This window comes from Netta rufina (genome assembly GCF_964035555.1).
Source record: "Netta rufina genome assembly, chromosome: 34".
NCBI classification, from domain to species: Eukaryota; Metazoa; Chordata; class Aves; order Anseriformes; family Anatidae; genus Netta; species Netta rufina.
Window position 1 is genome coordinate 606691 of NC_140158.1, and position 284249 is coordinate 890939.

At 45.4% G+C, this 284249-nt stretch overlaps 14 protein-coding genes across 14 annotated transcripts; all 14 read right to left on the reverse strand.

Annotated features, from left to right (window-relative positions):
* Nucleotides 1-14405: 14405 nt before the first annotated feature.
* On the reverse strand, nucleotides 14406-28780 carry LOC311220556 (zinc finger CCCH domain-containing protein 11A-like; the record flags this gene model as incomplete). The annotated part of the gene is given in 24 exon segments (XM_084304118.1): nucleotides 14406-14453; nucleotides 15046-15162; nucleotides 16770-16814; nucleotides 17342-17404; nucleotides 17934-18263; nucleotides 18511-18593; nucleotides 19466-19728; nucleotides 20273-20334; nucleotides 20749-20918; nucleotides 21559-21751; nucleotides 22326-22331; nucleotides 22439-22515; nucleotides 22739-23230; nucleotides 23750-23815; nucleotides 24019-24120; nucleotides 24387-24449; nucleotides 25183-25293; nucleotides 25588-25668; nucleotides 26174-26293; nucleotides 26871-26960; nucleotides 26963-27073; nucleotides 27504-27627; nucleotides 28405-28524; nucleotides 28727-28780. Coding segments are annotated over 24 exon segments (2991 nt in total).
* Nucleotides 28781-38083: 9303 nt separating this feature from the next.
* LOC311220557 (zinc finger CCCH domain-containing protein 11A-like) lies at nucleotides 38084-47376 on the reverse strand (the record flags this gene model as incomplete). The annotated part of the gene is given in 18 exon segments (XM_084304119.1): nucleotides 38084-38351; nucleotides 38896-38957; nucleotides 39372-39541; nucleotides 40182-40374; nucleotides 40951-40956; nucleotides 41064-41140; nucleotides 41364-41855; nucleotides 42375-42440; nucleotides 42644-42745; nucleotides 43012-43074; nucleotides 43809-43919; nucleotides 44214-44294; nucleotides 44800-44919; nucleotides 45467-45556; nucleotides 45559-45669; nucleotides 46100-46223; nucleotides 47001-47120; nucleotides 47323-47376. Coding segments are annotated over 18 exon segments (2310 nt in total).
* Nucleotides 47377-51535: 4159 nt separating this feature from the next.
* LOC311220558 (zinc finger CCCH domain-containing protein 11A-like) lies at nucleotides 51536-65913 on the reverse strand (the record flags this gene model as incomplete). Its single annotated transcript, XM_084304120.1, is given in 25 exon segments — nucleotides 51536-51583; nucleotides 52176-52292; nucleotides 52628-52715; nucleotides 53946-53968; nucleotides 54506-54568; nucleotides 55098-55427; nucleotides 55675-55757; nucleotides 56630-56892; nucleotides 57437-57498; nucleotides 57913-58082; nucleotides 58723-58915; nucleotides 59490-59495; nucleotides 59603-59679; nucleotides 59903-60394; nucleotides 60914-60979; nucleotides 61183-61284; nucleotides 61551-61613; nucleotides 62346-62456; nucleotides 62751-62831; nucleotides 63337-63456; nucleotides 64004-64093; nucleotides 64096-64206; nucleotides 64637-64760; nucleotides 65538-65657; nucleotides 65860-65913. Coding segments are annotated over 25 exon segments (3057 nt in total).
* A 4150-nt stretch (nucleotides 65914-70063) lies between these two features.
* Nucleotides 70064-84596, reverse strand: LOC311220560 (zinc finger CCCH domain-containing protein 11A-like; the record flags this gene model as incomplete). The annotated part of the gene is given in 25 exon segments (XM_084304122.1): nucleotides 70064-70111; nucleotides 70704-70820; nucleotides 71156-71243; nucleotides 72472-72494; nucleotides 73020-73082; nucleotides 73704-74033; nucleotides 74279-74361; nucleotides 75219-75481; nucleotides 76026-76087; nucleotides 76502-76671; nucleotides 77312-77504; nucleotides 78081-78086; nucleotides 78194-78270; nucleotides 78494-78985; nucleotides 79505-79570; nucleotides 79774-79875; nucleotides 80142-80204; nucleotides 80938-81048; nucleotides 81344-81424; nucleotides 81930-82049; nucleotides 82687-82776; nucleotides 82779-82889; nucleotides 83320-83443; nucleotides 84221-84340; nucleotides 84543-84596. Coding segments are annotated over 25 exon segments (3057 nt in total).
* A 4142-nt stretch (nucleotides 84597-88738) lies between these two features.
* LOC311220561 (zinc finger CCCH domain-containing protein 11A-like) lies at nucleotides 88739-103184 on the reverse strand (the record flags this gene model as incomplete). The annotated part of the gene is given in 25 exon segments (XM_084304123.1): nucleotides 88739-88786; nucleotides 89379-89495; nucleotides 89831-89918; nucleotides 91149-91171; nucleotides 91697-91759; nucleotides 92381-92710; nucleotides 92958-93040; nucleotides 93898-94160; nucleotides 94705-94766; nucleotides 95181-95350; nucleotides 95991-96183; nucleotides 96759-96764; nucleotides 96872-96948; nucleotides 97172-97663; nucleotides 98183-98248; nucleotides 98452-98553; nucleotides 98820-98882; nucleotides 99617-99727; nucleotides 100022-100102; nucleotides 100608-100727; nucleotides 101275-101364; nucleotides 101367-101477; nucleotides 101908-102031; nucleotides 102809-102928; nucleotides 103131-103184. Coding segments are annotated over 25 exon segments (3057 nt in total).
* A 4141-nt stretch (nucleotides 103185-107325) lies between these two features.
* LOC311220562 (zinc finger CCCH domain-containing protein 11A-like) lies at nucleotides 107326-121769 on the reverse strand (the record flags this gene model as incomplete). Its single annotated transcript, XM_084304124.1, is given in 25 exon segments — nucleotides 107326-107373; nucleotides 107966-108082; nucleotides 108418-108505; nucleotides 109735-109757; nucleotides 110283-110345; nucleotides 110967-111296; nucleotides 111542-111624; nucleotides 112483-112745; nucleotides 113290-113351; nucleotides 113766-113935; nucleotides 114576-114768; nucleotides 115344-115349; nucleotides 115457-115533; nucleotides 115757-116248; nucleotides 116768-116833; nucleotides 117037-117138; nucleotides 117405-117467; nucleotides 118202-118312; nucleotides 118607-118687; nucleotides 119193-119312; nucleotides 119860-119949; nucleotides 119952-120062; nucleotides 120493-120616; nucleotides 121394-121513; nucleotides 121716-121769. Coding segments are annotated over 25 exon segments (3057 nt in total).
* A 4145-nt stretch (nucleotides 121770-125914) lies between these two features.
* Nucleotides 125915-140358, reverse strand: LOC311220563 (zinc finger CCCH domain-containing protein 11A-like; the record flags this gene model as incomplete). Its single annotated transcript, XM_084304125.1, is given in 25 exon segments — nucleotides 125915-125962; nucleotides 126555-126671; nucleotides 127007-127094; nucleotides 128324-128346; nucleotides 128872-128934; nucleotides 129556-129885; nucleotides 130131-130213; nucleotides 131072-131334; nucleotides 131879-131940; nucleotides 132355-132524; nucleotides 133165-133357; nucleotides 133933-133938; nucleotides 134046-134122; nucleotides 134346-134837; nucleotides 135357-135422; nucleotides 135626-135727; nucleotides 135994-136056; nucleotides 136791-136901; nucleotides 137196-137276; nucleotides 137782-137901; nucleotides 138449-138538; nucleotides 138541-138651; nucleotides 139082-139205; nucleotides 139983-140102; nucleotides 140305-140358. Coding segments are annotated over 25 exon segments (3057 nt in total).
* A 3609-nt stretch (nucleotides 140359-143967) lies between these two features.
* On the reverse strand, nucleotides 143968-158955 carry LOC311220564 (zinc finger CCCH domain-containing protein 11A-like; the record flags this gene model as incomplete). The annotated part of the gene is given in 25 exon segments (XM_084304126.1): nucleotides 143968-144109; nucleotides 145168-145268; nucleotides 145604-145691; nucleotides 146921-146943; nucleotides 147469-147531; nucleotides 148153-148482; nucleotides 148728-148810; nucleotides 149669-149931; nucleotides 150476-150537; nucleotides 150952-151121; nucleotides 151762-151954; nucleotides 152530-152535; nucleotides 152643-152719; nucleotides 152943-153434; nucleotides 153954-154019; nucleotides 154223-154324; nucleotides 154591-154653; nucleotides 155388-155498; nucleotides 155793-155873; nucleotides 156379-156498; nucleotides 157046-157135; nucleotides 157138-157248; nucleotides 157679-157802; nucleotides 158580-158699; nucleotides 158902-158955. Coding segments are annotated over 25 exon segments (3135 nt in total).
* Nucleotides 158956-163098: 4143 nt separating this feature from the next.
* LOC311220565 (zinc finger CCCH domain-containing protein 11A-like) lies at nucleotides 163099-177644 on the reverse strand (the record flags this gene model as incomplete). The annotated part of the gene is given in 25 exon segments (XM_084304127.1): nucleotides 163099-163146; nucleotides 163739-163855; nucleotides 164193-164280; nucleotides 165514-165536; nucleotides 166064-166126; nucleotides 166656-166985; nucleotides 167233-167315; nucleotides 168186-168448; nucleotides 168993-169054; nucleotides 169469-169638; nucleotides 170279-170471; nucleotides 171048-171053; nucleotides 171161-171237; nucleotides 171461-171952; nucleotides 172472-172537; nucleotides 172741-172842; nucleotides 173109-173171; nucleotides 173985-174095; nucleotides 174390-174470; nucleotides 174976-175095; nucleotides 175734-175823; nucleotides 175826-175936; nucleotides 176367-176490; nucleotides 177268-177387; nucleotides 177591-177644. Coding segments are annotated over 25 exon segments (3057 nt in total).
* Nucleotides 177645-181787: 4143 nt separating this feature from the next.
* LOC311220566 (zinc finger CCCH domain-containing protein 11A-like) lies at nucleotides 181788-196280 on the reverse strand (the record flags this gene model as incomplete). The annotated part of the gene is given in 25 exon segments (XM_084304128.1): nucleotides 181788-181835; nucleotides 182428-182544; nucleotides 182880-182967; nucleotides 184187-184209; nucleotides 184736-184798; nucleotides 185420-185749; nucleotides 186005-186087; nucleotides 186946-187208; nucleotides 187753-187814; nucleotides 188229-188398; nucleotides 189039-189231; nucleotides 189809-189814; nucleotides 189922-189998; nucleotides 190222-190713; nucleotides 191233-191298; nucleotides 191502-191603; nucleotides 191870-191932; nucleotides 192668-192778; nucleotides 193073-193153; nucleotides 193659-193778; nucleotides 194371-194460; nucleotides 194463-194573; nucleotides 195004-195127; nucleotides 195905-196024; nucleotides 196227-196280. Coding segments are annotated over 25 exon segments (3057 nt in total).
* A 4138-nt stretch (nucleotides 196281-200418) lies between these two features.
* On the reverse strand, nucleotides 200419-214939 carry LOC311220567 (zinc finger CCCH domain-containing protein 11A-like; the record flags this gene model as incomplete). Its single annotated transcript, XM_084304129.1, is given in 25 exon segments — nucleotides 200419-200466; nucleotides 201059-201175; nucleotides 201511-201598; nucleotides 202837-202859; nucleotides 203385-203447; nucleotides 204069-204398; nucleotides 204644-204726; nucleotides 205585-205847; nucleotides 206392-206453; nucleotides 206868-207037; nucleotides 207678-207870; nucleotides 208448-208453; nucleotides 208561-208637; nucleotides 208861-209352; nucleotides 209872-209937; nucleotides 210141-210242; nucleotides 210509-210571; nucleotides 211308-211418; nucleotides 211713-211793; nucleotides 212314-212433; nucleotides 213032-213121; nucleotides 213124-213234; nucleotides 213665-213788; nucleotides 214563-214682; nucleotides 214886-214939. Coding segments are annotated over 25 exon segments (3057 nt in total).
* A 7832-nt stretch (nucleotides 214940-222771) lies between these two features.
* LOC311220568 (zinc finger CCCH domain-containing protein 11A-like) lies at nucleotides 222772-233559 on the reverse strand (the record flags this gene model as incomplete). Its single annotated transcript, XM_084304130.1, is given in 20 exon segments — nucleotides 222772-223047; nucleotides 223299-223381; nucleotides 224250-224512; nucleotides 225057-225118; nucleotides 225533-225702; nucleotides 226343-226535; nucleotides 227125-227130; nucleotides 227238-227314; nucleotides 227538-228029; nucleotides 228549-228614; nucleotides 228818-228919; nucleotides 229191-229253; nucleotides 229989-230099; nucleotides 230397-230474; nucleotides 230979-231098; nucleotides 231652-231741; nucleotides 231744-231854; nucleotides 232285-232408; nucleotides 233183-233302; nucleotides 233506-233559. Coding segments are annotated over 20 exon segments (2661 nt in total).
* A 10258-nt stretch (nucleotides 233560-243817) lies between these two features.
* Nucleotides 243818-253190, reverse strand: LOC311220569 (zinc finger CCCH domain-containing protein 11A-like; the record flags this gene model as incomplete). The annotated part of the gene is given in 16 exon segments (XM_084304131.1): nucleotides 243818-244085; nucleotides 244630-244691; nucleotides 245106-245275; nucleotides 246702-246707; nucleotides 247115-247606; nucleotides 248126-248191; nucleotides 248395-248496; nucleotides 248770-248832; nucleotides 249566-249676; nucleotides 249974-250051; nucleotides 250556-250675; nucleotides 251280-251369; nucleotides 251372-251482; nucleotides 251913-252036; nucleotides 252814-252933; nucleotides 253137-253190. Coding segments are annotated over 16 exon segments (2037 nt in total).
* A 9319-nt stretch (nucleotides 253191-262509) lies between these two features.
* On the reverse strand, nucleotides 262510-271846 carry LOC311220571 (zinc finger CCCH domain-containing protein 11A-like; the record flags this gene model as incomplete). The annotated part of the gene is given in 18 exon segments (XM_084304136.1): nucleotides 262510-262777; nucleotides 263322-263383; nucleotides 263798-263967; nucleotides 264608-264800; nucleotides 265375-265380; nucleotides 265488-265564; nucleotides 265789-266280; nucleotides 266800-266865; nucleotides 267069-267170; nucleotides 267437-267499; nucleotides 268231-268341; nucleotides 268639-268716; nucleotides 269222-269341; nucleotides 269936-270025; nucleotides 270028-270138; nucleotides 270569-270692; nucleotides 271470-271589; nucleotides 271793-271846. Coding segments are annotated over 18 exon segments (2307 nt in total).
* Nucleotides 271847-284249: the final 12403 nt, after the last annotated feature.

The window sequence follows — 284249 nt, forward strand, 5'->3', positions numbered from 1 at the left end:
AGGTTTAGGGTGGTTTTGGGGTGGATCTATGATTTTTGGGGATTTTCTTCCATTTTTGGGGGTGATCCCATTCTTGTTTGGGGTGTTTTTGACGGTTTTTCGGTCTCTGTTGTGTTTCGTTCATTTTCCGTGGTCATTATGGTGGAAAAGGTTAAATTGTGGGTTTTGGAGAAGATCAGGTAGGTTTAGGGGGACTTTTGGTGTGGATCAATGGCTTTTGGGGTTTTCTTTCGGTTTTGGGGGTGATCCCGTTCTTTTTCTTTTTTTTTTTTTTTTTTTTGACGTTTTTTTTTGGGTCTCAGTTGGGATTCGTTGGGTTTTCTATTGTCATCATGGTGGGAAAAGGGTAAATTGTGGGTTTTGGAGAACATTAGGTAGGTTTAGGGTGGTTTGGGGATTGGATCCGTGCTTTTGGGGGATTTTCTTCCAGTTTTGGGGGTGATCCCATTCTTTTTTGGGGTGTTTTTGACGGGTTTTGGGTCTCCGTTGGGTTTCGTTGGGTTTCCCGTGGTCATCATGGTGGAAAAGTGTAAATTGTGGGTTTTGGAGAACTTCAGGTAGGTTTAGGGTGGTTTTGGGGTGGATCTATGGTTTTCAGTGTTTTCTTTCGTTTTTGGGAATGATCCCGTTCTTTTTTGGGGTGTTTATGACGTGTTTTGGGGTCTCCGTTGGGTTTTGTTGGGTTCTCATTGGTCATGATGGTGGAAAAGTGTAAATTGTGGGTTTTGGAGAACATCAGGTGAGTTTAAAGATTTTTTGGTCGTGAATCTATGGTCTTGGGGGAATTCTTCTGTGTTTTTTTTAGCATTTTCTTCTTTTGTTGGGGTGGTCCCATTCTTTTTTGGGGTGTTTTTGACGTTTTATGGGGTCTCCGTTTGGTTTTGTTGGGTTCTTGTTGGTCGTCATGGTGACAAAGTGTAAATTGTGGGTTTTGGAGAAGATCAGGTAGGTTTAGGGGGACTTTTGGGTTGGATCAATGGCTTTTGGGGTTTTCTTTCGGTTTTGGGGGTGATCCTGTTCTTTTTTTGGGGTGTTTTTGAGGTGTTTTGGGGTCTCCGTTTGGTTTCATTGGGTTCTCCGTGGTCATCATGTTGGAAAAGGGTAAATTGTGGGTTTTGGAGAAGATCAGGTAGGTTTAGGGAGATTTTTGGTGTGGATCTATGGCTTTGGGGGTTTTCTTTCGTTTTTGGGGTTGAACCAGTTCTTTTTTTGGTGTGTTTTTGACGTGTTTTGGGGTCTCCGTTGGGTTTCGTTGCGTTCTTGTTGGCCGTTAAGGTAAATGGGAGTGGATTGTGGGTTTTGGAGAAGATCAGGTGAGTTCAGGCTGGTTTTGGGGGGAAATTCATAGTTTTTGTTTTTGTTTTTTTTTCTTCTGATCCAATTTTTTTGGGGTGTTTTTGACGTGTTTTGGGGTCTCCGTTAGGTTTCTTTGGGTTTTCCGTGGTCATCATGTTGGAAAAGGGTAAATTGTGGGTTTTGGAGAAGATCAGGTAGGTTTAGGGTGGTTTTGGGGTGGATCTATGATTTTTGGGGATTTTCTTCCATTTTTGGGGGTGATCCCATTCTTGTTTGGGGTGTTTTTGACGGTTTTTCGGTCTCTGTTGTGTTTCGTTCATTTTCCGTGGTCATTATGGTGGAAAAGGTTAAATTGTGGGTTTTGGAGAAGATCAGGTAGGTTTAGGGGGACTTTTGGTGTGGATCAATGGCTTTTGGGGTTTTCTTTCGGTTTTGGGGGTGATCCCGTTCTTTTTTTTTTTTTTTTTTTTTTTTTTGACGTTTTTTTTGCGTCTCAGTTGGGATTCGTTGTGTTTCCCGTGGTCATCATGGTGGAAAAGGGTAAATTGTGGGTTTTGGAGAACATTAGGTAGGTTTAGGGTGGTTTTGGGATTGGATCCGTGCTTTTGGGGGATTTTCTTCCAGTTTTGGGGGTGATCCCCTTCTTTTTTGGGGTGTTTTTGACGGGTTTTGGGGTCTCCGTTGGGTTTCGTTGGGTTTCCCGCGGTCATCATGGTGGAAAAGTGTAAATTGTGGGTTTTGGAGAACTTCAGGTAGGTTTAGGGTGGTTTTGGGGTGGATCTATGGTGTTCAGTGTTTTCTTTCGTTTTTGGGAATGATCCCGTTCTTTTTTGGGGTGTTTATGACGTGTTTTGGGGTCTCCGTTGGGTTTTGTTGGGTTCTCATTGGTCATCATGGTGGAAAAGTGTAAATTGTGGGTTTTGGAGAACATCAGGTGAGTTTAAAGATTTTTTGGTCGTGAATCTATGGTCTTGGGGGAATTCTTCTGTGTTTTTTTTAGCATTTTCTTCTTTTGTTGGGGTGGTCCCATTCTTTTTTGGGGTGTTTTTGACGTTTTATGCGGTCTCCGTTTGGTTTTGTTGGGTTCTTGTTGGTCGTCATGGTGACAAAGTGTAAATTGTGGGTTTTGGAGAAGATCAGGTAGGTTTAGGGGGACTTTTGGGTTGGATCAATGGCTTTTGGGGTTTTCTTTCGGTTTTGGGGGCGATCCTGTTCTTTTTTTGGGGTGTTTTTGAGGTGTTTTGGGGTCTCCGTTTGGTTTCATTGGGTTCTCCGTGGTCATCATGTTGGAAAAGGGTAAATTGTGGGTTTTGGAGAAGATCAGGTAGGTTTAGGGAGATTTTTGGTGTGGATCTATGGCTTTGGGGGTTTTCTTTCGTTTTTGGGGTTGAACCAGTTCTTTTTTGGTGTGTTTTTGACGTGTTTTGGGGTCTCCATTGGGTTTCGTTGCGTTCTCGTTGGCCGTTAAGGTAAATGGGAGTGGATTGTGGGTTTTGGAGAAGATCAGGTGAGTTTAGGCTGGTTTGGGGGGGAAATTCATAATTTTTGTTTTTGTTTTTTTTTCTTCTGATCCAATTTTTTTGGGGTGTTTTTGACGTGTTTTGGGGTCTCCGTTAGGTTTCTTTGGGTTTTCCGTGGTCATCATGTTGGAAAAGGGTAAATTGTGGGTTTTGGAGAAGATCAGGTAGGTTTAGGGTGGTTTTGGGGTGGATCTATGATTTTTGGGGATTTTCTTCCATTTTTGGGGGTGATCCCATTCTTGTTTGGGGTGTTTTTGACGGTTTTTCGGTCTCTGTTGTGTTTCGTTCATTTTCCGTGGTCATTATGGTGGAAAAGGTTAAATTGTGGGTTTTGGAGAAGATCAGGTAGGTTTAGGGGGACTTTTGGTGTGGATCAATGGCTTTTGGGGTTTTCTTTCGGTTTTGGGGGTGATCCCGTTCTTTTTTTTTTTTTTTTTTTTTTTTTTTTGACGTTTTTTTTGGGTCTCAGTTGGGATTCGTTGGGTTTCCCGTGGTCATCATGGTGGAAAAGGGTAAATTGTGGGTTTTGGAGAACATTAGGTAGGTTTAGGGTGGTTTTGGGATTGGATCCGTGCTTTTGGGGGATTTTCTTCCAATTTTGGGGGTGATCCCATTCTTTTTTGGGGTGTTTTTGACGGGTTTTGGGGTCTCCGTTGGGTTTCGTTGGGTTTCCCACGGTCATCCTTGTGGAAAAGTGTAAATTGTGGGTTTTGGAGAACTTCAGGTAGGTTTAGGGTGGTTTTGGGGTGGATCTATGGTTTTCAGTGTTTTCTTTCGTTTTTGGGAATGATCCCGTTCTTTTTTGGGGTGTTTATGACGTGTTTTGGGGTCTCCGTTGGGTTTTGTTGGGTTCTCATTGGTCATGATGGTGGAAAAGTGTAAATTGTGGGTTTTGGAGAACATCAGGTGAGTTTAAAGATTTTTTGGTCGTGAATCTATGGTCTTGGGGGAATTCTTCTGTGTTTTTTTTAGCATTTTCTTCTTTTGTTGGGGTGGTCCCATTCTTTTTTGGGGTGTTTTTGACGTTTTATGGGGTCTCCGTTTGGTTTTGTTGGGTTCTTGTTGGTCGTCATGGTGACAAAGTGTAAATTGTGGGTTTTGGAGAAGATCAGGTAGGTTTAGGGGGACTTTTGGGTTGGATCAATGGCTTTTGGGGTTTTCTTTCGGTTTTGGGGGTGATCCTGTTCTTTTTTTGGGGTGTTTTTGAGGTGTTTTGGGGTCTCCGTTGGGTTTCGTTGCGTTTTCCGTGGTCATAGTTGTCGAAAAGTGTAAATTGTAGCTTTTGGAGAACATCAGGTAGGTTTAGTGTGTTTTTGGGGTGGATCTATGGTATTTGGGTTTCTCTTCCGTTTTTGGGGGTGATTCTGTTCTTTTTATTTGGGGCGTTTTTGACGTGTTTTGGGGTCTCGGTTGGGTTTTGTTGTGTTCTCGATGGTCTTTAATTTAAATGGGAGTGGATTATGGGTTTTGGAGAAGATAACGTGAGTTTAGAGTGGTTTGGGGATTGGATCCGTGCTTTTGGGGGATTTTCTTCTGTTTTTGTGGTGGTCCCGTTCTTGTTTGGTGTGTTTTTGACGGGTTTTGGGGTCTCCGTTTGGTTTCGTTGGGTTTTCCGTGGTCATCATGGTGGAAAAATCTAAATTGTGTGTTTTGGAGAACATCAGGTAGGTTTAGGGTGGTTTTTGAGTGGATCTATGGTATTTGTGGATTTCTTCTGTTTTTGGGGGTCATCCTGTTCTTCTTTGTGGTGTTTTTGACGTGTTTTGGGGTCTCCGTTGGGTTTCGTAGTGTTTTCCGTGGTCATAGTTGTGGAAAAGTTTAAATTGTGGGTTTTGGAGAACATCATGTAGGTTTAGCGTGTTTTTTGGGTGGATCTATGGTATTTGTGGATTTCTTCTGTTTTTGGGGGTGATCCCGTTCTTGTTTGCGGTGTTTTTGATGGGTTTTTGCGTCTCCGTTTCGTTTCGTCGGGTTTTCCATTTCCATCGTGGTGGAAAAGTTTAAATTGTGGGTTTTGGTGAACATCAGGTAGGTTTAGGGTTGTTTTGGGTTGGATCTATGGTTTTGGGGGATTTTCTTCCTGTTTTGGGTGTGATCCCGTTCTTGTTTGGGGTGATTTTGACGTGTTTTGTGGTCTCCGTTGCGTTTCGTTGGGTTTTTCGTGGTCATCATGGTGGAAAAGAGTAAATTGTGTGTTTTGGAGAACATCAGGTAGGTTTAGGGTTGTTTTCGGGTGGATGTATGGTATTTTTGGATTTCTTTTTTTTGGGGGGGTGATCCACTACTTTTTGGGGATGTTTTTTATGTGTTTTGTGGTCTCCGTTGGGTTTTGTTGTGTTTTCCGTGGTCATCATGGTGGAAAAATCTAAATTGTGGGTTTTGGATAACATCATGTAGTTTTAGCGTGTTTTTTGGGTGGATCTATGGTATTTTTGGATTTCTTCTGTTTTTTGGGGGTCATCCTGTTCTTGTTTGGGTTGTTTTTGACATTTTTTGGAGTCTCCGTTGGGTTTTGTTGTGTTTTCCGTGGTCATAGTTGTGGAAAAGTGTAAATTGTGGGTTTTGGAGAAGATCAGGTGAGTTTAGGGCAGTTTTAGGATTGGATCCGTTCTTTTTGTTTTTTTTTTCCAGTTTTGGGGGTGATCCCGTTCGTGTTTGGGGTGTTTTTGACGGGTTTTGGGGTCTCCGATTGGTTTAGTTGGTTTTTCCGTGGTCATCGTGGTGTAAAAGATTAAATTGTGGGTTTTGGAGAAGATCAGGTAAGTTTAGGGTGGTTTGGGGGTGGATTTATGGTTTTGGGGGATTTTCTTCCCGTTTTGGGGGTGATCCCGTTGTTTTTTGTGGTGTTTTTGTCGTGTTTTGGGGTCTCCGTTGGGTTTCGTTGGGTTTTCCGTGGTCATAGTTGTGGAAAAGTGTAAATTGTGGCTTTTGGAGAACATCAGTTAGGTTTAGGGTTGTTTTGGGGTGGATCTATGGTTTTGGGGGATTTTCTTCCAGTTTTGGGGGTGATCCCGTTCTTGTTTGGGGTGTCTTTGACGTATTTTGGGATCTCCGTTGGGTTTCGTAGTGTTTTCCGTGGTCATAAGGATAAATGAGAGTGGATTGTGGGTTTTGGAGAAGATCAGGTGAGTTTAGGGCAGTTTTAGGATTGGATCAGTTCTTTTTGTTTTTTTTTTCCAGTTTTGGGGGTGATCCGTTTCATGTTTGGGGTGTTTTTGACGGGTTTTGGGGTCTCCGTTGGGTTTCGTTGGTTTTTCCGTGGTCATCGTGGTGGAAAAGATTAAATTGTGGGTTTTGGAGAAGATCAGGTAGGTTTAGTGTGGTTTTGGGGTGGATCTATGGTTTTGGGGGATTTTCTTCCAGTTTTGGGGGTGATCCCGTTCTTCTTTGGGGTGTTTTTGTCGTGTTTTGGGGTCTCCGTTGGGTTTCGTTGGGTTCTCGTTGGTCGTTAAGGTAAATGGGAGTGGATTGTGGGTTTTGGAGAAGATCAGGTGAGTTCAGGCTGGTTTTGGGGGGAAATTCATAGTTTTTGTTTTTGTTTTTTTTTCTTCTGATCCAATTTTTTTGGGGTGTTTTTGACGTGTTTTGGGGTCTCCGTTAGGTTTCTTTGGGTTTTCCGTGGTCATCATGTTGGAAAAGGGTAAATTGTGGGTTTTGGAGAAGATCAGGTAGGTTTAGGGTGGTTTTGGGGTGGATCTATGATTTTTGGGGATTTTCTTCCATTTTTGGGGGTGATCCCATTCTTGTTTGGGGTGTTTTTGACGGTTTTTCGGTCTCTGTTGTGTTTCGTTCATTTTCCGTGGTCATTATGGTGGAAAAGGTTAAATTGTGGGTTTTGGAGAAGATCAGGTAGGTTTAGGGGGACTTTTGGTGTGGATCAATGGCTTTTGGGGTTTTCTTTCGGTTTTGGGGGTGATCCCGTTCTTTTTTTTTTTTTTTTTTTTTTTTTTGACGTTTTTTTTGCGTCTCAGTTGGGATTCGTTGTGTTTCCCGTGGTCATCATGGTGGAAAAGGGTAAATTGTGGGTTTTGGAGAACATTAGGTAGGTTTAGGGTGGTTTTGGGATTGGATCCGTGCTTTTGGGGGATTTTCTTCCAGTTTTGGGGGTGATCCCCTTCTTTTTTGGGGTGTTTTTGACGGGTTTTGGGGTCTCCGTTGGGTTTCGTTGGGTTTCCCGCGGTCATCATGGTGGAAAAGTGTAAATTGTGGGTTTTGGAGAACTTCAGGTAGGTTTAGGGTGGTTTTGGGGTGGATCTATGGTGTTCAGTGTTTTCTTTCGTTTTTGGGAATGATCCCGTTCTTTTTTGGGGTGTTTATGACGTGTTTTGGGGTCTCCGTTGGGTTTTGTTGGGTTCTCATTGGTCATCATGGTGGAAAAGTGTAAATTGTGGGTTTTGGAGAACATCAGGTGAGTTTAAAGATTTTTTGGTCGTGAATCTATGGTCTTGGGGGAATTCTTCTGTGTTTTTTTTAGCATTTTCTTCTTTTGTTGGGGTGGTCCCATTCTTTTTTGGGGTGTTTTTGACGTTTTATGCGGTCTCCGTTTGGTTTTGTTGGGTTCTTGTTGGTCGTCATGGTGACAAAGTGTAAATTGTGGGTTTTGGAGAAGATCAGGTAGGTTTAGGGGGACTTTTGGGTTGGATCAATGGCTTTTGGGGTTTTCTTTCGGTTTTGGGGGCGATCCTGTTCTTTTTTTGGGGTGTTTTTGAGGTGTTTTGGGGTCTCCGTTTGGTTTCATTGGGTTCTCCGTGGTCATCATGTTGGAAAAGGGTAAATTGTGGGTTTTGGAGAAGATCAGGTAGGTTTAGGGAGATTTTTGGTGTGGATCTATGGCTTTGGGGGTTTTCTTTCGTTTTTGGGGTTGAACCAGTTCTTTTTTGGTGTGTTTTTGACGTGTTTTGGGGTCTCCATTGGGTTTCGTTGCGTTCTCGTTGGCCGTTAAGGTAAATGGGAGTGGATTGTGGGTTTTGGAGAAGATCAGGTGAGTTTAGGCTGGTTTGGGGGGGAAATTCATAATTTTTGTTTTTGTTTTTTTTTCTTCTGATCCAATTTTTTTGGGGTGTTTTTGACGTGTTTTGGGGTCTCCGTTAGGTTTCTTTGGGTTTTCCGTGGTCATCATGTTGGAAAAGGGTAAATTGTGGGTTTTGGAGAAGATCAGGTAGGTTTAGGGTGGTTTTGGGGTGGATCTATGATTTTTGGGGATTTTCTTCCATTTTTGGGGGTGATCCCATTCTTGTTTGGGGTGTTTTTGACGGTTTTTCGGTCTCTGTTGTGTTTCGTTCATTTTCCGTGGTCATTATGGTGGAAAAGGTTAAATTGTGGGTTTTGGAGAAGATCAGGTAGGTTTAGGGGGACTTTTGGTGTGGATCAATGGCTTTTGGGGTTTTCTTTCGGTTTTGGGGGTGATCCCGTTCTTTTTTTTTTTTTTTTTTTTTTTTTTTGACGTTTTTTTTGGGTCTCAGTTGGGATTCGTTGGGTTTCCCGTGGTCATCATGGTGGAAAAGGGTAAATTGTGGGTTTTGGAGAACATTAGGTAGGTTTAGGGTGGTTTTGGGATTGGATCCGTGCTTTTGGGGGATTTTCTTCCAATTTTGGGGGTGATCCCATTCTTTTTTGGGGTGTTTTTGACGGGTTTTGGGGTCTCCGTTGGGTTTCGTTGGGTTTCCCACGGTCATCCTTGTGGAAAAGTGTAAATTGTGGGTTTTGGAGAACTTCAGGTAGGTTTAGGGTGGTTTTGGGGTGGATCTATGGTTTTCAGTGTTTTCTTTCGTTTTTGGGAATGATCCCGTTCTTTTTTGGGGTGTTTATGACGTGTTTTGGGGTCTCCGTTGGGTTTTGTTGGGTTCTCATTGGTCATGATGGTGGAAAAGTGTAAATTGTGGGTTTTGGAGAACATCAGGTGAGTTTAAAGATTTTTTGGTCGTGAATCTATGGTCTTGGGGGAATTCTTCTGTGTTTTTTTTAGCATTTTCTTCTTTTGTTGGGGTGGTCCCATTCTTTTTTGGGGTGTTTTTGACGTTTTATGGGGTCTCCGTTTGGTTTTGTTGGGTTCTTGTTGGTCGTCATGGTGACAAAGTGTAAATTGTGGGTTTTGGAGAAGATCAGGTAGGTTTAGGGGGACTTTTGGGTTGGATCAATGGCTTTTGGGGTTTTCTTTCGGTTTTGGGGGTGATCCTGTTCTTTTTTTGGGGTGTTTTTGAGGTGTTTTGGGGTCTCCGTTGGGTTTCGTTGCGTTTTCCGTGGTCATAGTTGTCGAAAAGTGTAAATTGTAGCTTTTGGAGAACATCAGGTAGGTTTAGTGTGTTTTTGGGGTGGATCTATGGTATTTGGGTTTCTCTTCCGTTTTTGGGGGTGATTCTGTTCTTTTTATTTGGGGCGTTTTTGACGTGTTTTGGGGTCTCGGTTGGGTTTTGTTGTGTTCTCGATGGTCTTTAATTTAAATGGGAGTGGATTATGGGTTTTGGAGAAGATAACGTGAGTTTAGAGTGGTTTGGGGATTGGATCCGTGCTTTTGGGGGATTTTCTTCTGTTTTTGTGGTGGTCCCGTTCTTGTTTGGTGTGTTTTTGACGGGTTTTGGGGTCTCCGTTTGGTTTCGTTGGGTTTTCCGTGGTCATCATGGTGGAAAAATCTAAATTGTGTGTTTTGGAGAACATCAGGTAGGTTTAGGGTGGTTTTTGAGTGGATCTATGGTATTTGTGGATTTCTTCTGTTTTTGGGGGTCATCCTGTTCTTCTTTGTGGTGTTTTTGACGTGTTTTGGGGTCTCCGTTGGGTTTCGTAGTGTTTTCCGTGGTCATAGTTGTGGAAAAGTTTAAATTGTGGGTTTTGGAGAACATCATGTAGGTTTAGCGTGTTTTTTGGGTGGATCTATGGTATTTGTGGATTTCTTCTGTTTTTGGGGGTGATCCCGTTCTTGTTTGCGGTGTTTTTGATGGGTTTTTGCGTCTCCGTTTCGTTTCGTCGGGTTTTCCATTTCCATCGTGGTGGAAAAGTTTAAATTGTGGGTTTTGGTGAACATCAGGTAGGTTTAGGGTTGTTTTGGGTTGGATCTATGGTTTTGGGGGATTTTCTTCCTGTTTTGGGTGTGATCCCGTTCTTGTTTGGGGTGATTTTGACGTGTTTTGTGGTCTCCGTTGCGTTTCGTTGGGTTTTTCGTGGTCATCATGGTGGAAAAGAGTAAATTGTGTGTTTTGGAGAACATCAGGTAGGTTTAGGGTTGTTTTCGGGTGGATGTATGGTATTTTTGGATTTCTTTTTTTTGGGGGGGTGATCCACTACTTTTTGGGGATGTTTTTTATGTGTTTTGTGGTCTCCGTTGGGTTTTGTTGTGTTTTCCGTGGTCATCATGGTGGAAAAATCTAAATTGTGGGTTTTGGATAACATCATGTAGTTTTAGCGTGTTTTTTGGGTGGATCTATGGTATTTTTGGATTTCTTCTGTTTTTTGGGGGTCATCCTGTTCTTGTTTGGGTTGTTTTTGACATTTTTTGGAGTCTCCGTTGGGTTTTGTTGTGTTTTCCGTGGTCATAGTTGTGGAAAAGTGTAAATTGTGGGTTTTGGAGAAGATCAGGTGAGTTTAGGGCAGTTTTAGGATTGGATCCGTTCTTTTTGTTTTTTTTTTCCAGTTTTGGGGGTGATCCCGTTCGTGTTTGGGGTGTTTTTGACGGGTTTTGGGGTCTCCGATTGGTTTAGTTGGTTTTTCCGTGGTCATCGTGGTGTAAAAGATTAAATTGTGGGTTTTGGAGAAGATCAGGTAAGTTTAGGGTGGTTTGGGGGTGGATTTATGGTTTTGGGGGATTTTCTTCCCGTTTTGGGGGTGATCCCGTTGTTTTTTGTGGTGTTTTTGTCGTGTTTTGGGGTCTCCGTTGGGTTTCGTTGGGTTTTCCGTGGTCATAGTTGTGGAAAAGTGTAAATTGTGGCTTTTGGAGAACATCAGTTAGGTTTAGGGTTGTTTTGGGGTGGATCTATGGTTTTGGGGGATTTTCTTCCAGTTTTGGGGGTGATCCCGTTCTTGTTTGGGGTGTCTTTGACGTATTTTGGGATCTCCGTTGGGTTTCGTAGTGTTTTCCGTGGTCATAAGGATAAATGAGAGTGGATTGTGGGTTTTGGAGAAGATCAGGTGAGTTTAGGGCAGTTTTAGGATTGGATCAGTTCTTTTTGTTTTTTTTTTCCAGTTTTGGGGGTGATCCGTTTCATGTTTGGGGTGTTTTTGACGGGTTTTGGGGTCTCCGTTGGGTTTCGTTGGTTTTTCCGTGGTCATCGTGGTGGAAAAGATTAAATTGTGGGTTTTGGAGAAGATCAGGTAGGTTTAGTGTGGTTTTGGGGTGGATCTATGGTTTTGGGGGATTTTCTTCCAGTTTTGGGGGTGATCCCGTTCTTCTTTGGGGTGTTTTTGTCGTGTTTTGGGGTCTCCGTTGGGTTTCGTTGGGTTCTCGTTGGTCGTTAAGGTAAATGGGAGTGGATTGTGGGTTTTGGAGAAAATCAGGTGAGTTCAGGGTGGTTTTGGTGTTGGATCCGTTACTTTTGGAGATTTTCTTCCAGTTTTGGGGGTGATCCCGTTCTTGTTTGGGGTGTTTTTGACGTGTTTTGGGGTCTCCGTTTGGTTTTGTTGTGTTTTCCATGGTCATAGTTTTGGAAAAGTGTAAATTGTGGGTTTTTGAGAAGATCAGGTAGGTTTAGGGTGGTTTGGGGGTGGATCTATGGTTTTGGGGGATATTCTTCCAGTTTTGAGGATGATCCCGTTCTTGTTTGGGGTGTTTTTAACGTGTTTTGGGGTCTCCGTTGGGTTTCGTTGCGTTTTCCGTGGTCATAGTTGTGGAAAAGTGTAAATTGTTTGTTTTGGAGTACATCATGTAGGTTTAGCGTGTTTTTTTGGGTGGATCTATGATATTTGTGGATTTCTTCTGTTTTTGGGGGTCATCCTGTTCTTGTTTGGAGTGTTTTTGACGTGTTTTGTGGTCCCCGTTGGGTTTCGTTGCGTTTTCCGTGGTCATAGTTGTGGAAAAGTGTAAATTGTGTGTTTTGGAGAACATCAGGTAGGTTTAGGGTTGTTTTGGGTTGGATCTATGTTTTTGGGGGATTTTCTTCCAGTTTTGGTGGTGATCCCGTTCTTGATTGGGGTGTTTTTGACGTGTTTTTTTGTTTCTTTCGGGTTCTGTTGATTTTTCCGTGGTCATCGTTGCGGAAAAGTTTGAATTGTGTGTTTTGGAGAACATCACGTAGATTTAGGGTGGTTTGGGGGTGGATCTATGGTTTTGGGGGATTTTCTTCCAGTTTTGGGGATGATCCCGTTCTTGTTTGGGGTGTTTTTGACGTGTTTTGGGGTCTCTGTTGGGTTTCGTTGAGTTCTCGTTGGTCATCATTGTGGAAAAATGTAAACTGTGGGTTTTGGAGAACATCATGTAGGTATAGTTTGATTTTTGAGTGGATCTATGGTATTTGTGGATTTCTTCTCTTTTTGGTGGTTATCCCATTCTTGTTTGGGTTGTTTTTGACGTGTTTTGTGGTCTCCGTTGGGTTTCGTTGTGGTTTCCGTGGTCATAGTTGTGGAAAAGTGTAAATTGTGGGTTTTGGAGAACATCAGGTAGGTTTAGGGTCGTTTTTGGTTGGATCTATGTTATTTGGGGTTTTCTTCGGTTTTTGGGGGTGATCCCGTTCTTGTTTGGGGTGTTTTTGACGTGTTTTGGGGTCTCCGTTGGGTTTCGTTATGTTTTCTATGATCATCATGGTGGAAAAGGGTAAATTGTGGATTTTGGAGAACATCAGGTACGTTTAGGGCTGTTTTGGGATTGATCTATGTTTTTTATTTTATTTATTTATTTATTTATTTATTTTTCTCCCAAGAACCATATAAATTACATGCAAATCATTTTATATACGGATTTATATCAAAATGCAATACACATCACGTGCACTTTAAGCTGGACTCTAGTATATGGCAAACACACCAGGGTACATATTGCTTTGAAACCACCATTTTTTTTTAATGTCATGCATACCACATAATATTCAGTCTTTTGTTTTGTGTTTCTCTGATTTTATACAAAAATACCAGTGCTTATTATACTACTTACTGGAAAAGAAAAAATAATCAGATCTGTATGCCCTCTTCAAATCAAAATTTTGTTGTGAGAGCACTGGATAAATATATATACACACACCAACAAGTGTCATAAGCTTTCCCTTTGCTGACGGAAGATGAATAGTACAAAGAAAATCTGTCTAGTTTGTTTTACAAGCTTGTCTTTCTCAGTACGGAACAAACTGACCTCCCTGGTCTAACTTTGCAGTTGCCTATTCTGCCTTTGTCCTGCAGAGAAGAGCAAGAAAGGAACAAATCTATTTTTGCACCCCAGAAACGCATTAGAGGAGGATTATCACACCCACCTAAGGGTACTGCCTTGTTTGTTTACAAAGCACAAAGCATTTCTCTTGGACAGTCTCTGTTGCTGGCCTGTTTTGTGCCTTCCATTTATAATAAAGATATTAAGATGCTTACCCCTTGTTTTTTTTTTTTTGCTGTTTGTTTGTTTTTTTTTCTGTTTTTTTTTTTTTAAAGAACAGTGGAAGTGGAGAGTCGGATGACAAGCAAGAACAAACACTAGAAACTCCTTGTTCCGCCCCTGTTTTTTAATCACCCAGCATCACCCCGGCTGCAAAGCAGCCTCTGCTGATTTACCTGCTTGTTAAAGCACCCCACAGGCTGCAAGTGCGGTGTGCTAGGTGTCAAGTTATATTTAACGGTGCACACGTAACCATTCATCTTCCCACAGTCAAAGCACAGAACAGCCTCTTGCTAACAGAACTCATCCCTGCTGCTGCAAGAAACCTCATGGCCTGCAGGAAAACCTCAAGCTAAGAGTTCCAAAGCAAAAGCAGAAAACGCATCATTTGTACTCTTTCTATTTGAGGGAATTCTAGCTGCTAAACGCTGCCTACATCTGAGGGCACGTTCTGAGCCTGGGGGGACGGACACTCAACACCCACTGACAGCAGGAGTGCAAAGATGCCAGCCAAGAAGGCAAAGGTTAGAGCTGAACGCTGCCTCAGCTTCCTCCAGCAGCCAGCTGGGGGTCACCTTTCACCATGCTCTCTGAGACTCTGAGCCCCGAGTTACCGCAGCCGCCACGTACAGCTGCTCCTTGCTGGCCCAAACTATTTGAAGAGTCTTCAAACTTCAGGGACCTGTTTTATGACAGCCTCAAGATCAAATTCATCTGTTCCTGAAGGCGCTGATCGTCCTGCTGTTTCTGTAGCTGTCAAAGAACAATCCTGAACTGAGGCACTCGTCTGATCAGACAGTGCTTCGGCACAGATTTGTCTTTAGCTTGACACATCAAGGTGAAGAGGAATCGATTCTTGCAAGCAACCTCTCAAGCAGGGATCTAATAAGGTGACCAGACGACAGATCTGTTGTGCAGATCTGAGCACGTCACTCTGCAGGGAATCACTTTCAAGCCTAAGATGTTTCACCCATCTCCCTGCCCCAGAGCGACACAAGGAAAGCTCTTAAGCAATTGCTAGCCTCTTCTCAGTGCTCACGAGTCCCAAATCACTGATTTTACAATATATAAACCATGGCAGCTGGCACCTAGTTGGCACACGGTGACACTGCACACGTTGGCAGTGTCGTCAGGAGCTGGAAAGTCAGGGGTGAGGGGGTTAAGGGAAAACCACACATCAGTTTAGCAATTTGGCTCCCGTAGGATACTTCCTACGGCAGGAGTTTTAGCAAAGTCCCTCCCTCAGAGGGACCTGCTGGCTAATTAAAACGGGACTTCTGCTGGAGCAGTCAGAAGGCAGCAGGGTATCAGGAGATATCCAGTGGGCATCACTGTCAGTCTGTGGCAGTTTGGGGTCCAGGTATCAGTGGTTATGTGTGGTTTTCTCTGCTTCACTTTCTCCAAAGCTGTGAAAAAATATTTCTTTTACAGCACTGTACAGTCACACTTTACGGATGGAACCAGCTGCATCAACTTCCAGTACGACGGTGTTGGAAAAAGGTGCCTTTGGTGGTCAGGAGCACAACAGCTCTGGTGAGGTGTTATTTAAGTGTGTTCTTACATCTGAGTTTCCTCATAGCAGTATGTAGCTGAGGGGGTCCAGGTTTCTCAGGTAAGATTTATGTTTTTTCTCCTACCAAGCACCAGCTCAGTATACAAAGCTCTGTTAATAACACCCAAGCATGTAGACGTTAAACTGAAACTGCTTTTAAACCTATTTGTTGTTACGAAAATAGCTTCATACACCAGCTTCACAGGGTAAAAATTCACATGGAAGGACAGAAAAACCCAGAAGCGCTTCCTAAGCTTCAGTTTACCAACAGCACCATCGGATTTAGATCCTGGCTGCCAGGCCAGGATGCAGGGTCTGTAAGCATTGCTGCGATGTGCAAGTGCCAAGGCAGGTTTCTGGCCTGCCCTGACTAATACACCTTTTTTTTTTTTTTTTTTAATACAAACAGCGTGCCAGGTACACTGTAATGCCAATGTGCCAGGTCAATAGAGGATGTCAAACAACAGAGGCGTTTATCCTAATTTCTGGCATGAAAACACTTTTAACAGCATTCTTTTCACGAAGAAACCCCTCTCTATCTTCTCCAATGCTCCAGGATCTGCTGCTGCTGCAGCAGCCGCGCTGGTACAACCCACATCTTTGCCAAATCTTTTCAATAACTGTGCTTTACCTTGGCAATGTTGAAGTCACTCCTCTTCCTCCTCCAGCTGAGGAAGCAGCTCGCTGGCTCTGCCACACCACAGGTGCGTTAGTGAAAGCTGGGAACACAGGAGTCAAACTCTCAGTGCTCACGAAGCCACCAGGGCAGAGGGCTGACCCAGAGGAACCCCGGATCTGCTCTCCCTCCCCGCTGTGAGGCTCGCAGCAGCCCCAACCCGAAGCGCATATAATGCCTTGCATGGTGATGTCACCACTGATTCTGAGTCCCCAGGTGAGGATCTGCCTCACCACTCTCAACGTTGGTGTTGGTTTTTTTTTTTTTTTTTCTTTTAAACATTCACAGCTTATGGGAAACCATCAGGTAAACCACAGATCGCTAGGGAAGAAGTCCCACACGAGGGAAGTCCGTGCTTTTCTTCCAGGCAGTGGCACGTGCTTTAACACGCCGCATTCGACAAAGCAGCTCTCCCCGTTTTGCTCAGTGGCAACAGGCACGACTGCAACGCACACAGCTGTAGGCAGCACCTGCAGGTCCCAAACCCTTAACCCGTTTTTAGAGAGCACCAATTTTTTAAGTAGTGCTTTTCCCTTAATCCATGACCCCTTCTTTCCTTTATTTCTATCGGGTGGCTCTCCTCCATTTTCCTCCTCAGTGTCTGAGCAGACACTGGGAATCATTTCCGGAGGAAGGGCACTGCTGAAGCTCCTCCATCTACTCTCTGAGTAAAGAGAGTATGTTAAAGAATACATCTTTCCTTTCTTTTCCCTTTTTTAAATACAATTTCTGAAATCAACGCTGCGGCCTGGCAGCAAATACCTACAGGACTAAAGATGATTCCTTATCCTCACTGTAACATTGTAGTTAACCTCCAAACGAACCCACCTCCCCAGGAAGCGGCCATTTGAGATGGGAAGGGGCAGAGCAAGAGGAAGCTCTCCTTAGCCTAGCTCTTCCCCCAACACCACCCCGCCACCCAGCACCAAATTCAATTCACCTGCTCCGCCCGATCACTCGAACGGGCGTCCGACGCTGGCACACGCCACAGCGGTGGTTCTGACGTGCCTTAAATCACCTCTCCGCAGAATATCTCGGGTCTGTATGCTCAAATAACGCAGTATTTGAGAAATAACACCCAGAGCTCACACTCTGAGTGCAGCCCAACAGCACCGAAGCACTGGTAGGCTAAACATTCCGAACCTGGCAACAAGGCTGACCCAAGCAACAGCACGGAACCCTTCTGCACCTTCAGCGTGGACATCAGCGTAAGGAAACACAGACCTCCTCGATCCAAATTTTTCGATCAACCGGCTTGTTTTCAGCAAGCTAAAGGAGAAATAAAGGTGACAACCGGGTGCATCCAGAGTTAGTCAGATCCTGAAGGCAGTTCCTTGGGGGAACGGAGGAGCAACGTGCCAGATGAGGGCTGCCTTACAGCGCACCCCTTAGAGGCACTGCTACGGAAGGAAGGCAGAAGGTTGGAACTCGAAATAACTCGCAAGGCGCCTGTTAAGGGGGAAATCTTTCAGTTTTTTCTCAGCAGAACCTCCCCTCTTCCCCCCCCCCCCCCCAAGAAGGCAGCCCGGGGACTCTTTCCTTCCTTAGGGAGAGGGCAGGGACGGGGCAGGGTGGTGGGACAGATGGCCAGAGGGTCGGATGGACGGACAGACAGCCGGACAGAGGGCCCAGCAAGGCCTGACGAAGGGCTCAGGAGCGGGAGGGAAGGGCAGGGCGAGGGGAAGGGCAGAGAAGTACAAATCGTTTTTTCCTTGTGATAACTTTTCTTGACCAAAAAACACGATTGTGAATGAGGCAAAATGAAAGATGAAACATGGGGACGTGCGGATACTCACGATGATGCAGCCATCTATCCGCATGTTCACCTGCTCATAGAGCCACACCTGGATCCTCGACCTCTGCAGAACGAAGGAGGAGAGTAAGTCGGGCCACAAACACTGAGCACTTTTGTTCTCTCATGTGTTCAGAAATACCATCAGGTGAATACTACACATTCGGTGAAGAACACGTTTCCAGTCACAAGGGAAAACCCCTGCACGCCCGGCTACACGAGGGGGAAACGCTGGGCTCCTTGTGCCCACCAGCACGCTGCACAGCTCTCCATCCCCCACAAACTCGTCCCGGGACACGGCCAGGAGCCAAAAACTCACCGAGGGGAATCCCCAGATGCTCCCCACTCCCCCCACACCTCCCTAATCCCCATCCCCGCCGCCTCCCCGCAGTACTCACGTTCTGCACGTAGCAGAAGATGAGGTTCTGGGGCGCTGTGTTAAGGGCTCAGCACGGGGACAACAGTTTCGGGCTCGGGGCAAGGCCCCAAACCCCACAACGAGGCCTCAGGGCCCCGCGACAAGGCCTCAAGGCCCGGGCCGAGCCCCCAGGGCCCCAGATCCGAGACCCCTGAGGTCCGAGCCGCCCCCCACCCACCTCCCTGGCACCCCCCAGCCGCAGGAAGGATACGATGGGCTGCACAATCACCTTCTGCACCTTCTGGTCCTGCTCGCGGTACGCCATGGCTGCCGCCGCCTCGCCGCTCCCGCTGCCAGCACCGCAGGCAGAAGAGGCGAAGGCTGATGGCAGAACAGGGCTTGGGGTGAAGGGAAAGCGAGGGCAGGTGGGCGCAGTCTCTGAGCTCTCCTCCTCCTGATTTTGCTTTTTCTCCCCGATTACTGAGCCGGCAGAAGTCCCCGTGAAGTCCTTTGGCACGATGAAGGCCTGCGTGAGCTCCAGCAGCAGTTTCGTCGGCGGAGGTTTTCCCTGGTGGGGCCGGGGCGTCACAGCACACACACACACACACACACACAGAGACGCGTGGTTTTGTCCAAACATTAAGTATTTACAACAAATTCGACAAGCGCTTTTCCTCTGCCAGCAGCAAATGCCTGAGGGCCCCCACAGCTTCACAAATCATAGCGGGAAGAGCCTACCGTGCCGCGAAAAGTTCGGAAAATAATTCAAAATTGATCTGCTAGGGGAAAAAAAACGATGGCTGGTGGCAGGGTACACAATACACCCGAATCTCAGCTTTGTCCTCCGCAGAGTCAGTGCCCACGCCCAAGCGCGATGCTGATGGCACCCGAACATTTGCTGTAGCAGGCAGCAGAGCCAGCAGCTCAGGGGAGCAAGTTTTAAAACCAAGAGGCACTTAAACAACCCTTCATCGACCCCGTAACTGCGGCAGAGTCCCGACTGCTCGCCCCGGAGTCCTCACACCAGCAAAAAGCACCAACCAAAGCCTGGGGGAACTTTGGTACAGCACAAGAGAAGGGAGTGGGGGTAGCGGAGCCGCATGGCAGAGCTGCTGCTTTTCACCATTTGATCCTCCCTGATAATTGAAAGGAAGGCTGGGTGGGCTGACCCCCACCCCCACTCCTGGCAGCAAGTTTGGTCCACAACACACTGGAATAACGATTCTGCTCCCTCCCACCACTACAGCTTCATCATCTGACACGGGTACAGTCAAAACAATGGCATACACGAGTAAAAGTCAAGAGTTGACATAGTAACTCCAGGATTTGGCTGTCAACTGTCCGAGAAATCAGAACACCGAAGCTTCACAATGTGCCCAACATCGAGTTGTGCCAAGGGCGGAGGAAGGAAGAAGCTTTACGTTTAAGCCTTCAGAGCATCGCTCCATCAGAAGATCGATTTGCAGCCACCATGGCGTGCCAATGGAGATCTTTCTGTGCCAAAAGAAGTGCTTTGTCCTCTCGATATCGAAGGCAACCACCTATAGTTACAGAACGGATGCACAAGACCTTACCTCTGACCAGCAGGGAAATTTAGGACAACTGAGTGCAGATCCTGCCAATTTCTACCACTTCGGACTGTGCTTTAAGTCTCATTGCAAAGCCTCAGTTAGAAAAAGGATCACCTCGGGGTATCCAACAAGAAGAACAGTTTCAATTTTTTTTTTTTTTTTTTTTTTTTAATTCTACCATAGGACTACGCAGTTCAACTGTCAATCATCTCGGAGAGTTCAAGGAGGAGGTCATCCTCGTCCTTCCCTGGGTCTAAGTCGATTTCGGCTTCCAGTCTGCCTCCTGAGATTTCCCAAAGTAGCTTCTCAAAATCTTCATCCGCAGATAAGGGCGCGTTCCCTGTGGAACTCAGCCGGCGTGTCCGTGCCTCTTCTAGCTGGGAAGAAGCTGAGGTCGAGGTCTCGAGATCCATCTCCATCTGCTCCTCAAATCTTTCCGGGCTTCCAAGACGCACTTCAGGTCTTGGGAGAGCAAGAAAGAACAATCAGGATATGCCATTTCTTAACGGGAAATCCCTTTCCTGCAAACCGGCTCTTAAAACTGTAGGCAAGCCCTCCTACGCTTCAATCTTACACAGGGATTGTTATCAATCAACCCAGGGCTACATTTAGAACCCGATGCGTTACCAGGTACATTTTTCAGTCTGGGGGTTTATCTGTGAAGCCAGGGCACCTGGAGTTGAGGTGGCATTCTTGAGGACCAAAAGGCAGAGGACACTACTCATCATCTATCACCTCACGAGGAAGTAGAACTTCACCTCATCCTCGTTCAGGTATTCAGACAACCCAAGAAGTCACCGGAAAGCTGTGCTGACTTGCAGCATTTCAAGAAAGCCTAATTAAGCAATCCTGCTAGCTGCTAGAAAGTGGTTTCAGGTGACTTATTCCTTTGATGGATTTGGGCTTTAATTATCTCAGAACCCTCATTTTTTCCCACATGTGACAGAACTTATGTTTCCCTGGGGATATACACTGATTAAGAAAAAGAGCAAGTTGGGGTTGTCACCTGTTTGGGGGATTTTCTTCAAGTCTGATGGCTGGGACGTGCTCCGGCACGTCTGAAACACCCTAGAAAGCAGCAAAACAGTATTTATGACACATGGGTAAAAGATTCCTTAATAGCTTTTTCCTCCACACTGCTTCTCCTCTGGCATTGCGGAGCCGTGGCCAAAATACAAAAGCAAGGTGCTCCTGAAGAAAGTTCACATTCACCTGGAGGTTACTCATGATCTTGTGTCTTTTAAGAACGTGGCATTAATGGACAAAATCCCCCACACCAGAGAAATCACAGCATCAGAGTACCGGTTAAAGAGTGCCATTCATCTCATAAATACAGAAGGGTTCTACAAGCATCCTGGAGACAGCTACTGGATTTCAAAGGAAACAGAAGGCCTGCAGAACGTTTGAGTTTTCCACCTTTTCTCCTAGAGGAGGGTAGAAATTTAACAAGGGATCCATCTCTGCATTAGCCCCTGGCCTTACCATGGCTGCTTTTCTGGCTGGAGGTCCCATCATGTCAGCATCAAAGGCAGTCTGTAGTTCCACAGCTGCTATGGCAGAGGGATAACTCCCAGGTGCCTTACGTTTCAGTGCCTTCTTCTTGGGGAAAGTGACTTTCCCACGCGAAGGCTTCGCAGGTGTCATAAAGTTGGCTAGAGTAAAAGGAAGAGAGAACTGATACAGTCTTGCTCTGCCTCAGGAAAAATCCAGGTTCTCTTAATCATTTCCACAGTCCTTCTACACAGTTAAATGCATTTGGCCAGCACAATTACACCGCCATTGCCTGGATTCTCAGGAATCTTTTCCACATAGTAAACTCTGTCTACCAACAAGCCATACAAAGGAACAAAGAAACCGAAGAGCTACAGTAAATAATAATCCAGGACAAGGGACACCTCCGACACATAGCAATCCTAAGTGCAAGCTAGGTTCACAAATATAGACGGCTTTTATATTTAAAGTCCTGCTCCCGCTAGGAAAGGAAAAAGCAGCAGTTATAGTAGGACAAGAGTGTATGCAACTGTTGTACCAGCTTCCTCTCCCTTGCAGTGATGTCCCACAGTTAAGCTGTTCTACAAAGTCCACACTTGTAGTGTCATTTTCTAGTCTCCCGTTCCTTACCTAACATCTGGCTGGCAGGAAAAGAAACAAACTAAGAAAAAGAAAGTACACCCTTTGCTTCGTAGCATTGCGTGGCAAAACTCACCCTGCCAGAGTTACAGCATGAGAATTGTCATCTTCTGTCTGTATTTCAGAAGACAACCTAAGTAACTCTTAACCTTCAACACTTACTTTTAGCTTCCTGGCCCTGAAATTGAGCTGCCACTTTCCCTGCTGGTTCAGTATTAAAGAAGCCAGCAGTAGATTTGACAGCAGCTTCCTCCTTCCGAAGCTTCTCTTGTTGTTCTCTCTGTTGCCACTTCTCCCACCGTCTCTCTTCAAAGCTCTTCTCTGGACATTTACGAGTTCCGCTCTGCTGAGTGGGCTAGAAGGAAAGAAAAGGAGTGCATGAATAGGACAAAAAAAAAAAAAAAATCCGTGGAGATTTCGTTAAGAAAATCTGATCAGCAATCCCTCCAAAATGGTCTTGATGTGGAACAGCATATTAATCTCGTTCAGGTTACTGTTGTGTTTTTTTTTCTCCATAAAATTCTGCCTGTAGCAAGAGCCATGCTTTACTATGGACACAGTCTCACATATCTGCAATATCCACTATGGCAAGCTTCTTTAAACAGATAGGATGTTCTGCTGTACATCTATTTATCACATTCTTTTTAAGCAGCAGAAAGTCATACAAGTTCCCCTATACAGTATCCACTGACAGATTGATTTCCTTGAACACAGAACTCTGGCCTTCTGTATTAAATCCTTCATGTCTGACAGATCAAGTCAGTAAGAACAAAAAGAATTCCCTCCACGTTAACTGTGTAGATTTCAGCTGGTGCTAACAGGGTTTCTTTGTTGCTGTGGTATAAACAGACTGATTCCAAGTTTGAGGATTACAGAGCTGTCTGGAAATGCTGCTGGCGATAGGATTTAGACTGCACTGCAGCTCCTACCAGGTGCTGAAGGGTAAGAACACACTCAAGAGGGTGGCACACGGTGAGTAACAAAACTTGTCAGAATTATCAGAAATTGTACGAATGTATGTGTGTCTTCACAGAGGACTCACCTGTACATCAGGTCCAGAGGAAAGTTTAGGAAAAGGCCGGTTCAATTCCACTGTCTTCTTTTCTTCTTTTTCAGGTGCTTTAAAAAAAGACAAAAAAAAGTTTTGTCAACGGCAGAAATAAAGAAAGCTGGGTACTTGTTTCCTTTGTGCATTTATTTCCTTGTGTCCCATGAGAGAGAGAGAGAAAGGCTACAATGTGCAAGCCATTCAGCATTTATCCATGAAGCAGATCCTGAGCAAACTGAACTTGCTCAATATGGGAAGCACCTCACTGGGGCAGGCATTAAAGCATCTTATTACCTGTTAGTTTTGTGCTCCATAAAGATTTCTGCTCTGCTGGGGCAGGTCCGGGTAGTGCTGAGGGAGCTGGCACATCTCCTTCACTCTGCTGCATCCGCAGAGCTTTCTCACGCTTTATTTCTTCCAAGGTTTTAACACGTACTTCTCCTTCTGGCTTGACTTTTCCTGCCGGCTCCTTCGCCTGCCCTTTGCTGGGCCCGGACAGAGCGAGCTGCTTCTTGGACTCACCCTGAATTTTGCTCTTGCTATGGCATTCTCCTGCTTTTTTCTTCTCTTCTACCAAGCGATTATTCTTTTTTTCAGACAAGGCTTCAGAGAAAGTTTGGATGCGACCTGCACGAGCAGCTCTTGCCCCTGCGCTGGAATCTTCACTTTTACCATGCCCTTCAGCCTCGGCTTTGGCTTGAGTTTCGCGTCTCTGAAGAGCTTTCTCACGACGGATTTCCTCCAGTGTTTTCACATGGATCTCTCCCATCGGCTTAGCAGCCTTCCCTGTCATCATCAAGAAATGAGGAGAAGCACCAACATTTAAAGAGAGTCCAGCAATATTTTAAGTCTCCAAAATTTGTCAGAGCACTAAGGAAAACTCATCTTGACTGTTCCCAATAATGCATCTTAGAACAATATCCTTAGAACAACATTCTCCTCTTCCTCTGAGCCACTTGTATTTTGAAGACCAGCCCTATCCAGAGAGAACTGCTACACAGAAATGCTGCTTTACTTTATTACTTTTTTAGTCTGCATTTCAAATTCCTGCTCCTGGCAGTGGTTCTATTCTAATTGTACGTAACGCTTCACAGAAGCAGCTAAAAACCTTGACAAGGCACAAGTAGAAAATAAACACACACCTAGAGCCAGAGTTCTGATAGTGGCTGTCAGAAGAGCTTCAGCACTCAAGCAAGAGGCGTCAGTTCTTTGTTTTCGTTTAAATTAGTTTTTAGGGATGTATGAAAGCACTCCAAGTTCATGGAAAGGAAGGAGGAGAAAGCACATTTAATATCTAGCTGTTACCTCTCTCAGTACTGGTCTGTTTAGGAGGTAATCCCAGCCTGTCCTTCAGAGACTTGGGAACTCGAACTGCAAAACAGAAAAAGAACGAATTAGGGAGGCTGCATAATGTCAACTTCAGGTTCACATTTCAAAACAAGACAGGAAAGGTGACTTTGAATCCCAGTGATTACGACCTCAGCCAACATGCAAAAAGAAACATCACTGGAAAAGGACAAACAGAAAGACTAAATACAAAACCCAGGAATCCAATCCAGATGCCCGTTTAGTACCTGTCTCTCTCTTGGGTGCTTTGTCAGCATTTCCCGGAGCCTCTACCTTCTTCCCCAGCCTTTCAGCAAGGCTGCGCTTCACTGGAAGGCTGCTTACATCATCTTCAGAGAAAACAAGGAATATTGTAAGAACTTTTCTTTGCAGGAAGGTTTGAGAACAGTCAACAATAAGCTTCTCTTTTTCAAGCATATTTTCATAGAATTGCCTTTCAGCTGCTAAATGATTTATTTATTTATTTATTTGCCATTTCTGCCGTCAACACAGATCTCCACTGCAATGTATTTTCCTTTCATACATCACAAATACTCTTTAATGCAGTCATATATAGAAGGCAGCACCTACGTAACAGCTCGTAAAAAGTTCTTACCTGCAGAGGCTTTCCGTTTTCCTTGTCTATCAGCAAGATCTACTCGAACCACAGGTTCCTCCCCTAAAACAAAAGGGAATTTTTTTTTCTATTTCACAGAAACCAGTAGCCAACAGAAATGGTATCCTGTTAGCCCATGTCCAAAAAACCCCAGTCAGACACTCTTTTGACAGCTAAACCACATAAACTCATATTTTAACTATAATTAACATAGGAAAAAAATATTAATAGTCTCAGTGCTTGCTTCAAATTCCAGCTGAGATAGTAGAGAGTGAATCTGAGCCTGCTTGACACCTATACTTTGTGCAGAACAAAGCTGCATAAGCAAGCAGAATATTCTTAGGTACAAATGCTGAGAAATATTCCTTTCTAAGGTGAATGTCTACGAGTAAAAGTACTTCCACACTTTTTTCCTTTTAAAAGGCATTTGCACAGCTCTAAACAATTTATATACAAACTCCTGTCATACTGTGTCCACACCTGCCACTGTCAGCCTCTTTAATGCTTCAGAAATTGCTTCTTGTATAGCACTGGCTTCTACAGCTCGCTCTTCTCGTTACTCTTCTGTTTTTCAGTTACCCCCCTATTTGCATACTGACACTTTTTTTTTTTTTCTCCTGCCGCTGCACTTAACCTGAGCACCAAATCTTTCCAGTACAACCAGGGACTTTAAGCATAAAAGCACATTTTGAACAGAAGGCAGCACCAGAAGGCTAACATGGGTGAATTGTTTTAAGTATTGCTTAACCCTCCAGTTTAGGAGTAAGGAAATCAAAACAAAAGCATTCATTATTACCTTTCTTGGAAGACAGTGTCACAGTTCTCACCACTGTCCGGACATTTTCCTTTTCTGGAGCAGGAAAAATCATAGAATCAACGGGACGAAGAGAAGATCTTGAAGAACCTTCTGTTCAGAGCAACCAAAACATAAGGAAGTTTACCCAACATAAAAAACTATCACAAAGAACAAAAAACTTTAAATGATTTGTTACTGTCAAAAATACAGCAAGCAGAGCATGTAAAGAAGAGAGGTGACTAATTTGCCTCTGGTTGCCCTTTGAACTCCCATTTAGAATACCAGCTGGCTGAGAATCAGGTTGCTTTATGCCCCCAGCTAAAAATGGAAGTCTGTCCCTCAAGCAGCTCCCAGTCACCATCACCTGCCGTGAACAGGATAAGAAAGTAGGGAATATTAACTCACCACCGTGTCTCTTATTTTTTTCCTTCATCTTCTGCCATTTGATTTCCTCAAGTGTTTTTATTCCAAAATTCAGATTGCCCTCTGAAAACAGGAAACAGTTCATGAGACAGGCTTAGAGGCACTCACTGAGGACCACAGGTCCTCAGGCTTCTTAGCGCTCAGGAACTTTCTGAAGTATTTAGAATAAAGCCTGTCAACACTCCTCACAAGTGAAAGAGCCATAGAACCAATGGCATTTTGCCCCTCCTTTCATCCTTCAGGGTTCAAAATGTAGTTTTAATTTTAATCCATTTACACGATATTAGATCCCTCTATTGTTAGATATGGCTTATCAACAGTGGTTGCAAGGCTGCACGTGCAGCCATTTAAACTCCATGCTGTGGCCCTGTTTTGTTCTCCAAAAGTAAAGAAAAGGAGTTCACCTTTCTGACCCAATGGGCACATGATGGTATTAATGGCAGAAATGAAATCATGGAAATAACCGACTCCATTCAGCACCCCTACATTTTGTTGTGTTTTTACACCACACTGCTTTTGAGTTAACTGTCAAGTTCTTCTGATTTATCCTACTAAGGTGCTGGCATACCTTGTTTAGTAGTAATAGAACTGCCTTTCCGAGTGGAAATCACCCGTAATCCATTTTTGCCTTCCGCAGCTGGATGCTGGATGGGAGTTTTAGTTTCTTCTCCTTCCTCAGAAAGTTGGTCTGAAGGGGAAAAATCGATTCAGTTATGCATAGACCAGATTGGTCATGATTACGTAGCTCATGCAGTGACACTTCAGCCCATGGTTCATATAAAAAACTTTGTTGCTGTTTTGTGTTTTTTTGTTTTGTTTGTTTTTAAACAGCTACACTGACCTGATGAACTCCTAAGTAGAATACACTAGGACAAAACATCTAGGACTCTAGATTCTCTCTGCAGCTTTAACTACTACACAACACATTGCTCTTCAGACAGAAAAAAGAAATTTCCTTCCTAGTTTCATATAGAACTTTACACAACAGACCAGCTAAAGCCAGGAGTGGTTCCAAGCTTTCCTCCAACGTTTCAGGTTCTGTCCACCGACTGCCAGACAAAGCCACCAGTGACCTGGCCAGACTGCCTGCCCTATTGCTAGTCAGACCTCAGGTCATCTGTGATTTATACATTCATTTACAGCACAGATTCCTTCAAGAACCAAAGATTTAACACATTCATTTACAGCACAGATTCCTTCAAGAACCAAAGATTTACACAATCATTTACAGCACAAATTCGTTCCAAGATCCAAAACATGCTCACCATCATCACCTTCATCATCATCTGCAGCATTGATTACAACTGGAGGGTGTGTAGGGCTTGGGACATTTTCAGAGTTTTCCACTTTTGTCACCCCCTTAGCTGTGGAGAGGGATTTGACTGGACAGAAAGTTTGTTTTGCTGCAGTGACATCTGAGCCACTTTCAAATCATCGTCCGCGGACTCAGGCGGACTTGGCAGTGTAGCTAGAGGAAGAGGAGGATCATCGGTAATATGGCAGTTTAAAACTTTGACCACAATGCAAAGAGATGGTAGCAAAGGCAGATAACCCGCACAGACAACGAGTTCAGCATCTCCTTTTGCCCATCCCATCACTGCTTACGCCGTGAACAATGACTTCCCTTCGAACAACAACACATCTCCCTACCACCCAGCAAAAGAGGAAACAACAGGAAGCAAACTGCAAGGCAAACATCACACTAAGCAAAGAGAAGCTGAGCACGAAAGCAGAAAACAAACACCAGCAGTACACTCGGTGCAGTACACCTATGACTGCAGACCTTTTCCTGCACTCACAAATGAACAGTTACCTGATGCCCCCTACAGGATTGGCACCTACTAAGTACTACTCAAAATTAATTCTTCAGCGCTTAAAGAAAAAGGACCTAAACTCACTCTTGCTTGGTGGTAAGAACTGTCCATCGATGTAACGTCCCTTTGCATGATGAAAAGCACAGTTGGCTTTCTGACAGCCTCCCGGCTGGTTCTCCCAGTAGCAAGGAATCTCACTGCGCTTTTTCTGAAGACAGAAAGAAAGAAAAGCTTGTGATAACATGCACCTGAGGCTTGCAAAGAGATGCACAGCTCCAGATCGTGACAGCTGTCACAACACAGTGCTGAAACATCATTCCAAAGGTCAGTTTCTCAGTTAAGTGTAGTATTTCTGGGCATATTCACAAAGTTTGCATAAGCTGTAACCACTATGCACATTTAGATTGGTCATCATTCAGTTTGAGAAGACAGGCACTCTCAGACATCCGTTGAGGGTGGGTTAAACTAATACACCTAGGATTATACTAGGATTATTCAGAGGGAAAAAGAACATCTGAAATTGCCTAGGCTAACCCTGTCTAGAACTACTTCTTGGACACTTAGTTCTGCTGCACCTTTAACTTTCCCCACTTCCTACCCCAGGCAGCTACAACAGCGTTATCTGAAGGACTGTGGGTCAGAAGAGACCTGATAGTTCATTATCAAGCCTGCTCCCATGAGGATAGAACAGCCTGTTTATTACCCCCCTGCTCCAGCAGGTTTTAGCAGTCTATTTAACAGCTATTCTGCATCTCTTGAGAAAACTGTCAGCATCTAATAAAAAAAAATAAAAATATCTTGCTAAGACATACCTAAGGCATTGATTTTATTTCCCTCTGCTTCCTCCCACCCCCCCTCTTGGTAACAGAAACCAGTATGATTTTGAAGCAAACGAATCTATCCTGCAAAAGCACAATCAGTACACCTACGGCACTGAAAAATGCTTTTGTTGATTTATTTTGAGAACACATCGTTAGGCACTCACGTCAATTTCCATGTGTCTGAATCGGCAGACATTCCTGAAACAACGACCCTCCTGCCACAGCTTGCAGACCGTCTCATTGCCCAGAGCAGCTTCGCAGTGGCGGTAGGCACATTTGTCTCCCTGGAACCAAAAGGAAACCAACAAGGAAAATAGAGTACAGCCTCAAAAATGGCCATGCTGCTGCCTCATGTTGCTACAACTGAATTCAGAATCTATCTGGTTCTCAAGTTAACCAAAGACCAGTGTGCTTCCTCCTCCTAATCTACTCCTTCCCGAAAAAAAAAGGGGAAAAAAAAGCAAGGCAAAGGAAAACCAGCCATACCTTGGTACAGGTAGAATAGAAATAGAAGTAGCAGTCGTCTCCTTGTTTAGACATGCCGACGAGTTCTGCTAACAAGCTTGGGTTCTCTCCACTGGGACTTCCTCTGCTCTTGGAGAGAGCTGTCTTCACCCTTGCTTGGGCTGAAAGTCTTCTACTGGCTTGTGATCGGTGAAATCTTCTTTTTAAAAGTAACCCGAAAGAAAGTAACAAGTGAAGAATAATGAGGAACGAACATTTTTCCAGCTTTCTTCAGTTAATCAAATCAAGTTATCAGTCTCTCGAAGAGAGCAAAGCCTTGAAATCAGCTGTTACATGAACTAACTAAATATTAAAGTTCTGTAAAGCTGCCAGGAGCTTTGTCAGCAAGCGTTCTCTTCCACATCCTCAATAATATGACTTGGAGCACATCTGGAAGCCTGAAAACGGAGTCACTCCTTAAGAAACCACCTGATGATACATGCAAGTCAATAATCAACTATGGCTACAAATAACTTCTCTAGAACACAGTTAGGACACATTAAACAGCACGTTCCAGCCACTGTGGGTCTTTGATTTCACCTACCTGGACAACCTCAGCAAAGTTATCGATCTTCAAAGGCTTCCAGTTAACTGCTCCTGTAGGCCCAACCAAGACTGAATCCGTGAATTAATAATAAAGGGGTAGGAAGAATTTTCCTCCTCACTTTGCCAAGGGAACCTCTCATCCACAATTCAAACATAGGATGCGCTTTTAAACAGCTTATAACTAATAGAGGAAGCAAGTCCATTTGAATGCTCTCTCAGACTGGACGCAGCCAGGGTTAGTTAGCTCTTCAAAAAAATAAAAACCAAAAAGCAAAACAAAACAAAAACAAAAAAAAAACAGCGCATTTAGAGATGAACGCGTGATTCAAAGTGGCTGCAAAAATGAGGCTCCATCTTCCACAGCCGGACAATTTAACTTTTTTTTTTTTTTTTTTTTTTTTTAATTTAAAATTCAGCATATTCCAATCTCTGGTCTTCAAGATTTCTTCACCTATTAAGAAAACACAAAAACCTTCCCCTGTCTTTATTACCTGTACAGCAAAAAACATACCAGTGCATCTAAAGCCACAGATGTGCATACGCATACACACATCTGTGTTTATGCACACACGAGGAGGGAGTGAGAGAAAGTTAGCGAGAGCGACAGTGAAAATCAGAATTTTTGCCTTTTCGACACAGAGAGCGCGTAAAAATTCTCTCATTTTGAGGGAACTAGAAAAAAATGGAGGCTCTACAAAAGATTTTGATGAGTATGCCTTTGAGGCCGATGCTTTGTAACATGAGGGATCTGGGGGCCAGCACACAAATATGCATACGTATGTACATGCATACAGGATAAACATATCTATACACACAAGCGTGCACAGTATATGTTGTATGATCTCCATATCGAGAACAACTCGTAGCCCTGATCAGACACGTAGAGTTGCAATCAATTAACAGCAGCAAGACAGCAGATCACGGGTACAGCAAGCTTTGAGAGGCAGGGGAATGCTCACTTTGCCAGTGGCATGGCTTCATGATACCAAGGATTTTGAATTAGTTTGATTTTTTGGAAGCAATTTGGTTTTTCTTTCTGCGCTGTAGCAAATACCACAGGTTTGCCATCACGTGCTGTTCCCTAATCCATATATCCATCATCATCCATTGCTGCAGGATCATGAAAGGTTAGAGAAGACGACTTAGGTCCAATTTAACAGCCAATGATTTTTCGATGAGCAGAGCTGCAACAGATTTTATTTAGCCACAAGCAGTTTTTTTTTCTTTTTTTCTGATATGAAGCTAGAAATTTTGATTTTTTTTTTTTTAAAGACACTAAATGTCACAAAACCTGCAACCAGACCAGATAAAGTTCAAATTAGAGTGATTCTGAATCCTTTCATTAAAACGCTGCACATTTCTGTGCAAATTATTTCTGACTCTTCTGGACAAAAGTGGATGAAATAGTTCTTACAAATTCATAATAAAAGGTTGGAAGCTTTTACTCACACAAACACTAGTGAATTTTCCAGGAAATATTGTTTTGGCAGGGAATTTTCCCAAATCTAAAATAAAGAGAGGAAAAGTTGGGTTCTCATATTAGTTACTGCTTTTGACTGCTGGACAAAGGGAATCAAAACAGTAGTTAAGTGCAAGGTTTCCTTCTCTTCTTTAGTATGGATAGGAATCGTCACTTCGGACCTTTAGCACCTTCAGAAACACACCCAGTGCCATGCAGGTTCCTCTGCAGCTACTTCTAACAATTACTGGTGCTCCTTAGCATGGAAGTTTGACTCAAAACTCTCTCCAGATTTAGCTCTTTTGACTGCCCAAGGAGCTCATCATTTTGCTTGTTGCCTTCCATTTTCCTGAACAGACCGGGAACGCTGTTCAGAATCTGAATGGATCTGGTCTAAGGAATGGGAAGAAAGCAAAACCAACGATACCTTGCAGTATTCCAAATTCCAAAAAAGCAGTCTCATTTTAAAAAGGACCTCAAAAGCTTTTTTTTTTTTTTTAAACTGACATCTGCCAACATAGCAATCCAAGCGCTAAACCAACTGAAGTTGCCCCTGAAAGCCTGAATAAAAGTGAGTAACTCTGGTGCACTCAGCAGGTCTGTAATAGAAGTCGGTTTGATTTTTCGATTTCTTTTTTTTTTGCTCCAGGGTGCTGGTAAAATTTTTGCATTAAGAGATTTTGAACCTTTTGTACCAAAGAATTAGAGATGCGCTACAGTGCCAGTAGCTGGGGGTCTGGAAATACACACCAACAAGTGTCATAAGCTTTGCCTTTGCTGAAGGAAGATGAATAGTACAAAGAAAATCTGTCTAGTTTGTTTTACAAGCTTGTCTTTCTCAGTACGGAACAAACTGACCTCCCTGGTCTAACTTTGCAGTTGCCTATTCTGCCTTTGTCCTGCAGAGAAGAGCAAGAAAGGAACAAATCTATTTTTGCACCCCAAAAACGCATTAGAGGAGGATTATCACACCCACCTAAGGGTACTGCCTTGTTTGTTTATAAAGCACAAAGCATTTCTCTTGGACAGTCTCTGTTGCTGGCCTGTTTTGTGCCTTCCATTTATAATAAAGATATTAAGATGCTTACCCTTTGTTTTTTTTTTTTTGTTTGTTTGTTTGTTTTTGTTTTTTTTTTAAAGAACAGTGGAAGTGGAGAGTCGGATGACAAGCAAGAACAAACACTAGAAACTCCTTGTTCTGCCCCTGCTTTTTAATCACCCAGCATCACCCCGGCTGCAAAGCAGCCTCTGCTGATTTACCTGCTTGTTAAAGCACCCCACAGGCTGCAAGTGCGGTGTGCTAGGTGTCAAGTTATATTTAACGGTGCACACGTAACCATTCATCTTCCCACAGTCGAAGCACAGAACAGCCTCTTGCTAACAGAACTCATCCCTGCTGCTGCAAGAAACCTCATGGCCTGCAGGAAAACCTCAAGCTAAGAGTTCCAAAGCAAAAGCAGAAAACGCATCATTTGTACTCTTTCTATTTGAGGGAATTCTAGCTGCTAAACGCTGCCTACATCTGAGGGCACGTTCTGAGCCTGGGGGGACGGACACTCAACACCCACTGACAGCAGGAGTGCAAAGATGCCAGCCAAGAAGGCAAAGGTTAGAGCTGAACGCTGCCTCAGCTTCCTCCAGCAGCCAGCTGGGGGTCACCTTTCACCATGCTCTCTGAGACTCTGAGCCCCGAGTTACCGCAGCCGCCACGTACAGCTGCTCCTTGCTGGCCCAAACTATTTGAAGAGTCTTCAAACTTCAGGGACCTGTTTTATGACAGCCTCAAGATCAAATTCATCTGTTCCTGAAGGCGCTGATCGTCCTGCTGTTTCTGTAGCTGTCAAAGAACAATCCTGAACTGAGGCACTCGTCTGATCAGACAGTGCTTCGGCACAGATTTGTCTTTAGCTTGACACATCAAGGTGAAGAGGAATCGATTCTTGCAAGCAACCTCTCAAGCAGGGATCTAATAAGGTGACCAGACGACAGATCTGTTGTGCAGATCTGAGCACGTCACTCTGCAGGGAATCACTTTCAAGCCTAAGATGTTTCACCCATCTCCCTGCCCCAGAGCGACACAAGGAAAGCTCTTAAGCAATTGCTAACCTCTTCTCAGTGCTCACGAGTCCCAAATCACTGATTTTACAATATATAAACCATGGCAGCTGGCACCTAGTTGGCACACGGTGACACTGCACACGTTGGCAGTGTCGTCAGGAGCTGGAAAGTCAGGGGTGAGGGGGTTAAGGGAAAACCACACATCAGTTTAGCAACTTGGCTCCCGTAGGATACTTCCTACGGCAGGAGTTTTAGCAAAGTCCCTCCCTCAGAGGGACCTGCTGGCTAATTAAAACGGGACTTCTGCTGGAGCAGTCAGAAGGCAGCAGGGTATCAGGAGATATCCAGTGGGCATCACTGTCAGTCTGTGGCAGTTTGGGGTCCAGGTATCAGTGGTTATGTGTGGTTTTCTCTGCTTCACTTTCTCCAAAGCTGTGAAAAAATATTTCTTTTACAGCACTGTACAGTCACACTTTACGGATGGAACCGGCTGCATCAACTTCCAGTATGACGGTGTTGGAAAAAGGTGCCTTTGGTGGTCAGGAGCACAACAGCTCTGGTGAGGTGTTATTTAAGTGTGTTCTTACATCTGAGTTTCCTCATAGCAGTATGTAGCTGAGGGGGTCCAGGTTTCCCAGGTAAGATTTATGTTTTTTCTCCTACCAAGCACCAGCTCAGTATACAAAGCTCTGTTAATAACACCCAAGCATGTAGATGTTAAACTGAAACTGCTTTTAAACCTATTTGTTGTTACGAAAATAGCTTCATACACCAACTTCACAGGGTAAAAATTCACATGGAAGGACAGAAAAACCCAGAAGCGCTTCCTGAGCTTCAGTTTACCAACAGCACCATCGGATTTAGATCCTGGCTGCCAGGCCAGGATGCAGGGTCTGTAAGCATTGCTGCGATGTGCAAGTGCCAAGGCAGGTTTCTGGCCTGCCCTGACTAAAATACCTTTTTTTTTTTTTTAATACAAACAGCGTGCCAGGTACGCTGTAATGCCAATGTGCCAGGTCAATAGAGGATGTCAAACAACAGAGGCGTTTATCCTAATTTCTGGCATGAAAACACTTTTAACAGCATTCTTTTCATGAAGAAACCCCTCTCTATCTTCTCCAATGCTCCAGGATCTGCTGCTGCTGCAGCAGCCGCGCTGGTACAACCCACATCTTTGCCAAATCTTTTTTTCATAATTGTGCTTTACCTCGGCAATGTTGAAGTCACTCCTCTTCCTCCTCCAGCTGAGGAAGCAGCTCGCTGGTTCTGCCACACCACAGGTGCGGAAGCGAAAGCTGGGAACACAGGAGTCAAACTCTCAGTGCTCACGAAGCCACCAGGGCAGAGGGCTGACCCAGAGGCACCCCGGATCCGCTCTCCCTCCCCGCTGCGAGGCTCGCAGCAGCCCCGACCCGAAGCGCACACAATGCTTCGCATGGTGATGTCATTGCTGATTCTGAGTCCCCAGGTGAGGATCTGCTTCACCACTCTCAACGTTGGTGTTGTGTTTTTTTTTTTTGTTTTTTTTTTTTCTTTTAAACATTCACAGCTTATGGGAAACCATCAGGTAAACCACAGATCGCTAGGGAAGAAGTCCCACACGAGGGAAGTCCGTGCTTTACTTCCAGGCAGTGGCACGTGCTTTAACACGCCGCATTCGACAAAGCAGCTCTCCCAGTTTTGCTCAGTGGCAACAGGCACGACTGCAATGCACACAGCTGTAGGCAGCACCTGCAGGTCCCAAACCCTTAACCCGTTTTTAGAGAGCACCAATTTTTTAAGCAGTGCTTTTCCCTTAATCCATGACCCCTTCTTTCCTTTATTTCTATCGGGTGGCTCTCCTCCATTTTCCTCCTCAGTGTCTGAGCAGACACTGGGAATCATTTCCGGAGGAAGGGCACTGCTGAAGCTCCTCCATCTACTCTCCGAGAAAAGAGAGTATGTTAAAGAATACACCTTTCCTTTCTTTTCCCTTTTTTAAATACAATTTCTGAAATCAACGCTGCGGCCTGGCAGCAAATACCTACAGGACTAAAGATGATTCCTTATCCTCACTGTAACATTGTAGTTAACCTCCAAACGAACCCATCTCCCCAGGAAGCGGCCATTTGAGATGGGAAGGGGCAGAGCAAGAGGAAGCTCTCCTTAGCCTAGCTCTTCCCCCAACACCACCTCGCCACCCAGCACCAAATTCAATTCACCTGCTCCGCCCGATCACTCGAACGGGCGTCCGATGCTGGCACACGCCACAGCAGTGGTTCTGATGTGCCTTAAATCACCTCTCCGCAGAGTATCTCGGGTCTGTATGCTCAAATAACGCAGTATTTGAGAAATAACGCCCAGAGCTCACACTCTGAGTGCAGCCCAACAGCACCGAAGCACCAGTAGGCTAAACATTCCGAACCTGGCAACAAGGCTGACCCAAGCAACAGCACGGAACCCTTCTGCACCTTCAGCGTGGACATCAGCGTAAGGAAACACAGACCTCCTCGATCCAAATTTTTCGATCAACCGGCTTGTTTTCAGCAAGCTAAAGGAGAAATAAAGGTGACAACCGGGTGCATCCAGAGTTAGTCAGATCCTGAAGGCAGTTCCTTGGGGGAACGGAGGAGCAACGTGCCAGATGAGGGCTGCCTTACAGCGCACCCCTTAGAGGCACTGCTACGGAAGGAAGGCAGAAGGTTGGAACTCGAAATAACTCGCAAGGCGCCTGTTAAGGGGGAAATCTTTCAGTTTTTTCTCAGCAGAACCTCCCCTCTTCCCCCCCCCCCCCCCCCCCCCCCAAGAAGGCAGCCCGGGGACTCTTTCCTTCCTTAGGGAGAGGGCAGGGACGGGGCAGGGTGGTGGGACAGATGGCCAGAGGGTCGGATGGACGGACAGACAGCCGGACAGAGGGCCCAGCAAGGCCTGACGAAGGGCTCAGGAGCGGGAGGGAAGGGCAGGGCGAGGGGAAGGGCAGAGAAGTACAAATCGTTTTTTCCTTGTGATAACTTTTCTTGACCAAAAAACACGATTGTGAATGAGGCAAAATGAAAGATGAAACATGGGGACGTGCGGATACTCACGATGATGCAGCCTTCTATCTGCATGTTCACCTGCTCATAGAGCCACACCTGGATCCTCGACCTCTGCAGAACGAAGGAGGAGAGTAAGTCGGGCCACAAACACTGAGCACTTTTGTTCTCTCATGTGTTCAGAAATACCTGCTAGCCACAGCCACGACAGCTCCCAAACGCTCCGAGGAGCAACTCTCAGGGGCAGTTTCAATGGGCAATCTGACATTTGAGCGTTATACCATCGGGTGAATACTACACATTCGGTGAAGAACACGTTTCCAGTCACAAGGGAACACCCCTGCACGCCCAGCTACACGAGGGGGAAACGCTGGGCTCCTTGTGCCCACCAGCACGCTGCACAGCTCTCCATCCCCCACAAACCCGTCCCGGGACACGGCCAGGAGCCGAAAACTCACCGAGGGGAATCCCCAGACCCTCCCCACTCCCCCCACACCTCCCTAATCCCCATCCCCGCCCCCTCCCCGCGGTACTCACGTTCTGCAGGTAGCGGAAGATGAGGTTCTGGGGCGCTGCGTTAAGGGCTCAGCACGGGAACAACAGTTCCGGGCTCGGGGCAAGGCCCCAAACCCCACAACGAGGCCTCAGGGCCCCGCGACAAGGCCTCAAGGCCCGGGCCGAGCCCCCAGGGCCCCAGATCCGAGACCCCTGAGGTCCGAGCCGCCCCCCACCCACCTCCCTGGCACCCCCCAGCCGCAGGAAGGATACGATGGGCTGCACAATCACCTTCTGCACCTTCTGGTCCTGCTCGCGGTACGCCATGGCTGCCGCCGCCTCGCCGCTCCCGCTGCCAGCACCGCAGGCAGAAGAGGCGAAGGCTGATGGTAGAACAGGGCTTGGGGTGAAGGGAAAGCGAGGGCAGGTGGGCGCAGTCTCTGAGCTCTCCTCCTCCTGATTTTGCTTTTTCTCCCCCATTACTGAGCTGGCAGAAGTCCCCGTGAAGTCCTTTGGCACGATGAAGGCCTGCGTGAGCTCCAGCAGCAGTTTCGTCGGCGGAGGTTTTCCCTGGTGGGGCCGGGGCGTCACAGCACACACACACACACACACACACACGGAGACGCGTGGTTTTGTCCAAACATTAAGTATTTACAACAAATTCGACAAGCGCTTTTCCTCTGCCAGCAGCAAATGCCTGAGGGCCCCCACAGCTTCACAAATCATAGCGGGAAGAGCCTACCATGCCGCGAAAAGTTCGGAAAATAATTCAAAATTGATCTGCTAGGGGAAAAAAAACGATGGCTGGTGGCAGGGTACACAATACACCCGAATCTCAGCTTTGTCCTCCACAGAGTCAGTGCCCATGCCCAAGCGCGATGCTGATGGCACCCGAACATTTGCTGTAGCAGGCAGCAGAGCCAGCAGCTCAGGGGAGCAAGTTTTAAAACCAAGAGGCACTTAAACAACCCTTCATCGACCCCGTAACTGCGGCAGAGTCCCGACTGCTCGCCCCGGAGTCCTCACACCAGCAAAAAGCACCAACCAAAGCCTGGGGGAACTTTGGTACAGCACAAGAGAAGGGAGTGGGGGTAGCGGAGCCGCATGGCAGAGCTGCTGCTTTTCACCATTTGATCCTCCCTGATAATTGAAAGGAAGGCTGGGTGGGCTGACCCCCACCCCCACTCCTGGCAGCAAGTTTGGTCCACAACACACTGGAATAACGATTCTGCTCCCTCCCACCACTACAGCTTCATCATCTGACACGGGTACAGTCAAAACAATGGCATACACGAGTAAAAGTCAAGAGTTGACATAGTAACTCCAGGATTTGGCTATCAACTGTCCGAGAAATCAGAACACCGAAGCTTCACAATGTGCCCAACATCGAGTTGTGCCAAGGGCGGAGGAAGGAAGAAGCTTTACGTTTAAGCCTTCAGAGCATCGCTCCATCAGAAGATCGATTTGCAGCCACCATGGCGTGCCAATGGAGATCTTTCTGTGCCAAAAGAAGTGCTTTGTCCTCTCGATATCGAAGGCAACCACCTATAGTTACAGAACGGATGCACAAGACCTTACCTCTGACCAGCAGGGAAATTTAGGACAACTGAGTGCAGATCCTGCCAATTTCTACCACTTCGGACTGTGCTTTAAGTCTCATTGCAAAGCCTCAGTTAGAAAAAGGATCACCTCGGGGTATCCAACAAGAAGAACAGTTTCAATTTTTTTTTTTTTTTTTTTTTTAATTCTACCATAGGACTACGCAGTTCAACTGTCAATCATCTCGGAGAGTTCAAGGAGGAGGTCATCCTCGTCCTTCCCTGGGTCTAAGTCGATTTCGGCTTCCAGTCTGCCTCCTGAGATTTCCCAAAGTAGCTTCTCAAAATCTTCATCCGCAGATAAGGGCGCGTTCCCTGTGGAACTCAGCCGGCGTGTCCGTGCCTCTTCTAGCTGGGAAGAAGCTGAGGTCGAGGTCTCGAGATCCATCTCCATCTGCTCCTCAAATCTTTCCGGGCTTCCAAGACGCACTTCAGGTCTTGGGAGAGCAAGAAAGAACAATCAGGATATACCATTTCTTAACGGGAAATCCCTTTCCTGCAAACCGGCTCTTAAAACTGTAGGCAAGCCCTCCTACGCTTCAATCTTACACAGGGATTGTTATCAATCAACCCAGGGCTACATTTAGAGCCCGATGCGTTACCAGGTACATTTTTCAGTCTGGGGGTTTATCTGTGAAGCCAGGGCACCTGGAGTTGAGGTGGCATTCTTGAGGACCAAAAGGCAGAGGACACTACTCATCATCTATCACCTCACGAGGAAGTAGAACTTCACCTCATCCTCGTTCAGGTATTCAGACAACCCAAGAAGTCACTGGAAAGCTGTGCTGACTTGCAGCATTTCAAGAAAGCCTAATTAAGCAATCCTGCTAGCTGCTAGAAAGTGGTTTCAGGTGACTTATTCCTTTGATGGATTTGGGCTTTAATTATCTCAGAACCCTCATTTTTTCCCACATGTGACAGAACTTATGTTTCCCTGGGGATATACACTGATTAAGAAAAAGAGCAAGTTGGGGTTGTCACCTGTTTGGGGGATTTTCTTCAAGTCTGATGGCTGGGACGTGCTCCGGCACGTCTGAAACACCCTAGAAAGCAGCAAAACAGTATTTATGACACATGGGTAAAAGATTCCTTAATAGCTTTTTCCTCCACACTGCTTCTCCTCTGGCATTGCGGAGCCGTGGCCAAAATACAAAAGCAAGGTGCTCCTGAAGAAAGTTCACATTCACCTGGAGGTTACTCATGATCTTGTGTCTTTTAAGAACATGGCATTAATGGACAAAATCCCCCACACCAGAGAAATCACAGCATCAGAGTACCGGTTAAAGAGTGCCATTCATCTCATAAATACAGAAGGGTTCTACAAGCATCCTGGAGACAGCTACTGGATTTCAAAGGAAACAGAAGGCCTGCAGAACGTTTGAGTTTTCCACCTTTTCTCCTAGAGGAGGGTAGAAATTTAACAAGGGATCCATCTCTGCATTAGCCCCTGGCCTTACCATGGCTGCTTTTCTGGCTGGAGGTCCCATCATGTCAGCATCAAAGGCAGTCTGTAGTTCCACAGCTGCTATGGCAGAGGGATAACTCCCAGGTGCCTTACGTTTCAGTGCCTTCTTCTTGGGGAAAGTGACTTTCCCACGCGAAGGCTTCGCAGGTGTCATAAAGTTGGCTAGAGTAAAAGGAAGAGAGAACTGATACAGTCTTGCTCTGCCTCAGGAAAAATCCAGGTTCTCTTAATCATTTCCACAGTCCTTCTACACAGTTAAATGCATTTGGCCAGCACAATTACACCGCCATTGCCTGGATTCTCAGGAATCTTTTCCACATAGTAAACTCTGTCTACCAACAAGCCATACAAAGGAACAAAGAAACCGAAGAGCTACAGTAAATAATAATCCAGGACAAGGGACACCTCCGACACATAGCAATCCTAAGTGCAAGCTAGGTTCACAAATATAGACGGCTTTTATATTTAAAGTCCTGCTCCCGCTAGGAAAGGAAAAAGCAGCAGTTATAGTAGGACAAGAGTGTATGCAACTGTTGTACCAGCTTCCTCTCCCTTGCAGTGATGTCCCACAGTTAAGCTGTTCTACAAAGTCCACACTTGTAGTGTCATTTTCTAGTCTCCCGTTCCTTACCTAACATCTGGCTGGCAGGAAAAGAAACAAACTAAGAAAAAGAAAGTACACCCTTTGCTTCGTAGCATTGCGTGGCAAAACGCACCCTGCCAGAGTTACAGCATGAGAATTGTCATCTTCTGTCTGTATTTCAGAAGACAACCTAAGTAACTCTTAACCTTCAACACTTACTTTTAGCTTCCTGGCCCTGAAATTGAGCTGCCACTTTCCCTGCTGGTTCAGTATTAAAGAAGCCAGCAGTAGATTTGACAGCAGCTTCCTCCTTCCGAAGCTTCTCTTGTTGTTCTCTCTGTTGCCACTTCTCCCACCGTCTCTCTTCAAAGCTCTTCTCTGGACATTTACGAGTTCCGCTCTGCTGAGTGGGCTAGAAGGAAAGAAAAGGAGTGCATGAATAGGACAAAAAAAAAAAAAAAAAATCCGTGGAGATTTCGTTAAGAAAATCTGATCAGCAATCCCTCCAAAATGGTCTTGATGTGGAACAGCATATTAATCTCGTTCAGGTTACTGTTGTGTTTTTTTTTCTCCATAAAATTCTGCCTGTAGCAAGAGCCATGCTTTACTATGGACACAGTCTCACATATCTGCAATATCCACTATGGCAAGCTTCTTTAAACAGATAGGATGTTCTGCTGTACATCTATTTATCACATTCTTTTTAAGCAGCAGAAAGTCATACAAGTTCCCCTATACAGTATCCACTGACAGATTGATTTCCTTGAACACAGAACTCTGGCCTTCTGTATTAAATCCTTCATGTCTGACAGATCAAGTCAGTAAGAACAAAAAGAATTCCCTCCACGCTAACTGTGTAGATTTCAGCTGGTGCTAACAGGGTTTCTTTGTTGCTGTGGTATAAACAGACTGATTCCAAGTTTGAGGATTACAGAGCTGTCTGGAAATGCTGCTGGCGATAGGATTTAGACTGCACTGCAGCTCCTACCAGGTGCTGAAGGGTAAGAACACACTCAAGAGGGTGGCACACGGTGAGTAACAAAACTTGTCAGAATTATCAGAAATTGTACGAATGTATGTGTGTCTTCACAGAGGACTCACCTGTACATCAGGTCCAGAGGAAAGTTTAGGAAAAGGCCGGTTCAATTCCACTGTCTTCTTTTCTTCTTTTTCAGGTGCTTTAAAAAAAGACAAAAAAAAGTTTTGTCAACGGCAGAAATAAAGAAAGCTGGGTACTTGTTTCCTTTGTGCATTTATTTCCTTGTGTCCCATGAGAGAGAGAGAGAAAGGCTACAATGTGCAAGCCATTCAGCATTTATCCATGAAGCAGATCCTGAGCAAACTGAACTTGCTCAATATGGGAAGCACCTCACTGGGGCAGGCATTAAAGCATCTTATTACCTGTTAGTTTTGTGCTCCATAAAGATTTCTGCTCTGCTGGGGCAGGTCCGGGTAGTGCTGAGGGAGCTGGCACATCTCCTTCACTCTGCTGCATCCGCAGAGCTTTCTCACGCTTTATTTCTTCCAAGGTTTTAACACGTACTTCTCCTTCTGGCTTGACTTTTCCTGCCGGCTCCTTCGCCTGCCCTTTGCTGGGCCCGGACAGAGCGAGCTGCTTCTTGGACTCACCCTGAATTTTGCTCTTGCTATGGCATTCTCCTGCTTTTTTCTTCTCTTCTACCAAGCGATTATTCTTTTTTTCAGACAAGGCTTCAGAGAAAGTTTGGATGCGACCTGCACGAGCAGCTCTTGCCCCTGCGCTGGAATCTTCACTTTTACCATGCCCTTCAGCCTCGGCTTTGGCTTGAGTTTCGCGTCTCTGAAGAGCTTTCTCACGACGGATTTCCTCCAGTGTTTTCACATGGATCTCTCCCATCGGCTTAGCAGCCTTCCCTGTCATCATCAAGAAATGAGGAGAAGCACCAACATTTAAAGAGAGTCCAGCAATATTTTAAGTCTCCAAAATTTGTCAGAGCACTAAGGAAAACTCATCTTGACTGTTCCCAATAATGCATCTTAGAACAATATCCTTAGAACAACATTCTCCTCTTCCTCTGAGCCACTTGTATTTTGAAGACCAGCCCTATCCAGAGAGAACTGCTACACAGAAATGCTGCTTTACTTTATTACTTTTTTAGTCTGCATTTCAAATTCCTGCTCCTGGCAGTGGTTCTATTCTAATTGTACGTAACGCTTCACAGAAGCAGCTAAAAACCTTGACAAGGCACAAGTAGAAAATAAACACACACCTAGAGCCAGAGTTCTGATAGTGGCTGTCAGAAGAGCTTCAGCACTCAAGCAAGAGGCGTCAGTTCTTTGTTTTCGTTTAAATTAGTTTTTAGGGATGTATGAAAGCACTCCAAGTTCATGGAAAGGAAGGAGGAGAAAGCACATTTAATATCTAGCTGTTACCTCTCTCAGTACTGGTCTGTTTAGGAGGTAATCCCAGCCTGTCCTTCAGAGACTTGGGAACTCGAACTGCAAAACAGAAAAAGAACGAATTAGGGAGGCTGCATAATGTCAACTTCAGGTTCACATTTCAAAACAAGACAGGAAAGGTGACTTTGAATCCCAGTGATTACGACCTCAGCCAACATGCAAAAAGAAACATCACTGGAAAAGGACAAACAGAAAGACTAAATACAAAACCCAGGAATCCAATCCAGATGCCCGTTTAGTACCTGTCTCTCTCTTGGGTGCTTTGTCAGCATTTCCCGGAGCCTCTACCTTCTTCCCCAGCCTTTCAGCAAGGCTGCGCTTCACTGGAAGGCTGCTTACATCATCTTCAGAGAAAACAAGGAATATTGTAAGAACTTTTCTTTGCAGGAAGGTTTGAGAACAGTCAACAATAAGCTTCTCTTTTTCAAGCATATTTTCATAGAATTGCCTTTCAGCTGCTAAATGATTTATTTATTTATTTATTTGCCATTTCTGCCGTCAACACAGATCTCCACTGCAATGTATTTTCCTTTCATACATCACAAATACTCTTTAATGCAGTCATATATAGAAGGCAGCACCTACGTAACAGCTCGTAAAAAGTTCTTACCTGCAGAGGCTTTCCGTTTTCCTTGTCTATCAGCAAGATCTACTCGAACCACAGGTTCCTCCCCTAAAACAAAAGGGAATTTTTTTTTCTATTTCACAGAAACCAGTAGCCAACAGAAATGGTATCCTGTTAGCCCATGTCCAAAAAACCCCAGTCAGACACTCTTTTGACAGCTAAACCACATAAACTCATATTTTAACTATAATTAACATAGAAAAAAAATATTAATAGTCTCAGTGCTTGCTTCAAATTCCAGCTGAGATAGTAGAGAGTGAATCTGAGCCTGCTTGACACCTATACTTTGTGCAGAACAAAGCTGCATAAGCAAGCAGAATATTCTTAGGTACAAATGCTGAGAAATATTCCTTTCTAAGGTGAATGTCTACGAGTAAAAGTACTTCCACACTTTTTTCCTTTTAAAAGGCATTTGCACAGCTCTAAACAATTTATATACAAACTCCTGTCATACTGTGTCCACACCTGCCACTGTCAGCCTCTTTAATGCTTCAGAAATTGCTTCTTGTATAGCACTGGCTTCTACAGCTCGCTCTTCTCGTTACTCTTCTGTTTTTCAGTTACCCCCCTATTTGCATACTGACACTTTTTTTTTTTTTTCTCCTGCCGCTGCACTTAACCTGAGCACCAAATCTTTCCAGTACAACCAGGGACTTTAAGCATAAAAGCACGTTTTGAACAGAAGGCAGCACCAGAAGGCTAACATGGGTGAATTGTTTTAAGTATTGCTTAACCCTCCAGTTTAGGAGTAAGGAAATCAAAACAAAAGCATTCATTATTACCTTTCTTGGAAGACAGTGTCACAGTTCTCACCACTGTCCGGACATTTTCCTTTTCTGGAGCAGGAAAAATCATAGAATCAACGGGACGAAGAGAAGATCTTGAAGAACCTTCTGTTCAGAGCAACCAAAACATAAGGAAGTTTACCCAACATAAAAAACTATCACAAAGAACAAAAAACTTTAAATGATTTGTTACTGTCAAAAATACAGCAAGCAGAGCATGTAAAGAAGAGAGGTGACTAATTTGCCTCTGGTTGCCCTTTGAACTCCCATTTAGAATACCAGCTGGCTGAGAATCAGGTTGCTTTATGCCCCCAGCTAAAAATGGAAGTCTGTCCCTCAAGCAGCTCCCAGTCACCATCACCTGCCGTGAACAGGATAAGAAAGTAGGGAATATTAACTCACCACCGTGTCTCTTATTTTTTTCCTTCATCTTCTGCCATTTGATTTCCTCAAGTGTTTTTATTCCAAAATTCAGATTGCCCTCTGAAAACAGGAAACAGTTCATGAGACAGGCTTAGAGGCACTCACTGAGGACCACAGGTCCTCAGGCTTCTTAGCGCTCAGGAACTTTCTGAAGTATTTAGAATAAAGCCTGTCAACACTCCTCACAAGTGAAAGAGCCATAGAACCAATGGCATTTTGCCCCTCCTTTCATCCTTCAGGGTTCAAAATGTAGTTTTAATTTTAATTCATTTACACGATATTAGATCCCTCTATTGTTAGATATGGCTTATCAACAGTGGTTGCAAGGCTGCACGTGCAGCCATTTAAACTCCATGCTGTGGCCCCGTTTTGTTCTCCAAAAGTAAAGAAAAGGAGTTCACCTTTCTGACCCAATGGGCACATGATGGTATTAATGGCAGAAATGAGATCATGGAAATAACCGACTCCATTCAGCACCCCTACATTTTGTTGTGTTTTTACACCACACTGCTTTTGAGTTAACTGTCAAGTTCTTCTGATTTATCCTACTAAGGTGCTGGCATACCTTGTTTAGTAGTAATAGAACTGCCTTTCCGAGTGGAAATCACCCGTAATCCATTTTTGCCTTCCGCAGCTGGATGCTGGATGGGAGTTTTAGTTTCTTCTCCTTCCTCAGAAAGTTGGTCTGAAGGGGAAAAATCGATTCAGTTATGCATAGACCAGATTGGTCATGATTACGTAGCTCATGCAGTGACACTTCAGCCCATGGTTCATATAAAAAACTTTGTTGCTGTTTTGTGTTTTTCTTTGTTTGTTTTGTTTTGTTTGTTTGTTTTTAAACAGCTACACTGACCTGATGAACTCCTAAGTAGAATACACTAGGACAAAACATCTAGGACTCTAGATTCTCTCTGCAGCTTTAACTACTACACAACACATTGCTCTTCAGACAGAAAAAAGAAATTTCCTTCCTAGTTTCATATAGAACTTTACACAACAGACCAGCTAAAGCCAGGAGTGGTTCCAAGCTTTCCTCCAACGTTTCAGGTTCTGTCCACCGACTGCCAGACAAAGCCACCAGTGACCTGGCCAGACTGCCTGCCCTATTGCTAGTCAGACCTCAGGTCATCTGTGATTTACACATTCATTTACAGCACAGATTCCTTCAAGAACCAAAGATTTACACAATCATTTACAGCACAAATTTGTTCCAAGATCCAAAACATGCTCACCATCATCACCTTCATCATCATCTGCAGCATTGATTACAACTGGAGGGTGTGTAGGGCTTGGGACATTTTCAGAGTTTTCCACTTTCGTCACCCCCTTAGCTGTGGAGAGGGATTTGACTGGACAGAAAGTTTGTTTTGCTGCAGTGACATCTGAGCCACTTTCAAATCATCGTCCGCGGACTCAGGCGGACTTGGCAGTGTAGCTAGAGGAAGAGGAGGATCATCGGTAATATGGCAGTTTAAAACTTTGACCACAATGCAAAGAGATGGTAGCAAAGGCAGATAACCCGCACAGACAACGAGTTCAGCATCTCCTTTTGCCCATCCCATCACTGCTTACGCCGTGAACAATGACTTCCCTTCGAACAACAACACATCTCCCTACCACCCAGCAAAAGAGGAAACAACAGGAAGCAAACTGCAAGGCAAACATCACACTAAGCAAAGAGAAGCTGAGCACGAAAGCAGAAAACAAACACCAGCAGTACACTCGGTGCAGTACACCTATGACTGCAGACCTTTTCCTGCACTCACAAATGAACAGTTACCTGATGCCCCCTACAGGATTGGCACCCACTAAGTACTACTCAAAATTAATTCTTCAGCGCTTAAAGAAAAAGGACCTAAACTCACTCTTGCTTGGTGGTAAGAACTGTCCATCGATGTAACGTCCCTTTGCATGATGAAAAGCACAGTTGGCTTTCTGACAGCCTCCCGGCTGGTTCTCCCAGTAGCAAGGAATCTCACTGCGCTTTTTCTGAAGACAGAAAGAAAGAAAAGCTTGTGATAACATGCACCTGAGGCTTGCAAAGAGATGCACAGCTCCAGATCGTGACAGCTGTCACAACACAGTGCTGAAACATCATTCCAAAGGTCAGTTTCTCAGTTAAGTGTAGTATTTCTGGGCATATTCACAAAGTTTGCATAAGCTGTAACCACTATGCACATTTAGATTGGTCATCATTCAGTTTGAGAAGACAGGCACTCTCAGACATCCGTTGAGGGTGGGTTAAACTAATACACCTAGGATTATACTAGGATTATTCAGAGGGAAAAAGAACATCTGAAATTGCCTAGGCTAACCCTGTCTAGAACTACTTCTTGGACACTTAGTTCTGCTGCACCTTTAACTTTCCCCACTTCCTACCCCAGGCAGCTACAACAGCGTTATCTGAAGGACTGTGGGTCAGAAGAGACCTGATAGTTCATTATCAAGCCTGCTCCCATGAGGATAGAACAGCCTGTTTATTACCCCCCTGCTCCAGCAGGTTTTAGCAGTCTATTTAACAGCTATTCTGCATCTCTTGAGAAAACTGTCAGCATCTAATAAAAAAAAATAAAAATATCTTGCTAAGACATACCTAAGGCATTGATTTTATTTCCCTCTGCTTCCTCCCACCCCCCCTCTTGGTAACAGAAACCAGTATGATTTTGAAGCAAACGAATCTATCCTGCAAAAGCACAATCAGTACACCTACGGCACTGAAAAATGCTTTTGTTGATTTATTTTGAGAACACATCGTTAGGCACTCACGTCAATTTCCATGTGTCTGAATCGGCAGACATTCCTGAAACAACGACCCTCCTGCCACAGCTTGCAGACCGTCTCATTGCCCAGAGCAGCTTCGCAGTGGCGGTAGGCACATTTGTCTCCCTGGAACCAAAAGGAAACCAACAAGGAAAATAGAGTACAGCCTCAAAAATGGCCATGCTGCTGCCTCATGTTGCTACAACTGAATTCAGAATCTATCTGGTTCTCAAGTTAACCAAAGACCAGTGTGCTTCCTCCTCCTAATCTACTCCTTCCCGAAAAAAAAAGGGGAAAAAAAAGCAAGGCAAAGGAAAACCAGCCATACCTTGGTACAGGTAGAATAGAAATAGAAGTAGCAGTCGTCTCCTTGTTTAGACATGCCGACGAGTTCTGCTAACAAGCTTGGGTTCTCTCCACTGGGACTTCCTCTGCTCTTGGAGAGAGCTGTCTTCACCCTTGCTTGGGCTGAAAGTCTTCTACTGGCTTGTGATCGGTGAAATCTTCTTTTTAAAAGTAACCCGAAAGAAAGTAACAAGTGAAGAATAATGAGGAACGAACATTTTTCCAGCTTTCTTCAGTTAATCAAATCAAGTTATCAGTCTCTCGAAGAGAGCAAAGCCTTGAAATCAGCTGTTACATGAACTAACTAAATATTAAAGTTCTGTAAAGCTGCCAGGAGCTTTGTCAGCAAGCGTTCTCTTCCACATCCTCAATAATATGACTTGGAGCACATCTGGAAGCCTGAAAACGGAGTCACTCCTTAAGAAACCACCTGATGATACATGCAAGTCAATAATCAACTATGGCTACAAATAACTTCTCTAGAACACAGTTAGGACACATTAAACAGCACGTTCCAGCCACTGTGGGTCTTTGATTTCACCTACCTGGACAACCTCAGCAAAGTTATCGATCTTCAAAGGCTTCCAGTTAACTGCTCCTGTAGGCCCAACCAAGACTGAATCCGTGAATTAATAATAAAGGGGTAGGAAGAATTTTCCTCCTCACTTTGCCAAGGGAACCTCTCATCCACAATTCAAACATAGGATGCGCTTTTAAACAGCTTATAACTAATAGAGGAAGCAAGTCCATTTGAATGCTCTCTCAGACTGGACGCAGCCAGGGTTAGTTAGCTCTTCAAAAAAATAAAAACCAAAAAGCAAAACAAAACAAAAACAAAAAAAAACAGCGCATTTAGAGATGAACGCGTGATTCAAAGTGGCTGCAAAAATGAGGCTCCATCTTCCACAGCCGGACAATTTAACTTTTTTTTTTTTTTTTTTTTTTTTAATTTAAAATTCAGCATATTCCAATCTCTGGTCTTCAAGATTTCTTCACCTATTAAGAAAACACAAAAACCTTCCCCTGTCTTTATTACCTGTACAGCAAAAAACATACCAGTGCATCTAAAGCCACAGATGTGCATACGCATACACACATCTGTGTTTATGCACACACGAGGAGGGAGTGAGAGAAAGTTAGCGAGAGCGACAGTGAAAATCAGAATTTTTGCCTTTTCGACACAGAGAGCGCGTAAAAATTCTCTCATTTTGAGGGAACTAGAAAAAAATGGAGGCTCTACAAAAGATTTTGATGAGTATGCCTTTGAGGCCGATGCTTTGTAACATGAGGGATCTGGGGGCCAGCACACAAATATGCATACGTATGTACATGCATACAGGATAAACATATCTATACACACAAGCGTGCACAGTATATGTTGTATGATCTCCATATCGAGAACAACTCGTAGCCCTGATCAGACACGTAGAGTTGCAATCAATTAACAGCAGCAAGACAGCAGATCACGGGTACAGCAAGCTTTGAGAGGCAGGGGAATGCTCACTTTGCCAGTGGCATGGCTGCATGATACCAAGGATTTTGAATTAGTTTGATTTTTTGGAAGCAATTTGGTTTTTCTTTCTGCGCTGTAGCAAATACCACAGGTTTGCCATCACGTGCTGTTCCCTAATCCATATATCCATCATCATCCATTGCTGCAGGATCATGAAAGGTTAGAGAAGACGACTTAGGTCCAATTTAACAGCCAATGATTTTTCGATGAGCAGAGCTGCAACAGATTTTATTTAGCCACAAGCAGTTTTTTTTTCTTTTTTTCTGATATGAAGCTAGAAATTTTGATTTTTTTTTTTTTTAAAGACACTAAATGTCACAAAACCTGCAACCAGACCAGATAAAGTTCAAATTAGAGTGATTCTGAATCCTTTCATTAAAACGCTGCACATTTCTGTGCAAATTATTTCTGACTCTTCTGGACAAAAGTGGATGAAATAGTTCTTACAAATTCATAATAAAAGGTTGGAAGCTTTTACTCACACAAACACTAGTGAATTTTCCAGGAAATATTGTTTTGGCAGGGAATTTTCCCAAATCTAAAATAAAGAGAGGAAAAGTTGGGTTCTCATATTAGTTACTGCTTTTGACTGCTGGACAAAGGGAATCAAAACAGTAGTTAAGTGCAAGGTTTCCTTCTCTTCTTTAGTATGGATAGGAATCGTCACTTCGGACCTTTAGCACCTTCAGAAACACACCCAGTGCCATGCAGGTTCCTCTGCAGCTACTTCTAACAATTACTGGTGCTCCTTAGCATGGAAGTTTGACTCAAAACTCTCTCCAGATTTAGCTCTTTTGACTGCCCAAGGAGCTCATCATTTTGCTTGTTGCCTTCCATTTTCCTGAACAGACCGGGAACGCTGTTCAGAATCTGAATGGATCTGGTCTAAGGAATGGGAAGAAAGCAAAACCAACGATACCTTGCAGTATTCCAAATTCCAAAAAAGCAGTCTCATTTTAAAAAGGACCTCAAAAGCTTTTTTTTTTTTTTTAAACTGACATCTGCCAACATAGCAATCCAAGCGCTAAACCAACTGAAGTTGCCCCTGAAAGCCTGAATAAAAGTGAGTAACTCTGGTGCACTCAGCAGGTCTGTAATAGAAGTCGGTTTGATTTTTCGATTTCTTTTTTTTTTTGCTCCAGGGTGCTGGTAAAATTTTTGCATTAAGAGATTTTGAACCTTTTGTACCAAAGAATTAGAGATGCGCTACAGTGCCAGTAGCTGGGGGTCTGGAAATACACACCAACAAGTGTCATAAGCTTTGCCTTTGCTGAAGGAAGATGAATAGTACAAAGAAAATCTGTCTAGTTTGTTTTACAAGCTTGTCTTTCTCAGTACGGAACAAACTGACCTCCCTGGTCTAACTTTGCAGTTGCCTATTCTGCCTTTGTCCTGCAGAGAAGAGCAAGAAAGGAACAAATCTATTTTTGCACCCCAAAAACGCATTAGAGGAGGATTATCACACCCACCTAAGGGTACTGCCTTGTTTGTTTATAAAGCACAAAGCATTTCTCTTGGACAGTCTCTGTTGCTGGCCTGTTTTGTGCCTTCCATTTATAATAAAGATATTAAGATGCTTACCCCTTGTTTTGTTTTGTTTTGTTTTGTTTTGTTGTTGTTGTTCTTTGTTTGTTTTTGTTTTTTTTTTTAAAGAACAGTGGAAATGGAGAGTCGGATGACAAGCAAGAACAAACACTAGAAACTCCTTGTTCTGCCCCTGCTTTTTAATCACCCAGCATCACCCCGGCTGCAAAGCAGCCTCTGCTGATTTACCTGCTTGTTAAAGCACCCCACAGGCTGCAAGTGCGGTGTGCTAGGTGTCGTTATATTTAACGGTGCACACGTAACCATTCATCTTCCCACAGTCGAAGCACAGAACAGCCTCTTGCTAACACAACTCATCCCTGCTGCTGCAAGAAACCTCATGGCCTGCAGGAAAACCTCAAGCTAAGAGTTCCAAAGCAAAAGCAGAAAACGCATCATTTGTACTCTTTCTATTTGAGGGAATTCTAGCTGCTAAACGCTGCCTACATCTGAGGGCACGTTCTGAGCCTGGGGGGACGGACACTCAACACCCACTGACAGCAGGAGTGCAAAGATGCCAGCCAAGAAGGCAAAGGTTAGAGCTGAACGCTGCCTCAGCTTCCTCCAGCAGCCAGCTGGGGGTCACCTTTCACCATGCTCTCTGAGACTCTGAGCCCCGAGTTACCGCAGCCGCCACGTACAGCTGCTCCTTGCTGGCCCAAACTATTTGAAGAGTCTTCAAACTTCAGGGACCTGTTTTATGACAGCCTCAAGATCAAATTCATCTGTTCCTGAAGGCGCTGATCGTCCTGTTGTTTCTGTAGCTGTCAAAGAACAATCCTGAACTGAGGCACTCGTCTGATCAGACAGTGCTTCGGCACAGATTTGTCTTTAGCTTGACACATCAAGGTGAAGAGGAATCGATTCTTGCAAGCAACCTCTCAAGCAGGGATCTAATAAGGTGACCAGACGACAGATCTGTTGTGCAGATCTGAGCACGTCACTCTGCAGGGAATCACTTTCAAGCCTAAGATGTTTCACCCATCTCCCTGCCCCAGAGCGACACAAGGAAAGCTCTTAAGTAATTGCTAACCTCTTCTCAGTGCTCACGAGTCCCAAATCACTGATTTTACAATATATAAACCATGGCAGCTGGCACCTAGTTGGCACACGGTGACACTGCACACGTTGGCAGTGTCGTCAGGAGCTGGAAAGTCAGGGGTGAGGGGGTTAAGGGAAAACCACACATCAGTTTAGCAACTTGGCTCCCGTAGGATACTTCCTACGGCAGCAGTTTTAGCAAAGTCCCTCCCTCAGAGGGACCTGCTGGCTAATTAAAACAGGACTTCTGCTGGAGCAGTCAGAAGGCAGCAGGGTATCAGGAGATATCCAGTGGGCATCACTGTCAGTCTGTGGCAGTTTGGGGTCCAGGTATCAGTGGTTATGTGTGGTTTTCTCTGCTTCACTTTCTCCAAAGCTGTGAAAAAATATTTCTTTTACAGCACTGTACAGTCACACTTTACGGATGGAACCGGCTGCATCAACTTCCTGTATGACGGCGTTGGAAAAAGGTGCCTTTGGTGGTCAGGAGCACAACAGCTCTGGTGAGGTGTTATTTAAGTGTGTTCTTACATCTGAGTTTCCTCATAGCAGTATGTAGCTGAGGGGGTCCAGGTTTCCCAGGTAAGATTTATGTTTTTTCTCCTACCAAGCACCAGCTCAGTATACAAAGCTCTGTTAATAACACCCAAGCATGTAGACGTTAAACTGAAACTGCTTTTAAACCTATTTGTTGTTACGAAAATAGCTTCATACACCAACTTCACAGGGTAAAAATTCACATGGAAGGACAGAAAAACCCAGAAGCGCTTCCTGAGCTTCAGTTTACCAACAGCACCATCGGATTTAGATCCTGGCTGCCAGGCCAGGATGCAGGGTCTGTAAGCATTGCTGCGATGTGCAAGTGCCAAGGCAGGTTTCTGGCCTGCCCTGACTAAAATACCTTTTTTTTTTTTTAATACAAACAGCGTGCCAGGTACGCTGTAATGCCAATGTGCCAGGTCAATAGAGGATGTCAAACAACAGAGGCGTTTATCCTAATTTCTGGCATGAAAACACTTTTAACAGCATTCTTTTCACGAAGAAACCCCTCTCTATCTTCTCCAATGCTCCAGGATCTGCTGCTGCTGCAGCAGCCGCGCTGGTACAACCCACATCTTTGCCAAATCTTTTTTTCATAATTGTGCTTTACCTCGGCAATGTTGAGGTCACTCCTCTTCCTCCTCCAGCTGAGGAAGCAGCTCGCTGGTTCTGCCACACCACAGGTGCGGAAGCGAAAGCTGGGAACACAGGAGTCAAACTCTCAGTGCTCACGAAGCCACCAGGGCACAGGGCTGACCCAGAGGCACCCCGGATCTGCTCTCCCTCCCCGCTGCGAGGCTCGCAGCAGCCCCAACCCGAAGCGCACACAATGCTTCGCATGGTGATGTCATTGCTGATTCTGAGTCCCCAGGTGAGGATCTGCTTCACCACTCTCAACGTTGGTGTTGTTTTTTTTTTTGTTTGTTTTGTTTTTCTTTTAAACATTCACAGCTTATGGGAAACCATCAGGTAAACCACAGATCGCTAGGGAAGAAGTCCCACACGAGGGAAGTCCGTGCTTTACTTCCAGGCAGTGGCACGTGCTTTAACACGCCGCGTTCGACAAAGCAGCTCTCCCCGTTTTGCTCAGTGGCAACAGGCACGACTGCAATGCACACAGCTGTAGGCAGCACCTGCGGGTCCCGAACCCTTAACCCGTTTTTAGAGAGCACCAATTTTTTAAGCAGTGCTTTTCCCTTAATCCATGACCCCTTCTTTCCTTTATTTCTATCGGGTGGCTCTCCTCCATTTTCCTCCTCAGTGTCTGAGCAGACACTGGGAATCGTTTCCGGAGGAAGGGCACTGCTGAAGCTCCTCCATCTACTCTCCGAGAAAAGAGAGTATGTTAAAGAATACATCTTTCCTTTCTTTTCCCTTTTTTAAATACAATTTCTGAAATCAACGCTGCGGCCTGGCAGCAAATATCTACAGGACTAAAGATGATTCCTCATCCTCACTGTAACGTTGTAGTTAACCTCCAAACGAACCCACCTCCCCAGGAAGCGGCCATTTGAGATGGGAAGGGGCAGAGCAAGAGGAAGCTCTCCTTAGCCTAGCTCTTCCCCCAACACCACCTCGCCACCCAGCACCAAATTCAATTCACCTGCTCCGCCCGATCACTCGAACGGGCGTCCGACGCTGGCACACGCCACAGCGGTGGTTCTGATGTGCCTTAAATCACCTCTCCGCAGAATATCTCGGGTCTGTATGCTCAAATAACGCAGTATTTGAGAAATAACGCCCAGAGCTCACACTCTGAGTGCAGCCCAACAGCACCGAAGCACCGGTAGGCTAAACATTCCGAACCTGGCAACAAGGCTGACCCAAGCAACAGCACGGAACCCTTCTGCACCTTCAGCGTGGACATCAGCATAAGGAAACACAGACCTCCTCGATCCAAATTTTAAGCGAGAAACGCAAAAGGTCACCCAACCGGCTTGTTTTCAGCAAGCTAAGGGAGAAATTAAGGTGACAACCGGGTGCATCCAGAGTTAGTCAGATCCTGAAGGCAGTTCCTTGGGGGAACGGAGGAGCAACGCGCCAGATGAGGGCTGCCTTACAGCGCACCCCTTAGAGGCACTGCTACGGAAGGAAGGCAGAAGGTTGGAACTCGAAATAACTCGCAAGGCGCCTGTTAAGGGGGAAATCTTTCAGTTTTTTCTCAGCAGAACCTCCCCTCTTCCCCCCCCCCCCCCCCCCCCCCCCCAAGAAGGCAGCCCGGGGACTCTTTCCTTCCTTAGGGAGAGGGCAGGGACGGGGCAGGGTGGTGGGACAGATGGCCAGAGGGTCGGATGGACGGACAGACAGCCGGACAGAGGGCCCAGCAAGGCCTGACGAAGGGCTCAGGAGCGGGAGGGAAGGGCAGGGCGAGGGGAAGGGCAGAGAAGTACAAATCGTTTTTTCCTTGTGATAACTTTTCTTGACCAAAAAACACGATTGTGAATGAGGCAAAATGAAAGATGAAACATGGGGACGTGCGGATACTCACGATGATGCAGCCATCTATCCGCATGTTCACCTGCTCATAGAGCCACACCTGGATCCTCGACCTCTGCAGAACGAAGGAGGAGAGTAAGTCGGGCCACAAACACTGAGCACTTTTGTTCTCTCATGTGTTCAGAAATACCATCAGGTGAATACTACACATTCGGTGAAGAACACGTTTCCAGTCACAAGGGAAAACCCCTGCACGCCCGGCTACACGAGGGGGAAACGCTGGGCTCCTTGTGCCCACCAGCACGCCGCACAGCTCTCCATCCCCCACAAACTCGTCCCGGGACACGGCCAGGAGCCGAAAACTCACCGAGGGGAATCCCCAGATGCTCCCCACTCCCCCCACACCTCCCTAATCCCCATCCCCGCCGCCTCCCCGCAGTACTCACGTTCTGCACGTAGCAGAAGATGAGGTTCTGGGGCGCTGCGTTAAGGGCTCAGCACGGGGACAACAGTTTCGGGCTCGGGGCAAGGCCCCAAACCCCACAACGAGGCCTCAGGGCCCCGCGACAAGGCCTCAAGGCCCGGGCCGAGCCCCCAGGGCCCCAGATCCGAGACCCCTGAGGTCCGAGCCGCCCCCCACCCACCTCCCTGGCACCCCCCAGCCGCAGGAAGGATACGATGGGCTGCACAATCACCTTCTGCACCTTCTGGTCCTGCTCGCGGTACGCCATGGCTGCCGCCGCCTCGCCGCTCCCGCTGCCAGCACCGCAGGCAGAAGAGGCGAAGGCTGATGGCAGAACAGGGCTTGGGGTGAAGGGAAAGCGAGGGCAGGTGGGCGCAGTCTCTGAGCTCTCCTCCTCCTGATTTTGCTTTTTCTCCCCGATTACTGAGCCGGCAGAAGTCCCCGTGAAGTCCTTTGGCACGATGAAGGCCTGCGTGAGCTCCAGCAGCAGTTTCGTCGGCGGAGGTTTTCCCTGGTGGGGCCGGGGCGTCACAGCACACACACACACACACACACACAGAGACGCGTGGTTTTGTCCAAACATTAAGTATTTACAACAAATTCGACAAGCGCTTTTCCTCTGCCAGCAGCAAATGCCTGAGGGCCCCCACAGCTTCACAAATCATAGCGGGAAGAGCCTACCGTGCCGCGAAAAGTTCGGAAAATAATTCAAAATTGATCTGCTAGGGGAAAAAAAACGATGGCTGGTGGCAGGGTACACAATACACCCGAATCTCAGCTTCTTCCTCCGCAGAGTCAGTGCCCACGCCCAAGCGCGATGCTGATGGCACCCGAACATTTGCTGTAGCAGGCAGCAGAGCCAGCAGCTTAGGGGAGCAAGTTTTAAAACCAAGAGGCACTTAAACAACCCTTCATCGACCCCGTAACTGCGGCAGAGTCCCGACTGCTCGCCCCGGAGTCCTCACACCAGCAAAAAGCACCAACCAAAGCCTGGGGGAACTTTGGTACAGCACAAGAGAAGGGAGTGGGGGTAGCGGAGCCGCATGGCAGAGCTGCTGCTTTTCACCATTTGATCCTCCCTGATAATTGAAAGGAAGGCTGGGTGGGCTGACCCCCACCCCCACTCCTGGCAGCAAGTTTGGTCCACAACACACTGGAATAACGATTCTGCTCCCTCCCACCACTACAGCTTCATCATCTGACACGGGTACAGTCAAAACAATGGCATACACGAGTAAAAGTCAAGAGTTGACATAGTAACTCCAGGATTTGGCTATCAACTGTCCGAGAAATCAGAACACCGAAGCTTCACAATGTGCCCAACATCGAGTTGTGCCAAGGGCGGAGGAAGGAAGAAGCTTTACGTTTAAGCCTTCAGAGCATCGCTCCATCAGAAGATCGATTTGCAGCCACCATGGCGTGCCAATGGAGATCTTTCTGTGCCAAAAGAAGTGCTTTGTCCTCTCGATATCGAAGGCAACCACCTATAGTTACAGAACGGATGCACAAGACCTTACCTCTGACCAGCAGGGAAATTTAGGACAACTGAGTGCAGATCCTGCCAATTTCTACCACTTCGGACTGTGCTTTAAGTCTCATTGCAAAGCCTCAGTTAGAAAAAGGATCACCTCGGGGTATCCAACAAGAAGAACAGTTTCAATTTTTTTTTTTTTTTTTTTTTTTTAATTCTACCATAGGACTACGCAGTTCAACTGTCAATCATCTCGGAGAGTTCAAGGAGGAGGTCATCCTCGTCCTTCCCTGGGTCTAAGTCGATTTCGGCTTCCAGTCTGCCTCCTGAGATTTCCCAAAGTAGCTTCTCAAAATCTTCATCCGCAGATAAGGGCGCGTTCCCTGTGGAACTCAGCCGGCGTGTCCGTGCCTCTTCTAGCTGGGAAGAAGCTGAGGTCGAGGTCTCGAGATCCATCTCCATCTGCTCCTCAAATCTTTCCGGGCTTCCAAGACGCACTTCAGGTCTTGGGAGAGCAAGAAAGAACAATCAGGATATGCCATTTCTTAACGGGAAATCCCTTTCCTGCAAACCGGCTCTTAAAACTGTAGGCAAGCCCTCCTACGCTTCAATCTTACACAGGGATTGTTATCAATCAACCCAGGGCTACATTTAGAGCCTGATGCGTTACCAGGTACATTTTTCAGTCTGGGGGTTTATCTGTGAAGCCAGGGCACCTGGAGTTGAGGTGGCATTCTTGAGGACCGAAAGGCAGAGGACACTACTCATCATCTATCACCTCACGAGGAAGTAGAACTTCACCTCATCCTCGTTCAGGTATTCAGACAACCCAAGAAGTCACTGGAAAGCTGTGCTGACTTGCAGCATTTCAAGAAAGCCTAATTAAGCAATCCTGCTAGCTGCTAGAAAGTGGTTTCAGGTGACTTATTCCTTTGATGGATTTGGGCTTTAATTATCTCAGAACCCTCATTTTTTCCCACATGTGACAGAACTTATGTTTCCCTGGGGATATACACTGATTAAGAAAAAGAGCAAGTTGGGGTTGTCACCTGTTTGGGGGATTTTCTTCAAGTCTGATGGCTGGGACGTGCTCCGGCACGTCTGAAACACCCTAGAAAGCAGCAAAACAGTATTTATGACACATGGGTAAAAGATTCCTTAATAGCTTTTTCCTCCACACTGCTTCTCCTCTGGCATTGCGGAGCCGTGGCCAAAATACAAAAGCAAGGTGCTCCTGAAGAAAGTTCACATTCACCTGGAGGTTACTCATGATCTTGTGTCTTTTAAGAACATGGCATTAATGGACAAAATCCCCCACACCAGAGAAATCACAGCATCAGAGTACCGGTTAAAGAGTGCCATTCATCTCATAAATACAGAAGGGTTCTACAAGCATCCTGGAGACAGCTACTGGATTTCAAAGGAAACAGAAGGCCTGCAGAACGTTTGAGTTTTCCACCTTTTCTCCTAGAGGAGGGTAGAAATTTAACAAGGGATCCATCTCTGCATTAGCCCCTGGCCTTACCATGGCTGCTTTTCTGGCTGGAGGTCCCATCATGTCAGCATCAAAGGCAGTCTGTAGTTCCACAGCTGCTATGGCAGAGGGATAACTCCCAGGTGCCTTACGTTTCAGTGCCTTCTTCTTGGGGAAAGTGACTTTCCCACGCGAAGGCTTCGCAGGTGTCATAAAGTTGGCTAGAGTAAAAGGAAGAGAGAACTGATACAGTCTTGCTCTGCCTCAGGAAAAATCCAGGTTCTCTTAATCATTTCCACAGTCCTTCTACACAGTTAAATGCATTTGGCCAGCACAATTACACCGCCATTGCCTGGATTCTCAGGAATCTTTTCCACATAGTAAACTCTGTCTACCAACAAGCCATACAAAGGAACAAAGAAACCGAAGAGCTACAGTAAATAATAATCCAGGACAAGGGACACCTCCGACACATAGCAATCCTAAGTGCAAGCTAGGTTCACAAATATAGACGGCTTTTATATTTAAAGTCCTGCTCCCGCTAGGAAAGGAAAAAGCAGCAGTTATAGTAGGACAAGAGTGTATGCAACTGTTGTACCAGCTTCCTCTCCCTTGCAGTGATGTCCCACAGTTAAGCTGTTCTACAAAGTCCACACTTGTAGTGTCATTTTCTAGTCTCCCGTTCCTTACCTAACATCTGGCTGGCAGGAAAAGAAACAAACTAAGAAAAAGAAAGTACACCCTTTGCTTCGTAGCATTGCGTGGCAAAACGCACCCTGCCAGAGTTACAGCATGAGAATTGTCATCTTCTGTCTGTATTTCAGAAGACAACCTAAGTAACTCTTAACCTTCAACACTTACTTTTAGCTTCCTGGCCCTGAAATTGAGCTGCCACTTTCCCTGCTGGTTCAGTATTAAAGAAGCCAGCAGTAGATTTGACAGCAGCTTCCTCCTTCCGAAGCTTCTCTTGTTGTTCTCTCTGTTGCCACTTCTCCCACCGTCTCTCTTCAAAGCTCTTCTCTGGACATTTACGAGTTCCGCTCTGCTGAGTGGGCTAGAAGGAAAGAAAAGGAGTGCATGAATAGGACAAAAAAAAAAAAAAAATCCGTGGAGATTTCGTTAAGAAAATCTGATCAGCAATCCCTCCAAAATGGTCTTGATGTGGAACAGCATATTAATCTCGTTCAGGTTACTGTTGTGTTTTTTTTTCTCCATAAAATTCTGCCTGTAGCAAGAGCCATGCTTTACTATGGACACAGTCTCACATATCTGCAATATCCACTATGGCAAGCTTCTTTAAACAGATAGGATGTTCTGCTGTACATCTATTTATCACATTCTTTTTAAGCAGCAGAAAGTCATACAAGTTCCCCTATACAGTATCCACTGACAGATTGATTTCCTTGAACACAGAACTCTGGCCTTCTGTATTAAATCCTTCATGTCTGACAGATCAAGTCAGTAAGAACAAAAAGAATTCCCTCCACGTTAACTGTGTAGATTTCAGCTGGTGCTAACAGGGTTTCTTTGTTGCTGTGGTATAAACAGACTGATTCCAAGTTTGAGGATTACAGAGCTGTCTGGAAATGCTGCTGGCGATAGGATTTAGACTGCACTGCAGCTCCTACCAGGTGCTGAAGGGTAAGAACACACTCAAGAGGGTGGCACACGGTGAGTAACAAAACTTGTCAGAATTATCAGAAATTGTACGAATGTATGTGTGTCTTCACAGAGGACTCACCTGTACATCAGGTCCAGAGGAAAGTTTAGGAAAAGGCCGGTTCAATTCCACTGTCTTCTTTTCTTCTTTTTCAGGTGCTTTAAAAAAAGACAAAAAAAAGTTTTGTCAACGGCAGAAATAAAGAAAGCTGGGTACTTGTTTCCTTTGTGCATTTATTTCCTTGTGTCCCATGAGAGAGAGAGAGAAAGGCTACAATGTGCAAGCCATTCAGCATTTATCCATGAAGCAGATCCTGAGCAAACTGAACTTGCTCAATATGGGAAGCACCTCACTGGGGCAGGCATTAAAGCATCTTATTACCTGTTAGTTTTGTGCTCCATAAAGATTTCTGCTCTGCTGGGGCAGGTCCGGGTAGTGCTGAGGGAGCTGGCACATCTCCTTCACTCTGCTGCATCCGCAGAGCTTTCTCACGCTTTATTTCTTCCAAGGTTTTAACACGTACTTCTCCTTCTGGCTTGACTTTTCCTGCCGGCTCCTTCGCCTGCCCTTTGCTGGGCCCGGACAGAGCGAGCTGCTTCTTGGACTCACCCTGAATTTTGCTCTTGCTATGGCATTCTCCTGCTTTTTTCTTCTCTTCTACCAAGCGATTATTCTTTTTTTCAGACAAGGCTTCAGAGAAAGTTTGGATGCGACCTGCACGAGCAGCTCTTGCCCCTGCGCTGGAATCTTCACTTTTACCATGCCCTTCAGCCTCGGCTTTGGCTTGAGTTTCGCGTCTCTGAAGAGCTTTCTCACGACGGATTTCCTCCAGTGTTTTCACATGGATCTCTCCCATCGGCTTAGCAGCCTTCCCTGTCATCATCAAGAAATGAGGAGAAGCACCAACATTTAAAGAGAGTCCAGCAATATTTTAAGTCTCCAAAATTTGTCAGAGCACTAAGGAAAACTCATCTTGACTGTTCCCAATAATGCATCTTAGAACAATATCCTTAGAACAACATTCTCCTCTTCCTCTGAGCCACTTGTATTTTGAAGACCAGCCCTATCCAGAGAGAACTGCTACACAGAAATGCTGCTTTACTTTATTACTTTTTTAGTCTGCATTTCAAATTCCTGCTCCTGGCAGTGGTTCTATTCTAATTGTACGTAACGCTTCACAGAAGCAGCTAAAAACCTTGACAAGGCACAAGTAGAAAATAAACACACACCTAGAGCCAGAGTTCTGATAGTGGCTGTCAGAAGAGCTTCAGCACTCAAGCAAGAGGCGTCAGTTCTTTGTTTTCGTTTAAATTAGTTTTTAGGGATGTATGAAAGCACTCCAAGTTCATGGAAAGGAAGGAGGAGAAAGCACATTTAATATCTAGCTGTTACCTCTCTCAGTACTGGTCTGTTTAGGAGGTAATCCCAGCCTGTCCTTCAGAGACTTGGGAACTCGAACTGCAAAACAGAAAAAGAACGAATTAGGGAGGCTGCATAATGTCAACTTCAGGTTCACATTTCAAAACAAGACAGGAAAGGTGACTTTGAATCCCAGTGATTACGACCTCAGCCAACATGCAAAAAGAAACATCACTGGAAAAGGACAAACAGAAAGACTAAATACAAAACCCAGGAATCCAATCCAGATGCCCGTTTAGTACCTGTCTCTCTCTTGGGTGCTTTGTCAGCATTTCCCGGAGCCTCTACCTTCTTCCCCAGCCTTTCAGCAAGGCTGCGCTTCACTGGAAGGCTGCTTACATCATCTTCAGAGAAAACAAGGAATATTGTAAGAACTTTTCTTTGCAGGAAGGTTTGAGAACAGTCAACAATAAGCTTCTCTTTTTCAAGCATATTTTCATAGAATTGCCTTTCAGCTGCTAAATGATTTATTTATTTATTTATTTGCCATTTCTGCCGTCAACACAGATCTCCACTGCAATGTATTTTCCTTTCATACATCACAAATACTCTTTAATGCAGTCATATATAGAAGGCAGCACCTACGTAACAGCTCGTAAAAAGTTCTTACCTGCAGAGGCTTTCCGTTTTCCTTGTCTATCAGCAAGATCTACTCGAACCACAGGTTCCTCCCCTAAAACAAAAGGGAATTTTTTTTTCTATTTCACAGAAACCAGTAGCCAACAGAAATGGTATCCTGTTAGCCCATGTCCAAAAAACCCCAGTCAGACACTCTTTTGACAGCTAAACCACATAAACTCATATTTTAACTATAATTAACATAGAAAAAAAATATTAATAGTCTCAGTGCTTGCTTCAAATTCCAGCTGAGATAGTAGAGAGTGAATCTGAGCCTGCTTGACACCTATACTTTGTGCAGAACAAAGCTGCATAAGCAAGCAGAATATTCTTAGGTACAAATGCTGAGAAATATTCCTTTCTAAGGTGAATGTCTACGAGTAAAAGTACTTCCACACTTTTTTCCTTTTAAAAGGCATTTGCACAGCTCTAAACAATTTATATACAAACTCCTGTCATACTGTGTCCACACCTGCCACTGTCAGCCTCTTTAATGCTTCAGAAATTGCTTCTTGTATAGCACTGGCTTCTACAGCTCGCTCTTCTCGTTACTCTTCTGTTTTTCAGTTACCCCCCTATTTGCATACTGACACTTTTTTTTTTTTCTCCTGCCGCTGCACTTAACCTGAGCACCAAATCTTTCCAGTACAACCAGGGACTTTAAGCATAAAAGCACGTTTTGAACAGAAGGCAGCACCAGAAGGCTAACATGGGTGAATTGTTTTAAGTATTGCTTAACCCTCCAGTTTAGGAGTAAGGAAATCAAAACAAAAGCATTCATTATTACCTTTCTTGGAAGACAGTGTCACAGTTCTCACCACTGTCCGGACATTTTCCTTTTCTGGAGCAGGAAAAATCATAGAATCAACGGGACGAAGAGAAGATCTTGAAGAACCTTCTGTTCAGAGCAACCAAAACATAAGGAAGTTTACCCAACATAAAAAACTATCACAAAGAACAAAAAACTTTAAATGATTTGTTACTGTCAAAAATACAGCAAGCAGAGCATGTAAAGAAGAGAGGTGACTAATTTGCCTCTGGTTGCCCTTTGAACTCCCATTTAGAATACCAGCTGGCTGAGAATCAGGTTGCTTTATGCCCCCAGCTAAAAATGGAAGTCTGTCCCTCAAGCAGCTCCCAGTCACCATCACCTGCCGTGAACAGGATAAGAAAGTAGGGAATATTAACTCACCACCGTGTCTCTTATTTTTTTCCTTCATCTTCTGCCATTTGATTTCCTCAAGTGTTTTTATTCCAAAATTCAGATTGCCCTCTGAAAACAGGAAACAGTTCATGAGACAGGCTTAGAGGCACTCACTGAGGACCACAGGTCCTCAGGCTTCTTAGCGCTCAGGAACTTTCTGAAGTATTTAGAATAAAGCCTGTCAACACTCCTCACAAGTGAAAGAGCCATAGAACCAATGGCATTTTGCCCCTCCTTTCATCCTTCAGGGTTCAAAATGTAGTTTTAATTTTAATCCATTTACACGATATTAGATCCCTCTATTGTTAGATATGGCTTATCAACAGTGGTTGCAAGGCTGCACGTGCAGCCATTTAAACTCCATGCTGTGGCCCCGTTTTGTTCTCCAAAAGTAAAGAAAAGGAGTTCACCTTTCTGACCCAATGGGCACATGATGGTATTAATGGCAGAAATGAGATCATGGAAATAACCGACTCCATTCAGCACCCCTACATTTTGTTGTGTTTTTACACCACACTGCTTTTGAGTTAACTGTCAAGTTCTTCTGATTTATCCTACTAAGGTGCTGGCATACCTTGTTTAGTAGTAATAGAACTGCCTTTCCGAGTGGAAATCACCCGTAATCCATTTTTGCCTTCCGCAGCTGGATGCTGGATGGGAGTTTTAGTTTCTTCTCCTTCCTCAGAAAGTTGGTCTGAAGGGGAAAAATCGATTCAGTTATGCATAGACCAGATTGGTCATGATTACGTAGCTCATGCAGTGACACTTCAGCCCATGGTTCATATAAAAAACTTTGTTGCTGTTTTGTGTTTTTCTTTGTTTGTTTTGTTTTGTTTGTTTGTTTTTAAACAGCTACACTGACCTGATGAACTCCTAAGTAGAATACACTAGGACAAAACATCTAGGACTCTAGATTCTCTCTGCAGCTTTAACTACTACACAACACATTGCTCTTCAGACAGAAAAAAGAAATTTCCTTCCTAGTTTCATATAGAACTTTACACAACAGACCAGCTAAAGCCAGGAGTGGTTCCAAGCTTTCCTCCAACGTTTCAGGTTCTGTCCACCGACTGCCAGACAAAGCCACCAGTGACCTGGCCAGACTGCCTGCCCTATTGCTAGTCAGACCTCAGGTCATCTGTGATTTACACATTCATTTACAGCACAGATTCCTTCAAGAACCAAAGATTTACACAATCATTTACAGCACAAATTTGTTCCAAGATCCAAAACATGCTCACCATCATCACCTTCATCATCATCTGCAGCATTGATTACAACTGGAGGGTGTGTAGGGCTTGGGACATTTTCAGAGTTTTCCACTTTCGTCACCCCCTTAGCTGTGGAGAGGGATTTGACTGGACAGAAAGTTTGTTTTGCTGCAGTGACATCTGAGCCACTTTCAAATCATCGTCCGCGGACTCAGGCGGACTTGGCAGTGTAGCTAGAGGAAGAGGAGGATCATCGGTAATATGGCAGTTTAAAACTTTGACCACAATGCAAAGAGATGGTAGCAAAGGCAGATAACCCGCACAGACAACGAGTTCAGCATCTCCTTTTGCCCATCCCATCACTGCTTACGCCGTGAACAATGACTTCCCTTCGAACAACAACACATCTCCCTACCACCCAGCAAAAGAGGAAACAACAGGAAGCAAACTGCAAGGCAAACATCACACTAAGCAAAGAGAAGCTGAGCACGAAAGCAGAAAACAAACACCAGCAGTACACTCGGTGCAGTACACCTATGACTGCAGACCTTTTCCTGCACTCACAAATGAACAGTTACCTGATGCCCCCTACAGGATTGGCACCCACTAAGTACTACTCAAAATTAATTCTTCAGCGCTTAAAGAAAAAGGACCTAAACTCACTCTTGCTTGGTGGTAAGAACTGTCCATCGATGTAACGTCCCTTTGCATGATGAAAAGCACAGTTGGCTTTCTGACAGCCTCCCGGCTGGTTCTCCCAGTAGCAAGGAATCTCACTGCGCTTTTTCTGAAGACAGAAAGAAAGAAAAGCTTGTGATAACATGCACCTGAGGCTTGCAAAGAGATGCACAGCTCCAGATCGTGACAGCTGTCACAACACAGTGCTGAAACATCATTCCAAAGGTCAGTTTCTCAGTTAAGTGTAGTATTTCTGGGCATATTCACAAAGTTTGCATAAGCTGTAACCACTATGCACATTTAGATTGGTCATCATTCAGTTTGAGAAGACAGGCACTCTCAGACATCCGTTGAGGGTGGGTTAAACTAATACACCTAGGATTATACTAGGATTATTCAGAGGGAAAAAGAACATCTGAAATTGCCTAGGCTAACCCTGTCTAGAACTACTTCTTGGACACTTAGTTCTGCTGCACCTTTAACTTTCCCCACTTCCTACCCCAGGCAGCTACAACAGCGTTATCTGAAGGACTGTGGGTCAGAAGAGACCTGATAGTTCATTATCAAGCCTGCTCCCATGAGGATAGAACAGCCTGTTTATTACCCCCCTGCTCCAGCAGGTTTTAGCAGTCTATTTAACAGCTATTCTGCATCTCTTGAGAAAACTGTCAGCATCTAATAAAAAAAAATAAAAATATCTTGCTAAGACATACCTAAGGCATTGATTTTATTTCCCTCTGCTTCCTCCCACCCCCCCTCTTGGTAACAGAAACCAGTATGATTTTGAAGCAAACGAATCTATCCTGCAAAAGCACAATCAGTACACCTACGGCACTGAAAAATGCTTTTGTTGATTTATTTTGAGAACACATCGTTAGGCACTCACGTCAATTTCCATGTGTCTGAATCGGCAGACATTCCTGAAACAACGACCCTCCTGCCACAGCTTGCAGACCGTCTCATTGCCCAGAGCAGCTTCGCAGTGGCGGTAGGCACATTTGTCTCCCTGGAACCAAAAGGAAACCAACAAGGAAAATAGAGTACAGCCTCAAAAATGGCCATGCTGCTGCCTCATGTTGCTACAACTGAATTCAGAATCTATCTGGTTCTCAAGTTAACCAAAGACCAGTGTGCTTCCTCCTCCTAATCTACTCCTTCCCGAAAAAAAAAGGGGAAAAAAAAGCAAGGCAAAGGAAAACCAGCCATACCTTGGTACAGGTAGAATAGAAATAGAAGTAGCAGTCGTCTCCTTGTTTAGACATGCCGACGAGTTCTGCTAACAAGCTTGGGTTCTCTCCACTGGGACTTCCTCTGCTCTTGGAGAGAGCTGTCTTCACCCTTGCTTGGGCTGAAAGTCTTCTACTGGCTTGTGATCGGTGAAATCTTCTTTTTAAAAGTAACCCGAAAGAAAGTAACAAGTGAAGAATAATGAGGAACGAACATTTTTCCAGCTTTCTTCAGTTAATCAAATCAAGTTATCAGTCTCTCGAAGAGAGCAAAGCCTTGAAATCAGCTGTTACATGAACTAACTAAATATTAAAGTTCTGTAAAGCTGCCAGGAGCTTTGTCAGCAAGCGTTCTCTTCCACATCCTCAATAATATGACTTGGAGCACATCTGGAAGCCTGAAAACGGAGTCACTCCTTAAGAAACCACCTGATGATACATGCAAGTCAATAATCAACTATGGCTACAAATAACTTCTCTAGAACACAGTTAGGACACATTAAACAGCACGTTCCAGCCACTGTGGGTCTTTGATTTCACCTACCTGGACAACCTCAGCAAAGTTATCGATCTTCAAAGGCTTCCAGTTAACTGCTCCTGTAGGCCCAACCAAGACTGAATCCGTGAATTAATAATAAAGGGGTAGGAAGAATTTTCCTCCTCACTTTGCCAAGGGAACCTCTCATCCACAATTCAAACATAGGATGCGCTTTTAAACAGCTTATAACTAATAGAGGAAGCAAGTCCATTTGAATGCTCTCTCAGACTGGACGCAGCCAGGGTTAGTTAGCTCTTCAAAAAAATAAAAACCAAAAAGCAAAACAAAACAAAAACAAAAAAAAACAGCGCATTTAGAGATGAACGCGTGATTCAAAGTGGCTGCAAAAATGAGGCTCCATCTTCCACAGCTGGACAATTTAACTTTTTTTTTTTTTTTTTTTTTTTTTTTAATTTAAAATTCAGCATATTCCAATCTCTGGTCTTCAAGATTTCTTCACCTATTAAGAAAACACAAAAACCTTCCCCCGTCTTTATTACCTGTACAGCAAAAAACATACCAGTGCATCTAAAGCCACAGATGTGCATACGCATACACACATCTGTGTTTATGCACACACGAGGAGGGAGTGAGAGAAAGTTAGCGAGAGCGACAGTGAAAATCAGAATTTTTGCCTTTTCGACACAGAGAGCGCGTAAAAATTCTCTCATTTTGAGGGAACTAGAAAAAAATGGAGGCTCTACAAAAGATTTTGATGAGTATGCCTTCGAGGCCGATGCTTTGTAACATGAGGGATCTGGGGGCCAGCACACAAATATGCATACGTATGTACATGCATACAGGATAAACATATCTATACACACAAGCGTGCACAGTATATGTTGTATGATCTCCATATCGAGAACAACTCGTAGCCCTGATCAGACACGTAGAGTTGCAATCAATTAACAGCAGCAAGACAGCAGATCACAGGTACAGCAAGCTTTGAGAGGCAGGGGAATGCTCACTTTGCCAGTGGCATGGCTGCATGATACCAAGGATTTTGAATTAGTTTGATTTTTTGGAAGCAATTTGGTTTTTCTTTCTGCGCTGTAGCAAATACCACAGGTTTGCCATCACGTGCTGTTCCCTAATCCATATATCCATCATCATCCATTGCTGCAGGATCATGAAAGGTTAGAGAAGACGACTTAGGTCCAATTTAACAGCCAATGATTTTTCGATGAGCAGAGCTGCAACAGATTTTATTTAGCCACAAGCAGTTTTTTTTTCTTTTTTTCTGATATGAAGCTAGAAATTTTGATTTTTTTTTTTTTTAAAGACACTAAATGTCACAAAACCTGCAACCAGACCAGATAAAGTTCAAATTAGAGTGATTCTGAATCCTTTCATTAAAACGCTGCACATTTCTGTGCAAATTATTTCTGACTCTTCTGGACAAAAGTGGATGAAATAGTTCTTACAAATTCATAATAAAAGGTTGGAAGCTTTTACTCACACAAACACTAGTGAATTTTCCAGGAAATATTGTTTTGGCAGGGAATTTTCCCAAATCTAAAATAAAGAGAGGAAAAGTTGGGTTCTCATATTAGTTACTGCTTTTGACTGCTGGACAAAGGGAATCAAAACAGTAGTTAAGTGCAAGGTTTCCTTCTCTTCTCTAGTATGGATAGGAATCGTCACTTCGGACCTTTAGCACCTTCAGAAACACACCCAGTGCCATGCAGGTTCCTCTGCAGCTACTTCTAACAATTACTGGTGCTCCTTAGCATGGAAGTTTGACTCAAAACTCTCTCCAGATTTAGCTCTTTTGACTGCCCAAGGAGCTCATCATTTTGCTTGTTGCCTTCCATTTTCCTGAACAGACCGGGAACGCTGTTCAGAATCTGAATGGATCTGGTCTAAGGAATGGGAAGAAAGCAAAACCAACGATACCTTGCAGTATTCCAAATTCCAAAAAAGCAGTCTCATTTTAAAAAGGACCTCAAAAGCTTTTTTTTTTTTTTTAAACTGACATCTGCCAACATAGCAATCCAAGCGCTAAACCAACTGAAGTTGCCCCTGAAAGCCTGAATAAAAGTGAGTAACTCTGGTGCACTCAGCAGGTCTGTAATAGAAGTCGGTTTGATTTTTCGATTTCTTTTTTTTTTGCTCCAGGGTGCTGGTAAAATTTTTGCATTAAGAGATTTTGAACCTTTTGTACCAAAGAATTAGAGATGCGCTACAGTGCCAGTAGCTGGGGGTCTGGAAATACACACCAACAAGTGTCATAAGCTTTGCCTTTGCTGAAGGAAGATGAATAGTACAAAGAAAATCTGTCTAGTTTGTTTTACAAGCTTGTCTTTCTCAGTACGGAACAAACTGACCTCCCTGGTCTAACTTTGCAGTTGCCTATTCTGCCTTTGTCCTGCAGAGAAGAGCAAGAAAGGAACAAATCTATTTTTGCACCCCAAAAACGCATTAGAGGAGGATTATCACACCCACCTAAGGGTACTGCCTTGTTTGTTTATAAAGCACAAAGCATTTCTCTTGGACAGTCTCTGTTGCTGGCCTGTTTTGTGCCTTCCATTTATAATAAAGATATTAAGATGCTTACCCCTTGTTTTTTTTTTTTTTTTTTTGTTGTTTGTTTGTTTTTGGTTTTTTTTTTTAAAGAACAGTGGAAATGGAGAGTCGGATGACAAGCAAGAACAAACACTAGAAACTCCTTGTTCTGCCCCTGCTTTTTAATCACCCAGCATCACCCCGGCTGCAAAGCAGCCTCTGCTGATTTACCTGCTTGTTAAAGCACCCCACAGGCTGCAAGTGCGGTGTGCTAGGTGTCAAGTTATATTTAACGGTGCACACGTAACCATTCATCTTCCCACAGTCAAAGCACAGAACAGCCTCTTGCTAACAGAACTCATCCCTGCTGCTGCAAGAAACCTCATGGCCTGCAGGAAAACCTCAAGCTAAGAGTTCCAAAGCAAAAGCAGAAAACGCATCATTTGTACTCTTTCTATTTGAGGGAATTCTAGCTGCTAAACGCTGCCTACATCTGAGGGCACGTTCTGAGCCTGGGGGGACGGACACTCAACACCCACTGACAGCAGGAGTACAAAGATGCCAGCCAAGAAGGCAAAGGTTAGAGCTGAACGCTGCCTCAGCTTCCTCCAGCAGCCAGCTGGGGGTCACCTTTCACCATGCTCTCTGAGACTCTGAGCCCCGAGTTACCGCAGCCGCCACGTACAGCTGCTCCTTGCTGGCCCAAACTATTTGAAGAGTCTTCAAACTTCAGGGACCTGTTTTATGACAGCCTCAAGATCAAATTCATCTGTTCCTGAAGGCGCTGATCGTCCTGTTGTTTCTGTAGCTGTCAAAGAACAATCCTGAACTGAGGCACTCGTCTGATCAGACAGTGCTTCGGCACAGATTTGTCTTTAGCTTGACACATCAAGGTGAAGAGGAATCGATTCTTGCAAGCAACCTCTCAAGCAGGGATCTAATAAGGTGACCAGACGACAGATCTGTTGTGCAGATCTGAGCACGTCACTCTGCAGGGAATCACTTTCAAGCCTAAGATGTTTCACCCATCTCCCTGCCCCAGAGCGACACAAGGAAAGCTCTTAAGTAATTGCTAACCTCTTCTCAGTGCTCACGAGTCCCAAATCACTGATTTTACAATATATAAACCATGGCAGCTGGCACCTAGTTGGCACACGGTGACACTGCACATGTTGGCAGTGTCGTCAGGAGCTGGAAAGTCAGGGGTGAGGGGGTTAAGGGAAAACCACACATCAGTTTAGCAACTTGGCTCCCGTAGGATACTTCCTACGGCAGCAGTTTTAGCAAAGTCCCTCCCTCAGAGGGACCTGCTGGCTAATTAAAACGGGACTTCTGCTGGAGCAGTCAGAAGGCAGCAGGGTATCAGGAGATATCCAGTGGGCATCACTGTCAGTCTGTGGCAGTTTGGGGTCCAGGTATCAGTGGTTATGTGTGGTTTTCTCTGCTTCACTTTCTCCAAAGCTGTGAAAAAATATTTCTTTTACAGCACTGTACAGTCACACTTTACGGATGGAACCGGCTGCATCAACTTCCAGTATGACGGCGTTGGAAAAAGGTGCCTTTGGTGGTCAGGAGCACAACAGCTCTGGTGAGGTGTTATTTAAGTGTGTTCTTACATCTGAGTTTCCTCATAGCAGTATGTAGCTGAGGGGGTCCAGGTTTCCCAGGTAAGATTTATGTTTTTTCTCCTACCAAGCACCAGCTCAGTATACAAAGCTCTGTTAATAACACCCAAGCATGTAGACGTTAAACTGAAACTGCTTTTAAACCTATTTGTTGTTACGAAAATAGCTTCATACACCAACTTCACAGGGTAAAAATTCACATGGAAGGACAGAAAAACCCAGAAGCGCTTCCTGAGCTTCAGTTTACCAACAGCACCATCGGATTTAGATCCTGGCTGCCAGGCCAGGATGCAGGGTCTGTAAGCATTGCTGCGATGTGCAAGTGCCAAGGCAGGTTTCTGGCCTGCCCTGACTAAAATACCTTTTTTTTTTTTTAATACAAACAGCGTGCCAGGTACGCTGTAATGCCAATGTGCCAGGTCAATAGAGGATGTCAAACAACAGAGGCGTTTATCCTAATTTCTGGCATGAAAACACTTTTAACAGCATTCTTTTCACGAAGAAACCCCTCTCTATCTTCTCCAATGCTCCAGGATCTGCTGCTGCTGCAGCAGCCGCGCTGGTACAACCCACATCTTTGCCAAATCTTTTTTTCATAATTGTGCTTTACCTCGGCAATGTTGAGGTCACTCCTCTTCCTCCTCCAGCTGAGGAAGCAGCTCGCTGGTTCTGCCACACCACAGGTGCGGAAGCGAAAGCTGGGAACACAGGAGTCAAACTCTCAGTGCTCACGAAGCCACCAGGGCAGAGGGCTGACCCAGAGGCACCCCGGATCTGCTCTCCCTCCCCACTGCGAGGCTCGCAGCAGCCCCAACCCGAAGCGCACACAATGCTTCGCACGGTGATGTCATTGCTGATTCTGAGTCCCCAGGTGAGGATCTGCTTCACCACTCTCAACGTTGGTGTTGGTTTTTTTTTTTTTTTTTTTTTTTCTTTTAAACATTCACAGCTTATGGGAAACCATCAGGTAAACCACAGATAGCTAGGGAAGAAGTCCCACACGAGGGAAGTCCGTGCTTTACTTCCAGGCAGTGGCACGTGCTTTAACACGCCGCGTTCGACAAAGCAGCTCTCCCCGTTTTGCTCAGTGGCAACAGGCACGACTGCAATGCACACAGCTGTAGGCAGCACCTGCAGGTCCCAAACCCTTAACCCGTTTTTAGAGAGCACCAATTTTTTAAGTAGTGCTTTTCCCTTAATCCATGACCCCTTCTTTCCTTTATTTCTATCGGGTGGCTCTCCTCCATTTTCCTCCTCAGTGTCTGAGCAGACACTGGGAATCGTTTCCGGAGGAAGGGCACTGCTGAAGCTCCTCCATCTACTCTCTGAGAAAAGAGAGTATGTTAAAGAATACATCTTTCCTTTCTTTTCCCTTTTTTAAATACAATTTCTGAAATCAACGCTGCGGCCTGGCAGCAAATATCTACAGGACTAAAGATGATTCCTCATCCTCACTGTAACGTTGTAGTTAACCTCCAAACGAACCCACCTCCCCAGGAAGCGGCCATTTGAGATGGGAAGGGGCAGAGCAAGAGGAAGCTCTCCTTAGCCTAGCTCTTCCCCCAACACCACCTCGCCACCCAGCACCAAATTCAATTCACCTGCTCCGCCCGATCACTCGAACGGGCGTCCGACGCTGGCACACGCCACAGCGGTGGTTCTGATGTGCCTTAAATCACCTCTCCGCAGAATATCTCGGGTCTGTATGCTCAAATAACGCAGTATTTGAGAAATAACGCCCAGAGCTCACACTCTGAGTGCAGCCCAACAGCACCGAAGCACCGGTAGGCTAAACATTCCGAACCTGGCAACAAGGCTGACCCAAGCAACAGCACGGAACCCTTCTGCACCTTCAGCGTGGACATCAGCGTAAGGAAACACAGACCTCCTCGATCCAAATTTTAAGCGAGAAACGCAAAAGGTCACCCAACCGGCTTGTTTTCAGCAAGCTAAGGGAGAAATTAAGGCGACAACCGGGTGCATCCAGAGTTAGTCAGATCCTGAAGGCAGTTCCTTGGGGGAACGGAGGAGCAACGCGCCAGATGAGGGCTGCCTTACAGCGCACCCCTTAGAGGCACTGCTACGGAAGGAAGGCAGAAGGTTGGAACTCGAAATAACTCGCAAGGCACCCATTAAGGGGGAAATCTTTCAGTTTTTTCTCAGCAGAACCTCCCCTCTTCCCCCCCCCCCCCATGAAGGCAGCCCGGGGACTCTTTCCTTCCTTAGGGAGAGGGCAGGGACGGGGCAGGGTGGTGGGACAGATGGCCAGAGGGTCGGATGGACGGACAGACAGCCGGACAGAGGGCCCAGCAAGGCCTGACGAAGGGCTCAGGAGCGGGAGGGAAGGGCAGGGCGAGGGGAAGGGCAGAGAAGTACAAATCTTTTTTTCCTTGTGATAACTTTTCTTGATCAAAAAACACGATTGTGAATGAGGCAAAATGAAAGATGAAACATGGGGACGTGCGGATACTCACGATGATGCAGCCTTCTATCTGCATGTTCACCTGCTCATAGAGCCACACCTGGATCCTCGACCTCTGCAGAACGAAGGAGGAGAGTAAGTCGGGCCACAAACACTGAGCACTTTTGTTCTCTCATGTGTTCAGAAATACCTGCTAGCCACAGCCACGACAGCTCCCAAACGCTCCGAGGAGCAACTCTCAGGGGCAGTTTCAATGAGCAATCTGACATTTGAGCGTTATACCATCGGGTGAATACTACACATTCGGTGAAGAACACGTTTCCAGTCACAAGGGATCACCCCTGCACGCCCGGCTACACGAGGGGGAAACGCTGGGCTCCTTGTGCCCACCAGCACGCCGCACAGCTCTCCATCCCCCACAAACCCGTCCCGGGACACGGCCAGGAGCCGAAAACTCACCGAGGGGAATCCCCAGACCCTCCCCACTCCCCCCACACCTCCCTAATCCCCATCCCCGCCCCCTCCCCGCGGTACTCACGTTCTGCAGGTAGCGGAAGATGAGGTTCTGGGGCGCTGCGTTAAGGGCTCAGCACGGGGACAACAGTTCCGGGCTCGGGACAAGGCCCCAAACCCCACAACGAGGCCTCAGGGCCCCGCGACAAGGCCTCAAGGCCCAGGCCGAGCCCCCAGGGCCCCAGATCCGAGACCCCTGAGGTCCGAGCCGCCCCCCACCCACCTCCCTGGCACCCCGCAGCCGCAGGAAGGATACGATGGGCTGCACAATCACCTTCTGCACCTTCTGGTCCTGCTCGCGGTACGCCATGGCTGCCGCCGCCTCGCCGCTCCCACTGCCAGCACCGCAGGCAGAAGAGGCGAAGGCTGATGGTAGAACAGGGCTTGGGGTGAAGGGAAAGCGAGGGCAGGTGGGCGCAGTCTCTGAGCTCTCCTCCTCCTGATTTTGCTTTTTCTCCCCCATTACTGAGCTGGCAGAAGTCCCCGTGAAGTCCTTTGGCACGATGAAGGCCTGTGTGAGCTCCAGCAGCAGTTTCGTCGGCGGAGGTTTTCCCTGGTGGGGCCGGGGCGTCACAGCACACACACACACACACACACGGAGACGCGTGGTTTTGTCCAAACATTAAGTATTTACAACAAATTCGACAAGCACTTTTCCTCTGCCAGCAGCAAATGCCTGAGGGCCCCCACAGCTTCACAAATCATAGCGGGAAGAGCCTACCGTGCCGCGAAAAGTTCGGAAAATAATTCAAAATTGATCTGCTAGGGGAAAAAAAACGATGGCTGGTGGCAGGGTACACAATACACCCGAATCTCAGCTTCTTCCTCCGCAGAGTCAGTGCCCACGCCCAAGCGCGATGCTGATGGCACCCGAACATTTGCTGTAGCAGGCAGCAGAGCCAGCAGCTCAGGGGAGCAAGTTTTAAAACCAAGAGGCACTTAAACAACCCTTCATCGACCCCGTAACTGCGGCAGAGTCCCGACTGCTCGCCCCGGAGTCCTCACACCAGCAAAAAGCACCAACCAAAGCCTGGGGGAACTTTGGTACAGCACAAGAGAAGGGAGTGGGGGTAGCGGAGCCGCATGGCAGAGCTGCTGCTTTTCACCATTTGATCCTCCCTGATAATTGAAAGGAAGGCTGGGTGGGCTGACCCCCACCCCCACTCCTGGCAGCAAGTTTGGTCCACAACACACTGGAATAACGGTTCTGCTCCCTCCCACCACTACAGCTTCATCATCTGACACAGGTACAGTCAAAACAACGGCATACATGAGTAAAAGTCAAGAGTTGACATAGTAACTCCAGGATTTGGCTATCAACTGTCCGAGAAATCAGAACACCGAAGCTTCACAATGTGCCCAACATCGAGTTGTGCCAAGGGCGGAGGAAGGAAGAAGCTTTACGTTTAAGCCTTCAGAGCATCGCTCCATCAGAAGATCGATTTGCAGCCACCATGGCGTGCCAATGGAGATCTTTCTGTGCCAAAAGAAGTGCTTTGTCCTCTCGATATCGAAGGTAAGAGAACGGATGCACAAGACCTTACCTCTGACCAGCAGGGAAATTTAGGACAACTGAGTGCAGATCCTGCCAATTTCTACCACTTCGGACTGTGCTTTAAGTCTCATTGCAAAGCCTCAGTTAGAAAAAGGATCACCTTGGGGTATCCAACAAGAAGAACAGTTTCAATTTTTTTTTTTTTTTTTTTTTTAATTCTACCATAGGACTACGCAGTTCAACTGTCAATCATCTCGGAGAGTTCAAGGAGGAGGTCATCCTCGTCCTTCCCTGGGTCTAAGTCGATTTCGGCTTCCAGTCTGCCTCCTGAGATTTCCCAAAGTAGCTTCTCAAAATCTTCATCCGCAGATAAGGGCGCGTTCCCTGTGGAACTCAGCCGGCGTGTCCGTGCCTCTTCTAGCTGGGAAGAAGCTGAGGTCGAGGTCTCGAGATCCATCTCCATCTGCTCCTCAAATCTTTCCGGGCTTCCAAGACGCACTTCAGGTCTTGGGAGAGCAAGAAAGAACAATCAGGATATGCCATTTCTTAACGGGAAATCCCTTTCCTGCAAACCGGCTCTTAAAACTGTAGGCAAGCCCTCCTACGCTTCAATCTTACACAGGGATTGTTATCAATCAACCCAGGGCTACATTTAGAGCCCGATGCGTTACCAGGTACATTTTTCAGTCTGGGGGTTTATCTGTGAAGCCAGGGCACCTGGAGTTGAGGTGGCATTCTTGAGGACCAAAAGGCAGAGGACACTACTCATCATCTATCACCTCACGAGGAAGTAGAACTTCACCTCATCCTCGTTCAGGTATTCAGACAACCCAAGAAGTCACCGGAAAGCTGTGCTGACTTGCAGCATTTCAAGAAAGCCTAATTAAGCAATCCTGCTAGCTGCTAGAAAGTGGTTTCAGGTGACTTATTCCTTTGATGGATTTGGGCTTTAATTATCTCAGAACCCTCATTTTTTCCCACATGTGACAGAACTTATGTTTCCCTGGGGATATACACTGATTAAGAAAAAGAGCAAGTTGGGGTTGTCACCTGTTTGGGGGATTTTCTTCAAGTCTGATGGCTGGGACGTGCTCCGGCACGTCTGAAACACCCTAGAAAGCAGCAAAACAGTATTTATGACACATGGGTAAAAGATTCCTTAATAGCTTTTTCCTCCACACTGCTTCTCCTCTGGCATTGCGGAGCCGTGGCCAAAATACAAAAGCAAGGTGCTCCTGAAGAAAGTTCACATTCACCTGGAGGTTACTCATGATCTTGTGTCTTTTAAGAACATGGCATTAATGGACAAAATCCCTCACACCAGAGAAATCACAGCATCAGAGTACCGGTTAAAGAGTGCCATTCATCTCATAAATACAGAAGGGTTCTACAAGCATCCTGGAGACAGCTACTGGATTTCAAAGGAAACAGAAGGCCTGCAGAACGTTTGAGTTTTCCACCTTTTCTCCTAGAGGAGGGTAGAAATTTAACAAGGGATCCATCTCTGCATTAGCCCCTGGCCTTACCATGGCTGCTTTTCTGGCTGGAGGTCCCATCATGTCAGCATCAAAGGCAGTCTGTAGTTCCACAGCTGCTATGGCAGAGGGATAACTCCCAGGTGCCTTACGTTTCAGTGCCTTCTTCTTGGGGAAAGTGACTTTCCCACGCGAAGGCTTCACAGGTGTCATAAAGTTGGCTAGAGTAAAAGGAAGAGAGAACTGATACAGTCTTGCTCTGCCTCAGGAAAAATCCAGGTTCTCTTAATCATTTCCACAGTCCTTCTACACAGTTAAATGCATTTGGCCAGCACAATTACACCGCCATTGCCTGGATTCTCAGGAATCTTTTCCACATAGTAAACTCTGTCTACCAACAAGCCATACAAAGGAACAAAGAAACCGAAGAGCTACAGTAAATAATAATCCAGGACAAGGGACACCTCCGACACATAGCAATCCTAAGTGCAAGCTAGGTTCACAAATATAGACGGCTTTTATATTTAAAGTCCTGCTCCCGCTAGGAAAGGAAAAAGCAGCAGTTATAGTAGGACAAGAGTGTATGCAACTGTTGTACCAGCTTCCTCTCCCTTGCAGTGATGTCCCACAGTTAAGCTGTTCTACAAAGTCCACACTTGTAGTGTCATTTTCTAGTCTCCCGTTCCTTACCTAACATCTGGCTGGCAGGAAAAGAAACAAACTAAGAAAAAGAAAGTACACCCTTTGCTTCGTAGCATTGCGTGGCAAAACGCACCCTGCCAGAGTTACAGCATGAGAATTGTCATCTTCTGTCTGTATTTCAGAAGACAACCTAAGTAACTCTTAACCTTCAACACTTACTTTTAGCTTCCTGGCCCTGAAATTGAGCTGCCACTTTCCCTGCTGGTTCAGTATTAAAGAAGCCAGCAGTAGATTTGACAGCAGCTTCCTCCTTCCGAAGCTTCTCTTGTTGTTCTCTCTGTTGCCACTTCTCCCACCGTCTCTCTTCAAAGCTCTTCTCTGGACATTTACGAGTTCCGCTCTGCTGAGTGGGCTAGAAGGAAAGAAAAGGAGTGCATGAATAGGACAAAAAAAAAAAAAAAAAAATCCGTGGAGATTTCGTTAAGAAAATCTGATCAGCAATCCCTCCAAAATGGTCTTGATGTGGAACAGCATATTAATATTGTTCAGGTTACTGTTGTGTTTTTTTTCTCCATAAAATTCTGCCTGTAGCAAGAGCCATGCTTTACTATGGACACAGTCTCACATATCTGCAATATCCACTATGGCAAGCTTCTTTAAACAGATAGGATGTTCTGCTGTACATCTATTTATCACATTCTTTTTAAGCAGCAGAAAGTCATACAAGTTCCCCTATACAGTATCCACTGACAGATTGATTTCCTTGAACACAGAACTCTGGCCTTCTGTATTAAATCCTTCATGTCTGACAGATCAAGTCAGTAAGAACAAAAAGAATTCCCTCCACGCTAACTGTGTAGATTTCAGCTGGTGCTAACAGGGTTTCTTTGTTGCTGTGGTATAAACAGACTGATTCCAAGTTTGAGGATTACAGAGCTGTCTGGAAATGCTGCTGGCGATAGGATTTAGACTGCACTGCAGCTCCTACCAGGTGCTGAAGGGTAAGAACACACTCAAGAGGGTGGCACACGGTGAGTAACAAAACTTGTCAGAATTATCAGAAATTGTACGAATGTATGTGTGTCTTCACAGAGGACTCACCTGTACATCAGGTCCAGAGGAAAGTTTAGGAAAAGGCCGGTTCAATTCCACTGTCTTCTTTTCTTCTTTTTCAGGTGCTTTAAAAAAAGACAAAAAAAAGTTTTGTCAACGGCAGAAATAAAGAAAGCTGGGTACTTGTTTCCTTTGTGCATTTATTTCCTTGTGTCCCATGAGAGAGAGAGAGAAAGGCTACGATGTGCAAGCCATTCAGCATTTATCCATGAAGCAGATCCTGAGCAAACTGAACTTGCTCAATATGGGAAGCACCTCACTGGGGCAGGCATTAAAGCATCTTATTACCTGTTAGTTTTGTGCTCCATAAAGATTTCTGCTCTGCTGGGGCAGGTCCGGGTAGTGCTGAGGGAGCTGGCACATCTCCTTCACTCTGCTGCATCCGCAGAGCTTTCTCACGCTTTATTTCTTCCAAGGTTTTAACACGTACTTCTCCTTCTGGCTTGACTTTTCCTGCCGGCTCCTTCGCCTGCCCTTTGCTGGGCCCGGACAGAGCGAGCTGCTTCTTGGACTCACCCTGAATTTTGCTCTTGCTATGGCATTCTCCTGCTTTTTTCTTCTCTTCTACCAAGCGATTATTCTTTTTTTCAGACAAGGCTTCAGAGAAAGTTTGGATGCGACCTGCACGAGCAGCTCTTGCCCCTGCGCTGGAATCTTCACTTTTACCATGCCCTTCAGCCTCGGCTTTGGCTTGAGTTTCGCGTCTCTGAAGAGCTTTCTCACGACGGATTTCCTCCAGTGTTTTCACATGGATCTCTCCCATCGGCTTAGCAGCCTTCCCTGTCATCATCAAGAAATGAGGAGAAGCACCAACATTTAAAGAGAGTCCAGCAATATTTTAAGTCTCCAAAATTTGTCAGAGCACTAAGGAAAACTCATCTTGACTGTTCCCAATAATGCATCTTAGAACAATATCCTTAGAACAACATTCTCCTCTTCCTCTGAGCCACTTGTATTTTGAAGACCAGCCCTATCCAGAGAGAACTGCTACACAGAAATGCTGCTTTACTTTATTACTTTTTTAGTCTGCATTTCAAATTCCTGCTCCTGGCAGTGGTTCTATTCTAATTGTACGTAACGCTTCACAGAAGCAGCTAAAAACCTTGACAAGGCACAAGTAGAAAATAAACACACACCTAGAGCCAGAGTTCTGATAGTGGCTGTCAGAAGAGCTTCAGCACTCAAGCAAGAGGCGTCAGTTCTTTGTTTTCGTTTAAATTAGTTTTTAGGGATGTATGAAAGCACTCCAAGTTCATGGAAAGGAAGGAGGAGAAAGCACATTTAATATCTAGCTGTTACCTCTCTCAGTACTGGTCTGTTTAGGAGGTAATCCCAGCCTGTCCTTCAGAGACTTGGGAACTCGAACTGCAAAACAGAAAAAGAACGAATTAGGGAGGCTGCATAATGTCAACTTCAGGTTCACATTTCAAAACAAGACAGGAAAGGTGACTTTGAATCCCAGTGATTACGACCTCAGCCAACATGCAAAAAGAAACATCACTGGAAAAGGACAAACAGAAAGACTAAATACAAAACCCAGGAATCCAATCCAGATGCCCGTTTAGTACCTGTCTCTCTCTTGGGTGCTTTGTCAGCATTTCCCGGAGCCTCTACCTTCTTCCCCAGCCTTTCAGCAAGGCTGCGCTTCACTGGAAGGCTGCTTACATCATCTTCAGAGAAAACAAGGAATATTGTAAGAACTTTTCTTTGCAGGAAGGTTTGAGAACAGTCAACAATAAGCTTCTCTTTTTCAAGCATATTTTCATAGAATTGCCTTTCAGCTGCTAAATGATTTATTTATTTATTTATTTGCCATTTCTGCCGTCAACACAGATCTCCACTGCAATGTATTTTCCTTTCATACATCACAAATACTCTTTAATGCAGTCATATATAGAAGGCAGCACCTACGTAACAGCTCGTAAAAAGTTCTTACCTGCAGAGGCTTTCCGTTTTCCTTGTCTATCAGCAAGATCTACTCGAACCACAGGTTCCTCCCCTAAAACAAAAGGGAATTTTTTTTTCTATTTCACAGAAACCAGTAGCCAACAGAAATGGTATCCTGTTAGCCCATGTCCAAAAAACCCCAGTCAGACACTCTTTTGACAGCTAAACCACATAAACTCATATTTTAACTATAATTAACATAGAAAAAAAATATTAATAGTCTCAGTGCTTGCTTCAAATTCCAGCTGAGATAGTAGAGAGTGAATCTGAGCCTGCTTGACACCTATACTTTGTGCAGAACAAAGCTGCATAAGCAAGCAGAATATTCTTAGGTACAAATGCTGAGAAATATTCCTTTCTAAGGTGAATGTCTACGAGTAAAAGTACTTCCACACTTTTTTCCTTTTAAAAGGCATTTGCACAGCTCTAAACAATTCATATACAAACTCCTGTCATACTGTGTCCACACCTGCCACTGTCAGCCTCTTTAATGCTTCAGAAATTGCTTCTTGTATAGCACTGGCTTCTACAGCTCGCTCTTCTCGTTACTCTTCTGTTTTTCAGTTACCCCCCTATTTGCATACTGACACTTTTTTTTTTTTTCTCCTGCCGCTGCACTTAACCTGAGCACCAAATCTTTCCAGTACAACCAGGGACTTTAAGCATAAAAGCACGTTTTGAACAGAAGGCAGCACCAGAAGGCTAACATGGGTGAATTGTTTTAAGTATTGCTTAACCCTCCAGTTTAGGAGTAAGGAAATCAAAACAAAAGCATTCATTATTACCTTTCTTGGAAGACAGTGTCACAGTTCTCACCACTGTCCGGACATTTTCCTTTTCTGGAGCAGGAAAAATCATAGAATCAACGGGACGAAGAGAAGATCTTGAAGAACCTTCTGTTCAGAGCAACCAAAACATAAGGAAGTTTACCCAACATAAAAAACTATCACAAAGAACAAAAAAACTTTAAATGATTTGTTACTGTCAAAAATACAGCAAGCAGAGCATGTAAAGAAGAGAGGTGACTAATTTGCCTCTGGTTGCCCTTTGAACTCCCATTTAGAATACCAGCTGGCTGAGAATCAGGTTGCTTTATGCCCCCAGCTAAAAATGGAAGTCTGTCCCTCAAGCAGCTCCCAGTCACCATCACCTGCCGTGAACAGGATAAGAAAGTAGGGAATATTAACTCACCACCGTGTCTCTTATTTTTTTCCTTCATCTTCTGCCATTTGATTTCCTCAAGTGTTTTTATTCCAAAATTCAGATTGCCCTCTGAAAACAGGAAACAGTTCATGAGACAGGCTTAGAGGCACTCACTGAGGACCACAGGTCCTCAGGCTTCTTAGCGCTCAGGAACTTTCTGAAGTATTTAGAATAAAGCCTGTCAACACTCCTCACAAGTGAAAGAGCCATAGAACCAATGGCATTTTGCCCCTCCTTTCATCCTTCAGGGTTCAAAATGTAGTTTTAATTTTAATCCATTTACACGATATTAGATCCCTCTATTGTTAGATATGGCTTATCAACAGTGGTTGCAAGGCTGCACGTGCAGCCATTTAAACTCCATGCTGTGGCCCTGTTTTGTTCTCCAAAAGTAAAGAAAAGGAGTTCACCTTTCTGACCCAATGGGCACATGATGGTATTAATGGCAGAAATGAGATCATGGAAATAACCGACTCCATTCAGCACCCCTACATTTTGTTGTGTTTTTACACCACACTGCTTTTGAGTTAACTGTCAAGTTCTTCTGATTTATCCTACTAAGGTGCTGGCATACCTTGTTTAGTAGTAATAGAACTGCCTTTCCGAGTGGAAATCACCCGTAATCCATTTTTGCCTTCCGCAGCTGGATGCTGGATGGGAGTTTTAGTTTCTTCTCCTTCCTCAGAAAGTTGGTCTGAAGGGGAAAAATCGATTCAGTTATGCATAGACCAGATTGGTCATGATTACGTAGCTCATGCAGTGACACTTCAGCCCATGGTTCATATAAAAAACTTTGTTGCTGTTTTGTGTTTTTTTTTGTTTGTTTTGTTTTGTTTGTTTGTTTTTAAACAGCTACACTGACCTGATGAACTCCTAAGTAGAATACACTAGGACAAAACATCTAAGACTCTAGATTCTCTCTGCAGCTTTAACTACTACACAACACATTGCTCTTCAGACAGAAAAAAGAAATTTCCTTCCTAGTTTCATATAGAACTTTACACAACAGACCAGCTAAAGCCAGGAGTGGTTCCAAGCTTTCCTCCAACGTTTCAGGTTCTGTCCACCGACTGCCAGACAAAGCCACCAGTGACCTGGCCAGACTGCCTGCCCTATTGCTAGTCAGACCTCAGGTCATCTGTGATTTATACATTCATTTACAGCACAGATTCCTTCAAGAACCAAAGATTTAACACATTCATTTACAGCACAGATTCCTTCAAGAACCAAAGATTTAACACATTCATTTACAGCACAGATTCCTTCAAGAACCAAAGATTTACACAATCATTTACAGCACAAATTTGTTCCAAGATCCAAAACATGCTCACCATCATCACCTTCATCATCATCTGCAGCATTGATTACAACTGGAGGGTGTGTAGGGCTTGGGACATTTTCAGAGTTTTCCACTTTCGTCACCCCCTTAGCTGTGGAGAGGGATTTGACTGGACAGAAAGTTTGTTTTGCTGCAGTGACATCTGAGCCACTTTCAAATCATCGTCCGCGGACTCAGGCGGACTTGGCAGTGTAGCTAGAGGAAGAGGAGGATCATCGGTAATATGGCAGTTTAAAACTTTGACCACAATGCAAAGAGATGGTAGCAAAGGCAGATAACCCGCACAGACAACGAGTTCAGCATCTCCTTTTGCCCATCCCATCACTGCTTACGCCGTGAACAATGACTTCCCTTCGAACAACAACACATCTCCCTACCACCCAGCAAAAGAGGAAACAACAGGAAGCAAACTGCAAGGCAAACATCACACTAAGCAAAGAGAAGCTGAGCACGAAAGCAGAAAACAAACACCAGCAGTACACTCGGTGCAGTACACCTATGACTGCAGACCTTTTCCTGCACTCACAAATGAACAGTTACCTGATGCCCCCTACAGGATTGGCACCCACTAAGTACTACTCAAAATTAATTCTTCAGCGCTTAAAGAAAAAGGACCTAAACTCACTCTTGCTTGGTGGTAAGAACTGTCCATCGATGTAACGTCCCTTTGCATGATGAAAAGCACAGTTGGCTTTCTGACAGCCTCCCGGCTGGTTCTCCCAGTAGCAAGGAATCTCACTGCGCTTTTTCTGAAGACAGAAAGAAAGAAAAGCTTGTGATAACATGCACCTGAGGCTTGCAAAGAGATGCACAGCTCCAGATCGTGACAGCTGTCACAACACAGTGCTGAAACATCATTCCAAAGGTCAGTTTCTCAGTTAAGTGTAGTATTTCTGGGCATATTCACAAAGTTTGCATAAGCTGTAACCACTATGCACATTTAGATTGGTCATCATTCAGTTTGAGAAGACAGGCACTCTCAGACATCCGTTGAGGGTGGGTTAAACTAATACACCTAGGATTATACTAGGATTATTCAGAGGGAAAAAGAACATCTGAAATTGCCTAGGCTAACCCTGTCTAGAACTACTTCTTGGACACTTAGTTCTGCTGCACCTTTAACTTTCCCCACTTCCTACCCCAGGCAGCTACAACAGCGTTATCTGAAGGACTGTGGGTCAGAAGAGACCTGATAGTTCATTATCAAGCCTGCTCCCATGAGGATAGAACAGCCTGTTTATTACCCCCCTGCTCCAGCAGGTTTTAGCAGTCTATTTAACAGCTATTCTGCATCTCTTGAGAAAACTGTCAGCATCTAATAAAAAAAAATAAAAATATCTTGCTAAGACATACCTAAGGCATTGATTTTATTTCCCTCTGCTTCCTCCCACCCCCCCTCTTGGTAACAGAAACCGGTATGATTTTGAAGCAAACGAATCTATCCTGCAAAAGCACAATCAGTACACCTACGGCACTGAAAAATGCTTTTGTTGATTTATTTTGAGAACACATCGTTAGGCACTCACGTCAATTTCCATGTGTCTGAATCGGCAGACATTCCTGAAACAATGACCCTCCTGCCACAGCTTGCAGACCGTCTCATTGCCCAGAGCAGCTTCGCAGTGGCGGTAGGCACATTTGTCTCCCTGGAACCAAAAGGAAACCAACAAGGAAAATAGAGTACAGCCTCAAAAATGGCCATGCTGCTGCCTCATGTTGCTACAACTGAATTCAGAATCTATCTGGTTCTCAAGTTAACCAAAGACCAGTGTGCTTCCTCCTCCTAATCTACTCCTTCCCGAAAAAAAAAGGGGAAAAAAAAGCAAGGCAAAGGAAAACCAGCCATACCTTGGTACAGGTAGAATAGAAATAGAAGTAGCAGTCGTCTCCTTGTTTAGACATGCCGACGAGTTCTGCTAACAAGCTTGGGTTCTCTCCACTGGGACTTCCTCTGCTCTTGGAGAGAGCTGTCTTCACCCTTGCTTGGGCTGAAAGTCTTCTACTGGCTTGTGATCGGTGAAATCTTCTTTTTAAAAGTAACCCGAAAGAAAGTAACAAGTGAAGAATAATGAGGAACGAACATTTTTCCAGCTTTCTTCAGTTAATCAAATCAAGTTATCAGTCTCTCGAAGAGAGCAAAGCCTTGAAATCAGCTGTTACATGAACTAACTAAATATTAAAGTTCTGTAAAGCTGCCAGGAGCTTTGTCAGCAAGCGTTCTCTTCCACATCCTCAATAATATGACTTGGAGCACATCTGGAAGCCTGAAAACGGAGTCACTCCTTAAAAAAACACCTGATGATACATGCAAGTCAATAATCAACTATGGCTACAAATAACTTCTCTAAAACACAGTTAGGACACATTAAACAGCACGTTCCAGCCACTGTGGGTCTTCGATTTCACCTACCTGGACAACCTCAGCAAAGTTATCGATCTTCAAAGGCTTCCAGTTAACTGCTCCTGTAGGCCCAACCAAGACTGAATCAGTGAATTAATAATAAAGGGGTAGGAAGAATTTTCCTCCTCACTTTGCCAAGGGAACCTCTCATCCACAATTCAAACATAGGATGCGCTTTTAAACAGCTTATAACTAATAGAGGAAGCAAGTCCATTTGAATGCTCTCTCAGACTGGACGCAGCCAGGGTTAGTTAGCTCTTCAAAAAAATAAAAACCAAAAAGCAAAACAAAACAAAAACAAAAAAAAAAACAGCGCATTTAGAGATGAACGCGTGATTCAAAGTGGCTGCAAAAATGAGGCTCCATCTTCCACAGCCGGACAATTTAACTTTTTTTTTTTTTTTTTTTTTTTTAATTTAAAATTCAGCATATTCCAATCTCTGGTCTTCAAGATTTCTTCACCTATTAAGAAAACACAAAAACCTTCCCCCGTCTTTATTACCTGTACAGCAAAAAACATACCAGTGCATCTAAAGCCACAGATGTGCATACGCATACACACATCTGTGTTTATGCACACACGAGGAGGGAGTGAGAGAAAGTTAGCGAGAGCGACAGTGAAAATCAGAATTTTTGCCTTTTCGACACAGAGAGCGCGTAAAAATTCTCTCATTTTGAGGGAACTAGAAAAAAATGGAGGCTCTACAAAAGATTTTGATGAGTATGCCTTCGAGGCCGATGCTTTGTAACATGAGGGATCTGGGGGCCAGCACACAAATATGCATACGTATGTACATGCATACAGGATAAACATATCTATACACACAAGCGTGCACAGTATATGTTGTATGATCTCCATATCGAGAACAACTCGTAGCCCTGATCAGACACGTAGAGTTGCAATCAATTAACAGCAGCAAGACAGCAGATCACGGGTACAGCAAGCTTTGAGAGGCAGGGGAATGCTCACTTTGCCAGTGGCATGGCTGCATGATACCAAGGATTTTGAATTAGTTTGATTTTTTGTAAGCAATTTGGTTTTTCTTTCTGCGCTGTAGCAAATACCACAGGTTTGCCATCACGTGCTGTTCCCTAATCCATATATCCATCATCATCCATTGCTGCAGGATCATGAAAGGTTAGAGAAGACGACTTAGGTCCAATTTAACAGCCAATGATTTTTCGATGAGCAGAGCTGCAACAGATTTTATTTAGCCACAAGCAGTTTTTTTTTCTTTTTTTCTGATATGAAGCTAGAAATTTTGATTTTTTTTTTTTAAAGACACTAAATGTCACAAAACCTGCAACCAGACCAGATAAAGTTCAAATTAGAGTGATTCTGAATCCTTTCATTAAAACGCTGCACATTTCTGTGCAAATTATTTCTGACTCTTCTGGACAAAAGTGGATGAAATAGTTCTTACAAATTCATAATAAAAGGTTGGAAGCTTTTACTCACACAAACACTAGTGAATTTTCCAGGAAATATTGTTTTGGCAGGGAATTTTCCCAAATCTAAAATAAAGAGAGGAAAAGTTGGGTTCTCATATTAGTTACTGCTTTTGACTGCTGGACAAAGGGAATCAAAACAGTAGTTAAGTGCAAGGTTTCCTTCTCTTCTTTAGTATGGATAGGAATCGTCACTTCGGACCTTTAGCACCTTCAGAAACACACCCAGTGCCATGCAGGTTCCTCTGCAGCTACTTCTAACAATTACTGGTGCTCCTTAGCATGGAAGTTTGACTCAAAACTCTCTCCAGATTTAGCTCTTTTGACTGCCCAAGGAGCTCATCATTTTGCTTGTTGCCTTCCATTTTCCTGAACAGACCGGGAACGCTGTTCAGAATCTGAATGGATCTGGTCTAAGGAATGGGAAGAAAGCAAAACCAACGATACCTTGCAGTATTCCAAATTCCAAAAAAGCAGTCTCATTTTAAAAAGGACCTCAAAAGCTTTTTTTTTTTTTAAACTGACATCTGCCAACATAGCAATCCAAGCGCTAAACCAACTGAAGTTGCCCCTGAAAGCCTGAATAAAAGTGAGTAACTCTGGTGCACTCAGCAGGTCTGTAATAGAAGTCGGTTTGATTTTTCGATTTCTTTTTTTTTTGCTCCAGGGTGCTGGTAAAATTTTTGCATTAAGAGATTTTGAACCTTTTGTACCAAAGAATTAGAGATGCGCTACAGTGCCAGTAGCTGGGGGTCTGGAAATACACACCAACAAGTGTCATAAGCTTTGCCTTTGCTGAAGAAAGATGAATAGTACAAAGAAAATCTGTCTAGTTTGTTTTACAAGCTTGTCTTTCTCAGTACGGAACAAACTGACCTCCCTGGTCTAACTTTGCAGTTGCCTATTCTGCCTTTGTCCTGCAGAGAAGAGCAAGAAAGGAACAAATCTATTTTTGCACCCCAAAAACGCATTAGAGGAGGATTATCACACCCACCTAAGGGTACTGCCTTGTTTGTTTATAAAGCACAAAGCATTTCTCTTGGACAGTCTCTGTTGCTGGCCTGTTTTGTGCCTTCCATTTATAATAAAGATATTAAGATGCTTACCCCTTGTTTTTTTTTTTTTTTTGTTGTTTGTTTGTTTTTGGTTTTTTTTTTTAAAGAACAGTGGAAATGGAGAGTCGGATGACAAGCAAGAACAAACACTAGAAACTCCTTGTTCTGCCCCTGCTTTTTAATCACCCAGCATCACCCCGGCTGCAAAGCAGCCTCTGCTGATTTACCTGCTTGTTAAAGCACCCCACAGGCTGCAAGTGCGGTGTGCTAGGTGTCAAGTTATATTTAACGGTGCACACGTAACCATTCATCTTCCCACAGTCAAAGCACAGAACAGCCTCTTGCTAACAGAACTCATCCCTGCTGCTGCAAGAAACCTCATGGCCTGCAGGAAAACCTCAAGCTAAGAGTTCCAAAGCAAAAGCAGAAAACGCATCATTTGTACTCTTTCTATTTGAGGGAATTCTAGCTGCTAAACGCTGCCTACATCTGAGGGCATGTTCTGAGCCTGGGGGGACGGACACTCAACACCCACTGACAGCAGGAGTGCAAAGATGCCAGCCAAGAAGGCAAAGGTTAGAGCTGAACGCTGCCTCAGCTTCCTCCAGCAGCCAGCTGGGGGTCACCTTTCACCATGCTCTCTGAGACTCTGAGCCCCGAGTTACCGCAGCCGCCACGTACAGCTGCTCCTTGCTGGCCCAAACTATTTGAAGAGTCTTCAAACTTCAGGGACCTGTTTTATGACAGCCTCAAGATCAAATTCATCTGTTCCTGAAGGCGCTGATCGTCCTGCTGTTTCTGTAGCTGTCAAAGAACAATCCTGAACTGAGGCACTCGTCTGATCAGACAGTGCTTCGGCACAGATTTGTCTTTAGCTTGACACATCAAGGTGAAGAGGAATCGATTCTTGCAAGCAACCTCTCAAGCAGGGATCTAATAAGGTGACCAGACGACAGATCTGTTGTGCAGATCTGAGCACGTCACTCTGCAGGGAATCACTTTCAAGCCTAAGATGTTTCACCCATCTCCCTGCCCCAGAGCGACACAAGGAAAGCTCTTAAGTAATTGCTAACCTCTTCTCAGTGCTCACGAGTCCCAAATCACTGATTTTACAATATATAAACCATGGCAGCTGGCACCTAGTTGGCACACGGTGACACTGCACACGTTGGCAGTGTCGTCAGGAGCTGGAAAGTCAGGGGTGAGGGGGTTAAGGGAAAACCACACATCAGTTTAGCAACTTGGCTCCCGTAGGACACTTCCTACGGCAGGAGTTTTAGCAAAGTCCCTCCCTCAGAGGGACCTGCTGGCTAATTAAAACGGGACTTCTGCTGGAGCAGTCAGAAGGCAGCAGGGTATCAGGAGATATCCAGTGGGCATCACTGTCAGTCTGTGGCAGTTTGGGGTCCAGGTATCAGTGGTTATGTGTGGTTTTCTCTGCTTCACTTTCTCCAAAGCTGTGAAAAAATATTTCTTTTACAGCACTGTACAGTCACACTTTACGGATGGAACCGGCTGCATCAACTTCCAGTATGACGGTGTTGGAAAAAGGTGCCTTTGGTGGTCAGGAGCACAACAGCTCTGGTGAGGTGTTATTTAAGTGTGTTCTTACATCTGAGTTTCCTCATAGCAGTATGTAGCTGAGGGGGTCCAGGTTTCCCAGGTAAGATTTATGTTTTTTCTCCTACCAAGCACCAGCTCAGTATACAAAGCTCTGTTAATAACACCCAAGCATGTAGACGTTAAACTGAAACTGCTTTTAAACCTATTTGTTGTTACGAAAATAGCTTCATACACCAACTTCACAGGGTAAAAATTCACATGGAAGGACAGAAAAACCCAGAAGCGCTTCCTGAGCTTCAGTTTACCAACAGCACCATCGGATTTAGATCCTGGCTGCCAGGCCAGGATGCAGGGTCTGTAAGCATTGCTGCGATGTGCAAGTGCCAAGGCAGGTTTCTGGCCTGCCCTGACTAAAATACCTTTTTTTTTTTTTAATACAAACAGCGTGCCAGGTACGCTGTAATGCCAATGTGCCAGGTCAATAGAGGATGTCAAACAACAGAGGCGTTTATCCTAATTTCTGGCATGAAAACACTTTTAACAGCATTCTTTTCACGAAGAAACCCCTCTCTATCTTCTCCAATGCTCCAGGATCTGCTGCTGCTGCAGCAGCCGCGCTGGTACAACCCACATCTTTGCCAAATCTTTTTTTCATAATTGTGCTTTACCTCGGCAATGTTGAGGTCACTCCTCTTCCTCCTCCAGCTGAGGAAGCAGCTCGCTGGTTCTGCCACACCACAGGTGCGGAAGCGAAAGCTGGGAACACAGGAGTCAAACTCTCAGTGCTCACGAAGCCACCAGGGCACAGGGCTGACCCAGAGGCACCCCGGATCTGCTCTCCCTCCCCGCTGCGAGGCTCGCAGCAGCCCCGACCCGAAGCGCACACAATGCTTTGCATGGTGATGTCATTGCTGATTCTGAGTCCCCAGGTGAGGATCTGCTTCACCACTCTCAACGTTGGTGTTGTTTTTTTTTTTTTTTTTTTTTTTTTTCTTTTAAACATTCACAGCTTATGGGAAACCATCAGGTAAACCACAGATCGCTAGGGAAGAAGTCCCACACGAGGGAAGTCCGTGCTTTACTTCCAGGCAGTGGCACGTGCTTTAACACGCCGCGTTCGACAAAGCAGCTCTCCCCATTTTGCTCAGTGGCAACAGGCACGACTGCAATGCACACAGCTGTAGGCAGCACCTGCAGGTCCCAAACCCTTAACCCGTTTTTAGAGAGCACCAATTTTTTAAGTAGTGCTTTTCCCTTAATCCATGACCCCTTCTTTCCTTTATTTCTATCGGGTGGCTCTCCTCCATTTTCCTCCTCAGTGTCTGAGCAGACACTGGGAATCGTTTCCGGAGGAAGGGCACTGCTGAAGCTCCTCCATCTACTCTCTGAGAAAAGAGAGTATGTTAAAGAATACATCTTTCCTTTCTTTTCCCTTTTTTAAATACAATTTCTGAAATCAACGCTGCGGCCTGGCAGCAAATACCTACAGGACTAAAGATGATTCCTCATCCTCACTGTAACGTTGTAGTTAACCTCCAAACGAACCCACCTCCCCAGGAAGCGGCCATTTGAGATGGGAAGGGGCAGAGCAAGAGGAAGCTCTCCTTAGCCTAGCTCTTCCCCCAACACCACCTCGCCACGCAGCACCAAATTCAATTCACCTGCTCCGCCCGATCACTCGAACGGGCGTCCGATGCTGGCACACGCCACAGCGGTGGTTCTGATGTGCCTTAAATCACCTCTCCGCAGAATATCTCGGGTCTGTATGCTCAAATAACGCAGTATTTGAGAAATAACGCCCAGAGCTCACACTCTGAGTGCAGCCCAACAGCACCAAAGCACCGGTAGGCTAAACATTCCGAACCTGGCAACAAGGCTGACCCAAGCAACAGCACGGAACCCTTCTGCACCTTCAGCGTGGACATCAGCGTAAGGAAACACAGACCTCCTCGATCCAAATTTTAAGCGAGAAACGCAAAAGGTCACCCAACCGGCTTGTTTTCAGCAAGCTAAAGGAGAAATAAAGGCGACAACCGGGTGCATCCAGAGTTAGTCAGATCCTGAAGGCAGTTCCTTGGGGGAACGGAGGAGCAACGCGCCAGATGAGGGCTGCCTTACAGCACACCCCTTAGAGGCACTGCTACGGAAGGAAGGCAGAAGGTTGGAACTCGAAATAACTCGCAAGGCGCCTGTTAAGGGGGAAATCTTTCAGTTTTTTCTCAGCAGAACCTCCCCTCTTCCCCCCCCCCCCCATGAAGGCAGCCCGGGGACTCTTTCCTTCCTTAGGGAGAGGGCAGGGACGGGGCAGGGTGGTGGGACAGATGGCCAGAGGGTCGGATGGACGGACAGACAGCCGGACAGAGGGCCCAGCAAGGCCTGACGAAGGGCTCAGGAGCGGGAGGGAAGGGCAGGGCGAGGGGAAGGGCAGAGAAGTACAAATCTTTTTTTCCTTGTGATAACTTTTCTTGATCAAAAAACACGATTGTGAATGAGGCAAAATGAAAGATGAAACATGGGGACGTGCGGATACTCACGATGATGCAGCCTTCTATCTGCATGTTCACCTGCTCATAGAGCCACACCTGGATCCTCGACCTCTGCAGAACGAAGGAGGAGAGTAAGTCGGGCCACAAACACTGAGCACTTTTGTTCTCTCATGTGTTCAGAAATACCTGCTAGCCACAGCCACGACAGCTCCCAAACGCTCCGAGGAGCAACTCTCAGGGGCAGTTTCAATGAGCAATCTGACATTTGAGCGTTATACCATCGGGTGAATACTACACATTCGGTGAAGAACACGTTTCCAGTCACAAGGGATCACCCCTGCACGCCCGGCTACACGAGGGGGAAACGCTGGGCTCCTTGTGCCCACCAGCACGCCGCACAGCTCTCCATCCCCCACAAACCCGTCCCGGGACACGGCCAGGAGCCGAAAACTCACCGAGGGGAATCCCCAGACCCTCCCCACTCCCCCCACACCTCCCTAATCCCCATCCCCGCCCCCTCCCCGCGGTACTCACGTTCTGCAGGTAGCGGAAGATGAGGTTCTGGGGCGCTGCGTTAAGGGCTCAGCACGGGGACAACAGTTCCGGGCTCGGGACAAGGCCCCAAACCCCACAACGAGGCCTCAGGGCCCCGCGACAAGGCCTCAAGGCCCAGGCCGAGCCCCCAGGGCCCCAGATCCGAGACCCCTGAGGTCCGAGCCGCCCCCCACCCACCTCCCTGGCACCCCGCAGCCGCAGGAAGGATACGATGGGCTGCACAATCACCTTCTGCACCTTCTGGTCCTGCTCGCGGTACGCCATGGCTGCCGCCGCCTCGCCGCTCCCACTGCCAGCACCGCAGGCAGAAGAGGCGAAGGCTGATGGTAGAACAGGGCTTGGGGTGAAGGGAAAGCGAGGGCAGGTGGGTGCAGTCTCTGAGCTCTCCTCCTCCTGATTTTGCTTTTTCTCCCCCATTACTGAGCTGGCAGAAGTCCCCGTGAAGTCCTTTGGCACGATGAAGGCCTGTGTGAGCTCCAGCAGCAGTTTCGTCGGCGGAGGTTTTCCCTGGTGGGGCCGGGGCGTCACAGCACACACACACACACACACACACAGAGACGCGTGGTTTTGTCCAAACATTAAGTATTTACAACAAATTCGACAAGCGCTTTTCCTCTGCCAGCAGCAAATGCCTGAGGGCCCCCACAGCTTCACAAATCATAGCGGGAAGAGCCTACCGTGCCGCGAAAAGTTCGGAAAATAATTCAAAATTGATCTGCTAGGGGAAAAAAAACGATGGCTGGTGGCAGGGTACACAATACACCCGAATCTCAGCTTCTTCCTCCGCAGAGTCAGTGCCCACGCCCAAGCGCGATGCTGATGGCACCCGAACATTTGCTGTAGCAGGCAGCAGAGCCAGCAGCTCAGGGGAGCAAGTTTTAAAACCAAGAGGCACTTAAACAACCCTTCATCGACCCCGTAACTGCGGCAGAGTCCCGACTGCTCGCCCCGGAGTCCTCACACCAGCAAAAAGCACCAACCAAAGCCTGGGGGAACTTTGGTACAGCACAAGAGAAGGGAGTGGGGGTAGCAGAGCCGCATGGCAGAGCTGCTGCTTTTCACTATTTGATCCTCCCTGATAATTGAAAGAAAGGCTGGGTGGGCTGACCCCCACCCCCACTCCTGGCAGCAAGTTTGGTCCACAACACACTGGAATAACGATTCTGCTCCCTCCCACCACTACAGCTTCATCATCTGACACAGGTACAGTCAAAACAACGGCATACATGAGTAAAAGTCAAGAGTTGACATAGTAACTCCAGGATTTGTCTATCAACTGTCCGAGAAATCAGAACACCGAAGCTTCACAATGTGCCCAACATCGAGTTGTGCCAAGGGCGGAGGAAGGAAGAAGCTTTACGTTTAAGCCTTCAGAGCATCGCTCCATCAGAAGATCGATTTGCAGCCACCATGGCGTGCCAATGGAGATCTTTCTGTGCCAAAAGAAGTGCTTTGTTCTCTCGATATCGAAGGTAAGAGAACGGATGCACAAGACCTTACCTCTGACCAGCAGGGAAATTTAGGACAACTGAGTGCAGATCCTGCCAATTTCTACCACTTCGGACTGTGCTTTAAGTCTCATTGCAAAGCCTCAGTTAGAAAAAGGATCACCTCGGGGTATCCAACAAGAAGAACAGTTTCAATTTTTTTTTTTTTTTTTTTTTTAATTCTACCATAGGACTACGCAGTTCAACTGTCAATCATCTCGGAGAGTTCAAGGAGGAGGTCATCCTCGTCCTTCCCTGGGTCTAAGTCGATTTCGGCTTCCAGTCTGCCTCCTGAGATTTCCCAAAGTAGCTTCTCAAAATCTTCATCCGCAGATAAGGGCGCGTTCCCTGTGGAACTCAGCCGGCGTGTCCGTGCCTCTTCTAGCTGGGAAGAAGCTGAGGTCGAGGTCTCGAGATCCATCTCCATCTGCTCCTCAAATCTTTCCAGGCTTCCAAGACGCACTTCAGGTCTTGGGAGAGCAAGAAAGAACAATCAGGATATGCCATTTCTTAACGGGAAATCCCTTTCCTGCAAACCGGCTCTTAAAACTGTAGGCAAGCCCTCCTACGCTTCAATCTTACACAGGGATTGTTATCAATCAACCCAGGGCTACATTTAGAGCCCGATGCGTTACCAGGTACATTTTTCAGTCTGGGGGTTTATCTGTGAAGCCAGGGCACCTGGAGTTGAGGTGGCATTCTTGAGGACCAAAAGGCAGAGGACACTACTCATCATCTATCACCTCACGAGGAAGTAGAACTTCACCTCATCCTCGTTCAGGTATTCAGACAACCCAAGAAGTCACCGGAAAGCTGTGCTGACTTGCAGCATTTCAAGAAAGCCTAATTAAGCAATCCTGCTAGCTGCTAGAAAGTGGTTTCAGGTGACTTATTCCTTTGATGGATTTGGGCTTTAATTATCTCAGAACCCTCATTTTTTCCCACATGTGACAGAACTTATGTTTCCCTGGGGATATACACTGATTAAGAAAAAGAGCAAGTTGGGGTTGTCACCTGTTTGGGGGATTTTCTTCAAGTCTGATGGCTGGGACGTGCTCCGGCACGTCTGAAACACCCTAGAAAGCAGCAAAACAGTATTTATGACACATGGGTAAAAGATTCCTTAATAGCTTTTTCCTCCACACTGCTTCTCCTCTGGCATTGCGGAGCCGTGGCCAAAATACAAAAGCAAGGTGCTCCTGAAGAAAGTTCACATTCACCTGGAGGTTACTCATGATCTTGTGTCTTTTAAGAACGTGGCATTAATGGACAAAATCCCCCACACCAGAGAAATCACAGCATCAGAGTACCGGTTAAAGAGTGCCATTCATCTCATAAATACAGAAGGGTTCTACAAGCATCCTGGAGACAGCTACTGGATTTCAAAGGAAACAGAAGGCCTGCAGAACGTTTGAGTTTTCCACCTTTTCTCCTAGAGGAGGGTAGAAATTTAACAAGGGATCCATCTCTGCATTAGCCCCTGGCCTTACCATGGCTGCTTTTCTGGCTGGAGGTCCCATCATGTCAGCATCAAAGGCAGTCTGTAGTTCCACAGCTGCTATGGCAGAGGGATAACTCCCAGGTGCCTTACGTTTCAGTGCCTTCTTCTTGGGGAAAGTGACTTTCCCACGCGAAGGCTTCACAGGTGTCATAAAGTTGGCTAGAGTAAAAGGAAGAGAGAACTGATACAGTCTTGCTCTGCCTCAGGAAAAATCCAGGTTCTCTTAATCATTTCCACAGTCCTTCTACACAGTTAAATGCATTTGGCCAGCACAATTACACCGCCATTGCCTGGATTCTCAGGAATCTTTTCCACATAGTAAACTCTGTCTACCAACAAGCCATACAAAGGAACAAAGAAACCGAAGAGCTACAGTAAATAATAATCCAGGACAAGGGACACCTCCGACACATAGCAATCCTAAGTGCAAGCTAGGTTCACAAATATAGACGGCTTTTATATTTAAAGTCCTGCTCCCGCTAGGAAAGGAAAAAGCAGCAGTTATAGTAGGACAAGAGTGTATGCAACTGTTGTACCAGCTTCCTCTCCCTTGCAGTGATGTCCCACAGTTAAGCTGTTCTACAAAGTCCACACTTGTAGTGTCATTTTCTAGTCTCCCGTTCCTTACCTAACATCTGGCTGGCAGGAAAAGAAACAAACTAAGAAAAAGAAAGTACACCCTTTGCTTCGTAGCATTGCGTGGCAAAACGCACCCTGCCAGAGTTACAGCATGAGAATTGTCATCTTCTGTCTGTATTTCAGAAGACAACCTAAGTAACTCTTAACCTTCAACACTTACTTTTAGCTTCCTGGCCCTGAAATTGAGCTGCCACTTTCCCTGCTGGTTCAGTATTAAAGAAGCCAGCAGCAGATTTGACAGCAGCTTCCTCCTTCCGAAGCTTCTCTTGTTGTTCTCTCTGTTGCCACTTCTCCCACCGTCTCTCTTCAAAGCTCTTCTCTGGACATTTACGAGTTCCGCTCTGCTGAGTGGGCTAGAAGGAAAGAAAAGGAGTGCATGAATAGGACAAAAAAAAAAAAAAAAATCCGTGGAGATTTCGTTAAGAAAATCTGATCAGCAATCCCTCCAAAATGGTCTTGATGTGGAACAGCATATTAATATTGTTCAGGTTACTGTTGTGTTTTTTTTTCTCCATAAAATTCTGCCTGTAGCAAGAGCCATGCTTTACTATGGACACAGTCTCACATATCTGCAATATCCACTATGGCAAGCTTCTTTAAACAGATAGGATGTTCTGCTGTACATCTATTTATCACATTCTTTTTAAGCAGCAGAAAGTCATACAAGTTCCCCTATACAGTATCCACTGACAGATTGATTTCCTTGAACACAGAACTCTGGCCTTCTGTATTAAATCCTTCATGTCTGACAGATCAAGTCAGTAAGAACAAAAAGAATTCCCTCCACGTTAACTGTGTAGATTTCAGCTGGTGCTAACAGGGTTTCTTTGTTGCTGTGGTATAAACAGACTGATTCCAAGTTTGAGGATTACAGAGCTGTCTGGAAATGCTGCTGGCGATAGGATTTAGACTGCACTGCAGCTCCTACCAGGTGCTGAAGGGTAAGAACACACTCAAGAGGGTGGCACACGGTGAGTAACAAAACTTGTCAGAATTATCAGAAATTGTACGAATGTATGTGTGTCTTCACAGAGGACTCACCTGTACATCAGGTCCAGAGGAAAGTTTAGGAAAAGGCCGGTTCAATTCCACTGTCTTCTTTTCTTCTTTTTCAGGTGCTTTAAAAAAAGACAAAAAAAAGTTTTGTCAACGGCAGAAATAAAGAAAGCTGGGTACTTGTTTCCTTTGTGCATTTATTTCCTTGTGTCCCATGAGAGAGAGAGAGAAAGGCTACAATGTGCAAGCCATTCAGCATTTATCCATGAAGCAGATCCTGAGCAAACTGAACTTGCTCAATATGGGAAGCACCTCACTGGGGCAGGCATTAAAGCATCTTATTACCTGTTAGTTTTGTGCTCCATAAAGATTTCTGCTCTGCTGGGGCAGGTCCGGGTAGTGCTGAGGGAGCTGGCACATCTCCTTCACTCTGCTGCATCCGCAGAGCTTTCTCACGCTTTATTTCTTCCAAGGTTTTAACACGTACTTCTCCTTCTGGCTTGACTTTTCCTGCCGGCTCCTTCGCCTGCCCTTTGCTGGGCCCGGACAGAGCGAGCTGCTTCTTGGACTCACCCTGAATTTTGCTCTTGCTATGGCATTCTCCTGCTTTTTTCTTCTCTTCTACCAAGCGATTATTCTTTTTTTCAGACAAGGCTTCAGAGAAAGTTTGGATGCGACCTGCACGAGCAGCTCTTGCCCCTGCGCTGGAATCTTCACTTTTACCATGCCCTTCAGCCTCGGCTTTGGCTTGAGTTTCGCGTCTCTGAAGAGCTTTCTCACGACGGATTTCCTCCAGTGTTTTCACATGGATCTCTCCCATCGGCTTAGCAGCCTTCCCTGTCATCATCAAGAAATGAGGAGAAGCACCAACATTTAAAGAGAGTCCAGCAATATTTTAAGTCTCCAAAATTTGTCAGAGCACTAAGGAAAACTCATCTTGACTGTTCCCAATAATGCATCTTAGAACAATATCCTTAGAACAACATTCTCCTCTTCCTCTGAGCCACTTGTATTTTGAAGACCAGCCCTATCCAGAGAGAACTGCTACACAGAAATGCTGCTTTACTTTATTACTTTTTTAGTCTGCATTTCAAATTCCTGCTCCTGGCAGTGGTTCTATTCTAATTGTACGTAACGCTTCACAGAAGCAGCTAAAAACCTTGACAAGGCACAAGTAGAAAATAAACACACACCTAGAGCCAGAGTTCTGATAGTGGCTGTCAGAAGAGCTTCAGCACTCAAGCAAGAGGCGTCAGTTCTTTGTTTTCGTTTAAATTAGTTTTTAGGGATGTATGAAAGCACTCCAAGTTCATGGAAAGGAAGGAGGAGAAAGCACATTTAATATCTAGCTGTTACCTCTCTCAGTACTGGTCTGTTTAGGAGGTAATCCCAGCCTGTCCTTCAGAGACTTGGGAACTCGAACTGCAAAACAGAAAAAGAACGAATTAGGGAGGCTGCATAATGTCAACTTCAGGTTCACATTTCAAAACAAGACAGGAAAGGTGACTTTGAATCCCAGTGATTACGACCTCAGCCAACATGCAAAAAGAAACATCACTGGAAAAGGACAAACAGAAAGACTAAATACAAAACCCAGGAATCCAATCCAGATGCCCGTTTAGTACCTGTCTCTCTCTTGGGTGCTTTGTCAGCATTTCCCGGAGCCTCTACCTTCTTCCCCAGCCTTTCAGCAAGGCTGCGCTTCACTGGAAGGCTGCTTACATCATCTTCAGAGAAAACAAGGAATATTGTAAGAACTTTTCTTTGCAGGAAGGTTTGAGAACAGTCAACAATAAGCTTCTCTTTTTCAAGCATATTTTCATAGAATTGCCTTTCAGCTGCTAAATGATTTATTTATTTATTTATTTGCCATTTCTGCCGTCAACACAGATCTCCACTGCAATGTATTTTCCTTTCATACATCACAAATACTCTTTAATGCAGTCATATATAGAAGGCAGCACCTACGTAACAGCTCGTAAAAAGTTCTTACCTGCAGAGGCTTTCCGTTTTCCTTGTCTATCAGCAAGATCTACTCGAACCACAGGTTCCTCCCCTAAAACAAAAGGGAATTTTTTTTTCTATTTCACAGAAACCAGTAGCCAACAGAAATGGTATCCTGTTAGCCCATGTCCAAAAAACCCCAGTCAGACACTCTTTTGACAGCTAAACCACATAAACTCATATTTTAACTATAATTAACATAGGAAAAAAATATTAATAGTCTCAGTGCTTGCTTCAAATTCCAGCTGAGATAGTAGAGAGTGAATCTGAGCCTGCTTGACACCTATACTTTGTGCAGAACAAAGCTGCATAAGCAAGCAGAATATTCTTAGGTACAAATGCTGAGAAATATTCCTTTCTAAGGTGAATGTCTACGAGTAAAAGTACTTCCACACTTTTTTCCTTTTAAAAGGCATTTGCACAGCTCTAAACAATTCATATACAAACTCCTGTCATACTGTGTCCACACCTGCCACTGTCAGCCTCTTTAATGCTTCAGAAATTGCTTCTTGTATAGCACTGGCTTCTACAGCTCGCTCTTCTCGTTACTCTTCTGTTTTTCAGTTACCCCCCTATTTGCATACTGACACTTTTTTTTTTTTTTCTCCTGCCGCTGCACTTAACCTGAGCACCAAATCTTTCCAGTACAACCAGGGACTTTAAGCATAAAAGCACGTTTTGAACAGAAGGCAGCACCAGAAGGCTAACATGGGTGAATTGTTTTAAGTATTGCTTAACCCTCCAGTTTAGGAGTAAGGAAATCAAAACAAAAGCATTCATTATTACCTTTCTTGGAAGACAGTGTCACAGTTCTCACCACTGTCCGGACATTTTCCTTTTCTGGAGCAGGAAAAATCATAGAATCAACGGGACGAAGAGAAGATCTTGAAGAACCTTCTGTTCAGAGCAACCAAAACATAAGGAAGTTTACCCAACATAAAAAACTATCACAAAGAACAAAAAACTTTAAATGATTTGTTACTGTCAAAAATACAGCAAGCAGAGCATGTAAAGAAGAGAGGTGACTAATTTGCCTCTGGTTGCCCTTTGAACTCCCATTTAGAATACCAGCTGGCTGAGAATCAGGTTGCTTTATGCCCCCAGCTAAAAATGGAAGTCTGTCCCTCAAGCAGCTCCCAGTCACCATCACCTGCCGTGAACAGGATAAGAAAGTAGGGAATATTAACTCACCACCGTGTCTCTTATTTTTTTCCTTCATCTTCTGCCATTTGATTTCCTCAAGTGTTTTTATTCCAAAATTCAGATTGCCCTCTGAAAACAGGAAACAGTTCATGAGACAGGCTTAGAGGCACTCACTGAGGACCACAGGTCCTCAGGCTTCTTAGCGCTCAGGAACTTTCTGAAGTATTTAGAATAAAGCCTGTCAACACTCCTCACAAGTGAAAGAGCCATAGAACCAATGGCATTTTGCCCCTCCTTTCATCCTTCAGGGTTCAAAATGTAGTTTTAATTTTAATCCATTTACACGATATTAGATCCCTCTATTGTTAGATATGGCTTATCAACAGTGGTTGCAAGGCTGCACGTGCAGCCATTTAAACTCCATGCTGTGGCCCCGTTTTGTTCTCCAAAAGTAAAGAAAAGGAGTTCACCTTTCTGACCCAATGGGCACATGATGGTATTAATGGCAGAAATGAGATCATGGAAATAACCGACTCCATTCAGCACCCCTACATTTTGTTGTGTTTTTACACCACACTGCTTTTGAGTTAACTGTCAAGTTCTTCTGATTTATCCTACTAAGGTGCTGGCATACCTTGTTTAGTAGTAATAGAACTGCCTTTCCGAGTGGAAATCACCCGTAATCCATTTTTGCCTTCCGCAGCTGGATGCTGGATGGGAGTTTTAGTTTCTTCTCCTTCCTCAGAAAGTTGGTCTGAAGGGGAAAAATCGATTCAGTTATGCATAGACCAGATTGGTCATGATTACGTAGCTCATGCAGTGACACTTCAGCCCATGGTTCATATAAAAAACTTTGTTGCTGTTTTGTGGTTTTTTTTGTTTGTTTTGTTTTGTTTGTTTGTTTTTAAACAGCTACACTGACCTGATGAACTCCTAAGTAGAATACACTAGGACAAAACATCTAGGACTCTAGATTCTCTCTGCAGCTTTAACTACTACACAACACATTGCTCTTCAGACAGAAAAAAGAAATTTCCTTCCTAGTTTCATATAGAACTTTACACAACAGACCAGCTAAAGCCAGGAGTGGTTCCAAGCTTTCCTCCAACGTTTCAGGTTCTGTCCACCGACTGCCAGACAAAGCCACCAGTGACCTGGCCAGACTGCCTGCCCTATTGCTAGTCAGACCTCAGGTCATCTGTGATTTACACATTCATTTACAGCACAGATTCCTTCAAGAACCAAAGATTTACACAATCATTTACAGCACAAATTTGTTCCAAGATCCAAAACATGCTCACCATCATCACCTTCATCATCATCTGCAGCATTGATTACAACTGGAGGGTGTGTAGGGCTTGGGACATTTTCAGAGTTTTCCACTTTCGTCACCCCCTTAGCTGTGGAGAGGGATTTGACTGGACAGAAAGTTTGTTTTGCTGCAGTGACATCTGAGCCACTTTCAAATCATCGTCCGCGGACTCAGGCGGACTTGGCAGTGTAGCTAGAGGAAGAGGAGGATCATCGGTAATATGGCAGTTTAAAACTTTGACCACAATGCAAAGAGATGGTAGCAAAGGCAGATAACCCGCACAGACAACGAGTTCAGCATCTCCTTTTGCCCATCCCATCACTGCTTACGCCGTGAACAATGACTTCCCTTCGAACAACAACACATCTCCCTACCACCCAGCAAAAGAGGAAACAACAGGAAGCAAACTGCAAGGCAAACATCACACTAAGCAAAGAGAAGCTGAGCACGAAAGCAGAAAACAAACACCAGCAGTACACTCGGTGCAGTACACCTATGACTGCAGACCTTTTCCTGCACTCACAAATGAACAGTTACCTGATGCCCCCTACAGGATTGGCACCCACTAAGTACTACTCAAAATTAATTCTTCAGCGCTTAAAGAAAAAGGACCTAAACTCACTCTTGCTTGGTGGTAAGAACTGTCCATCGATGTAACGTCCCTTTGCATGATGAAAAGCACAGTTGGCTTTCTGACAGCCTCCCGGCTGGTTCTCCCAGTAGCAAGGAATCTCACTGCGCTTTTTCTGAAGACAGAAAGAAAGAAAAGCTTGTGATAACATGCACCTGAGGCTTGCAAAGAGATGCACAGCTCCAGATCGTGACAGCTGTCACAACACAGTGCTGAAACATCATTCCAAAGGTCAGTTTCTCAGTTAAGTGTAGTATTTCTGGGCATATTCACAAAGTTTGCATAAGCTGTAACCACTATGCACATTTAGATTGGTCATCATTCAGTTTGAGAAGACAGGCACTCTCAGACATCCGTTGAGGGTGGGTTAAACTAATACACCTAGGATTATACTAGGATTATTCAGAGGGAAAAAGAACATCTGAAATTGCCTAGGCTAACCCTGTCTAGCACTACTTCTTGGACACTTAGTTCTGCTGCACCTTTAACTTTCCCCACTTCCTACCCCAGGCAGCTACAACAGCGTTATCTGAAGGACTGTGGGTCAGAAGAGACCTGATAGTTCATTATCAAGCCTGCTCCCATGAGGATAGAACAGCCTGTTTATTACCCCCCTGCTCCAGCAGGTTTTAGCAGTCTATTTAACAGCTATTCTGCATCTCTTGAGAAAACTGTCAGCATCTAATAAAAAAAAATAAAAATATCTTGCTAAGACATACCTAAGGCATTGATTTTATTTCCCTCTGCTTCCTCCCACCCCCCCTCTTGGTAACAGAAACCGGTATGATTTTGAAGCAAACGAATCTATCCTGCAAAAGCACAATCAGTACACCTACGGCACTGAAAAATGCTTTTGTTGATTTATTTTGAGAACACATCGTTAGGCACTCACGTCAATTTCCATGTGTCTGAATCGGCAGACATTCCTGAAACAATGACCCTCCTGCCACAGCTTGCAGACCGTCTCATTGCCCAGAGCAGCTTCGCAGTGGCGGTAGGCACATTTGTCTCCCTGGAACCAAAAGGAAACCAACAAGGAAAATAGAGTACAGCCTCAAAAATGGCCATGCTGCTGCCTCATGTTGCTACAACTGAATTCAGAATCTATCTGGTTCTCAAGTTAACCAAAGACCAGTGTGCTTCCTCCTCCTAATCTACTCCTTCCCGAAAAAAAAAGGGGAAAAAAAAGCAAGGCAAAGGAAAACCAGCCATACCTTGGTACAGGTAGAATAGAAATAGAAGTAGCAGTCGTCTCCTTGTTTAGACATGCCGACGAGTTCTGCTAACAAGCTTGGGTTCTCTCCACTGGGACTTCCTCTGCTCTTGGAGAGAGCTGTCTTCACCCTTGCTTGGGCTGAAAGTCTTCTACTGGCTTGTGATCGGTGAAATCTTCTTTTTAAAAGTAACCCGAAAGAAAGTAACAAGTGAAGAATAATGAGGAACGAACATTTTTCCAGCTTTCTTCAGTTAATCAAATCAAGTTATCAGTCTCTCGAAGAGAGCAAAGCCTTGAAATCAGCTGTTACATGAACTAACTAAATATTAAAGTTCTGTAAAGCTGCCAGGAGCTTTGTCAGCAAGCGTTCTCTTCCACATCCTCAATAATATGACTTGGAGCACATCTGGAAGCCTGAAAACGGAGTCACTCCTTAAAAAAACACCTGATGATACATGCAAGTCAATAATCAACTATGGCTACAAATAACTTCTCTAAAACACAGTTAGGACACATTAAACAGCACGTTCCAGCCACTGTGGGTCTTCGATTTCACCTACCTGGACAACCTCAGCAAAGTTATCGATCTTCAAAGGCTTCCAGTTAACTGCTCCTGTAGGCCCAACCAAGACTGAATCAGTGAATTAATAATAAAGGGGTAGGAAGAATTTTCCTCCTCACTTTGCCAAGGGAACCTCTCATCCACAATTCAAACATAGGATGCGCTTTTAAACAGCTTATAACTAATAGAGGAAGCAAGTCCATTTGAATGCTCTCTCAGACTGGACGCAGCCAGGGTTAGTTAGCTCTTCAAAAAAATAAAAACCAAAAAGCAAAACAAAACAAAAACAAAAAAAAACAGCGCATTTAGAGATGAACGCGTGATTCAAAGTGGCTGCAAAAATGAGGCTCCATCTTCCACAGCCGGACAATTTAACTTTTTTTTTTTTTTTTTTTTTTTTTTAATTTAAAATTCAGCATATTCCAATCTCTGGTCTTCAAGATTTCTTCACCTATTAAGAAAACACAAAAACCTTCCCCCGTCTTTATTACCTGTACAGCAAAAAACATACCAGTGCATCTAAAGCCACAGATGTGCATATGCATACACACATCTGTGTTTATGCACACACGAGGAGGGAGTGAGAGAAAGTTAGCGAGAGCGACAGTGAAAATCAGAATTTTTGCCTTTTCGACACAGAGAGCGCGTAAAAATTCTCTCATTTTGAGGGAACTAGAAAAAAATGGAGGCTCTACAAAAGATTTTGATGAGTATGCCTTCGAGGCCGATGCTTTGTAACATGAGGGATCTGGGGGCCAGCACACAAATATGCATACGTATGTACATGCATACAGGATAAACATATCTATACACACAAGCGTGCACAGTATATGTTGTATGATCTCCATATCGAGAACAACTCGTAGCCCTGATCAGACACGTAGAGTTGCAATCAATTAACAGCAGCAAGACAGCAGATCACGGGTACAGCAAGCTTTGAGAGGCAGGGGAATGCTCACTTTGCCAGTGGCATGGCTGCATGATACCAAGGATTTTGAATTAGTTTGATTTTTTGGAAGCAATTTGGTTTTTCTTTCTGCGCTGTAGCAAATACCACAGGTTTGCCATCACGTGCTGTTCCCTAATCCATATATCCATCATCATCCATTGCTGCAGGATCATGAAAGGTTAGAGAAGACGACTTAGGTCCAATTTAACAGCCAATGATTTTTCGATGAGCAGAGCTGCAACAGATTTTATTTAGCCACAAGCAGTTTTTTTTTCTTTTTTTCTGATATGAAGCTAGAAATTTTGATTTTTTTTTTTTAAAGACACTAAATGTCACAAAACCTGCAACCAGACCAGATAAAGTTCAAATTAGAGTGATTCTGAATCCTTTCATTAAAACGCTGCACATTTCTGTGCAAATTATTTCTGACTCTTCTGGACAAAAGTGGATGAAATAGTTCTTACAAATTCATAATAAAAGGTTGGAAGCTTTTACTCACACAAACACTAGTGAATTTTCCAGGAAATATTGTTTTGGCAGGGAATTTTCCCAAATCTAAAATAAAGAGAGGAAAAGTTGGGTTCTCATATTAGTTACTGCTTTTGACTGCTGGACAAAGGGAATCAAAACAGTAGTTAAGTGCAAGGTTTCCTTCTCTTCTCTAGTATGGATAGGAATCGTCACTTCGGACCTTTAGCACCTTCAGAAACACACCCAGTGCCATGCAGGTTCCTCTGCAGCTACTTCTAACAATTACTGGTGCTCCTTAGCATGGAAGTTTGACTCAAAACTCTCTCCAGATTTAGCTCTTTTGACTGCCCAAGGAGCTCATCATTTTGCTTGTTGCCTTCCATTTTCCTGAACAGACCGGGAACGCTGTTCAGAATCTGAATGGATCTGGTCTAAGGAATGGGAAGAAAGCAAAACCAACGATACCTTGCAGTATTCCAAATTCCAAAAAAGCAGTCTCATTTTAAAAAGGACCTCAAAAGCTTTTTTTTTTTTTAAACTGACATCTGCCAACATAGCAATCCAAGCGCTAAACCAACTGAAGTTGCCCCTGAAAGCCTGAATAAAAGTGAGTAACTCTGGTGCACTCAGCAGGTCTGTAATAGAAGTCGGTTTGATTTTTCGATTTCTTTTTTTTTTGCTCCAGGGTGCTGGTAAAATTTTTGCATTAAGAGATTTTGAACCTTTTGTACCAAAGAATTAGAGATGCGCTACAGTGCCAGTAGCTGGGGGTCTGGAAATACACACCAACAAGTGTCATAAGCTTTGCCTTTGCTGAAGAAAGATGAATAGTACAAAGAAAATCTGTCTAGTTTGTTTTACAAGCTTGTCTTTCTCAGTACGGAACAAACTGACCTCCCTGGTCTAACTTTGCAGTTGCCTATTCTGCCTTTGTCCTGCAGAGAAGAGCAAGAAAGGAACAAATCTATTTTTGCACCCCAAAAACGCATTAGAGGAGGATTATCACACCCACCTAAGGGTACTGCCTTGTTTGTTTATAAAGCACAAAGCATTTCTCTTGGACAGTCTCTGTTGCTGGCCTGTTTTGTGCCTTCCATTTATAATAAAGATATTAAGATGCTTACCCCTTGTTTTTTTTTTTTTTTGTTGTTTGTTTGTTTTTGGTTTTTTTTTTTAAAGAACAGTGGAAATGGAGAGTCGGATGACAAGCAAGAACAAACACTAGAAACTCCTTGTTCTGCCCCTGCTTTTTAATCACCCAGCATCACCCCGGCTGCAAAGCAGCCTCTGCTGATTTACCTGCTTGTTAAAGCACCCCACAGGCTGCAAGTGCGGTGTGCTAGGTGTCAAGTTATATTTAACGGTGCACACGTAACCATTCATCTTCCCACAGTCAAAGCACAGAACAGCCTCTTGCTAACAGAACTCATCCCTGCTGCTGCAAGAAACCTCATGGCCTGCAGGAAAACCTCAAGCTAAGAGTTCCAAAGCAAAAGCAGAAAACGCATCATTTGTACTCTTTCTATTTGAGGGAATTCTAGCTGCTAAACGCTGCCTACATCTGAGGGCATGTTCTGAGCCTGGGGGGACGGACACTCAACACCCACTGACAGCAGGAGTGCAAAGATGCCAGCCAAGAAGGCAAAGGTTAGAGCTGAACGCTGCCTCAGCTTCCTCCAGCAGCCAGCTGGGGGTCACCTTTCACCATGCTCTCTGAGACTCTGAGCCCCGAGTTACCGCAGCCGCCACGTACAGCTGCTCCTTGCTGGCCCAAACTATTTGAAGAGTCTTCAAACTTCAGGGACCTGTTTTATGACAGCCTCAAGATCAAATTCATCTGTTCCTGAAGGCGCTGATCGTCCTGCTGTTTCTGTAGCTGTCAAAGAACAATCCTGAACTGAGGCACTCGTCTGATCAGACAGTGCTTCGGCACAGATTTGTCTTTAGCTTGACACATCAAGGTGAAGAGGAATCGATTCTTGCAAGCAACCTCTCAAGCAGGGATCTAATAAGGTGACCAGACGACAGATCTGTTGTGCAGATCTGAGCACGTCACTCTGCAGGGAATCACTTTCAAGCCTAAGATGTTTCACCCATCTCCCTGCCCCAGAGCGACACAAGGAAAGCTCTTAAGTAATTGCTAACCTCTTCTCAGTGCTCACGAGTCCCAAATCACTGATTTTACAATATATAAACCATGGCAGCTGGCACCTAGTTGGCACACGGTGACACTGCACATGTTGGCAGTGTCGTCAGGAGCTGGAAAGTCAGGGGTGAGGGGGTTAAGGGAAAACCACACATCAGTTTAGCAACTTGGCTCCCGTAGGACACTTCCTACGGCAGGAGTTTTAGCAAAGTCCCTCCCTCAGAGGGACCTGCTGGCTAATTAAAACGGGACTTCTGCTGGAGCAGTCAGAAGGCAGCAGGGTATCAGGAGATATCCAGTGGGCATCACTGTCAGTCTGTGGCAGTTTGGGGTCCAGGTATCAGTGGTTATGTGTGGTTTTCTCTGCTTCACTTTCTCCAAAGCTGTGAAAAAATATTTCTTTTACAGCACTGTACAGTCACACTTTACGGATGGAACCGGCTGCATCAACTTCCAGTATGACGGTGTTGGAAAAAGGTGCCTTTGGTGGTCAGGAGCACAACAGCTCTGGTGAGGTGTTATTTAAGTGTGTTCTTACATCTGAGTTTCCTCATAGCAGTATGTAGCTGAGGGGGTCCAGGTTTCCCAGGTAAGATTTATGTTTTTTCTCCTACCAAGCACCAGCTCAGTATACAAAGCTCTGTTAATAACACCCAAGCATGTAGACGTTAAACTGAAACTGCTTTTAAACCTATTTGTTGTTACGAAAATAGCTTCATACACCAACTTCACAGGGTAAAAATTCACATGGAAGGACAGAAAAACCCAGAAGCGCTTCCTGAGCTTCAGTTTACCAACAGCACCATCGGATTTAGATCCTGGCTGCCAGGCCAGGATGCAGGGTCTGTAAGCATTGCTGCGATGTGCAAGTGCCAAGGCAGGTTTCTGGCCTGCCCTGACTAAAATACCTTTTTTTTTTTTTAATACAAACAGCGTGCCAGGTACGCTGTAATGCCAATGTGCCAGGTCAATAGAGGATGTCAAACAACAGAGGCGTTTATCCTAATTTCTGGCATGAAAACACTTTTAACAGCATTCTTTTCACGAAGAAACCCCTCTCTATCTTCTCCAATGCTCCAGGATCTGCTGCTGCTGCAGCAGCCGCGCTGGTACAACCCACATCTTTGCCAAATCTTTTTTTCATAATTGTGCTTTACCTCGGCAATGTTGAGGTCACTCCTCTTCCTCCTCCAGCTGAGGAAGCAGCTCGCTGGTTCTGCCACACCACAGGTGCGGAAGCGAAAGCTGGGAACACAGGAGTCAAACTCTCAGTGCTCACGAAGCCACCAGGGCACAGGGCTGACCCAGAGGCACCCCGGATCTGCTCTCCCTCCCCGCTGCGAGGCTCGCAGCAGCCCCGACCCGAAGCGCACACAATGCTTTGCATGGTGATGTCATTGCTGATTCTGAGTCCCCAGGTGAGGATCTGCTTCACCACTCTCAACGTTGGTGTTGTTTTTTTTTTTTTTTTTTTTTTTTTCTTTTAAACATTCACAGCTTATGGGAAACCATCAGGTAAACCACAGATCGCTAGGGAAGAAGTCCCACACGAGGGAAGTCCGTGCTTTACTTCCAGGCAGTGGCACGTGCTTTAACACGCCGCGTTCGACAAAGCAGCTCTCCCCGTTTTGCTCAGTGGCAACAGGCACGACTGCAATGCACACAGCTGTAGGCAGCACCTGCAGGTCCCAAACCCTTAACCCGTTTTTAGAGAGCACCAATTTTTTAAGTAGTGCTTTTCCCTTAATCCATGACCCCTTCTTTCCTTTATTTCTATCGGGTGGCTCTCCTCCATTTTCCTCCTCAGTGTCTGAGCAGACACTGGGAATCGTTTCCGGAGGAAGGGCACTGCTGAAGCTCCTCCATCTACTCTCTGAGAAAAGAGAGTATGTTAAAGAATACATCTTTCCTTTCTTTTCCCTTTTTTAAATACAATTTCTGAAATCAACGCTGCGGCCTGGCAGCAAATACCTACAGGACTAAAGATGATTCCTCATCCTCACTGTAACGTTGTAGTTAACCTCCAAACGAACCCACCTCCCCAGGAAGCGGCCATTTGAGATGGGAAGGGGCAGAGCAAGAGGAAGCTCTCCTTAGCCTAGCTCTTCCCCCAACACCACCTCGCCACCCAGCACCAAATTCAATTCACCTGCTCCGCCCGATCACTCGAACGGGCGTCCGACGCTGGCACACGCCACAGCGGTGGTTCTGATGTGCCTTAAATCACCTCTCCGCAGAATATCTCGGGTCTGTATGCTCAAATAACGCAGTATTTGAGAAATAACGCCCAGAGCTCACACTCTGAGTGCAGCCCAACAGCACCAAAGCACCGGTAGGCTAAACATTCCGAACCTGGCAACAAGGCTGACCCAAGCAACAGCACGGAACCCTTCTGCACCTTCAGCGTGGACATCAGCGTAAGGAAACACAGACCTCCTCGATCCAAATTTTAAGCGAGAAACGCAAAAGGTCACCCAACCGGCTTGTTTTCAGCAAGCTAAAGGAGAAATAAAGGCGACAACCGGGTGCATCCAGAGTTAGTCAGATCCTGAAGGCAGTTCCTTGGGGGAACGGAGGAGCAACGCGCCAGATGAGGGCTGCCTTACAGCACACCCCTTAGAGGCACTGCTACGGAAGGAAGGCAGAAGGTTGGAACTCGAAATAACTCGCAAGGCGCCTGTTAAGGGGGAAATCTTTCAGTTTTTTCTCAGCAGAACCTCCCCTCTTCCCCCCCCCCCCCATGAAGGCAGCCCGGGGACTCTTTCCTTCCTTAGGGAGAGGGCAGGGACGGGGCAGGGTGGTGGGACAGATGGCCAGAGGGTCGGATGGACGGACAGACAGCCGGACAGAGGGCCCAGCAAGGCCTGACGAAGGGCTCAGGAGCGGGAGGGAAGGGCAGGGCGAGGGGAAGGGCAGAGAAGTACAAATCTTTTTTTCCTTGTGATAACTTTTCTTGATCAAAAAACACGATTGTGAATGAGGCAAAATGAAAGATGAAACATGGGGACGTGCGGATACTCACGATGATGCAGCCTTCTATCTGCATGTTCACCTGCTCATAGAGCCACACCTGGATCCTCGACCTCTGCAGAACGAAGGAGGAGAGTAAGTCGGGCCACAAACACTGAGCACTTTTGTTCTCTCATGTGTTCAGAAATACCTGCTAGCCACAGCCACGACAGCTCCCAAACGCTCCGAGGAGCAACTCTCAGGGGCAGTTTCAATGAGCAATCTGACATTTGAGCGTTATACCATCGGGTGAATACTACACATTCGGTGAAGAACACGTTTCCAGTCACAAGGGATCACCCCTGCACGCCCGGCTACACGAGGGGGAAACGCTGGGCTCCTTGTGCCCACCAGCACGCCGCACAGCTCTCCATCCCCCACAAACCCGTCCCGGGACACGGCCAGGAGCCGAAAACTCACCGAGGGGAATCCCCAGACCCTCCCCACTCCCCCCACACCTCCCTAATCCCCATCCCCGCCCCCTCCCCGCGGTACTCACGTTCTGCAGGTAGCGGAAGATGAGGTTCTGGGGCGCTGCGTTAAGGGCTCAGCACGGGGACAACAGTTCCGGGCTCGGGACAAGGCCCCAAACCCCACAACGAGGCCTCAGGGCCCCGCGACAAGGCCTCAAGGCCCAGGCCGAGCCCCCAGGGCCCCAGATCCGAGACCCCTGAGGTCCGAGCCGCCCCCCACCCACCTCCCTGGCACCCCGCAGCCGCAGGAAGGATACGATGGGCTGCACAATCACCTTCTGCACCTTCTGGTCCTGCTCGCGGTACGCCATGGCTGCCGCCGCCTCGCCGCTCCCACTGCCAGCACCGCAGGCAGAAGAGGCGAAGGCTGATGGTAGAACAGGGCTTGGGGTGAAGGGAAAGCGAGGGCAGGTGGGCGCAGTCTCTGAGCTCTCCTCCTCCTGATTTTGCTTTTTCTCCCCCATTACTGAGCTGGCAGAAGTCCCCGTGAAGTCCTTTGGCACGATGAAGGCCTGTGTGAGCTCCAGCAGCAGTTTCGTCGGCGGAGGTTTTCCCTGGTGGGGCCGGGGCGTCACAGCACACACACACACACACACACGGAGACGCGTGGTTTTGTCCAAACATTAAGTATTTACAACAAATTCGACAAGCGCTTTTCCTCTGCCAGCAGCAAATGCCTGAGGGCCCCCACAGCTTCACAAATCATAGCGGGAAGAGCCTACCGTGCCGCGAAAAGTTCGGAAAATAATTCAAAATTGATCTGCTAGGGGAAAAAAAACGATGGCTGGTGGCAGGGTACACAATACACCCGAATCTCAGCTTCTTCCTCCGCAGAGTCAGTGCCCACGCCCAAGCGCGATGCTGATGGCACCCGAACATTTGCTGTAGCAGGCAGCAGAGCCAGCAGCTCAGGGGAGCAAGTTTTAAAACCAAGAGGCACTTAAACAACCCTTCATCGACCCCGTAACTGCGGCAGAGTCCCGACTGCTCGCCCCGGAGTCCTCACACCAGCAAAAAGCACCAACCAAAGCCTGGGGGAACTTTGGTACAGCACAAGAGAAGGGAGTGGGGGTAGCGGAGCCGCATGGCAGAGCTGCTGCTTTTCACTATTTGATCCTCCCTGATAATTGAAAGAAAGGCTGGGTGGGCTGACCCCCACCCCCACTCCTGGCAGCAAGTTTGGTCCACAACACACTGGAATAACGATTCTGCTCCCTCCCACCACTACAGCTTCATCATCTGACACAGGTACAGTCAAAACAACGGCATACATGAGTAAAAGTCAAGAGTTGACATAGTAACTCCAGGATTTGTCTATCAACTGTCCGAGAAATCAGAACACCGAAGCTTCACAATGTGCCCAACATCGAGTTGTGCCAAGGGCGGAGGAAGGAAGAAGCTTTACGTTTAAGCCTTCAGAGCATCGCTCCATCAGAAGATCGATTTGCAGCCACCATGGCGTGCCAATGGAGATCTTTCTGTGCCAAAAGAAGTGCTTTGTTCTCTCGATATCGAAGGTAAGAGAACGGATGCACAAGACCTTACCTCTGACCAGCAGGGAAATTTAGGACAACTGAGTGCAGATCCTGCCAATTTCTACCACTTCGGACTGTGCTTTAAGTCTCATTGCAAAGCCTCAGTTAGAAAAAGGATCACCTCGGGGTATCCAACAAGAAGAACAGTTTCAATTTTTTTTTTTTTTTTTTTTTTTAATTCTACCATAGGACTACGCAGTTCAACTGTCAATCATCTCGGAGAGTTCAAGGAGGAGGTCATCCTCGTCCTTCCCTGGGTCTAAGTCGATTTCGGCTTCCAGTCTGCCTCCTGAGATTTCCCAAAGTAGCTTCTCAAAATCTTCATCCGCAGATAAGGGCGCGTTCCCTGTGGAACTCAGCCGGCGTGTCCGTGCCTCTTCTAGCTGGGAAGAAGCTGAGGTCGAGGTCTCGAGATCCATCTCCATCTGCTCCTCAAATCTTTCCGGGCTTCCAAGACGCACTTCAGGTCTTGGGAGAGCAAGAAAGAACAATCAGGATATGCCATTTCTTAACGGGAAATCCCTTTCCTGCAAACCGGCTCTTAAAACTGTAGGCAAGCCCTCCTACGCTTCAATCTTACACAGGGATTGTTATCAATCAACCCAGGGCTACATTTAGAGCCCGATGCGTTACCAGGTACATTTTTCAGTCTGGGGGTTTATCTGTGAAGCCAGGGCACCTGGAGTTGAGGTGGCATTCTTGAGGACCAAAAGGCAGAGGACACTACTCATCATCTATCACCTCACGAGGAAGTAGAACTTCACCTCATCCTCGTTCAGGTATTCAGACAACCCAAGAAGTCACCGGAAAGCTGTGCTGACTTGCAGCATTTCAAGAAAGCCTAATTAAGCAATCCTGCTAGCTGCTAGAAAGTGGTTTCAGGTGACTTATTCCTTTGATGGATTTGGGCTTTAATTATCTCAGAACCCTCATTTTTTCCCACATGTGACAGAACTTACGTTTCCCTGGGGATATACACTGATTAAGAAAAAGAGCAAGTTGGGGTTGTCACCTGTTTGGGGGATTTTCTTCAAGTCTGATGGCTGGGACGTGCTCCGGCACGTCTGAAACACCCTAGAAAGCAGCAAAACAGTATTTATGACACATGGGTAAAAGATTCCTTAATAGCTTTTTCCTCCACACTGCTTCTCCTCTGGCATTGCGGAGCCGTGGCCAAAATACAAAAGCAAGGTGCTCCTGAAGAAAGTTCACATTCACCTGGAGGTTACTCATGATCTTGTGTCTTTTAAGAACGTGGCATTAATGGACAAAATCCCCCACACCAGAGAAATCACAGCATCAGAGTACCGGTTAAAGAGTGCCATTCATCTCATAAATACAGAAGGGTTCTACAAGCATCCTGGAGACAGCTACTGGATTTCAAAGGAAACAGAAGGCCTGCAGAACGTTTGAGTTTTCCACCTTTTCTCCTAGAGGAGGGTAGAAATTTAACAAGGGATCCATCTCTGCATTAGCCCCTGGCCTTACCATGGCTGCTTTTCTGGCTGGAGGTCCCATCATGTCAGCATCAAAGGCAGTCTGTAGTTCCACAGCTGCTATGGCAGAGGGATAACTCCCAGGTGCCTTACGTTTCAGTGCCTTCTTCTTGGGGAAAGTGACTTTCCCACGCGAAGGCTTCACAGGTGTCATAAAGTTGGCTAGAGTAAAAGGAAGAGAGAACTGATACAGTCTTGCTCTGCCTCAGGAAAAATCCAGGTTCTCTTAATCATTTCCACAGTCCTTCTACACAGTTAAATGCATTTGGCCAGCACAATTACACCGCCATTGCCTGGATTCTCAGGAATCTTTTCCACATAGTAAACTCTGTCTACCAACAAGCCATACAAAGGAACAAAGAAACCGAAGAGCTACAGTAAATAATAATCCAGGACAAGGGACACCTCCGACACATAGCAATCCTAAGTGCAAGCTAGGTTCACAAATATAGACGGCTTTTATATTTAAAGTCCTGCTCCCGCTAGGAAAGGAAAAAGCAGCAGTTATAGTAGGACAAGAGTGTATGCAACTGTTGTACCAGCTTCCTCTCCCTTGCAGTGATGTCCCACAGTTAAGCTGTTCTACAAAGTCCACACTTGTAGTGTCATTTTCTAGTCTCCCGTTCCTTACCTAACATCTGGCTGGCAGGAAAAGAAACAAACTAAGAAAAAGAAAGTACACCCTTTGCTTCGTAGCATTGCGTGGCAAAATGCACCCTGCCAGAGTTACAGCATGAGAATTGTCATCTTCTGTCTGTATTTCAGAAGACAACCTAAGTAACTCTTAACCTTCAACACTTACTTTTAGCTTCCTGGCCCTGAAATTGAGCTGCCACTTTCCCTGCTGGTTCAGTATTAAAGAAGCCAGCAGCAGATTTGACAGCAGCTTCCTCCTTCCGAAGCTTCTCTTGTTGTTCTCTCTGTTGCCACTTCTCCCACCGTCTCTCTTCAAAGCTCTTCTCTGGACATTTACGAGTTCCGCTCTGCTGAGTGGGCTAGAAGGAAAGAAAAGGAGTGCATGAATAGGACAAAAAAAAAAAAAAAAATCCGTGGAGATTTCGTTAAGAAAATCTGATCAGCAATCCCTCCAAAATGGTCTTGATGTGGAACAGCATATTAATATTGTTCAGGTTACTGTTGTGTTTTTTTTTCTCCATAAAATTCTGCCTGTAGCAAGAGCCATGCTTTACTATGGACACAGTCTCACATATCTGCAATATCCACTATGGCAAGCTTCTTTAAACAGATAGGATGTTCTGCTGTACATCTATTTATCACATTCTTTTTAAGCAGCAGAAAGTCATACAAGTTCCCCTATACAGTATCCACTGACAGATTGATTTCCTTGAACACAGAACTCTGGCCTTCTGTATTAAATCCTTCATGTCTGACAGATCAAGTCAGTAAGAACAAAAAGAATTCCCTCCACGTTAACTGTGTAGATTTCAGCTGGTGCTAACAGGGTTTCTTTGTTGCTGTGGTATAAACAGACTGATTCCAAGTTTGAGGATTACAGAGCTGTCTGGAAATGCTGCTGGCGATAGGATTTAGACTGCACTGCAGCTCCTACCAGGTGCTGAAGGGTAAGAACACACTCAAGAGGGTGGCACACGGTGAGTAACAAAACTTGTCAGAATTATCAGAAATTGTACGAATGTATGTGTGTCTTCACAGAGGACTCACCTGTACATCAGGTCCAGAGGAAAGTTTAGGAAAAGGCCGGTTCAATTCCACTGTCTTCTTTTCTTCTTTTTCAGGTGCTTTAAAAAAAGACAAAAAAAAGTTTTGTCAACGGCAGAAATAAAGAAAGCTGGGTACTTGTTTCCTTTGTGCATTTATTTCCTTGTGTCCCATGAGAGAGAGAGAGAAAGGCTACAATGTGCAAGCCATTCAGCATTTATCCATGAAGCAGATCCTGAGCAAACTGAACTTGCTCAATATGGGAAGCACCTCACTGGGGCAGGCATTAAAGCATCTTATTACCTGTTAGTTTTGTGCTCCATAAAGATTTCTGCTCTGCTGGGGCAGGTCCGGGTAGTGCTGAGGGAGCTGGCACATCTCCTTCACTCTGCTGCATCCGCAGAGCTTTCTCACGCTTTATTTCTTCCAAGGTTTTAACACGTACTTCTCCTTCTGGCTTGACTTTTCCTGCCGGCTCCTTCGTCTGCCCTTTGCTGGGCCCGGACAGAGCGAGCTGCTTCTTGGACTCACCCTGAATTTTGCTCTTGCTATGGCATTCTCCTGCTTTTTTCTTCTCTTCTACCAAGCGATTATTCTTTTTTTCAGACAAGGCTTCAGAGAAAGTTTGGATGCGACCTGCACGAGCAGCTCTTGCCCCTGCGCTGGAATCTTCACTTTTACCATGCCCTTCAGCCTCGGCTTTGGCTTGAGTTTCGCGTCTCTGAAGAGCTTTCTCACGACGGATTTCCTCCAGTGTTTTCACATGGATCTCTCCCATCGGCTTAGCAGCCTTCCCTGTCATCATCAAGAAATGAGGAGAAGCACCAACATTTAAAGAGAGTCCAGCAATATTTTAAGTCTCCAAAATTTGTCAGAGCACTAAGGAAAACTCATCTTGACTGTTCCCAATAATGCATCTTAGAACAATATCCTTAGAACAACATTCTCCTCTTCCTCTGAGCCACTTGTATTTTGAAGACCAGCCCTATCCAGAGAGAACTGCTACACAGAAATGCTGCTTTACTTTATTACTTTTTTAGTCTGCATTTCAAATTCCTGCTCCTGGCAGTGGTTCTATTCTAATTGTACGTAACGCTTCACAGAAGCAGCTAAAAACCTTGACAAGGCACAAGTAGAAAATAAACACACACCTAGAGCCAGAGTTCTGATAGTGGCTGTCAGAAGAGCTTCAGCACTCAAGCAAGAGGCGTCAGTTCTTTGTTTTCGTTTAAATTAGTTTTTAGGGATGTATGAAAGCACTCCAAGTTCATGGAAAGGAAGGAGGAGAAAGCACATTTAATATCTAGCTGTTACCTCTCTCAGTACTGGTCTGTTTAGGAGGTAATCCCAGCCTGTCCTTCAGAGACTTGGGAACTCGAACTGCAAAACAGAAAAAGAACGAATTAGGGAGGCTGCATAATGTCAACTTCAGGTTCACATTTCAAAACAAGACAGGAAAGGTGACTTTGAATCCCAGTGATTACGACCTCAGCCAACATGCAAAAAGAAACATCACTGGAAAAGGACAAACAGAAAGACTAAATACAAAACCCAGGAATCCAATCCAGATGCCCGTTTAGTACCTGTCTCTCTCTTGGGTGCTTTGTCAGCATTTCCCGGAGCCTCTACCTTCTTCCCCAGCCTTTCAGCAAGGCTGCGCTTCACTGGAAGGCTGCTTACATCATCTTCAGAGAAAACAAGGAATATTGTAAGAACTTTTCTTTGCAGGAAGGTTTGAGAACAGTCAACAATAAGCTTCTCTTTTTCAAGCATATTTTCATAGAATTGCCTTTCAGCTGCTAAATGATTTATTTATTTATTTATTTGCCATTTCTGCCGTCAACACAGATCTCCACTGCAATGTATTTTCCTTTCATACATCACAAATACTCTTTAATGCAGTCATATATAGAAGGCAGCACCTACGTAACAGCTCGTAAAAAGTTCTTACCTGCAGAGGCTTTCCGTTTTCCTTGTCTATCAGCAAGATCTACTCGAACCACAGGTTCCTCCCCTAAAACAAAAGGGAATTTTTTTTTCTATTTCACAGAAACCAGTAGCCAACAGAAATGGTATCCTGTTAGCCCATGTCCAAAAAACCCCAGTCAGACACTCTTTTGACAGCTAAACCACATAAACTCATATTTTAACTATAATTAACATAGGAAAAAAATATTAATAGTCTCAGTGCTTGCTTCAAATTCCAGCTGAGATAGTAGAGAGTGAATCTGAGCCTGCTTGACACCTATACTTTGTGCAGAACAAAGCTGCATAAGCAAGCAGAATATTCTTAGGTACAAATGCTGAGAAATATTCCTTTCTAAGGTGAATGTCTACGAGTAAAAGTACTTCCACACTTTTTTCCTTTTAAAAGGCATTTGCACAGCTCTAAACAATTCATATACAAACTCCTGTCATACTGTGTCCACACCTGCCACTGTCAGCCTCTTTAATGCTTCAGAAATTGCTTCTTGTATAGCACTGGCTTCTACAGCTCGCTCTTCTCGTTACTCTTCTGTTTTTCAGTTACCCCCCTATTTGCATACTGACACTTTTTTTTTTTTTTCTCCTGCCGCTGCACTTAACCTGAGCACCAAATCTTTCCAGTACAACCAGGGACTTTAAGCATAAAAGCACGTTTTGAACAGAAGGCAGCACCAGAAGGCTAACATGGGTGAATTGTTTTAAGTATTGCTTAACCCTCCAGTTTAGGAGTAAGGAAATCAAAACAAAAGCATTCATTATTACCTTTCTTGGAAGACAGTGTCACAGTTCTCACCACTGTCCGGACATTTTCCTTTTCTGGAGCAGGAAAAATCATAGAATCAACGGGACGAAGAGAAGATCTTGAAGAACCTTCTGTTCAGAGCAACCAAAACATAAGGAAGTTTACCCAACATAAAAAACTATCACAAAGAACAAAAAACTTTAAATGATTTGTTACTGTCAAAAATACAGCAAGCAGAGCATGTAAAGAAGAGAGGTGACTAATTTGCCTCTGGTTGCCCTTTGAACTCCCATTTAGAATACCAGCTGGCTGAGAATCAGGTTGCTTTATGCCCCCAGCTAAAAATGGAAGTCTGTCCCTCAAGCAGCTCCCAGTCACCATCACCTGCCGTGAACAGGATAAGAAAGTAGGGAATATTAACTCACCACCGTGTCTCTTATTTTTTTCCTTCATCTTCTGCCATTTGATTTCCTCAAGTGTTTTTATTCCAAAATTCAGATTGCCCTCTGAAAACAGGAAACAGTTCATGAGACAGGCTTAGAGGCACTCACTGAGGACCACAGGTCCTCAGGCTTCTTAGCGCTCAGGAACTTTCTGAAGTATTTAGAATAAAGCCTGTCAACACTCCTCACAAGTGAAAGAGCCATAGAACCAATGGCATTTTGCCCCTCCTTTCATCCTTCAGGGTTCAAAATGTAGTTTTAATTTTAATCCATTTACACGATATTAGATCCCTCTATTGTTAGATATGGCTTATCAACAGTGGTTGCAAGGCTGCACGTGCAGCCATTTAAACTCCATGCTGTGGCCCCGTTTTGTTCTCCAAAAGTAAAGAAAAGGAGTTCACCTTTCTGACCCAATGGGCACATGATGGTATTAATGGCAGAAATGAGATCATGGAAATAACCGACTCCATTCAGCACCCCTACATTTTGTTGTGTTTTTACACCACACTGCTTTTGAGTTAACTGTCAAGTTCTTCTGATTTATCCTACTAAGGTGCTGGCATACCTTGTTTAGTAGTAATAGAACTGCCTTTCCGAGTGGAAATCACCCGTAATCCATTTTTGCCTTCCGCAGCTGGATGCTGGATGGGAGTTTTAGTTTCTTCTCCTTCCTCAGAAAGTTGGTCTGAAGGGGAAAAATCGATTCAGTTATGCATACACCAGATTGGTCATGATTACGTAGCTCATGCAGTGACACTTCAGCCCATGGTTCATATAAAAAACTTTGTTGCTGTTTTGTGGTTTTTTTTGTTTGTTTTGTTTTGTTTGTTTGTTTTTAAACAGCTACACTGACCTGATGAACTCCTAAGTAGAATACACTAGGACAAAACATCTAGGACTCTAGATTCTCTCTGCAGCTTTAACTACTACACAACACATTGCTCTTCAGACAGAAAAAAGAAATTTCCTTCCTAGTTTCATATAGAACTTTACACAACAGACCAGCTAAAGCCAGGAGTGGTTCCAAGCTTTCCTCCAACGTTTCAGGTTCTGTCCACCGACTGCCAGACAAAGCCACCAGTGACCTGGCCAGACTGCCTGCCCTATTGCTAGTCAGACCTCAGGTCATCTGTGATTTACACATTCATTTACAGCACAGATTCCTTCAAGAACCAAAGATTTACACAATCATTTACAGCACAAATTTGTTCCAAGATCCAAAACATGCTCACCATCATCACCTTCATCATCATCTGCAGCATTGATTACAACTGGAGGGTGTGTAGGGCTTGGGACATTTTCAGAGTTTTCCACTTTCGTCACCCCCTTAGCTGTGGAGAGGGATTTGACTGGACAGAAAGTTTGTTTTGCTGCAGTGACATCTGAGCCACTTTCAAATCATCGTCCGCGGACTCAGGCGGACTTGGCAGTGTAGCTAGAGGAAGAGGAGGATCATCGGTAATATGGCAGTTTAAAACTTTGACCACAATGCAAAGAGATGGTAGCAAAGGCAGATAACCCGCACAGACAACGAGTTCAGCATCTCCTTTTGCCCATCCCATCACTGCTTACGCCGTGAACAATGACTTCCCTTCGAACAACAACACATCTCCCTACCACCCAGCAAAAGAGGAAACAACAGGAAGCAAACTGCAAGGCAAACATCACACTAAGCAAAGAGAAGCTGAGCACGAAAGCAGAAAACAAACACCAGCAGTACACTCGGTGCAGTACACCTATGACTGCAGACCTTTTCCTGCACTCACAAATGAACAGTTACCTGATGCCCCCTACAGGATTGGCACCCACTAAGTACTACTCAAAATTAATTCTTCAGCGCTTAAAGAAAAAGGACCTAAACTCACTCTTGCTTGGTGGTAAGAACTGTCCATCGATGTAACGTCCCTTTGCATGATGAAAAGCACAGTTGGCTTTCTGACAGCCTCCCGGCTGGTTCTCCCAGTAGCAAGGAATCTCACTGCGCTTTTTCTGAAGACAGAAAGAAAGAAAAGCTTGTGATAACATGCACCTGAGGCTTGCAAAGAGATGCACAGCTCCAGATCGTGACAGCTGTCACAACACAGTGCTGAAACATCATTCCAAAGGTCAGTTTCTCAGTTAAGTGTAGTATTTCTGGGCATATTCACAAAGTTTGCATAAGCTGTAACCACTATGCACATTTAGATTGGTCATCATTCAGTTTGAGAAGACAGGCACTCTCAGACATCCGTTGAGGGTGGGTTAAACTAATACACCTAGGATTATACTAGGATTATTCAGAGGGAAAAAGAACATCTGAAATTGCCTAGGCTAACCCTGTCTAGAACTACTTCTTGGACACTTAGTTCTGCTGCACCTTTAACTTTCCCCACTTCCTACCCCAGGCAGCTACAACAGCGTTATCTGAAGGACTGTGGGTCAGAAGAGACCTGATAGTTCATTATCAAGCCTGCTCCCATGAGGATAGAACAGCCTGTTTATTACCCCCCTGCTCCAGCAGGTTTTAGCAGTCTATTTAACAGCTATTCTGCATCTCTTGAGAAAACTGTCAGCATCTAATAAAAAAAAATAAAAATATCTTGCTAAGACATACCTAAGGCATTGATTTTATTTCCCTCTGCTTCCTCCCACCCCCCCTCTTGGTAACAGAAACCGGTATGATTTTGAAGCAAACGAATCTATCCTGCAAAAGCACAATCAGTACACCTACGGCACTGAAAAATGCTTTTGTTGATTTATTTTGAGAACACATCGTTAGGCACTCACGTCAATTTCCATGTGTCTGAATCGGCAGACATTCCTGAAACAATGACCCTCCTGCCACAGCTTGCAGACCGTCTCATTGCCCAGAGCAGCTTCGCAGTGGCGGTAGGCACATTTGTCTCCCTGGAACCAAAAGGAAACCAACAAGGAAAATAGAGTACAGCCTCAAAAATGGCCATGCTGCTGCCTCATGTTGCTACAACTGAATTCAGAATCTATCTGGTTCTCAAGTTAACCAAAGACCAGTGTGCTTCCTCCTCCTAATCTACTCCTTCCCGAAAAAAAAAGGGGAAAAAAAAGCAAGGCAAAGGAAAACCAGCCATACCTTGGTACAGGTAGAATAGAAATAGAAGTAGCAGTCGTCTCCTTGTTTAGACATGCCGACGAGTTCTGCTAACAAGCTTGGGTTCTCTCCACTGGGACTTCCTCTGCTCTTGGAGAGAGCTGTCTTCACCCTTGCTTGGGCTGAAAGTCTTCTACTGGCTTGTGATCGGTGAAATCTTCTTTTTAAAAGTAACCCGAAAGAAAGTAACAAGTGAAGAATAATGAGGAACGAACATTTTTCCAGCTTTCTTCAGTTAATCAAATCAAGTTATCAGTCTCTCGAAGAGAGCAAAGCCTTGAAATCAGCTGTTACATGAACTAACTAAATATTAAAGTTCTGTAAAGCTGCCAGGAGCTTTGTCAGCAAGCGTTCTCTTCCACATCCTCAATAATATGACTTGGAGCACATCTGGAAGCCTGAAAACGGAGTCACTCCTTAAAAAAACACCTGATGATACATGCAAGTCAATAATCAACTATGGCTACAAATAACTTCTCTAAAACACAGTTAGGACACATTAAACAGCACGTTCCAGCCACTGTGGGTCTTCGATTTCACCTACCTGGACAACCTCAGCAAAGTTATCGATCTTCAAAGGCTTCCAGTTAACTGCTCCTGTAGGCCCAACCAAGACTGAATCAGTGAATTAATAATAAAGGGGTAGGAAGAATTTTCCTCCTCACTTTGCCAAGGGAACCTCTCATCCACAATTCAAACATAGGATGCGCTTTTAAACAGCTTATAACTAATAGAGGAAGCAAGTCCATTTGAATGCTCTCTCAGACTGGACGCAGCCAGGGTTAGTTAGCTCTTCAAAAAAATAAAAACCAAAAAGCAAAACAAAACAAAAACAAAAAAAAACAGCGCATTTAGAGATGAACGCGTGATTCAAAGTGGCTGCAAAAATGAGGCTCCATCTTCCACAGCCGGACAATTTAACTTTTTTTTTTTTTTTTTTTTTTTTTTTTAATTTAAAATTCAGCATATTCCAATCTCTGGTCTTCAAGATTTCTTCACCTATTAAGAAAACACAAAAACCTTCCCCCGTCTTTATTACCTGTACAGCAAAAAACATACCAGTGCATCTAAAGCCACAGATGTGCATACGCATACACACATCTGTGTTTATGCACACACGAGGAGGGAGTGAGAGAAAGTTAGCGAGAGCGACAGTGAAAATCAGAATTTTTGCCTTTTCGACACAGAGAGCGCGTAAAAATTCTCTCATTTTGAGGGAACTAGAAAAAAATGGAGGCTCTACAAAAGATTTTGATGAGTATGCCTTCGAGGCCGATGCTTTGTAACATGAGGGATCTGGGGGCCAGCACACAAATATGCATACGTATGTACATGCATACAGGATAAACATATCTATACACACAAGCGTGCACAGTATATGTTGTATGATCTCCATATCGAGAACAACTCGTAGCCCTGATCAGACACGTAGAGTTGCAATCAATTAACAGCAGCAAGACAGCAGATCACGGGTACAGCAAGCTTTGAGAGGCAGGGGAATGCTCACTTTGCCAGTGGCATGGCTGCATGATACCAAGGATTTTGAATTAGTTTGATTTTTTGGAAGCAATTTGGTTTTTCTTTCTGCGCTGTAGCAAATACCACAGGTTTGCCATCACGTGCTGTTCCCTAATCCATATATCCATCATCATCCATTGCTGCAGGATCATGAAAGGTTAGAGAAGACGACTTAGGTCCAATTTAACAGCCAATGATTTTTCGATGAGCAGAGCTGCAACAGATTTTATTTAGCCACAAGCAGTTTTTTTTTCTTTTTTTCTGATATGAAGCTAGAAATTTTGATTTTTTTTTTTTTAAAGACACTAAATGTCACAAAACCTGCAACCAGACCAGATAAAGTTCAAATTAGAGTGATTCTGAATCCTTTCATTAAAACGCTGCACATTTCTGTGCAAATTATTTCTGACTCTTCTGGACAAAAGTGGATGAAATAGTTCTTACAAATTCATAATAAAAGGTTGGAAGCTTTTACTCACACAAACACTAGTGAATTTTCCAGGAAATATTGTTTTGGCAGGGAATTTTCCCAAATCTAAAATAAAGAGAGGAAAAGTTGGGTTCTCATATTAGTTACTGCTTTTGACTGCTGGACAAAGGGAATCAAAACAGTAGTTAAGTGCAAGGTTTCCTTCTCTTCTCTAGTATGGATAGGAATCGTCACTTCGGACCTTTAGCACCTTCAGAAACACACCCAGTGCCATGCAGGTTCCTCTGCAGCTACTTCTAACAATTACTGGTGCTCCTTAGCATGGAAGTTTGACTCAAAACTCTCTCCAGATTTAGCTCTTTTGACTGCCCAAGGAGCTCATCATTTTGCTTGTTGCCTTCCATTTTCCTGAACAGACCGGGAACGCTGTTCAGAATCTGAATGGATCTGGTCTAAGGAATGGGAAGAAAGCAAAACCAACGATACCTTGCAGTATTCCAAATTCCAAAAAAGCAGTCTCATTTTAAAAAGGACCTCAAAAGCTTTTTTTTTTTTTAAACTGACATCTGCCAACATAGCAATCCAAGCGCTAAACCAACTGAAGTTGCCCCTGAAAGCCTGAATAAAAGTGAGTAACTCTGGTGCACTCAGCAGGTCTGTAATAGAAGTCGGTTTGATTTTTCGATTTCTTTTTTTTTTGCTCCAGGGTGCTGGTAAAATTTTTGCATTAAGAGATTTTGAACCTTTTGTACCAAAGAATTAGAGATGCGCTACAGTGCCAGTAGCTGGGGGTCTGGAAATACACACCAACAAGTGTCATAAGCTTTGCCTTTGCTGAAGAAAGATGAATAGTACAAAGAAAATCTGTCTAGTTTGTTTTACAAGCTTGTCTTTCTCAGTACGGAACAAACTGACCTCCCTGGTCTAACTTTGCAGTTGCCTATTCTGCCTTTGTCCTGCAGAGAAGAGCAAGAAAGGAACAAATCTATTTTTGCACCCCAAAAACGCATTAGAGGAGGATTATCACACCCACCTAAGGGTACTGCCTTGTTTGTTTATAAAGCACAAAGCATTTCTCTTGGACAGTCTCTGTTGCTGGCCTGTTTTGTGCCTTCCATTTATAATAAAGATATTAAGATGCTTACCCCTTGTTTTTTTTTTTTTTTTGTTGTTTGTTTGTTTTTGGTTTTTTTTTTTAAAGAACAGTGGAAATGGAGAGTCGGATGACAAGCAAGAACAAACACTAGAAACTCCTTGTTCTGCCCCTGCTTTTTAATCACCCAGCATCACCCCGGCTGCAAAGCAGCCTCTGCTGATTTACCTGCTTGTTAAAGCACCCCACAGGCTGCAAGTGCGGTGTGCTAGGTGTCAAGTTATATTTAACGGTGCACACGTAACCATTCATCTTCCCACAGTCAAAGCACAGAACAGCCTCTTGCTAACAGAACTCATCCCTGCTGCTGCAAGAAACCTCATGGCCTGCAGGAAAACCTCAAGCTAAGAGTTCCAAAGCAAAAGCAGAAAACGCATCATTTGTACTCTTTCTATTTGAGGGAATTCTAGCTGCTAAACGCTGCCTACATCTGAGGGCATGTTCTGAGCCTGGGGGGACGGACACTCAACACCCACTGACAGCAGGAGTGCAAAGATGCCAGCCAAGAAGGCAAAGGTTAGAGCTGAACGCTGCCTCAGCTTCCTCCAGCAGCCAGCTGGGGGTCACCTTTCACCATGCTCTCTGAGACTCTGAGCCCCGAGTTACCGCAGCCGCCACGTACAGCTGCTCCTTGCTGGCCCAAACTATTTGAAGAGTCTTCAAACTTCAGGGACCTGTTTTATGACAGCCTCAAGATCAAATTCATCTGTTCCTGAAGGCGCTGATCGTCCTGCTGTTTCTGTAGCTGTCAAAGAACAATCCTGAACTGAGGCACTCGTCTGATCAGACAGTGCTTCGGCACAGATTTGTCTTTAGCTTGACACATCAAGGTGAAGAGGAATCGATTCTTGCAAGCAACCTCTCAAGCAGGGATCTAATAAGGTGACCAGACGACAGATCTGTTGTGCAGATCTGAGCACGTCACTCTGCAGGGAATCACTTTCAAGCCTAAGATGTTTCACCCATCTCCCTGCCCCAGAGCGACACAAGGAAAGCTCTTAAGTAATTGCTAACCTCTTCTCAGTGCTCACGAGTCCCAAATCACTGATTTTACAATATATAAACCATGGCAGCTGGCACCTAGTTGGCACACGGTGACACTGCACACGTTGGCAGTGTCGTCAGGAGCTGGAAAGTCAGGGGTGAGGGGGTTAAGGGAAAACCACACATCAGTTTAGCAACTTGGCTCCCGTAGGACACTTCCTACGGCAGGAGTTTTAGCAAAGTCCCTCCCTCAGAGGGACCTGCTGGCTAATTAAAACGGGACTTCTGCTGGAGCAGTCAGAAGGCAGCAGGGTATCAGGAGATATCCAGTGGGCATCACTGTCAGTCTGTGGCAGTTTGGGGTCCAGGTATCAGTGGTTATGTGTGGTTTTCTCTGCTTCACTTTCTCCAAAGCTGTGAAAAAATATTTCTTTTACAGCACTGTACAGTCACACTTTACGGATGGAACCGGCTGCATCAACTTCCAGTATGACGGTGTTGGAAAAAGGTGCCTTTGGTGGTCAGGAGCACAACAGCTCTGGTGAGGTGTTATTTAAGTGTGTTCTTACATCTGAGTTTCCTCATAGCAGTATGTAGCTGAGGGGGTCCAGGTTTCCCAGGTAAGATTTATGTTTTTTCTCCTACCAAGCACCAGCTCAGTATACAAAGCTCTGTTAATAACACCCAAGCATGTAGACGTTAAACTGAAACTGCTTTTAAACCTATTTGTTGTTACGAAAATAGCTTCATACACCAACTTCACAGGGTAAAAATTCACATGGAAGGACAGAAAAACCCAGAAGCGCTTCCTGAGCTTCAGTTTACCAACAGCACCATCGGATTTAGATCCTGGCTGCCAGGCCAGGATGCAGGGTCTGTAAGCATTGCTGCGATGTGCAAGTGCCAAGGCAGGTTTCTGGCCTGCCCTGACTAAAATACCTTTTTTTTTTTTTAATACAAACAGCGTGCCAGGTACGCTGTAATGCCAATGTGCCAGGTCAATAGAGGATGTCAAACAACAGAGGCGTTTATCCTAATTTCTGGCATGAAAACACTTTTAACAGCATTCTTTTCACGAAGAAACCCCTCTCTATCTTCTCCAATGCTCCAGGATCTGCTGCTGCTGCAGCAGCCGCGCTGGTACAACCCACATCTTTGCCAAATCTTTTTTTCATAATTGTGCTTTACCTCGGCAATGTTGAGGTCACTCCTCTTCCTCCTCCAGCTGAGGAAGCAGCTCGCTGGTTCTGCCACACCACAGGTGCGGAAGCGAAAGCTGGGAACACAGGAGTCAAACTCTCAGTGCTCACGAAGCCACCAGGGCACAGGGCTGACCCAGAGGCACCCCGGATCTGCTCTCCCTCCCCGCTGCGAGGCTCGCAGCAGCCCCGACCCGAAGCGCACACAATGCTTTGCATGGTGATGTCATTGCTGATTCTGAGTCCCCAGGTGAGGATCTGCTTCACCACTCTCAACGTTGGTGTTGTTTTTTTTTTGTTTTTTTTTTTTTTCTTTTAAACATTCACAGCTTATGGGAAACCATCAGGTAAACCACAGATCGCTAGGGAAGAAGTCCCACACGAGGGAAGTCCGTGCTTTACTTCCAGGCAGTGGCACGTGCTTTAACACGCCGCGTTCGACAAAGCAGCTCTCCCCGTTTTGCTCAGTGGCAACAGGCACGACTGCAATGCACACAGCTGTAGGCAGCACCTGCAGGTCCCAAACCCTTAACCCGTTTTTAGAGAGCACCAATTTTTTAAGTAGTGCTTTTCCCTTAATCCATGACCCCTTCTTTCCTTTATTTCTATCGGGTGGCTCTCCTCCATTTTCCTCCTCAGTGTCTGAGCAGACACTGGGAATCGTTTCCGGAGGAAGGGCACTGCTGAAGCTCCTCCATCTACTCTCTGAGAAAAGAGAGTATGTTAAAGAATACATCTTTCCTTTCTTTTCCCTTTTTTAAATACAATTTCTGAAATCAACGCTGCGGCCTGGCAGCAAATACCTACAGGACTAAAGATGATTCCTCATCCTCACTGTAACGTTGTAGTTAACCTCCAAACGAACCCACCTCCCCAGGAAGCGGCCATTTGAGATGGGAAGGGGCAGAGCAAGAGGAAGCTCTCCTTAGCCTAGGTCTTCCCCCAACACCACCTCGCCACCCAGCACCAAATTCAATTCACCTGCTCCGCCCGATCACTCGAACGGGCGTCCGACGCTGGCACACGCCACAGCGGTGGTTCTGATGTGCCTTAAATCACCTCTCCGCAGAATATCTCGGGTCTGTATGCTCAAATAACGCAGTATTTGAGAAATAACGCCCAGAGCTCACACTCTGAGTGCAGCCCAACAGCACCAAAGCACCGGTAGGCTAAACATTCCGAACCTGGCAACAAGGCTGACCCAAGCAACAGCACGGAACCCTTCTGCACCTTCAGCGTGGACATCAGCGTAAGGAAACACAGACCTCCTCGATCCAAATTTTAAGCGAGAAACGCAAAAGGTCACCCAACCGGCTTGTTTTCAGCAAGCTAAAGGAGAAATAAAGGCGACAACCGGGTGCATCCAGAGTTAGTCAGATCCTGAAGGCAGTTCCTTGGGGGAACGGAGGAGCAACGCGCCAGATGAGGGCTGCCTTACAGCACACCCCTTAGAGGCACTGCTACGGAAGGAAGGCAGAAGGTTGGAACTCGAAATAACTCGCAAGGCGCCTGTTAAGGGGGAAATCTTTCAGTTTTTTCTCAGCAGAACCTCCCCTCTTCCCCCCCCCCCCCATGAAGGCAGCCCGGGGACTCTTTCCTTCCTTAGGGAGAGGGCAGGGACGGGGCAGGGTGGTGGGACAGATGGCCAGAGGGTCGGATGGACGGACAGACAGCCGGACAGAGGGCCCAGCAAGGCCTGACGAAGGGCTCAGGAGCGGGAGGGAAGGGCAGGGCGAGGGGAAGGGCAGAGAAGTACAAATCTTTTTTTCCTTGTGATAACTTTTCTTGATCAAAAAACACGATTGTGAATGAGGCAAAATGAAAGATGAAACATGGGGACGTGCGGATACTCACGATGATGCAGCCTTCTATCTGCATGTTCACCTGCTCATAGAGCCACACCTGGATCCTCGACCTCTGCAGAACGAAGGAGGAGAGTAAGTCGGGCCACAAACACTGAGCACTTTTGTTCTCTCATGTGTTCAGAAATACCTGCTAGCCACAGCCACGACAGCTCCCAAACGCTCCGAGGAGCAACTCTCAGGGGCAGTTTCAATGAGCAATCTGACATTTGAGCGTTATACCATCGGGTGAATACTACACATTCGGTGAAGAACACGTTTCCAGTCACAAGGGATCACCCCTGCACGCCCGGCTACACGAGGGGGAAACGCTGGGCTCCTTGTGCCCACCAGCACGCCGCACAGCTCTCCATCCCCCACAAACCCGTCCCGGGACACGGCCAGGAGCCGAAAACTCACCGAGGGGAATCCCCAGACCCTCCCCACTCCCCCCACACCTCCCTAATCCCCATCCCCGCCCCCTCCCCGCGGTACTCACGTTCTGCAGGTAGCGGAAGATGAGGTTCTGGGGCGCTGCGTTAAGGGCTCAGCACGGGGACAACAGTTCCGGGCTCGGGACAAGGCCCCAAACCCCACAACGAGGCCTCAGGGCCCCGCGACAAGGCCTCAAGGCCCAGGCCGAGCCCCCAGGGCCCCAGATCCGAGACCCCTGAGGTCCGAGCCGCCCCCCACCCACCTCCCTGGCACCCCGCAGCCGCAGGAAGGATACGATGGGCTGCACAATCACCTTCTGCACCTTCTGGTCCTGCTCGCGGTACGCCATGGCTGCCGCCGCCTCGCCGCTCCCACTGCCAGCACCGCAGGCAGAAGAGGCGAAGGCTGATGGTAGAACAGGGCTTGGGGTGAAGGGAAAGCGAGGGCAGGTGGGCGCAGTCTCTGAGCTCTCCTCCTCCTGATTTTGCTTTTTCTCCCCCATTACTGAGCTGGCAGAAGTCCCCGTGAAGTCCTTTGGCACGATGAAGGCCTGTGTGAGCTCCAGCAGCAGTTTCGTCGGCGGAGGTTTTCCCTGGTGGGGCCGGGGCGTCACAGCACACACACACACACACACACGGAGACGCGTGGTTTTGTCCAAACATTAAGTATTTACAACAAATTCGACAAGCGCTTTTCCTCTGCCAGCAGCAAATGCCTGAGGGCCCCCACAGCTTCACAAATCATAGCGGGAAGAGCCTACCGTGCCGCGAAAAGTTCGGAAAATAATTCAAAATTGATCTGCTAGGGGAAAAAAAACGATGGCTGGTGGCAGGGTACACAATACACCCGAATCTCAGCTTCTTCCTCCGCAGAGTCAGTGCCCACGCCCAAGCGCGATGCTGATGGCACCCGAACATTTGCTGTAGCAGGCAGCAGAGCCAGCAGCTCAGGGGAGCAAGTTTTAAAACCAAGAGGCACTTAAACAACCCTTCATCGACCCCGTAACTGCGGCAGAGTCCCGACTGCTCGCCCCGGAGTCCTCACACCAGCAAAAAGCACCAACCAAAGCCTGGGGGAACTTTGGTACAGCACAAGAGAAGGGAGTGGGGGTAGCGGAGCCGCATGGCAGAGCTGCTGCTTTTCACTATTTGATCCTCCCTGATAATTGAAAGAAAGGCTGGGTGGGCTGACCCCCACCCCCACTCCTGGCAGCAAGTTTGGTCCACAACACACTGGAATAACGATTCTGCTCCCTCCCACCACTACAGCTTCATCATCTGACACAGGTACAGTCAAAACAACGGCATACATGAGTAAAAGTCAAGAGTTGACATAGTAACTCCAGGATTTGTCTATCAACTGTCCGAGAAATCAGAACACCGAAGCTTCACAATGTGCCCAACATCGAGTTGTGCCAAGGGCGGAGGAAGGAAGAAGCTTTACGTTTAAGCCTTCAGAGCATCGCTCCATCAGAAGATCGATTTGCAGCCACCATGGCGTGCCAATGGAGATCTTTCTGTGCCAAAAGAAGTGCTTTGTTCTCTCGATATCGAAGGTAAGAGAACGGATGCACAAGACCTTACCTCTGACCAGCAGGGAAATTTAGGACAACTGAGTGCAGATCCTGCCAATTTCTACCACTTCGGACTGTGCTTTAAGTCTCATTGCAAAGCCTCAGTTAGAAAAAGGATCACCTCGGGGTATCCAACAAGAAGAACAGTTTCAATTTTTTTTTTTTTTTTTTTTTTTAATTCTACCATAGGACTACGCAGTTCAACTGTCAATCATCTCGGAGAGTTCAAGGAGGAGGTCATCCTCGTCCTTCCCTGGGTCTAAGTCGATTTCGGCTTCCAGTCTGCCTCCTGAGATTTCCCAAAGTAGCTTCTCAAAATCTTCATCCGCAGATAAGGGCGCGTTCCCTGTGGAACTCAGCCGGCGTGTCCGTGCCTCTTCTAGCTGGGAAGAAGCTGAGGTCGAGGTCTCGAGATCCATCTCCATCTGCTCCTCAAATCTTTCCGGGCTTCCAAGACGCACTTCAGGTCTTGGGAGAGCAAGAAAGAACAATCAGGATATGCCATTTCTTAACGGGAAATCCCTTTCCTGCAAACCGGCTCTTAAAACTGTAGGCAAGCCCTCCTACGCTTCAATCTTACACAGGGATTGTTATCAATCAACCCAGGGCTACATTTAGAGCCCGATGCGTTACCAGGTACATTTTTCAGTCTGGGGGTTTATCTGTGAAGCCAGGGCACCTGGAGTTGAGGTGGCATTCTTGAGGACCAAAAGGCAGAGGACACTACTCATCATCTATCACCTCACGAGGAAGTAGAACTTCACCTCATCCTCGTTCAGGTATTCAGACAACCCAAGAAGTCACCGGAAAGCTGTGCTGACTTGCAGCATTTCAAGAAAGCCTAATTAAGCAATCCTGCTAGCTGCTAGAAAGTGGTTTCAGGTGACTTATTCCTTTGATGGATTTGGGCTTTAATTATCTCAGAACCCTCATTTTTTCCCACATGTGACAGAACTTACGTTTCCCTGGGGATATACACTGATTAAGAAAAAGAGCAAGTTGGGGTTGTCACCTGTTTGGGGGATTTTCTTCAAGTCTGATGGCTGGGACGTGCTCCGGCACGTCTGAAACACCCTAGAAAGCAGCAAAACAGTATTTATGACACATGGGTAAAAGATTCCTTAATAGCTTTTTCCTCCACACTGCTTCTCCTCTGGCATTGCGGAGCCGTGGCCAAAATACAAAAGCAAGGTGCTCCTGAAGAAAGTTCACATTCACCTGGAGGTTACTCATGATCTTGTGTCTTTTAAGAACGTGGCATTAATGGACAAAATCCCCCACACCAGAGAAATCACAGCATCAGAGTACCGGTTAAAGAGTGCCATTCATCTCATAAATACAGAAGGGTTCTACAAGCATCCTGGAGACAGCTACTGGATTTCAAAGGAAACAGAAGGCCTGCAGAACGTTTGAGTTTTCCACCTTTTCTCCTAGAGGAGGGTAGAAATTTAACAAGGGATCCATCTCTGCATTAGCCCCTGGCCTTACCATGGCTGCTTTTCTGGCTGGAGGTCCCATCATGTCAGCATCAAAGGCAGTCTGTAGTTCCACAGCTGCTATGGCAGAGGGATAACTCCCAGGTGCCTTACGTTTCAGTGCCTTCTTCTTGGGGAAAGTGACTTTCCCACGCGAAGGCTTCACAGGTGTCATAAAGTTGGCTAGAGTAAAAGGAAGAGAGAACTGATACAGTCTTGCTCTGCCTCAGGAAAAATCCAGGTTCTCTTAATCATTTCCACAGTCCTTCTACACAGTTAAATGCATTTGGCCAGCACAATTACACCGCCATTGCCTGGATTCTCAGGAATCTTTTCCACATAGTAAACTCTGTCTACCAACAAGCCATACAAAGGAACAAAGAAACCGAAGAGCTACAGTAAATAATAATCCAGGACAAGGGACACCTCCGACACATAGCAATCCTAAGTGCAAGCTAGGTTCACAAATATAGACGGCTTTTATATTTAAAGTCCTGCTCCCGCTAGGAAAGGAAAAAGCAGCAGTTATAGTAGGACAAGAGTGTATGCAACTGTTGTACCAGCTTCCTCTCCCTTGCAGTGATGTCCCACAGTTAAGCTGTTCTACAAAGTCCACACTTGTAGTGTCATTTTCTAGTCTCCCGTTCCTTACCTAACATCTGGCTGGCAGGAAAAGAAACAAACTAAGAAAAAGAAAGTACACCCTTTGCTTCGTAGCATTGCGTGGCAAAACGCACCCTGCCAGAGTTACAGCATGAGAATTGTCATCTTCTGTCTGTATTTCAGAAGACAACCTAAGTAACTCTTAACCTTCAACACTTACTTTTAGCTTCCTGGCCCTGAAATTGAGCTGCCACTTTCCCTGCTGGTTCAGTATTAAAGAAGCCAGCAGCAGATTTGACAGCAGCTTCCTCCTTCCGAAGCTTCTCTTGTTGTTCTCTCTGTTGCCACTTCTCCCACCGTCTCTCTTCAAAGCTCTTCTCTGGACATTTACGAGTTCCGCTCTGCTGAGTGGGCTAGAAGGAAAGAAAAGGAGTGCATGAATAGGACAAAAAAAAAAAAAAAAATCCGTGGAGATTTCGTTAAGAAAATCTGATCAGCAATCCCTCCAAAATGGTCTTGATGTGGAACAGCATATTAATATTGTTCAGGTTACTGTTGTGTTTTTTTTTCTCCATAAAATTCTGCCTGTAGCAAGAGCCATGCTTTACTATGGACACAGTCTCACATATCTGCAATATCCACTATGGCAAGCTTCTTTAAACAGATAGGATGTTCTGCTGTACATCTATTTATCACATTCTTTTTAAGCAGCAGAAAGTCATACAAGTTCCCCTATACAGTATCCACTGACAGATTGATTTCCTTGAACACAGAACTCTGGCCTTCTGTATTAAATCCTTCATGTCTGACAGATCAAGTCAGTAAGAACAAAAAGAATTCCCTCCACGTTAACTGTGTAGATTTCAGCTGGTGCTAACAGGGTTTCTTTGTTGCTGTGGTATAAACAGACTGATTCCAAGTTTGAGGATTACAGAGCTGTCTGGAAATGCTGCTGGCGATAGGATTTAGACTGCACTGCAGCTCCTACCAGGTGCTGAAGGGTAAGAACACACTCAAGAGGGTGGCACACGGTGAGTAACAAAACTTGTCAGAATTATCAGAAATTGTACGAATGTATGTGTGTCTTCACAGAGGACTCACCTGTACATCAGGTCCAGAGGAAAGTTTAGGAAAAGGCCGGTTCAATTCCACTGTCTTCTTTTCTTCTTTTTCAGGTGCTTTAAAAAAAGACAAAAAAAAGTTTTGTCAACGGCAGAAATAAAGAAAGCTGGGTACTTGTTTCCTTTGTGCATTTATTTCCTTGTGTCCCATGAGAGAGAGAGAGAAAGGCTACAATGTGCAAGCCATTCAGCATTTATCCATGAAGCAGATCCTGAGCAAACTGAACTTGCTCAATATGGGAAGCACCTCACTGGGGCAGGCATTAAAGCATCTTATTACCTGTTAGTTTTGTGCTCCATAAAGATTTCTGCTCTGCTGGGGCAGGTCCGGGTAGTGCTGAGGGAGCTGGCACATCTCCTTCACTCTGCTGCATCCGCAGAGCTTTCTCACGCTTTATTTCTTCCAAGGTTTTAACACGTACTTCTCCTTCTGGCTTGACTTTTCCTGCCGGCTCCTTCGCCTGCCCTTTGCTGGGCCCGGACAGAGCGAGCTGCTTCTTGGACTCACCCTGAATTTTGCTCTTGCTATGGCATTCTCCTGCTTTTTTCTTCTCTTCTACCAAGCGATTATTCTTTTTTTCAGACAAGGCTTCAGAGAAAGTTTGGATGCGACCTGCACGAGCAGCTCTTGCCCCTGCGCTGGAATCTTCACTTTTACCATGCCCTTCAGCCTCGGCTTTGGCTTGAGTTTCGCGTCTCTGAAGAGCTTTCTCACGACGGATTTCCTCCAGTGTTTTCACATGGATCTCTCCCATCGGCTTAGCAGCCTTCCCTGTCATCATCAAGAAATGAGGAGAAGCACCAACATTTAAAGAGAGTCCAGCAATATTTTAAGTCTCCAAAATTTGTCAGAGCACTAAGGAAAACTCATCTTGACTGTTCCCAATAATGCATCTTAGAACAATATCCTTAGAACAACATTCTCCTCTTCCTCTGAGCCACTTGTATTTTGAAGACCAGCCCTATCCAGAGAGAACTGCTACACAGAAATGCTGCTTTACTTTATTACTTTTTTAGTCTGCATTTCAAATTCCTGCTCCTGGCAGTGGTTCTATTCTAATTGTACGTAACGCTTCACAGAAGCAGCTAAAAACCTTGACAAGGCACAAGTAGAAAATAAACACACACCTAGAGCCAGAGTTCTGATAGTGGCTGTCAGAAGAGCTTCAGCACTCAAGCAAGAGGCGTCAGTTCTTTGTTTTCGTTTAAATTAGTTTTTAGGGATGTATGAAAGCACTCCAAGTTCATGGAAAGGAAGGAGGAGAAAGCACATTTAATATCTAGCTGTTACCTCTCTCAGTACTGGTCTGTTTAGGAGGTAATCCCAGCCTGTCCTTCAGAGACTTGGGAACTCGAACTGCAAAACAGAAAAAGAACGAATTAGGGAGGCTGCATAATGTCAACTTCAGGTTCACATTTCAAAACAAGACAGGAAAGGTGACTTTGAATCCCAGTGATTACGACCTCAGCCAACATGCAAAAAGAAACATCACTGGAAAAGGACAAACAGAAAGACTAAATACAAAACCCAGGAATCCAATCCAGATGCCCGTTTAGTACCTGTCTCTCTCTTGGGTGCTTTGTCAGCATTTCCCGGAGCCTCTACCTTCTTCCCCAGCCTTTCAGCAAGGCTGCGCTTCACTGGAAGGCTGCTTACATCATCTTCAGAGAAAACAAGGAATATTGTAAGAACTTTTCTTTGCAGGAAGGTTTGAGAACAGTCAACAATAAGCTTCTCTTTTTCAAGCATATTTTCATAGAATTGCCTTTCAGCTGCTAAATGATTTATTTATTTATTTATTTGCCATTTCTGCCGTCAACACAGATCTCCACTGCAATGTATTTTCCTTTCATACATCACAAATACTCTTTAATGCAGTCATATATAGAAGGCAGCACCTACGTAACAGCTCGTAAAAAGTTCTTACCTGCAGAGGCTTTCCGTTTTCCTTGTCTATCAGCAAGATCTACTCGAACCACAGGTTCCTCCCCTAAAACAAAAGGGAATTTTTTTTTCTATTTCACAGAAACCAGTAGCCAACAGAAATGGTATCCTGTTAGCCCATGTCCAAAAAACCCCAGTCAGACACTCTTTTGACAGCTAAACCACATAAACTCATATTTTAACTATAATTAACATAGAAAAAAAATATTAATAGTCTCAGTGCTTGCTTCAAATTCCAGCTGAGATAGTAGAGAGTGAATCTGAGCCTGCTTGACACCTATACTTTGTGCAGAACAAAGCTGCATAAGCAAGCAGAATATTCTTAGGTACAAATGCTGAGAAATATTCCTTTCTAAGGTGAATGTCTACGAGTAAAAGTACTTCCACACTTTTTTCCTTTTAAAAGGCATTTGCACAGCTCTAAACAATTTATATACAAACTCCTGTCATACTGTGTCCACACCTGCCACTGTCAGCCTCTTTAATGCTTCAGAAATTGCTTCTTGTATAGCACTGGCTTCTACAGCTCGCTCTTCTCGTTACTCTTCTGTTTTTCAGTTACCCCCCTATTTGCATACTGACACTTTTTTTTTTTTTTCTCCTGCCGCTGCACTTAACCTGAGCACCAAATCTTTCCAGTACAACCAGGGACTTTAAGCATAAAAGCACGTTTTGAACAGAAGGCAGCACCAGAAGGCTAACATGGGTGAATTGTTTTAAGTATTGCTTAACCCTCCAGTTTAGGAGTAAGGAAATCAAAACAAAAGCATTCATTATTACCTTTCTTGGAAGACAGTGTCACAGTTCTCACCACTGTCCGGACATTTTCCTTTTCTGGAGCAGGAAAAATCATAGAATCAACGGGACGAAGAGAAGATCTTGAAGAACCTTCTGTTCAGAGCAACCAAAACATAAGGAAGTTTACCCAACATAAAAAACTATCACAAAGAACAAAAAACTTTAAATGATTTGTTACTGTCAAAAATACAGCAAGCAGAGCATGTAAAGAAGAGAGGTGACTAATTTGCCTCTGGTTGCCCTTTGAACTCCCATTTAGAATACCAGCTGGCTGAGAATCAGGTTGCTTTATGCCCCCAGCTAAAAATGGAAGTCTGTCCCTCAAGCAGCTCCCAGTCACCATCACCTGCCGTGAACAGGATAAGAAAGTAGGGAATATTAACTCACCACCGTGTCTCTTATTTTTTTCCTTCATCTTCTGCCATTTGATTTCCTCAAGTGTTTTTATTCCAAAATTCAGATTGCCCTCTGAAAACAGGAAACAGTTCATGAGACAGGCTTAGAGGCACTCACTGAGGACCACAGGTCCTCAGGCTTCTTAGCGCTCAGGAACTTTCTGAAGTATTTAGAATAAAGCCTGTCAACACTCCTCACAAGTGAAAGAGCCATAGAACCAATGGCATTTTGCCCCTCCTTTCATCCTTCAGGGTTCAAAATGTAGTTTTAATTTTAATCCATTTACACGATATTAGATCCCTCTATTGTTAGATATGGCTTATCAACAGTGGTTGCAAGGCTGCACGTGCAGCCATTTAAACTCCATGCTGTGGCCCCGTTTTGTTCTCCAAAAGTAAAGAAAAGGAGTTCACCTTTCTGACCCAATGGGCACATGATGGTATTAATGGCAGAAATGAGATCATGGAAATAACCGACTCCATTCAGCACCCCTACATTTTGTTGTGTTTTTACACCACACTGCTTTTGAGTTAACTGTCAAGTTCTTCTGATTTATCCTACTAAGGTGCTGGCATACCTTGTTTAGTAGTAATAGAACTGCCTTTCCGAGTGGAAATCACCCGTAATCCATTTTTGCCTTCCGCAGCTGGATGCTGGATGGGAGTTTTAGTTTCTTCTCCTTCCTCAGAAAGTTGGTCTGAAGGGGAAAAATCGATTCAGTTATGCATACACCAGATTGGTCATGATTACGTAGCTCATGCAGTGACACTTCAGCCCATGGTTCATATAAAAAACTTTGTTGCTGTTTTGTGGTTTTTTTTGTTTGTTTTGTTTTGTTTGTTTGTTTTTAAACAGCTACACTGACCTGATGAACTCCTAAGTAGAATACACTAGGACAAAACATCTAGGACTCTAGATTCTCTCTGCAGCTTTAACTACTACACAACACATTGCTCTTCAGACAGAAAAAAGAAATTTCCTTCCTAGTTTCATATAGAACTTTACACAACAGACCAGCTAAAGCCAGGAGTGGTTCCAAGCTTTCCTCCAACGTTTCAGGTTCTGTCCACCGACTGCCAGACAAAGCCATCAGTGACCTGGCCAGACTGCCTGCCCTATTGCTAGTCAGACCTCAGGTCATCTGTGATTTACACATTCATTTACAGCACAGATTCCTTCAAGAACCAAAGATTTACACAATCATTTACAGCACAAATTTGTTCCAAGATCCAAAACATGCTCACCATCATCACCTTCATCATCATCTGCAGCATTGATTACAACTGGAGGGTGTGTAGGGCTTGGGACATTTTCAGAGTTTTCCACTTTCGTCACCCCCTTAGCTGTGGAGAGGGATTTGACTGGACAGAAAGTTTGTTTTGCTGCAGTGACATCTGAGCCACTTTCAAATCATCGTCCGCGGACTCAGGCGGACTTGGCAGTGTAGCTAGAGGAAGAGGAGGATCATCGGTAATATGGCAGTTTAAAACTTTGACCACAATGCAAAGAGATGGTAGCAAAGGCAGATAACCCGCACAGACAACGAGTTCAGCATCTCCTTTTGCCCATCCCATCACTGCTTACGCCGTGAACAATGACTTCCCTTCGAACAACAACACATCTCCCTACCACCCAGCAAAAGAGGAAACAACAGGAAGCAAACTGCAAGGCAAACATCACACTAAGCAAAGAGAAGCTGAGCACGAAAGCAGAAAACAAACACCAGCAGTACACTCGGTGCAGTACACCTATGACTGCAGACCTTTTCCTGCACTCACAAATGAACAGTTACCTGATGCCCCCTAAAGGATTGGCACCCACTAAGTACTACTCAAAATTAATTCTTCAGCGCTTAAAGAAAAAGGACCTAAACTCACTCTTGCTTGGTGGTAAGAACTGTCCATCGATGTAACGTCCCTTTGCATGATGAAAAGCACAGTTGGCTTTCTGACAGCCTCCCGGCTGGTTCTCCCAGTAGCAAGGAATCTCACTGCGCTTTTTCTGAAGACAGAAAGAAAGAAAAGCTTGTGATAACATGCACCTGAGGCTTGCAAAGAGATGCACAGCTCCAGATCGTGACAGCTGTCACAACACAGTGCTGAAACATCATTCCAAAGGTCAGTTTCTCAGTTAAGTGTAGTATTTCTGGGCATATTCACAAAGTTTGCATAAGCTGTAACCACTATGCACATTTAGATTGGTCATCATTCAGTTTGAGAAGACAGGCACTCTCAGACATCCGTTGAGGGTGGGTTAAACTAATACACCTAGGATTATACTAGGATTATTCAGAGGGAAAAAGAACATCTGAAATTGCCTAGGCTAACCCTGTCTAGAACTACTTCTTGGACACTTAGTTCTGCTGCACCTTTAACTTTCCCCACTTCCTACCCCAGGCAGCTACAACAGCGTTATCTGAAGGACTGTGGGTCAGAAGAGACCTGATAGTTCATTATCAAGCCTGCTCCCATGAGGATAGAACAGCCTGTTTATTACCCCCCTGCTCCAGCAGGTTTTAGCAGTCTATTTAACAGCTATTCTGCATCTCTTGAGAAAACTGTCAGCATCTAATAAAAAAAAATAAAAATATCTTGCTAAGACATACCTAAGGCATTGATTTTATTTCCCTCTGCTTCCTCCCACCCCCCCTCTTGGTAACAGAAACCGGTATGATTTTGAAGCAAACGAATCTATCCTGCAAAAGCACAATCAGTACACCTACGGCACTGAAAAATGCTTTTGTTGATTTATTTTGAGAACACATCGTTAGGCACTCACGTCAATTTCCATGTGTCTGAATCGGCAGACATTCCTGAAACAATGACCCTCCTGCCACAGCTTGCAGACCGTCTCATTGCCCAGAGCAGCTTCGCAGTGGCGGTAGGCACATTTGTCTCCCTGGAACCAAAAGGAAACCAACAAGGAAAATAGAGTACAGCCTCAAAAATGGCCATGCTGCTGCCTCATGTTGCTACAACTGAATTCAGAATCTATCTGGTTCTCAAGTTAACCAAAGACCAGTGTGCTTCCTCCTCCTAATCTACTCCTTCCCGAAAAAAAAAGGGGAAAAAAAAGCAAGGCAAAGGAAAACCAGCCATACCTTGGTACAGGTAGAATAGAAATAGAAGTAGCAGTCGTCTCCTTGTTTAGACATGCCGACGAGTTCTGCTAACAAGCTTGGGTTCTCTCCACTGGGACTTCCTCTGCTCTTGGAGAGAGCTGTCTTCACCCTTGCTTGGGCTGAAAGTCTTCTACTGGCTTGTGATCGGTGAAATCTTCTTTTTAAAAGTAACCCGAAAGAAAGTAACAAGTGAAGAATAATGAGGAACGAACATTTTTCCAGCTTTCTTCAGTTAATCAAATCAAGTTATCAGTCTCTCGAAGAGAGCAAAGCCTTGAAATCAGCTGTTACATGAACTAACTAAATATTAAAGTTCTGTAAAGCTGCCAGGAGCTTTGTCAGCAAGCGTTCTCTTCCACATCCTCAATAATATGACTTGGAGCACATCTGGAAGCCTGAAAACGGAGTCACTCCTTAAAAAAACACCTGATGATACATGCAAGTCAATAATCAACTATGGCTACAAATAACTTCTCTAAAACACAGTTAGGACACATTAAACAGCACGTTCCAGCCACTGTGGGTCTTCGATTTCACCTACCTGGACAACCTCAGCAAAGTTATCGATCTTCAAAGGCTTCCAGTTAACTGCTCCTGTAGGCCCAACCAAGACTGAATCAGTGAATTAATAATAAAGGGGTAGGAAGAATTTTCCTCCTCACTTTGCCAAGGGAACCTCTCATCCACAATTCAAACATAGGATGCGCTTTTAAACAGCTTATAACTAATAGAGGAAGCAAGTCCATTTGAATGCTCTCTCAGACTGGACGCAGCCAGGGTTAGTTAGCTCTTCAAAAAAATAAAAACCAAAAAGCAAAACAAAACAAAAACAAAAAAAAACAGCGCATTTAGAGATGAACGCGTGATTCAAAGTGGCTGCAAAAATGAGGCTCCATCTTCCACAGCCGGACAATTTAACTTTTTTTTTTTTTTTTTTTTTTTTTTTTAATTTAAAATTCAGCATATTCCAATCTCTGGTCTTCAAGATTTCTTCACCTATTAAGAAAACACAAAAACCTTCCCCCGTCTTTATTACCTGTACAGCAAAAAACATACCAGTGCATCTAAAGCCACAGATGTGCATACGCATACACACATCTGTGTTTATGCACACACGAGGAGGGAGTGAGAGAAAGTTAGCGAGAGCGACAGTGAAAATCAGAATTTTTGCCTTTTCGACACAGAGAGCGCGTAAAAATTCTCTCATTTTGAGGGAACTAGAAAAAAATGGAGGCTCTACAAAAGATTTTGATGAGTATGCCTTCGAGGCCGATGCTTTGTAACATGAGGGATCTGGGGGCCAGCACACAAATATGCATACGTATGTACATGCATACAGGATAAACATATCTATACACACAAGCGTGCACAGTATATGTTGTATGATCTCCATATCGAGAACAACTCGTAGCCCTGATCAGACACGTAGAGTTGCAATCAATTAACAGCAGCAAGACAGCAGATCACGGGTACAGCAAGCTTTGAGAGGCAGGGGAATGCTCACTTTGCCAGTGGCATGGCTGCATGATACCAAGGATTTTGAATTAGTTTGATTTTTTGGAAGCAATTTGGTTTTTCTTTCTGCGCTGTAGCAAATACCACAGGTTTGCCATCACGTGCTGTTCCCTAATCCATATATCCATCATCATCCATTGCTGCAGGATCATGAAAGGTTAGAGAAGACGACTTAGGTCCAATTTAACAGCCAATGATTTTTCGATGAGCAGAGCTGCAACAGATTTTATTTAGCCACAAGCAGTTTTTTTTTCTTTTTTTCTGATATGAAGCTAGAAATTTTGATTTTTTTTTTTTTAAAGACACTAAATGTCACAAAACCTGCAACCAGACCAGATAAAGTTCAAATTAGAGTGATTCTGAATCCTTTCATTAAAACGCTGCACATTTCTGTGCAAATTATTTCTGACTCTTCTGGACAAAAGTGGATGAAATAGTTCTTACAAATTCATAATAAAAGGTTGGAAGCTTTTACTCACACAAACACTAGTGAATTTTCCAGGAAATATTGTTTTGGCAGGGAATTTTCCCAAATCTAAAATAAAGAGAGGAAAAGTTGGGTTCTCATATTAGTTACTGCTTTTGACTGCTGGACAAAGGGAATCAAAACAGTAGTTAAGTGCAAGGTTTCCTTCTCTTCTCTAGTATGGATAGGAATCGTCACTTCGGACCTTTAGCACCTTCAGAAACACACCCAGTGCCATGCAGGTTCCTCTGCAGCTACTTCTAACAATTACTGGTGCTCCTTAGCATGGAAGTTTGACTCAAAACTCTCTCCAGATTTAGCTCTTTTGACTGCCCAAGGAGCTCATCATTTTGCTTGTTGCCTTCCATTTTCCTGAACAGACCGGGAACGCTGTTCAGAATCTGAATGGATCTGGTCTAAGGAATGGGAAGAAAGCAAAACCAACGATACCTTGCAGTATTCCAAATTCCAAAAAAGCAGTCTCATTTTAAAAAGGACCTCAAAAGCTTTTTTTTTTTTTTAAACTGACATCTGCCAACATAGCAATCCAAGCGCTAAACCAACTGAAGTTGCCCCTGAAAGCCTGAATAAAAGTGAGTAACTCTGGTGCACTCAGCAGGTCTGTAATAGAAGTCGGTTTGATTTTTCGATTTCTTTTTTTTTTGCTCCAGGGTGCTGGTAAAATTTTTGCATTAAGAGATTTTGAACCTTTTGTACCAAAGAATTAGAGATGCGCTACAGTGCCAGTAGCTGGGGGTCTGGAAATACACACCAACAAGTGTCATAAGCTTTGCCTTTGCTGAAGAAAGATGAATAGTACAAAGAAAATCTGTCTAGTTTGTTTTACAAGCTTGTCTTTCTCAGTACGGAACAAACTGACCTCCCTGGTCTAACTTTGCCAGTTGCCTATTCTGCCTTTGTCCTGCAGAGAAGAGCAAGAAAGGAACAAATCTATTTTTTGCACCCCAAAAACGCATTAGAGGAGGATTATCACACCCACCTAAGGGTACTGCCTTGTTTTGTTTATAAAGCACAAAGCATTTCTCTTGGACAGTCTCTGTTGCTGGCCTGTTTTGTGCCTTCCATTTATAATAAAGATATTAAGATGCTTACCCCTTGTTTTTTTTTTTTTTTTTGTTGTTTGTTTGTTTTGGTTTTTTTTTTTAAAGAACAGTGGAAATGGAGAGTCGGATGACAAGCAAGAACAAACACTAGAAACTCCTTGTTCTGCCCCTGCTTTTTAATCACCCAGCATCACCCCGGCTGCAAAGCAGCCTCTGCTTGATTTACCTGCTTGTTAAAGCACCCCACAGGCTGCAAGTGCGGTGTGCTAGGTGTCAAGTTATATTTAACGGTGCACACGTAACCATTCATCTTCCCACAGTCAAAGCACAGAACAGCCTCTTGCTAACAGAACTCATCCCTGCTGCTGCAAGAAACCTCATGGCCTGCAGGAAAACCTCAAGCTAAGAGTTCCAAAGCAAAAAGCAGAAAACGCATCATTTGTACTCTTTCTATTTGAGGGAATTCTAGCTGCTAAACGCTGCCTACATCTGAGGGCATGTTCTGAGCCTGGGGGGGACGGACACTCAACACCCACTGACAGCAGGAGTGCAAAGATTGCCAGCCAAGAAGGCAAAGGTTAGAGCTGGAACGCTGCCTCAGCTTCCTCCAGCAGCCAGCTGGGGGTCACCTTTCACCATGCTCTCTGAGACTCTGAGCCCCGAGTTACCGCAGCCGCCCGCCACGTACAGCTGCTCCTTGCTGGCCCAAACTATTTGAGAGTCTTCAAACTTCAGGGACCTGTTTTATGACAGCCTCAAGATCAAATTCATCTGTTCCTGAAGGCGCTGATCGTCCTGCTGTTTCTGTAGCTGTCAAAGAACAATCCTGAACTGAGGCACTCGTCTGATCAGACAGTGCTTCGGCACAGGTCTTTAGCTTGACACATCAAGGTGAAGAGGAATCGATTCTTGCAAGCAACCTCTCAAGCAGGGATCTAATAAGGTGACCAGACGACAGATCTGTTGTGCAGATCTGAGCACGTCACTCTGCAGGGAATCACTTTCAAGCCTAAGATGTTTCACCCATCTCCCTGCCCCAGAGCGACACAAGGAAAGCTCTTAAGTAATTGCTAACCTCTTCTCAGTGCTCACGAGTCCCAAATCACTGATTTTACAATATATAAACCATGGCAGCTGGCACCTAGTTGGCACACGGTGACACTGCACACGTTGGCAGTGTCGTCAGGAGCTGGAAAGTCAGGGGTGAGGGGGTTAAGGGAAAACCACACATCAGTTTAGCAACTTGGCTCCCGTAGGACACTTCCTACGGCAGGAGTTTTAGCAAAGTCCCTCCCTCAGAGGGACCTGCTGGCTAATTAAAACGGGACTTCTGCTGGAGCAGTCAGAAGGCAGCAGGGTATCAGGAGATATCCAGTGGGCATCACTGTCAGTCTGTGGCAGTTTGGGGTCCAGGTATCAGTGGTTATGTGTGGTTTTCTCTGCTTCACTTTCTCCAAAGCTGTGAAAAAATATTTCTTTTACAGCACTGTACAGTCACACTTTACGGATGGAACCGGCTGCATCAACTTCCAGTATGACGGTGTTGGAAAAAGGTGCCTTTGGTGGTCAGGAGCACAACAGCTCTGGTGAGGTGTTATTTAAGTGTGTTCTTACATCTGAGTTTCCTCATAGCAGTATGTAGCTGAGGGGGTCCAGGTTTCCCAGGTAAGATTTATGTTTTTTCTCCTACCAAGCACCAGCTCAGTATACAAAGCTCTGTTAATAACACCCAAGCATGTAGACGTTAAACTGAAACTGCTTTTAAACCTATTTGTTGTTACGAAAATAGCTTCATACACCAACTTCACAGGGTAAAAATTCACATGGAAGGACAGAAAAACCCAGAAGCGCTTCCTGAGCTTCAGTTTACCAACAGCACCATCGGATTTAGATCCTGGCTGCCAGGCCAGGATGCAGGGTCTGTAAGCATTGCTGCGATGTGCAAGTGCCAAGGCAGGTTTCTGGCCTGCCCTGACTAAAATACCTTTTTTTTTTTTTAATACAAACAGCGTGCCAGGTACGCTGTAATGCCAATGTGCCAGGTCAATAGAGGATGTCAAACAACAGAGGCGTTTATCCTAATTTCTGGCATGAAAACACTTTTAACAGCATTCTTTTCACGAAGAAACCCCTCTCTATCTTCTCCAATGCTCCAGGATCTGCTGCTGCTGCAGCAGCCGCGCTGGTACAACCCACATCTTTGCCAAATCTTTTTTTCATAATTGTGCTTTACCTCGGCAATGTTGAGGTCACTCCTCTTCCTCCTCCAGCTGAGGAAGCAGCTCGCTGGTTCTGCCACACCACAGGTGCGGAAGCGAAAGCTGGGAACACAGGAGTCAAACTCTCAGTGCTCACGAAGCCACCAGGGCACAGGGCTGACCCAGAGGCACCCCGGATCTGCTCTCCCTCCCCGCTGCGAGGCTCGCAGCAGCCCCGACCCGAAGCGCACACAATGCTTTGCATGGTGATGTCATTGCTGATTCTGAGTCCCCAGGTGAGGATCTGCTTCACCACTCTCAACGTTGGTGTTGTTTTTTTTTTGTTTTTTTTTTTTTTCTTTTAAACATTCACAGCTTATGGGAAACCATCAGGTAAACCACAGATCGCTAGGGAAGAAGTCCCACACGAGGGAAGTCCGTGCTTTACTTCCAGGCAGTGGCACGTGCTTTAACACGCCGCGTTCGACAAAGCAGCTCTCCCCGTTTTGCTCAGTGGCAACAGGCACGACTGCAATGCACACAGCTGTAGGCAGCACCTGCAGGTCCCAAACCCTTAACCCGTTTTTAGAGAGCACCAATTTTTTAAGTAGTGCTTTTCCCTTAATCCATGACCCCTTCTTTCCTTTATTTCTATCGGGTGGCTCTCCTCCATTTTCCTCCTCAGTGTCTGAGCAGACACTGGGAATCGTTTCCGGAGGAAGGGCACTGCTGAAGCTCCTCCATCTACTCTCTGAGAAAAGAGAGTATGTTAAAGAATACATCTTTCCTTTCTTTTCCCTTTTTTAAATACAATTTCTGAAATCAACGCTGCGGCCTGGCAGCAAATACCTACAGGACTAAAGATGATTCCTCATCCTCACTGTAACGTTGTAGTTAACCTCCAAACGAACCCACCTCCCCAGGAAGCGGCCATTTGAGATGGGAAGGGGCAGAGCAAGAGGAAGCTCTCCTTAGCCTAGCTCTTCCCCCAACACCACCTCGCCACCCAGCACCAAATTCAATTCACCTGCTCCGCCCGATCACTCGAACGGGCGTCCGACGCTGGCACACGCCACAGCGGTGGTTCTGATGTGCCTTAAATCACCTCTCCGCAGAATATCTCGGGTCTGTATGCTCAAATAACGCAGTATTTGAGAAATAACGCCCAGAGCTCACACTCTGAGTGCAGCCCAACAGCACCGAAGCACCGGTAGGCTAAACATTCCGAACCTGGCAACAAGGCTGACCCAAGCAACAGCACGGAACCCTTCTGCACCTTCAGCGTGGACATCAGCGTAAGGAAACACAGACCTCCTCGATCCAAATTTTAAGCGAGAAACGCAAAAGGTCACCCAACCGGCTTGTTTTCAGCAAGCTAAGGGAGAAATTAAGGCGACAACCGGGTGCATCCAGAGTTAGTCAGATCCTGAAGGCAGTTCCTTGGGGGAACGGAGGAGCAACGCGCCAGATGAGGGCTGCCTTACAGCGCACCCCTTAGAGGCACTGCTACGGAAGGAAGGCAGAAGGTTGGAACTCGAAATAACTCGCAAGGCACCCATTAAGGGGGAAATCTTTCAGTTTTTTCTCAGCAGAACCTCCCCTCTTCCCCCCCCCCCCCATGAAGGCAGCCCGGGGACTCTTTCCTTCCTTAGGGAGAGGGCAGGGACGGGGCAGGGTGGTGGGACAGATGGCCAGAGGGTCGGATGGACGGACAGACAGCCGGACAGAGGGCCCAGCAAGGCCTGACGAAGGGCTCAGGAGCGGGAGGGAAGGGCAGGGCGAGGGGAAGGGCAGAGAAGTACAAATCTTTTTTTCCTTGTGATAACTTTTCTTGATCAAAAAACACGATTGTGAATGAGGCAAAATGAAAGATGAAACATGGGGACGTGCGGATACTCACGATGATGCAGCCTTCTATCTGCATGTTCACCTGCTCATAGAGCCACACCTGGATCCTCGACCTCTGCAGAACGAAGGAGGAGAGTAAGTCGGGCCACAAACACTGAGCACTTTTGTTCTCTCATGTGTTCAGAAATACCTGCTAGCCACAGCCACGACAGCTCCCAAACGCTCCGAGGAGCAACTCTCAGGGGCAGTTTCAATGAGCAATCTGACATTTGAGCGTTATACCATCGGGTGAATACTACACATTCGGTGAAGAACACGTTTCCAGTCACAAGGGATCACCCCTGCACGCCCGGCTACACGAGGGGGAAACGCTGGGCTCCTTGTGCCCACCAGCACGCCGCACAGCTCTCCATCCCCCACAAACCCGTCCCGGGACACGGCCAGGAGCCGAAAACTCACCGAGGGGAATCCCCAGACCCTCCCCACTCCCCCCACACCTCCCTAATCCCCATCCCCGCCCCCTCCCCGCGGTACTCACGTTCTGCAGGTAGCGGAAGATGAGGTTCTGGGGCGCTGCGTTAAGGGCTCAGCACGGGGACAACAGTTCCGGGCTCGGGACAAGGCCCCAAACCCCACAACGAGGCCTCAGGGCCCCGCGACAAGGCCTCAAGGCCCAGGCCGAGCCCCCAGGGCCCCAGATCCGAGACCCCTGAGGTCCGAGCCGCCCCCCACCCACCTCCCTGGCACCCCGCAGCCGCAGGAAGGATACGATGGGCTGCACAATCACCTTCTGCACCTTCTGGTCCTGCTCGCGGTACGCCATGGCTGCCGCCGCCTCGCCGCTCCCACTGCCAGCACCGCAGGCAGAAGAGGCGAAGGCTGATGGTAGAACAGGGCTTGGGGTGAAGGGAAAGCGAGGGCAGGTGGGCGCAGTCTCTGAGCTCTCCTCCTCCTGATTTTGCTTTTTCTCCCCCATTACTGAGCTGGCAGAAGTCCCCGTGAAGTCCTTTGGCACGATGAAGGCCTGTGTGAGCTCCAGCAGCAGTTTCGTCGGCGGAGGTTTTCCCTGGTGGGGCCGGGGCGTCACAGCACACACACACACACACACACGGAGACGCGTGGTTTTGTCCAAACATTAAGTATTTACAACAAATTCGACAAGCGCTTTTCCTCTGCCAGCAGCAAATGCCTGAGGGCCCCCACAGCTTCACAAATCATAGCGGGAAGAGCCTACCGTGCCGCGAAAAGTTCGGAAAATAATTCAAAATTGATCTGCTAGGGGAAAAAAAACGATGGCTGGTGGCAGGGTACACAATACACCCGAATCTCAGCTTCTTCCTCCGCAGAGTCAGTGCCCACGCCCAAGCGCGATGCTGATGGCACCCGAACATTTGCTGTAGCAGGCAGCAGAGCCAGCAGCTCAGGGGAGCAAGTTTTAAAACCAAGAGGCACTTAAACAACCCTTCATCGACCCCGTAACTGCGGCAGAGTCCCGACTGCTCGCCCCGGAGTCCTCACACCAGCAAAAAGCACCAACCAAAGCCTGGGGGAACTTTGGTACAGCACAAGAGAAGGGAGTGGGGGTAGCGGAGCCGCATGGCAGAGCTGCTGCTTTTCACTATTTGATCCTCCCTGATAATTGAAAGAAAGGCTGGGTGGGCTGACCCCCACCCCCACTCCTGGCAGCAAGTTTGGTCCACAACACACTGGAATAACGATTCTGCTCCCTCCCACCACTACAGCTTCATCATCTGACACAGGTACAGTCAAAACAACGGCATACATGAGTAAAAGTCAAGAGTTGACATAGTAACTCCAGGATTTGTCTATCAACTGTCCGAGAAATCAGAACACCGAAGCTTCACAATGTGCCCAACATCGAGTTGTGCCAAGGGCGGAGGAAGGAAGAAGCTTTACGTTTAAGCCTTCAGAGCATCGCTCCATCAGAAGATCGATTTGCAGCCACCATGGCGTGCCAATGGAGATCTTTCTGTGCCAAAAGAAGTGCTTTGTTCTCTCGATATCGAAGGTAAGAGAACGGATGCACAAGACCTTACCTCTGACCAGCAGGGAAATTTAGGACAACTGAGTGCAGATCCTGCCAATTTCTACCACTTCGGACTGTGCTTTAAGTCTCATTGCAAAGCCTCAGTTAGAAAAAGGATCACCTCGGGGTATCCAACAAGAAGAACAGTTTCAATTTTTTTTTTTTTTTTTTTTTTTAATTCTACCATAGGACTACGCAGTTCAACTGTCAATCATCTCGGAGAGTTCAAGGAGGAGGTCATCCTCGTCCTTCCCTGGGTCTAAGTCGATTTCGGCTTCCAGTCTGCCTCCTGAGATTTCCCAAAGTAGCTTCTCAAAATCTTCATCCGCAGATAAGGGCGCGTTCCCTGTGGAACTCAGCCGGCGTGTCCGTGCCTCTTCTAGCTGGGAAGAAGCTGAGGTCGAGGTCTCGAGATCCATCTCCATCTGCTCCTCAAATCTTTCCGGGCTTCCAAGACGCACTTCAGGTCTTGGGAGAGCAAGAAAGAACAATCAGGATATGCCATTTCTTAACGGGAAATCCCTTTCCTGCAAACCGGCTCTTAAAACTGTAGGCAAGCCCTCCTACGCTTCAATCTTACACAGGGATTGTTATCAATCAACCCAGGGCTACATTTAGAGCCCGATGCGTTACCAGGTACATTTTTCAGTCTGGGGGTTTATCTGTGAAGCCAGGGCACCTGGAGTTGAGGTGGCATTCTTGAGGACCAAAAGGCAGAGGACACTACTCATCATCTATCACCTCACGAGGAAGTAGAACTTCACCTCATCCTCGTTCAGGTATTCAGACAACCCAAGAAGTCACCGGAAAGCTGTGCTGACTTGCAGCATTTCAAGAAAGCCTAATTAAGCAATCCTGCTAGCTGCTAGAAAGTGGTTTCAGGTGACTTATTCCTTTGATGGATTTGGGCTTTAATTATCTCAGAACCCTCATTTTTTCCCACATGTGACAGAACTTACGTTTCCCTGGGGATATACACTGATTAAGAAAAAGAGCAAGTTGGGGTTGTCACCTGTTTGGGGGATTTTCTTCAAGTCTGATGGCTGGGACGTGCTCCGGCACGTCTGAAACACCCTAGAAAGCAGCAAAACAGTATTTATGACACATGGGTAAAAGATTCCTTAATAGCTTTTTCCTCCACACTGCTTCTCCTCTGGCATTGCGGAGCCGTGGCCAAAATACAAAAGCAAGGTGCTCCTGAAGAAAGTTCACATTCACCTGGAGGTTACTCATGATCTTGTGTCTTTTAAGAACGTGGCATTAATGGACAAAATCCCCCACACCAGAGAAATCACAGCATCAGAGTACCGGTTAAAGAGTGCCATTCATCTCATAAATACAGAAGGGTTCTACAAGCATCCTGGAGACAGCTACTGGATTTCAAAGGAAACAGAAGGCCTGCAGAACGTTTGAGTTTTCCACCTTTTCTCCTAGAGGAGGGTAGAAATTTAACAAGGGATCCATCTCTGCATTAGCCCCTGGCCTTACCATGGCTGCTTTTCTGGCTGGAGGTCCCATCATGTCAGCATCAAAGGCAGTCTGTAGTTCCACAGCTGCTATGGCAGAGGGATAACTCCCAGGTGCCTTACGTTTCAGTGCCTTCTTCTTGGGGAAAGTGACTTTCCCACGCGAAGGCTTCACAGGTGTCATAAAGTTGGCTAGAGTAAAAGGAAGAGAGAACTGATACAGTCTTGCTCTGCCTCAGGAAAAATCCAGGTTCTCTTAATCATTTCCACAGTCCTTCTACACAGTTAAATGCATTTGGCCAGCACAATTACACCGCCATTGCCTGGATTCTCAGGAATCTTTTCCACATAGTAAACTCTGTCTACCAACAAGCCATACAAAGGAACAAAGAAACCGAAGAGCTACAGTAAATAATAATCCAGGACAAGGGACACCTCCGACACATAGCAATCCTAAGTGCAAGCTAGGTTCACAAATATAGACGGCTTTTATATTTAAAGTCCTGCTCCCGCTAGGAAAGGAAAAAGCAGCAGTTATAGTAGGACAAGAGTGTATGCAACTGTTGTACCAGCTTCCTCTCCCTTGCAGTGATGTCCCACAGTTAAGCTGTTCTACAAAGTCCACACTTGTAGTGTCATTTTCTAGTCTCCCGTTCCTTACCTAACATCTGGCTGGCAGGAAAAGAAACAAACTAAGAAAAAGAAAGTACACCCTTTGCTTCGTAGCATTGCGTGGCAAAACGCACCCTGCCAGAGTTACAGCATGAGAATTGTCATCTTCTGTCTGTATTTCAGAAGACAACCTAAGTAACTCTTAACCTTCAACACTTACTTTTAGCTTCCTGGCCCTGAAATTGAGCTGCCACTTTCCCTGCTGGTTCAGTATTAAAGAAGCCAGCAGCAGATTTGACAGCAGCTTCCTCCTTCCGAAGCTTCTCTTGTTGTTCTCTCTGTTGCCACTTCTCCCACCGTCTCTCTTCAAAGCTCTTCTCTGGACATTTACGAGTTCCGCTCTGCTGAGTGGGCTAGAAGGAAAGAAAAGGAGTGCATGAATAGGACAAAAAAAAAAAAAAAAATCCGTGGAGATTTCGTTAAGAAAATCTGATCAGCAATCCCTCCAAAATGGTCTTGATGTGGAACAGCATATTAATATTGTTCAGGTTACTGTTGTGTTTTTTTTTCTCCATAAAATTCTGCCTGTAGCAAGAGCCATGCTTTACTATGGACACAGTCTCACATATCTGCAATATCCACTATGGCAAGCTTCTTTAAACAGATAGGATGTTCTGCTGTACATCTATTTATCACATTCTTTTTAAGCAGCAGAAAGTCATACAAGTTCCCCTATACAGTATCCACTGACAGATTGATTTCCTTGAACACAGAACTCTGGCCTTCTGTATTAAATCCTTCATGTCTGACAGATCAAGTCAGTAAGAACAAAAAGAATTCCCTCCACGTTAACTGTGTAGATTTCAGCTGGTGCTAACAGGGTTTCTTTGTTGCTGTGGTATAAACAGACTGATTCCAAGTTTGAGGATTACAGAGCTGTCTGGAAATGCTGCTGGCGATAGGATTTAGACTGCACTGCAGCTCCTACCAGGTGCTGAAGGGTAAGAACACACTCAAGAGGGTGGCACACGGTGAGTAACAAAACTTGTCAGAATTATCAGAAATTGTACGAATGTATGTGTGTCTTCACAGAGGACTCACCTGTACATCAGGTCCAGAGGAAAGTTTAGGAAAAGGCCGGTTCAATTCCACTGTCTTCTTTTCTTCTTTTTCAGGTGCTTTAAAAAAAGACAAAAAAAAGTTTTGTCAACGGCAGAAATAAAGAAAGCTGGGTACTTGTTTCCTTTGTGCATTTATTTCCTTGTGTCCCATGAGAGAGAGAGAGAAAGGCTACAATGTGCAAGCCATTCAGCATTTATCCATGAAGCAGATCCTGAGCAAACTGAACTTGCTCAATATGGGAAGCACCTCACTGGGGCAGGCATTAAAGCATCTTATTACCTGTTAGTTTTGTGCTCCATAAAGATTTCTGCTCTGCTGGGGCAGGTCCGGGTAGTGCTGAGGGAGCTGGCACATCTCCTTCACTCTGCTGCATCCGCAGAGCTTTCTCACGCTTTATTTCTTCCAAGGTTTTAACACGTACTTCTCCTTCTGGCTTGACTTTTCCTGCCGGCTCCTTCGCCTGCCCTTTGCTGGGCCCGGACAGAGCGAGCTGCTTCTTGGACTCACCCTGAATTTTGCTCTTGCTATGGCATTCTCCTGCTTTTTTCTTCTCTTCTACCAAGCGATTATTCTTTTTTTCAGACAAGGCTTCAGAGAAAGTTTGGATGCGACCTGCACGAGCAGCTCTTGCCCCTGCGCTGGAATCTTCACTTTTACCATGCCCTTCAGCCTCGGCTTTGGCTTGAGTTTCGCGTCTCTGAAGAGCTTTCTCACGACGGATTTCCTCCAGTGTTTTCACATGGATCTCTCCCATCGGCTTAGCAGCCTTCCCTGTCATCATCAAGAAATGAGGAGAAGCACCAACATTTAAAGAGAGTCCAGCAATATTTTAAGTCTCCAAAATTTGTCAGAGCACTAAGGAAAACTCATCTTGACTGTTCCCAATAATGCATCTTAGAACAATATCCTTAGAACAACATTCTCCTCTTCCTCTGAGCCACTTGTATTTTGAAGACCAGCCCTATCCAGAGAGAACTGCTACACAGAAATGCTGCTTTACTTTATTACTTTTTTAGTCTGCATTTCAAATTCCTGCTCCTGGCAGTGGTTCTATTCTAATTGTACGTAACGCTTCACAGAAGCAGCTAAAAACCTTGACAAGGCACAAGTAGAAAATAAACACACACCTAGAGCCAGAGTTCTGATAGTGGCTGTCAGAAGAGCTTCAGCACTCAAGCAAGAGGCGTCAGTTCTTTGTTTTCGTTTAAATTAGTTTTTAGGGATGTATGAAAGCACTCCAAGTTCATGGAAAGGAAGGAGGAGAAAGCACATTTAATATCTAGCTGTTACCTCTCTCAGTACTGGTCTGTTTAGGAGGTAATCCCAGCCTGTCCTTCAGAGACTTGGGAACTCGAACTGCAAAACAGAAAAAGAACGAATTAGGGAGGCTGCATAATGTCAACTTCAGGTTCACATTTCAAAACAAGACAGGAAAGGTGACTTTGAATCCCAGTGATTACGACCTCAGCCAACATGCAAAAAGAAACATCACTGGAAAAGGACAAACAGAAAGACTAAATACAAAACCCAGGAATCCAATCCAGATGCCCGTTTAGTACCTGTCTCTCTCTTGGGTGCTTTGTCAGCATTTCCCGGAGCCTCTACCTTCTTCCCCAGCCTTTCAGCAAGGCTGCGCTTCACTGGAAGGCTGCTTACATCATCTTCAGAGAAAACAAGGAATATTGTAAGAACTTTTCTTTGCAGGAAGGTTTGAGAACAGTCAACAATAAGCTTCTCTTTTTCAAGCATATTTTCATAGAATTGCCTTTCAGCTGCTAAATGATTTATTTATTTATTTATTTGCCATTTCTGCCGTCAACACAGATCTCCACTGCAATGTATTTTCCTTTCATACATCACAAATACTCTTTAATGCAGTCATATATAGAAGGCAGCACCTACGTAACAGCTCGTAAAAAGTTCTTACCTGCAGAGGCTTTCCGTTTTCCTTGTCTATCAGCAAGATCTACTCGAACCACAGGTTCCTCCCCTAAAACAAAAGGGAATTTTTTTTTCTATTTCACAGAAACCAGTAGCCAACAGAAATGGTATCCTGTTAGCCCATGTCCAAAAAACCCCAGTCAGACACTCTTTTGACAGCTAAACCACATAAACTCATATTTTAACTATAATTAACATAGAAAAAAAATATTAATAGTCTCAGTGCTTGCTTCAAATTCCAGCTGAGATAGTAGAGAGTGAATCTGAGCCTGCTTGACACCTATACTTTGTGCAGAACAAAGCTGCATAAGCAAGCAGAATATTCTTAGGTACAAATGCTGAGAAATATTCCTTTCTAAGGTGAATGTCTACGAGTAAAAGTACTTCCACACTTTTTTCCTTTTAAAAGGCATTTGCACAGCTCTAAACAATTTATATACAAACTCCTGTCATACTGTGTCCACACCTGCCACTGTCAGCCTCTTTAATGCTTCAGAAATTGCTTCTTGTATAGCACTGGCTTCTACAGCTCGCTCTTCTCGTTACTCTTCTGTTTTTCAGTTACCCCCCTATTTGCATACTGACACTTTTTTTTTTTTTTCTCCTGCCGCTGCACTTAACCTGAGCACCAAATCTTTCCAGTACAACCAGGGACTTTAAGCATAAAAGCACGTTTTGAACAGAAGGCAGCACCAGAAGGCTAACATGGGTGAATTGTTTTAAGTATTGCTTAACCCTCCAGTTTAGGAGTAAGGAAATCAAAACAAAAGCATTCATTATTACCTTTCTTGGAAGACAGTGTCACAGTTCTCACCACTGTCCGGACATTTTCCTTTTCTGGAGCAGGAAAAATCATAGAATCAACGGGACGAAGAGAAGATCTTGAAGAACCTTCTGTTCAGAGCAACCAAAACATAAGGAAGTTTACCCAACATAAAAAACTATCACAAAGAACAAAAAACTTTAAATGATTTGTTACTGTCAAAAATACAGCAAGCAGAGCATGTAAAGAAGAGAGGTGACTAATTTGCCTCTGGTTGCCCTTTGAACTCCCATTTAGAATACCAGCTGGCTGAGAATCAGGTTGCTTTATGCCCCCAGCTAAAAATGGAAGTCTGTCCCTCAAGCAGCTCCCAGTCACCATCACCTGCCGTGAACAGGATAAGAAAGTAGGGAATATTAACTCACCACCGTGTCTCTTATTTTTTTCCTTCATCTTCTGCCATTTGATTTCCTCAAGTGTTTTTATTCCAAAATTCAGATTGCCCTCTGAAAACAGGAAACAGTTCATGAGACAGGCTTAGAGGCACTCACTGAGGACCACAGGTCCTCAGGCTTCTTAGCGCTCAGGAACTTTCTGAAGTATTTAGAATAAAGCCTGTCAACACTCCTCACAAGTGAAAGAGCCATAGAACCAATGGCATTTTGCCCCTCCTTTCATCCTTCAGGGTTCAAAATGTAGTTTTAATTTTAATCCATTTACACGATATTAGATCCCTCTATTGTTAGATATGGCTTATCAACAGTGGTTGCAAGGCTGCACGTGCAGCCATTTAAACTCCATGCTGTGGCCCCGTTTTGTTCTCCAAAAGTAAAGAAAAGGAGTTCACCTTTCTGACCCAATGGGCACATGATGGTATTAATGGCAGAAATGAGATCATGGAAATAACCGACTCCATTCAGCACCCCTACATTTTGTTGTGTTTTTACACCACACTGCTTTTGAGTTAACTGTCAAGTTCTTCTGATTTATCCTACTAAGGTGCTGGCATACCTTGTTTAGTAGTAATAGAACTGCCTTTCCGAGTGGAAATCACCCGTAATCCATTTTTGCCTTCCGCAGCTGGATGCTGGATGGGAGTTTTAGTTTCTTCTCCTTCCTCAGAAAGTTGGTCTGAAGGGGAAAAATCGATTCAGTTATGCATACACCAGATTGGTCATGATTACGTAGCTCATGCAGTGACACTTCAGCCCATGGTTCATATAAAAAACTTTGTTGCTGTTTTGTGTTTTTTTTTGTTTGTTTTGTTTTGTTTGTTTGTTTTTAAACAGCTACACTGACCTGATGAACTCCTAAGTAGAATACACTAGGACAAAACATCTAGGACTCTAGATTCTCTCTGCAGCTTTAACTACTACACAACACATTGCTCTTCAGACAGAAAAAAGAAATTTCCTTCCTAGTTTCATATAGAACTTTACACAACAGACCAGCTAAAGCCAGGAGTGGTTCCAAGCTTTCCTCCAACGTTTCAGGTTCTGTCCACCGACTGCCAGACAAAGCCACCAGTGACCTGGCCAGACTGCCTGCCCTATTGCTAGTCAGACCTCAGGTCATCTGTGATTTACACATTCATTTACAGCACAGATTCCTTCAAGAACCAAAGATTTACACAATCATTTACAGCACAAATTTGTTCCAAGATCCAAAACATGCTCACCATCATCACCTTCATCATCATCTGCAGCATTGATTACAACTGGAGGGTGTGTAGGGCTTGGGACATTTTCAGAGTTTTCCACTTTCGTCACCCCCTTAGCTGTGGAGAGGGATTTGACTGGACAGAAAGTTTGTTTTGCTGCAGTGACATCTGAGCCACTTTCAAATCATCGTCCGCGGACTCAGGCGGACTTGGCAGTGTAGCTAGAGGAAGAGGAGGATCATCGGTAATATGGCAGTTTAAAACTTTGACCACAATGCAAAGAGATGGTAGCAAAGGCAGATAACCCGCACAGACAACGAGTTCAGCATCTCCTTTTGCCCATCCCATCACTGCTTACGCCGTGAACAATGACTTCCCTTCGAACAACAACACATCTCCCTACCACCCAGCAAAAGAGGAAACAACAGGAAGCAAACTGCAAGGCAAACATCACACTAAGCAAAGAGAAGCTGAGCACGAAAGCAGAAAACAAACACCAGCAGTACACTCGGTGCAGTACACCTATGACTGCAGACCTTTTCCTGCACTCACAAATGAACAGTTACCTGATGCCCCCTAAAGGATTGGCACCCACTAAGTACTACTCAAAATTAATTCTTCAGCGCTTAAAGAAAAAGGACCTAAACTCACTCTTGCTTGGTGGTAAGAACTGTCCATCGATGTAACGTCCCTTTGCATGATGAAAAGCACAGTTGGCTTTCTGACAGCCTCCCGGCTGGTTCTCCCAGTAGCAAGGAATCTCACTGCGCTTTTTCTGAAGACAGAAAGAAAGAAAAGCTTGTGATAACATGCACCTGAGGCTTGCAAAGAGATGCACAGCTCCAGATCGTGACAGCTGTCACAACACAGTGCTGAAACATCATTCCAAAGGTCAGTTTCTCAGTTAAGTGTAGTATTTCTGGGCATATTCACAAAGTTTGCATAAGCTGTAACCACTATGCACATTTAGATTGGTCATCATTCAGTTTGAGAAGACAGGCACTCTCAGACATCCGTTGAGGGTGGGTTAAACTAATACACCTAGGATTATACTAGGATTATTCAGAGGGAAAAAGAACATCTGAAATTGCCTAGGCTAACCCTGTCTAGAACTACTTCTTGGACACTTAGTTCTGCTGCACCTTTAACTTTCCCCACTTCCTACCCCAGGCAGCTACAACAGCGTTATCTGAAGGACTGTGGGTCAGAAGAGACCTGATAGTTCATTATCAAGCCTGCTCCCATGAGGATAGAACAGCCTGTTTATTACCCCCCTGCTCCAGCAGGTTTTAGCAGTCTATTTAACAGCTATTCTGCATCTCTTGAGAAAACTGTCAGCATCTAATAAAAAAAAATAAAAATATCTTGCTAAGACATACCTAAGGCATTGATTTTATTTCCCTCTGCTTCCTCCCACCCCCCCTCTTGGTAACAGAAACCGGTATGATTTTGAAGCAAACGAATCTATCCTGCAAAAGCACAATCAGTACACCTACGGCACTGAAAAATGCTTTTGTTGATTTATTTTGAGAACACATCGTTAGGCACTCACGTCAATTTCCATGTGTCTGAATCGGCAGACATTCCTGAAACAACGACCCTCCTGCCACAGCTTGCAGACCGTCTCATTGCCCAGAGCAGCTTCGCAGTGGCGGTAGGCACATTTGTCTCCCTGGAACCAAAAGGAAACCAACAAGGAAAATAGAGTACAGCCTCAAAAATGGCCATGCTGCTGCCTCATGTTGCTACAACTGAATTCAGAATCTATCTGGTTCTCAAGTTAACCAAAGACCAGTGTGCTTCCTCCTCCTAATCTACTCCTTCCCGAAAAAAAAAGGGGAAAAAAAAGCAAGGCAAAGGAAAACCAGCCATACCTTGGTACAGGTAGAATAGAAATAGAAGTAGCAGTCGTCTCCTTGTTTAGACATGCCGACGAGTTCTGCTAACAAGCTTGGGTTCTCTCCACTGGGACTTCCTCTGCTCTTGGAGAGAGCTGTCTTCACCCTTGCTTGGGCTGAAAGTCTTCTACTGGCTTGTGATCGGTGAAATCTTCTTTTTAAAAGTAACCCGAAAGAAAGTAACAAGTGAAAAATAATGAGGAACGAACATTTTTCCAGCTTTCTTCAGTTAATCAAATCAAGTTATCAGTCTCTCGAAGAGAGCAAAGCCTTGAAATCAGCTGTTACATGAACTAACTAAATATTAAAGTTCTGTAAAGCTGCCAGGAGCTTTGTCAGCAAGCGTTCTCTTCCACATCCTCAATAATATGACTTGGAGCACATCTGGAAGCCTGAAAACGGAGTCACTCCTTAAGAAACCACCTGATGATACATGCAAGTCAATAATCAACTATGGCTACAAATAACTTCTCTAGAACACAGTTAGGACACATTAAACAGCACGTTCCAGCCACTGTGGGTCTTTGATTTCACCTACCTGGACAACCTCAGCAAAGTTATCGATCTTCAAAGGCTTCCAGTTAACTGCTCCTGTAGGCCCAACCAAGACTGAATCTGTGAATTAATAATAAAGGGGTAGGAAGAATTTTCCTCCTCACTTTGCCAAGGGAACCTCTCATCCACAATTCAAACATAGGATGCGCTTTTAAACAGCTTATAACTAATAGAGGAAGCAAGTCCATTTGAATGCTCTCTCAGACTGGACGCAGCCAGGGTTAGTTAGCTCTTCAAAAAAATAAAAACCAAAAAGCAAAACAAAACAAAAACAAAAAAAAACAGCGCATTTAGAGATGAACGCGTGATTCAAAGTGGCTGCAAAAATGAGGCTCCATCTTCCACAGCCGGACAATTTAACTTTTTTTTTTTTTTTTTTTTTTTTTTTTAATTTAAAATTCAGCATATTCCAATCTCTGGTCTTCAAGATTTCTTCACCTATTAAGAAAACACAAAAACCTTCCCCCGTCTTTATTACCTGTACAGCAAAAAACATACCAGTGCATCTAAAGCCACAGATGTGCATACGCATACACACATCTGTGTTTATGCACACACGAGGAGGGAGTGAGAGAAAGTTAGCGAGAGCGACAGTGAAAATCAGAATTTTTGCCTTTTCGACACAGAGAGCGCGTAAAAATTCTCTCATTTTGAGGGAACTAGAAAAAAATGGAGGCTCTACAAAAGATTTTGATGAGTATGCCTTCGAGGCCGATGCTTTGTAACATGAGGGATCTGGGGGCCAGCACACAAATATGCATACGTATGTACATGCATACAGGATAAACATATCTATACACACAAGCGTGCACAGTATATGTTGTATGATCTCCATATCGAGAACAACTCGTAGCCCTGATCAGACACGTAGAGTTGCAATCAATTAACAGCAGCAAGACAGCAGATCACGGGTACAGCAAGCTTTGAGAGGCAGGGGAATGCTCACTTTGCCAGTGGCATGGCTTCATGATACCAAGGATTTTGAATTAGTTTGATTTTTTGGAAGCAATTTGGTTTTTCTTTCTGCGCTGTAGCAAATACCACAGGTTTGCCATCACGTGCTGTTCCCTAATCCATATATCCATCATCATCCATTGCTGCAGGATCATGAAAGGTTAGAGAAGACGACTTAGGTCCAATTTAACAGCCAATGATTTTTCGATGAGCAGAGCTGCAACAGATTTTATTTAGCCACAAGCAGTTTTTTTTTCTTTTTTTCTGATATGAAGCTAGAAATTTTGATTTTTTTTTTTTTTAAAGACACTAAATGTCACAAAACCTGCAACCAGACCAGATAAAGTTCAAATTAGAGTGATTCTGAATCCTTTCATTAAAACGCTGCACATTTCTGTGCAAATTATTTCTGACTCTTCTGGACAAAAGTGGATGAAATAGTTCTTACAAATTCATAATAAAAGGTTGGAAGCTTTTACTCACACAAACACTAGTGAATTTTCCAGGAAATATTGTTTTGGCAGGGAATTTTCCCAAATCTAAAATAAAGAGAGGAAAAGTTGGGTTCTCATATTAGTTACTGCTTTTGACTGCTGGACAAAGGGAATCAAAACAGTAGTTAAGTGCAAGGTTTCCTTCTCTTCTTTAGTATGGATAGGAATCGTCACTTCGGACCTTTAGCACCTTCAGAAACACACCCAGTGCCATGCAGGTTCCTCTGCAGCTACTTCTAACAATTACTGGTGCTCCTTAGCATGGAAGTTTGACTCAAAACTCTCTCCAGATTTAGCTCTTTTGACTGCCCAAGGAGCTCATCATTTTGCTTGTTGCCTTCCATTTTCCTGAACAGACCGGGAACGCTGTTCAGAATCTGAATGGATCTGGTCTAAGGAATGGGAAGAAAGCAAAACCAACGATACCTTGCAGTATTCCAAATTCCAAAAAAGCAGTCTCATTTTAAAAAGGACCTCAAAAGCTTTTTTTTTTTTTTTTTAAACTGATATCTGCCAACATAGCAATCCAAGCGCTAAACCAACTGAAGTTGCCCCTGAAAGCCTGAATAAAAGTGAGTAACTCTGGTGCACTCAGCAGGTCTGTAATAGAAGTCGGTTTGATTTTTCGATTTCTTTTTTTTTTGCTCCAGGGTGCTGGTAAAATTTTTGCATTAAGAGATTTTGAACCTTTTGTACCAAAGAATTAGAGATGCGCTACAGTGCCAGTAGCTGGGGGTCTGGAAATACACACCAACAAGTGTCATAAGCTTTGCCTTTGCTGAAGAAAGATGAATAGTACAAAGAAAATCTGTCTAGTTTGTTTTACAAGCTTGTCTTTCTCAGTACGGAACAAACTGACCTCCCTGGTCTAACTTTGCAGTTGCCTATTCTGCCTTTGTCCTGCAGAGAAGAGCAAGAAAGGAACAAATCTATTTTTGCACCCCAAAAACGCATTAGAGGAGGATTATCACACCCACCTAAGGGTACTGCCTTGTTTGTTTATAAAGCACAAAGCATTTCTCTTGGACAGTCTCTGTTGCTGGCCTGTTTTGTGCCTTCCATTTATAATAAAGATATTAAGATGCTTACCCCTTGTTTTTTTTTTTTTGTTGTTTGTTTGTTTTTGGTTTTTTTTTAAAGAACAGTGGAAGTGGAGAGTCGGATGACAAGCAAGAACAAACACTAGAAACTCCTTGTTCTGCCCCTGCTTTTTAATCACCCAGCATCACCCCGGCTGCAAAGCAGCCTCTGCTGATTTACCTGCTTGTTAAAGCACCCCACAGGCTGCAAGTGCGGTGTGCTAGGTGTCGTTATATTTAACGGTGCACACGTAACCATTCATCTTCCCACAGTCGAAGCACAGAACAGCCTCTTGCTAACACAACTCATCCCTGCTGCTGCAAGAAACCTCATGGCCTGCAGGAAAACCTCAAGCTAAGAGTTCCAAAGCAAAAGCAGAAAACGCATCATTTGTACTCTTTCTATTTGAGGGAATTCTAGCTGCTAAACGCTGCCTACATCTGAGGGCACGTTCTGAGCCTGGGGGGACGGACACTCAACACCCACTGACAGCAGGAGTGCAAAGATGCCAGCCAAGAAGGCAAAGGTTAGAGCTGAACGCTGCCTCAGCTTCCTCCAGCAGCCAGCTGGGGGTCACCTTTCACCATGCTCTCTGAGACTCTGAGCCCCGAGTTACCGCAGCCGCCACGTACAGCTGCTCCTTGCTGGCCCAAACTATTTGAAGAGTCTTCAAACTTCAGGGACCTGTTTTATGACAGCCTCAAGATCAAATTCATCTGTTCCTGAAGGCGCTGATCGTCCTGCTGTTTCTGTAGCTGTCAAAGAACAATCCTGAACTGAGGCACTCGTCTGATCAGACAGTGTTTCGGCACAGATTTGTCTTTAGCTTGACACATCAAGGTGAAGAGGAATCGATTCTTGCAAGCAACCTCTCAAGCAGGGATCTAATAAGGTGACCAGACGACAGATCTGTTGTGCAGATCTGAGCACGTCACTCTGCAGGGAATCACTTTCAAGCCTAAGATGTTTCACCCATCTCCCTGCCCCAGAGCGACACAAGGAAAGCTCTTAAGTAATTGCTAACCTCTTCTCAGTGCTCACGAGTCCCAAATCACTGATTTTACAATATATAAACCATGGCAGCTGGCACCTAGTTGGCACACGGTGACACTGCACACGTTGGCAGTGTCGTCAGGAGCTGGAAAGTCAGGGGTGAGGGGGTTAAGGGAAAACCACACATCAGTTTAGCAACTTGGCTCCCGTAGGATACTTCCTACGGCAGGAGTTTTAGCAAAGTCCCTCCCTCAGAGGGACCTGCTGGCTAATTAAAACGGGACTTCTGCTGGAGCAGTCAGAAGGCAGCAGGGTATCAGGAGATATCCAGTGGGCATCACTGTCAGTCTGTGGCAGTTTGGGGTCCAGGTATCAGTGGTTATGTGTGGTTTTCTCTGCTTCACTTTCTCCAAAGCTGTGAAAAAATATTTCTTTTACAGCACTGTACAGTCACACTTTACGGATGGAACCGGCTGCATCAACTTCCAGTATGACGGTGTTGGAAAAAGGTGCCTTTGGTGGTCAGGAGCACAACAGCTCTGGTGAGGTGTTATTTAAGTGTGTTCTTACATCTGAGTTTCCTCATAGCAGTATGTAGCTGAGGGGGTCCAGGTTTCCCAGGTAAGATTTATGTTTTTTCTCCTACCAAGCACCAGCTCAGTATACAAAGCTCTGTTAATAACACCCAAGCATGTAGACGTTAAACTGAAACTGCTTTTAAACCTATTTGTTGTTACGAAAATAGCTTCATACACCAACTTCACAGGGTAAAAATTCACATGGAAGGACAGAAAAACCCAGAAGCGCTTCCTGAGCTTCAGTTTACCAACAACACCATCGGATTTAGATCCTGGCTGCCAGGCCAGGATGCAGGGTCTGTAAGCATTGCTGCGATGTGCAAGTGCCAAGGCAGGTTTCTGGCCTGCCCTGACTAAAATACCTTTTTTTTTTTTTTTAATACAAACAGCGTGCCAGGTACGCTGTAATGCCAATGTGCCAGGTCAATAGAGGATGTCAAACAACAGAGGCGTTTATCCTAATTTCTGGCATGAAAACACTTTTAACAGCATTCTTTTCACGAAGAAACCCCTCTCTATCTTCTCCAATGCTCCAGGATCTGCTGCTGCTGCAGCAGCCGCGCTGGTACAACCCACATCTTTGCCAAATCTTTTTTTCATAATTGTGCTTTACCTCGGCAATGTTGAGGTCACTCCTCTTCCTCCTCCAGCTGAGGAAGCAGCTCGCTGGTTCTGCCACACCACAGGTGCGGAAGCGAAAGCTGGGAACACAGGAGTCAAACTCTCAGTGCTCACGAAGCCACCAGGGCACAGGGCTGACCCAGAGGCACCCCGGATCTGCTCTCCCTCCCCGCTGCGAGGCTCGCAGCAGCCCCAACCCGAAGCGCACACAATGCTTCGCATGGTGATGTCATTGCTGATTCTGAGTCCCCAGGTGAGGATCTGCTTCACCACTCTCAACGTTGGTGTTGTTTTTTTTTTTTTTTTTTTTTTTGTTTTTCTTTTAAACATTCACAGCTTATGGGAAACCATCAGGTAAACCACAGATCGCTAGGGAAGAAGTCCCACACGAGGGAAGTCCGTGCTTTACTTCCAGGCAGTGGCACGTGCTTTAACACGCCGCGTTCGACAAAGCAGCTCTCCCCGTTTTGCTCAGTGGCAACAGGCACGACTGCAATGCACACAGCTGTAGGCAGCACCTGCGGGTCCCGAACCCTTAACCCGTTTTTAGAGAGCACCAATTTTTTAAGTAGTGCTTTTCCCTTAATCCATGACCCCTTCTTTCCTTTATTTCTATCGGGTGGCTCTCCTCCATTTTCCTCCTCAGTGTCTGAGCAGACACTGGGAATCGTTTCCGGAGGAAGGGCACTGCTGAAGCTCCTCCATCTACTCTCCGAGAAAAGAGAGTATGTTAAAGAATACATCTTTCCTTTCTTTTCCCTTTTTTAAATACAATTTCTGAAATCAACGCTGCGGCCTGGCAGCAAATATCTACAGGACTAAAGATGATTCCTCATCCTCACTGTAACGTTGTAGTTAACCTCCAAACGAACCCACCTCCCCAGGAAGCGGCCATTTGAGATGGGAAGGGGCAGAGCAAGAGGAAGCTCTCCTTAGCCTAGCTCTTCCCCCAACACCACCTCGCCACCCAGCACCAAATTCAATTCACCTGCTCCGCCCGATCACTCGAACGGGCGTCCGACGCTGGCACACGCCACAGCGGTGGTTCTGATGTGCCTTAAATCACCTCTCCGCAGAATATCTCGGGTCTGTATGCTCAAATAACGCAGTATTTGAGAAATAACGCCCAGAGCTCACACTCTGAGTGCAGCCCAACAGCACCGAAGCACCGGTAGGCTAAACATTCCGAACCTGGCAACAAGGCTGACCCAAGCAACAGCACGGAACCCTTCTGCACCTTCAGCGTGGACATCAGCGTAAGGAAACACAGACCTCCTCGATCCAAATTTTAAGCGAGAAACGCAAAAGGTCACCCAACCGGCTTGTTTTCAGCAAGCTAAGGGAGAAATTAAGGCGACAACCGGGTGCATCCAGAGTTAGTCAGATCCTGAAGGCAGTTCCTTGGGGGAACGGAGGAGCAACGCGCCAGATGAGGGCTGCCTTACAGCGCACCCCTTAGAGGCACTGCTACGGAAGGAAGGCAGAAGGTTGGAACTCGAAATAACTCGCAAGGCGCCTGTTAAGGGGGAAATCTTTCAGTTTTTTCTCAGCAGAACCTCCCCTCTTCCCCCCCCCCCCCCCAAGAAGGCAGCCCGGGGACTCTTTCCTTCCTTAGGGAGAGGGCAGGGACGGGGCAGGGTGGTGGGACAGATGGCCAGAGGGTCGGATGGACGGACAGACAGCCGGACAGAGGGCCCAGAAAGGCCTGACGAAGGGCTCAGGAGCGGGAGGGAAGGGCAGGGCGAGGGGAAGGGCAGAGAAGTACAAATCGTTTTTTCCTTGTGATAACTTTTCTTGACCAAAAAACACGATTGTGAATGAGGCAAAATGAAAGATGAAACATGGGGACGTGCGGATACTCACGATGATGCAGCCATCTATCCGCATGTTCACCTGCTCATAGAGCCACACCTGGATCCTCGACCTCTGCAGAACGAAGGAGGAGAGTAAGTCGGGCCACAAACACTGAGCACTTTTGTTCTCTCATGTGTTCAGAAATACCATCAGGTGAATACTACACATTCGGTGAAGAACACGTTTCCAGTCACAAGGGATCACCCCTGCACGCCCGGCTACACGAGGGGGAAACGCTGGGCTCCTTGTGCCCACCAGCACGCCGCACAGCTCTCCATCCCCCACAAACTCGTCCCGGGACACGGCCAGGAGCCAAAAACTCACCGAGGGGAATCCCCAGATGCTCCCCACTCCCCCCACACCTCCCTAATCCCCATCCCCGCCGCCTCCCCGCAGTACTCACGTTCTGCACGTAGCAGAAGATGAGGTTCTGGGGCGCTGCGTTAAGGGCTCAGCACGGGGACAACAGTTTCAGGCTCGGGGCAAGGCCCCAAACCCCACAACGAGGCCTCAGGGCCCCGCGACAAGGCCTCAAGGCCCGGGCCGAGCCCCCAGGGCCCCAGATCCGAGACCCCTGAGGTCCGAGCCGCCCCCCACCCACCTCCCTGGCACCCCCCAGCCGCAGGAAGGATACGATGGGCTGCACAATCACCTTCTGCACCTTCTGGTCCTGCTCGCGGTACGCCATGGCTGCCGCCGCCTCGCCGCTCCCGCTGCCAGCACCGCAGGCAGAAGAGGCGAAGGCTGATGGCAGAACAGGGCTTGGGGTGAAGGGAAAGCGAGGGCAGGTGGGCGCAGTCTCTGAGCTCTCCTCCTCCTGATTTTGCTTTTTCTCCCCGATTACTGAGCCGGCAGAAGTCCCCGTGAAGTCCTTTGGCACGATGAAGGCCTGCGTGAGCTCCAGCAGCAGTTTCGTCGGCGGAGGTTTTCCCTGGTGGGGCCGGGGCGTCACAGCACACACACACACACACACACACAGAGACGCGTGGTTTTGTCCAAACATTAAGTATTTACAACAAATTCGACAAGCGCTTTTCCTCTGCCAGCAGCAAATGCCTGAGGGCCCCCACAGCTTCACAAATCATAGCGGGAAGAGCCTACCGTGCCGCGAAAAGTTCGGAAAATAATTCAAAATTGATCTGCTAGGGGAAAAAAAACGATGGCTGGTGGCAGGGTACACAATACACCCGAATCTCAGCTTCTTCCTCCGCAGAGTCAGTGCCCACGCCCAAGCGCGATGCTGATGGCACCCGAACATTTGCTGTAGCAGGCAGCAGAGCCAGCAGCTCAGGGGAGCAAGTTTTAAAACCAAGAGGCACTTAAACAACCCTTCATCGACCCCGTAACTGCGGCAGAGTCCCGACTGCTCGCCCCGGAGTCCTCACACCAGCAAAAAGCACCAACCAAAGCCTGGGGGAACTTTGGTACAGCACAAGAGAAGGGAGTGGGGGTAGCGGAGCCGCATGGCAGAGCTGCTGCTTTTCACCATTTGATCCTCCCTGATAATTGAAAGGAAGGCTGGGTGGGCTGACCCCCACCCCCACTCCTGGCAGCAAGTTTGGTCCACAACACACTGGAATAACGATTCTGCTCCCTCCCACCACTACAGCTTCATCATCTGACACGGGTACAGTCAAAACAATGGCATACACGAGTAAAAGTCAAGAGTTGACATAGTAACTCCAGGATTTGTCTATCAACTGTCCGAGAAATCAGAACACCGAAGCTTCACAATGTGCCCAACATCGAGTTGTGCCAAGGGCGGAGGAAGGAAGAAGCTTTACGTTTAAGCCTTCAGAGCATCGCTCCATCAGAAGATCGATTTGCAGCCACCATGGCGTGCCAATGGAGATCTTTCTGTGCCAAAAGAAGTGCTTTGTCCTCTCGATATCGAAGGCAACCACCTATAGTTACAGAACGGATGCACAAGACCTTACCTCTGACCAGCAGGGAAATTTAGGACAACTGAGTGCAGATCCTGCCAATTTCTACCACTTCGGACTGTGCTTTAAGTCTCATTGCAAAGCCTCAGTTAGAAAAAGGATCACCTCGGGGTATCCAACAAGAAGAACAGTTTCAATTTTTTTTTTTTTTTTTTTTTTAATTCTACCATAGGACTACGCAGTTCAACTGTCAATCATCTCGGAGAGTTCAAGGAGGAGGTCATCCTCGTCCTTCCCTGGGTCTAAGTCGATTTCGGCTTCCAGTCTGCCTCCTGAGATTTCCCAAAGTAGCTTCTCAAAATCTTCATCCGCAGATAAGGGCGCGTTCCCTGTGGAACTCAGCCGGCGTGTCCGTGCCTCTTCTAGCTGGGAAGAAGCTGAGGTCGAGGTCTCGAGATCCATCTCCATCTGCTCCTCAAATCTTTCCGGGCTTCCAAGACGCACTTCAGGTCTTGGGAGAGCAAGAAAGAACAATCAGGATATGCCATTTCTTAACGGGAAATCCCTTTCCTGCAAACCGGCTCTTAAAACTGTAGGCAAGCCCTCCTACGCTTCAATCTTACACAGGGATTGTTATCAATCAACCCAGGGCTACATTTAGAGCCCGATGCGTTACCAGGTACATTTTTCAGTCTGGGGGTTTATCTGTGAAGCCAGGGCACCTGGAGTTGAGGTGGCATTCTTGAGGACCAAAAGGCAGAGGACACTACTCATCATCTATCACCTCACGAGGAAGTAGAACTTCACCTCATCCTCGTTCAGGTATTCAGACAACCCAAGAAGTCACCGGAAAGCTGTGCTGACTTGCAGCATTTCAAGAAAGCCTAATTAAGCAATCCTGCTAGCTGCTAGAAAGTGGTTTCAGGTGACTTATTCCTTTGATGGATTTGGGCTTTAATTATCTCAGAACCCTCATTTTTTCCCACATGTGACAGAACTTATGTTTCCCTGGGGATATACACTGATTAAGAAAAAGAGCAAGTTGGGGTTGTCACCTGTTTGGGGGATTTTCTTCAAGTCTGATGGCTGGGACGTGCTCCGGCACGTCTGAAACACCCTAGAAAGCAGCAAAACAGTATTTATGACACATGGGTAAAAGATTCCTTAATAGCTTTTTCCTCCACACTGCTTCTCCTCTGGCATTGCGGAGCCGTGGCCAAAATACAAAAGCAAGGTGCTCCTGAAGAAAGTTCACATTCACCTGGAGGTTACTCATGATCTTGTGTCTTTTAAGAACATGGCATTAATGGACAAAATCCCCCACACCAGAGAAATCACAGCATCAGAGTACCGGTTAAAGAGTGCCATTCATCTCATAAATACAGAAGGGTTCTACAAGCATCCTGGAGACAGCTACTGGATTTCAAAGGAAACAGAAGGCCTGCAGAACGTTTGAGTTTTCCACCTTTTCTCCTAGAGGAGGGTAGAAATTTAACAAGGGATCCATCTCTGCATTAGCCCCTGGCCTTACCATGGCTGCTTTTCTGGCTGGAGGTCCCATCATGTCAGCATCAAAGGCAGTCTGTAGTTCCACAGCTGCTATGGCAGAGGGATAACTCCCAGGTGCCTTACGTTTCAGTGCCTTCTTCTTGGGGAAAGTGACTTTCCCACGCGAAGGCTTCGCAGGTGTCATAAAGTTGGCTAGAGTAAAAGGAAGAGAGAACTGATACAGTCTTGCTCTGCCTCAGGAAAAATCCAGGTTCTCTTAATCATTTCCACAGTCCTTCTACACAGTTAAATGCATTTGGCCAGCACAATTACACCGCCATTGCCTGGATTCTCAGGAATCTTTTCCACATAGTAAACTCTGTCTACCAACAAGCCATACAAAGGAACAAAGAAACCGAAGAGCTACAGTAAATAATAATCCAGGACAAGGGACACCTCCGACACATAGCAATCCTAAGTGCAAGCTAGGTTCACAAATATAGACGGCTTTTATATTTAAAGTCCTGCTCCCGCTAGGAAAGGAAAAAGCAGCAGTTATAGTAGGACAAGAGTGTATGCAACTGTTGTACCAGCTTCCTCTACCTTGCAGTGATGTCCCACAGTTAAGCTGTTCTACAAAGTCCACACTTGTAGTGTCATTTTCTAGTCTCCCGTTCCTTACCTAACATCTGGCTGGCAGGAAAAGAAACAAACTAAGAAAAAGAAAGTACACCCTTTGCTTCGTAGCATTGCGTGGCAAAATGCACCCTGCCAGAGTTACAGCATGAGAATTGTCATCTTCTGTCTGTATTTCAGAAGACAACCTAAGTAACTCTTAACCTTCAACACTTACTTTTAGCTTCCTGGCCCTGAAATTGAGCTGCCACTTTCCCTGCTGGTTCAGTATTAAAGAAGCCAGCAGCAGATTTGACAGCAGCTTCCTCCTTCCGAAGCTTCTCTTGTTGTTCTCTCTGTTGCCACTTCTCCCACCGTCTCTCTTCAAAGCTCTTCTCTGGACATTTACGAGTTCCGCTCTGCTGAGTGGGCTAGAAGGAAAGAAAAGGAGTGCATGAATAGGACAAAAAAAAAAAAAAAAAATCCGTGGAGATTTCGTTAAGAAAATCTGATCAGCAATCCCTCCAAAATGGTCTTGATGTGGAACAGCATATTAATATTGTTCAGGTTACTGTTGTGTTTTTTTTTCTCCATAAAATTCTGCCTGTAGCAAGAGCCATGCTTTACTATGGACACAGTCTCACATATCTGCAATATCCACTATGGCAAGCTTCTTTAAACAGATAGGATGTTCTGCTGTACATCTATTTATCACATTCTTTTTAAGCAGCAGAAAGTCATACAAGTTCCCCTATACAGTATCCACTGACAGATTGATTTCCTTGAACACAGAACTCTGGCCTTCTGTATTAAATCCTTCATGTCTGACAGATCAAGTCAGTAAGAACAAAAAGAATTCCCTCCACGTTAACTGTGTAGATTTCAGCTGGTGCTAACAGGGTTTCTTTGTTGCTGTGGTATAAACAGACTGATTCCAAGTTTGAGGATTACAGAGCTGTCTGGAAATGCTGCTGGCGATAGGATTTAGACTGCACTGCAGCTCCTACCAGGTGCTGAAGGGTAAGAACACACTCAAGAGGGTGGCACACGGTGAGTAACAAAACTTGTCAGAATTATCAGAAATTGTACGAATGTATGTGTGTCTTCACAGAGGACTCACCTGTACATCAGGTCCAGAGGAAAGTTTAGGAAAAGGCCGGTTCAATTCCACTGTCTTCTTTTCTTCTTTTTCAGGTGCTTTAAAAAAAGACAAAAAAAAGTTTTGTCAACGGCAGAAATAAAGAAAGCTGGGTACTTGTTTCCTTTGTGCATTTATTTCCTTGTGTCCCATGAGAGAGAGAGAGAAAGGCTACAATGTGCAAGCCATTCAGCATTTATCCATGAAGCAGATCCTGAGCAAACTGAACTTGCTCAATATGGGAAGCACCTCACTGGGGCAGGCATTAAAGCATCTTATTACCTGTTAGTTTTGTGCTCCATAAAGATTTCTGCTCTGCTGGGGCAGGTCCGGGTAGTGCTGAGGGAGCTGGCACATCTCCTTCACTCTGCTGCATCCGCAGAGCTTTCTCACGCTTTATTTCTTCCAAGGTTTTAACACGTACTTCTCCTTCTGGCTTGACTTTTCCTGCCGGCTCCTTCGCCTGCCCTTTGCTGGGCCCGGACAGAGCGAGCTGCTTCTTGGACTCACCCTGAATTTTGCTCTTGCTATGGCATTCTCCTGCTTTTTTCTTCTCTTCTACCAAGCGATTATTCTTTTTTTCAGACAAGGCTTCAGAGAAAGTTTGGATGCGACCTGCACGAGCAGCTCTTGCCCCTGCGCTGGAATCTTCACTTTTACCATGCCCTTCAGCCTCGGCTTTGGCTTGAGTTTCGCGTCTCTGAAGAGCTTTCTCACGACGGATTTCCTCCAGTGTTTTCACATGGATCTCTCCCATCGGCTTAGCAGCCTTCCCTGTCATCATCAAGAAATGAGGAGAAGCACCAACATTTAAAGAGAGTCCAGCAATATTTTAAGTCTCCAAAATTTGTCAGAGCACTAAGGAAAACTCATCTTGACTGTTCCCAATAATGCATCTTAGAACAATATCCTTAGAACAACATTCTCCTCTTCCTCTGAGCCACTTGTATTTTGAAGACCAGCCCTATCCAGAGAGAACTGCTACACAGAAATGCTGCTTTACTTTATTACTTTTTTAGTCTGCATTTCAAATTCCTGCTCCTGGCAGTGGTTCTATTCTAATTGTACGTAACGCTTCACAGAAGCAGCTAAAAACCTTGACAAGGCACAAGTAGAAAATAAACACACACCTAGAGCCAGAGTTCTGATAGTGGCTGTCAGAAGAGCTTCAGCACTCAAGCAAGAGGCGTCAGTTCTTTGTTTTCGTTTAAATTAGTTTTTAGGGATGTATGAAAGCACTCCAAGTTCATGGAAAGGAAGGAGGAGAAAGCACATTTAATATCTAGCTGTTACCTCTCTCAGTACTGGTCTGTTTAGGAGGTAATCCCAGCCTGTCCTTCAGAGACTTGGGAACTCGAACTGCAAAACAGAAAAAGAACGAATTAGGGAGGCTGCATAATGTCAACTTCAGGTTCACATTTCAAAACAAGACAGGAAAGGTGACTTTGAATCCCAGTGATTACGACCTCAGCCAACATGCAAAAAGAAACATCACTGGAAAAGGACAAACAGAAAGACTAAATACAAAACCCAGGAATCCAATCCAGATGCCCGTTTAGTACCTGTCTCTCTCTTGGGTGCTTTGTCAGCATTTCCCGGAGCCTCTACCTTCTTCCCCAGCCTTTCAGCAAGGCTGCGCTTCACTGGAAGGCTGCTTACATCATCTTCAGAGAAAACAAGGAATATTGTAAGAACTTTTCTTTGCAGGAAGGTTTGAGAACAGTCAACAATAAGCTTCTCTTTTTCAAGCATATTTTCATAGAATTGCCTTTCAGCTGCTAAATGATTTATTTATTTATTTATTTGCCATTTCTGCCGTCAACACAGATCTCCACTGCAATGTATTTTCCTTTCATACATCACAAATACTCTTTAATGCAGTCATATATAGAAGGCAGCACCTACGTAACAGCTCGTAAAAAGTTCTTACCTGCAGAGGCTTTCTGTTTTCCTTGTCTATCAGCAAGATCTACTCGAACCACAGGTTCCTCCCCTAAAACAAAAGGGAATTTTTTTTTCTATTTCACAGAAACCAGTAGCCAACAGAAATGGTATCCTGTTAGCCCATGTCCAAAAAACCCCAGTCAGACACTCTTTTGACAGCTAAACCACATAAACTCATATTTTAACTATAATTAACATAGAAAAAAAATATTAATAGTCTCAGTGCTTGCTTCAAATTCCAGCTGAGATAGTAGAGAGTGAATCTGAGCCTGCTTGACACCTATACTTTGTGCAGAACAAAGCTGCATAAGCAAGCAGAATATTCTTAGGTACAAATGCTGAGAAATATTCCTTTCTAAGGTGAATGTCTACGAGTAAAAGTACTTCCACACTTTTTTCCTTTTAAAAGGCATTTGCACAGCTCTAAACAATTTATATACAAACTCCTGTCATACTGTGTCCACACCTGCCACTGTCAGCCTCTTTAATCCTTCAGAAATTGCTTCTTGTATAGCACTGGCTTCTACAGCTCGCTCTTCTCGTTACTCTTCTGTTTTTCAGTTACCCCCCTATTTGCATACTGACACTTTTTTTTTTTTTCTCCTGCCGCTGCACTTAACCTGAGCACCAAATCTTTCCAGTACAACCAGGGACTTTAAGCATAAAAGCACGTTTTGAACAGAAGGCAGCACCAGAAGGCTAACATGGGTGAATTGTTTTAAGTATTGCTTAACCCTCCAGTTTAGGAGTAAGGAAATCAAAACAAAAGCATTCATTGGCTAACATGGGTGAATTGTTTTAAGTATTGCTTAACCCTCCAGTTTAGGAGTAAGGAAATCAAAACAAAAGCATTCATTATTACCTTTCTTGGAAGACAGTGTCACAGTTCTCACCACTGTCCGGACATTTTCCTTTTCTGGAGCAGGAAAAATCATAGAATCAACGGGACGAAGAGAAGATCTTGAAGAACCTTCTGTTCAGAGCAACCAAAACATAAGGAAGTTTACCCAACATAAAAAACTATCACAAAGAACAAAAAACTTTAAATGATTTGTTACTGTCAAAAATACAGCAAGCAGAGCATGTAAAGAAGAGAGGTGACTAATTTGCCTCTGGTTGCCCTTTGAACTCCCATTTAGAATACCAGCTGGCTGAGAATCAGGTTGCTTTATGCCCCCAGCTAAAAATGGAAGTCTGTCCCTCAAGCAGCTCCCAGTCACCATCACCTGCCGTGAACAGGATAAGAAAGTAGGGAATATTAACTCACCACCGTGTCTCTTATTTTTTTCCTTCATCTTCTGCCATTTGATTTCCTCAAGTGTTTTTATTCCAAAATTCAGATTGCCCTCTGAAAACAGGAAACAGTTCATGAGACAGGCTTAGAGGCACTCACTGAGGACCACAGGTCCTCAGGCTTCTTAGCGCTCAGGAACTTTCTGAAGTATTTAGAATAAAGCCTGTCAACACTCCTCACAAGTGAAAGAGCCATAGAACCAATGGCATTTTGCCCCTCCTTTCATCCTTCAGGGTTCAAAATGTAGTTTTAATTTTAATCCATTTACACGATATTAGATCCCTCTATTGTTAGATATGGCTTATCAACAGTGGTTGCAAGGCTGCACGTGCAGCCATTTAAACTCCATGCTGTGGCCCTGTTTTGTTCTCCAAAAGTGAAGAAAAGGAGTTCACCTTTCTGACCCAATGGGCACATGATGGTATTAATGGCAGAAATGAGATCACGGAAATAACCGACTCCATTCAGCACCCCTACATTTTGTTGTGTTTTTACACCACACTGCTTTTGAGTTAACTGTCAAGTTCTTCTGATTTATCCTACTAAGGTGCTGGCATACCTTGTTTAGTAGTAATAGAACTGCCTTTCCGAGTGGAAATCACCCGTAATCCATTTTTGCCTTCCGCAGCTGGATGCTGGATGGGAGTTTTAGTTTCTTCTCCTTCCTCAGAAAGTTGGTCTGAAGGGGAAAAATCGATTCAGTTATGCATAGACCAGATTGGTCATGATTACGTAGCTCATGCAGTGACACTTCAGCCCATGGTTCATATAAAAAACTTTGTTGCTGTTTTGTGTTTTTTTTTTGTTTGTTTTGTTTTGTTTGTTTGTTTTTAAACAGCTACACTGACCTGATGAACTCCTAAGTAGAATACACTAGGACAAAACATCTAAGACTCTAGATTCTCTCTGCAGCTTTAACTACTACACAACACATTGCTCTTCAGACAGAAAAAAGAAATTTCCTTCCTAGTTTCATATAGAACTTTACACAACAGACCAGCTAAAGCCAGGAGTGGTTCCAAGCTTTCCTCCAACGTTTCAGGTTCTGTCCACCGACTGCCAGACAAAGCCACCAGTGACCTGGCCAGACTGCCTGCCCTATTGCTAGTCAGACCTCAGGTCATCTGTGATTTATACATTCATTTACAGCACAGATTCCTTCAAGAACCAAAGATTTAAGACATTCATTTACAGCACAGATTCCTTCAAGAACCAAAGATTTAACACATTCATTTACAGCACAGATTCCTTCAAGAACCAAAGATTTACACAATCATTTACAGCACAAATTTGTTCCAAGATCCAAAACATGCTCACCATCATCACCTTCATCATCATCTGCAGCATTGATTACAACTGGAGGGTGTGTAGGGCTTGGGACATTTTCAGAGTTTTCCACTTTCGTCACCCCCTTAGCTGTGGAGAGGGATTTGACTGGACAGAAAGTTTGTTTTGCTGCAGTGACATCTGAGCCACTTTCAAATCATCGTCCGCGGACTCAGGCGGACTTGGCAGTGTAGCTAGAGGAAGAGGAGGATCATCGGTAATATGGCAGTTTAAAACTTTGACCACAATGCAAAGAGATGGTAGCAAAGGCAGATAACCTGCACAGACAACGAGTTCAGCATCTCCTTTTGCCCATCCCATCACTGCTTACGCCGTGAACAATGACTTCCCTTCGAACAACAACACATCTCCCTACCACCCAGCAAAAGAGGAAACAACAGGAAGCAAACTGCAAGGCAAACATCACACTAAGCAAAGAGAAGCTGAGCACGAAAGCAGAAAACAAACACCAGCAGTACACTCGCTGCAGTACACCTATGACTGCAGACCTTTTCCTGCACTCACAAATGAACAGTTACCTGATGCCCCCTACAGGATTGGCACCCACTAAGTACTACTCAAAATTAATTCTTCAGCGCTTAAAGAAAAAGGACCTAAACTCACTCTTGCTTGGTGGTAAGAACTGTCCATCGATGTAACGTCCCTTTGCATGATGAAAAGCACAGTTGGCTTTCTGACAGCCTCCCGGCTGGTTCTCCCAGTAGCAAGGAATCTCACTGCGCTTTTTCTGAAGACAGAAAGAAAGAAAAGCTTGTGATAACATGTACCTGAGGCTTGCAAAGAGATGCACAGCTCCAGATCGTGACAGCTGTCACAACACAGTGCTGAAACATCATTCCAAAGGTCAGTTTCTCAGTTAAGTGTAGTATTTCTGGGCATATTCACAAAGTTTGCATAAGCTGTAACCACTATGCACATTTAGATTGGTCATCATTCAGTTTGAGAAGACAGGCACTCTCAGACATCCGTTGAGGGTGGGTTAAACTAATACACCTAGGATTATACTAGGATTATTCAGAGGGAAAAAGAACATCTGAAATTGCCTAGGCTAACCCTGTCTAGAACTACTTCTTGGACACTTAGTTCTGCTGCACCTTTAACTTTCCCCACTTCCTACCCCAGGCAGCTACAACAGCGTTATCTGAAGGACTGTGGGTCAGAAGAGACCTGATAGTTCATTATCAAGCCTGCTCCCATGAGGATAGAACAGCCTGTTTATTACCCCCCTGCTCCAGCAGGTTTTAGCAGTCTATTTAACAGCTATTCTGCATCTCTTGAGAAAACTGTCAGCATCTAATAAAAAAAAATAAAAATATCTTGCTAAGACATACCTAAGGCATTGATTTTATTTCCCTCTGCTTCCTCCCACCCCCCCTCTTGGTAGCAGAAACCGGTATGATTTTGAAGCAAACGAATCTATCCTGCAAAAGCACAATCAGTACACCTACGGCACTGAAAAATGCTTTTGTTGATTTATTTTGAGAACACATCGTTAGGCACTCACGTCAATTTCCATGTGTCTGAATCGGCAGACATTCCTGAAACAATGACCCTCCTGCCACAGCTTGCAGACCGTCTCATTGCCCAGAGCAGCTTCGCAGTGGCGGTAGGCACATTTGTCTCCCTGGAACCAAAAGGAAACCAACAAGGAAAATAGAGTACAGCCTCAAAAATGGCCATGCTGCTGCCTCATGTTGCTACAACTGAATTCAGAATCTATCTGGTTCTCAAGTTAACCAAAGACCAGTGTGCTTCCTCCTCCTAATCTACTCCTTCCCGAAAAAAAAAGGGGAAAAAAAAAGCAAGGCAAAGGAAAACCAGCCATACCTTGGTACAGGTAGAATAGAAATAGAAGTAGCAGTCGTCTCCTTGTTTAGACATGCCGACGAGTTCTGCTAACAAGCTTGGGTTCTCTCCACTGGGACTTCCTCTGCTCTTGGAGAGAGCTGTCTTCACCCTTGCTTGGGCTGAAAGTCTTCTACTGGCTTGTGATCGGTGAAATCTTCTTTTTAAAAGTAACCCGAAAGAAAGTAACAAGTGAAAAATAATGAGGAACGAACATTTTTCCAGCTTTCTTCAGTTAATCAAATCAAGTTATCAGTCTCTCGAAGAGAGCAAAGCCTTGAAATCAGCTGTTACATGAACTAACTAAATATTAAAGTTCTGTAAAGCTGCCAGGAGCTTTGTCAGCAAGCGTTCTCTTCCACATCCTCAATAATATGACTTGGAGCACATCTGGAAGCCTGAAAACAGAGTCACTCCTTAAAAAACCACCTGATGATACATGCAAGTCAATAATCAACTATGGCTACAAATAACTTCTCTAGAACACAGTTAGGACACATTAAACAGCATGTTCCAGCCACTGTGGGTCTTCGATTTCACCTACCTGGACAACCTCAGCAAAGTTATCGATCTTCAAAGGCTTCCAGTTAACTGCTCCTGTAGGCCCAACCAAGACTGAATCCGTGAATTAATAATAAAGGGGTAGGAAGAATTTTCCTCCTCACTTTGCCAAGGGAACCTCTCATCCACAATTCAAACATAGGATGTGCTTTTAAACAGCTTATAACTAATAGAGGAAGCAAGTCCATTTGAATGCTCTCTCAGACTGGACGCAGCCAGGGTTAGTTAGCTCTTCAAAAAAATAAAAACCAAAAAGCAAAACAAAACAAAAACAAAAAAAAACAGCGCATTTAGAGATGAACGCGTGATTCAAAGTGGCTGCAAAAATGAAGCTCCATCTTCCACAGCCGGACAATTTAACTTTTTTTTTTTTTTTTTTTTTTTTTTAATTTAAAATTCAGCATATTCCAATCTCTGGTCTTCAAGATTTCTTCACCTATTAAGAAAACACAAAAACCTTCCCCCGTCTTTATTACCTGTACAGCAAAAAACATACCAGTGCATCTAAAGCCACAGATGTGCATATGCATACACACATCTGTGTTTATGCACACACGAGGAGGGAGTGAGAGAAAGTTAGCGAGAGCGACAGTGAAAATCAGAATTTTTGCCTTTTCGACACAGAGAGCGCGTAAAAATTCTCTCATTTTGAGGGAACTAGAAAAAAATGGAGGCTCTACAAAAGATTTTGATGAGTATGCCTTCGAGGCCGATGCTTTGTGACATGAGGGATCTGGGGGCCAGCACACAAATATGCATACGTATGTACATGCATACAGGATAAACATATCTATACACACAAGCGTGCACAGTATATGTTGTATGATCTCCATATCGAGAACAACTCGTAGCCCTGATCAGACACGTAGAGTTGCAATCAATTAACAGCAGCAAGACAGCAGATCATGGGTACAGCAAGCTTTGAGAGGCAGGGGAATGCTCACTTTGCCAGTGGCATGGCTTCATGATACCAAGGATTTTGAATTAGTTTGATTTTTTGGAAGCAATTTGGTTTTTCTTTCTGCGCTGTAGCAAATACCACAGGTTTGCCATCACGTGCTGTTCCCTAATCCATATATCCATCATCATCCATTGCTGCAGGATCATGAAAGGTTAGAGAAGATGACTTAGGTCCAATTTAACAGCCAATGATTTTTCGATGAGCAGAGCTGCAACAGATTTTATTTAGCCACAAGCAGTTTTTTTTTCTTTTTTTCTGATATGAAGCTAGAAATTTTGATTTTTTTTTTTTTAAAGACACTAAATGTCACAAAACCTGCAACCAGACCAGATAAAGTTCAAATTAGAGTGATTCTGAATCCTTTCATTAAAACGCTGCACATTTCTGTGCAAATTATTTCTGACTCTTCTGGACAAAAGTGGATGAAATAGTTCTTACAAATTCATAATAAAAGGTTGGAAGCTTTTACTCACACAAACACTAGTGAATTTTCCAGGAAATATTGTTTTGGCAGGGAATTTTCCCAAATCTAAAATAAAGAGAGGAAAAGTTGGGTTCTCATATTAGTTACTGCTTTTGACTGCTGGACAAAGGGAATCAAAACAGTAGTTAAGTGCAAGGTTTCCTTCTCTTCTTTAGTATGGATAGGAATTGTCACTTCGGACCTTTAGCACCTTCAGAAACACACCCAGTGCCATGCAGGTTCCTCTGCAGCTACTTCTAACAATTACTGGTGCTCCTTAGCATGGAAGTTTGACTCAAAACTCTCTCCAGATTTAGCTCTTTTGACTGCCCAAGGAGCTCATCATTTTGCTTGTTGCCTTCCATTTTCCTGAACAGACCGGGAACGCTGTTCAGAATCTGAATGGATCTGGTCTAAGGAATGGGAAGAAAGCAAAACCAACGATACCTTGCAGTATTCCAAATTCCAAAAAAGCGGTCTCATTTTAAAAAGGACCTCAAAAGCTTTTTTTTTTTTTAAACTGACATCTGCCAACATAGCAATCCAAGCGCTAAACCAACTGAAGTTGCCCCTGAAAGCCTGAATAAAAGTGAGTAACTCTGGTGCACTCAGCAGGTCTGTAATAGAAGTCGGTTTGATTTTTCGATTTCTTTTTTTTTTGCTCCAGGGTGCTGGTAAAATTTTTGCATTAAGAGATTTTGAACCTTTTGTACCAAAGAATTAGAGATGCGCTACAGTGCCAGTAGCTGGGGGTCTGGAAATACACACCAACAAGTGTCATAAGCTTTGCCTTTGCTGAAGAAAGATGAATAGTACAAAGAAAATCTGTCTAGTTTGTTTTACAAGCTTGTCTTTCTCAGTACGGAACAAACTGACCTCCCTGGTCTAACTTTGCAGTTGCCTATTCTGCCTTTGTCCTGCAGAGAAGAGCAAGAAAGGAACAAATCTATTTTTGCACCCCAAAAACGCATTAGAGGAGGATTATCACACCCACCTAAGGGTACTGCCTTGTTTGTTTATAAAGCACAAAGCATTTCTCTTGGACAGTCTCTGTTGCTGGCCTGTTTTGTGCCTTCCATTTATAATAAAGATATTAAGATGCTTACCCCTTGTTTTTTTTTTTTTGTTGTTGTTTGTTTGTTTTTGGTTTTTTTTTTTAAAGAACAGTGGAAATGGAGAGTCGGATGACAAGCAAGAACAAACACTAGAAACTCCTTGTTCTGCCCCTGCTTTTTAATCACCCAGCATCACCCCGGCTGCAAAGCAGCCTCTGCTGATTTACCTGCTTGTTAAAGCACCCCACAGGCTGCAAGTGCGGTGTGCTAGGTGTCAAGTTATATTTAACGGTGCACACGTAACCATTCATCTTCCCACAGTCGAAGCACAGAACAGCCTCTTGCTAACAGAACTCATCCCTGCTGCTGCAAGAAACCTCATGGCCTGCAGGAAAACCTCAAGCTAAGAGTTCCAAAGCAAAAGCAGAAAACGCATCATTTGTACTCTTTCTATTTGAGGGAATTCTAGCTGCTAAACGCTGCCTACATCTGAGGGCATGTTCTGAGCCTGGGGGGACGGACACTCAACACCCACTGACAGCAGGAGTGCAAAGATGCCAGCCAAGAAGGCAAAGGTTAGAGCTGAACGCTGCCTCAGCTTCCTCCAGCAGCCAGCTGGGGGTCACCTTTCACCATGCTCTCTGAGACTCTGAGCCCCGAGTTACCGCAGCCGCCACGTACAGCTGCTCCTTGCTGGCCCAAACTATTTGAAGAGTCTTCAAACTTCAGGGACCTGTTTTATGACAGCCTCAAGATCAAATTCATCTGTTCCTGAAGGCGCTGATCGTCCTGCTGTTTCTGTAGCTGTCAAAGAACAATCCTGAACTGAGGCACTCGTCTGATCAGACAGTGCTTCGGCACAGATTTGTCTTTAGCTTGATACATCAAGGTGAAGAGGAATCGATTCTTGCAAGCAACCTCTCAAGCAGGGATCTAATAAGGTGACCAGACGACAGATCTGTTGTGCAGATCTGAGCACGTCACTCTGCAGGGAATCACTTTCAAGCCTAAGATGTTTCACCCATCTCCCTGCCCCAGAGCGACACAAGGAAAGCTCTTAAGTAATTGCTAACCTCTTCTCAGTGCTCACGAGTCCCAAATCACTGATTTTACAATATATAAACCATGGCAGCTGGCACCTAGTTGGCACACGGTGACACCGCACACGTTGGCAGTGTCGTCAGGAGCTGGAAAGTCAGGGGTGAGGGGGTTAAGGGAAAACCACACATCAGTTTAGCAACTTGGCTCCCGTAGGACACTTCCTACGGCAGGAGTTTTAGCAAAGTCCCTCCCTCAGAGGGACCTGCTGGCTAATTAAAACGGGACTTCTGCTGGAGCAGTCAGAAGGCAGCAGGGTATCAGGAGATATCCAGTGGGCATCACTGTCAGTCTGTGGCAGTTTGGGGTCCAGGTATCAGTGGTTATGTGTGGTTTTCTCTGCTTCACTTTCTCCAAAGCTGTGAAAAAATATTTCTTTTACAGCACTGTACAGTCACACTTTACGGATGGAACCGGCTGCATCAACTTCCAGTATGACGGTGTTGGAAAAAGGTGCCTTTGGTGGTCAGGAGCACAACAGCTCTGGTGAGGTGTTATTTAAGTGTGTTCTTACATCTGAGTTTCCTCATAGCAGTATGTAGCTGAGGGGGTCCAGGTTTCCCAGGTAAGATTTATGTTTTTTCTCCTACCAAGCACCAGCTCAGTATACAAAGCTCTGTTAATAACACCCAAGCATGTAGACGTTAAACTGAAACTGCTTTTAAACCTATTTGTTGTTACGAAAATAGCTTCATACACCAACTTCACAGGGTAAAAATTCACATGGAAGGACAGAAAAACCCAGAAGCGCTTCCTGAGCTTCAGTTTACCAACAGCACCATCGGATTTAGATCCTGGCTGCCAGGCCAGGATGCAGGGTCTGTAAGCATTGCTGCGATGTGCAAGTGCCAAGGCAGGTTTCTGGCCTGCCCTGACTAAAATACCTTTTTTTTTTTTTAATACAAACAGCGTGCCAGGTACGCTGTAATGCCAATGTGCCAGGTCAATAGAGGATGTCAAACAACAGAGGCGTTTATCCTAATTTCTGGCATGAAAACACTTTTAACAGCATTCTTTTCACGAAGAAACCCCTCTCTATCTTCTCCAATGCTCCAGGATCTGCTGCTGCTGCAGCAGCCGCGCTGGTACAACCCACATCTTTGCCAAATCTTTTTTTCATAATTGTGCTTTACCTCGGCAATGTTGAGGTCACTCCTCTTCCTCCTCCAGCTGAGGAAGCAGCTCGCTGGTTCTGCCACACCACAGGTGCGGAAGCGAAAGCTGGGAACACAGGAGTCAAACTCTCAGTGCTCACGAAGCCACCAGGGCAGAGGGCTGACCCAGAGGCACCCCGGATCTGCTCTCCCTCCCCGCTGCGAGGCTCGCAGCAGCCCCAACCCGAAGCGCACACAATGCTTCGCATGGTGATGTCATTGCTGATTCTGAGTCCCCAGGTGAGGATCTGCTTCACCACTCTCAACGTTGGTGTTGTTTTTTTTTTTTTTTCTTTTAAACATTCACAGCTTATGGGAAACCATCAGGTAAACCACAGATCGCTAGGGAAGAAGTCCCACACGAGGGAAGTCCGTGCTTTACTTCCAGGCAGTGGCACGTGCTTTAACACGCCGCGTTCGACAAAGCAGCTCTCCCCGTTTTGCTCAGTGGCAACAGGCACGACTGCAATGCACACAGCTGTAGGCAGCACCTGCAGGTCCCAAACCCTTAACCCGTTTTTAGAGAGCACCAATTTTTTAAGTAGTGCTTTTCCCTTAATCCATGACCCCTTCTTTCCTTTATTTCTATCGGGTGGCTCTCCTCCATTTTCCTCCTCAGTGTCTGAGCAGACACTGGGAATCGTTTCCGGAGGAAGGGCACTGCTGAAGCTCCTCCATCTACTCTCTGAGAAAAGAGAGTATGTTAAAGAATACATCTTTCCTTTCTTTTCCCTTTTTTAAATACAATTTCTGAAATCAACGCTGCGGCCTGGCAGCAAATATCTACAGGACTAAAGATGATTCCTCATCCTCACTGTAACGTTGTAGTTAACCTCCAAACGAACCCACCTCCCCAGGAAGCGGCCATTTGAGATGGGAAGGGGCAGAGCAAGAGGAAGCTCTCCTTAGCCTAGCTCTTCCCCCAACACCACCTCGCCACCCAGCACCAAATTCAATTCACCTGCTCCGCCCGATCACTCGAACGGGCGTCCGACGCTGGCACACGCCACAGCGGTGGTTCTGACGTGCCTTAAATCACCTCTCCGCAGAATATCTCGGGTCTGTATGCTCAAATAACGCAGTATTTGAGAAATAACGCCCAGAGCTCACACTCTGAGTGCAGCCCAACAGCACCGAAGCACCGGTAGGCTAAACATTCCGAACCTGGCAACAAGGCTGACCCAAGCAACAGCACGGAACCCTTCTGCACCTTCAGCGTGGACATCAGCGTAAGGAAACACAGACCTCCTCGATCCAAATTTTAAGCGAGAAACGCAAAAGGTCACCCAACCGGCTTGTTTTCAGCAAGCTAAGGGAGAAATTAAGGCGACAACCGGGTGCATCCAGAGTTAGTCAGATCCTGAAGGCAGTTCCTTGGGGGAACGGAGGAGCAACGCGCCAGATGAGGGCTGCCTTACAGCGCACCCCTTAGAGGCACTGCTACGGAAGGAAGGCAGAAGGTTGGAACTCGAAATAACTCGCAAGGCACCCATTAAGGGGGAAATCTTTCAGTTTTTTCTCAGCAGAACCTCCCCTCTTCCCCCCCCCCCCCCATGAAGGCAGCCCGGGGACTCTTTCCTTCCTTAGGGAGAGGGCAGGGACGGGGCAGGGTGGTGGGACAGATGGCCAGAGGGTCGGATGGACGGACAGACAGCCGGACAGAGGGCCCAGCAAGGCCTGACGAAGGGCTCAGGAGCGGGAGGGAAGGGCAGGGCGAGGGAAAGGGCAGAGAAGTACAAATCTTTTTTTCCTTGTGATAACTTTTCTTGATCAAAAAACACGATTGTGAATGAGGCAAAATGAAAGATGAAACATGGGGACGTGCGGATACTCACGATGATGCAGCCTTCTATCTGCATGTTCACCTGCTCATAGAGCCACACCTGGATCCTCCACCTCTGCAGAACGAAGGAGGAGAGTAAGTCGGGCCACAAACACTGAGCACTTTTGTTCTCTCATGTGTTCAGAAATACCTGCTAGCCACAGCCACGACAGCTCCCAAACGCTCCGAGGAGCAACTCTCAGGGGCAGTTTCAATGAGCAATCTGACATTTGAGCGTTATACCATCGGGTGAATACTACACATTCGGTGAAGAACATGTTTCCAGTCACAAGGGATCACCCCTGCACGCCCGGCTACACGAGGGGGAAACGCTGGGCTCCTTGTGCCCACCAGCACGCCGCACAGCTCTCCATCCCCCACAAACCCGTCCCGGGACACGGCCAGGAGCCGAAAACTCACCGAGGGGAATCCCCAGACCCTCCCCACTCCCCCCACACCTCCCTAATCCCCATCCCCGCCCCCTCCCCGCGGTACTCACGTTCTGCAGGTAGCGGAAGATGAGGTTCTGGGGCGCTGCGTTAAGGGCTCAGCACGGGGACAACAGTTCCGGGCTCGGGACAAGGCCCCAAACCCCACAACGAGGCCTCAGGGCCCCGCGACAAGGCCTCAAGGCCCAGGCCGAGCCCCCAGGGCCCCAGATCCGAGACCCCTGAGGTCCGAGCCGCCCCCCACCCACCTCCCTGGCACCCCGCAGCCGCAGGAAGGATACGATGGGCTGCACAATCACCTTCTGCACCTTCTGGTCCTGCTCGCGGTACGCCATGGCTGCCGCCGCCTCGCCGCTCCCACTGCCAGCACCGCAGGCAGAAGAGGCGAAGGCTGATGGTAGAACAGGGCTTGGGGTGAAGGGAAAGCGAGGGCAGGTGGGCACAGTCTCTGAGCTCTCCTCCTCCTGATTTTGCTTTTTCTCCCCCATTACTGAGCTGGCAGAAGTCCCCGTGAAGTCCTTTGGCACGATGAAGGCCTGTGTGAGCTCCAGCAGCAGTTTCGTCGGCGGAGGTTTTCCCTGGTGGGGCCGGGGCGTCACAGCACACACACACACACACACACACACACACACAGAGACGCGTGGTTTTGTCCAAACATTAAGTATTTACAACAAATTCGACAAGCGCTTTTCCTCTGCCAGCAGCAAATGCCTGAGGGCCCCCACAGCTTCACAAATCATAGCGGGAAGAGCCTACCGTGCCGCGAAAAGTTCGGAAAATAATTCAAAATTGATCTGCTAGGGGAAAAAAAACGATGGCTGGTGGCAGGGTACACAATACACCCGAATCTCAGCTTCTTCCTCCGCAGAGTCAGTGCCCACGCCCAAGCGCGATGCTGATGGCACCCGAACATTTGCTGTAGCAGGCAGCAGAGCCAGCAGCTCAGGGGAGCAAGTTTTAAAACCAAGAGGCACTTAAACAACCCTTCATCGACCCCGTAACTGCGGCAGAGTCCCGACTGCTCGCCCCGGAGTCCTCACACCAGCAAAAAGCACCAACCAAAGCCTGGGGGAACTTTGGTACAGCACAAGAGAAGGGAGTGGGGGTAGCGGAGCCGCATGGCAGAGCTGCTGCTTTTCACTATTTGATCCTCCCTGATAATTGAAAGGAAGGCTGGGTGGGCTGACCCCCACCCCCACTCCTGGCAGCAAGTTTGGTCCACAACACACTGGAATAACGATTCTGCTCCCTCCCACCACTACAGCTTCATCATCTGACACAGGTACAGTCAAAACAACGGCATACATGAGTAAAAGTCAAGAGTTGACATAGTAACTCCAGGATTTGGCTATCAACTGTCCGAGAAATCAGAACACCGAAGCTTCACAATGTGCCCAACATCGAGTTGTGCCAAGGGCGGAGGAAGGAAGAAGCTTTACGTTTAAGCCTTCAGAGCATCGCTCCATCAGAAGATCGATTTGCAGCCACCATGGCGTGCCAATGGAGATCTTTCTGTGCCAAAAGAAGTGCTTTGTCCTCTCGATATCGAAGGTAAGAGAACGGATGCACAAGACCTTACCTCTGACCAGCAGGGAAATTTAGGACAACTGAGTGCAGATCCTGCCAATTTCTACCACTTCGGACTGTGCTTTAAGTCTCATTGCAAAGCCTCAGTTAGAAAAAGGATCACCTCGGGGTATCCAACAAGAAGAACAGTTTCAATTTTTTTTTTTTTTTTTTTTTTTAATTCTACCATAGGACTACGCAGTTCAACTGTCAATCATCTCGGAGAGTTCAAGGAGGAGGTCATCCTCGTCCTTCCCTGGGTCTAAGTCGATTTCGGCTTCCAGTCTGCCTCCTGAGATTTCCCAAAGTAGCTTCTCAAAATCTTCATCCGCAGATAAGGGCGCGTTCCCTGTGGAACTCAGCCGGCGTGTCCGTGCCTCTTCTAGCTGGGAAGAAGCTGAGGTCGAGGTCTCGAGATCCATCTCCATCTGCTCCTCAAATCTTTCCGGGCTTCCAAGACGCACTTCAGGTCTTGGGAGAGCAAGAAAGAACAATCAGGATATGCCATTTCTTAACGGGAAATCCCTTTCCTGCAAACCGGCTCTTAAAACTGTAGGCAAGCCCTCCTACGCTTCAATCTTACACAGGGATTGTTATCAATCAACCCAGGGCTACATTTAGAGCCCGATGCGTTACCAGGTACATTTTTCAGTCTGGGGGTTTATCTGTGAAGCCAGGGCACCTGGAGTTGAGGTGGCATTCTTGAGGACCAAAAGGCAGAGGACACTACTCATCATCTATCACCTCACGAGGAAGTAGAACTTCACCTCATCCTCGTTCAGGTATTCAGACAACCCAAGAAGTCACCGGAAAGCTGTGCTGACTTGCAGCATTTCAAGAAAGCCTAATTAAGCAATCCTGCTAGCTGCTAGAAAGTGGTTTCAGGTGACTTATTCCTTTGATGGATTTGGGCTTTAATTATCTCAGAACCCTCATTTTTTCCCACATGTGACAGAACTTATGTTTCCCTGGGGATATACACTGATTAAGAAAAAGAGCAAGTTGGGGTTGTCACCTGTTTGGGGGATTTTCTTCAAGTCTGATGGCTGGGACGTGCTCCGGCACGTCTGAAACACCCTAGAAAGCAGCAAAACAGTATTTATGACACATGGGTAAAAGATTCCTTAATAGCTTTTTCCTCCACACTGCTTCTCCTCTGGCATTGCGGAGCCGTGGCCAAAATACAAAAGCAAGGTGCTCCTGAAGAAAGTTCACATTCACCTGGAGGTTACTCATGATCTTGTGTCTTTTAAGAACGTGGCATTAATGGACAAAATCCCCCACACCAGAGAAATCACAGCATCAGAGTACCGGTTAAAGAGTGCCATTCATCTCATAAATACAGAAGGGTTCTACAAGCATCCTGGAGACAGCTACTGGATTTCAAAGGAAACAGAAGGCCTGCAGAACGTTTGAGTTTTCCACCTTTTCTCCTAGAGGAGGGTAGAAATTTAACAAGGGATCCATCTCTGCATTAGCCCCTGGCCTTACCATGGCTGCTTTTCTGGCTGGAGGTCCCATCATGTCAGCATCAAAGGCAGTCTGTAGTTCCACAGCTGCTATGGCAGAGGGATAACTCCCAGGTGCCTTACGTTTCAGTGCCTTCTTCTTGGGGAAAGTGACTTTCCCACGCAAAGGCTTCGCAGGTGTCATAAAGTTGGCTAGAGTAAAAGGAAGAGAGAACTGATACAGTCTTGCTCTGCCTCAGGAAAAATCCAGGTTCTCTTAATCATTTCCACAGTCCTTCTACACAGTTAAATGCATTTGGCCAGCACAATTACACCGCCATTGCCTGGATTCTCAGGAATCTTTTCCACATAGTAAACTCTGTCTACCAACAAGCCATACAAAGGAACAAAGAAACCGAAGAGCTACAGTAAATAATAATCCAGGACAAGGGACACCTCCGACACATAGCAATCCTAAGTGCAAGCTAGGTTCACAAATATAGACGGCTTTTATATTTAAAGTCCTGCTCCCGCTAGGAAAGGAAAAAGCAGCAGTTATAGTAGGACAAGAGTGTATGCAACTGTTGTACCAGCTTCCTCTCCCTTGCAGTGATGTCCCACAGTTAAGCTGTTCTACAAAGTCCACACTTGTAGTGTCATTTTCTAGTCTCCCGTTCCTTACCTAACATCTGGCTGGCAGGAAAAGAAACAAACTAAGAAAAAGAAAGTACACCCTTTGCTTCGTAGCATTGCGTGGCAAAACGCACCCTGCCAGAGTTACAGCATGAGAATTGTCATCTTCTGTCTGTATTTCAGAAGACAACCTAAGTAACTCTTAACCTTCAACACTTACTTTTAGCTTCCTGGCCCTGAAATTGAGCTGCCACTTTCCCTGCTGGTTCAGTATTAAAGAAGCCAGCAGTAGATTTGACAGCAGCTTCCTCCTTCCGAAGCTTCTCTTGTTGTTCTCTCTGTTGCCACTTCTCCCACCGTCTCTCTTCAAAGCTCTTCTCTGGACATTTACGAGTTCCGCTCTGCTGAGTGGGCTAGAAGGAAAGAAAAGGAGTGCATGAATAGGACAAAAAAAAAAAAAAAAAATCCGTGGAGATTTCGTTAAGAAAATCTGATCAGCAATCCCTCCAAAATGGTCTTGATGTGGAACAGCATATTAATCTCGTTCAGGTTACTGTTGTGTTTTTTTTTTCTCCATAAAATTCTGCCTGTAGCAAGAGCCATGCTTTACTATGGACACAGTCTCACATATCTGCAATATCCACTATGGCAAGCTTCTTTAAACAGATAGGATGTTCTGCTGTACATCTATTTATCACATTCTTTTTAAGCAGCAGAAAGTCATACAAGTTCCCCTATACAGTATCCACTGACAGATTGATTTCCTTGAACACAGAACTCTGGCCTTCTGTATTAAATCCTTCATGTCTGACAGATCAAGTCAGTAAGAACAAAAAGAATTCCCTCCACGTTAACTGTGTAGATTTCAGCTGGTGCTAACAGGGTTTCTTTGTTGCTGTGGTATAAACAGACTGATTCCAAGTTTGAGGATTACAGAGCTGTCTGGAAATGCTGCTGGCGATAGGATTTAGACTGCACTGCAGCTCCTACCAGGTGCTGAAGGGTAAGAACACACTCAAGAGGGTGGCACACGGTGAGTAACAAAACTTGTCAGAATTATCAGAAATTGTACGAATGTATGTGTGTCTTCACAGAGGACTCACCTGTACATCAGGTCCAGAGGAAAGTTTAGGAAAAGGCCGGTTCAATTCCACTGTCTTCTTTTCTTCTTTTTCAGGTGCTTTAAAAAAAGACAAAAAAAAGTTTTGTCAACGGCAGAAATAAAGAAAGCTGGGTACTTGTTTCCTTTGTGCATTTATTTCCTTGTGTCCCATGAGAGAGAGAGAGAAAGGCTACAATGTGCAAGCCATTCAGCATTTATCCATGAAGCAGATCCTGAGCAAACTGAACTTGCTCAATATGGGAAGCACCTCACTGGGGCAGGCATTAAAGCATCTTATTACCTGTTAGTTTTGTGCTCCATAAAGATTTCTGCTCTGCTGGGGCAGGTCCGGGTAGTGCTGAGGGAGCTGGCACATCTCCTTCACTCTGCTGCATCCGCAGAGCTTTCTCACGCTTTATTTCTTCCAAGGTTTTAACACGTACTTCTCCTTCTGGCTTGACTTTTCCTGCCGGCTCCTTCGCCTGCCCTTTGCTGGGCCCGGACAGAGCGAGCTGCTTCTTGGACTCACCCTGAATTTTGCTCTTGCTATGGCATTCTCCTGCTTTTTTCTTCTCTTCTACCAAGCGATTATTCTTTTTTTCAGACAAGGCTTCAGAGAAAGTTTGGATGCGACCTGCACGAGCAGCTCTTGCCCCTGCGCTGGAATCTTCACTTTTACCATGCCCTTCAGCCTCGGCTTTGGCTTGAGTTTCGCGTCTCTGAAGAGCTTTCTCACGACGGATTTCCTCCAGTGTTTTCACATGGATCTCTCCCATCGGCTTAGCAGCCTTCCCTGTCATCATCAAGAAATGAGGAGAAGCACCAACATTTAAAGAGAGTCCAGCAATATTTTAAGTCTCCAAAATTTGTCAGAGCACTAAGGAAAACTCATCTTGACTGTTCCCAATAATGCATCTTAGAACAATATCCTTAGAACAACATTCTCCTCTTCCTCTGAGCCACTTGTATTTTGAAGACCAGCCCTATCCAGAGAGAACTGCTACACAGAAATGCTGCTTTACTTTATTACTTTTTTAGTCTGCATTTCAAATTCCTGCTCCTGGCAGTGGTTCTATTCTAATTGTACGTAACGCTTCACAGAAGCAGCTAAAAACCTTGACAAGGCACAAGTAGAAAATAAACACACACCTAGAGCCAGAGTTCTGATAGTGGCTGTCAGAAGAGCTTCAGCACTCAAGCAAGAGGCGTCAGTTCTTTGTTTTCGTTTAAATTAGTTTTTAGGGATGTATGAAAGCACTCCAAGTTCATGGAAAGGAAGGAGGAGAAAGCACATTTAATATCTAGCTGTTACCTCTCTCAGTACTGGTCTGTTTAGGAGGTAATCCCAGCCTGTCCTTCAGAGACTTGGGAACTCGAACTGCAAAACAGAAAAAGAACGAATTAGGGAGGCTGCATAATGTCAATTTCAGGTTCACATTTCAAAACAAGACAGGAAAGGTGACTTTGAATCCCAGTGATTACGACCTCAGCCAACATGCAAAAAGAAACATCACTGGAAAAGGACAAACAGAAAGACTAAATACAAAACCCAGGAATCCAATCCAGATGCCCGTTTAGTACCTGTCTCTCTCTTGGGTGCTTTGTCAGCATTTCCCGGAGCCTCTACCTTCTTCCCCAGCCTTTCAGCAAGGCTGCGCTTCACTGGAAGGCTGCTTACATCATCTTCAGAGAAAACAAGGAATATTGTAAGAACTTTTCTTTGCAGGAAGGTTTGAGAACAGTCAACAATAAGCTTCTCTTTTTCAAGCATATTTTCATAGAATTGCCTTTCAGCTGCTAAATGATTTATTTATTTATTTATTTGCCATTTCTGCCGTCAACACAGATCTCCACTGCAATGTATTTTCCTTTCATACATCACAAATACTCTTTAATGCAGTCATATATAGAAGGCAGCACCTACGTAACAGCTCGTAAAAAGTTCTTACCTGCAGAGGCTTTCCGTTTTCCTTGTCTATCAGCAAGATCTACTCGAACCACAGGTTCCTCCCCTAAAACAAAAGGGAATTTTTTTTTTCTATTTCACAGAAACCAGTAGCCAACAGAAATGGTATCCTGTTAGCCCATGTCCAAAAAACCCCAGTCAGACACTCTTTTGACAGCTAAACCACATAAACTCATATTTTAACTATAATTAACATAGAAAAAAAATATTAATAGTCTCAGTGCTTGCTTCAAATTCCAGCTGAGATAGTAGAGAGTGAATCTGAGCCTGCTTGACACCTATACTTTGTGCAGAACAAAGCTGCATAAGCAAGCAGAATATTCTTAGGTACAAATGCTGAGAAATATTCCTTTCTAAGGTGAATGTCTACGAGTAAAAGTACTTCCACACTTTTTTCCTTTTAAAAGGCATTTGCACAGCTCTAAACAATTTATATACAAACTCCTGTCATACTGTGTCCACACCTGCCACTGTCAGCCTCTTTAATGCTTCAGAAATTGCTTCTTGTATAGCACTGGCTTCTACAGCTCGCTCTTCTCGTTACTCTTCTGTTTTTCAGTTACCCCCCTATTTGCATACTGACACTTTTTTTTTTTTTTCTCCTGCCGCTGCACTTAACCTGAGCACCAAATCTTTCCAGTACAACCAGGGACTTTAAGCATAAAAGCACGTTTTGAACAGAAGGCAGCACCAGAAGGCTAACATGGGTGAATTGTTTTAAGTATTGCTTAACCCTCCAGTTTAGGAGTAAGGAAATCAAAACAAAAGCATTCATTATTACCTTTCTTGGAAGACAGTGTCACAGTTCTCACCACTGTCCGGACATTTTCCTTTTCTGGAGCAGGAAAAATCATAGAATCAACGGGACGAAGAGAAGATCTTGAAGAACCTTCTGTTCAGAGCAACCAAAACATAAGGAAGTTTACCCAACATAAAAAACTATCACAAAGAACAAAAAACTTTAAATGATTTGTTACTGTCAAAAATACAGCAAGCAGAGCATGTAAAGAAGAGAGGTGACTAATTTGCCTCTGGTTGCCCTTTGAACTCCCATTTAGAATACCAGCTGGCTGAGAATCAGGTTGCTTTATGCCCCCAGCTAAAAATGGAAGTCTGTCCCTCAAGCAGCTCCCAGTCACCATCACCTGCCGTGAACAGGATAAGAAAGTAGGGAATATTAACTCACCACCGTGTCTCTTATTTTTTTCCTTCATCTTCTGCCATTTGATTTCCTCAAGTGTTTTTATTCCAAAATTCAGATTGCCCTCTGAAAACAGGAAACAGTTCATGAGACAGGCTTAGAGGCACTCACTGAGGACCACAGGTCCTCAGGCTTCTTAGCGCTCAGGAACTTTCTGAAGTATTTAGAATAAAGCCTGTCAACACTCCTCACAAGTGAAAGAGCCATAGAACCAATGGCATTTTGCCCCTCCTTTCATCCTTCAGGGTTCAAAATGTAGTTTTAATTTTAATCCATTTACACGATATTAGATCCCTCTATTGTTAGATATGGCTTATCAACAGTGGTTGCAAGGCTGCACGTGCAGCCATTTAAACTCCATGCTGTGGCCCTGTTTTGTTCTCCAAAAGTGAAGAAAAGGAGTTCACCTTTCTGACCCAATGGGCACATGATGGTATTAATGGCAGAAATGAGATCATGGAAATAACCGACTCCATTCAGCACCCCTACATTTTGTTGTGTTTTTACACCACACTGCTTTTGAGTTAACTGTCAAGTTCTTCTGATTTATCCTACTAAGGTGCTGGCATACCTTGTTTAGTAGTAATAGAACTGCCTTTCCGAGTGGAAATCACCCGTAATCCATTTTTGCCTTCCGCAGCTGGATGCTGGATGGGAGTTTTAGTTTCTTCTCCTTCCTCAGAAAGTTGGTCTGAAGGGGAAAAATCGATTCAGTTATGCATAGACCAGATTGGTCATGATTACGTAGCTCATGCAGTGACACTTCAGCCCATGGTTCATATAAAAAACTTTGTTGCTGTTTTGTGTTTTTTTTTGTTTGTTTTGTTTTGTTTGTTTGTTTTTAAACAGCTACACTGACCTGATGAACTCCTAAGTAGAATACACTAGGACAAAACATCTAAGACTCTAGATTCTCTCTGCAGCTTTAACTACTACACAACACATTGCTCTTCAGACAGAAAAAAGAAATTTCCTTCCTAGTTTCATATAGAACTTTACACAACAGACCAGCTAAAGCCAGGAGTGGTTCCAAGCTCTCCTCCAACGTTTCAGGTTCTGTCCACCGACTGCCAGACAAAGCCACCAGTGACCTGGCCAGACTGCCTGCCCTATTGCTAGTCAGACCTCAGGTCATCTGTGATTTATACATTCATTTACAGCACAGATTCCTTCAAGAACCAAAGATTTAACACATTCATTTACAGCACAGATTCCTTCAAGAACCAAAGATTTACACAATCATTTACAGCACAAATTTGTTCCAAGATCCAAAACATGCTCACCATCATCACCTTCATCATCATCTGCAGCATTGATTACAACTGGAGGGTGTGTAGGGCTTGGGACATTTTCAGAGTTTTCCACTTTTGTCACCCCCTTAGCTGTGGAGAGGGATTTGACTGGACAGAAAGTTTGTTTTGCTGCAGTGACATCTGAGCCACTTTCAAATCATCGTCCGCGGACTCAGGCGGACTTGGCAGTGTAGCTAGAGGAAGAGGAGGATCATCGGTAATATGGCAGTTTAAAACTTTGACCACAATGCAAAGAGATGGTAGCAAAGGCAGATAACCCGCACAGACAACGAGTTCAGCATCTCCTTTTGCCCATCCCATCACTGCTTACGCCGTGAACAATGACTTCCCTTCGAACAACAACACATCTCCCTACCACCCAGCAAAAGAGGAAACAACAGGAAGCAAACTGCAAGGCAAACATCACACTAAGCAAAGAGAAGCTGAGCACGAAAGCAGAAAACAAACACCAGCAGTACACTCGCTGCAGTACACCTATGACTGCAGACCTTTTCCTGCACTCACAAATGAACAGTTACCTGATGCCCCCTACAGGATTGGCACCCACTAAGTACTACTCAAAATTAATTCTTCAGCGCTTAAAGAAAAAGGACCTAAACTCACTCTTGCTTGGTGGTAAGAACTGTCCATCGATGTAACGTCCCTTTGCATGATGAAAAGCACAGTTGGCTTTCTGACAGCCTCCCGGCTGGTTCTCCCAGTAGCAAGGAATCTCACTGCGCTTTTTCTGAAGACAGAAAGAAAGAAAAGCTTGTGATAACATGCACCTGAGGCTTGCAAAGAGATGCACAGCTCCAGATCGTGACAGCTGTCACAACACAGTGCTGAAACATCATTCCAAAGGTCAGTTTCTCAGTTAAGTGTAGTATTTCTGGGCATATTCACAAAGTTTGCATAAGCTGTAACCACTATGCACATTTAGATTGGTCATCATTCAGTTTGAGAAGACAGGCACTCTCAGACATCCGTTGAGGGTGGGTTAAACTAATACACCTAGGATTATACTAGGATTATTCAGAGGGAAAAAGAACATCTGAAATTGCCTAGGCTAACCCTGTCTAGAACTACTTCTTGGACACTTAGTTCTGCTGCACCTTTAACTTTCCCCACTTCCTACCCCAGGCAGCTACAACAGCGTTATCTGAAGGACTGTGGGTCAGAAGAGACCTGATAGTTCATTATCAAGCCTGCTCCCATGAGGATAGAACAGCCTGTTTATTACCCCCCTGCTCCAGCAGGTTTTAGCAGTCTATTTAACAGCTATTCTGCATCTCTTGAGAAAACTGTCAGCATCTAATAAAAAAAAATAAAAATATCTTGCTAAGACATACCTAAGGCATTGATTTTATTTCCCTCTGCTTCCTCCCACCCCCCCTCTTGGTAACAGAAACCGGTATGATTTTGAAGCAAACGAATCTATCCTGCAAAAGCACAATCAGTACACCTACGGCACTGAAAAATGCTTTTGTTGATTTATTTTGAGAACACATCGTTAGGCACTCACGTCAATTTCCATGTGTCTGAATCGGCAGACATTCCTGAAACAACGACCCTCCTGCCACAGCTTGCAGACCGTCTCATTGCCCAGAGCAGCTTCGCAGTGGCGGTAGGCACATTTGTCTCCCTGGAACCAAAAGGAAACCAACAAGGAAAATAGAGTACAGCCTCAAAAATGGCCATGCTGCTGCCTCATGTTGCTACAACTGAATTCAGAATCTATCTGGTTCTCAAGTTAACCAAAGACCAGTGTGCTTCCTCCTCCTAATCTACTCCTTCCCGAAAAAAAAAGGGGAAAAAAAAGCAAGGCAAAGGAAAACCAGCCATACCTTGGTACAGGTAGAATAGAAATAGAAGTAGCAGTCGTCTCCTTGTTTAGACATGCCGACGAGTTCTGCTAACAAGCTTGGGTTCTCTCCACTGGGACTTCCTCTGCTCTTGGAGAGAGCTGTCTTCACCCTTGCTTGGGCTGAAAGTCTTCTACTGGCTTGTGATCGGTGAAATCTTCTTTTTAAAAGTAACCCGAAAGAAAGTAACAAGTGAAAAATAATGAGGAACGAACATTTTTCCAGCTTTCTTCAGTTAATCAAATCAAGTTATCAGTCTCTCAAAGAGAGCAAAGCCTTGAAATCAGCTGTTACATGAACTAACTAAATATTAAAGTTCTGTAAAGCTGCCAGGAGCTTTGTCAGCAAGCGTTCTCTTCCACATCCTCAATAATATGACTTGGAGCACATCTGGAAGCCTGAAAACGGAGTCACTCCTTAAAAAAACACCTGATGATACATGCAAGTCAATAATCAACTATGGCTACAAATAACTTCTCTAGAACACAGTTAGGACACATTAAACAGCACGTTCCAGCCACTGTGGGTCTTTGATTTCACCTACCTGGACAACCTCAGCAAAGTTATCGATCTTCAAAGGCTTCCAGTTAACTGCTCCTGTAGGCCCAACCAAGACTGAATCCGTGAATTAATAATAAAGGGGTAGGAAGAATTTTCCTCCTCACTTTGCCAAGGGAACCTCTCATCCACAATTCAAACATAGGATGCGCTTTTAAACAGCTTATAACTAATAGAGGAAGCAAGTCCATTTGAATGCTCTCTCAGACTGGACGCAGCCAGGGTTAGTTAGCTCTTCAAAAAAATAAAAACCAAAAAGCAAAACAAAACAAAAACAAAAAAAAACAGCGCATTTAGAGATGAACGCGTGATTCAAAGTGGCTGCAAAAATGAAGCTCCATCTTCCACAGCCGGACAATTTAACTTTTTTTTTTTTTTTTTTTTTTTTTTTAATTTAAAATTCAGCATATTCCAATCTCTGGTCTTCAAGATTTCTTCACCTATTAAGAAAACACAAAAACCTTCCCCCGTCTTTATTACCTGTACAGCAAAAAACATACCAGTGCATCTAAAGCCACAGATGTGCATACGCATACACACATCTGTGTTTATGCACACACGAGGAGGGAGTGAGAGAAAGCGAGAGCGACAGTGAAAATCAGAATTTTTGCCTTTTCGACACAGAGAGCGCATAAAAATTCTCTCATTTTGAGGGAACTAGAAAAAAATGGAGGCTCTACAAAAGATTTTGATGAGTATGCCTTCGAGGCCGATGCTTTGTAACATGAGGGATCTGGGGGCCAGCACACAAATATGCATACGTATGTACATGCATACAGGATAAACATATCTATACACACAAGCGTGCACAGTATATGTTGTATGATCTCCATATCGAGAACAACTCGTAGCCCTGATCAGACACGTAGAGTTGCAATCAATTAACAGCAGCAAGACAGCAGATCACGGGTACAGCAAGCTTTGAGAGGCAGGGGAATGCTCACTTTGCCAGTGGCATGGCTTCATGATACCAAGGATTTTGAATTAGTTTGATTTTTTGGAAGCAATTTGGTTTTTCTTTCTGCGCTGTAGCAAATACCACAGGTTTGCCATCACGTGCTGTTCCCTAATCCATATATCCATCATCATCCATTGCTGCAGGATCATGAAAGGTTAGAGAAGACGACTTAGGTCCAATTTAACAGCCAATGATTTTTCGATGAGCAGAGCTGCAACAGATTTTATTTAGCCACAAGCAGTTTTTTTTTCTTTTTTTCTGATATGAAGCTAGAAATTTTGATTTTTTTTTTTTTTAAAGACACTAAATGTCACAAAACCTGCAACCAGACCAGATAAAGTTCAAATTAGAGTGATTCTGAATCCTTTCATTAAAACGCTGCACATTTCTGTGCAAATTATTTCTGACTCTTCTGGACAAAAGTGGATGAAATAGTTCTTACAAATTCATAATAAAAGGTTGGAAGCTTTTACTCACACAAACACTAGTGAATTTTCCAGGAAATATTGTTTTGGCAGGGAATTTTCCCAAATCTAAAATAAAGAGAGGAAAAGTTGGGTTCTCATATTAGTTACTGCTTTTGACTGCTGGACAAAGGGAATCAAAACAGTAGTTAAGTGCAAGGTTTCCTTCTCTTCTTTAGTATGGATAGGAATCGTCACTTCGGACCTTTAGCACCTTCAGAAACACACCCAGTGCCATGCAGGTTCCTCTGCAGCTACTTCTAACAATTACTGGTGCTCCTTAGCATGGAAGTTTGACTCAAAACTCTCTCCAGATTTAGCTCTTTTGACTGCCCAAGGAGCTCATCATTTTGCTTGTTGCCTTCCATTTTCCTGAACAGACCGGGAACGCTGTTCAGAATCTGAATGGATCTGGTCTAAGGAATGGGAAGAAAGCAAAACCAACGATACCTTGCAGTATTCCAAATTCCAAAAAAGCAGTCTCATTTTAAAAAGGACCTCAAAAGCTTTTTTTTTTTTTTAAACTGACATCTGCCAACATAGCAATCCAAGCGCTAAACCAACTGAAGTTGCCCCTGAAAGCCTGAATAAAAGTGAGTAACTCTGGTGCACTCAGCAGGTCTGTAATAGAAGTCGGTTTGATTTTTCGATTTCTTTTTTTTTTGCTCCAGGGTGCTGGTAAAATTTTTGCATTAAGAGATTTTGAACCTTTTGTACCAAAGAATTAGAGATGCGCTACAGTGCCAGTAGCTGGGGGTCTGGAAATACACACCAAGTGTCATAAGCTTTGCCTTTGCTGAAGAAAGATGAATAGTACAAAGAAAATCTGTCTAGTTTGTTTTACAAGCTTGTCTTTCTCAGTACGGAACAAACTGACCTCCCTGGTCTAACTTTGCAGTTGCCTATTCTGCCTTTGTCCTGCAGAGAAGAGCAAGAAAGGAACAAATCTATTTTTGCACCCCAAAAACGCATTAGAGGAGGATTATCACACCCACCTAAGGGTACTGCCTTGTTTGTTTATAAAGCACAAAGCATTTCTCTTGGACAGTCTCTGTTGCTGGCCTGTTTTGTGCCTTCCATTTATAATAAAGATATTAAGATGCTTACCCCTTGTTTTTTTTTTTTGTTGTTGTTTGTTTGTTTTTGGTTTTTTTTTTTAAAGAACAGTGGAAATGGAGAGTCGGATGACAAGCAAGAACAAACACTAGAAACTCCTTGTTCTGCCCCTGCTTTTTAATCACCCAGCATCACCCCGGCTGCAAAGCAGCCTCTGCTGATTTACCTGCTTGTTAAAGCACCCCACAGGCTGCAAGTGCGGTGTGCTAGGTGTCAAGTTATATTTAACGGTGCACACGTAACCATTCATCTTCCCACAGTCAAAGCACAGAACAGCCTCTTGCTAACAGAACTCATCCCTGCTGCTGCAAGAAACCTCATGGCCTGCAGGAAAACCTCAAGCTAAGAGTTCCAAAGCAAAAGCAGAAAACGCATCATTTGTACTCTTTCTATTTGAGGGAATTCTAGCTGCTAAACGCTGCCTACATCTGAGGGCATGTTCTGAGCCTGGGGGGACGGACACTCAACACCCACTGACAGCAGGAGTACAAAGATGCCAGCCAAGAAGGCAAAGGTTAGAGCTGAACGCTGCCTCAGCTTCCTCCAGCAGCCAGCTGGGGGTCACCTTTCACCATGCTCTCTGAGACTCTGAGCCCCGAGTTACCGCAGCCGCCACGTACAGCTGCTCCTTGCTGGCCCAAACTATTTGAAGAGTCTTCAAACTTCAGGGACCTGTTTTATGACAGCCTCAAGATCAAATTCATCTGTTCCTGAAGGCGCTGATCGTCCTGTTGTTTCTGTAGCTGTCAAAGAACAATCCTGAACTGAGGCACTCGTCTGATCAGACAGTGCTTCGGCACAGATTTGTCTTTAGCTTGACACATCAAGGTGAAGAGGAATCGATTCTTGCAAGCAACCTCTCAAGCAGGGATCTAATAAGGTGACCAGACGACAGATCTGTTGTGCAGATCTGAGCACGTCACTCTGCAGGGAATCACTTTCAAGCCTAAGATGTTTCACCCATCTCCCTGCCCCAGAGCGACACAAGGAAAGCTCTTAAGTAATTGCTAACCTCTTCTCAGTGCTCACGAGTCCCAAATCACTGATTTTACAATATATAAACCATGGCAGCTGGCACCTAGTTGGCACACGGTGACACCGCACACGTTGGCAGTGTCGTCAGGAGCTGGAAAGTCAGGGGTGAGGGGGTTAAGGGAAAACCACACATCAGTTTAGCAACTTGGCTCCCGTAGGACACTTCCTACGGCAGGAGTTTTAGCAAAGTCCCTCCCTCAGAGGGACCTGCTGGCTAATTAAAACGGGACTTCTGCTGGAGCAGTCAGAAGGCAGCAGGGTATCAGGAGATATCCAGTGGGCATCACTGTCAGTCTGTGGCAGTTTGGGGTCCAGGTATCAGTGGTTATGTGTGGTTTTCTCTGCTTCACTTTCTCCAAAGCTGTGAAAAAATATTTCTTTTACAGCACTGTACAGTCACACTTTACGGATGGAACCGGCTGCATCAACTTCCAGTATGACGGTGTTGGAAAAAGGTGCCTTTGGTGGTCAGGAGCACAACAGCTCTGGTGAGGTGTTATTTAAGTGTGTTCTTACATCTGAGTTTCCTCATAGCAGTATGTAGCTGAGGGGGTCCAGGTTTCCCAGGTAAGATTTATGTTTTTTCTCCTACCAAGCACCAGCTCAGTATACAAAGCTCTGTTAATAACACCCAAGCATGTAGACGTTAAACTGAAACTGCTTTTAAACCTATTTGTTGTTACGAAAATAGCTTCATACACCAACTTCACAGGGTAAAAATTCACATGGAAGGACAGAAAAACCCAGAAGCGCTTCCTGAGCTTCAGTTTACCAACAGCACCATCGGATTTAGATCCTGGCTGCCAGGCCAGGATGCAGGGTCTGTAAGCATTGCTGCGATGTGCAAGTGCCAAGGCAGGTTTCTGGCCTGCCCTGACTAAAATACCTTTTTTTTTTTTTAATACAAACAGCGTGCCAGGTACGCTGTAATGCCAATGTGCCAGGTCAATAGAGGATGTCAAACAACAGAGGCGTTTATCCTAATTTCTGGCATGAAAACACTTTTAACAGCATTCTTTTCACGAAGAAACCCCTCTCTATCTTCTCCAATGCTCCAGGATCTGCTGCTGCTGCAGCAGCCGCGCTGGTACAACCCACATCTTTGCCAAATCTTTTTTTCATAATTGTGCTTTACCTCGGCAATGTTGAGGTCACTCCTCTTCCTCCTCCAGCTGAGGAAGCAGCTCGCTGGTTCTGCCACACCACAGGTGCGGAAGCGAAAGCTGGGAACACAGGAGTCAAACTCTCAGTGCTCACGAAGCCACCAGGGCAGAGGGCTGACCCAGAGGCACCCCGGATCTGCTCTCCCTCCCCGCTGCGAGGCTCGCAGCAGCCCCAACCCGAAGCGCACACAATGCTTCGCATGGTGATGTCATTGCTGATTCTGAGTCCCCAGGTGAGGATCTGCTTCACCACTCTCAACGTTGGTGTTGTTTTTTTGTTTTTTTTTGTTTTTTTTTTTTTTTTCTTTTAAACATTCACAGCTTATGGGAAACCATCAGGTAAACCACAGATCGCTAGGGAAGAAGCCCCACGCGAGGGAAGTCCGTGCTTTACTTCCAGGCAGTGGCACGTGCTTTAACACGCCGCGTTCGACAAAGCAGCTCTCCCCGTTTTGCTCAGTGGCAACAGGCACGACTGCAATGCACACAGCTGTAGGCAGCACCTGCAGGTCCCAAACCCTTAACCCGTTTTTAGAGAGCACCAATTTTTTAAGTAGTGCTTTTCCCTTAATCCATGACCCCTTCTTTCCTTTATTTCTATCGGGTGGCTCTCCTCCATTTTCCTCCTCAGTGTCTGAGCAGACACTGGGAATCGTTTCCGGAGGAAGGGCACTGCTGAAGCTCCTCCATCTACTCTCTGAGAAAAGAGAGTATGTTAAAGAATACATCTTTCCTTTCTTTTCCCTTTTTTAAATACAATTTCTGAAATCAACGCTGCGGCCTGGCAGCAAATATCTACAGGACTAAAGATGATTCCTCATCCTCACTGTAACGTTGTAGTTAACCTCCAAACGAACCCACCTCCCCAGGAAGCGGCCATTTGAGATGGGAAGGGGCAGAGCAAGAGGAAGCTCTCCTTAGCCTAGCTCTTCCCCCAACACCACCTCGCCACCCAGCACCAAATTCAATTCACCTGCTCCGCCCGATCACTCGAACGGGCGTCCGACGCTGGCACACGCCACAGCGGTGGTTCTGATGTGCCTTAAATCACCTCTCCGCAGAATATCTCGGGTCTGTATGCTCAAATAACGCAGTATTTGAGAAATAACGCCCAGAGCTCACACTCTGAGTGCAGCCCAACAGCACCGAAGCACCGGTAGGCTAAACATTCCGAACCTGGCAACAAGGCTGACCCAAGCAACAGCACGGAACCCTTCTGCACCTTCAGCGTGGACATCAGCGTAAGGAAACACAGACCTCCTCGATCCAAATTTTAAGCGAGAAACGCAAAAGGTCACCCAACCGGCTTGTTTTCAGCAAGCTAAGGGAGAAATTAAGGCGACAACCGGGTGCATCCAGAGTTAGTCAGATCCTGAAGGCAGTTCCTTGGGGGAACGGAGGAGCAACGCGCCAGATGAGGGCTGCCTTACAGCGCACCCCTTAGAGGCACTGCTACGGAAGGAAGGCAGAAGGTTGGAACTCGAAATAACTCGCAAGGCACCCATTAAGGGGGAAATCTTTCAGTTTTTTCTCAGCAGAACCTCCCCTCTTCCCCCCCCCCCCCATGAAGGCAGCCCGGGGACTCTTTCCTTCCTTAGGGAGAGGGCAGGGACGGGGCAGGGTGGTGGGACAGATGGCCAGAGGGTCGGATGGACGGACAGACAGCCGGACAGAGGGCCCAGCAAGGCCTGACGAAGGGCTCAGGAGCGGGAGGGAAGGGCAGGGCGAGGGGAAGGGCAGAGAAGTACAAATCTTTTTTTCCTTGTGATAACTTTTCTTGATCAAAAAACACGATTGTGAATGAGGCAAAATGAAAGATGAAACATGGGGACGTGCGGATACTCACGATGATGCAGCCTTCTATCTGCATGTTCACCCGCTCATAGAGCCACACCTGGATCCTCCACCTCTGCAGAACGAAGGAGGAGAGTAAGTCGGGCCACAAACACTGAGCACTTTTGTTCTCTCATGTGTTCAGAAATACCTGCTAGCCACAGCCACGACAGCTCCCAAACGCTCCGAGGAGCAACTCTCAGGGGCAGTTTCAATGAGCAATCTGACATTTGAGCGTTATACCATCGGGTGAATACTACACATTCGGTGAAGAACACGTTTCCAGTCACAAGGGATCACCCCTGCACGCCCGGCTACACGAGGGGGAAACGCTGGGCTCCTTGTGCCCACCAGCACGCCGCACAGCTCTCCATCCCCCACAAACCCGTCCCGGGACACGGCCAGGAGCCGAAAACTCACCGAGGGGAATCCCCAGACCCTCCCCACTCCCCCCACACCTCCCTAATCCCCATCCCCGCCCCCTCCCCGCGGTACTCACGTTCTGCAGGTAGCGGAAGATGAGGTTCTGGGGCGCTGCGTTAAGGGCTCAGCACGGGGACAACAGTTCCGGGCTCGGGACAAGGCCCCAAACCCCACAACGAGGCCTCAGGGCCCCGCGACAAGGCCTCAAGGCCCAGGCCGAGCCCCCAGGGCCCCAGATCCGAGACCCCTGAGGTCCGAGCCGCCCCCCACCCACCTCCCTGGCACCCCGCAGCCGCAGGAAGGATACAATGGGCTGCACAATCACCTTCTGCACCTTCTGGTCCTGCTCGCGGTACGCCATGGCTGCCGCCGCCTCGCCGCTCCCGCTGCCAGCACCGCAGGCAGAAGAGGCGAAGGCTGATGGTAGAACAGGGCTTGGGGTGAAGGGAAAGCGAGGGCAGGTGGGCGCAGTCTCTGAGCTCTCCTCCTCCTGATTTTGCTTTTTCTCCCCCATTACTGAGCTGGCAGAAGTCCCCGTGAAGTCCTTTGGCACGATGAAGGCCTGTGTGAGCTCCAGCAGCAGTTTCGTCGGCGGAGGTTTTCCCTGGTGGGGCCGGGGCGTCACAGCACACACACACACACACACACGGAGACGCGTGGTTTTGTCCAAACATTAAGTATTTACAACAAATTCGACAAGCGCTTTTCCTCTGCCAGCAGCGAATGCCTGAGGGCCCCCACAGCTTCACAAATCATAGCGGGAAGAGCCTACCGTGCCGCGAAAAGTTCGGAAAATAATTCAAAATTGATCTGCTAGGGGAAAAAAAACGATGGCTGGTGGCAGGGTACACAATACACCCGAATCTCAGCTTCTTCCTCCGCAGAGTCAGTGCCCACGCCCAAGCGCGATGCTGATGGCACCCGAACATTTGCTGTAGCAGGCAGCAGAGCCAGCAGCTCAGGGGAGCAAGTTTTAAAACCAAGAGGCACTTAAACAACCCTTCATCGACCCCGTAACTGCAGCAGAGTCCCGACTGCTCGCCCCGGAGTCCTCACACCAGCAAAAAGCACCAACCAAAGCCTGGGGGAACTTTGGTACAGCACAAGAGAAGGGAGTGGGGGTAGCGGAGCCGCATGGCAGAGCTGCTGCTTTTCACTATTTGATCCTCCCTGATAATTGAAAGGAAGGCTGGGTGGGCTGACCCCCACCCCCACTCCTGGCAGCAAGTTTGGTCCACAACACACTGGAATAACGGTTCTGCTCCCTCCCACCACTACAGCTTCATCATCTGACACAGGTACAGTCAAAACAACGGCATACATGAGTAAAAGTCAAGAGTTGACATAGTAACTCCAGGATTTGGCTATCAACTGTCCGAGAAATCAGAACACCGAAGCTTCACAATGTGCCCAACATCGAGTTGTGCCAAGGGCGGAGGAAGGAAGAAGCTTTACGTTTAAGCCTTCAGAGCATCGCTCCATCAGAAGATCGATTTGCAGCCACCATGGCGTGCCAATGGAGATCTTTCTGTGCCAAAAGAAGTGCTTTGTCCTCTCGATATCGAAGGTAAGAGAACGGATGCACAAGACCTTACCTCTGACCAGCAGGGAAATTTAGGACAACTGAGTGCAGATCCTGCCAATTTCTACCACTTCGGACTGTGCTTTAAGTCTCATTGCAAAGCCTCAGTTAGAAAAAGGATCACCTCGGGGTATCCAACAAGAAGAACAGTTTCAATTTTTTTTTTTTTTTTTTTTTTTAATTCTACCATAGGACTACGCAGTTCAACTGTCAATCATCTCGGAGAGTTCAAGGAGGAGGTCATCCTCGTCCTTCCCTGGGTCTAAGTCGATTTCGGCTTCCAGTCTGCCTCCTGAGATTTCCCAAAGTAGCTTCTCAAAATCTTCATCCGCAGATAAGGGCGCGTTCCCTGTGGAACTCAGCCGGCGTGTCCGTGCCTCTTCTAGCTGGGAAGAAGCTGAGGTCGAGGTCTCGAGATCCATCTCCATCTGCTCCTCAAATCTTTCCGGGCTTCCAAGACGCACTTCAGGTCTTGGGAGAGCAAGAAAGAACAATCAGGATATGCCATTTCTTAACGGGAAATCCCTTTCCTGCAAACCGGCTCTTAAAACTGTAGGCAAGCCCTCCTACGCTTCAATCTTACACAGGGATTGTTATCAATCAACCCAGGGCTACATTTAGAGCCCGATGCGTTACCAGGTACATTTTTCAGTCTGGGGGTTTATCTGTGAAGCCAGGGCACCTGGAGTTGAGGTGGCATTCTTGAGGACCAAAAGGCAGAGGACACTACTCATCATCTATCACCTCACGAGGAAGTAGAACTTCACCTCATCCTCGTTCAGGTATTCAGACAACCCAAGAAGTCACCGGAAAGCTGTGCTGACTTGCAGCATTTCAAGAAAGCCTAATTAAGCAATCCTGCTAGCTGCTAGAAAGTGGTTTCAGGTGACTTATTCCTTTGATGGATTTGGGCTTTAATTATCTCAGAACCCTCATTTTTTCCCACATGTGACAGAACTTATGTTTCCCTGGGGATATACACTGATTAAGAAAAAGAGCAAGTTGGGGTTGTCACCTGTTTGGGGGATTTTCTTCAAGTCTGATGGCTGGGACGTGCTCCGGCACGTCTGAAACACCCTAGAAAGCAGCAAAACAGTATTTATGACACATGGGTAAAAGATTCCTTAATAGCTTTTTCCTCCACACTGCTTCTCCTCTGGCATTGCGGAGCCGTGGCCAAAATACAAAAGCAAGGTGCTCCTGAAGAAAGTTCACATTCACCTGGAGGTTACTCATGATCTTGTGTCTTTTAAGAACATGGCATTAATGGACAAAATCCCCCACACCAGAGAAATCACAGCATCAGAGTACCGGTTAAAGAGTGCCATTCATCTCATAAATACAGAAGGGTTCTACAAGCATCCTGGAGACAGCTACTGGATTTCAAAGGAAACAGAAGGCCTGCAGAACGTTTGAGTTTTCCACCTTTTCTCCTAGAGGAGGGTAGAAATTTAACAAGGGATCCATCTCTGCATTAGCCCCTGGCCTTACCATGGCTGCTTTTCTGGCTGGAGGTCCCATCATGTCAGCATCAAAGGCAGTCTGTAGTTCCACAGCTGCTATGGCAGAGGGATAACTCCCAGGTGCCTTACGTTTCAGTGCCTTCTTCTTGGGGAAAGTGACTTTCCCACGCGAAGGCTTCGCAGGTGTCATAAAGTTGGCTAGAGTAAAAGGAAGAGAGAACTGATACAGTCTTGCTCTGCCTCAGGAAAAATCCAGGTTCTCTTAATCATTTCCACAGTCCTTCTACACAGTTAAATGCATTTGGCCAGCACAATTACACCGCCATTGCCTGGATTCTCAGGAATCTTTTCCACATAGTAAACTCTGTCTACCAACAAGCCATACAAAGGAACAAAGAAACCGAAGAGCTACAGTAAATAATAATCCAGGACAAGGGACACCTCCGACACATAGCAATCCTAAGTGCAAGCTAGGTTCACAAATATAGACGGCTTTTATATTTAAAGTCCTGCTCCCGCTAGGAAAGGAAAAAGCAGCAGTTATAGTAGGACAAGAGTGTATGCAACTGTTGTACCAGCTTCCTCTCCCTTGCAGTGATGTCCCACAGTTAAGCTGTTCTACAAAGTCCACACTTGTAGTGTCATTTTCTAGTCTCCCGTTCCTTACCTAACATCTGGCTGGCAGGAAAAGAAACAAACTAAGAAAAAGAAAGTACACCCTTTGCTTCGTAGCATTGCGTGGCAAAACGCACCCTGCCAGAGTTACAGCATGAGAATTGTCATCTTCTGTCTGTATTTCAGAAGACAACCTAAGTAACTCTTAACCTTCAACACTTACTTTTAGCTTCCTGGCCCTGAAATTGAGCTGCCACTTTCCCTGCTGGTTCAGTATTAAAGAAGCCAGCAGTAGATTTGACAGCAGCTTCCTCCTTCCGAAGCTTCTCTTGTTGTTCTCTCTGTTGCCACTTCTCCCACCGTCTCTCTTCAAAGCTCTTCTCTGGACATTTACGAGTTCCGCTCTGCTGAGTGGGCTAGAAGGAAAGAAAAGGAGTGCATGAATAGGACAAAAAAAAAAAAAAAAAATCCGTGGAGATTTCGTTAAGAAAATCTGATCAGCAATCCCTCCAAAATGGTCTTGATGTGGAACAGCATATTAATCTCGTTCAGGTTACTGTTGTGTTTTTTTTTTCTCCATAAAATTCTGCCTGTAGCAAGAGCCATGCTTTACTATGGACACAGTCTCACATATCTGCAATATCCACTATGGCAAGCTTCTTTAAACAGATAGGATGTTCTGCTGTACATCTATTTATCACATTCTTTTTAAGCAGCAGAAAGTCATACAAGTTCCCCTATACAGTATCCACTGACAGATTGATTTCCTTGAACACAGAACTCTGGCCTTCTGTATTAAATCCTTCATGTCTGACAGATCAAGTCAGTAAGAACAAAAAGAATTCCCTCCACGTTAACTGTGTAGATTTCAGCTGGTGCTAACAGGGTTTCTTTGTTGCTGTGGTATAAACAGACTGATTCCAAGTTTGAGGATTACAGAGCTGTCTGGAAATGCTGCTGGCGATAGGATTTAGACTGCACTGCAGCTCCTACCAGGTGCTGAAGGGTAAGAACACACTCAAGAGGGTGGCACACGGTGAGTAACAAAACTTGTCAGAATTATCAGAAATTGTACGAATGTATGTGTGTCTTCACAGAGGACTCACCTGTACATCAGGTCCAGAGGAAAGTTTAGGAAAAGGCCGGTTCAATTCCACTGTCTTCTTTTCTTCTTTTTCAGGTGCTTTAAAAAAAGACAAAAAAAAGTTTTGTCAACGGCAGAAATAAAGAAAGCTGGGTACTTGTTTCCTTTGTGCATTTATTTCCTTGTGTCCCATGAGAGAGAGAGAGAAAGGCTACAATGTGCAAGCCATTCAGCATTTATCCATGAAGCAGATCCTGAGCAAACTGAACTTGCTCAATATGGGAAGCACCTCACTGGGGCAGGCATTAAAGCATCTTATTACCTGTTAGTTTTGTGCTCCATAAAGATTTCTGCTCTGCTGGGGCAGGTCCGGGTAGTGCTGAGGGAGCTGGCACATCTCCTTCACTCTGCTGCATCCGCAGAGCTTTCTCACGCTTTATTTCTTCCAAGGTTTTAACACGTACTTCTCCTTCTGGCTTGACTTTTCCTGCCGGCTCCTTCGCCTGCCCTTTGCTGGGCCCGGACAGAGCGAGCTGCTTCTTGGACTCACCCTGAATTTTGCTCTTGCTATGGCATTCTCCTGCTTTTTTCTTCTCTTCTACCAAGCGATTATTCTTTTTTTCAGACAAGGCTTCAGAGAAAGTTTGGATGCGACCTGCACGAGCAGCTCTTGCCCCTGCGCTGGAATCTTCACTTTTACCATGCCCTTCAGCCTCGGCTTTGGCTTGAGTTTCGCGTCTCTGAAGAGCTTTCTCACGACGGATTTCCTCCAGTGTTTTCACATGGATCTCTCCCATCGGCTTAGCAGCCTTCCCTGTCATCATCAAGAAATGAGGAGAAGCACCAACATTTAAAGAGAGTCCAGCAATATTTTAAGTCTCCAAAATTTGTCAGAGCACTAAGGAAAACTCATCTTGACTGTTCCCAATAATGCATCTTAGAACAATATCCTTAGAACAACATTCTCCTCTTCCTCTGAGCCACTTGTATTTTGAAGACCAGCCCTATCCAGAGAGAACTGCTACACAGAAATGCTGCTTTACTTTATTACTTTTTTAGTCTGCATTTCAAATTCCTGCTCCTGGCAGTGGTTCTATTCTAATTGTACGTAACGCTTCACAGAAGCAGCTAAAAACCTTGACAAGGCACAAGTAGAAAATAAACACACACCTAGAGCCAGAGTTCTGATAGTGGCTGTCAGAAGAGCTTCAGCACTCAAGCAAGAGGCGTCAGTTCTTTGTTTTCGTTTAAATTAGTTTTTAGGGATGTATGAAAGCACTCCAAGTTCATGGAAAGGAAGGAGGAGAAAGCACATTTAATATCTAGCTGTTACCTCTCTCAGTACTGGTCTGTTTAGGAGGTAATCCCAGCCTGTCCTTCAGAGACTTGGGAACTCGAACTGCAAAACAGAAAAAGAACGAATTAGGGAGGCTGCATAATGTCAACTTCAGGTTCACATTTCAAAACAAGACAGGAAAGGTGACTTTGAATCCCAGTGATTACGACCTCAGCCAACATGCAAAAAGAAACATCACTGGAAAAGGACAAACAGAAAGACTAAATACAAAACCCAGGAATCCAATCCAGATGCCCGTTTAGTACCTGTCTCTCTCTTGGGTGCTTTGTCAGCATTTCCCGGAGCCTCTACCTTCTTCCCCAGCCTTTCAGCAAGGCTGCGCTTCACTGGAAGGCTGCTTACATCATCTTCAGAGAAAACAAGGAATATTGTAAGAACTTTTCTTTGCAGGAAGGTTTGAGAACAGTCAACAATAAGCTTCTCTTTTTCAAGCATATTTTCATAGAATTGCCTTTCAGCTGCTAAATGATTTATTTATTTATTTATTTGCCATTTCTGCCGTCAACACAGATCTCCACTGCAATGTATTTTCCTTTCATACATCACAAATACTCTTTAATGCAGTCATATATAGAAGGCAGCACCTACGTAACAGCTCGTAAAAAGTTCTTACCTGCAGAGGCTTTCCGTTTTCCTTGTCTATCAGCAAGATCTACTCGAACCACAGGTTCCTCCCCTAAAACAAAAGGGAATTTTTTTTTTCTATTTCACAGAAACCAGTAGCCAACAGAAATGGTATCCTGTTAGCCCATGTCCAAAAAACCCCAGTCAGACACTCTTTTGACAGCTAAACCACATAAACTCATATTTTAACTATAATTAACATAGAAAAAAAATATTAATAGTCTCAGTGCTTGCTTCAAATTCCAGCTGAGATAGTAGAGAGTGAATCTGAGCCTGCTTGACACCTATACTTTGTGCAGAACAAAGCTGCATAAGCAAGCAGAATATTCTTAGGTACAAATGCTGAGAAATATTCCTTTCTAAGGTGAATGTCTACGAGTAAAAGTACTTCCACACTTTTTTCCTTTTAAAAGGCATTTGCACAGCTCTAAACAATTTATATACAAACTCCTGTCATACTGTGTCCACACCTGCCACTGTCAGCCTCTTTAATGCTTCAGAAATTGCTTCTTGTATAGCACTGGCTTCTACAGCTCGCTCTTCTCGTTACTCTTCTGTTTTTCAGTTACCCCCCTATTTGCATACTGACACTTTTTTTTTTTTTTTCTCCTGCCGCTGCACTTAACCTGAGCACCAAATCTTTCCAGTACAACCAGGGACTTTAAGCATAAAAGCACGTTTTGAACAGAAGGCAGCACCAGAAGGCTAACATGGGTGAATTGTTTTAAGTATTGCTTAACCCTCCAGTTTAGGAGTAAGGAAATCAAAACAAAAGCATTCATTATTACCTTTCTTGGAAGACAGTGTCACAGTTCTCACCACTGTCCGGACATTTTCCTTTTCTGGAGCAGGAAAAATCATAGAATCAACGGGACGAAGAGAAGATCTTGAAGAACCTTCTGTTCAGAGCAACCAAAACATAAGGAAGTTTACCCAACATAAAAAACTATCACAAAGAACAAAAAACTTTAAATGATTTGTTACTGTCAAAAATACAGCAAGCAGAGCATGTAAAGAAGAGAGGTGACTAATTTGCCTCTGGTTGCCCTTTGAACTCCCATTTAGAATACCAGCTGGCTGAGAATCAGGTTGCTTTATGCCCCCAGCTAAAAATGGAAGTCTGTCCCTCAAGCAGCTCCCAGTCACCATCACCTGCCGTGAACAGGATAAGAAAGTAGGGAATATTAACTCACCACCGTGTCTCTTATTTTTTTCCTTCATCTTCTGCCATTTGATTTCCTCAAGTGTTTTTATTCCAAAATTCAGATTGCCCTCTGAAAACAGGAAACAGTTCATGAGAGAAACAGTTCATGAGACAGGCTTAGAGGCACTCACTGAGGACCACAGGTCCTCAGGCTTCTTAGCGCTCAGGAACTTTCTGAAGTATTTAGAATGAAGCCTGTCAACACTCCTCACAAGTGAAAGAGCCATAGAACCAATGGCATTTTGCCCCTCCTTTCATCCTTCAGGGTTCAAAATGTAGTTTTAATTTTAATCCATTTACACGATATTAGATCCCTCTATCGTTAGATATGGCTTATCAACAGTGGTTGCAAGGCTGCACGTGCAGCCATTTAAACTCCATGCTGTGGCCCTGTTTTGTTCTCCAAAAGTAAAGAAAAGGAGTTCACCTTTCTGACCCAATGGGCACATGATGGTATTAATGGCAGAAATGAGATCATGGAATAACCGACTCCATTCAGCACCCCTACATTTTGTTGTGTTTTTACACCACACTGCTTTTGAGTTAACTGTCAAGTTCTTCTGATTTATCCTACTAAGGTGCTGGCATACCTTGTTTAGTAGTAGTAGAACTGCCTTTCCAAGTGGAAATCACCCGTAATCCATTTTTGCCTTCCGCAGCTGGATGCTGGACGGGAGTTTTAGTTTCTTCTCCTTCCTCAGAAAGTTGGTCTGAAGGGGAAAAATCGATTCAGTTATGCATAGACCAGATTGGTCATGATTACGTAGCTCATGCAGTGACACTTCAGCCCATGGTTCATATAAAAAACTTTGTTGCTGTTTTGTGTTTTTTTTGTTTGTTTGTTTGTTTGTTTTGTTTGTTTGTTTTTAAACAGCTACACTGACCTGATGAACTCCTAAGTAGAATACACTAGGACAAAACATCTAGGACTCTAGATTCTCTCTGCAGCTTTAACTACTACACAACACATTGCTCTTCAGACAGAAAAAAGAAATTTCCTTCCTAGTTTCACATAGAACTTTACACAACAGACCAGCTACAGCCAGGAGTGGTTCTAAGCTTTCCTCCAACGTTTCAGGTTCTGTCCACCGACTGCCAGACAAAGCCACCAGTGACCTGGCCAGACTGCCTGCCCTATTGCTAGTCAGACCTCAGGTCATCTGTGATTTATACATTCATTTACAGCACAGATTCCTTCAAGAACCAAAGATTTAACACATTCATTTACAGCACAGATTCCTTCAAGAACCAAAGATTTACACAATCATTTACAGCACAAATTCGTTCCAAGAACCAAAACATGCTCACCATCATCACCTTCATCATCATCTGCAGCATTGATTACAACTGGAGGGTGTGTAGGGCTTGGGACATTTTCAGAGTTTTCCACTTTCGTCACCCCCTTAGCTGTGGAGAGGGATTTGACTGGACAGAAAGTTTGTTTTGCTGCAGTGACATCTGAGCCACTTTCAAATCATTGTCCGCGGACTCAGGCGGACTTGGCAGTGTAGCTAGAGGAAGAGGAGGATCATCGGTAATATGGCAGTTTAAAACTTTGACCACAATGCAAAGAGATGGTAGCAAAGGCAGATAACCCGCACAGACAACGAGTTCAGCATCTCCTTTTGCCCATCCCATCACTGCTTACGCCGTGAACAATGACTTCCCTTCGAACAACAACACATCTCCCTACCACCCAGCAAAAGAGGAAACAACAGGAAGCAAACTGCGAGGCAAACATCACACTAAGCAAAGAGAAGCTGAGCACGAAAGCAGAAAACAAACACCAGCAGTACACTCGGTGCAGTACACCTATGACTGCAGACCTTTTCCTGCACTCACAAATGAACAGTTACCTGATGCCCCCTACAGGATTGGCACCCACTAAGTACTACTCAAAATTAATTCTTCAGCGCTTAAAGAAAAAGGACCTAAACTCACTCTTGCTTGGTGGTAAGAATTGTCCATCGATGTAACGTCCCTTTGCATGATGAAAAGCACAGTTGGCTTTCTGACAGCCTCCCGGCTGGTTCTCCCAGTAGCAAGGAATCTCACTGCGCTTTTTCTGAAGACAGAAAGAAAGAAAAGCTTGTGATAACATGCACCTGAGGCTTGCAAAGAGATGCACAGCTCCAGATCGTGACAGCTGTCACAACACAGTGCTGAAACATCATTCCAAAGGTCAGTTTCTCAGTTAAGTGTAGTATTTCTGGGCATATTCACAAAGTTTGCATAAGCTGTAACCACTATGCACATTTAGATTGGTCATCATTCAGTTTGAGAAGACAGGCACTCTCAGACATCCGTTGAGGGTGGGTTAAACTAATACACCTAGGATTATACTAGGATTATTCAGAGGGAAAAAGAACATCTGAAATTGCCTAGGCTAACCCTGTCTAGAACTACTTCTTGGACACTTAGTTCTGCTGCACCTTTAACTTTCCCCACTTCCTACCCCAGGCAGCTACAACAGCGTTATCTGAAGGACTGTGGGTCAGAAGAGACCTGATAGTTCATTATCAAGCCTGCTCCCATGAGGATAGAACAGCCTGTTTATTACCCCCCTGCTCCAGCAGGTTTGAGCAGTCTATTTAACAGCTATTCTGCATCTCTTGAGAAAACTGTCAGCATCTAATAAAAAAAAAAAATATCTTGCTAAGACATACCTAAGGCATTGATTTTATTTCCCTCTGCTTCCTCCCACCCCCCCTCTTGGTAACAGAAACCAGTATGATTTTGAAGCAAACGAATCTATCCTGCAAAAGCACAATCAGTACACCTACGGCACTGAAAAATGCTTTTGTTGATTTATTTTGAGAACACATCATTAGGCACTCACGTCAATTTCCATGTGTCTGAATCGGCAGACATTTCTGAAACAACGACCCTCCTGCCACAGCTTGCAGACCGTCTCATTGCCCAGAGCAGCTTTGCAGTGGCGGTAGGCACATTTGTCTCCCTGGAACCAAAAGGAAACCAACAAGGAAAATAGAGTACAGCCTCAAAAATGGCCATGCTGCTGCCTCATGTTGCTACAACTGAATTCAGAATCTATCTGGTTCTCAAGTTAACCAAAGACCAGTGTGCTTCCTCCTCCTAATCTACTCCTTCCTGAAAAAAAAAAGGGGAAAAAAAAGCAAGGCAAAGGAAAACCAGCCATACCTTGGTACAGGTAGAATAGAAATAGAAGTAGCAGTCGTCTCCTTGTTTAGACATGCCGACGAGTTCTGCTAACAAGCTTGGGTTCTCTCCACTGGGACTTCCTCTGCTCTTGGAGAGAGCTGTCTTCACCCTTGCTTGGGCTGAAAGTCTTCTACTGGCTTGTGATCGGTGAAATCTTCTTTTTAAAAGTAACCCGAAAGAAAGTAACAAGTGAAAAATAATGAGGAACGAACATTTTTCCAGCTTTCTTCAGTTAATCAAATCAAGTTATCAGTCTCTCGAAGAGAGCAAAGCCTTGAAATCAGCTGTTACATGAACTAACTAAATATTAAAGTTCTGTAAAGCTGCCAGGAGCTTTGTCAGCAAGCGTTCTCTTCCACATCCTCAATAATATGACTTGGAGCACATCTGGAAGCCTGAAAACGGAGTCACTCCTTAAAAAACCACCTGATGATACATGCAAGTCAATAATCAACTATGGCTACAAATAACTTCTCTAGAACACAGTTAGGACACATTAAACAGCACGTTCCAGGCACTGTGGGTCTTCGATTTCACCTACCTGGACAACCTCAGCAAAGTTATCGATCTTCAAAGGCTTCCAGTTAACTGCTCCTGTAGGCCGAACCAAGACTGAATCCGTGAATTAATAATAAAGGGGTAGGAAGAATTTTCCTCCTCACTTTGCCAAGGGAACCTCTCATCCACAATTCAAACACAGGATGCGCTTTTAAACAGCTTATAACTAATAGAGGAAGCAAGTCCATTTGAATGCTCTCTCAGACTGGACGCAGCCAGGGTTAGTTAGCTCTTCAAAAAAATAAAAACCAAAAAGCAAAACAAAACAAAAACCAAAAAAAAAAACCAGCGCATTTAGAGATGAACTCGTGATTCAAAGTGGCTGCAAAAATGAGGCTCTATCTTCCACAGCCGGACAATTTAACTTTTTTTTTTTTTTTTTTTTTTTTAATTTAAAATTCAGCATATTCCAATCTCTGGTCTTCAAGATTTCTTCACCTATTAAGAAAACACAAAAACCTTTCCCCGTCTTTATTACCTGTACAGCAAAAAACATACCAGTGCATCTAAAGCCACAGATGTGCATACGCATACACACATCTGTGTTTATACACACACGAGGAGGGAGTGAGAGAAAGTTAGCGAGAGCGACAGTGAAAATCAGAATTTTTGCCTTTTCGACACAGAGAGCGCATAAAAATTCTCTCATTTTGAGGGAACTAGAAAAAAATGGAGGCTCTACAAAAGATTTTGATGAGTATGCCTTCGAGGCCGATGCTTTGTAACATGAGGGATCTGGGGGCCAGCACACAAATATGCATACGGATGTACATGCATACAGGATAAACATATCTATACACACAAGCGTGCACAGTATATGTTGTATGATCTCCATATCGAGAACAACTCGTAGCCCTGATCAGACACGTAGAGTTGCAATCAATTAACAGCAGCAAGACAGCAGATCAAGGGTACAGCAAGCTTTGAGAGGCAGGGGAATGCTCACTTTGCCAGTGGCATGGCTGCATGATACCAAGGATTTTGAATTAGTTTGATTTTTTGGAAGCAATTTGGTTTTTCTTTCTGCGCTGTAGCAAATACCACAGGTTTGCCATCACGTGCTGTTCCCCAATCCATATATCCATCACCATCCATTGCTGCAGGATCATGAAAGGTTAGAGAAGACGACTTAGGTCCAATTTAACAGCCAATGATTTTTCGATGAGCAGAGCTGCAACAGATTTTATTTAGCCACAAGCATTTTTTTTTCTTTTTTCTGATATGAAGCTAGAAATTTTGATTATTTTTTTTTTTAAAGACACTAAATGTCACAAAACCTGCAACCAGACCAGATAAAGTTCAAATTAGAGTGATTCTGAATCCTTTCATTAAAACGCTGCACATTTCTGTGCAAATTATTTCTGACTCTTCTGGACAAAAGTGGATGAAATAGTTCTTACAAATTCATAATAAAAGGTTGGAAGCTTTTACTCACACAAACACTAGTGAATTTTCCAGGAAATATTTTTTTGGCAGGGAATTTTCCCAAATCTAAAATAAAAAGAGGAAAAGTTGGGTTCTCATATTAGTTACTGCTTTTGACTGCTGGACAAAGGGAATAAAAACAGTAGTTAAGTGCAAGGTTTCCTTCTCTTCTTTAGTATGGATAGGAGTCGTCACTTCGGACCTTTAGCACCTTCAGAAACACACCCAGTGCCATGCAGGTTCCTCTGCAGCTACTTCTAACAATTACTGGTGCTCCTTAGCATGGAAGTTTGACTCAAAACTCTCTCCAGATTTAGCTCTTTTGACTGACCAAGGAGCTCATCATTTTGCTTGTTGCCTTCCATTTTCCTGAACAGACCAGGAACGCTGTTCAGAATCTGAATGGATCTGGTCTAAGGAATGGGAAGAAAGCAAAACCAACAATACCTTGCAGTATTCCAAATTCCAAAAAAGCAGTCTCATTTTAAAAAGGACCTCAAAAGCTTTTTTTTTTTTTTTTAAACTGACATCTGCCAACATAGCAATCCAAGCGCTAAACCAACTGAAGTTGCCCCTGAAAGCCTGAATAAAAGTGAGTAACTCTGGTGCACTCAGCAGGTCTGTAATAGAAGTCGGTAAGATTTTTCGATTTCTTTTTTTTTTTGCTCCAGGGTGCTGGTAAAATTTTTGCATTAAGAGATTTTGAACCTTTTGTACCAAAGAATTAGAGATGCGCTACAGTGCCAGTAGCTGGGGGTCTGGAAATACACACCAACAAGTGTCATAAGCTTTGCCTTTGCTGAAGGAAGATGAATAGTACAAAGAAAATCTGTCTAGTTTGTTTTACAAGCTTGTCTTTCTCAGTATGGAACAAACTGACCTCCCTGGTCTAACTTTGCAGTTGCCTATTCTGCCTTTGTCCTGCAGAGAAGAGCAAGAAAGGAACAAATCCATTTTTGCACCCCAAAAACGCATTAGAGGAGGATTATCACACCCACCTAAGGGTACTGCCTTGTTTGTTTATAAAGCACAAAGCATTTCTCTTGGACAGTCTCTGTTGCTGGCCTGTTTTGTGCCTTCCATTTATAATAAAGATATTAAGATGCTTACCCCTTGTTTTTTTTTGTTGTTTGTTTGTTTTTTTTTTTTTTTTTTTTTAAAGAACAGTGGAAGTGGAGAGTCGGATGACAAGCAAGAACAAACACTAGAAACTCCTTGTTCTGCCCCTGCTTTTTAATCACCCAGCATCACCCCGGCTGCAAAACAGCCTCTGCTGATTTACCTGCTTGTTAAAGCACCCCACAGGCTGCAAGTGCGGTGTGCTAGGTGTCAAGTTATATTTAACGGTGCACACGTAACCATTCATCTTCCCACAGTCGAAGCACAGAACAGCCTCTTGCTAACAGAACTCATCCCTGCTGCTGCAAGAAACCTCATGGCCTGCAGGAAAACCTCAAGCTAAGAGTTCCAAAGCAAAAGCAGAAAACGCATCATTTGTACTCTTTCTATTTGAGGGAATTCTAGCTGCTAAACGCTGCCTACATCTGAGGGCACGGTCTGAGGCGGGGGGGACGGACACTCAACACCGACTGACAGCAGGAGTGCAAAGATGCCAGCCAAGAAGGCAAAGGTTAGAGCTGAACGCTGCCTCAGCTTCCTCCAGCAGCCAGCTGGGGGTCACCTTTCACCACGCTCTCTGAGACTCGGAGCCCCGAGTTACCGCAGCCGCCACGTACAGCTGCTCCTTGCTGGCCCAAACTATTTGAAGAGTCTTCAAACTTCAGGGACCTGTTTTATGACAGCCTCAAGATCAAATTCATCTGTTCCTGAAGGCGCTGATCGTCCTGCTGTTTCTGTAGCTGTCAAAGAACAATCCTGAACTGAGGCACTCGTCTGATCAGACAGTGCTTCGGCACAGATTTGTCTTTAGCTTGACACATCAAGGTGAAGAGGAATCGATTCTTGCAAGCAACCTCTCAAGCAGGGATCTAATAAGGTGACCAAACGACAGATCTGTTGTGCAGATCTGAGCACGTCACTCTGCAGGGAATCACTTTCAAGCCTAAGATGTTTCACCCATCTCCCTTCCCCAGAGCGACACAAGGAAAGCTCTTAAGCAATTGCTAATCTCTTCTCAGTGCTCACGAGTCCCAAATCACTAATTTTACAATATATAAACCATGGCAGCTGGCACCTAGTTGGCACACGGTGACACTGCACACGTTGGCAGTGTCGTCAGGAGCTGGAAAGTCAGGGGTGAGGGGGTTAAGGGAAAACCACACATCAGTTTAGCAACTTGGCTCCCGTAGGATACTACCTACGGCAGGAGTTTTAGCAAAGTCCCTCCCTCAGAGGGACCTGCTGGCTAATTAAAACGGGACTTCTGCTGGAGCAGTCAGAAGGCAGCAGGGTATCAGGAGATATCCAGTGGGTATCACTGTCAGTCTGTGGCAGTTTGGGGTCCAGGTATCAGTGGTTATGTGTGGTTTTCTCTGCTTCACTTTCTCCAAAGCTGTGAAAAAATATTTCTTTTACAGCACTGTACAGTCACACTTTACGGATGGAACCAGCTGCATCAACTTCCAGTACGACAGTGTTGGAAAAAGGTGCCTTTGCTGGTCAGGAGCACAACAGCTCTGGTGAGGTGTTATTTAAGTGTGTTCTTACATCTGAGTTTCCTCATAGCAGTATGTAGCTGAGGGGCTCCAGGTTTCCCAGGTAAGATTTATGTTTTTTCTCCTACCAAGCACCAGCTCAGTATACAAAGCTCTGTTAATAACACCCAAGCATGTAGATGTTAAACTGAAACTGCTTTTAAACCTATTTGTTGTTACGAAAATAGCTTCATACACCATCTTCACAGGGTAAAAATTCACATGGAAGGACAGAAAAACCCAGAAGCGCTTCCTGAGCTTCAGTTTACCAACAGCACCATCGGATTTAGATCCTGGCTGCCAGGCCAGGATGCAGGGTCTGTAAGCATTGCTGCGATGTGCAAGTGCCAAGGCAGGTTTCTGGCCTGCCCTGACTAAAACACCTTTTTTTTTTTAATACAAACAGCGTGCCAGGTCCGCTGTAATGCCAATGTGCCCGGTCAAAAGAGGATGTCAAACAACAGAGGCGTTTATCCTAAATTCTGGCATGAAAACACTTTTAACAGCATTCTTTTCACGAAGAAACCCCTCTCTATCTTCTCCAATGCTCCAGGATCTGCTGCAGCTGCAGCAGCCGCACTGGTACAACCCACATCTTTGCCAAATATTTTCCATAATTGTGCTTTACCTCGGCAATGTTGAGGTCACTCCTCTTCCTCCTCCAGCTGAGGAAGCAGCTCGCTGGGTCTGCCACACCACAGGTGCGCAAGCGAAAGCTGGGAACACAGGAGTCAAACTCTCAGTGCTCACGAAGCCACCAGGGCAGAGGGCTGACACAGAGGCACCCCGGATCCGCTCTCCCTCCCCGCTGCGAGGCTCGCAGCAGCCCCGACCCGAAGCGCACACAATGCTTCGCATGGTGATGTCATTGCTGATTCTGAGTCCCCAGGTGAGGATCTGCTTCACCACTCTCAACGTTGGTGTTGGTTTTTTTTTTTTTTTTTTTTTTTTTTCTTTTAAACATTCACAGCTTATGGGAAACCATCAGGTAAACCACAGATCGCTAGGGAAGAAGTCCCACACGAGGGAAGTCCGTGCTTTTCTTCCAGGCAGTGGCACGTGCTTTAACACGCCGCGTTCGACAAAGCAGCTCTCCCCGTTTTGCTCAGTGGCAACAGGCACGACTGCAACGCACACAGCTGTAGGCAGCACCTGCAGGTCCCAAACCCTTAACCCGTTTTTAGAGAGCACCAATTTTTTAAGTAGTGCTTTTCCCTTAATCCATGACCCCTTCTTTCCTTTATTTCTATCGGGTGGCTCTCCTCCATTTTCCTCCTCAGTGTCTGAGCAGACACTGGGAATCGTTTCCGGAGGAAGGGCACTGCTGAAGCTCCTCCATCTACTCTCCGAGAAAAGAGAGTATGGTAAAGAATACATCTTTCCTTTCTTTTCCCTTTTTTAAATACAATTTCTGAAATCAACGCTGCGGCCTGGCAGCAAATACCTACAGGACTAAAGATGATTCCTCATCCTCACTGTAACGTTGTAGTTAACCTCCCAACGAACCCATCTCCCCAGGAAGCGGCCATTTGAGATGGGAAGGGGCAGAGCAAGAGGAAGCTCTCCTTAGCCTAGCTCTTCCCCCAACACCACCTCGCCACCCAGCACCAAATTCAATTCACCTGCTCCGCCCAATCACTCGAACGGGCGTCCGACGCTGGCACACGCCACAGCGGTGGTTCTGACGTGCCTTAAATCACCTCTCCGCAGAATATCTCGGGTCTGTACGCTCAAATAACGCAGTATTTGAGAAATAACGCCCAGAGCTCACACTCTGAGTGCAGCCCAACAGCACCGAAGCACTGGTAGGATAAACATTCCGAACCTGGCAACAAGGCTGACCCAAGCAACAGCACGGAACCCTTCTGCACCTTCAGCGTGGACATCAGCGTAAGGAAACACAGACCTCCTCGATCTAAATTTTAAGCGAGAAACGCAAAAGGTCACCCAACCGGCTTGTTTTCAGCAAGCTAAAGGAGAAATTAAGGCGACAACCGGGTGCATCCAGAGTCAGTCAGATCCTGAAGGCAGTTCCTTGGGGGAACGGAGGAGCAACGCGCCAGATGAGGGCTGCCTTACAGCGCACCCCTTAGAGGCACTGCTACGGAAGGAAGGCAGAAAGTTGGAACTTGAAATAACTCGCAAGGCGCCCGTTAAGGGGGAAATCTTTCATTTTTTTCTCAGCAGAACCTCCCCTCTTCCCCCCCCCAAGAAGGCAGCCTGGGGACTCTTTGCTTCCTTAAGGAGAGGGCAGGGACGGGGCAGGGTGGTGGGACAGATGGCCAGAGGGTCGGATGGACGGACAGACAGCCGGACAGAGGGCCCAGCAAGGCCTGAGGAAGGGCTCAGGAGCGGGAGGGAAGGGCAGGGCGAGGGGAAGGGCAGAGAAGTACAAATCTTTTTTTCCTTGTGATAACTTTTCTTGACCAAAAAACACGATTGTGAATGAGGCAAAATGAAAGATGAAACATGGGGACGTGCGGATACTCACGATGATGCAGCCTTCTATCCGCATGTTCACCTGCTCATAGAGCCACACCTGGATCCTCGACCTCTGCAGAACGAAGGAGGAGAGTAAGTCGGGCCACAAACACTGAGCACTTTTGTTCTCTCATGTGTTCAGAAATACCTGCTAGCCACAGCCACGACAGCTCCCAAACGCTCCGAGGAGCAACTCTCAGGGGCAGTTTCAATGAGCAATCTGACATTTGAGCGTTATACCATCGGGTGAATACTACACGTTCGGTGAAGAACACGTTTCCAGTCACAAGGGAAAACCCCTGCATTCCCGGCTACACGAGGGGGAAACGCTGGGCTCCTTGTGCCCACCAGCACGCCTCACAGTTCTCCATCCCCCACAAACTCGTCCCGGGACACGGCCAGGAGCCGAAAACTCACCAAGGGGAATCCCCAGACCCTCCCCACTCCCCCCACACCCCCAAATCCCCATCCCCACCCCCTCCCCGCAGTACTCACGTTCTGCAGGTAGCGGAAGATGAGGTTCTGGGGCGCTGCGTTAAGGGCTCAGCACGGGGACAACAGTTCCGGGCTTGGGGCAAGGCCCCAAACCCCACAACGAGGCCTCAGGGCCCCGGGACAAGGCCTCAAGGCCCGGGCCGAGCCCCCAGGGCCCCAGATCCGAGCCCCCTGAGGTCCGAGCCGCCCCCCACCCACCTCCCCGGCACCCCCCAGCCGCAGGAAGGATACGATGGGCTGCACCATCACCTTCTACACCTTCTGGCCCTGCCCGCGGTACGCCATGGCTGCCGCCGCCTCGCCGCTCCCGCTGCCAGCACCGCAGGCAGAAGAGGCGAAGGCTGATCGTAGAACAGGGCTTGGGGTGAAGGGAAAGCGAGGGCAGGTGGGCGCAGTCTCTGAGCTCTCCTCCTCCTGATTTGGCTTTTTCTCCCCCATTACTGAGCCGGCAGAAGTCCCCGTGAAGTCCTTTGGCACGATGAAGGCCTGCGTGAGCTCCAGCAGCAGTTTCGTCGGTGGAGGTTTTCCCTGGTGGGGCCGGGGCGTCACAGCACACACACACACACACACACACACACAGAGACGCGTGGTTTTGTCCAAACATTAAGTATTTACAACAAATTCGACAAGCGCTTTTCCTCTGCCAGCAGCAAATGCCTGAGGGCCCCCACAGCTTCACAAATCATAGCTGGAAGAGCCTACCGTGCCGCGAAAAGTTCGGAAAATAATTCAAAATTGATCTGCTAGGGGAAAAAAAACGATGGCTGGTGGCAGGGTACACAATACACCCGAATCTCAGCTTTGTCCTCCGCAGAGTCAGTGCCCACGCCCAAGCGCGATGCTGATGGCACCCGAACATTTGCTGTAGCAGGCAGCAGAGCCAGCAGCTCAGGGGAGCAACTTTTAAAACCAAGAGGCACTTAAACAACCCTTCATCGACCCCGTAACTGCGGCAGAGTCCCGACTGCTCGCCCTGGAGTCCTCACACCAGCAAAAAGCACCAACCAAAGCCTGGGGGAACTTTGGTACAGCACAAGAGAAGGGAGTGGGGGTAGCGGAGCCGCATGGCAGAGCTGCTGCTTTTCACCATTTGATCCTCCCTGATAATTGAAAGGAAGGCTGGGTGGGCTGACCCCCACCCCCACTCCTGGCAGCAAGTTTGGTCCACAACACACTGGAATAACGATTCTGCTCCCTCCCACCCCTACAGCTTCATCATCTGACACGGGTACAGTCAAAACAATGGCATACACGAGTAAAAGTCAAGAGTTGACATAGTAACTCCAGGATTTGGCTATCAACTGTCCGAGAAATCAGAACACCGAAGCTTCACAATGTGCCCAACATCGAGTTGTGCCAAGGGCGGAGGAAGGAAGAAGCTTTACGTTTAAGCCTTCAGAGCATCGCTCCATCAGAAGATCGATTTGCAGCCACCATGGCGTGCCAATGGAGATCTTTCTGTGCCAAAAGAAGTGCTTTGTCCTCTCGATATCGAAGGTAACCACCTATAGTTACAGAACGGATGCACAAGACCTTAACTCTGACCAGCAGGGAAATTTAGGACAACTGAGTGCAGACCCTGCCAATTTCTACCACTTTGGACTGTGCTTTAAGTCTCATTGCAAAGCCTCAGTTAGAAAAAGGATCACCTCGGGGTATCCAACAAGAAGAACAGTTTTAATTTTTTTTTAATTTTTTTTTAATTCTACCATAGGACTACGCAGTTCAACTGTCAATCATCTCGGAGAGTTCAAGGAGGAGGTCATCCTCGTCCTTCCCTGGGTCTAAGTCGATTTCGGCTTCCAGTCTGCCTCCTGAGATTTCCCAAAGTAGCTTCTCAAAATCTTCATCCGCAGATAAGGGCGCGTTCCCTGTGGAACTCAGCCGGCGTGTCCGTGCCTCTTCTAGCTGGGAAGAAGCTGAGGTCGAGGTCTCGAGATCCATCTCCATCTGCTCCTCAAATCTTTCCGGGCTTCCAAGACGCACTTCAGGTCTTGGGAGAGCAAGAAAGAACAATCAGGATATGCCATTTCTTAACGGGAAATCCCTTTCCTGCAAACCGGCTCTTAAAACTGTAGGCAAGCCCTCCTACGCTTCAATCTTACACAGGGATTGTTATCAATCAACCCAGGGCTACATTTAGAGTCCGATGCGTTACCAGGTACATTTTTCAGTCTGGGGGTTTATCTGTGAAGCCAGGGCACCTGGAGTTGAGGTGGCATTCTTGAGGACCAAAAGGCAGAGGACACTACTCATCATCTATCACCTCACGAGGAAGTAGAACTTCACCTCATCCTCGTTCAGGTATTCAGACAACCCAAGAAGTCACCGGAAAGCTGTGCTGACTTGCAGCATTTCAAGAAAGCCTAATTAAGTAATCCTGCTAGCTGCTAGAAAGTGGTTTCAGGTGACTTATTCCTTTGATGGATTTGGGCTTTAATTATCTCAGAACCCTCATTTTTTCCCACATGTGACAGAACTTATGTTTCCCTGGGGATATACACTGATTAAGAAAAAGAGCAAGTTGGGGTTGTCACCTGTTTGGGGGATTTTCTTCAAGTCTGATGGCTGGGACGTGCTCCGGCACGTCTGAAACACCCTAGAAAGCAGCAAAACAGTATTTATGACACATGGGTAAAAGATTCCTTAATAGCTTTTTCCTCCACACTGCTTCTCCTCTGGCATTGCGGAGCCGTGGCCAAAATACAAAAGCAAGGTGCTCCTGAAGAAAGTTCACATTCACATGGAGGTTACTCATGATCTTGTGTCTTTTAAGAACATGGCATTAATGGACAAAATCCCCCACACCAGAGAAATCACAGCATCAGAGTACCGGTTAAAGAGTGCCATTCATCTCATAAATACAGAAGGGTTCTACAAGCATCCTGGAGACAGCTACTGGATTTCAAAGGAAACAGAAGGCCTGCAGAACGTTTGAGTTTTCCACCTTTTCTCCTAGAGGAGGGTAGAAATTTAGCAAGGGATCCATCTCTGCATTAGCCCCTGGCCTTACCATGGCTGCTTTTCTGGCTGGAGGTCCCATCATGTCAGCATCAAAGGCAGTCTGTAGTTCCACAGCTGCTATGGCAGAGGGATAACTCCCAGGTGCCTTACGTTTCAGTGCCTTCTTCTTGGGGAAAGTGACTTTCCCACGCGAAGGCTTCGCAGGTGTCATAAAGTTGGCTAGAGTAAAAGGAAGAGAGAACTGATACAGTCTTGCTCTGCCTCAGGAAAAATCCAGGTTCTCTTAATCATTTCCACAGTCCTTCTACACAGTTAAATGCATTTGGCCAGCAGAATTACACCGCCATTGCCTGGATTCTCAGGAATCTTTTCCACATAGTAAACTCTGTCTACCAACAAGCCATACAAAGGAACAAAGAAACCAAAGAGCTACAGTAAATAATAATCCAGGACAAGGGAAACCTCCGACACATAGCAATCCTAAGTGCAAGCTAGGTTCACAAATATAGACGGCTTTTATATTTAAAGTCCTGCTCCCGCTAGGAAAGGAAAAAGCAGCAGTTATAGTAGGACAAGAGTGTATGCAACTGTTGTACCAGCTTCCTCTCCCTTGCAGTGATGTCCCACAGTTAAGTTGTTCTACAAAGTCCACACTTGTAGTGTCATTTTCTAGTCTCCCGTTCCTTACCTAACATCTGGCTGGCAGGAAAAGAAACAAACTAAGAAAAAGAAAGTACACCCTTCGCTTCGTAGCATTGCGTGGCAAAATGCACCCAGCCAGAGTTACAGCATGAGAATTGTCATCTTCTGTCTGTATTTCAGAAGACAACCTAAGTAACTCTTAACCTTCAACACTTACTTTTAGCTTCCTGGCCCTGAAATTGAGCTGCCACTTTCCCTGCTGGTTCAGTATTAAAGAAGCCAGCAGTAGATTTGACAGCAGCTTCCTCCTTCCGAAGCTTCTCTTGTTGTTCTCTCTGTTGCCACTTCTCCCACCGTCTCTCTACAAAGCTCTTCTCTGGACATTTACGAGTTCCACTCTGCTGAGTGGGCTAGAAGGAAAGAAAAGTAGTGCATGAATAGGACAAAATAATAAAAAAAATACATGGAGATTTCGTTAAGAAAATCTGATCAGCAATCCCTCCAAAATGGTCTTGATGTGGAACAGCATATTAATCTCGTTCAGGTTACTGTTGTGTTTTTTTTTTTTTTTTTTTTTTTTTTCCATAAAATTCTGCCTGTAACAAGAGCTATGCTTTACTATGGACGCAGTCTCACGTATCTGCAATATCCACTATGGCAAGCTTCTTTAAACAGCTAGGGTGTTCTGCTGTACATCTATTTATCACATTCTTTTTAAGCAGCAGAAAGTCATACAAGTTCCCCTATACAGTATCCACTGACAGATTGATTTCCTTGAACACAGAACTCTGGCCTTCTGTATTAAATCCTTCGTGTCTGACAGATCAAGTCAGTAAGAACAAAAAGAATTCCCTCCACGTTAACTGTGTAGATTTCAGCTGGTGCTAACAGGGTTTCGTTGTTGCTGTGGTATAAATAGACTGATTCCAAGTTTGAGGATTACAGAGCTGTCTGGAAATGCTGCTGGCGATAGGATTTAGACTGCACTGCAGCTCCTACCAGGTGCTGAAGGGTAAGAACACACTCAAGAGGGTGGCACACGGTGAGTAACAAAACTTGTCAGAATTATCAGAAATTGTACGAATGTATGTGTGTCTTCACAGAGGACTCACCTGTACATCAGGTCCAGAGGAAAGTTTAGGAAAAGGCCGGTTCAATTCCACTGTCTTCTTTTCTTCTTTTTCAGGTGCTTTAAAAAAAGACAAAAAAAAGTTTTGTCAACGGCAGAAATAAAGAAAGCTGGGTACTTGTTTCCTTTGTGCATTTATTTCCTTGTGTCCCATGAGAGAGAGAGAGAAAGGCTACAATGTGCAAGCCATTCAGCATTTATCCATGAAGCAGATCCTGAGCAAACTGAACTTGCTCAATATGGGAAGCACCTCACTGGGGCAGGCATTAAAGCATCTTATTACCTGTTAGTTTTGTGCTCCATAAAGATTTCTGCTCTGCTGGGGCAGGTCCGGGTTGTGCTGAGGGAGCTGGCACATCTCCTTCACTCTGCTGCATCCGCAGAGCTTTCTCACGCTTTATTTCTTCCAAGGTTTTAACACGCACTTCTCCTTCTGGCTTGACTTTTCCTGCCGGCTCCTTCGCCTGCCCTTTGCTGGGCCCGGGCAGAGCGAGCTGCTTCTTGGACTCACCCTGAATTTTGCTCTTGCTATGGGATTCTCCTGCTTTTTTCTTCTCTTCTACCAAGCGATTATTCTTTTTTTCAGACAAGGCTTCAGAGAAAGTTTTGATGCCACCTGCATGAGCAGCTCTTGCCCCTGCGCTGGAATCTTCAGTTTTACCATGCCCTTCAGCCTCGGCTTTGGCTTGAGTTTCGTGTCTCTGAAGAGCTTTCTCGCGACGGATTTCCTCCAGTGTTTTCACATGGATCTCTCCCATCGGCTTAGCAGCCTTCCCTGTCATCATCAAGAAATGAGGAGAAGCACCAACATTTAAAGAGAGTCCAGCAATATTTTAAGTCTCCAAAATTTGTCAGAGCACTAAGGAAAACTAATCTTGACTGTTCCCAATAATGCATCTTAGAACAATATCCCTAGGACAACATTCTCCTCTTCCTTTGAGCCACTTGTATTTTGAAGACCAGCCCTATCCAGAGAGAACTGCTACACAGAAACGCTGCTTTACTTTATTACTTTTTTAGTCTGCATTTCAAATTCCTGCTCCTGGCAGTGGTTCTATTCTAATTGTACGTAACGCTTCACAGAAGCAGCTAAAAACCTTGACAAGGCACAAGTAGAAAATAAACACACACCTAGAGCCAGAGTTCTGATAGTGGCTGTCAGAAGAGCTTCAGCACTCAAGCAAGAGGCGTCAGTTCTTTGTTTTCGTTTAAATTAGTTTTTAGGGATGTATGAAAGCACTCCAAGTTCATGGAAAGGAAGGAGGAGAAAGCACATTTAATATCTAGCTGTTACCTCTCTCAGTACTGGTCTGTTTAGGAGGTAATCCCAGCCTGTCCTTCAGAGACTTGGGAACTCGAACTGCAAAACAGAAAAAGAACGAATTAGGGAGGCTGCATAATGTCAACTTCAGGTTCACATTTCAAAACAAGACAGGAAAGGTGACTTTGAATCCCAGTGATTACGACCTCAGCCAACATGCAAAAAGAAACATCACTGGAAAAGGACAAACAGAAAGACTAAATACAAAACCCAGGAATCCAATCCAGATGCCCGTTTAGTACCTGTCTCTCTCTTGGGTGCTTTGTCAGCATTTCCCGGAGCCTCTACCTTCTTCCCCAGCCTTTCAGCAAGGCTGCGCTTCACTGGAAGGCTGCTTACATCATCTTCAGAGAAAACAAGGAATATTGTAAGAACTTTTCTTTGCAGGAAGGTTTGAGAACAGTCAACAACAAGCTTCTATTTTTCAAGCATATTTTCATAGAATTGCCTTTCAGCTGCTAAATGATTTTTTTTTTTTTTGCCATTTCTGCAGTCAATACAGATCTCCACTGCAATGTATTTTCCTTTCATACATCACAAATACTCTTTAATGCAGTCATATATAGAAGGCAGCATAACATAACAGCTACATAACAGCTCATAAAAAGTTCTTACCCGCGGAGGCTTTCCGTTTTCCTTGTCTATCAGCAAGATCTACTCGAACCACAGGTTCCTCCCCTAAAACAAAAGGGAATTTTTTTTTCTATTTCACAGAAACCAGTAGCCAACAGAAATAGTATCCTGTTAGCCCATGTCCAAAAAACCCCAGTCAGACACTCTTTTGACAGCTAAACCACATAAACTCATATTTTAACTATAATTAACATAGAAAAAAAATATTAATAGTCTCAGTGCTTGCTTCAAATTCCAGCTGAGATAGTAGAGAGTGAATCTGAGTCTGCTTGACACCTATACTTTGTGCAGAACAAAGCTGCATAAGCAAGCAGAATATTCTTAGGTACAAATGCTGAGAAATATTCCTTTCTAAGGTGAATGTCTACGAGTAAAAGTACTTCCACACTTTTTTCCCTTTAAAAGGCATTTGCACAGCTCTAAACAATTTATACACAAACTCCTGTCATACTGTGTCCACACCTGCCACTGTCAGCCTCTTTAATGCTTCAGAAATTGCTTCGTATATAGCACTGTCTTCTACAGCTCTTTCTTCTCGTTACTCTTCTGTTTTTCAGTTACCCCCCTATTGGCATACTGACACTTTTTTTTTTTTTTTCTCCTGCCACTGCACTTAACCTGAGCACCAAATCTTTCCAGTACAACCAGGGACTTTAAGCATAAAAGCATGTTTTGAACAGAAGGCAGCACCAGAAGGCTAACATGGGTGAATTGTTTCAAGTATTGCTTAACCCTCCAGTTTAGGAGTAATCAAATCAAAACAAAAGCATTCATTATTATCTTTCTTGGAAGACAGTGTCACAGTTCTCACCACTGTCCGGACATTTTCCTTTTCTGGAGCAGGAAAAATCATAGAATCAACGGGACGAAGAGAAGATCTTGAAGAACCTTCTGTTCAGAGCAACCAAAACATAAGGAAGTTTACCCAACACAAAAAACTATCACAAAGAACAAAAAACTTTAAATGATTTGTTACTGTCAAAAATACAGCAAGCAGAGCATGTAAAGAAGAGAGGTGACTAATTTGCCTCTGGTTGCCCTTTGAACTCCCATTTAGAATACCAGCTGGCTGAGAATCAGGTTGCTTTATGCCCCCAGCTAAAAATGGAAGTCTGTCCCTCAAGCAGCTCCCAGTCACCATCACCTGCTGTGAACAGGATAAGAAAGTAGGGAATATTAACTCAGCACCGTGTCTCTTATTTTTTTCCTTCATCTTCTGCCATTTGATTTCCTCAAGTGTTTTTATTCCAAAATTCAGATTGCCCTCTGAAAACAGGAAACAGTTCATGAGACAGGCTTAGAGGCACTCACTGAGGACCACAGGTCCTCAGGCTTCTTAGCGCTCAGGAACTTTCTGAAGTATTTAGAATGAAGCCTGTCAACACTCCTCACAAGTGAAAGAGCCATAGAACCAATGGCATTTTGCCCCTCCTTTCATCCTTCAGGGTTCAAAATGTAGTTTTAATTTTAATCCATTTACACGATATTAGATCCCTCTATCGTTAGATATGGCTTATCAACAGTGGTTGCAAGGCTGCACGTGCAGCCATTTAAACTCCATGCTGTGGCCCTGTTTTGTTCTCCAAAAGTAAAGAAAAGGAGTTCACCTTTCTGACCCAATGGGCACATGATGGTATTAATGGCAGAAATGAGATCATGGAATAACCAACTCCATTCAGCACCCCTACATTTTGTTGTGTTTTTACACCACACTGCTTTTGAGTTAACTGTCAAGTTCTTCTGATTTATCCTACTAAGGTGCTGGCATACCTTGTTTAGTAGTAGTAGAACTGCCTTTCCAAGTGGAAATCACCCGTAATCCATTTTTGCCTTCCGCAGCTGGATGCTGGACGGGAGTTTTAGTTTCTTCTCCTTCCTCAGAAAGTTGGTCTGAAGGGGAAAAATCGATTCAGTTATGCATAGACCAGATTGGTCATGATTACGTAGCTCATGCAGTGACACTTCAGCCCATGGTTCATATAAAAAACTTTGTTGCTGTTTTGTGTTTTGTTTGTTTGTTTGTTTGTTTGTTTTGTTTGTTTGTTTTTAAACAGCTACACTGACCTGATGAACTCCTAAGTAGAATACACTAGGACAAAACATCTAGGACTCTAGATTCTCTCTGCAGCTTTAACTACTACACAACACATTGCTCTTCAGACAGAAAAAAGAAATTTCCTTCCTAGTTTCACATAGAACTTTACACAACAGACCAGCTAAAGCCAGGAGTGGTTCTAAGCTTTCCTCCAACGTTTCAGGTTCTGTCCACCGACTGCCAGACAAAGCCACCAGTGACCTGGCCAGACTGCCTACCCTATTGCTAGTCAGACCTCATGTCATCTATGATTTATACATTCATTTACAGCACAGATTCCTTCAAGAACCAAAGATTTACACAATCATTTACAGCACAAATTCGTTCCAAGAACCAAAACATGCTCACCATCATCACCTTCATCATCATCTGCAGCATTGATTACAACTGGAGGGTGTGTAGGGCTTGGGACATTTTCAGAGTTTTCCACTTTCGTCACCCCCTTAGCTGTGGAGAGGGATTTGACTGGACAGAAAGTTTGTTTTGCTGCAGTGACATCTGAGCCACTTTCAAATCATTGTCCGCGGACTCAGGCGGACTTGGCAGTGTAGCTAGAGGAAGAGGAGGATCATCGGTAATATGGCAGTTTAAAACTTTGACCACAATGCAAAGAGATGGTAGCAAAGGCAGATAACCCGCACAGACAACGAGTTCAGCATCTCCTTTTGCCCATCCCATCACTGCTTACGCCGTGAACAATGACTTCCCTTCGAACAACAACACATCTCCCTACCACCCAGCAAAAGAGGAAACAACAGGAAGCAAACTGCAAGGCAAACATCACACTAAGCAAAGAGAAGCTGAGCACGAAAGCAGAAAACAAACACCAGCACTACACTCGGTGCAGTACACCTATGACTGCAGACCTTTTCCTGCACTCACAAATGAACAGTTACCTGATGCCCCCTACAGGATTGGCACCCACTAAGTACTACTCAAAATTAATTCTTCAGCGCTTAAAGAAAAAGGACCTAAACTCACTCTTGCTTGGTGGTAAGAATTGTCCATCGATGTAACGTCCCTTTGCATGATGAAAAGCACAGTTGGCTTTCTGACAGCCTCCCGGCTGGTTCTCCCAGTAGCAAGGAATCTCACTGCGCTTTTTCTGAAGACAGAAAGAAAGAAAAGCTTGTGATAACATGCACCTGAGGCTTGCAAAGAGATGCACAGCTCCAGATCGTGACAGCTGTCACAACACAGTGCTGAAACATCATTCCAAAGGTCAGTTTCTCAGTTAAGTGTAGTATTTCTGGGCATATTCACAAAGTTTGCATAAGCTGTAACCACTATGCACATTTAGATTGGTCATCATTCAGTTTGAGAAGACAGGCACTCTCAGACATCCGTTGAGGGTGGGTTAAACTAATACACCTAGGATTATACTAGGATTATTCAGAGGGAAAAAGAACATCTGAAATTGCCTAGGCTAACCCTGTCTAGAACTACTTCTTGGACACTTAGTTCTGCTGCACCTTTAACTTTCCCCACTTCCTACCCCAGGCAGCTACAACAGCGTTATCTGAAGGACTGTGGGTCAGAAGAGACCTGATAGTTCATTATCAAGCCTGCTCCCATGAGGATAGAACAGCCTGTTTATTACCCCCCTGCTCCAGCAGGTTTGAGCAGTCTATTTAACAGCTATTCTGCATCTCTTGAGAAAACTGTCAGCATCTAATAAAAAAAAAAAATATCTTGCTAAGACATACCTAAGGCATTGATTTTATTTCCCTCTGCTTCCTCCCACCCCCCCTCTTGGTAACAGAAACCAGTATGATTTTGAAGCAAACGAATCTATCCTGCAAAAGCATAATCAGTACACCTACGGCACTGAAAAATGCTTTTGTTGATTTATTTTGAGAACACATCATTAGGCACTCACGTCAATTTCCATGTGTCTGAATCGGCAGACATTTCTGAAACAACGACCCTCCTGCCACAGCTTGCAGACCGTCTCATTGCCCAGAGCAGCTTTGCAGTGGCGGTAGGCACATTTGTCTCCCTGGAACCAAAAGGAAACCAACAAGGAAAATAGAGTACAGCCTCAAAAATGGCCATGCTGCTGCCTCATGTTGCTACAACTGAATTCAGAATCTATCTGGTTCTCAAGTTAACCAAAGACCAGTGTGCTTCCTCCTCCTAATCTACTCCTTCCTGAAAAAAAAAAGGGGAAAAAAAAGCAAGGCAAAGGAAAACCAGCCATACCTTGGTACAGGTAGAATAGAAATAGAAGTAGCAGTCGTCTCCTTGTTTAGACATGCCGACGAGTTCTGCTAACAAGCTTGGGTTCTCTCCACTGGGACTTCCTCTGCTCTTGGAGAGAGCTGTCTTCACCCTTGCTTGGGCTGAAAGTCTTCTACTGGCTTGTGATCGGTGAAATCTTCTTTTTAAAAGTAACCCGAAAGAAAGTAACAAGTGAAAAATAATGAGGAACGAACATTTTTCCAGCTTTCTTCAGTTAATCAAATCAAGTTATCAGTCTCTCGAAGAGAGCAAAGCCTTGAAATCAGCTGTTACATGAACTAACTAAATATTAAAGTTCTGTAAAGCTGCCAGGAGCTTTGTCAGCAAGCGTTCTCTTCCACATCCTCAATAATATGACTTGGAGCACATCTGGAAGCCTGAAAACGGAGTCACTCCTTAAAAAACCACCTGATGATACATGCAAGTCAATAATCAACTATGGCTACAAATAACTTCTCTAGAACACAGTTAGGACACATTAAACAGCACGTTCCAGGCACTGTGGGTCTTCGATTTCACCTACCTGGACAACCTCAGCAAAGTTATCGATCTTCAAAGGCTTCCAGTTAACTGCTCCTGTAGGCCGAACCAAGACTGAATCCGTGAATTAATACTAAAGGGGTAGGAAGAATTTTCCTCCTCACTTTGCCAAGGGAACCTCTCATCCACAATTCAAACATAGGATGCGCTTTTAAACAGCTTATAACTAATAGAGGAAGCAAGTCCATTTGAATGCTCTCTCAGACTGGACGCAGCCAGGGTTAGTTAGCTCTTCAAAAAAATAAAAACCAAAAAGCAAAACAAAACAAAAACAAAAAAAAAACAGCGCATTTAGAGATGAACTCGTGATTCAAAGTGGCTGCAAAAATGAGGCTCTATCTTCCACAGCCGGACAATTTAACTTTTTTTTTTTTTTTTTTTTTAATTTAAAATTCAGCATATTCCAATCTCTGGTCTTCAAGATTTCTTCACCTATTAAGAAAACACAAAAACCTTTCCCCGTCTTTATTACCTGTACAGCAAAAAACATACCAGTGCATCTAAAGCCACAGATGTGCATACGCATACACACATCTGTGTTTATACACACACGAGGAGGGAGTGAGAGAAAGTTAGCGAGAGCGACAGTGAAAATCAGAATTTTTGCCTTTTCGACACAGAGAGCGCATAAAAATTCTCTCATTTTGAGGGAACTAGAAAAAAATGGAGGCTCTACAAAAGATTTTGATGAGTATGCCTTCGAGGCCGATGCTTTGTAACATGAGGGATCTGGGGGCCAGCACACAAATATGCATACGGATGTACATGCATACAGGATAAACATATCTATACACACAAGCGTGCACAGTATATGTTGTATGATCTCCATATCGAGAACAACTCGTAGTCCTGATCAGACACATAGAGTTGCAATCAATTAACAGCAGCAAGACAGCAGATCAAGGGTACAGCAAGCTTTGAGAGGCAGGGGAATGCTCACTTTGCCAGTGGCATGGCTGCATGATACCAAGGATTTTGAATTAGTTTGATTTTTTGGAAGCAATTTGGTTTTTCTTTCTGCGCTGTAGCAAATACCACAGGTTTGCCATCACGTGCTGTTCCCTAATCCATATATCCATCACCATCCATTGCTGCAGGATCATGAAAGGTTAGAGAAGACGACTTAGGTCCAATTTAACAGCCAATGATTTTTCGATGAGCAGAGCTGCAACAGATTTTATTTAGCCACAAGCATTTTTTTTTCTTTTTTCTGATATGAAGCTAGAAATTTTGATTTTTTTTTTTTTAAAGACACTAAATGTCACAAAACCTGCAACCAGACCAGATAAAGTTCAAATTAGAGTGATTCTGAATCCTTTCATTAAAACGCTGCACATTTCTGTGCAAATTATTTCTGACTCTTCTGGACAAAAGTGGATGAAATAGTTCTTACAAATTCATAATAAAAGGTTGGAAGCTTTTACTCACACAAACACTAGTGAATTTTCCAGGAAATATTGTTTTGGCAGGGAATTTTCCCAAATCTAAAATAAAGAGAGGAAAAGTTGGGTTCTCATATTAGTTACTGCTTTTGACTGCTGGACAAAGGGAATAAAAACAGTAGTTAAGTGCAAGGTTTCCTTCTCTTCTTTAGTATGGATAGGAATCGTCACTTCGGACCTTTAGCACCTTCAGAAACACACCCAGTGCCATGCAGGTTCCTCTGCAGCTACTTCTAACAATTACTGGTGCTCCTTAGCATGGAAGTTTGACTCAAAACTCTCTCCAGATTTAGCTCTTTTGACTGACCAAGGAGCTCATCATTTTGCTTGTTGCCTTCCATTTTCCTGAACAGACTGGGAACGCTGTTCAGAATCTGAATGGATCTGGTCTAAGGAATGGGAAGAAAGCAAAACCAACAATGCCTTGCAGTATTCCAAATTCCAAAAAAGCAGTCTCATTTTAAAAAGGACCTCAAAAGCTTTTTTTTTTTTTTTTTAAACTGACATCTGCCAACATAGCAATCCAAGCGCTAAACCAACTGAAGTTGCCCCTGAAAGCCTGAATAAAAGTGAGTAACTCTGGTGCACTCAGCAGGTCTGTAATAGAAGTCGGTAAGATTTTTCGATTTCTTTTTTTTTTTTGCTCCAGGGTGCTGGTAAAATTTTTGCATTAAGAGATTTTGAACCTTTTGTACCAAAGAATTAGAGATGCGCTACAGTGCCAGTAGCTGGGGGTCTGGAAATACACACCAACAAGTGTCATAAGCTTTGCCTTTGCTGAAGGAAGATGAATAGTACAAAGAAAATCTGTCTAGTTTGTTTTACAAGCTTGTCTTTCTCAGTACGGAACAAACTGACCTCCCTGGTCTAACTTTGCAGTTGCCTATTCTGCCTTTGTCCTGCAGAGAAGAGCAAGAAAGGAACAAATCCATTTTTGCACCCCAAAAACGCATTAGAGGAGGATTATCACACCCACCTAAGGGTACTGCCTTGTTCGTTTATAAAGCACAAAGCATTTCTCTTGGACAGTCTCTGTTGCTGGCCTGTTTTGTGCCTTCCATTTATAATAAAGATATTAAGATGCTTACCCCTTGTTTTTTTTGTTGTTTGTTTGTTTTTGTTTTTTTTTAAAGAACAGTGGAAGTGGAGAGTCGGATGACAAGCAAGAACAAACACTAGAAACTCCTTGTTCTGCCCCTGCTTTTTAATCACCCAGCATCACCCCGGCTGCAAAACAGCCTCTGCTGATTTACCTGCTTGTTAAAGCACCCCACAGGCTGCAAGTGCGGTGTGCTAGGTGTCAAGTTATATTTAACGGTGCACACGTAACCATTCATCTTCCCACAGTCGAAGCACAGAACAGCCTCTTGCTAACAGAACTCATCCCTGCTGCTGCAAGAAACCTCATGGCCTGCAGGAAAACCTCAAGCTAAGAGTTCCAAAGCAAAAGCAGAAAACGCATCATTTGTACTCTTTCTATTTGAGGGAATTCTAGCTGCTAAACGCTGCCTACATCTGAGGGCACGGTCTGAGGCGGGGGGGACGGACACTCAACACCGACTGACAGCAGGAGTGCAAAGATGCCAGCCAAGAAGGCAAAGGTTAGAGCTGAACGCTGCCTCAGCTTCCTCCAGCAGCCAGCTGGGGGTCACCTTTCACCACGCTCTCTGAGACTCGGAGCCCCGAGTTACCGCAGCCGCCACGTACAGCTGCTCCTTGCTGGCCCAAACTATTTGAAGAGTCTTCAAACTTCAGGGACCTGTTTTATGACAGCCTCAAGATCAAATTCATCTGTTCCTGAAGGCGCTGATCGTCCTGCTGTTTCTGTAGCTGTCAAAGAACAATCCTGAACTGAGGCACTCGTCTGATCAGACAGTGCTTCGGCACAGATTTGTCTTTAGCTTGACACATCAAGGTGAAGAGGAATCGATTCTTGCAAGCAACCTCTCAAGCAGGGATCTAATAAGGTGACCAAACGACAGATCTGTTGTGCAGATCTGAGCATGTCACTCTGCAGGGAATCACTTTCAAGCCTAAGATGTTTCACCCATCTCCCTTCCCCAGAGCGACACAAGGAAAGCTCTTAAGCAATTGCTAATCTCTTCTCAGTGCTCACGAGTCCCAAATCACTAATTTTACAATATATAAACCATGGCAGCTGGCACCTAGTTGGCACACGGTGACACCGCACACGTTGGCAGTGTCGTCAGGAGCTGGAAAGTCAGGGGTGAGGGGGTTAAGGGAAAACCACACATCAGTTTAGCAACTTGGCTCCCGTAGGATACTTCCTACGGCAGGAGTTTTAGCAAAGTCCCTCCCTCAGAGGGACCTGCTGGCTAATTAAAACGGGACTTCTGCTGGAGCAGTCAGAAGGCAGCAGGGTATCAGGAGATATCCAGTGGGCATCACTGTCAGTCTGTGGCAGTTTGGGGTCCAGGTATCAGTGGTTAGAATCATAGAATCATAGAATCATAGAATATCCTGAGTTGGAAGGGACCCTTAAGGATCATCAAGTCCAACTCTTGACACCACACAGGTCTACCCAAAAGTTCAGACCATGTGCCTAAGTTCACAGTCCAATCTCTTCTTAAATTCAGACAGGCTCGGTGCAGTGACCACTTCCCTGGGGAGCCTGTTCCAGTGTGCAACCACCCTCTCTGTGAAGAACCCCCTCCTGACGTCCAGCCTAAATTTCCCCTGCCTCAGCTTAACCCCGTTCCCGCGGGTCCTGTCACTAGTGTTAATGGAGAAAAGGTCTCCTGCCTCTCGACACCCCCTTCCGAGGAAGTTGTAGACTGTGATGAGGTTTCCCCTCAGCCTCCTCTTCTCCAGGCTGAACAGGCCCAGTGACCTCAGCCGTTCCTCGTACGTCTTCCCCTCCAGGCCTTTCACCATCTTCGTAGCCCTCCTCTGGACACTTTCCAACAGTTTCATGTCCTTTTTATACTGTGGTGCCCAAAACTGCACACAGTACTCGAGGTGAGGCCGCACCAGCGCAGAGTAGAGCGGGACAATCACCTCCCTTGACCTACTAGCGATGCCGTGCTTGATGCACCCCAGGACACGATTGGCCCTCCTGGCTGCCAGGGCACATTGCTGGCTCATATTCAACTTGCTGTCTACCACGACCCCCAGATCCCTCTCTTCTAGGCTGCTCTCCAGCGTCTCATCGCCCAGTCTGTACATGCAGCCAGGGTTTCCCCGTCCCAGGTGCAGGACCCGGCACTTGCTCTTATTGAACTTCATGCGGTTGGTGATCGCCCAGCTCTCCAACCTGTCCAGATCCCTCTGTAAGGCCTTTACGCCCTCATTTGAGTCCACAACTCCTCCAAGTTTGGTGTAATCAGCAAACTTGCTCAAAATACCCTCTATTCCTACATCCAGATCGTTTATAAAAATATGTGTGGTTTTCTCTGCTTCACTTTCTCCAAAGCTGTGAAAAAAATATTTCTTTTACAGCACTGTACAGTCACACTTTACGGATGGAACCAGCTGCATCAACTTCCAGTACGACAGTGTTGGGAAAAGGTGCCTTTGCTGGTCAGGAGCACAACAGCTCTGGTGAGGTGTTATTTAAGTGTGTTCTTACATCTGAGTTTCCTCATAGCAGTATGTAGCTGAGGGGCTCCAGGTTTCCCAGGTAAGATTTATGTTTTTTCTCCTACCAAGCACCAGCTCAGTATACAAAGCTCTGTTAATAACACCCAAGCATGTAGATGTTAAACTGAAACTGCTTTTAAACCTATTTGTTGTTACGAAAATAGCTTCATACACCATCTTCACAGGGTAAAAATTCACATGGAAGGACAGAAAAACCCAGAAGCGCTTCCTGAGCTTCAGTTTACCAACAGCACCATCGGATTTAGATCCTGGCTGCCAGGCCAGGATGCAGGGTCTGTAAGCATTGCTGCGATGTGCAAGTGCCAAGGCAGGTTTCTGGCCTGCCCTGACTAAAACACCTTTTTTTTTTTAATACAAACAGCGTGCCAGGTCCGCTGTAATGCCAATGTGCCCGGTCAAAAGAGGATGTCAAACAACAGAGGCGTTTATCCTAAATTCTGGCATGAAAACACTTTTAACAGCATTCTTTTCACGAAGAAACCCCTCTCTATCTTCTCCAATGCTCCAGGATCTGCTGCAGCTGCAGCAGCCGCACTGGTACAACCCACATCTTTGCCAAATATTTTCCATAATTGTGCTTTACCTCGGCAATGTTGAGGTCACTCCTCTTCCTCCTCCAGCTGAGGAAGCAGCTCGCTGGGTCTGCCACACCACAGGTGCGCAAGCGAAAGCTGGGAACACAGGAGTCAAACTCTCAGTGCTCACGAAGCCACCAGGGCAGAGGGCTGACACAGAGGCACCCCGGATCCGCTCTCCCTCCCCGCTGCGAGGCTCGCAGCAGCCCCGACCCGAAGCGCACACAATGCTTCGCATGGTGATGTCATTGCTGATTCTGAGTCCCCAGGTGAGGATCTGCTTCACCACTCTCAACGTTGGTGTTGGTTTTTTTTTTTTTTTTTTTTTTTTTTGTTTTCTTTTAAACATTCACAGCTTATGGGAAACCATCAGGTTAACCACAGATCGCTAGGGAAGAAGTCCCACACGAGGGAAGTCCGTGCTTTTCTTCCAGGCAGTGGCACGTGCTTTAACACGCCGCGTTCGACAAAGCAGCTCTCCCCGTTTTGCTCAGTGGCAACAGGCACGACTGCAACGCACACAGCTGTAGGCAGCACCTGCAGGTCCCAAACCCTTAACCCGTTTTTAGAGAGCACCAATTTTTTAAGTAGTGCTTTTCCCTTAATCCATGACCCCTTCTTTCCTTTATTTCTATCGGGTGGCTCTCCTCCATTTTCCTCCTCAGTGTCTGAGCAGACACTGGGAATCGTTTCCGGAGGAAGGGCACTGCTGAAGCTCCTCCATCTACTCTCCGAGAAAAGGGAGTATGGTAAAGAATACATCTTTCCTTTCTTTTCCCTTTTTTAAATACAATTTCTGAAATCAACGCTGCGGCCTGGCAGCAAATACCTACAGGACTAAAGATGATTCCTCATCCTCACTGTAACGTTGTAGTTAACCTCCCAACGAACCCATCTCCCCAGGAAGCGGCCATTTGAGATGGGAAGGGGCAGAGCAAGAGGAAGCTCTCCTTAGCCTAGCTCTTCCCCCAACACCACCTCGCCACCCAGCACCAAATTCAATTCACCTGCTCCGCCCAATCACTCGAACGGGCGTCCGACGCTGGCACACGCCACAGCGGTGGTTCTGACGTGCCTTAAATCACCTCTCCGCAGAATATCTCGGGTCTGTACGCTCAAATAACGCAGTATTTGAGAAATAACGCCCAGAGCTCACACTCTGAGTGCAGCCCAACAGCACCGAAGCACTGGTAGGATAAACATTCCGAACCTGGCAACAAGGCTGACCCAAGCAACAGCACGGAACCCTTCTGCACCTTCAGCGTGGACATCAGCGTAAGGAAACACAGACCTCCTCGATCTAAATTTTAAGCGAGAAACGCAAAAGGTCACCCAACCGGCTTGTTTTCAGCAAGCTAAAGGAGAAATTAAGGTGACAACCGGGTGCATCCAGAGTCAGTCAGATCCTGAAGGCAGTTCCTTGGGGGAACGGAGGAGCAACGCGCCAGATGAGGGCTGCCTTACAGCGCACCCCTTAGAGGCACTGCTACGGAAGGAAGGCAGAAAGTCGGAACTTGAAATAGCTCGCAAGGCGCCCGTTAAGGGGGAAATCTTTCATTTTTTTCTCAGCAGAACCTCCCCTCTTCCCCCCCCCCAAGAAGGCAGCCCGGGGACTCTTTGCTTCCTTAAGGAGAGGGCAGGGACGGGGCAGGGTGGTGGGACAGATGGCCAGAGGGTCGGATGGACGGACAGACAGCCGGACAGAGGGCCCAGCAAGGCCTGAGGAAGGGCTCAGGAGCGGGAGGGAAGGGCAGGGCGAGGGGAAGGGCAGAGAAGTACAAATCTTTTTTTCCTTGTGATAACTTTTCTTGACCAAAAAACACGATTGTGAATGAGGCAAAATGAAAGATGAAACATGGGGACGTGCGGATACTCACGATGATGCAGCCTTCTATCCGCATGTTCACCTACTCATAGAGCCACACCTGGATCCTCGACCTCTGCAGAACGAAGGAGGAGAGTAAGTCGGGCCACAAACACTGAGCACTTTTGTTCTCTCATGTGTTCAGAAATACCTGCTAGCCACAGCCACGACAGCTCCCAAACGCTCCGAGGAGCAACTCTCAGGGGCAGTTTCAATGAGCAATCTGACATTTGAGCGTTATACCATCGGGTGAATACTACACGTTCGGTGAAGAACACGTTTCCAGTCACAAGGGAAAACCCCTGCATGCCCGGCTACACGAGGGGGAAACGCTGGGCTCCTTGTGCCCACCAGCACGCCGCACAGTTCTCCATCCCCCACAAACTCGTCCTGGGACACGGCCAGGAGCCGAAAACTCACCAAGGGGAATCCCCAGACACTCCCCACTCCCCCCACACCCCCAAATCCCCATCCCCACCCCCTCCCCGCAGTACTCACGTTCTGCAGGTAGCGGAAGATGAGGTTCTGGGGCGCTGCGTTAAGGGCTCAGCACGGGGACGACAGTTCCGGGCTCGGGGCAAGGCCCCAAACCCCACAATGAGGCCTCAGGGCCCCGGGACAAGGCCTCAAGGCTCGGGCCGAGCCCCCAGGGCCCCAGATCCGAGCCCCCTGAGGTCCGAGCCGCCCCCCACCCACCTCCCCGGCACCCCCCAGCCGCAGGAAGGATACGATGGGCTGCACCATCACCTTCTACACCTTCTGGCCCTGCCCGCGGTACGCCATGGCTGCCGCCGCCTCGCCGCTCCCGCTGCCAGCACCGCAGGCAGAAGAGGCGAAGGCTGATCGTAGAACAGGGCTTGGGGTGAAGGGAAAGCGAGGGCAGGTGGGCGCAGTCTCTGAGCTCTCCTCCTCCTGATTTTGCTTTTTCTCCCCCATTACTGAGCCGGCAGAAGTCCCCGTGAAGTCCTTTGGCACGATGAAGGCCTGCGTGAGCTCCAGCAGTAGTTTCGTCGGCGGAGGTTTTCCCTGGTGGGGCCGGGGCATCACAGCACACACACACACACACACACACACACACACACACACAGACGCGTGGTTTTGTCCAAACATTAAGTATTTACAACAAATTCGACAAGCGCTTTTCCTCTGCCAGCAGCAAATGCCTGAGGGCCCCCACAGCTTCACAAATCATAGCTGGAAGAGCCTACCGTGCCGCGAAAAGTTCGGAAAATAATTCAAAATTGATCTGCTAGGGGAAAAAAAACGACGGCTGGTGGCAGGGTACACAATACACCCGAATCTCAGCTTTGTCCTCCGCAGAGTCAGTGCCCACGCCCAAGCGCGATGCTGATGGCACCCGAACATTTGCTGTAGCAGGCAGCAGAGCCAGCAGCTCAGGGGAGCAACTTTTAAAACCAAGAGGCACTTAAACAACCCTTCATCGACCCCGTAACTGCGGCAGAGTCCCGACTGCTCGCCCCGGAGTCCTCACACCAGCAAAAAGCACCAACCAAAGCCTGGGGGAACTTTGGTACAGCACAAGAGAAGGGAGTGGGGGTAGCGGAGCCGCATGGCAGAGCTGCTGCTTTTCACCATTTGATCCTCCCTGATAATTGAAAGGAAGGCTGGGTGGGCTGACCCCCACCCCCACTCCTGGCAGCAAGTTTGGTCCACAACACACTGGAATAACGATTCTGCTCCCTCCCACCCCTACAGCTTCATCATCTGACACGGGTACAGTCAAAACAATGGCATACACGAGTAAAAGTCAAGAGTTGACATAGTAACTCCAGGATTTGGCTATCAACTGTCCGAGAAATCAGAACACCGAAGCTTCACAATGTGCCCAACATCGAGTTGTGCCAAGGGCGGAGGAAGGAAGAAGCTTTACGTTTAAGCCTTCAGAGCATCGCTCCATCAGAAGATCGATTCGCAGCCACCATGGCGTGCCAATGGAGATCTTTCTGTGCCAAAAGAAGTGCTTTGTCCTCTCGATATCGAAGGTAACCACCTATAGTTACAGAACGGATGCACAAGACCTTAACTCTGACCAGCAGGGAAATTTAGGACAACTGAGTGCAGACCCTGCCAATTTCTACCACTTTGGACTGTGCTTTAAGTCTCATTGCAAAGCCTCAGTTAGAAAAAGGATCACCTCGGGGTATCCAACAAGAAGAACAGTTTTAATTTTTTTTTAATTTTTTTTTAATTCTACCATAGGACTACGCAGTTCAACTGTCAATCATCTCGGAGAGTTCAAGGAGGAGGTCATCCTCGTCCTTCCCTGGGTCTAAGTCGATTTCGGCTTCCAGTCTGCCTCCTGAGATTTCCCAAAGTAGCTTCTCAAAATCTTCATCCGCAGATAAGGGCGCGTTCCCTGTGGAACTCAGCCGGCGTGTCCGTGCCTCTTCTAGCTGGGAAGAAGCTGAGGTCGAGGTCTCGAGATCCATCTCCATCTGCTCCTCAAATCTTTCCGGGCTTCCAAGACGCACTTCAGGTCTTGGGAGAGCAAGAAAGAACAATCAGGATATGCCATTTCTTAACGGGAAATCCCTTTCCTGCAAACCGGCTCTTAAAACTGTAGGCAAGCCCTCCTACGCTTCAATCTTACACAGGGATTGTTATCAATCAACCCAGGGCTACATTTAGAGTCCGATGCGTTACCAGGTACATTTTTCAGTCTGGGGGTTTATCTGTGAAGCCAGGGCACCTGGAGTTGAGGTGGCATTCTTGAGGACCAAAAGGCAGAGGACACTACTCATCATCTATCACCTCACGAGGAAGTAGAACTTCACCTCATCCTCGTTCAGGTATTCAGACAACCCAAGAAGTCACCGGAAAGCTGTGCTGACTTGCAGCATTTCAAGAAAGCCTAATTAAGTAATCCTGCTAGCTGCTAGAAAGTGGTTTCAGGTGACTTATTCCTTTGATGGATTTGGGCTTTAATTATCTCAGAACCCTCATTTTTTCCCACATGTGACAGAACTTATGTTTCCCTGGGGATATACACTGATTAAGAAAAAGAGCAAGTTGGGGTTGTCACCTGTTTGGGGGATTTTCTTCAAGTCTGATGGCTGGGACGTGCTCCGGCACGTCTGAAACACCCTAGAAAGCAGCAAAACAGTATTTATGACACATGGGTAAAAGATTCCTTAATAGCTTTTTCCTCCACACTGCTTCTCCTCTGGCATTGCGGAGCCGTGGCCAAAATACAAAAGCAAGGTGCTCCTGAAGAAAGTTCACATTCACATGGAGGTTACTCATGATCTTGTGTCTTTTAAGAACATGGCATTAATGGACAAAATCCCCCACACCAGAGAAATCACAGCATCAGAGTACCGGTTAAAGAGTGCCATTCATCTCATAAATACAGAAGGGTTCTACAAGCATCCTGGAGACAGCTACTGGATTTCAAAGGAAACAGAAGGCCTGCAGAACGTTTGAGTTTTCCACCTTTTCTCCTAGAGGAGGGTAGAAATTTAGCAAGGGATCCATCTCTGCATTAGCCCCTGGCCTTACCATGGCTGCTTTTCTGGCTGGAGGTCCCATCATGTCAGCATCAAAGGCAGTCTGTAGTTCCACAGCTGCTATGGCAGAGGGATAACTCCCAGGTGCCTTACGTTTCAGTGCCTTCTTCTTGGGGAAAGTGACTTTCCCACGCAAAGGCTTCGCAGGTGTCATAAAGTTGGCTAGAGTAAAAGGAAGAGAGAACTGATACAGTCTTGCTCTGCCTCAGGAAAAATCCAGGTTCTCTTAATCATTTCCACAGTCCTTCTACACAGTTAAATGCATTTGGCCAGCAGAATTACACCGCCATTGCCTGGATTCTCAGGAATCTTTTCCACATAGTAAACTCTGTCTACCAACAAGCCATACAAAGGAACAAAGAAACCAAAGAGCTACAGTAAATAATAATCCAGGACAAGGGAAACCTCCGACACATAGCAATCCTAAGTGCAAGCTAGGTTCACAAATATAGACGGCTTTTATATTTAAAGTCCTGCTCCCGCTAGGAAAGGAAAAAGCAGCAGTTATAGTAGGACAAGAGTGTATGCAACTGTTGTACCAGCTTCCTCTCCCTTGCAGTGATGTCCCACAGTTAAGTTGTTCTACGAAGTCCACACTTGTAGTGTCATTTTCTAGTCTCCCGTTCCTTACCTAACATCTGGCTGGCAGGAAAAGAAACAGACTAAGAAAAAGAAAGTACACCCTTCGCTTCGTAGCATTGCGTGGCAAAATGCACCCAGCCAGAGTTACAGCATGAGAATTGTCATCTTCTGTCTGTATTTCAGAAGACAACCTAAGTAACTCTTAACCTTCAACACTTACTTTTAGCTTCCTGGCCCTGAAATTGAGCTGCCACTTTCCCTGCTGGTTCAGTATTAAAGAAGCCAGCAGTAGATTTGACAGCAGCTTCCTCCTTCCGAAGCTTCTCTTGTTGTTCTCTCTGTTGCCACTTCTCCCACCGTCTCTCTACAAAGCTCTTCTCTGGACATTTACGAGTTCCACTCTGCTGAGTGGGCTAGAAGGAAAGAAAAGTAGTGCATGAATAGGACAAAATAATAAAAAAAATACATGGAGATTTCGTTAAGAAAATCTGATCAGCAATCCCTCCAAAATGGTCTTGATGTGGAACAGCATATTAATCTCGTTCAGGTTACTGTTGTGTTTTTTTTTTTTTTTTTTTTTTTTTTTTTTCCATAAAATTCTGCCTGTAACAAGAGCCATGCTTTACTATGGACGCAGTCTCACGTATCTGCAATATCCACTACGGCAAGCTTCTTTAAACAGCTAGGGTGTTCTGCTGTACATCTATTTATCACATTCTTTTTAAGCAGCAGAAAGTCATACAAGTTCCCCTACACAGTATCCACTGACTGATTGATTTCCTTGAACACAGAACTCTGGCCTTCTGTATTAAATCCTTCGTGTCTGACAGATCAAGTCAGTAAGAACAAAAAGAATTCCCTCCACGTTAACTGTGTAGATTTCAGCTGGTGCTAACAGGGTTTCGTTGTTGCTGTGGTATAAACAGACTGATTCCAAGTTTGAGGATTACAGAGTTGTCTGGAAATGCTGCTGGCGATAGGATTTAGACTGCACTGCAGCTCCTACCAGGTGCTGAAGGGTAAGAACACACTCAAGAGGGTGGCACACGGTGAGTAACAAAACTTGTCAGAATTATCAGAAATTGTACGAATGTATGTGTGTCTTCACAGAGGACTCACCTGTACATCAGGTCCAGAGGAAAGTTTAGGAAAAGGCCGGTTCAATTCCACTGCCTTCTTTTCTTCTTTTTCAGGTGCTTTAAAAAAAGACAAAAAAAAGTTTTGTCAACGGCAGAAATAAAGAAAGCTGGGTACTTGTTTCCTTTGTGCATTTATTTCCTTGTGTCCCATGAGAGAGAGAGAGAAAGGCTACAATGTGCAAGCCATTCAGCATTTATCCATGAAGCAGATCCTGAGCAAACTGAACTTGCTCAATATGGGAAGCACCTCACTGGGGCAGGCATTAAAGCATCTTATTACCTGTTAGTTTTGTGCTCCATAAAGATTTCTGCTCTGCTGGGGCAGGTCCGGGTTGTGCTGAGGGAGCTGGCACATTTCCTTCACTCTGCTGCATCCGCAGAGCTTTCTCACGCTTTATTTCTTCCAAGGTTTTAACACGCACTTCTCCTTCTGGCTTGACTTTTCCTGCCGGCTCCTTCGCCTGCCCTTTGCTGGGCCCGGGCAGAGCGGGCTGCTTCTTGGACTCACCCTGAATTTTGCTCTTGCTATGGGATTCTCCTGCTTTTTTCTTCTCTTCTACCAAGCGATTATTCTTTTTTTCAGACAAGGCTTCAGAGAAAGTTTTGATGCCACCTGCATGAGCAGCTCTTGCCCCTGCGCTGGAATCTTCAGTTTTACCATGCCCTTCAGCCTCGGCTTTGGCTTGAGTTTCGTGTCTCTGAAGAGCTTTCTCGCGACGGATTTCCTCCAGTGTTTTCACATGGATCTCTCCCATCGGCTTAGCAGCCTTCCCTGTCATCATCAAGAAATGAGGAGAAGCACCAACATTTAAAGAGAGTCCAGCAATATTTTAAGTCTCCAAAATTTGTCAGAGCACTAAGGAAAACTAATCTTGACTGTTCCCAATAATGCATCTTAGAACAATATCCCTAGGACAACATTCTCCTCTTCCTTTGAGCCACTTGTATTTTGAAGACCAGCCCTATCCAGAGAGAACTGCTACACAGAAATGCTGCTTTACTTTATTACTTTTTTAGTCTGCATTTCAAATTCCTGCTCCTGGCAGTGGTTCTATTCTAATTGTACGTAACGCTTCACAGAAGCAGCTAAAAACCTTGACAAGGCACAAGTAGAAAATAAACACACACCTAGAGCCAGAGTTCTGATAGTGGCTGTCAGAAGAGCTTCAGCACTCAAGCAAGAGGCGTCAGTTCTTTGTTTTCGTTTAAATTAGTTTTTAGGGATGTATGAAAGCACTCCAAGTTCATGGAAAGGAAGGAGGAGAAAGCACATTTAATATCTAGCTGTTACCTCTCTCAGTACTGGTCTGTTTAGGAGGTAATCCCAGCCTGTCCTTCAGAGACTTGGGAACTCGAACTGCAAAACAGAAAAAGAACGAATTAGGGAGGCTGCATAATGTCAACTTCAGGTTCACATTTCAAAACAAGACAGGAAAGGTGACTTTGAATCCCAGTGATTACGACCTCAGCCAACATGCAAAAAGAAACATCACTGGAAAAGGACAAACAGAAAGACTAAATACAAAACCCAGGAATCCAATCCAGATGCCCGTTTAGTACCTGTCTCTCTCTTGGGTGCTTTGTCAGCATTTCCCGGAGCCTCTACCTTCTTCCCCAGCCTTTCAGCAAGGCTGCGCTTCACTGGAAGGCTGCTTACATCATCTTCAGAGAAAACAAGGAATATTGTAAGAACTTTTCTTTGCAGGAAAGTTTGAGAACAGTCAACAACAAGCTTCTATTTTTCAAGCATATTTTCATAGAATTGCCTTTCAGCTGCTAAATTATTTTTTTTTTTTTTTTGCCATTTCTGCAGTCAATACAGATCTCCACTGCAATGTATTTTCCTTTCATACATCACAAATACTCTTTAATGCAGTCATATATAGAAGGCAGCATAACATAACAGCTACATAACAGCTCATAAAAAGTTCTTACCCGCGGAGGCTTTCCGTTTTCCTTGTCTATCAGCAAGATCTACTCGAACCACAGGTTCCTCCCCTAAAACAAAAGGGAATTTTTTTTTCTATTTCACAGAAACCAGTAGCCAACAGAAATAGTATCCTGTTAGCCCATGTCCAAAAAACCCCAGTCAGACACTCTTTTGACAGCTAAACCACATAAACTCATATTTTAACTATAATTAACATAGAAAAAAAATATTAATAGTCTCAGTGCTTGCTTCAAATTCCAGCTGAGATAATAGAGAGTGAATCTGAGTCTGCTTGACACCTATACTTTGTGCAGAACAAAGCTGCATAAGCAAGCAGAATATTCTTAGGTACAAATGCTGAGAAATATTCCTTTCTAAGGTGAATGTCTACGAGTAAAAGTACTTCCACACTTTTTTCCCTTTAAAAGGCATTTGCACAGCTCTAAACAATTTATACACAAACTCCTGTCATACTGTGTCCACACCTGCCACTGTCAGCCTCTTTAATGCTTCAGAAATTGCTTCGTATATAGCACTGTCTTCTACAGCTCTTTCTTCTCGTTACTCTTCTGTTTTTCAGTTACCCCCCTATTGGCATACTGGCACTTTTTTTTTTTTTCTCCTGCCACTGCACTTAACCTGAGCACCAAATCTTTCCAGTACAACCAGGGACTTTAAGCATAAAAGCATGTTTTGAACAGAAGGCAGCACCAGAAGGCTAACATGGGTGAATTGTTTTAAGTATTGCTTAACCCTCCAGTTTAGGAGTAATGAAATCAAAACAAAAGCATTCATTATTACCTTTCTTGGAAGACAGTGTCACAGTTCTCACCACTGTCCGGACATTTTCCTTTTCTGGAGCAGGAAAAATCATAGAATCAACGGGACGAAAAGAAGATCTTGAAGAACCTTCTGTTCAGAGCAACCAAAACATAAGGAAGTTTACCCAACATAAAAAACTATCACAAAGAACAAAAAACTTTAAATGATTTGTTACTGTCAAAAATACAGCAAGCAGAGCATGTAAAGAAGAGAGGTGACTAATTTGCCTCTGGTTGCCCTTTGAACTCCCATTTAGAATACCAGCTGGCTGAGAATCAGGTTGCTTTATGCCCCCAGCTAAAAATGGAAGTCTGTCCCTCAAGCAGCTCCCAGTCACCATCACCTGCCGTGAACAGGATAAGAAAGTAGGGAATATTAACTCAGCACCGTGTCTCTTATTTTTTTCCTTCATCTTCTGCCATTTGATTTCCTCAAGTGTTTTTATTCCAAAATTCAGATTGCCCTCTGAAAACAGGAAACAGTTCATGAGACAGGCTTAGAGGCACTCACTGAGGACCACAGGTCCTCAGGCTTCTTAGCGCTCAGGAACTTTCTGAAGTATTTAGAATGAAGCCTGTCAACACTCCTCACAAGTGAAAGAGCCATAGAACCAATGGCATTTTGCCCCTCCTTTCATCCTTCAGGGTTCAAAATGTAGTTTTAATTTTAATCCATTTACACGATATTAGATCCCTCTATCGTTAGATATGGCTTATCAACAGTGGTTGCAAGGCTGCACGTGCAGCCATTTAAACTCCATGCTGTGGCCCTGTTTTGTTCTCCAAAAGTAAAGAAAAGGAGTTCACCTTTCTGACCCAATGGGCACATGATGGTATTAATGGCAGAAATGAGATCATGGAATAACCGACTCCATTCAGCACCCCTACATTTTGTTGTGTTTTTACACCACACTGCTTTTGAGTTAACTGTCAAGTTCTTCTGATTTATCCTACTAAGGTGCTGGCATACCTTGTTTAGTAGTAGTAGAACTGCCTTTCCAAGTGGAAATCACCCGTAATCCATTTTTGCCTTCCGCAGCTGGATGCTGGACGGGAGTTTTAGTTTCTTCTCCTTCCTCAGAAAGTTGGTCTGAAGGGGAAAAATCGATTCAGTTATGCATAGACCAGATTGGTCATGATTACGTAGCTCATGCAGTGACACTTCAGCCCATGGTTCATATAAAAAACTTTGTTGCTGTTTTGTGTTTTTTTTTTTTTTGTTTGTTTGTTTGTTTGTTTTGTTTGTTTGTTTTTAAACAGCTACACTGACCTGATGAACTCCTAAGTAGAATACACTAGGACAAAACATCTAGGACTCTAGATTCTCTCTGCAGCTTTAACTACTACACAACACATTGCTCTTCAGACAGAAAAAAGAAATTTCCTTCCTAGTTTCACATAGAACTTTACACAACAGACCAGCTACAGCCAGGAGTGGTTCTAAGCTTTCCTCCAACGTTTCAGGTTCTGTCCACCGACTGCCAGACAAAGCCACCAGTGACCTGGCCAGACTGCCTGCCCTATTGCTAGTCAGACCTCAGGTCATCTGTGATTTATACATTCATTTACAGCACAGATTCCTTCAAGAACCAAAGATTTAACACATTCATTTACAGCACAGATTCCTTCAAGAACCAAAGATTTACACAATCATTTACAGCACAAATTCGTTCCAAGAACCAAAACATGCTCACCATCATCACCTTCATCATCATCTGCAGCATTGATTACAACTGGAGGGTGTGTAGGGCTTGGGACATTTTCAGAGTTTTCCACTTTCGTCACCCCCTTAGCTGTGGAGAGGGATTTGACTGGACAGAAAGTTTGTTTTGCTGCAGTGACATCTGAGCCACTTTCAAATCATTGTCCGCGGACTCAGGCGGACTTGGCAGTGTAGCTAGAGGAAGAGGAGGATCATCGGTAATATGGCAGTTTAAAACTTTGACCACAATGCAAAGAGATGGTAGCAAAGGCAGATAACCCGCACAGACAACGAGTTCAGCATCTCCTTTTGCCCATCCCATCACTGCTTACGCCGTGAACAATGACTTCCCTTCGAACAACAACACATCTCCCTACCACCCAGCAAAAGAGGAAACAACAGGAAGCAAACTGCAAGGCAAACATCACACTAAGCAAAGAGAAGCTGAGCACGAAAGCAGAAAACAAACACCAGCAGTACACTCGGTGCAGTACACCTATGACTGCAGACCTTTTCCTGCACTCACAAATGAACAGTTACCTGATGCCCCCTACAGGATTGGCACCCACTAAGTACTACTCAAAATTAATTCTTCAGCGCTTAAAGAAAAAGGACCTAAACTCACTCTTGCTTGGTGGTAAGAATTGTCCATCGATGTAACGTCCCTTTGCATGATGAAAAGCACAGTTGGCTTTCTGACAGCCTCCCGGCTGGTTCTCCCAGTAGCAAGGAATCTCACTGCGCTTTTTCTGAAGACAGAAAGAAAGAAAAGCTTGTGATAACATGCACCTGAGGCTTGCAAAGAGATGCACAGCTCCAGATCGTGACAGCTGTCACAACACAGTGCTGAAACATCATTCCAAAGGTCAGTTTCTCAGTTAAGTGTAGTATTTCTGGGCATATTCACAAAGTTTGCATAAGCTGTAACCACTATGCACATTTAGATTGGTCATCATTCAGTTTGAGAAGACAGGCACTCTCAGACATCCGTTGAGGGTGGGTTAAACTAATACACCTAGGATTATACTAGGATTATTCAGAGGGAAAAAGAACATCTGAAATTGCCTAGGCTAACCCTGTCTAGAACTACTTCTTGGACACTTAGTTCTGCTGCACCTTTAACTTTCCCCACTTCCTACCCCAGGCAGCTACAACAGCGTTATCTGAAGGACTGTGGGTCAGAAGAGACCTGATAGTTCATTATCAAGCCTGCTCCCATGAGGATAGAACAGCCTGTTTATTACCCCCCTGCTCCAGCAGGTTTGAGCAGTCTATTTAACAGCTATTCTGCATCTCTTGAGAAAACTGTCAGCATCTAATAAAAAAAAAAAAAAATATCTTGCTAAGACATACCTAAGGCATTGATTTTATTTCCCTCTGCTTCCTCCCACCCCCCCTCTTGGTAACAGAAACCAGTATGATTTTGAAGCAAACGAATCTATCCTGCAAAAGCACAATCAGTACACCTACGGCACTGAAAAATGCTTTTGTTGATTTATTTTGAGAACACATCATTAGGCACTCACGTCAATTTCCATGTGTCTGAATCGGCAGACATTTCTGAAACAACGACCCTCCTGCCACAGCTTGCAGACCGTCTCATTGCCCAGAGCAGCTTTGCAGTGGCGGTAGGCACATTTGTCTCCCTGGAACCAAAAGGAAACCAACAAGGAAAATAGAGTACAGCCTCAAAAATGGCCATGCTGCTGCCTCATGTTGCTACAACTGAATTCAGAATCTATCTGGTTCTCAAGTTAACCAAAGACCAGTGTGCTTCCTCCTCCTAATCTACTCCTTCCTGAAAAAAAAAAGGGGAAAAAAAAGCAAGGCAAAGGAAAACCAGCCATACCTTGGTACAGGTAGAATAGAAATAGAAGTAGCAGTCGTCTCCTTGTTTAGACATGCCGACGAGTTCTGCTAACAAGCTTGGGTTCTCTCCACTGGGACTTCCTCTGCTCTTGGAGAGAGCTGTCTTCACCCTTGCTTGGGCTGAAAGTCTTCTACTGGCTTGTGATCGGTGAAATCTTCTTTTTAAAAGTAACCCGAAAGAAAGTAACAAGTGAAAAATAATGAGGAACGAACATTTTTCCAGCTTTCTTCAGTTAATCAAATCAAGTTATCAGTCTCTCGAAGAGAGCAAAGCCTTGAAATCAGCTGTTACATGAACTAACTAAATATTAAAGTTCTGTAAAGCTGCCAGGAGCTTTGTCAGCAAGCGTTCTCTTCCACATCCTCAATAATATGACTTGGAGCACATCTGGAAGCCTGAAAACGGAGTCACTCCTTAAAAAACCACCTGATGATACATGCAAGTCAATAATCAACTATGGCTACAAATAACTTCTCTAGAACACAGTTAGGACACATTAAACAGCACGTTCCAGGCACTGTGGGTCTTCGATTTCACCTACCTGGACAACCTCAGCAAAGTTATCGATCTTCAAAGGCTTCCAGTTAACTGCTCCTGTAGGCCGAACCAAGACTGAATCCGTGAATTAATACTAAAGGGGTAGGAAGAATTTTCCTCCTCACTTTGCCAAGGGAACCTCTCATCCACAATTCAAACATAGGATGCGCTTTTAAACAGCTTATAACTAATAGAGGAAGCAAGTCCATTTGAATGCTCTCTCAGACTGGACGCAGCCAGGGTTAGTTAGCTCTTCAAAAAAATAAAAACCAAAAAGCAAAACAAAACAAAAACAAAAAAAAAACAGCGCATTTAGAGATGAACTCGTGATTCAAAGTGGCTGCAAAAATGAGGCTCTATCTTCCACAGCCGGACAATTTAACTTTTTTTTTTTTTTTTTTTTTTAATTTAAAATTCAGCATATTCCAATCTCTGGTCTTCAAGATTTCTTCACCTATTAAGAAAACACAAAAACCTTTCCCCGTCTTTATTACCTGTACAGCAAAAAACATACCAGTGCATCTAAAGCCACAGATGTGCATACGCATACACACATCTGTGTTTATACACACACGAGGAGGGAGTGAGAGAAAGTTAGCGAGAGCGACAGTGAAAATCAGAATTTTTGCCTTTTCGACACAGAGAGCGCATAAAAATTCTCTCATTTTGAGGGAACTAGAAAAAAATGGAGGCTCTACAAAAGATTTTGATGAGTATGCCTTCGAGGCCGATGCTTTGTAACATGAGGGATCTGGGGGCCAGCACACAAATATGCATACGGATGTACATGCATACAGGATAAACATATCTATACACACAAGCGTGCACAGTATATGTTGTATGATCTCCATATCGAGAACAACTCGTAGCCCTGATCAGACACGTAGAGTTGCAATCAATTAACAGCAGCAAGACAGCAGATCAAGGGTACAGCAAGCTTTGAGAGGCAGGGGAATGCTCACTTTGCCAGTGGCATGGCTGCATGATACCAAGGATTTTGAATTAGTTTGATTTTTTGGAAGCAATTTGGTTTTTCTTTCTGCGCTGTAGCAAATACCACAGGTTTGCCATCACGTGCTGTTCCCTAATCCATATATCCATCACCATCCATTGCTGCAGGATCATGAAAGGTTAGAGAAGACGACTTAGGTCCAATTTAACAGCCAATGATTTTTCGATGAGCAGAGCTGCAACAGATTTTATTTAGCCACAAGCATTTTTTTTTCTTTTTTCTGATATGAAGCTAGAAATTTTGATTTTTCTTTTTTTTTAAAGACACTAAATGTCACAAAACCTGCAACCAGACCAGATGAAGTTCAAATTAGAGTGATTCTGAATCCTTTCATTAAAACGCTGCACATTTCTGTGCAAATTATTTCTGACTCTTCTGGACAAAAGTGGATGAAATAGTTCTTACAAATTCATAATAAAAGGTTGGAAGCTTTTACTCACACAAACACTAGTGAATTTTCCAGGAAATATTGTTTTGGCAGGGAATTTTCCCAAATCTAAAATAAAGAGAGGAAAAGTTGGGTTCTCATATTAGTTACTGCTTTTGACTGCTGGACAAAGGGAATAAAAACAGTAGTTAAGTGCAAGGTTTCCTTCTCTTCTTTAGTATGGATAGGAATCGTCACTTCGGACCTTTAGCACCTTCAGAAACACACCCAGTGCCATGCAGGTTCCTCTGCAGCTACTTCTAACAATTACTGGTGCTCCTTAGCATGGAAGTTTGACTCAAAACTCTCTCCAGATTTAGCTCTTTTGACTGCCCAAGGAGCTCATCATTTTGCTTGTTGCCTTCCATTTTCCTGAACAGACCAGGAACGCTGTTCAGAATCTGAATGGATCTGGTCTAAGGAATGGGAAGAAAGCAAAACCAACAATACCTTGCAGTATTCCAAATTCCAAAAGAAAAGTCTCATTTTAAAAAGGACCTCAAAAGCTTTTTTTTTTTTTTTAAACTGACATCTGCCAACATAGCAATCCAAGCGCTAAACCAACTGAAGTTGCCCCTGAAAGCCTGAATAAAAGTGAGTAACTCTGGTGCACTCAGCAGGTCTGTAATAGAAGTCGGTAAGATTTTTCGATTTCTTTTTTTTTTTTGCTCCAGGGTGCTGGTAAAATTTTTGCATTAAGAGATTTTGAACCTTTTGTACCAAAGAATTAGAGATGCGCTACAGTGCCAGTAGCTGGGGGTCTGGAAATACACACCAACAAGTGTCATAAGCTTTGCCTTTGCTGAAGGAAGATGAATAGTACAAAGAAAATCTGTCTAGTTTGTTTTACAAGCTTGTCTTTCTCAGTACGGAACAAACTGACCTCCCTGGTCTAACTTTGCAGTTGCCTATTCTGCCTTTGTCCTGCAGAGAAGAGCAAGAAAGGAACAAATCTATTTTTGCACCCCAAAAACGCATTAGAGGAGGATTATCACACCCACCTAAGGGTACTGCCTTGTTCGTTTATAAAGCACAAAGCATTTCTCTTGGACAGTCTCTGTTGCTGGCCTGTTTTGTGCCTTCCATTTATAATAAAGATATTAAGATGCTTACCCCTTGTTTTTTTTTGTTGTTTGTTTGTTTTTGTTTTTTTTTAAAGAACAGTGGAAGTGGAGAGTCGGATGACAAGCAAGAACAAACACTAGAAACTCCTTGTTCTGCCCCTGCTTTTTAATCACCCAGCATCACCCCGGCTGCAAAACAGCCTCTGCTGATTTACCTGCTTGTTAAAGCACCCCACAGGCTGCAAGTGCGGTGTGCTAGGTGTCAAGTTATATTTAACGGTGCACACGTAACCATTCATCTTCCTACAGTCGAAGCACAGAACAGCCTCTTGCTAACAGAACTCATCCCTGCTGCTGCAAGAAACCTCATGGCCTGCAGGAAAACCTCAAGCTAAGAGTTCCAAAGCAAAAGCAGAAAACGCATCATTTGTACTCTTTCTATTTGAGGGAATTCTAGCTGCTAAACGCTGCCTACATCTGAGGGCACGGTCTGAGGCGGGGGGGACGGACACTCAACACCGACTGACAGCAGGAGTGCAAAGATGCCAGCCAAGAAGGCAAAGGTTAGAGCTGAACGCTGCCTCAGCTTCCTCCAGCAGCCGGCTGGGGGTCACCTTTCACCACGCTCTCTGAGACTCGGAGCCCCGAGTTACCGCAGCCGCCACGTACAGCTGCTCCTTGCTGGCCCAAACTATTTGAAGAGTCTTCAAACTTCAGGGACCTGTTTTATGACAGCCTCAAGATCAAATTCATCTGTTCCTGAAGGCGCTGATCGTCCTGCTGTTTCTGTAGCTGTCAAAGAACAATCCTGAACTGAGGCACTCGTCTGATCAGACAGTGCTTCGGCACAGATTTGTCTTTAGCTTGACACATCAAGGTGAAGAGGAATCGATTCTTGCAAGCAACCTCTCAAGCAGGGATCTAATAAGGTGACCAAACGACAGATCTGTTGTGCAGATCTGAGCACGTCACTCTGCAGGGAATCACTTTCAAGCCTAAGATGTTTCACCCATCTCCCTGCCCCAGAGCGACACAAGGAAAGCTCTTAAGCAATTGCTAATCTCTTCTCAGTGCTCACGAGTCCCAAATCACTAATTTTACAATATATAAACCATGGCAGCTGGCACCTAGTTGGCACACGGTGACACCGCACACGTTGGCAGTGTCGTCAGGAGCTGGAAAGTCAGGGGTGAGGGGGTTAAGGGAAAACCACACATCAGTTTAGCAACTTGGCTCCCGTAGGATACTTCCTACGGCAGGAGTTTTAGCAAAGTCCCTCCCTCAGAGGGACCTGCTGGCTAATTAAAACGGGACTTCTGCTGGAGCAGTCAGAAGGCAGCAGGGTATCAGGAGATATCCAGTGGGCATCACTGTCAGTCTGTGGCAGTTTGGGGTCCAGGTATCAGTGGTTATGTGTGGTTTTCTCTGCTTCACTTTCTCCAAAGCTGTGAAAAAATATTTCTTTTACAGCACTGTACAGTCACACTTTACGGATGGAACCAGCTGCATCAACTTCCAGTACGACAGTGTTGGAAAAAGGTGCCTTTGCTGGTCAGGAGCACAACAGCTCTGGTGAGGTGTTATTTAAGTGTGTTCTTACATCTGAGTTTCCTCATAGCAGTATGTAGCTGAGGGGCTCCAGGTTTCCCAGGTAAGATTTATGTTTTTTCTCCTACCAAGCACCAGCTCAGTATACAAAGCTCTGTTAATAACACACAAGCATGTAGATGTTAAACTGAAACTGCTTTTAAACCTATTTGTTGTTATGAAAATAGCTTCATACACCATCTTCACAGGGTAAAAATTCACATGGAAGGACAGAAAAACCCAGAAGCGCTTCCTGAGCTTCAGTTTACCAACAGCACCATCGGATTTAGATCCTGGCTGCCAGGCCAGGATGCAGGGTCTGTAAGCATTGCTGCGATGTGCAAGTGCCAAGGCAGGTTTCTGGCCTGCCCTGACTAAAACACCTTTTTTTTTTTAATACAAACAGCGTGCCAGGTACGCTGTAATGCCAATGTGCCCGGTCAAAAGAGGATGTCAAACAACAGAGGCGTTTATCCTAATTTCTGGCATGAAAACACTTTTAACAGCATTCTTTTCACAAAGAAACCCCTCTCTATCTTCTCCAATGCTCCAGGATCTGCTGCAGCTGCAGCAGCCGCACTGGTACAACCTACATCTTTGCCAAATATTTTCCATAATTGTGCTTTACCTCGGCAATGTTGAGGTCACTCCTCTTCCTCCTCCAGCTGAGGAAGCAGCTCGCTGGGTCTGCCACACCACAGGTGCGCAAGCGAAAGCTGGGAACACAGGAGTCAAACTCTCAGTGCTCACGAAGCCACCAGGGCAGAGGGCTGACACAGAGGCACCCCGGATCCGCTCTCCCTCCCCGCTGCGAGGCTCGCAGCAGCCCCGACCCGAAGCGCACACAATGCTTCGCATGGTGATGTCATTGCTGATTCTGAGTCCCCAGGTGAGGATCTGCTTCACCACTCTCAACGTTGGTGTTGGTTTTTTTTTTTTTTTTTTTTTTTTCTTTTAAACATTCACAGCTTATGGGAAACCATCAGGTAAACCACAGATCGCTAGGGAAGAAGTCCCACACGAGGGAAGTCCGTGCTTTTCTTCCAGGCAGTGGCACGTGCTTTAACACGCCGCGTTCGACAAAGCAGCTCTCCCCGTTTTGCTCAGTGGCAACAGGCACGACTGCAACGCACACAGCTGTAGGCAGCACCTGCAGGTCCCAAACCCTTAACCCGTTTTTAGAGAGCACCAATTTTTTAAGTAGTGCTTTTCCCTTAATCCATGACCCCTTCTTTCCTTTATTTCTATCGGGTGGCTCTCCTCCATTTTCCTCCTCAGTGTCTGAGCAGACACTGGGAATCGTTTCCGGAGGAAGGGCACTGCTGAAGCTCCTCCATCTACTCTCCGAGAAAAGAGAGTATGGTAAAGAATACATCTTTCCTTTCTTTTCCCTTTTTTAAATACAATTTCTGAAATCAACGCTGCGGCCTGGCAGCAAATACCTACAGGACTAAAGATGATTCCTCATCCTCACTGTAACGTTGTAGTTAACCTCCCAACGAACCCATCTCCCCAGGAAGCGGCCATTTGAGATGGGAAGGGGCAGAGCAAGAGGAAGCTCTCCTTAGCCTAGCTCTTCCCCCAACACCACCTCGCCACCCAGCACCAAATTCAATTCACCTGCTCCGCCCAATCACTCGAACGGGCGTCCGACGCTGGCACACGCCACAGCGGTGGTTCTGACGTGCCTTAAATCACCTCTCCGCAGAATATCTCGGGTCTGTACGCTCAAATAACGCAGTATTTGAGAAATAACGCCCAGAGCTCACACTCTGAGTGCAGCCCAACAGCACCGAAGCACTGGTAGGATAAACATTCCGAACCTGGCAACAAGGCTGACCCAAGCAACAGCACGGAACCCTTCTGCACCTTCAGCGTGGACATCAGCGTAAGGAAACACAGACCTCCTCGATCTAAATTTTAAGCGAGAAACGCAAAAGGTCACCCAACCGGCTTGTTTTCAGCAAGCTAAAGGAGAAATTAAGGCGACAACCGGGTGCATCCAGAGTCAGTCAGATCCTGAAGGCAGTTCCTTGGGAGAATGGAGGAGCAACGCGCCAGATGAGGGCTGCCTTACAGCGCACCCCTTAGAGGCACTGCTACGGAAGGAAGGCAGAAAGTTGGAACTTGAAATAGCTCGCAAGGCGCCCGTTAAGGGGGAAATCTTTCATTTTTTTCTCAGCAGAACCTCCCCTCTTCCCCCCCCCATGAAGGCAGCCCGGGGACTCTTTGCTTCCTTAAGGAGAGGGCAGGGACAGGGCAGGGTGGTGGGACAGATGGCCAGAGGGTCGGATGGACGGACAGACAGCCGGACAGAGGGCCCAGCAAGGCCTGAGGAAGGGCTCAGGAGCAGGAGGGAAGGGCAGAGCGAGGGGAAGGGCAGAGAAGTACAAATCTTTTTTTCCTTGTGATAACTTTTCTTGACCAAAAAACACGACTGTGAATGAGGCAAAATGAAAGATGAAACATGGGGACGTGCGGATACTCACGATGATGCAGCCTTCTATCCGCATGTTCACCTGCTCATAGAGCCACACCTGGATCCTCGACCTCTGCAGAACGAAGGAGGAGAGTAAGTCGGGCCACAAACACTGAGCACTTTTGTTCTCTCATGTGTTCAGAAATACCTGCTAGCCACAGCCACGACAGCTCCCAAACGCTCCGAGGAGCAACTCTCAGGGGCAGTTTCAATGAGCAATCTGACATTTGAGCGTTATACCATCGGGTGAATACTACACGTTCGGTGAAGAACACGTTTCCAGTCACAAGGGAAAACCCCTGCATTCCCGGCTACACGAGGGGGAAACGCTGGGCTCCTTGTGCCCACCAGCACGCCTCACAGTTCTCCATCCCCCACAAACTCGTCCCGGGACACGGCCAGGAGCCGAAAACTCACCAAGGGGAATCCCCAGACCCTCTCCACTCCCCCCACACCCCCAAATCCCCATCCCCACCCCCTCCCCGCAGTACTCACGTTCTGCAGGTAGCGGAAGATGAGGTTCTGGGGCGCTGCGTTAAGGGCTCAGCACGGGGACAACAGTTCCAGGCTCGGGGCAAGGCCCCAAACCCCACAACGAGGCCTCAGGGCCCCGGGACAAGGCCTCAAGGCCCGGGCCGAGCCCCCAGGGCCCCAGATCCGAGCCCCCTGAGGTCCGAGCCGCCCCCCACCCACCTCCCCGGCACCCCCCAGCCGCAGGAAGGATACGATGGGCTGCACCATCACCTTCTACACCTTCTGGCCCTGCCCGCGGTACGCCATGGCTGCCGCCGCCTCGCCGCTCCCGCTGCCAGCACCGCAGGCAGAAGAGGCGAAGGCTGATCGTAGAACAGGGCTTGGGGTGAAGGGAAAGCGAGGGCAGGTGGGCGCAGTCTCTGAGCTCTCCTCCTCCTGATTTTGCTTTTTCTCCCCCATTACTGAGCCGGCAGAAGTCCCCGTGAAGTCCTTTGGCACGATGAAGGCCTGCGTGAGCTCCAGCAGCAGTTTCGTCGGCGGAGGTTTTCCCTGGTGGGGCCGGGGCATCACAGCACGCACGCGCGCGCACACACACACACACACACACACACACACACACACACACACACACGCGTGGTTTTGTCCAAACATTAAGTATTTACAACAAATTCGACAAGCGCTTTTCCTCTGCCAGCAGCAAATGCCTGAGGGCCCCCACAGCTTCACAAATCATAGCTGGAAGAGCCTACCGTGCCGCGAAAAGTTCGGAAAATAATTCAAAATTGATCTGCTAGGGGAAAAAAAACGACGGCTGGTGGCAGGGTACACAATACACCCGAATCTCAGCTTTGTCCTCCGCAGAGTCAGTGCCCACGCCCAAGCGCGATGCTGATGGCACCCGAACATTTGCTGTAGCAGGCAGCAGAGCCAGCAGCTCAGGGGAGCAACTTTTAAAACCAAGAGGCACTTAAACAACCCTTCATCGACCCCGTAACTGCGGCAGAGTCCCGACTGCTCGCCCCGGAGTCCTCACACCAGCAAAAAGCACCAACCAAAGCCTGGGGGAACTTTGGTACAGCACAAGAGAAGGGAGTGGGGGTAGCGGAGCCGCATGGCAGAGCTGCTGCTTTTCACCATTTGATCCTCCCTGATAATTGAAAGGAAGGCTGGGTGGGCTGACCCCCACCCCCACTCCTGGCAGCAAGTTTGGTCCACAACACACTGGAATAACGATTCTGCTCCCTCCCACCCCTACAGCTTCATCATCTGACACGGGTACAGTCAAAACAATGGCATACACGAGTAAAAGTCAAGAGTTGACATAGTAACTCCAGGATTTGGCTATCAACTGTCCGAGAAATCAGAACACCGAAGCTTCACAATGTGCCCAACATCGAGTTGTGCCAAGGGCGGAGGAAGGAAGAAGCTTTACGTTTAAGCCTTCAGAGCATCGCTCCATCAGAAGATCGATTTGCAGCCACCATGGCGTGCCAATGGAGATCTTTCTGTGCCAAAAGAAGTGCTTTGTCCTCTCGATATCGAAGGTAACCACCTATAGTTACAGAACGGATGCACAAGACCTTAACTCTGACCAGCAGGGAAATTTAGGACAACTGAGTGCAGACCCTGCCAATTTCTACCACTTTGGACTGTGCTTTAAGTCTCATTGCAAAGCCTCAGTTAGAAAAAGGATCACCTCGGGGTATCCAACAAGAAGAACAGTTTTAATTTTTTTTAAATTTTTTTTTAATTCTACCATAGGACTACGCAGTTCAACTGTCAATCATCTCGGAGAGTTCAAGGAGGAGGTCATCCTCGTCCTTCCCTGGGTCTAAGTCGATTTCGGCTTCCAGTCTGCCTCCTGAGATTTCCCAAAGTAGCTTCTCAAAATCTTCATCCGCAGATAAGGGCGCGTTCCCTGTGGAACTCAGCCGGCGTGTCCGTGCCTCTTCTAGCTGGGAAGAAGCTGAGGTCGAGGTCTCGAGATCCATCTCCATCTGCTCCTCAAATCTTTCCGGGCTTCCAAGACGCACTTCAGGTCTTGGGAGAGCAAGAAAGAACAATCAGGATATGCCATTTCTTAACGGGAAATCCCTTTCCTGCAAACCGGCTCTTAAAACTGTAGGCAAGCCCTCCTACGCTTCAATCTTACACAGGGATTGTTATCAATCAACCCAGGGCTACATTTAGAGTCCGATGCGTTACCAGGTACATTTTTCAGTCTGGGGGTTTATCTGTGAAGCCAGGGCACCTGGAGTTGAGGTGGCATTCTTGAGGACCAAAAGGCAGAGGACACTACTCATCATCTATCACCTCACGAGGAAGTAGAACTTCACCTCATCCTCGTTCAGGTATTCAGACAACCCAAGAAGTCACCGGAAAGCTGTGCTGACTTGCAGCATTTCAAGAAAGCCTAATTAAGTAATCCTGCTAGCTGCTAGAAAGTGGTTTCAGGTGACTTATTCCTTTGATGGATTTGGGCTTTAATTATCTCAGAACCCTCATTTTTTCCCACATGTGACAGAACTTATGTTTCCCTGGGGATATACACTAATTAAGAAAAAGAGCAAGTTGGGGTTGTCACCTGTTTGGGGGATTTTCTTCAAGTCTGATGGCTGGGACGTGCTCCGGCACATCTGAAACACCCTAGAAAGCAGCAAAACAGTATTTATGACACATGGGTAAAAGATTCCTTAATAGCTTTTTCCTCCACACTGCTTCTCCTCTGGCATTGCGGAGCCGTGGCCAAAATACAAAAGCAAGGTGCTCCTGAAGAAAGTTCACATTCACATGGAGGTTACTCATGATCTTGTGTCTTTTAAGAACATGGCATTAATGGACAAAATCCCCCACACCAGAAAAATCACAGCATCAGAGTACCGGTTAAAGAGTGCCATTCATCTCATAAATACAGAAGGGTTCTACAAGCATCCTGGAGACAGCTACTGGATTTCAAAGGAAACAGAAGGCCTGCAGAACGTTTGAGTTTTCCACCTTTTCTCCTAGAGGAGGGTAGAAATTTAGCAAGGGATCCATCTCTGCATTAGCCCCTGGCCTTACCATGGCTGCTTTTCTGGCTGGAGGTCCCATCATGTCAGCATCAAAGGCAGTCTGTAGTTCCACAGCTGCTATGGCAGAGGGATAACTCCCAGGTGCCTTACGTTTCAGTGCCTTCTTCTTGGGGAAAGTGACTTTCCCACGCGAAGGCTTCGCAGGTGTCATAAAGTTGGCTAGAGTAAAAGGAAGAGAGAACTGATACAGTCTTGCTCTGCCTCAGGAAAAATCCAGGTTCTCTTAATCATTTCCACAGTCCTTCTACGCAGTTAAATGCATTTGGCCAGCAGAATTACACCGCCATTGCCTGGATTCTCAGGAATCTTTTCCACATAGTAAACTCTGTCTACCAACAAGCCATACAAAGGAACAAAGAAACCAAAGAGCTACAGTAAATAATAATCCAGGACAAGGGAAACCTCCGACACATAGCAATCCTAAGTGCAAGCTAGGTTCACAAATATAGACGGCTTTTATATTTAAAGTCCTGCTCCCGCTAGGAAAGGAAAAAGCAGCAGTTATAGTAGGACAAGAGTGTATGCAACTGTTGTACCAGCTTCCTCTCCCTTGCAGTGATGTCCCACAGTTAAGTTGTTCTACAAAGTCCACACTTGTAGTGTCATTTTCTAGTCTCCCGTTCCTTACCTAACATCTGGCTGGCAGGAAAAGAAACAAACTAAGAAAAAGAAAGTACACCCTTCGCTTCGTAGCATTGCGTGGCAAAATGCACCCAGCCAGAGTTACAGCATGAGAATTGTCATCTTCTGTCTGTATTTCAGAAGACAACCTAAGTAACTCTTAACCTTCAACACTTACTTTTAGCTTCCTGGCCCTGAAATTGAGCTGCCACTTTCCCTGCTGGTTCAGTATTAAAGAAGCCAGCAGTAGATTTGACAGCAGCTTCCTCCTTCCGAAGCTTCTCTTGTTGTTCTCTCTGTTGCCACTTCTCCCACCGTCTCTCTACAAAGCTCTTCTCTGGACATTTACGAGTTCCACTCTGCTGAGTGGGCTAGAAGGAAAGAAAAGTAGTGCATGAATAGGACAAAAAAAAAAAAAAAATCCGTGGAGATTTCGTTAAGAAAATCTGATCAGCAATCCCTCCAAAATGGTCTTGATGTGGAACAGCATATTAATATTGTTCAGGTTACTGTTGTGTTTTTTTTTCTCCATAAAATTCTGCCTGTAGCAAGAGCCATGCTTTACGATGGACACAGTCTCACATATCTGCAATATCCACTATGGCAAGCTTCTTTAAACAGATAGGATGTTCTGCTGTACATCTATTTATCACATTCTTTTTAAGCAGCAGAAAGTCATACAAGTTCCCCTATACAGTATCCACTGACTGATTGATTTCCTTGAACACAGAACTCTGGCCTTCTGTATTAAATCCTTCATGTCTGACAGATCAAGTCAGTAAGAACAAAAAGAATTCCCTCCACGTTAACTGTGTAGATTTCAGCTGGTGCTAACAGGGTTTCTTTGTTGCTGTGGTATAAACAGACTGATTCCAAGTTTGAGGATTACAGAGCTGTCTGGAAATGCTGCTGGCGATAGGATTTAGACTGCACTGCAGCTCCTACCAGGTGCTGAAGGGTAAGAACACACTCAAGAGGGTGGCACACGGTGAGTAACAAAACTTGTCAGAATTATCAGAAATTGTGCGAATGTATGTGTGTCTTCACAGAGGACTCACCTGTACATCAGGTCCAGAGGAAAGTTTAGGAAAAGGCCGGTTCAATTCCACTGTCTTCTTTTCTTCTTTTTCAGGTGCTTTAAAAAAAGACAAAAAAAAGTTTTGTCAACGGCAGAAATAAAGAAAGCTGGGTACTTGTTTCCTTTGTGCATTTATTTCCTTGTGTCCCATGAGAGAGAGAGAGAAAGGCTACAATGTGCAAGCCATTCAAGCATTTATCCATGAAGCAGATCCTGAGCAAACTGAACTTGCTCAATATGGGAAGCACCTCACTGGGGCAGGCATTAAAGCATCTTATTACCTGTTAGTTTTGTGCTCCATAAAGATTTCTGCTCTGCTGGGGCAGGTCCGGGTTGTGCTGAGGGAGCTGGCACATTTCCTTCACTCTGCTGCATCCGCAGAGCTTTCTCACGCTTTATTTCTTCCAAGGTTTTAACACGCACTTCTCCTTCTGGCTTGACTTTTCCTGCCGGCTCCTTCGCCTGCCCTTTGCTGGGCCCGGGCAGAGCGAGCTGCTTCTTGGACTCACCCTGAATTTTGCTCTTGCTATGGGATTCTCCCGCTTTTTTCTTCTCTTCTACCAAGCGATTATTCTTTTTTTCAGACAAGGCTTCAGAGAAAGTTTTGATGCCACCTGCACGAGCAGCTCTTGCCCCTGCGCTGGAATCTTCAGTTTTACCATGCCCTTCAGCCTTGGCTTTGGCTTGAGTTTCGTGTCTCTGAAGAGCTTTCTCGCGACGGATTTCCTCCAGTGTTTTCACATGGATCTCTCCCATCGGCTTAGCAGCCTTCCCTGTCATCATCAAGAAATGAGGAGAAGCACCAACATTTAAAGAGAGTCCAGCAATATTTTAAGTCTCCAAAATTTGTCAGAGCACTAAGGAAAACTAATCTTGACTGTTCCCAATAATGCATCTTAGAACAATATCCCTAGGACAACATTCTCCTCTTCCTTTGAGCCACTTGTATTTTGAAGACCAGCCCTATCCAGAGAGAACTGCTACACAGAAACGCTGCTTTACTTTATTACTTTTTTAGTCTGCATTTCAAATTCCTGCTCCTGGCAGTGGTTCTATTCTAATTGTACGTAACGCTTCACAGAAGCAGCTAAAAACCTTGACAAGGCACAAGTAGAAAATAAACACACACCTAGAGCCAGAGTTCTGATAGTGGCTGTCAGAAGAGCTTCAGCACTCAAGCAAGAGGCGTCAGTTCTTTGTTTTCGTTTAAATTAGTTTTTAGGGATGTATGAAAGCACTCCAAGTTCATGGAAAGGAAGGAGGAGAAAGCACATTTAATATCTAGCTGTTACCTCTCTCAGTACTGGTCTGTTTAGGAGGTAATCCCAGCCTGTCCTTCAGAGACTTGGGAACTCGAACTGCAAAACAGAAAAAGAACGAATTAGGGAGGCTGCATAATGTCAACTTCAGGTTCACATTTCAAAACAAGACAGGAAAGGTGACTTTGAATCCCAGTGATTACGACCTCAGCCAACATGCAAAAAGAAACATCACTGGAAAAGGACAAACAGAAAGACTAAATACAAAACCCAGGAATCCAATCCAGATGCCCGTTTAGTACCTGTCTCTCTCTTGGGTGCTTTGTCAGCATTTCCCGGAGCCTCTACCTTCTTCCCCAGCCTTTCAGCAAGGCTGCGCTTCACTGGAAGGCTGCTTACATCATCTTCAGAGAAAACAAGGAATATTGTAAGAACTTTTCTTTGCAGGAAAGTTTGAGAACAGTCAACAACAAGCTTCTATTTTTCAAGCATATTTTCATAGAATTGCCTTTCAGCTGCTAAATGATTTTTTTTTTTTTTTTTTTGCCATTTCTGCAGTCAATACAGATCTCCACTGCAATGTATTTTCCTTTCATACATCACAAATACTCTTTAATGCAGTCATATATAGAAGGCAGCACCTACATAACAGCTCATAAAAAGTTCTTACCCGCGGAGGCTTTTCGTTTTCCTTGTCTATCAGCAAGATCTACTCGAACCACAGGTTCCTCCCCTAAAACAAAAGGGAATTTTTTTTTCTATTTCACAGAAACCAGTAGCCAACAGAAATAGTATCCTGTTAGCCCATGTCCAAAAAACCCCAGTCAGACACTCTTTTGACAGCTAAACCACATAAACTCATATTTTAACTATAATTAACATAGAAAAAAAATATTAATAGTCTCAGTGCTTGCTTCAAATTCCAGCTGAGATAGTAGAGAGTGAATCTGAGTCTGCTTGACACCTATACTTTGTGCAGAACAAAGCTGCATAAGCAAGCAGAATATTCTTAGGTACAAATGCTGAGAAATATTCCTTTCTAAGGTGAATGTCTACGAGTAAAAGTACTTCCACACTTTTTTCCCTTTAAAAGGCATTTGCACAGCTCTAAACAATTTATACACAAACTCCTGTCATACTGTGTCCACACCTGCCACTGTCAGCCTCTTTAATGCTTCAGAAATTGCTTCGTATATAGCACTGTCTTCTACAGCTCTTTCTTCTCGTTACTCTTCTGTTTTTCAGTTACCCCCCTATTGGCATACTGGCACTTTTTTTTTTTCTCCTGCCACTGCACTTAACCTGAGCACCAAATCTTTCCAGTACAACCAGGGACTTTAAGCATAAAAGCATGTTTTGAACAGAAGGCAGCACCAGAAGGCTAACATGGGTGAATTGTTTTAAGTATTGCTTAACCCTCCAGTTTAGGAGTAATGAAATCAAAACAAAAGCATTCATTATTACCTTTCTTGGAAGACAGTGTCACAGTTCTCACCACTGTCCGGACATTTTCCTTTTCTGGAGCAGGAAAAATCATAGAATCAACGGGACGAAGAGAAGATCTTGAAGAACCTTCTGTTCAGAGCAACCAAAACATAAGGAAGTTTACCCAACATAAAAAACTATCACAAAGAACAAAAAACTTTAAATGATTTGTTACTGTCAAAAATACAGCAAGCAGAGCATGTAAAGAAGAGAGGTGACTAATTTGCCTCTGGTTGCCCTTTGAACTCCCATTTAGAATACCAGCTGGCTGAGAATCAGGTTGCTTTATGCCCCCAGCTAAAAATGGAAGTCTGTCCCTCAAGCAGCTCCCAGTCACCATCACCTGCCGTGAACAGGATAAGAAAGTAGGGAATATTAACTCAGCACCGTGTCTCTTATTTTTTTCCTTCATCTTCTGCCATTTGATTTCCTCAAGTGTTTTTATTCCAAAATTCAGATTGCCCTCTGAAAACAGGAAACAGTTCATGAGACAGGCTTAGAGGCACTCACTGAGGACCACAGGTCCTCAGGCTTCTTAGCGCTCAGGAACTTTCTGAAGTATTTAGAATGAAGCCTGTCAACACTCCTCACAAGTGAAAGAGCCATAGAACCAATGGCATTTTGCCCCTCCTTTCATCCTTCAGGGTTCAAAATGTAGTTTTAATTTTAATCCATTTACACGATATTAGATCCCTCTATCGTTAGATATGGCTTATCAACAGTGGTTGCAAGGCTGCACGTGCAGCCATTTAAACTCCATGCTGTGGCCCTGTTTTGTTCTCCAAAAGTAAAGAAAAGGAGTTCACCTTTCTGACCCAATGGGCACATGATGGTATTAATGGCAGAAATGAGATCATGGAAATAACCGACTCCATTCAGCACCCCTACATTTTGTTGTGTTTTTACACCACACTGCTTTTGAGTTAACTGTCAAGTTCTTCTGATTTATCCTACTAAGGTGCTGGCATACCTTGTTTAGTAGTAGTAGAACTGCCTTTCCAAGTGGAAATCACCCGTAATCCATTTTTGCCTTCCGCAGCTGGATGCTGGACGGGAGTTTTAGTTTCTTCTCCTTCCTCAGAAAGTTGGTCTGAAGGGGAAAAATCGATTCAGTTATGCATAGACCAGATTGGTCATGATTACGTAGCTCATGCAGTGACACTTCAGCCCATGGTTCATATAAAAAACTTTGTTGCTGTTTTGTGTTTTTTTTTTTTGTTTGTTTGTTTTGTTTGTTTGTTTTTAAACAGCTACACTGACCTGATGAACTCCTAAGTAGAATACACTAGGACAAAACATCTAGGACTCTAGATTCTCTCTGCAGCTTTAACTACTACACAACACATTGCTCTTCAGACAGAAAAAAGAAATTTCCTTCCTAGTTTCACATAGAACTTTACACAACAGACCAGCTACAGCCAGGAGTGGTTCTAAGCTTTCCTCCAACGTTTCAGGTTCTGTCCACCGACTGCCAGACAAAGCCACCAGTGACCTGGCCAGACTGCCTGCCCTATTGCTAGTCAGACCTCAGGTCATCTGTGATTTATACATTCATTTACAGCACAGATTCCTTCAAGAACCAAAGATTTAACACATTCATTTACAGCACAGATTCCTTCAAGAACCAAAGATTTACACAATCATTTACAGCACAAATTCGTTCCAAGAACCAAAACATGCTCACCATCATCACCTTCATCATCATCTGCAGCATTGATTACAACTGGAGGGTGTGTAGGGCTTGGGACATTTTCAGAGTTTTCCACTTTCGTCACCCCCTTAGCTGTGGAGAGGGATTTGACTGGACAGAAAGTTTGTTTTGCTGCAGTGACATCTGAGCCACTTTCAAATCATTGTCCGCGGACTCAGGCGGACTTGGCAGTGTAGCTAGAGGAAGAGGAGGATCATCGGTAATATGGCAGTTTAAAACTTTGACCACAATGCAAAGAGATGGTAGCAAAGGCAGATAACCCGCACAGACAACGAGTTCAGCATCTCCTTTTGCCCATCCCATCACTGCTTACGCCGTGAACAATGACTTCCCTTCGAACAACAACACATCTCCCTACCACCCAGCAAAAGAGGAAACAACAGGAAGCAAACTGCAAGGCAAACATCACACTAAGCAAAGAGAAGCTGAGCACGAAAGCAGAAAACAAACACCAGCAGTACACTCGGTGCAGTACACCTATGACTGCAGACCTTTTCCTGCACTCACAAATGAACAGTTACCTGATGCCCCCTACAGGATTGGCACCCACTAAGTACTACTCAAAATTAATTCTTCAGCGCTTAAAGAAAAAGGACCTAAACTCACTCTTGCTTGGTGGTAAGAATTGTCCATCGATGTAACGTCCCTTTGCATGATGAAAAGCACAGTTGGCTTTCTGACAGCCTCCCGGCTGGTTCTCCCAGTAGCAAGGAATCTCACTGCGCTTTTTCTGAAGACAGAAAGAAAGAAAAGCTTGTGATAACATGCACCTGAGGCTTGCAAAGAGATGCACAGCTCCAGATCGTGACAGCTGTCACAACACAGTGCTGAAACATCATTCCAAAGGTCAGTTTCTCAGTTAAGTGTAGTATTTCTGGGCATATTCACAAAGTTTGCATAAGCTGTAACCACTATGCACATTTAGATTGGTCATCATTCAGTTTGAGAAGACAGGCACTCTCAGACATCCGTTGAGGGTGGGTTAAACTAATACACCTAGGATTATACTAGGATTATTCAGAGGGAAAAAGAACATCTGAAATTGCCTAGGCTAACCCTGTCTAGAACTACTTCTTGGACACTTAGTTCTGCTGCACCTTTAACTTTCCCCACTTCCTACCCCAGGCAGCTACAACAGCGTTATCTGAAGGACTGTGGGTCAGAAGAGACCTGATAGTTCATTATCAAGCCTGCTCCCATGAGGATAGAACAGCCTGTTTATTACCCCCCTGCTCCAGCAGGTTTGAGCAGTCTATTTAACAGCTATTCTGCATCTCTTGAGAAAACTGTCAGCATCTAATAAAAAAAAAAAAAAATATCTTGCTAAGACATACCTAAGGCATTGATTTTATTTCCCTCTGCTTCCTCCCACCCCCCCTCTTGGTAACAGAAACCAGTATGATTTTGAAGCAAACGAATCTATCCTGCAAAAGCACAATCAGTACACCTACGGCACTGAAAAATGCTTTTGTTGATTTATTTTGAGAACACATCATTAGGCACTCACGTCAATTTCCATGTGTCTGAATCGGCAGACATTTCTGAAACAACGACCCTCCTGCCACAGCTTGCAGACCGTCTCATTGCCCAGAGCAGCTTTGCAGTGGCGGTAGGCACATTTGTCTCCCTGGAACCAAAAGGAAACCAACAAGGAAAATAGAGTACAGCCTCAAAAATGGCCATGCTGCTGCCTCATGTTGCTACAACTGAATTCAGAATCTATCTGGTTCTCAAGTTAACCAAAGACCAGTGTGCTTCCTCCTCCTAATCTACTCCTTCCTGAAAAAAAAAAGGGGAAAAAAAAGCAAGGCAAAGGAAAACCAGCCATACCTTGGTACAGGTAGAATAGAAATAGAAGTAGCAGTCGTCTCCTTGTTTAGACATGCCGACGAGTTCTGCTAACAAGCTTGGGTTCTCTCCACTGGGACTTCCTCTGCTCTTGGAGAGAGCTGTCTTCACCCTTGCTTGGGCTGAAAGTCTTCTACTGGCTTGTGATCGGTGAAATCTTCTTTTTAAAAGTAACCCGAAAGAAAGTAACAAGTGAAAAATAATGAGGAACGAACATTTTTCCAGCTTTCTTCAGTTAATCAAATCAAGTTATCAGTCTCTCGAAGAGAGCAAAGCCTTGAAATCAGCTGTTACATGAACTAACTAAATATTAAAGTTCTGTAAAGCTGCCAGGAGCTTTGTCAGCAAGCGTTCTCTTCCACATCCTCAATAATATGACTTGGAGCACATCTGGAAGCCTGAAAACGGAGTCACTCCTTAAAAAACCACCTGATGATACATGCAAGTCAATAATCAACTATGGCTACAAATAACTTCTCTAGAACACAGTTAGGACACATTAAACAGCACGTTCCAGGCACTGTGGGTCTTCGATTTCACCTACCTGGACAACCTCAGCAAAGTTATCGATCTTCAAAGGCTTCCAGTTAACTGCTCCTGTAGGCCGAACCAAGACTGAATCCGTGAATTAATACTAAAGGGGTAGGAAGAATTTTCCTCCTCACTTTGCCAAGGGAACCTCTCATCCACAATTCAAACATAGGATGCGCTTTTAAACAGCTTATAACTAATAGAGGAAGCAAGTCCATTTGAATGCTCTCTCAGACTGGACGCAGCCAGGGTTAGTTAGCTCTTCAAAAAAATAAAAACCAAAAAGCAAAACAAAACAAAAACAAAAAAAAACCAGAGCATTTAGAGATGAACTCGTGATTCAAAGTGGCTGCAAAAATGAGGCTCTATCTTCCACAGCCGGACAATTTAACTTTTTTTTTTTTTTTTTTTTTAATTTAAAATTCAGCATATTCCAATCTCTGGTCTTCAAGATTTCTTCACCTATTAAGAAAACACAAAAACCTTTCCCCGTCTTTATTACCTGTACAGCAAAAAACATACCAGTGCATCTAAAGCCACAGATGTGCATACGCATACACACATCTGTGTTTATACACACACGAGGAGGGAGTGAGAGAAAGTTAGCGAGAGCGACAGTGAAAATCAGAATTTTTGCCTTTTCGACACAGAGAGCGCATAAAAATTCTCTCATTTTGAGGGAACTAGAAAAAAATGGAGGCTCTACAAAAGATTTTGATGAGTATGCCTTCGAGGCCGATGCTTTGTAACATGAGGGATCTGGGGGCCAGCACACAAATATGCATACGGATGTACATGCATACAGGATAAACATATCTATACACACAAGCGTGCACAGTATATGTTGTATGATCTCCATATCGAGAACAACTCGTAGTCCTGATCAGACACATAGAGTTGCAATCAATTAACAGCAGCAAGACAGCAGATCAAGGGTACAGCAAGCTTTGAGAGGCAGGGGAATGCTCACTTTGCCAGTGGCATGGCTGCATGATACCAAGGATTTTGAATTAGTTTGATTTTTTGGAAGCAATTTGGTTTTTCTTTCTGCGCTGTAGCAAATACCACAGGTTTGCCATCACGTGCTGTTCCCTAATCCATATATCCATCACCATCCATTGCTGCAGGATCATGAAAGGTTAGAGAAGACGACTTAGGTCCAATTTAACAGCCAATGATTTTTCGATGAGCAGAGCTGCAACAGATTTTATTTAGCCACAAGCATTTTTTTTTCTTTTTTCTGATATGAAGCTAGAAATTTTGATTTTTCTTTTTTTTTAAAGACACTAAATGTCACAAAACCTGCAACCAGACCAGATGAAGTTCAAATTAGAGTGATTCTGAATCCTTTCATTAAAACGCTGCACATTTCTGTGCAAATTATTTCTGACTCTTCTGGACAAAAGTGGATGAAATAGTTCTTACAAATTCATAATAAAAGGTTGGAAGCTTTTACTCACACAAACACTAGTGAATTTTCCAGGAAATATTGTTTTGGCAGGGAATTTTCCCAAATCTAAAATAAAGAGAGGAAAAGTTGGGTTCTCATATTAGTTACTGCTTTTGACTGCTGGACAAAGGGAATAAAAACAGTAGTTAAGTGCAAGGTTTCCTTCTCTTCTTTAGTATGGATAGGAATCGTCACTTCGGACCTTTAGCACCTTCAGAAACACACCCAGTGCCATGCAGGTTCCTCTGCAGCTACTTCTAACAATTACTGGTGCTCCTTAGCATGGAAGTTTGACTCAAAACTCTCTCCAGATTTAGCTCTTTTGACTGCCCAAGGAGCTCATCATTTTGCTTGTTGCCTTCCATTTTCCTGAACAGACCAGGAACGCTGTTCAGAATCTGAATGGATCTGGTCTAAGGAATGGGAAGAAAGCAAAACCAACAATACCTTGCAGTATTCCAAATTCCAAAAGAAAAGTCTCATTTTAAAAAGGACCTCAAAAGCTTTTTTTTTTTTTTTAAACTGACATCTGCCAACATAGCAATCCAAGCGCTAAACCAACTGAAGTTGCCCCTGAAAGCCTGAATAAAAGTGAGTAACTCTGGTGCACTCAGCAGGTCTGTAATAGAAGTCGGTAAGATTTTTCGATTTCTTTTTTTTTTTGCTCCAGGGTGCTGGTAAAATTTTTGCATTAAGAGATTTTGAACCTTTTGTACCAAAGAATTAGAGATGCGCTACAGTGCCAGTAGCTGGGGGTCTGGAAATACACACCAACAAGTGTCATAAGCTTTGCCTTTGCTGAAGGAAGATGAATAGTACAAAGAAAATCTGTCTAGTTTGTTTTACAAGCTTGTCTTTCTCAGTACGGAACAAACTGACCTCCCTGGTCTAACTTTGCAGTTGCCTATTCTGCCTTTGTCCTGCAGAGAAGAGCAAGAAAGGAACAAATCTATTTTTGCACCCCAAAAACGCATTAGAGGAGGATTATCACACCCACCTAAGGGTACTGCCTTGTTCGTTTATAAAGCACAAAGCATTTCTCTTGGACAGTCTCTGTTGCTGGCCTGTTTTGTGCCTTCCATTTATAATAAAGATATTAAGATGCTTACCCCTTGTTTTTTTTGTTGTTTGTTTGTTTTTGTTTTTTTTTAAAGAACAGTGGAAGTGGAGAGTCGGATGACAAGCAAGAACAAACACTAGAAACTCCTTGTTCTGCCCCTGCTTTTTAATCACCCAGCATCACCCCGGCTGCAAAACAGCCTCTGCTGATTTACCTGCTTGTTAAAGCACCCCACAGGCTGCAAGTGCGGTGTGCTAGGTGTCAAGTTATATTTAACGGTGCACACGTAACCATTCATCTTCCCACAGTCGAAGCACAGAACAGCCTCTTGCTAACAGAACTCATCCCTGCTGCTGCAAGAAACCTCATGGCCTGCAGGAAAACCTCAAGCTAAGAGTTCCAAAGCAAAAGCAGAAAACGCATCATTTGTACTCTTTCTATTTGAGGGAATTCTAGCTGCTAAACGCTGCCTACATCTGAGGGCACGGTCTGAGGCGGGGGGGACGGACACTCAACACCGACTGACAGCAGGAGTGCAAAGATGCCAGCCAAGAAGGCAAAGGTTAGAGCTGAACGCTGCCTCAGCTTCCTCCAGCAGCCGGCTGGGGGTCACCTTTCACCACGCTCTCTGAGACTCGGAGCCCCGAGTTACCGCAGCCGCCACGTACAGCTGCTCCTTGCTGGCCCAAACTATTTGAAGAGTCTTCAAACTTCAGGGACCTGTTTTATGACAGCCTCAAGATCAAATTCATCTGTTCCTGAAGGCGCTGATCGTCCTGCTGTTTCTGTAGCTGTCAAAGAACAATCCTGAACTGAGGCACTCGTCTGATCAGACAGTGCTTCGGCACAGATTTGTCTTTAGCTTGACACATCAAGGTGAAGAGGAATCGATTCTTGCAAGCAACCTCTCAAGCAGGGATCTAATAAGGTGACCAAACGACAGATCTGTTGTGCAGATCTGAGCATGTCACTCTGCAGGGAATCACTTTCAAGCCTAAGATGTTTCACCCATCTCCCTTCCCCAGAGCGACACAAGGAAAGCTCTTAAGCAATTGCTAATCTCTTCTCAGTGCTCACGAGTCCCAAATCACTAATTTTACAATATATAAACCATGGCAGCTGGCACCTAGTTGGCACACGGTGACACCGCACACGTTGGCAGTGTCGTCAGGAGCTGGAAAGTCAGGGGTGAGGGGGTTAAGGGAAAACCACACATCAGTTTAGCAACTTGGCTCCCGTAGGATACTTCCTACGGCAGGAGTTTTAGCAAAGTCCCTCCCTCAGAGGGACCTGCTGGCTAATTAAAACGGGACTTCTGCTGGAGCAGTCAGAAGGCAGCAGGGTATCAGGAGATATCCAGTGGGCATCACTGTCAGTCTGTGGCAGTTTGGGGTCCAGGTATCAGTGGTTAGAATCATAGAATCATAGAATCATAGAATATCCTGAGTTGGAAGGGACCCTTAAGGATCATCAAGTCCAACTCTTGACACCACACAGGTCTACCCAAAAGTTCAGACCATGTGCCTAAGTTCACAGTCCAATCTCTTCTTAAATTCAGACAGGCTCGGTGCAGTGACCACTTCCCTGGGGAGCCTGTTCCAGTGTGCAACCACCCTCTCTGTGAAGAACCCCCTCCTGACGTCCAGCCTAAATTTCCCCTGCCTCAGCTTAACCCCGTTCCCGCGGGTCCTGTCACTAGTGTTAATGGAGAAAAGGTCTCCTGCCTCTCGACACCCCCTTCCGAGGAAGTTGTAGACTGTGATGAGGTTTCCCCTCAGCCTCCTCTTCTCCAGGCTGAACAGGCCCAGTGACCTCAGCCGTTCCTCGTACGTCTTCCCCTCCAGGCCTTTCACCATCTTCGTAGCCCTCCTCTGGACACTTTCCAACAGTTTCATGTCCTTTTTATACTGTGGTGCCCAAAACTGCACACAGTACTCGAGGTGAGGCCGCACCAGCGCAGAGTAGAGCGGGACAATCACCTCCCTTGACCTACTAGCGATGCCGTGCTTGATGCACCCCAGGACACGATTGGCCCTCCGGGCTGCCAGGGCACATTGCTGGCTCATATTCAACTTGCTGTCTACCACGACCCCCAGATCCCTCTCTTCTAGGCTGCTCTCCAGCGTCTCATCGCCCAGTCTGTACATGCAGCCAGGGTTTCCCCGTCCCAGGTGCAGGACCCGGCACTTGCTCTTATTGAACTTCATGCGGTTGGTGATCGCCCAGCTCTCCAACCTGTCCAGATCCCTCTGTAAGGCCTTTACGCCCTCATTTGAGTCCACAACTCCTCCAAGTTTGGTGTAATCAGCAAACTTGCTCAAAATACCCTCTATTCCTACATCCAGATCGTTTATAAAAATATGTGTGGTTTTCTCTGCTTCACTTTCTCCAAAGCTGTGAAAAAAATATTTCTTTTACAGCACTGTACAGTCACACTTTACGGATGGAACCAGCTGCATCAACTTCCAGTACGACAGTGTTGGGAAAAGGTGCCTTTGCTGGTCAGGAGCACAACAGCTCTGGTGAGGTGTTATTTAAGTGTGTTCTTACATCTGAGTTTCCTCATAGCAGTATGTAGCTGAGGGGCTCCAGGTTTCCCAGGTAAGATTTATGTTTTTTCTCCTACCAAGCACCAGCTCAGTATACAAAGCTCTGTTAATAACACCCAAGCATGTAGATGTTAAACTGAAACTGCTTTTAAACCTATTTGTTGTTACGAAAATAGCTTCATACACCATCTTCACAGGGTAAAAATTCACATGGAAGGACAGAAAAACCCAGAAGCGCTTCCTGAGCTTCAGTTTACCAACAGCACCATCGGATTTAGATCCTGGCTGCCAGGCCAGGATGCAGGGTCTGTAAGCATTGCTGCGATGTGCAAGTGCCAAGGCAGGTTTCTGGCCTGCCCTGACTAAAACACCTTTTTTTTTTTAATACAAACAGCGTGCCAGGTCCGCTGTAATGCCAATGTGCCCGGTCAAAAGAGGATGTCAAACAACAGAGGCGTTTATCCTAATTTCTGGCATGAAAACACTTTTAACAGCATTCTTTTCACAAAGAAACCCCTCTCTATCTTCTCCAATGCTCCAGGATCTGCTGCAGCTGCAGCAGCCGCACTGGTACAACCCACATCTTTGCCAAATATTTTCCATAATTGTGCTTTACCTCGGCAATGTTGAGGTCACTCCTCTTCCTCCTCCAGCTGAGGAAGCAGCTCGCTGGGTCTGCCACACCACAGGTGCGCAAGCGAAAGCTGGGAACACAGGAGTCAAACTCTCAGTGCTCACGAAGCCACCAGGGCAGAGGGCTGACACAGAGGCACCCCGGATCCGCTCTCCCTCCCCGCTGCGAGGCTCGCAGCAGCCCCGACCCGAAGCGCACACAATGCTTCGCATGGTGATGTCATTGCTGATTCTGAGTCCCCAGGTGAGGATCTGCTTCACCACTCTCAACGTTGGTGTTGGTTTTTTTTTTTTTTTTTTTTTTTTTTGTTTTCTTTTAAACATTCACAGCTTATGGGAAACCATCAGGTTAACCACAGATCGCTAGGGAAGAAGTCCCACACGAGGGAAGTCCGTGCTTTTCTTCCAGGCAGTGGCACGTGCTTTAACACGCCGCGTTCGACAAAGCAGCTCTCCCCGTTTTGCTCAGTGGCAACAGGCACGACTGCAACGCACACAGCTGTAGGCAGCACCTGCAGGTCCCAAACCCTTAACCCGTTTTTAGAGAGCACCAATTTTTTAAGTAGTGCTTTTCCCTTAATCCATGACCCCTTCTTTCCTTTATTTCTATCGGGTGGCTCTCCTCCATTTTCCTCCTCAGTGTCTGAGCAGACACTGGGAATCGTTTCCGGAGGAAGGGCACTGCTGAAGCTCCTCCATCTACTCTCCGAGAAAAGAGAGTATGGTAAAGAATACATCTTTCCTTTCTTTTCCCTTTTTTAAATACAATTTCTGAAATCAACGCTGCGGCCTGGCAGCAAATACCTACAGGACTAAAGATGATTCCTCATCCTCACTGTAACGTTGTAGTTAACCTCCCAACGAACCCATCTCCCCAGGAAGCGGCCATTTGAGATGGGAAGGGGCAGAGCAAGAGGAAGCTCTCCTTAGCCTAGCTCTTCCCCCAACACCACCTCGCCACCCAGCACCAAATTCAATTCACCTGCTCCGCCCAATCACTCGAACGGGCGTCCGACGCTGGCACACGCCACAGCGGTGGTTCTGACGTGCCTTAAATCACCTCTCCGCAGAATATCTCGGGTCTGTACGCTCAAATAACGCAGTATTTGAGAAATAACGCCCAGAGCTCACACTCTGAGTGCAGCCCAACAGCACCGAAGCACTGGTAGGATAAACATTCCGAACCTGGCAACAAGGCTGACCCAAGCAACAGCACGGAACCCTTCTGCACCTTCAGCGTGGACATCAGCGTAAGGAAACACAGACCTCCTCGATCTAAATTTTAAGCGAGAAACGCAAAAGGTCACCCAACCGGCTTGTTTTCAGCAAGCTAAAGGAGAAATTAAGGCGACAACCGGGTGCATCCAGAGTCAGTCAGATCCTGAAGGCAGTTCCTTGGGGGAACGGAGGAGCAACGCGCCAGATGAGGGCTGCCTTACAGCGCACCCCTTAGAGGCACTGCTACGGAAGGAAGGCAGAAAGTTGGAACTTGAAATAGCTCGCAAGGCGCCCGTTAAGGGGGAAATCTTTCATTTTTTTCTCAGCAGAACCTCCCCTCTTCCCCCCCCCGAAGAAGGCAGCCCGGGGACTCTTTGCTTCCTTAAGGAGAGGGCAGGGATGGGGCAGGGTGGTGGGACAGATGGCCAGAGGGTCGGATGGATGGACAGACAGCCGGACAGAGGGCCCAGCAAGGCCTGAGGAAAGGCTCAGGAGCAGGAGGGAAGGGCAGAGCGAGGGGAAGGGCAGAGAAGTACAAATCTTTTTTTCCTTGTGATAACTTTTCTTGACCAAAAAACACGACTGTGAATGAGGCAAAATGAAAGATGAAACATGGGGACGTGCGGATACTCACGATGATGCAGCCTTCTATCCGCATGTTCACCTGCTCATAGAGCCACACCTGGATCCTCGACCTCTGCAGAACGAAGGAGGAGAGTAAGTCGGGCCACAAACACTGAGCACTTTTGTTCTCTCATGTGTTCAGAAATACCTGCTAGCCACAGCCACGACAGCTCCCAAACGCTCCGAGGAGCAACTCTCAGGGGCAGTTTCAATGAGCAATCTGACATTTGAGCGTTATACCATCGGGTGAATACTACACATTCGGTGAAGAACACGTTTCCAGTCACAAGGGAAAACCCCTGCATTCCCGGCTACACGAGGGGGAAACGCTGGGCTCCTTGTGCCCACCAGCACGCCTCACAGTTCTCCATCCCCCACAAACTCGTCCCGGGACACGGCCAGGAGCCGAAAACTCACCAAGGGGAATCCCCAGACCCTCCCCACTCCCCCCACACCCCCAAATCCCCATCCCCACCCCTTTCCCGCAGTACTCACGTTCTGCAGGTAGCGGAAGATGAGGTTCTGGGGCACTGCGTTAAGGGCTCAGCACAGGGACAACAGTTCCGGGCTCGGGGCAAGGCCCCAAACCCCACAACGAGGCCTCAGGGCCCCGGGACAAGGCCTCAAGGCCCGGGCCGAGCCCCCAGGGCCCCAGATCCGAGCCCCCTGAGGTCCGAGCCGCCCCCCACCCACCTCCCCGGCACCCCCCAGCCGCAGGAAGGATACGATGGGCTGCACCATCACCTTCTACACCTTCTGGCCCTGCCCGCGGTACGCCATGGCTGCCGCCGCCTCGCCGCTCCCGCTGCCAGCACCGCAGGCAGAAGAGGCGAAGGCTGATCGTAGAACAGGGCTTGGGGTGAAGGGAAAGCGAGGGCAGGTGGGCGCAGTCTCTGAGCTCTCCTCCTCCTGATTTTGCTTTTTCTCCCCCATTACTGAGCCGGCAGAAGTCCCCGTGAAGTCCTTTGGCACGATGAAGGCCTGCGTGAGCTCCAGCAGCAGTTTCGTCGGCGGAGGTTTTCCCTGGTGGGGCCGGGGCATCACAGCGCGCGCGCACACACACACACACACACACACACACACACACACACACACACACACACACAGACACACACACACACACACACACACACACACACACACACACACACACAGACACACACACACACACACACACACACACACACACACACACACACACACACACACACACAGAGACGCGTGGTTTTGTCCAAACATTAAGTATTTACAACAAATTCGACAAGCGCTTTTCCTCTGCCAGCAGCAAATGCCTGAGGGCCCCCACAGCTTCACAAATCACAGCTGGAAGAGCCTACCGTGCCGCGAAAAGTTCGGAAAATAATTCAAAATTGATCTGCTAGGGGAAAAAAAACGATGGCTGGTGGCAGGGTACACAATACACCCGAATCTCAGCTTTGTCCTCCGCAGAGTCAGTGCCCACGCCCAAGCGCGATGCTGATGGCACCCGAACATTTGCTGTAGCAGGCAGCAGAGCCAGCAGCTCAGGGGAGCAACTTTTAAAACCAAGAGGCACTTAAACAACCCTTCATCGACCCCGTAACTGTGGCAGAGTCCCGACTCCTCCCCCCCCAAGAAGGCAGCCCGGGGACTCTTTGCTTCCTTAAGGAGAGGGCAGGGACGGGGCAGGGTGGTGGGACAGATGGCCAGAGGGTCGGATAGATGGACAGACAGCTGGACAGAGGGCCCAGCAAGGCCTGAGGAAGGGCTCAGGAGCGGGAGAGAAGGGCAGGGCGAGGGGAATTGCAGCCCCGGGCCTGACAGGCGACCTTGGGCCTAACCCCGGGTAGCAGCTCCGCGTCTCACAGGGCCCAGAAGGGGCTGATACAGGGGGAGGGAACACTTCAGCTCCCAGCCCTGCCTACAGGCCCTGCGACCTGCACCCCCCCCCCTCCCCTCAGGGCATCCCGACCCACAGGGCTCGGGACGCAGCCTGCTCCCCCTCAGGGCAGCGGAGGGGAGCCCGGCCGGGCAGGAGGCCTTTCTCCCCCCCCCGGTGGTCTATGAAGGGCTCTAGTTCCCGGCGAACAGGGATTTTTACCGATCCTGGCTGGACAACGAAGACTACTTACTAGAGAAGTACAATTCTTTTTTTCCTTGTGATAACTTTTCTTGACCAAAAAACACGATTGTGAATGAGGGAAAATGAAATATGTAACATTTTATAATCCTATAAAAATGGGGAAAATCCTATAAAAATGGATGAAAAATCCTAAAAAAATGGGAGGGAGAAAGTCCTAAAAGAAACGGGAAAAAATCCTATTAAAAAGGGAGAAATCCTATAGAAAAGGGGGAAAATCCTATAAAGGAGGGTGGGAGAGCCCTATAAAGGAAGGGGAGGGGGAAATCCTATAAAAAGGGGGAAAATCCTATAAAGAAGGAGGAGAAATCCTATAAAGGAAGGGGAAAATCCTATAAAAATGGGGACAAATCCTATAAAAAGGGGGGAACCCAACTAGATGAGCCCCCAGCAGCTGGAGCAGGCCCTACAGCAGCGCTTCCCGGGCCGCATGGAAGGTCAGACCCGAAAACGGGGAGAAATCCTACAAAAATGGGTGAACAATCCTAAAAAAAAATGGGGAGGGAGAAAGTCCTAGAAGAAACGGGAAAAAAATCCCATAAAAAAGGGAGAAATCCTATAGAAAAGGGGGAAATCCTGTAAAGAAGGGGGAAATCCTATAAAGGAAGATGGAAAAATCCTATAAAAATGGGGAGGGGAATCCTATAAAAAAGGGGAGGGAGAAAAATCCTATAAAAAGGGTGAAAATCCTATAAACAATGGGGAGAAATCCTATAAAGGAAGGAGAAAATCCTATCAAAAAGGAGGAAATCCTATAAAGGGAGGGGGAAAAATCCTATAAAAAAGGAGAGGGGGAAAAATTCTATAAAACTGGGGACAAATCCTATTAAAAAAAGGGGGAAAATCCTATTAAAAAAAAAGGGAAAAATCCTATAAAAATGGGGACAAATCCTATAAAAAGGGGGGAACCCAACTGGATGAGCCCCCAGCAGCTGGAGCAGGCCCTACAGCAGCGCTTCCCGGGCTGCATGGATGGTCAGACCCCAAAACGGGGAGAAATCCTATAAAAAGGGGGGAAAAATCCTAAAAAAATGGGGAGGGAGAAAGTCCTGTAAGAAACGGGAAAAAAAATCCCATAAAAAAGGGGGAAATCCTTTAGAAAAAGGAAAAAATCCTATGAAAAGGGGGTAAATCCTATAAAAAAGGTGGAGAAATCCTATAAAAAGGGTGAAAATCCTATAAAAAGGGGAGAAATCCTATAAGGGAGGGGAAAAATCCTATAAGGAGAGTGAAAATCCTATAAAAATAGGGAGAAATCCTATAGAAAAGGGGGAAATCCTGTAAAGAAGGGGGAAATCCTATAAAGGAAGGTGGAAAAATCCTATAAAAAAAGGGGGGGGAATCCTATAAGGGAAGAGAGAATTCCTAAAAGAGCAGGGAAGAAATCCTATAAAAAGGGGGCAAAATCCTTTAAAAGGATTCTTTCTTCCTCAACCTTTTTGGGGTCTTCCTCAAATCTTTTTGGGTTCTCCACATCTCCTTTTTCAACCTTTTTTGGGGTCTTCTCCCTCGACCCTTTTTTGGGGTCTTCTTCAACCTTTTTTGGTGTCTCCAGCCTTTTTTTGGGGTCTCCAACCCATTTTCGGGTCTTCATGTCTCCTCTCTCAACCTTTTTTGGGGTCTTCTTCAACCTTTTTTGAGCTCTCCTTTTTGGGGTCTTCTCCAACCTTCTTTGGGGTCTCCAACCTTTCTTAGGGTCTCCAATCCTTTTTTGGGGTCTCCTTCCTCACCCTTTTTGGGGTCTTCCTCACCCTTTTTGGGGTCTTCATGTCTCCTTCCTCAACCGTTTTTGGGGTCTTCTTCTTCAACCTTTTTTTTTGGGGTCTTCTCCAACCTTTTTTGGGGTCTTCCTCACCCATTTTAGGGTTTCAAACCCTTTTTGGGGTCTCCTTTTTGTGGTCTCCTCCCTCAATCTTTTTGGGGCCTCCATGCCTTCAATTCAATGTTTTTTTTTGGGGTCTCCACATTTCCTCCTTTCTCAACCTTTTTTTGGGGTCTTCTTCAACCTTTTTTGAGCTCTCCTTTTTGGGGTTTTCTCCAACCTTCTTTGGGGTCTCCAACCCTTTTTGGGGTCTCCTTCCTCAACCCTTCTTTGGGGTCTTCTCCAACCCTTTTTGGGGTCTCTTTCCTCCCCCTTTTTGGGGTCTTCATGTCTTCAACCTTTTTTTGGGGTCTCCACATCTCCTCCTTTCTCAACCTTTTTTTGGGGTCTTCTTCACCCTTTTTGGGGTCTCCTTTTTAGGGTCTCCTTCCTC